At 29.4% G+C, this 288358-nt stretch overlaps 1 protein-coding gene across 7 annotated transcripts; it reads left to right on the forward strand.

The window, feature by feature from the left end:
• Positions 1 to 10628: 10628 nt before the first annotated feature.
• On the forward strand, positions 10629 to 198174 carry LOC142333781 (uncharacterized). 7 transcript variants are annotated; one of them, XM_075381304.1, is made up of 5 exons: positions 10629 to 11027; positions 39730 to 39848; positions 144457 to 144528; positions 181104 to 181187; positions 192854 to 198174. In XM_075381304.1, the coding sequence occupies exon 5, from the start codon at positions 192860 to 192862 to the stop codon at positions 195587 to 195589; it is 2730 nt and encodes a 909-aa protein (XP_075237419.1). In that variant the 5' UTR covers positions 10629 to 11027; positions 39730 to 39848; positions 144457 to 144528; positions 181104 to 181187; positions 192854 to 192859; the 3' UTR covers positions 195590 to 198174. The 7 variants fall into 7 exon arrangements, with proteins under 7 accessions (XP_075237419.1, XP_075237441.1, XP_075237434.1 ...); XM_075381326.1 differs by lacking the exon at positions 39730 to 39848 and adding an exon at positions 100476 to 100640; XM_075381319.1 differs by lacking the exon at positions 39730 to 39848 and adding an exon at positions 141718 to 141891.
• Positions 198175 to 288358: the final 90184 nt, after the last annotated feature.

The raw sequence follows: 288358 nt of genomic DNA on the forward strand, positions 1-288358 counted from the left end.
ACTACTGGTTGTGTTCCATTTATGGCAAATGTAACATTAAATCAATATTTCTATCAAATTTTTCATTTTATTTGGCCTTATTTATTTGTTTTTTTCATATAATAAAATATAATGATGATATTTTATAACACAAAGGTTAGCATTAGGAGAAAATTATTCAATATTTTTTTATAGAAAATGATTCGAAAGTCAAGTTCAAATCAAAAACTTGTGTCTAACTATAAATTTAGTTTGTGATAAGGAGCGCTTTTCCTGAACTAAGTTTTTTATAACTAAATTTTATTTTAAAGGACCTCATAGATTGCTGTAATCCAAATTATTGGCCTTAATGCGGACGATGGCCGCACTAAGATAGGATTGTCTGGGCCCGGACATTTAATGGTCGTTGGGCTCATTTAATGGTTTAATGGTTAATTAAAACATTTAATGGTCTCGGCGGATCTAACAGAAGTTGAAAGGTTTGATTAATGCTACCTCGAGCAATATGACGGGTTGTGCTGGACTTAGATTGGTAACTGGAGCTGCCGTGTCTTATTCTGAAATATTGCTACTTGATTTCTTTTTAGTCTTTGCTTAATCAGCAGAACTGGGAAAATGAGTTTGCACCTAGCTAAATAGCTCTAAAAACAAATTTTTCAATAGTTACCATATTATTATCTGCATCGAGAATCCTTCAAGGGTGCGCATTCTGTAAGTCATAAAATATTTTAGGGTTAACGTTTCAATATCCAGCTGACCATTCCTTGGATAGAGTCCAGTAAATTGAAAACTTCAACTATACCGGTTACGTTTCAATTAAAAAACCTCAATAACTTCTTGAAAGTTACAAGAAAATTCACATTCAATTTTAAATTATTTTCATACTTATGCTGTATTTTGAATTCTGCCCTAATTATTTTTATAAGGAGTTTTAGGATTTAGAAAATCACTAAACCGACCAAAATACTCGTTCTATTTGTTAATAATAAGTGATCAATTACATTTTCTATACTGCTGACAGACTAGACTTATTTGTCATTTTTTCTTCCCTTAATTACCGTAAATATTCGGTTAACATAACTAGGAGTAACACAATTCAAGTGTAAAATTCGGTTCTTTCGGTACTTGATATAACATATCGAGGACCGAAGAGTAATGAACGTAATGGAAATGAAAATATTTGTCATGATGGGGTAACTCATCCTCTAAATAAGGATGGGAATCCTCATTTATCCTCTGAAGTAATACCTGGCGGTAATTGCCGGAGGCTTAACATGAAACAAAATAAAAAAAAAGTATTCCAACACGGAGTAATACATCTAAATTGGTTCAGGCGTTGAGCTGCTACAGTGGAACAAGCATATATACATACATAAATCCTAAATACATTCAACTCCTTTTTTGACAGTCGTGTAAAAATAAAAGAATTGTTTTTTTTATCTTGTGAAGTAAATAACGTTTTAAAACTAATAAAAATTATATTTCCCTCTGATAAAATCTGCAACGGAATTTAATTTAATTCGAAGTCGCAAATTAAATTTTAGAAAATCTCCGTTAATACATTCAAATAAGTGTCAGTAGTTTTATAGAATGCACGTAGTATATAAAGTGATTGCGTTAGCTATGCTCAAAGTTCATAAGGCATATTTGATAAAACAAGCTGAACCATGATATCAGTCGATAAGAAGTCAACTATTGGGGAACACGGAGATAATATGTTAACTATACAGAACATAGCGCTCCCTGTTGAATACAAGGTGCTCGTCTTTTTTTAGTTTATATTTTTATTATACAATGTTTTTAATCGATAATAATAAATATTATTATTAATTTAAAACTCGCAGGCCTCCTTTGTTAAATTAAAAATACGACTAAATATTAAGTAGTGCTAATAATAGTTTACCGATCAAAACCTATTGTCAATAATTTACTGATTTACGGGTACATTATGTATTAAGTGTAAAAGATAAGTTAACCACAATGCACGCCAGTTTTTTGATTTCAGAACCTCTTTAAACTTTTAAAAATTTATAAGAAACGAAGTGTTTTGTTAATTCTAATTTATTATTTTTTCTCTTTTTCTTTTATCTACTTCTTATGCCGTTGCTCTTTTCGGTCCTTTGTCATCCTTCTTCCTTCCTACATGACCTTCCCTCTATTTCCCTCTCTTATATTCTATCAGTACAGTCTTCCCATTCAAATTTTGTTTAACTTTTTCGTCGTACTCCCTCTGTCCTTCCTTTCGTGGCTAATTTTGTTTTCTACGTTGTTAGTTTTACATAGTGAAATTTTTCTATATACCTAATTTTCTAAAGCATCTACGTACGGTTAAGTTTATTTTTTGTTTGATAAAAATCCCGAAATAGCCCGGCTCTTATTACTTGATACACCATTTTTGGATTTTTCCAAATCCATACAGTACCATTCAATATACAGTCGTAAGTTTGGCAACATAAGACCGATCAACCCACCTATTTCTTCTAGTAGTGAGAACTCGTCTTTGCAAATCAGCTGATTTCGAAGTCACGAGTTCTAAGGTTTAAATCTTATTAAAATCAGTTACTTTTATACGGATTTGAATACTGGATCATGGATAATGGTGTTCTTTAGCGGTTAGGTTTCAATTAAGGAGTGGTGGACTTGATATTGTACAAGACTACACCTCATTTACATTCAAACATATCATCCTCATTCATCCTCTAAAAATTTACGGTGGTTCCGCAGAATAAACAGAAAAAGAGAAAAGTAAGACCGATCAACTATCAGAAAAAAAGGTGATAAACTGATCCACTTCCTCTTTCAATAGCCTTATCAAAGAAATGAATTCTTAACTAATAAAAATTTTCAACAATTGAATATTTTGCAATATGTTTTATCAAATATCATATTCATCAATTTAAAATAACGATACCATCAGTGACGGTATCACCGACAGTATGGTATATATATATATATATATATATATATATATATATATATATATATGTGTGTGTGTGTGTGTGTGTGTGTGTGTGTGTGTGTGTGTGTGTGTGTGTGTGTGTGTGTGTGTGTGTGTGTGTGTGTGTGTGTGTGTGTGTGTGATGATACTGTATGTTTTAGGAATTTGGAGAAATCCAGGTATGCTATATCTACTAGTTCGTAAGAGCCGGACAAAGTTTTCACTGACTTAGAAGAGTGAAATTTAAAACTTACTATTTCCGTAACCGTACGTAGGTGCTCTAGAAAATTTCAGTCATTTAGAGAATTTTTACGAGGGAAAACTAATAACGTAATAAACACATAACGAATATTGTAGGAAACATACAAACCCGACTTGGATTTTTCGTAACAATTATAATAAAAATTATTTTTAATTACAGCTGTTGTAATAAATAAATAACCTACCTAGGAGTTTGATGTTTATCAACGTTATGAGGTTTGATTTATTAAAATAGAAAAAAAGTAAAACTAACATTCTTACAAAACTTTTCTTTTTGTTATCTTTTATTGCTGTCTTTTTAACTGTAAAATTAATTGAAAAAATATACAGGCAAAACACTTCATCAATCAGCTTTTTAAGGAGTCGAGTTTTTTCTATTTTTTCAAGCTTCATGCTTTCAATCTCGTAAAGCTTTATTGAAATAAGACCAGAAAAACTAAAATTACTATATTTTGTTGTACCTGCAGGTTAAAAATATATTCTATTTTTATTTTTCATAACTTCTATTTTAAATTGAATTTTCTTCAATCTTCAAGTTTTTTTTAACGTATTTCTCCTTCGATATTAAACAACATTATTATAACGTAATGGGTAAAATATTTTAAAAGATAATCTGATGAAATAAGTTTTTCTTATTTTAAATTGTAAAGAATTGCATTTGCCAATGCTTAAGAAGTATTTGTACTTTAATATACATTAACTGAAGTATTTGTTTATTTACGACAGTAAATAAACAAACAGATTTTATTATTAATCATGGAACAAAAAATATACCTACACTTTTTTGTACGTGTGCCAGATTAAATAGAAATGGAATCAAATATTTCATCGTTGTTATATTTATGTAAGATGAATTAAAGAACTGCCGTAAGTAATAATAATAAACAAAATTAAAATTATCAAAGATAAAGTTGATATTAAAGTCCAAATTTTAATGGAGTGGTTGTTGAAGTTATTTGTTTATATAATGTTAGCGCTATGATTTAAATAATATCAATATAAACAATTCCTTTTTCAATTTCCTGTTATTATACCTGTTATTGCTATTTAAAATCATAAATTACCATTAGATCAGAAATTGAACATTACCCTAACTCAGTGATTTTCAACTTTTTAGCTCCACGATCCCCAAATTGTAAAAAAGAATATATAATGAGTATTTCGCGACCCCGCAATCTTATTCTAATGAAACGTAGTTAAAACTATTTAGCTGCGTTGATAGCGACGGGTATGAACATGCACGTATGAAGTGTACAAACATGGGCAATTTACAGGTTCCAACTTAGTATGTATACCCCACCGGGTTGGTCTAGTGTTGAACGCGACTTCGAAAATCAGCTGATTTCGAAGTCGAGAGTTTCAACGTTCAAATCCTAGTAAAGGCATTTACTTTTGTACGGATTTGTATACTAGATCGTGGAGACCGGTGTTCTTTGGCGGTTGGGTTTCAATTAACCACACATCTAAGGAATGGTCAAACTGAGACTTACAAGACTACACTTCATTTACACTCATACATATCATCCTCATTCATCCTCTGAAGTAATACCTGAACGGTAATTCCCGGAGGCTAAACAGGAAAAAGAAAGAAAGAATTTGATGTGTACGTGCTCCTTGCAATTTAGTCTGCTTGAATAATATTCGGTGTGAGAATGTCATGTTCGAACATATGTATGATACATTCGAACAGTCGTGCTCTCAGCAGTATAAAAACGTCGTTAGGGATTGCAGAAAGTCAGTTTAGTTTTGAATGCGAAGCGTACGTCTGGTGCCTTTATTTAAATTTTTAAAAGCCTAGTTTCACTGAAAGTGAAATAACTGAAGTTTCAGCTTTTTATTGTCAACGGTGTAACTGTTTTTTTTCCAATTAGATTCTTTTGCAAAACGGTTAAATTTTTGAAAAAAAACAAAGTGAGCCATCACATCCAGTGAATCGATCGGTAAAAAACAAGATTGTACAATGACAGTTATTTAAATTAGGTTTTATCTCATTGGAAAAAACCTACAGTGCATTGTTTGCTTTCAAGTCCTCCATTGAAAGCATGACGTCATCAAAATTAATTCCACACCTGGGAACTAAAGAGCCGGATCATAAAAGCAAACCCTTGGAATCTTTCGAAAGAAAATTACAAACTTTGAGAAATCAAAAAGTTTCAATTTTAAATCAAGCCATACTGATAAAAGTACACTTGAATCATCTTATCTGGTAGTATTAAGAGTAGATAAGAAGTCCAAAACCCATACAATCGCAGAAAAATTCATATTGATAGCTGCAATTGATATAGTTAGTGTTTTAATAGGTGTGGAAGAAACAAAAAAGTCCACTTTCTGACGACACAATATCAAGACAAATAGATGGCATGGCTGCCAACGTTCGCGATCAGATAATTCAGCAAGCAAGTTGAAGTGCATTTTTTTTAGTATTCAATTTGATGAATCAACAGATGTGTCAAGAATTTCTCAGTTCTTATGTTTTGTGAGATATGATTTTAAAGGGATAGTTCAGTCAAATAAAATATGTCGCTTTGCAAATAAGTGCCTGGTCGTCCAACAAGATAGTGTCTTTTTGATGTTTTTTATGAAGCTACCAAAAATTATAACATAGACTGGACAAAATGTATTACATTATGTAGTGATGGTGCAAAGGCGATAACAGGAAAGAACCGTGGATTTCTGAAAAAAAATTTAAAGATCGTCTAACACCAAGGGCGGAATGAACGCACTGCTTACTTCACACACAAATTTTAGCACCTTACATGCCAGAAAAAAATATGGCGGAAAATCTCAAACAAATTCTTTGTAAAGCGGTAAAAATGGTTAATTTTTTATAAGTCGACCATCACAGAATAGGCTGTTTGAAAAACTATGCGAAGAAATAGTCGAAAAGAAAAATCTCTTCTTTTCCATATAGAAATCAGATGGTTATCATGGGGGAAAGTATTAACCCGGTTACTGGAATTGCGAGATGAATTAACAATATTTTTCCAGGATAAACAAACGCCATTCTCAGTGTTTTTACAGAATAACGAGTAAAAGCTTCTTAACATTTTTAACAGCCATAGTACGTCTTTTCTCACAAATTCCAAAAATAAGACCTACCTATTTTCAGTTGAAAAAGATTTTAAATCATTTTATTTATTATAAAAATTATTAAGTATTTTACTAATGTTAATAATATTTTTTTTTTAATCTAAAAACGACTAGTTTTTATTTTATTACTATAGTTGTTAACATTTCGGTCTTTTTTTGCATAACGTCTTGTGTTTCAATAGGAAATAAAGATATAATATGAAAATCCAAAGTATATGCAATTATATGCACTATGATTAGAGTGTAATGGGCCATTGTTCCGAAATTAAAAAAATAATTTATTTTTTGTGATGCGACAGATTATGGTCACGTGTTAGCTAAGCACTTTAGTGTTTATTAATATTCCATAAGGACCTAGGGTTCATCAGACGTTAACGCTATGAATGATAATGAATCTCTAAATCAATAAAATGCAGCTTGTGTAGTTGAACTTGCTGGTTGATTTACTCTACAGCGTCGAACGTTGGGCACTGACATCAACAGAAAAAAAAAAACTTATATCTAAAAAGCATAACATGATTCGCCCATGTTTTATGATATTGGTTTTTTTTTATGGACATCAGTTGATGATAACGTGACAATATCATAGGCTGACAAATAACAGATGAGTTAAAAATTTTTATAAACTAATATAAATTCCAACTACAGAATTAAATAAGTTGATATATCCATTTGTCTTTTTTGTTGTATTTGTTCTCTTGTTATTATTATTCACTCTGTAAACCGTAAACCAAATTTTTTCGCCTTCAGTCATCCGTTCCTCTGATATACACTCTGTAAAGGGAGTGTCTCCTTTTACAGATTTGAAGTACTTCTTTAAGAAGTCAAGACAAAATTATAATTAACGGGTGTGGTTTTGAACAATAGTTTGCAAAATGATGGACGATCCAAAATCTTATCGAAATTTGTAATAATGGTCATTTCACTTAATTTTTAATTTTAAAATTATCTCGGTATTACTTTGAACACAAACATTTCATTCTTTTGTAGATGTCTTATTAAACTTTACATTAAATTCCTGTGCAGCTGCCTCTTTCAACACTACATGAAGGAAAGTAAAATAAAATCTTCTTTGATATTCTGAGGATCGCATTGTAGTGTTATTCCTCCGTTTCTTTATTGATAGCATTTTAATTTCGTATTTACATAAAATCAAGTGCTTGAAGTTTCTGTGACTGAGTGATTGGTTGGTACGATATTTCAAAAGTCTCACTATATCTAGTGCAGCCTAGTTTAACCATAGGGACCCGTAACCAGCTACATCCATTGTCCATCTAGTAGTGTATCCGGATTGTCAGGCCAGGATATGTTGTTAATTAGAATCATCTAACAGAATAAAGGCTGGGAAATGATGTCAAGGGTGGAAAGCTAGCGTTAAAGTAAAACTGGTCCAGCCTGGATTCAAACTTTTTAGGTTGACGGCCTGTTAATAATCAAAGACAAGCCCATACTCTTTGTTCTGCTCCAACTCGCAGTTTTAATAATATATATTTTTAGCAAAATTTTGGAAATTAAAAAAATCTCTTAATCAAAATTTTTTTCTTGACTGTATTATCTAAAAATTTTATCAATCAGGTAATTCCATCTATTAAACGTTATGATATGTTGGCTTTTCAAGCAAAGTTTATCAGCCCAAAAACTGATTATATATCCAATTTTTTCTTTAGTTGTTACAATAATTTTAGCTGGTGCTGTTGACAATAAGTGTACCAGGTAAGAGTATAGATGACAAAATATTTTCTTTTCCAACTCTTTTAGTATTGAGAATAACAATATATTCAGGAAAATAGCATATTTTAAAAATTAATTTGCCTCGGCCACGAACTGATACTTACAATTTTTAATTACCAAATAAAAAATCCAAAAAAATTTCAAGAAATTTTTATTTCATTGTTTTTGTAACTCAGGTATTAGTATTAGAAGAATATTAAGAGAACTAGGGACCGCTAAAACACATGTTGAATGATATTGCACGAAGATGGTTTATTTTATTACCACCTGCAAAACGTATAGAATCTAAAGCAATACAGATTTCCCCCTAATTTCTTAGAGTTTTATAATTGGTCCCAAGAAATTGTAAATATATTGAAATTACTAGGCATACCAATCAACAAGGACCTTTAAACCCTCGCAATTCGTGATTTCATCACACCATCATTTTTCATCGTTGCCCAATCACTCCACCTTATACAATAATATTTTTCTCTGGGATTGTTTAAGGGTCAGGACTGTTCTGGATGGGATGCAACAGGAGATGAAATGCAGGAAAGAATAGATTCAGAGTATAACGGTTGAAGAGATGGAATTTGATCAATTGTCTTCGCAAAAAATCTTGTGGAACATATTGAATCCTACGGAAATCATTTTGAAAATATCATTTAAAAGAGTTTTTTCCTTGAGAAGCTCAAATATATCTTTTTAAATTATTTGTATTACATAAACATAAATATATCTGTTGTTCTATTTTTTTATATAATGGAGTTAAAAAGTTAAATTTTTCTTTTTTTATTAAATGAATTGAAATATTGCTCTAAATATTTCTTCAAAATTTATATCTAGACTAACGTTTTCTGCTATAACTCGATTTTTGTGGTTTTATTCAAATGAGATGTGAATTACTTCAATTATCTTCTAATAAGACAATATTTTATAATCCAAAAAGACGACAGGTATAAGTTTACTCTCATACTAAATTGTATTATAAAATCTCGTTTAAATATTTTTGTCTAAAACTGGCACTGCGTTACATAGATATCGATGAAGGTTATTTGTCTGTTTTCTTGAATATAACTTATTCATGAAACTGGAATGACATTTTTTTTATTATTTTCGTAAATATAAAGTTATATTTTATTAGCTTAATTTATAACAAGAAATCATTTAATCGATTTTTCAATGTCGATTTCGAATACTTCTTTATACAACTTCCGGTCATTCAATTCATATTTATTTTAAGTTACGTTTCTTTATTACTAACTTTCTTACAATTTCTTATCATTTTTCTTACGATAAATATCATTTAACTGTTATTATTATTTTCTTTTTTATTTCTAATTATTTTCTGACAGACCTTATGCCTTAAAGCTAAGACTTTATTGATAAGACAATATCAGAAACGAAGACACCTAACCAGCAACCGGCACTTCCACTCTTACAATTACTGACGATTGCCTGCGTTGAACCGTCTGCCCCGCTACCAAATCCCCCCCACCAACACTCACACACCTGTTTTATGTATTATAAATATACCTAATGGAAATTGTTAAGGAAAAAATATCTTTGAAGTCCTCTTTTCAAACGACTTTATTTTTTATTACATTTATTCTCAGTTAAAAAACAATTTTTGGATTTTGGTTAGGGAAATAATTAAGTCTGACATTTTAGTTTTTCAAATAATACATTCCTACTGATGCGTTAGCAAGGTGTATTTTATATCTATTTCATTAAAATTTTATCATCCGTTCTGGAGATAAAAAAAATACGCCACTTTAACACATTACTCTTCGACTGGCGGAATGAAGTAAAAGCAGAAAATTAGGGTATTCTGAACACATGTGCTTGAGTAACTCCATCTGTTGGAATCAGAATTATTTTTTCATATTCTGAAATACTACCACATAAACGTTATTTAAAAATCGATTATTCAAAACCTATCTAAGTAATCTACCTATTCAAGTAATTAACTAATTTTATATTTATATAGTTACTAAATAATTATAAACAGCTATTAATTTATCATAAAATTAATTAAAAATAGTTTTTTCTTTTTTAATTTTATTAGATTAAACGATTAAGTTTTCTGTTATGAAACAGCTAAGAATGAACCGCTGTTATTAGTACAAATTAGTAATCTGTAGTATTGCATCTATTCTTACAATTTTATTATCAATTATTAACAAAAACTTCTTTGTAAAAAAGAAGTAACGGTACAAATGGAGTTTACTTAATATCAGAAAAATATCACTCAAAAATTAATTATAAATTTTTACTACAAAATATAATTAAGTAGTTCACATAGCAATTTAATCTGCAGTTCTTAGTAATATTTATTCGTGTTAGTGAATGATAGTGATTGTATGTGTGTGTGTCCGTAAGCAGATATATTACTTTTTTATAAACAAGGCATTACTGTTTGTTCGCATTTTCATTATGTCAATTGACATATTCTGTTTGTTGATCTAGTTATAACTATTGTTGATGCAACTATTGTGTTGTTATTGACAGAGAAATATGAAAATTGCTTATATTGTCGGAAGCGTTTAGAGTGATGCAAGGCGGGGAAACTAAATAGTAGATATGCGGCAAGAGGAGTGGTAGTGGGGAGGGTTTTGGTGGCGGGGCAGACGGTTCAACGCAGGCAATCGTCAGTAATTGTAAGAGTGGAAGTGCCGGTTGCTGGTTAGGTGTCTTCCTTCCTGATATTGTCTTATCAATAAAGTCTTAGCGGCCCGTCAAGAAAATAACTTCTAGTGATATTTTGAACTTGTAACTGTTTTCGATAGAAAGTAATCCGTTTGTTTCCTAATTACATAAGGACAGTGCCGTGCCGCTCGTTCCGGTCTTGTCGGCTTCTTGTTGCTGCTGCCGTCTTCGACGTCAGTTATCCCTGAGCAGCGGGAGGAGTTCACACCTCGTGTTCAGTCAGTTGTCGTCAGCGTAGCTCTTTGATCAGTGTACGTCGGGCCTCGTTAGCGGCTGTGTATCCGTGCTCTCTTGCTGTCCTTGCATCGTCATACAAGACGTCACCTATTATAATCCGGTATTTGTCTATAATTCAAATTTACATCACGTTTAAATTGAATTTAGATAGTTAAGTAATTTTATATTGAATGATAAGAAGAATGTTTTTTTTTTTTAATTTATTATTTGAATTTTAATGAGTAAATTATTATTAATTAAAATACATTTGATTGTCATATCAGCATTAATTTTTTATACAAACATCTCTAATGAATTATTTTAACTGAATTGTTAATATTTTAAGTTTAATGCAGTCATAAAAGGTGAAACTAATCGCCCGGAGTTCATTTCTGCGATCGGTATGCTGACGCTACTTTATTTGTTCTATATTCGGTTCGAGAGGGGAGATTAAGGGTTAATTTTTATCCCTAAATTTTTCAAGAATATTTAATGTGCAAGCTGGTGATTATATATATTTATGATTAGTTAAAGAGGTTAATATACGTCTTAAGCAGTGTGTTAAGATTCTTTGTTACGTATTACTTTTTGAATTATTATATTCTTCTTAAACAATAATAAAGTTGCATTTATTAAAATTATTAAACATTTGTAACAAATGTCTTTTAATGTGGTTTTAAATACTTATTACTTGGGATTATCTTAAAATAATTGTTTTATTTAACGCGAGTTAAACTACTAGTTATTTTTTCCTAACTATTTCATCTTATTTCTCCTTTTCTGGGTTTACCATCGGTCAGAAATATTTATTGTCTCATCTTAATTATTTTTGCGTATAATCAGCGGTATAAATATCATGCAGTTTCAGCTAGCATTGTAAAATAGAATAAGAAAAAAATTTTAAATTTAATTTGTGTGATATTTAAGGTTTTTTTCTTTTTAAATACCTCTTAATTTATAGTCGTATCAACAATTAAATTCATCTGCAACTTATCAGTGTAATGTAACTGTACCGGTAAATGTGTAGCATTGAACAAACTCAGGCCGACCATTCCTGAGACGTAGGTAAAAAATAATTTATTAGCAAAGAACAACGGTATCCAAGATCTGGTATTCAAATCCGAATAAAAGCGACTACCTTTATTAGGATTTGAAATTGAAAACTTCGACTTCGAAATCAGCTGATGTACGACGTCGTGTTTACCACCAGACCAACCTGGACGGATAGAAATTGTTATTTTACACCAAAAGTTAACATTTATTTGTAATTTGCTCCTTTTAAAGAAAAGGAGCAAATTAAGATTTCTGTATTTATTGATTATCATGTAAGTAGAAAATATTTTTTAACTGTCATAAACGCATTATTTATATTATATGAAAATGAATAAAAGGGGAAAACCAAGCGTAATATAATATTAATTAAGCGTAATTTTTATTTTTTTTATTAATGAAGCCTAATTTTTATTTTTATATTTTTCATATTTGTGATGATAATAAGTCAAGGTTATACAAAAATATTTGACTTGTACTTAAAATAAAATAAAAATTCTTGTTTACCGTATGAGTTATAATAATTTCCTCATTAAATATTACTTTGTTATTTTAGCGAGTGCTAACATTTGTTAATTAATCTTGTAACCTTACCTTTTAAAAGGATGTTTCCATTAACAATTATAGAAGCAGGATGTTTTAAGTTAAGCTTATTAATAATTTAATCTTAATTTGAATTTATGATATTTTCTTTCCGTTTTGTTATTTAGTATTAAGTTTTTACTTTTTCGTACGTACTATTAACCTAGATTAATTCGAATATTTATGGTTTGTTTACTCGTATTTGTTTTTATTTATCATATATTTGATTTCAGTAGTTTATATTGAGTAACTGCCTTTACGTTATTTAATCTGCAAGCAAATAATGACTAAACGGATTTCGGTTTAGTAAATTCTGTCGTTACGTTTATATTGTTCAATAAAAACGTCTTTGATAGTATATGTAAATAACATTCGTTTTTTACAGGACGCAACTAGAAAACATTTCCACTAATGTTTTCTAAATAATACTAGTACTTTGAAAATAGAAAACTTTACCGTGATCGTTTGGTGTTTTTTTATGTCATTTAGTTTTCATGTTTGATTCAGTTGAAAAATCTCTTATTGACCTACAAAAGGTACGAAGCATTAAATAAATATACGTCCAACGGGAACATTTGTTTAATATATACTAGTTTTTTCGTTTAAAAAGATTGGGAAAAATCATGTCATAAGGTTATCACATTTACAGATTTTATGATAAGATTGTGTGGTTGATTAAATTATAACGGTAACTTAATATCACTGACCTAGACAAAGTATTCTTCATTTTGTTACTCTGATGCTTGTTTGAAGCAGTAATTGTTGCGTATTTTCTGTTTTGTTACTGACAAAATATATATTTTATATAAATATATATATTATATATTTTATTTTGTGTAAATTCATATAATTCAATATCTATACACAATTCGAAAATGTAAGGTAAAATACTGTTAACCTTTCAGATAAATATTTATTTTGATTTATTAAGTAAAGGTAGATTCTATTTAGAAGTCTTACGTAAACTGAAAATGAGTTTACTTCTTTAACTTAACAAATAATTTATTAACCTCGTTAGATAGCTTAGTAGACATACTGGCTGGCATAAGCAGGTGTTACGGGATTGAATTTCATAATTAGTGTTCATTTTTTCTCACTAGTCGTTTAATTTACCTGTTATTTCTTAATTTAAGGTTACGTTTGCCAAAGAGTTAACTTATCTTTTTAAATGAATCAATCACTAAATTAAATAATTTTCTACGTGATTATATAATATTCTATAAAAAAAATTGTTATTTTTATCTTTTGATTAGTTATGAAACCTTGTCTTCAGTTACATGAAGTATAGCAGGTTATTTAATTACATAAATTTCTGTGATTGTGTATATATAGACATATGCGCGTGTTGTTTTCAATTGTTTCAGCATTTTCTCACCAATTAATATTATAATGAATGAAAATAATACGTGGGTATAATTTATGTTATAAAGAAAAGCTAAAGATTTCAAGAAGATAAAGAAGTAACTATGAACTTTAACCCTATTAGTGGCGACGGTGTGACCTAGAATTGACTAGTACTTTTTTAAGGTCACGAAAATATTTTTTTTTTTGTAGTAATTGTATCATAAAAAATTCAATTTTCATTTACATGTAACATGTAGACATCAAATTAAAAATCAAATTCCAAATTTTAATGCAATATATTATTTATTTATTAATAATATACCTAAATTACATTTTTTGGTAAAAAATAAGAAAGTATTAAATCTAACAAACAAATTAATTAAACTGTAGATATTTTTGATATCTTTTTAAAAAATTATCCTGTGAAAGTACATAAATGGACGTTTGTAGAAGTTAAATGTTTAGCTTAGCCCTTATTCTCAGTAGTTATCTTTTTTGATGTACCTTGTAAATACGTTACTGACTTGTGCAATAGTTTTTTGTTGATTAATATCGGGCTTATGATTTTACTTTAACCCGAGTAAGTTGTATCTATGCTGTAATTAATTAAAACGATTATTTCCAACTTCAAGATAAAAGGTGGTATGATTTTTTTTCCTTTAAATCTTATCTATGATCACAGAAACTTAGATCTTTCTTGGTACTAGCTACTTTATAAAGAAAAAAGAGTAGTTGGAGTTATCTTAAAATATACTATACTATCTTCACTTGTTTTAGGAAAACTGTTAGAATGGTTGTTTAAAAGAAAGGTAGTTTGTTTATGTATAACACAATCTTGTTCATTATTTTGTTAAAATGATTCATGTTAGTTTTCTCCGAAATTGTAGTAAAAATGAAAGTTGTGCGCATATATATATATATATATATACATATACATGTGTGTATGTGTGTGTGTGTGTGTGTGTGTATGTGTGTGTGTGTGTGTGTGTGTGTGTGTGTGTGTGTGTGTGTGTGTGTGTGTGTGTGTGTGTGTGTGTGTGTGTGTGTGTGTGTGTGTGTGTATGTATGTGTGTGTATGTATGTGTGTATGTATGTATATTGTACTGTATATTTTAATCACAATAAACAAGTATATTGAATTTTTTTCAGGGTTGATTGAAACTATAATTAGTTTCCTTCTAATATTGTAATAATTTTAATTGTGCAATTGAAGTCCTATTTGATATATTCGTTTCAAATCTGTTTCACTCTTGTCAAAGAAGTGAAACAAAACGTGTTAAATTTCATCGTGAATTATTGGAGTGTTTATTTCGTACATATAATGGTTCTGAGGTAGCACCAGGTTGATTTTGTAATGTTTAAAATTATTTTTGGTTGAAGTCTCTGAAACACCTCTCTCTCTCTCTCTTTCTCTCTTTATTTTTTGTCAAGGTTACTATTTTGTAGAAATAGGTATATTCCTTGTTTTCTTGTGATAATTCAAATTGGAACTTTTATAAATTATTAATTTTTATGAATATAAAAAATAGATTTTCTTGTGATTGTTAATTAACGCCTTACACTTTTAATTGAAACACGCTTTCCTTTGTAAAAATTGTTTTATGAATATAACGTAACAATACTAAAGATAAAATTATTTTTATTATCTACCTACACTCAGAATATAACCACAGGTTAAATGCTTTCAATTGCTTTCGTGACTCTTTTACTATAAAATGATGCGTATCTATTTTAACCTATTCAACATAGATAATACTCTGTGTATGGTTTCATAAAAGGTATAAACAAGCAATGCAACAGATCGGGACTCCTTGAGGGCCATATTATGACCCTGTACTGTACTTCTTTAGTAGAAAGCGAGTTTACCAATTACTACACTGTTGTGTATATATATATATATATATATTGTTTCTGTTGAAGTATGTAGAAGAATTTATCATTCATAGGCGTTATAAATGCATTATACTGTGAATGTTATAACTAACGCAAGTAATCTTCTTTTTTTTATTTGTAAGGAACTTCTTTTATAGATTTTTAGGTCAACTGCAACCGTTATGCTTATGAGAGTTAACATACATACAAGGTGTTTTTGCCTAGATTTTGTTTCCTTTATATATTAATATTTTTTAAAATTATATTATTAAATACGAGTATTTCTAGTTAATATACGTTACATCAAAGATACGTTGTATCGTCTACATAATCATGCAGTTTTACGTTAAAATATCATCAGCTAATGTGTTTTGTAAGAAACGTACCGTTGGATTACAAGAGGAATTACCTCTCAATCCATTATTTATCACTAAACATTAGTAAAAAAACCGCAAACTCGTGAAAATAAAATTATGAAATAATTAGAGTTATTTTACGAAGAGTAATTATCGTTATTTTTGGATTTTTTAAATCCAAAATATATATATATATGTAAAAGATATTAAATCTCTCATAATTATTTAATTTTGTTATCCTAATTAAAAAAAAAGATTCAAATAATCATAAAAAGATTAAAAAACCTTTTTCATACAAATATTTAAGAGTATTGAATTCATTTATAGAAAAGAATATACTGACAAGAAAAAAAAACCTTTTGGAGATATTTTTGCATTTGTGTTTATTCGTAATTTTTGCTTTAATATAATAAAAGATTAATGTTTTTAAAAGATACGAGATATATTATTCATTAAAGAAGTTAGCGTTATTCCTTGTAACGGGTTAAATGTTTTGGGTAAATTTTTTATAATCCATTTCGTTTATCATGAAATAGTATTACTTCAAGTAAAATACGAGGATTAAGAATTTTAAGAATCAGTACCTGTTAATTTAATATTTTTTTTAAGTTAATTGCTCAGTTATTTATCAATAAACAGTTAATTTTTTGTTGATTTGACATATATCAACGGTTATCAATGAAATATGTATGCTTACGAATATATACTCGCGTACTGTACGTGATTAATATTTCTTTAATTATTATTTTGGTGTGCATTAAATTGACAGACATATTATTAAATATATTATTTATAAACTGGTCCACCTCTAATAAAGGCGTTTCTGTTTATAATGTAGAATATATATATATATATATTTTTTTTTTTTTGTAATTTTATTCTCTATCTTAAGACAAACGACTATGTTCTGTAATTTGCTTTTAAATTCTTTTTTTATAACAATTATAAACTATTGAATTTCCTGGTAGTGAAATTAATTTGCATAGGAAATACTATATTCTTATATTTACTGTTGTTAACTGCAGGCTACTGTTTTAATTAAACTGTCGCGTCATGAATTTAAATTTATTTAATTACTTAATTTACGCATAAACTATAAAAAAAGTGTTTGTAAAAATGTTAAATAATACTTTCTTATCTAGTCATAAGCTGATAAAAATGTTTTCGTTTTTTTTTGCAATAATATGCTATAGATTCGTAGAATGGATTTTAAAACGGCAATTAAATCACATAGCAAGCACATTGAAAATTTCAATAATCATGGGATAAACAAATTATGTTGTGATACTTTCATTATTATATCGGACAAGGTGAATGCACTTTTGCTCGCAGATGTAAAGGATACTTACAGTTACTACACTTAACAACCCAAACAACTTTTATAAACTTTTCTTTTTCCCGTTTAGCCTCCGATAATTACCGTTCAGATATTACTTCAGAGGATGAATGAGGATTATATGTATCAGTGTAAAAGTAGCCTTGTACAGTCTCAGTTCGACCATTCCTGAAAAGTATGGTTAATTGAAACCCAACCATCGAAGAACACTGGTATCCTCGATCTAGTATTCAAATTCGTATATAAATAGCTAACTTTACTTGGACTTGAACGCTGGAACTCTCGATTTCCAAATCAGCTGACTTGGGAAGACGCGTTCACTACTAGACCAACCCGGTCGGTTATATTTTATAAATGTGTAAATATAACGCTTGCAAAGACATTACAACATAATAATTTTATACAAAGCATCCATGATTTCAACACGCTTGAATAATACGAAATTTACCAAGTCAACAGAATATAAAATCTTTTATTAGATTAGCAACTTATGGAATATTTTTCTTAAGATGGATGTCATTAATTGGCCTGAATGTACTAATAATTAAATTCGAAACATTCTGGAAGAGTTACTTCTGTTTATGTAGGATTGAGACGTATTAATTTTAATATAGAGGCACGTAAGGCCTTTTAATAAAAATGTTAAAATATATATTGATATTCAGTTTTTACATTTAGGGATGTTTATATTTTAACTTTTAACGTTGCAAAATAAAAATTAAAATTAGGAAATAACAACTCTGGTTAATCCTGAAGCTTTGTTTTTTTGTGTTTTTACATAAAATTTTCAACAGTGGAGATGTTTGTAAGCTACATACAGTGGTTGCAACGTAATTCTTTTTGAATTTAAAAAAGTCCTAATTTCTAGTTTTGCAGTTGAGAAGCACATGGAAATTCTTTTACAGCATTCCTTATAGTTCTAATTGTAACTCTTAATTGCAAAATAATTATTACGCCAGATAAATTCTAATCAGTTATATATTTAATGCAAAAAAATAATCCCGAAGTAAACAGGTTAGAAAGTAGATAATTTTCTTTTGCGTTTAACAACACTTCACCACCACACCGAAATATACTTCCTTTTTAAATACTTTAAAGAGATCTACTTCGTTGTTATCCTAAAGTAATTAAATTACCGCTAGTGACGTCCCGTTCGTGCTTGTACAATAATTTTACATCATTATCTTATTGCTAGAACATCTTGACATCATAAAGGCACTTCACCATGTACGCTTAGGTGTTTTCCTTTATTGTTTATTTAAGTTACTAACCCAATCTGGTTTGAACGTCACCTACAACACTGTTATCTCTTACATTATTCAAGTTCTGAACACACATACGTGTAATATATTATGCTAATATTCGTGAGGAAGGATCATTTAATTTTCATACAAAAAAAATTTATTTATAAATATTTTAAGTTAATCTGTTACAATCTTTATAAAAAGGTTAGGTTGCAGGCTATATAATATGATTGAAGCACCTGCATTTAAAATTGTGGTTAAAATATTCATTAAAATTTCTGGGAACTTTGATAAATTTATACACAAACGTCTAAAATTTATTGGTTTTAGGATTTAGCTAGGACTATAAATAGCAGGGTTCATACTTTTTCTGCTTTTTGGTTTTTAGAAATCCCCTGATAAAATACTTCGATTTTCAACGAACTGAAATAAAGAAAATGTTGGGATTATATTACATCTATTTAAAAACGTAATTTAATAAATTTATGTTGAAATCATTCTTGCTCTATTCTGGTTAGAAATATATTAAATCCACTCTATTGTAATAATATTATAGACTGTTGATCAGATTAAAAGGCGCCCATCAAGGTCGGTTACAATATGTTATTAAAAATCAAATGGGAAAAAGTGAATTATTATTCATGTAAGCTAACTGTCAATAACTTAACTTATCAAATAAAGACATGATTTATTAATTTAATTTTTTTTTTCAAAGATTAGAAAAATAACTTCGACAACATGAAAATGATGATCTTTAACCCTTTGTCACTATTTCTGTCACTGACCATGCTCATGAACCAAAACAGATGACGACGTTTTGAAGTTTATTGGACTGTTCAACTGATATTTTTAATGCCGATTTACTTCAGTTCACTTCATAAAACTATTAAATCTTTGGAAAAAACTTTCAGTTTCATTTTTATTATATATAGTTTTATTAATTTTTTAATAACTTATTTAAAACTCAGTGGTTTAGGTTAATTTTCATTATGCTGATTGAAAATATTTATTAATGTGTATTAAAAAATTAATAAGTATTAATTACATTTATGCATCGTGACTTAAAAACGAATTGTATATTTTTCATAGCAGCATGCACGTTTAAGCAAACTCTAATGATATCTAATGATTTGCTTTTTACAACAAAAAATGTTTTACAACTAAAAAAAATTACGATGATCTGTAGCATATTCAATATAACATTTTAATTTTAATAAAAATTTAGTTCGTTATTAAATAAAAATGACAGTTTTACAAAAAAATTACGACTGAAATCAAAATCAGTTGTGGGATTTGAGAATGTGTTTGCTTCACTACTAAATCTTTTGTACCATTCAGGATATACGTCAAAACGAGTTCTAGAACTGGGTACTTGATACTCGTAATGAAGTACTAGAATTGTTTTTTGCCTCATTTCAATAGCTTCCTACTTACCGTTAAATTAATAACAGTAATTTTCTTTTGTTGCCAAAATTTAATTTTTACAATAATGGATTAAGTAATTAACACATAAGTAAGATTTCTTGTATCATTCTTAAAATTATCGTCAATGTTTTCTATATAAGTTTATTTAATCGTTAAAGATGTAATGGAATGTGCGAAAAATAATATGAACAGCAAATCTCGGGAAAGTGGTTCAGAGCATTAAAATAAATGAAAACTTATTCATAAATATATGTCTGGAAAGGCTTTATATTTTCTATTTATTTTCTATTTTATATAGAAATTCTCATATGAAGAATGACATGAAACGTTATTCTAAATTCAGTGCACGTATTTAATCTGACACTTTCTGCAGAGCGTTCGGAAAGTCGCTGTGCAGTGCAGTATACTTTAGAATTATGTGGTGTATTATTCTAAAGCATAGGTTGTGTCGGCATTAGGTTGGTTGCCCTGTAGGTTCGTTGGATTTTGCTCAATAATAAACCAAGACGTCAATTATTGAGCGTGCTTCGTTTCGTTTCGTGTTATTTCGTTTATCGGAATCAATAGTTGCGAAAAACGTAATGATTTTTTCGATAGAGGAACGCATTTTTCACGTTGAAGCACAAGTTTTCTGAAAATTTTCCAAATACTCGCAATGCAGTTTTAACTCATTATCAAAAACTTTCGAGGAACAGGCCCTGTTGAAGATGGTTCAACTGGTCGAAGTGGATGACCATTTAAGTTAAACAAACAGAAGCTGCTTGATATTTCGGATGCTATGGCCGAATGTCCGTCGAAGTCAATGCGTACATTAACACAGCAGCAAGATATCGGACTTGCTACCGCACATAAAGCTGTAAGAAAAGAACTGAAACTTTTCCCCTACAAAGTAATGCGTGTTCAAGAACTGAAGCCTACAGATTATACCAAAGACTAAATTATTGCCAACAGTTTAAACGTTTTATTGACCAAAATTATGTATGTATCCTTGATATTGTATGTTTACAGATGAATGTGGTTTCATCTGGGAGCGTATATTAATTCACAAAATACAAAACTGTGGTCGACAACTAACATCAATGAATTACAAGGAAAATCTTTACACGAAACGAAAATTGGAGTGTGGATTAGTGAGAGTAGAACGCGCATTGTGATCTGACTCCCCCAGATTACTCTCCATGGGGTGTAGCGAAGCAAGCAGTGTATCGCAACAGATCACGCACGATTGACGAACTAACGCAATAACGGCATACGTACGAGACATTCCAGTACATCAGGTGATTAAAATGTTTGAAAACAAACTGTAACGTGTGCGGTGTTTTATTGATGTTGGAGCAGGTCATTTTCAACACGTTTTATAAACTATTCCATTTATTAAAATATGCTTATCTATAAAATAACGAAATAGAAATGCAAAGTAATAGTTTAAAAATTGCGGAAATTTGCTGTGCACTTCCATAATTCCAGTGCACAGCAACTTTTTGAACGCTCAGTTTAAATGAATAGCTAGTCTCTAAGTTTTAAAAATTTCAGATTACTGAAAAAAGGCGGTAATATTTTTAATTTTTCAACGCCCCAATTCTAAAATTGTGAAAAGTCTGACTGAATTTTAGGCTAACAACAAGAGTTAGTACTCTTGTAAAAGAGTAAAATGTGAAATGTTTTCATTATGCATATGAAAAGACTACGTATTTATAAACGAACTTTTGCATTTACTACTTTTACAAAAAAAAAACTATTTTGTTCCTAACCAATCAAAACAAATTTTATTTACATGGGATGATATTCCAAAAACATCCCTACATTTTTGGAGTTCTTGAATGAGGCTGTGTAATCAGGCATAGAATTACTAGATGGTAGAATACAGGAAATATTAAAGCTGTTTCAGAACTTCTTGAACAGAGTTACAAATTTTCTATTGTGACTTATTTATTCCATCTGTTTTAAATAGATACTACTACTTAGAAAAGTTATTTCATTAATTTTTTTTTTGTATTAAAGCATAGAAAATTCTTAAAAATAATTCAGTAAATTTATCTTTCAGTTGTATCTTAATTAGACATCTTTCATTACACCAAATGAGTTACTTTTGTCACGCTTAGTGATATGTACTCTAGTACATATAACCTGTACAACTAGGCTGGTATGTACAACTTAGGCTGGTAATAAAGGTTAATTTTGTAGTAAAAATAAGTGTATGTATTATGTATTTATTAGGAATATTTATTTTTCACAGCGGAAGCAATGAAATGTGACTCAATATTCAAGTATTTTCCCCGTAATGAATTGGAGAATTGCCAAACTAAAACAATTTTTTTCATAATGTAATTATTTATAATTCTAATTGAGTTAAGTGAGGTGTCATTTTGTTCAGAATAAAGTACTTTTAACAAATAAAACATAATTAATTTTTAAACATAACTAATTGTAATAAATATATAACAAAAATTTGAATGGCCAGCGTTTGAAATTTTGAAAACGCTATTTATTTTGTAAAAATTTTTAGATTAAACAAATCTGAATTTTATTTTCGAAACGGAATATTTAAACTGTTCTTGGAGTATAATTTAAAATAAGCAACATACAAAAATGGTGAAAAAGAAGCGATTTAGTTTTGGAAACATTTTCTTACGTTCCAATTAAGAATGGCATTGAGATTTTGACTAATATTGAGATCAATTTTTCGAGTTCTATCGACTAATTGCATCAATATTCAGATCATGTCTTCTTCTACGTGGTAATCCGGTTTTCTAATCGATTTCATTTTCAATTTTTCATGATCCGTGTATTAGAGGTATTCTTTATTGGATGTTTCTTGATTGTTTTGGGCGAGTACATGCTATATGCTTATAGCTGGTTATCATATTGTATTAATCAGTTTGTTGGTAGGATTATGATTAGCTAGTCCACTGAAAGTGTACGGGCATAAAGTCATAAAGTAGGTTAGACTAATTCTATTATCGGCAAAAGCATCTTCGTTTTACGTTGAAAACAAAAAAGTTGACAACGCAGTTGTAGGACTTTCCCGTCACCGGATTTTTTCTGATGCACGCCATTCATAACATCTTAAAATTGAATATTTATAATTTTATTTTTTTAATTTAATTCAGTGATTCTAACTAAAGCCCACACGCATATTTCATTCGTGCGGATGTGACAGTACTAGCGGCCACTTTAAATATTTTTTACCTTTTAAATATTACACATTTATTTAATTTTACCGCTCACCTGTGACGTCACAACGTAGCAGACGACTACAACAGCTGTACGTCAATGCTACACTAGCGCTCTTGTGGTGAGAGGGGTCATTATCGACACAGAATACCCACTTAGCCGCTAGTATATTGAGATAATTTTTTGGGGTAGGGGTATGTTATTATTTTTTAATTGTTAGCAAATGTGTCTAAGAATAATAAGACCTTAATTAGGCGAAATCTCGAGATACTGAGGGTAAACCTCGCTGTAAAGCCTCTACCCCTTGACCTTTTAAGTTGAAAATTTAATAGCATCAATGCCTCATATATAGAAGTAATCTGATCGAGTTTGGTCAAAATCAGTCCAGTAGTTCTGGAGATATAAGGATTGCAAGACCGAACACACTCACGTTGATACGAACATCCGGAAAATCTCCGTCCGGTTTTTTGGGTTCCATACGTGTCAAAACGTCAAGATTCTGTGAAAACCGTATCTGTCCAAATTGAACCAATTACAATACTTTCTCTTCTACAGCTCTTCTATAGCTCTGCTATAGCGCTAGACGGGAAAGTAAAAGTAGATTTTAAAATATTTATATCAGAATTACATCCATGAGTTTAGGTTCGTTCTACTTCTCTCACTATTCTTAAAAAGACGGTATCTGTAATTTGTTTGGATTGTTTTGGAGATAGCATAAGATTTAAAACCCCTACGACCTAGTAAAAGATTATTTTTTGCTGGTTTTATAGTCTCCATTTCCTTCACAAAGCTATACCACTCAATTTATTATCTAGGTAGATCTTGATTCTTGACTGATGTTTTTTTCTTTACTTTTTTTGTTACCGGTTTCAATAAAACCGGTAACAAAAATTCGATTGCTATATTGAATTTATTGTTATATTTTTGTATACATCATCAAGCTTTACTCTTGATCAATTGAACGATTCCAATGATTTTGCAAAGGAAGTTATTTTGATGGTCCTGTTGTAAAAGGTTTATTTCTATATACTTTAAGTAAAATAATTTTGAAACGAAAAATTAAATTTGTACGATTTGACAATTTTTACGTATTTTAAATTGTTTCTGTAGTCATCATTGCTTAGAGTAGAATTTATATCACCTATTATATTAAGTTGTTTTTGCTAATTAAAGAAAATTAGTCAGAAAAGTTGTAATAATTATGCAATTTTCACATCTTATCGTTCCTTACAAGCGACTTTTTTCTAATGTGTGCAACGATTTTTTTGAGCGCTTATCCAAATTTTAAGTAAGAAAAAAATATATAAAAAAAAATAAAACTTCTTTCAAAATACTACAATAAAAATTAAAGAATAATATTTTTTTAAATTTTGACGTTTATAAATTAGCGCCAAGTTAAGGTTGCTGGTATTATTTTTAATTTAGCTCCGTCTTATAAAGATCAGATTTTTATATGAAAAGAAAAATCATTATCATTTTAATTGTTAGGATAGTTTTTTTTGAAGTAAAATATTATTTTATAAAGTTTAATTTATCTATATTATATTATTTCTTATGAAACAGGGTAAATATTACAGGATTTTTTTCTAACATCACGGTCACTTTGCTTATATGTATATATTTTGTCATTGACGTTGATACCAATTTGAATAAATTCTAAACCGAGGAAGAAATTGTCCTTGTAACAGTAACATTATGAGAATATAATGAATTATTTGAATGATACGGCTGTTAATTGTTAAATATAAAATATTATTTTTTTTCAATTTTCTCTTAGAATTATTATTATTGTTGTTTTCTTTTGTGTCATTTTCACCCATTGCATTTTTTCCTTTGTAGTCGCGTTAAAATTTTAAATTTAATTTAATTTTATGTTTAAATTTTAATATTCATTAAAATTACGTTGATACAATTGTCTTAAGAATCGATTTAACTACATTTGCTATTCATTCTAAATATTATTTTTAATCAATGATTGTCTTACCATAAGGAGAGTAAGCAAGTAGGTGGAATACAGATAAGTGTAGGACTCAACCTTTACGTAGAATTGTTTTATTTTGCTGAACAGGCTGCATACGATATAATACACTTTAAGTATAATATATTACATAGAGTACGCATTTTTATTGTAAAATAATATAAATGACCATAATGGGGACATAAATTTATTATGTAGTAAAATTCCATATTAGTAAAGAATACAGCCATACGCGTCTCGTGTTTGTCACACTAGTTATAAAGCGAAGAGTTTTAATAAAGAACATTTTTTTGACATTTATAAAATGAAACAAAAATCATTTAGATTTTTTTTTTTTTAATTTATAATTGGTTCCAATTTACCGAAACCATAAGTAAATTTGATTACAAAAAAAATGACATCCAGGGAGGGGTTTCCATTGAAATTGTATGTATATATATATATGTATATATATATATGCTTACACATACATACACACACATATATGCATACATATCTTATGCAGATCACATAAATATATAATAACTATTAAAAAGTGTATACAAACATGAATTCAAGAAACATTGATAAAGTTCAGAATGTATAAAGCAAACAAAACACTAAAAAAAATAAAGTAATTTATTAATCACACAAAGAATAACTAATCAAGCATAGTGAAATAGTGAAACGAATCGAAGAACCAACAAAATGGCGAAACGAAATGAACAATTTTGACGATGCACAAACCCAAGGGTAGTTGATTGACTTCAAATCTGGGAGAACTTACAGATTTAATATATGCAGTCGCTATAGGCGCTTTACGTCCTCGCTGTTATCCATGAGGTTAACCGTGAGCCAGTTCGCTTGTCTGTTCCGGCTTGTTTTGTATCTTGTACCGAATCACCATACATCCTCTCGAACGGTTGGCAATCTCAGATAATCGTGCATTTCAGTGTTTTTCGCAAATCACGGCTTTTCTGTTTTCACATTCAGTTTCATTCTGAATCGCATTGAGTTTTTGTTCGAATGTGATTTTTAATTTTGATTACATATGTATGTCAAGTATTTATAGAATTAAAAATTTTAAATATTCATTATAATTAAGCCTCATTAATTTACTGAATTTTATATATATTACTTTATTTACAAAAAAGTGTGTTATGTTGATTAAATAACATCTTTCATTTCAAGATTAATTTTTAATATTTAGGCTACTGTTAAAATAAAAAGACCGAAATTAATATCCTTTTTTTTAAAAAAAAAATATGTATTTTATCTAAAAGTTAATAATATCCATTTCAGAAATTAATTTAGAACTTTCCAATGACTTTTACGTTACTAAATTCCAAATAGATAAAAAATTATAGAAGGAATGATGTAGGTTGGCCGTGTATTCACGGATGCAGATAAAAATATTACTTCATAGTTTTTAAAGACTAACAGTCATTTAGATTCCATACTGAAACACTTCCTAAAATTAATGTAACAAAAAATGTAGCTATAGAATTATATAGGTAGTTTGTCAGTAGTTAGTAACATTCATCACCGGCCATTCTATATTATTTCAGTTTGCAATTAGTGTACAATTTACGAGTGTATTAATGATAAAAATAGTACAGAAATCCCCTTCTTCATTATGTATGTTGACCTAACAGTCAATTGTATACTCAATGTAATTTTAATGATTTCTTAGATCTCTCTCTTGTTTCTAGTACGCGTTTTTATTTCCTTACCGTTATCATGTTAGTTTTTTTTTTACCTGAAGTATTTTCTTTAAACGGCACTATATTTAGTTTTTTGTCCAGAAAGCTGATTTTAATCATGTTTCTGTGAGATTCTACTTCCACAGACTAATATTTTAGCAGTGTTAGGTACGTGAAAGAGTTCATAAGACAGTGATATATAACTAAGAACGCAAGAATCGGAGCCTCATTATGTTTAAGGTTTACGAAAGAAAAGGAGCCACTTTGGATGTGTGTAATTAAGAGCACTCTTTTTTCTCTTTAAAATTACACAGTTGTATAAATTTAATTCTTTTTCTACATCCTTGGCGATTGTTTTAAATTTTTTTTCTCATGATGTAAATGACATTGCTGCAATATCATGCGGATAAATAAATGTTGCTAAGATTCATCGTAAATGTTTTTTTTCTTCTTTTTATATAAATAATAGATTAATATTACTGTACTTAAGGCAAATGTTATAATGAATATAATCATATTTACAATTTATAAGTGTTGCTCTTAAATATTAATATTATTCTCATAAATCTGATCTGAAGTTCCATATACCACAGTAGGCGGAGAACAAGGTGAATATTATACAAAAAAAAACCACCCGTGTGCAAAAATAATTTTAACGTGGGTTCAAAGCCAAAAATGTATTATAATTACAGTTAAATAGTAAGCTATTAAAATGCCACAGTAGTCTATTACTAATTACTGTATACATGATATATTTACGTCTATAGGTCTTCGCTTTCATAGGCTATGATTATTTACAGTAGAATTAATTAACTTGTAAAACATTAATTCAATCAAAACAATCAGTAATAACTATTTTTTTATTCCTCCTGCCGTAACTTGTAAATAGAGAATTGACCTCCTTCGTTACGGTAGAGTGACAACCGTTTCTCCTGTGGAACAAAACCATAATGCAGTTAGTTTGAGTAACCAACTGTAAAAATTTAATTTAGTCTAATATAGTGGTGGTCTGGAGTTTTGTTACTTGGTTTTTGTGAACAAGTATTCAATCTTTAAAAATTTATCATTCTGTTGTTTAATAGATTATCTTACTTGGAAAAATTCAGTATTACTGTAAGCCTACTGATAAGAGTTGAGTGACATTGCGTTTTTTATTTTCACCCTACTCCCCGAGCCGGATCCACAACAAAGCAAAGCACAGTCCAGGGGGTTGTCTACTCAAACGGTTTTCCTCGTCCGCCAGCCATAAGTATAGTCCAAGTCAGCCCATCGATTAGATCTTTTCATTGCCTGCCTTTAACCTCTAGGGCGGGGTAACCAAGCCCTACTATGTCGTTCCTGGACCCCACCCCAGAAGCCGGGACTCGGTTTTGACGCCAATGCTTCTAGTGAAAGCACCCTGTTTAGGGCACTCACACCGGCTGTCCGTTTTTTTCGCGAAGGGATGAAGGAGTTCCAGTGCCGCATCACTGCCGCCCATCCGTGCAAGCACAGACCAACGACAGCTCCGCAGGGAGCTGTCCCTCAGCCCCTCGATCCCCTATCCTCCCTGGCTTTGAGCTGGAGTATCCTTGTCACAAAGTCAGTTATCCCACGAAAACTCTCTGCCCCTAATAACATACAGTCTATGATTGTGTCAACTGTAAGGGGCCCAGTCATCAACGACGCTCAGCAGCCGACGTCCGGCAGTCCAACACGACGTGTTCCGGTGTATCGAGCTCTCCGAAAGAAAGGCAAAAGGGATCGTCGGCTCTCCTCCTGGCATGTCAGTTTATCCAAGACACGCCGCGGCCAGATAAAAATTGGGTCAACCAGTAGGTGATCTCACCAAATCTGCGGCTGACCCCAAGGCTCGACCAGCCGGATCAGACGTTGTGTCCATCGCCCCGTGGAGGATAAGTCCCAGAACCTGCCATTCTCGGAACAACCGCCTGTGCATATCACTCCTGTCAGCTCCTCCAATAAACCCAATCCTCATTCTGGCTGTTTGTTTAAATGGAGGGATGCCTGCAATGACTAAAACTGCCTCAGTCTAAACTGAAGAGTATGCCGAAACGATGCGGAGGGCAATCCGTTTTTGCACACCCTCCATTTCCCGCCGATTTCGATCGCACGCCAGAGCTTTCGACCAAACAATGACCCGACATATTGTTGCATTTTAAATACTATACCTACTTAAACGACATGTACTGACTAGAATAATATTAGCGTTTTTCTATTGTTATCGTTATTTTCTATCAAAAATTTGTTACCGCATGCAGTGAAGTGCACCTCCACGTTCTTAATTTCGGTGTTCTACTAGAATCAGTTAACTGAAGGTTGGCTAGTTGTTAATGTTTTATCTTACTTCGTACGCATAAATTTCTAAGATGTCACTCCCTGGGTGCATTAATTATTTAATTTACAAAGTTAAATATCGTAATTATCGACCTTCACCGTAGAGTAGTACTCTGTATTTCATTTGGAAGGTTTCGGATTCGAATCCCAGTCAGGCATTGCATTTATTCACACTTTTTAAATTTCCATAATCATTCTCTCAAAAAGATAGGAGTCAGAAAAAGCATCCATCTTTAAAAAAAAACCGGCCAAATCTCTCCTGCCTAATTCCAGAAAACTAGCAAATATAAGAATTTAAAAAAATTACCAAAGTTACGAATGCTGAATAAATAAACTCATTAGGTTGGTTGAAATTTACCTATTAAACAAGAAATCTAAAATCATTTGCAAGTTGAAGAAAAATTAACTTGTTAATTGTCGTAAATAAATGTTGGTAATGTCAAAACTATGGCTTTGAAATAGAACCTGATATCGAGAAGCACTAAAAAAAACAAAAAAACACCCATTAGTTTGAAGTGACAGAGTGGTGGCATAATATTATTTGCTTTAGTAGATTTTGTAGATAATCTGTATAAGATTAGGACTGTCAGACAGTTATTTAAGGTTCTAAAAAAGTGTTTCAAAACTATTTATAAATGAAATGAACCATAATAATAACATGGGAGAAGAAAATACCGGCATTTAAGAAATGCCTACATAATCTGTGTAAAGTATTAAAGTTAGTGGTAAGATTTGGAACAACTGAGATTCCAGTGTGTAAATAAATTTTCAGTCTAGATTCGTTTTATATAGTCAAAACTTGATTATATGTAAAAAAAAAAAAATGAAGAAAGGTTTTTAATAAGTTTTTGGTATTGTAAAGGAGAATGGGAAAGTAATAGTATGTAAAATATTGAGATTTGAATTTTTATTGAATATATTACAAAATAGGGTGATGGATATTGAAGAAGATATAAGCCTGGGGGGTTAAGGTCATCGGGGAAATCCAAAGAGTTGGTTGTGGACGGACTGGATTTGTGTTTACTAGGAGGTGGAACGTGCGTCGAAATAATAAGCGTGGCACAGGTAGGGAAAGAGAGACAATTCATAAGCCCAGAGAAGTAAGTTAAAATGATAATAGCCTTATATTTGAGCCAATGATTAATAATTACGTCATTTAAAGATATTAAACTTTATCATTTTGAAATATAACTTGTGGTAGGTTGCAAACCAGTTTTAGGATATTTTATGCTGACATGGCGTTTTAAATCTTTAAACTTTCTTTGCATTTAAAAACTACATTTTATGTATATTTAATGAAAGCCTTAATTAGGAATTTTTTACATACTATTTTTAGACCCGGTTTTATATAAAATAATTTTAAGTGTTGGTTCGAGATATAATCTTACGCACGTTTTCCTGACTACTTTTTAAATTTATACCCGATTTGGGCCAATGTGTCAGTTTATTTTTAAACGATTTTACAGTATTATTGCGAAGACAGAAACTAAGGTCGTTTGATATTCCGTAGCTTAATCCTGAAATTAAAAAAATTACTGTAAGTTTTTTATTCTTTGTCATTTATGGATTATCTTAAGAAAAATGTTTCGTAAACTTATTCATATATTAGTTTTATTACCCAATAACTGTGACAGCATCCTTGGTTCTTATACTGGATATGCACTTTATGGAAACCTAATCTTTCAAAATTTGTATTTTTTACATTGAGTTAACCTCTAATACTCGTATATGAGTACACAATCGGGGTATATTGCTCTCATTAAAAGGACTCCCCGCCTATACAAAAATTGATTTCTTCATGCTGATTGGATGTCATTGCATTGAAATAAAAAAAATATTTTAATCTCTAACGATAATAGACGTAATATGACGATTAAAAAGAGTTTCTTACTCTAACGATGTTAGATTATACACAGTGTAGCAATGAATCGGGCGATTTTAAAAACATTATTAAGAGTAAATTATTAATTTTATTTGGTTTGAAGAAATATGAGCACAACATAAAAATTAAACCATGTACTATTTTTAATTGTAAATCATCGAAAAGAGAAATTTAACGTCCAAAAATGATATCTTGTAGATGACCGTCATTCAACCGTAAGCCTTAAGTAAGTTTCTTTCTAAAGTCACTCATTACTCGTAGCAACATTTCTAGAGTTTTTCGAAGCCCAGTATTGGAAATTTTACTTGTTAACAAATCCTGACTAACGAAAATGAGCCTCATCGTTCATCAGAAAATTGTTAACAAGGTTTTGCCTTCCATTAATTAACTGCAGTAGTTTGACAAAAAATTGTACTGTTTCATAGTCACGTTCATATATTGCACGAGTGATTTGAATTTTATACGGGTGAAGTTTGAGTTCATTGTGTAAAAGTCACCGTTTACTGCAGTTAGACAGTCCGAGTGACACAGAATGGCGATGCGCTGACGACGTGAAGTTTGCTCAAAAGCCTCCGTATATGTCTCGTATTCTCTGATATAAGTACTGTTTTCATACTACCATCTTTCTTCTTTAGTGTGGAACTCTGTGATGGAGCTGCGGTGTGGGAGGGTGTAGGCATTGACATCGCTTCCGCAAGCGGACCAGAGAAGAGATATGTTTTCATTAGAGGCTTATTAAATTTGTAAATCTGTTTTTTAATTTTTAAGAAAATTAAGAGAACTTTGAGTAATTGAATTGTCGGATAAAATTGTTTTTGCGATCAATATTTGTTTTGTTGTATGAGGATAGTAATTATCTGAGTGCATATTCTAATTGAAGTTAGATATAGGAAGAGATTTTTTGTGTGAAACCTTCGGTGTTTGAGGAAAGCGCGGGGATCGCGCTTCCGCGAATCGATTAATTTGATAGTTGAGGGTGGTCGTGGTTGGAAGGTGATAGTAAGTTGTGTAAATACACTAATGGAAATGTCTATCGAAGTATTTGCATCGGTGGCATTCTGACAGCGGCCAAACTAATGACTATATTGTGCTACCAAGTTTAGAGGGTCTAAAAGATGACCTCCGGTAAAGCCCATCTGGACTAGGATATAGGAGGTGGTATGGCGACCGGGATCGAAAGAAGGCGGGTGTCTTCCACTAAGGGGGGTCAAGATGTAGAACCAGTACCTCAAAATTTCAAACCCAAATCTTCATGACATGAGTTAGTAAAAGAGCACGTTTACGATCAATAGGTAATGTTTTCGAAATTCACGTTGATCGATTACGTAACTGTCACCGTGTTTGCAAAACACTTTCACAGCAAATGCGCGTTTTTTTCCACTACATTGCTACATTGCAACTAAAAGCTTTTCAGTAAGCTACAGAATGGCAGTAGCGTTTTCATCCCTATCCATCTGTGAAAAAAACAGTGTTGCAGAATTACGTATTTTTGATACATGGAAAACGTATTTTTCCAGGTTCTATTAAATACTATTTTTTGTTGTAGATTGTTTGTTGTGTTTAGGAATACAAAATTGACATTTTGTAGTATATGAAACATGGCATACTTGCCGAGATCGAATTAGAAGCCTACCGGATAAAAGGTTGAGACGATTCTATGTCAAGGAAATTGGAAGTTTTCTGTATTATTTAAAAAAAGGAGGTATAAAAAAGGAAAGTTTCATTTGAGGTGAAATTATGCACGTTTAATATATTTCTATTATGTCTAGGATCTCGTCATCTATTTAGATCGTTTGGATAGGGGTAAAGCAGAGCAGCAGCAGTAGATCACTACACACCTAACTCAAAACAATGAATACAGTTCTAGTCGCTACCAAAAATATTTTCGTTTAACAAAGGCGTAATTGATGTCTTTAATTGAAAAATGAGTACAGCTGTGCCTGCCTAACAAGGATTATTCTTTACTCTGTCACTAATTGTCCCAACAGGAATTTATTATCGAAAGATTAATAAGTTATTTTTTATTTTAATATACGTAACTTCTTTCTTGGCTGAAATAAAATATCAACAAAATATCTCTTTTGATTCATTTTATGGAAAAATATAAAAATATTAAGGTGGAAATCTGAATAAAATAAGATAATTAATAAGGAAAATAGGATAATAGTAAAAATAAAATAATTTATAATTGTCCTATAAGTAATTCATTTTTAGAACCGCTGTGAAATAAATCATAAACATTCTAGTAAGTTATATGCTGTAATAAAACTATAAATCATATTAAAGATACACAGAGATGACTTGAAAACTACTGTTATAGTAATAAAAGTATTCTTCATTTGAGTTGTAAATGTAATGTTTCTAACTGTAAAATTGTATATTTTTAGTGTTTCAAGTAATTATTGACTAGAATTTACAAATTGTTCTCACTAGTAATAAAAAACAAAATCCGCAGTAATTATAATTTTATTATAGGCCTGTATGTGGTACAATAACCTTTTAACATAACCTAACTTTTTGAAAGATACTCTTAGTATTATTAGAAATTATTTCCACAAAATAAACTAATTGGGAGTGATTTTTAATGTTCTGTTTGTTATTTATACATTTTTAACATGCGCTGAAAAAAAAATCCTATATTTATGTTAGAATTGTTATTTTTAAATATTTAATTACTTTATAACAAAATAAATAGAAAAAAAAATAATTAGTTAATCAAAATGACTTCTGATAATTACATATTGTTATTATCATTATTACATTTTTGTATCAGGAACGCGTTAAAAGGCCATCGAACTTGTTAGTTAGCCTTCTTTGTAAAGTTTTCTTTAATTAATCGTAAAAGTTAACGCAAACAGGCCAAGGCTTATTTAAAATATGTCATAAAATAAACCTTACCATGTTGTCGAGTATGTTAATATAATATAATCTATTTGTTTAGTATATCATTAAAGTGAAAGGTTTTGAAAAAGATTAGTAATTATTTTAAATAACTGTTCTACATATTTGCTTTATTGTTATAATTACTTGTCTTAATATAATTATCTGACTATATTAAGTTAAATGTAAAAATATTTACTGAATTTTTGTTAACTAATCTACGTATTTATGAAATTAAGATAAATTATATATATTTATTTAAGTAAATACAAATTTATGTTTATAGTTCTTAAAAGAACAATTTAAATTGTTTTGAGTAGCAGTGAAAATATTTTCAAGTTGTTAGAATATACTTTTTTTTATCATCTGTGTTCAGTTTTTAGTCGAAATTTAGAGTTTTAACAAAAATTTAAAAAATTTTCTAATTTTTCCTATATTCAATTAATTATGCCAGATTTCATAACTCCATTAAAACGTATTGATTTTATTTTTTTGTAGTTTTACATTCAATTTATAATTTTGCATTACGTTTTTAGATAAGTACAGTATTTGTTCAGAAACATTTTTATAAGTACCGAGTACTAGATTAAAATAACTGATCGGCTTTACATCTGAATAAATAAGGCCCAGTTGTATGGGAATACTGGAATATTTTTGTTTTGTTTTAATCTTTATTTACGTAATGTTCTATAAACACTTTAATGTTTTGTTGTTTTATTAATTTAATTATTTACACAGAATATAAAAATATATTTCTTGTTTTATCAGCTCAGTGCCTCTGGGCTTTGGCGGCCTAGTAATTATTTACTTATTTCATACTTGATTACAAAGCTTATGATTTCATAACTTTTACTCACATTGGAGGTAACTGTGTAGGATGATATTTTTTTATAGGCTATTTATATTTGCAAGTATTTTAATATCGTGCTTTGGTTATTAAGTTTTAACTATTTTCAATGAACAAAAACGGAAAAAAGTACGTAGGTTTACATGCATGTATATGCTAATAATAATGTATTACTAAACGCACAATTTTCTAATATTGTTTGTGATTACTTTTATAAAATATGAATAATATCACAAACATTATTCTGTATAAATATGAGGATAGAAATAAATGTAATTCTTATATATAGTAACTACATGGGGAAAGAAAATTAACATACAGGAGAGACAATACTGTATTAAGTATTCATTAACTGAGTATTGTTAAAAATATATGTAGGAATTACTTCAATATTTTTGATATACTAGTAGTATTTCTGCATTAGAAGTATTTTTTGCATTCCAGTTTTAATATAAATTTACATTAAATTGATTTCCATTGAAAATTTGGTGGTCTAATATTTTGTTTATAATACTGAATACAACATATAAAAATTTATGAAAAAAATTATACATTTTTACCGCCTTAATCGAAAAAAGAAGTCTAATGATAGAAGATTTATTAGACTAACAACTGTGTATACAAGTGCTCCTGAAACATTTGTACAAATCTGGGATGGGTTTTTTAATTTAACAATCAGTTAAAGAATAAATATAAACCTATTTCCGGAAATCTTTTTTTCCGTTTTTTTGGTCTGTTTATTTGTTTATTAAAATTGCATTATCTTTTTAAAGTATTTAATTTAACGTTATGCTCATTTATAATTCGAGTTTTTAAATACAAAATACTTTCAATTTCCCTTTTAATATTCAAAATGGCGTCTATGAATATTTTTAATGTTTCATTAAAAAAATGAAAACTTTCATTTTTCGTATCAAAATTATTAATTATTTTCCGACATAAACCTTTCTTTTTCATGAAAATTTAGTATTTATATTTCCTTCAGTAATAATTCATGCAATTCGAATTTTATTTTTTAAATAAAACAAAGAAAAAGAAAGTAATTGCAGGGATTGATGGCCAATACGTCGATCGATACAGTTTACGTGTATCACAACGTCGTCAAATATGACAATCATAACGGGTGACAGATATTAATTTGCTGTTATGGTACATTTGGTTGCCTTTTTCATTCGTCTTTCGGGATATATCTTTTATCTTAAGACTTTGGTATATGAAACCTCCTTTCCTTTTCCTGTTTAGCCTCCGGTAACTACCGTTTAGATAATTCTTCAGAGGATGAATGAGGATGATATGTATGAGTGCAAATGAAGTGTAGTCTTGTACATTCTCAGTTCGACCATTCCTGAGATGTGTGGTTATTTGAAATCCAACCACCAAAGAACACCGGTATCCACGATCTAGTATTCAAATCCGTGTAAAAATAACTGGCTTTACTAGGACTTGAACGCTGGAACTCTCGACTTCCAAATCAGCTGATTTGGGAATGGTACATGAAACCTCATCAGAACTAAACATAACTCGTCTTGGACTAATCGAGTTAACCAGTGATCATCCCTCTAGTTAAAAATTCATATGTACCCTTCATCAAAATTAAAAAAGATTTTTAGGGAATTTTTTTTTAGTTCTATTTGCGTAATTTTCTATCCTGAAATTTTTCATTAATATACATCCATAGCTAGTAAATCACAAAAAATTGTTTTCATAATCTGGGGAAGGATCCCTCGTTTGAAAAGATTTCTGTAGGGGTTGATTAAGTTCTATATATCTTGAATATACAGAAAAGAGATACTCCGACTGATAATGAACACAATTTGAACAACGGGCTTTTTTTAAATTTTATATGAAGCTAAAATAACAGAAAAATAAAATGTATTCTTAGCAATTTATAGGGAAAATTTAATTATGTAATAGAGGCAAGGCTCGTTACGTAAAATCATCATTTACCTACTTACGGAAACTGTTTGTGTTAAAGAAAAAAATTATTTTAAATCTGATATTTCAAAAACGATTGAAATTTATACAAGAATTTTATAAATAGTTTACGAAAATAAAATCTGGTATAATTTCTAAATTTTATTCGCAGTATCAAAATCTCTTGTAGAGATGAATTGTACCGATCAGAGCTAAATTTAATCAGAAATTAAAATATTATTACACTGAAAATTAATGCTGTAAAGTAAGGCATGTTTTCAGTATAATCAATGACCTTCAATAATAAGTATTGTTCTTATTTGTATAATGTACACCTATTATGTTTCAAAGTTACTACAGAAATACTATGGATAATTAATTATTCAAACAAACTCAGCGGTTTCTGAGTTTTAATTAGACATCGATAGAAAAAAAAACAAACGCACGAAGGCTTGTTTGTGGTTATGTATGAAGATTGCATAGAGAAGTTACTTTAGCAAACGATTAAAAAAAAAATTATTTCTGTTAATGTGTTGGAAATTGATGTAACAATCTTAACTAAAATAACTGGATTTGACCTTTCATTGAGCTTCACATATATAAAAAGATCTTAGCAAGAACATTTTTACGTTCTAAAGATAGTAATAGTTTCATTCATAAAAGTATTAAATTAAATTTTTTAGCTGAATTATGACTGTTTGTTAAGACTCATATCTTAATTAAGTTTTAAATTGATTAATATTTCAAAAATAGCTTATTTTCTTTAGAATATCGATTATAAAAGGTAAACATTTTGTTTAGTCAACGTTTTTTTAGTTAATGACCTATATTACGAATTTCTAATTAATCTATTATGATTAAAATTTAGAATCAATCTAATGTATACATAATAAGACAGTTCGTTAATATTTAATATTTCATGTTAACATTTATTCAGGTTCTTATAAGTTGATAAATATTTAATGTAGAAAAAATAATATTGTTCATTTACGGTTCGTATATGTTATAAAAAAAAGTTGCTAAATTATTTAATTAAGCTAGATTTAGAATTTTATATATATATATATATATATTGTAGAATGTTCGTAACACAACTCTCTAAATGATTGTTGGCTAACGGTTTTTTCTACTGAGAACAAAAGTTGTACTGTTCTAGGCACTATAGGTTAAGATTTTTAAATCTTATTGTATGCATTTTTTTGTTGGTGTATAAAAGATAAAGAACCGGTTTACGGATTATTGTAGTTTTATTATTATTTTTTCTTTACGAAATATACCTTTTGATCTTATAATACTATTATCAAAGGCTTAAGGTGCGTTGTGCGTTATTAATTTTTTTATTTCATCCATCCATCCATTCATTTAAATCAGTACCTCGTCGGATTATTTATGGTTATTATTATTATTTAGTAAATCAGTCAATATTAAAATATTAAATGTTTTTTTATTTACTATAATTTCCTTTTATTTTGTTTACTATATATTTATGAATTAATGAATAAATAAATACCTATGCATATTTTTTCTTCTTTTTTTGTGTCAGTGTTTTTAAACAAAGAAACAGAAGTGTTTATCTGGCTTGTTAATAAGGTGTTTTTACTAATAGATTTTATTTTACATGCCTAAATGTTATGCTAATAAAAGTAAAGCCTAATAGTAAATAAATAGATGAATAAATAGTTGAATATTTTAATATATAATTGTTTATTATAATTTTTATATTAGGAATTCAGACATGTTTTACACATATTTTAACAGAGACGATGACATGGGTTAATGAGGTGAACAATTGTCGGACCGGGAATCAAATCCGAGACCATAATTGATTTAGAAACCGACATTGTAATCCAGTGGCGGCTCGTAGCTAAAATTAGTGGGGCTGCTGCTCCGGAAAATTTTTTTCTGGCTCTTTCAAGGTCATCGTTAAAGTTTTCTGTAAAATAAAAGAACCGAAAAAATGAATCAAATAGAATAGCTTGAAGCAGGATAATAATCTAATTCTACACTTTATCACATTCAAGAATACGGTATGCTTAAAAACCGTATTCGGTTTAACCGAATAAATAATAAAATGCCAATACAGATAATATTTTTTAGTGTTACTGGATAATAACTTTATAAAATGTCGCTTAAAAACACTATAGTCTAATGGTCATTAAGTTAAATTTCTATGTACACAGAAACGAATGCACCAGCACGCCAAGGTCGGCACTGTGGGAGCGACAGTGCTTTCTCTCCCTCGCAGCCTTGCGTGCAGCTTCCTATGTGCGCATGCGCATAACAGCCAAACACCACGCTGAACTGTGAAGCGAACAATTCCATACGAAGTTTTTGTATCTTTTTCAAAAATACAAAAATATGGGGAGGATGGCTACTAACATTAAGCTTAGGGATTATATATTGTACAAATATAAAGAACGAATTAAAGGAAAAAGGACTCGTATTAAATGTTATCGATAATATCAAGCGAAAATAGGGGGTGCTGCAGTTCCAGGTGCCTATACGCGATCCGCCGCTGTTCTAAGGGCTATACCCAATTAGTCGGCCGATTGTGTTCAAGTTATTGATTAATAAAATAAAAAAACAAAGAACATTCTCGTTTCATTTTATTTAAAAATTTTTTTTTGAAATAAAGTAATCAACAAAACTTGCGTTTTAATATTCTTTTTAAATATACATTTCATTTAAATTTTGTTAGTTACGATTTTTATTAAGAGCCGGCAGTATGATGCACTAGTTATTCATTGTAGCATTATGTTGTCAAACAAGTTAAGGATGTTTTCTAATAGTATCATTTTAGACTAATCATGTGAATAATGGTCACGTGTTAATTACTAATGTTAGCTGTTAGTATTTTCACATTTTATATTTCTGCTAGTATAACATAATTGATTTGAGTGTTATTTTCTGCCTTTCCTAGAATTGTCACTCTACCATTCGTAGTTGATGCAGAATTTACATTTTGTCGAGTCTGCAAGGCTTCACCTGCACCATGAATGAATGATGCCTTCTTCTTCTTTCTTTACTGTTTAGCCTCCGGTAACTACCGTTTAGATAATTCTTCAGAGGATGAATGAGGATGATATGTATGAGTGTAAATGAAGTGTAGGAATGAATGATGCCTGCGAAGTAAGATGGTGTCTGCGAGGGACAGCCCCGGTCCGGGAGGGCTGATGTGTCTCCGGCGTCCCACCATAAGTGGTCGGACGGGGACTCATTTGCAGCGGCACTGGGAGCAATATAAGACCGTAGTCCTGGTGGGGTTCCCTTTGGGGATCTCTTCATTAGAGCCATGGCATATAATTAAATGACCAAGACCCGGTTACCTTGGTGGGACCTTGCCGAGGTAGTTTGAGGCACTGGAACCCCTCGGAGCTGAGTTTATGCTTAATTTTAGGTCCGGCTTCTGGGCGGCGGGGTAAATAAAGATGATACAAAAAAGTTAACAATACCTATTTGTAAAAAAAAAAATATTTAAAAAAGTTAAAGAAGCAATAACATCGTAATCAATCGAATGCTGAATCGTTATTGTTCTAATAATCTGCCGCCACCAAATCGTGGCCAGCGGCCAATCACTGCGGTGTTGCCGGTGATATGCAACAATGATATCATTCCAACCTGTACCGAGGCGTGTTTACACTATTCCCAACAAAAACGCAAATGCTGCCACTTAACGGAAAAGGTCCGTATTTGTTACTACTTACCAGCGTGGAAATAAACTGAATTCATGATATCCTTTTCAGTGATATCTAGATTTTTTTATATTGGCTTATGCTAATTTTCAAAATATTGTTTTGAATCTGAATCGGTTCATTGTTTCAGTGAGTTTTTTGCTGGTGTGTTTGTGTATAATTTCTTACGTTTTAGTTCTCAGAACGTTAAATGGCCATTGGTGACTCTCGAAGCGAACTTACAGTGATTAAAATAGGTCAATTTTTTTTTTTATGTTTCCCTGTTATTATTTAGTGTTTTATTCTGTCTTTTGAAGGAGAGCTCCTTACAAGTCACACAAAAATACTGTTGTTGCTATAGCAATGCTCTTCTGCCGATTCACCAAATCGTTGCTAAAAATATAATCAAACGTTAGTCATTGTTTGATTAATTCCTATTCTTATTGCTCGCATCAAGAGATCGTCTATTCATCAATAATTATTTTTCTCACATCTTGTCGTTTGCTGTTTAGGAATGGCTATCACATGGTTTAATCACAGTCGGAATTTGCGTGAGTTGATCCGTAATCCATTACTTGCGTCTTGTCATATTAAATTTTATGTAATGATAAAGGTAAACAATTGGAACTGTAGAAACAGGAAGTAGGTCATATTTTAAATCCTTTCTCACCTCTTTTTCCTGATTATATTCATTACGCGTGTTTATTATCTCACCGACTTGTTCTCAAACATTGTATTCGAAATACAATATTTTTTATTTCATTAATCAGATATTAAAAAATTTCATATGGATTTTTCAATTTATATAACCGTAAAATCATTGTGTAATTATATTATAAATAAAATATTTTTCAATCCCTTTCTTTAATGATAATATTTGACGTTTGTTTGGTGTATAGATGTTTTAACCTTTTCTTCCACAAAATTTATTCTGTTAAAATATTGCTTTTCATTTATCATGCCTTCATTGTTCAAATAATCTCTTAATGCTGGGGTAAGAGTTTACTATTTAAAATATTATCGTTTCCCTTTGGTAATCTTTTAATGGGAAAGAAAGTGTTAATTAATAGTTAACGCCTTAATCCTTGCTTAGTTACGTCTCATTAACTTTTAATAGACCTTGTATTGTAACAGAGGGTTACAGAAGGTAACCTTCGGATAGATACAAACACTTGTTCACCTGAAGACTTCGTTTAATAGTATACCAACAGATTATTGTTACAAAGAAATAGCTATACATACAGAAATAAGTACATTTTTCAACAGTAACAACAAAGAAATATTGTAAAAATGTTTTAAGTATAAATAAGAATTAATTAATATTATGGCAATATCCATTAGAAATATGCACTTAATTGCCCTCCTATTTAAACTTTACACATCACCCCTATATTTTTTTGCAGTTATTACTGTTAACTATAATTACTCAGGTAATTGAGGTTACTGTTACATTTAGCCCTAGTACTGAGAACATCAAAGCGAAATGCTCGTACTTTCTTTAAGAATAGTGTTTGCCACTACCAAACTACAACAGAGCAAAAAAACGTACACGCGCGCGCACACACTGTATATATATATATATATATATATATATATATATATATATACACACACACACACACATTTTATTAAATTATACATTAAATATATACATAGCGTATTCAACATCGTATATGTATATGTATATGCACTCACACCGCGCATGCGTCTTTTATAATTCAACATCTTTTTTTAATTTAGTGATATTTTTCTAGTGAAATCATTAAAAATGTTAAATCTTAATAACTATTTGCATTTATTTCATTCTGTAAATAAACAATTTTTCATCTGATATCTAATTTGAAAAAAATGTTCTATACTGTTTATGAATACAGATAGTGTGGATAATCTTAGATTATCTTATTTTGGAATTATATTCCAAAATATTAATGATAGATTCTTTAACCTGATTTATTGAAGCTAGCGAAGGAAGTTAACGAACTACGCAATTAAATGTAAAATTAAATTCAGTTTCAATAATATTAGTTGAAAAACGTGTATCTTTTTAATTAAAAATTTGGATGCTGCTGCAACGAATGTGTTTACAACTTCAATAGTTACATAAATGCGAATAAAAATTGACCTTAGACTAATTTTAGAAAAAATTATTATTAAATAAATTCTGAATTTATGACTGACAATAAGAAAATCTAATTCTAACAAAATATTTCCTGGTAATTTTGTGAAATATGTTTATTTGAATTTGTAACATATTGATAATTAAGAAATAATTTGTTTTATAATGTGTGTATAATTATTTGGTCTATAGTTTAGACATTGCCGTTGATGCTCGTATTAAGATGTAATTTAATATTTGTACATTGTATTAAGTTAGTACGTCCATCATAACATTACAACTGCATAGTTGTATTGATTACAGTGATTGAATCCTTATGATTGTAATTGTTATATTGACCGAGTTGTATTATCATTTAGTGCAATCGATACGGTAAGGGATATTTGAATGAAACAAATTAAATGAAATAAAATGTAAATGTAAACAAAAAACCGATCTTCAAATGAAATTTTATATAATTTTTTTTTCATTGCGGTTAATGCAGTAGTATAGAAGATATTCAAAAGAATTAACTTACATAGTGACTTTTTTTCTAGGCTACTGATAATTACGCAATAATATCTGTTATTCATTTCACGGTCTACGATTCCATTTGTACATACTATAATATTATTATTGTTTGTATAAACAATCATAATTACCATATAGATTGTTTTATTTTTGTTTTTACTGTTAAATGGCTATCGACCTAAATCATATACATTCTCTATCATGATTGTGTTATTCCATTTAATATTTATTAATAACAATTGCATTAATAATATGTATGTTTTTTATTGATTAATTGATGAAATATATTGTATTATTGTTAAATGCAGTTTATAATTCCAGCTATTTTCTTAGAAGTTAGCTAATTTTTAATTAACAACTTCATACAATTCAGTAAGTCTCCTTATTCTTATTTTAAAGGTTCATTTTTTTACAAAATTAACTTTTTTTTAATAAATTCTTTGTAAGATATTAATTTATAAAATTTATTTTTATTTTTATTAAAAAAATAATGTTATATTTTAACTTATAAAATTAAGTGATTATAGGATTTAGTGATAATGGGAATTCCTCAGCAGCACAATACTTAAGGATATGGATACAGTCCTTAACTTGTCACTCAAAAATGTATTTACTTAAAGTAAATCTCGAAGAGATGCTAAAATTTGGCTCGCGGTGCAAACAGAGATTAGACAAACATGTATACTCTCTGGAAGTAAATCTTTGGACATTAGCGACGACATCAAGCGTCTAAAACGTTTTCATGTGCTGGACCTGGGAGATGTACCAGAGGAGTGACCAAGAGAAGGAACCTAGGAGTGGAAAGGCAGGATGAGTCTGTCAGTGTGTAGTGAACGTCAATTTGATAATTTACAAATTATAGCTATTTCTATTACCGACGAATATTTGTTTTATTTATATTATTGTTTTCACATAATAATAATGATGGCATTGTTTATATTTTCATTCTTTTCTATCTGTGATTTATTTCTAGTACTATGTTAAGTATTGAACTTTACTTGACCACTTGTGTTTTACCTTTGTATGCTTTAATGAGGGGTTTTGTCGGTAATCTTTCTTATTAATGATAATGTTATTAAGTAAATGTAATCTTTCTTATTAAGTGAATGTTATCATTAATAACATTTACTTATGTTCTCCTATGAGGTACCGATTGTAAATGCTAACAGATAGCAAAAACATTTTTGACTTAACAATCCACTATAATAGAATTTATTAAAATTTTTCACGATGAAGTTGCAAACATTTTTAAAGCCAGTACCTTTAAAAGAGAGTGCTATTTGATATTATTACAATAGTTTTATTTTATCAATTACTGCAATTGTTTTTTACTCGAACAACAAACCAAAATAGGGCTTTAAAATTTCAATCTAGAAACTCTTAAAGCTTTAACTCTTAAAATCTCTAATTTATAAAATAAATTCTATTTCTACATTGTAAATTAAATAAAATAAATTAATTGTTTATTAATAAATGTTTACAGCAGTAAATCTTTGTTTATTAATAATACATGCAATTTGTATTACTCTTGTTGATTTTGAGAAGATAGATATTTCTATTAAATGTGTGTAGAGGAATATTTAAAGAATAACAGTTTAAAAAATTGAAATAAGTAGCTTACTTTTTCTCAAAAACGTTCTACTGTATAAATGATGTTTAAGCTTAGTTAAAATTTTTTTAATATTGTCCTAAATTATCTGAGCTGTGAAAATAGCCTGTAAATCTAAAGTTTTATCTACGTATTTTAATCTATACATATAAGTAGTTTGCAAACGGAAATTAATTTTCATTTTTTTGTATTAATTTAATGTTATAAAGTTTACATACAATTTTATATCTTCAATAACCACTGACGTTGTTGGTGACCTGGCATGAGACACACAAACGACTTCTGTAAATGTCATAGCTGTTCTCATTAACAAGAAATTCATACCAGCCATCTAGGGAAAGAGAGAAGTAAAAATCTTCACCGACTTAAATATACTTGCACATTAGTATGATGACTTACCTACCGAATAAAGATGACGTTCAACAATAACGCTTTTCATTTCAATTGATTTTCATTCTGTTTAGTATAAATACTGATTGTGTATGAGCGATGCAAAATTACTCGTAGGGAAAATAAGCTTTACACTTCATTGTGTATGTAATGTGTTTTATTAATCTATACTCGTCATAGCCCAAAAAAGTAGGACAGATAGTGTAAAACAACGCATTCATATGCTATATCCTTATCACACGTTATGGTTGCTTCAAACATGTACAGAATTCGTCATTGGCGAAAAATAAGTGTTAAAAAAAACTTTCTTTCGTTAATGCAATAATAAAAAGGGTGGATAAACATTTGGTCGCTAGATGATTTACCTATGGTAGCCACGTAGCTAACTTAAAATATTTTTAGAAATAGAATTATAGATTTGGCAGTAAAAGAATCTTTCATGGAAAATTTAAGTTGCACAATTTTTAAAGATTTTTAATTTCGCACAGTGTGGATTTCAAACTGAAAACCGGCTAGGGATTGATAACTAAAAATAACTGAAGGAATGATTGATATATGGATAATATAATTTTATTTGATCTGATTTTTATTGCTTGTGATGTGGTATTAGAATTAAGGCAAAGTTTATTGATAATTTTTAAAGGTTACAGCCGACCAACTTATGTAGTTTTCATTTACTTGGTACTTTGTACTTATTAATTAAATTAATTTTTTTGTTAAAATTTAATATTAATTTTAATAAAATAGTTTATGTTAATTTAAATTATAATTATTAAGTAAATTTTTGGAATAAATTACAAGTTATTAATGCCTAATAATAAACTGTAATAAATGAATTTTTATTTATTAAAATAAAACTTAAATCTAAATATAAGACAAAAATCATTTTAATGATGAATTTAAATAAAAAAATAAAAAAAAAATCAGAATAGTTAGTTCTAAACTCTGATTTGGAACTTCTTAAAGTTTATCATAATCGCTACGATTAAAAAAAAATTGACTTCTTTCTGGTGATTAGAAATGTATCTTTTCTATAACATATTTGTAACTTTGATATAATTCTATATTTTATTCCTATATAACTATTTGTAAAAAAAGGTTATTATACAGTTGTATTCTTGTACAATTGTATAAATGGTTGCAAAACATTATATAAGTTAAGAAGTAGGCTTATAGAAATTTACAGAATCATACTTTGTTAGTTAAAAAAACTATGTGTTTCCTACTTCATTATCGGGTTATAATACTCATCATGATTTTTTTTAAATGCTTTATTATTATAGGTAACGTTCAAGGTTCTGAATCCGCTTACAGTATTATAGTACAACACGTCAATTTATGCGATTAAAATAAATTTGGGTAATATAATTACACGTTAAATAATAATTGTAGGAATTCATGTACAAGGTCATATTATAATAATATTCACTTAAATATAAGTAAAATTTTTTTATTTATACATTTCTTGAATTTATCTATAAGGAAACTATAAAATCTGATACCTATTTTGCATAAAAATCAGGTTTTTATTTTAACGTAGTTTTGTGAACGTTATTATTGATCGTTTGATATTAACAATCTACTGTTTATTTTTATAAAATAGTTTTAAAGCAGATTATTTCATTTTATTTCATGTGACAATGATTTTACGAGCGTACTGGAAACCACGTAATTTATTGAAATATATATATGAGAAAGCGATATGTTATATATTCAAAGTGGACAATTTTGGTTATTTTTTAAAGAAATATTTTTGAAATTTTTGTCATCTTTTGTTACAATGGATTCATAAAAATATGCTCCTGAATAGAATTATTGATTTGGCAAAAAAAGCTTTCAAAAAGTATAATAAAGGCAAATATTACAATATTTTATCATATGTGATTCGTATTAAATTAAGATTAAATAAAATATAATAATAAAAATATTACCAGTGAGTTATGACCACTGATGTGATAAAGTTTGTTATTTTTAACAGTTTTTGTAAAGATACTATTTAGCGACTTTGGAGGAAGATTATCTTATAACCATTTGGATTTTACCAGAAATACAAGAACTGAGGTAAAAATTCCACTTGCTTGTTTTTTTACACGACTGCCCAAATAGGAGTGATTTAGATGTATGACCCCCATGTAGGAATCCTAACGTTATCGAGTTGTCATAGGTTGTGTCTGTATGTGTGTAAAATATATATAGGTTATGTATTTATAAATTTGTTTAAATACCTTTTTAAAAAAATTAAAACAATAATATATACAAAATTGCGACTCTCATGCTGTTTAATTATCCTATATCAGTAATTATCTTACATTAAAGAACAATGTTTGTCAGCGATGTTTTTTGTCAGTCGTGTTTATAAAATTTTTAAGATTTATCTCCTGTTATCGTATATACAAGAAATTTCATAGAGAAACTTTTCATAATAATATTTATGTTTAATTAATATTTATCGAGAAATTATATTTCATTGGAATTCTGTTTAATTATTCTACACAGCGTAAAAATAGGAAATTATTTTGTTATTATAGCTAATATTATCATCATAATTGTTTTCTGTCAATTTTGTTATTATTATTAAAAAATCGCACTTATATTAGTAAAGATAAAAAGACGAGATTGGTTTTATTTGATTTCCTAATTGTTTTTTAAGCTATATAATTTCGTTTCACTGTTGCCTTTTTTCTTCAAAATACTGAATATAAACTAAGGAAAAATTTTATCTTTTTTTATTACACCTTTACTTTCTTTCTTTTTCCTGTTTAGCCTCCGGTAACTACCATGTAGATAATATACTTCAGAGGATGATATGTAATGAGTGTGAATGAAGTGTATATAGTCTTGTACATTCTCAGTTCGACCATACCTGAGATGTGTGGTTTAATTGAAATCCAACCACCAAAGAACACCGGTATCCACGATCTAGTATTCAAATCCGTGTAAAAATAACTGGCTTTACTAGGACTTGAACGCTGGAACTCATGACTTTCCAAATCAGCTGATTTGGGAAGACGCGTTCACCACTAGACCAACCCGGTGGGTTAATAGCGAATACACTAAACTTGGCTCTAGTAATATAGTAAGCAATTCCCATAGGTTCACATCCTTTTTATGAGTAAATAAATTACTTCAGCATAGAAAAAAAAACCTATCTCTTATGTGGGTAAAATTGCCGTTTTAAGTTGAAGACTTAATAAGTATTATTTGCGGCGTGCGCAAGTTTTAACGAAAAAGCAGTAAATTTTTAAAAATGATCACCATTAATGACATTGTTTAAAATTCAAGAACTCTAGATACGTAAGTTGTGGCAGATCCAATTCTCTAATTAATAATAATTTGAAACAGTTACCTCCATTTCTAACATAAGTGTCTTTTTAATCCCAGTTCGCTGGAACTCTCGACTTCCAAATCAGCTGATTTGGGAAGACGTGTTCACTACTACACCAACCCGGTGGGTTATTACACCTTTACTTAACTTAAATTCAGTACGTTTCAAATATGTAAAATTATTTTTAATATGTACTCCAATAGGTTATCCTTTCATTACAATTGCATAATTTGGATTTGTTACAATCTTTTTTCCGTTGCAATTAGTAATTTCAGCTATAAATGATTAATTTTAAAAACTACAAACAACTGATATGTTGATTTTAATATAAAAAATACCTCTTATGCAAATCTGCGCAAGAAGATCGACTTTTCCTTTCCGACGCCTCAGTATTTCGCAGTCAGAAACGCTCTGATTTTCAGAGTACAACGCACGACGTACGTTCGATTAACCAGTGGACCCTACATACAGGAATCAAGTTTCGACTCGCTCACCACTCTCTGCTTAAGCACGTACGAAAAATACATCGCAACACAGTCAATATAACCTCAAATTTCTTTTGACCATAAATTGAACGTAACTCAAGAACGAATCAGTCGTCTTCATGAAATTTTCACATGCACAACTTCAGATATACTACTACAGCATATTTAAATTTCAATGAAATTGATCGCGTAGTTTTTGAGATTTTCGAGTGGCAAAATTTTATGAATGGTATTTTCGTAATTCTCATACTTCAAAACGTAAAAAAATTAATTTTCACCCCCCTTTTCCACCATGCGACCGAAAGTAATACCGTACTTTTCTTCGAAAATTCGGTAAAATAAATCCTCTAATATGTATCTTTTTAAATTATTTGTTGTTTTAACACAGAACAGTAAATTAAACAATCACTGGAAACACACATACACTTATAAATAACAGCTCTGTCAGCACAATAGCAGCTGTGTAGTCAATGCTATTATTATGTGGTCGTTACAGTATTTTCTTTTCTACAAAGAATAATGTAGTGCATACAGATCTTTTTGTTCAAATACAAAATCTTCCAATCGTAATGATGTTTATTTTAACGAATAACCAACAAAATTTTTTATTAACTTAAAAACGAAAATAGCAATTTTTATTTAAAAAAAAAAAAATAGATAATCGTGATTGAAATATCTAAAATGTGACGAATATTAAAAAGTATAAAATTATATATGCCCAAAAATGCATAAACTGATTGAGAAAATGACTTATTAGGACATTAATAAGGTATATTTTAAGAAATTACACTGCAAATTCGTGACCGGATGTTAAAACTCAAGTTATTTTAAGCAGCTATGTTGCCTGAAGATACCGCACATCGGTACGATTTTTTGAAGTTTAAAAACAGGAAACTTAATATAAAAAATAAAAAACAAGTATAATTAATAAATTAAACAATAATAAAAGATGTCTCAGTCACTAGTGGGTATTGGACATATCTTGGTCACAGATCTTTACAAGTCCTTGTTGGTGTTCGAATTGTAGGTACTCGAACGAGGTAGCCAGGTCCAGGATGTAACGCCTAGTTTCCACTGCAGTGTTGGGGACTTTTAATAAAACTAGAGTTTCCAGGGTGAAGCGATGAATGCTCAGCCTTCCATTTGGAACGTTGTTGAAGTTGATATAGGTAATCGGGATACCATCGGTGCCAGGTGGTCTGAATACTTCGCTGAACTAACTGCCATCTGTTAAGCCTGTTTAAAGGTACGTCAGTTACATTAGGATTAGGTAGAGAAGTAAGAGGACTACCTATTAAGAAGTGCCTTGGAGTTAGAGGTTGTGGATGAGAGGAATTTGAAGATAATATACAAAGGGGGTGAGAATTAAGACAAGCTTCTATTTGGGTCAATATAGTAATGAGCTCCTCAAAGGTTAAAGCTAAGTTTCCTAACACATGTCTTAAACGATATTTCATTGACTTTACCGCGGCTTCCCTTACGCCTCCGAATTGTGGTGAATGTGTCGGAATAAAGTGCCACTGAATCCCCCTTTTCGGATGACAAATTTGCTATTTTGTTTCGTACGTTCTTATTATTTAAAAATTTATACATCTAGTGAAGTGAATTATTGGCTCCGACGAAATTCATCCCATTATCAATGTATAGGATAGAACACAGACCTCTTCTTGAGACAAATCTTAATGCAGCTGTAAATGCATCGGCTGATAAATCACTGACTAATTCTAAGTGTATAGCTTTGGTAGACAGACAAACAAATAATGCCACATAACATTTTATCCTATTATTTGAGCGCCGCCCACCTTGACATATTAATAAAGGTCCTGTGTAGTGTATTCTGCAGTTAATGAATGCCTTGTAAATAATATTAGTGTGGCATTTTGGCAATTGTCCCATTAATTGCTGTGATTGCATTGTCTTGAATCGAAAACATGTCAGATATTTGCGTATAATTGATCTGAAGATGCTTTTACCATTGATTATTCAATATTTCCCACGAAGTTGGGAATGAAGTAATTGAGTTCCAGCATGCAAGAGCCTAAGGTGTTCATTTTTAATTGTTAACTTAATTAAATTAGATTTAGGCGGAAGAATGATAGGATGCTTATTGTCAAAATTCAAATCAGATAATTGCAATCTTCTTCCTTCCATTCTTAGACAACCGTTTTCATCTATGATTGGATGCATCGTATATAGTTTGCTTACTTTAGATACAGATGAATTAGTGTGTAATTCTTCAATTTCCGTTTGAAAATGAATATTTTGAGTCTGAATAATACATCGCATTAAAATAAATTATTTTACTTGAGCTGATAAAACAAGCTTATAATTAATTTTATTTTGATTTTTTTTTTAATTTTTAATAAATCTCATACAAAAACGTAATGCATTTATAATTTTTGGCAAGGAAGAAAAGAAATCAGATAAATCTGTCAAGCTAGTATTTATAATTAATTTTAGTGATGTAGATACATTACGAAGTTCGTTTAAACAGTCCGATGATTCAAAATTAATTTCTTGAACAGTTTTCTTATTCCAATTTTCCATTTGATGGCGTAACCAAAAAGGACTTTTCCACCTTAAATAATTATTTTGTAATTCGATTGCACTGTATCATCGAAAAAGTATATCAGAAGGATTTTCTTTAGAATAAACATGTCCCTATTTACAGTTTTCAGTAAGTTCTTGAATGTATGACACTGTTGGCTACAAAGGTTTTCTTCCATTTTGTTGGTGACGCTGCTATCCAAGAAAGTACAACTGTAGAGTCTGTTCATAAATAATTACTATTTATATTTAAACAAAGCGCAAGAGCAATGTTTTTGAATAATTTTGATAATAGTGCGCCGCATAATTCTTATCTTGGTGTGGAGATCTGTTTTATTGGTAACGCTTGATTTTGAGCAAAGGAGATCGACTGTGAGCTATCCTTGATCATCAACAAAACGTAGGTATATACAAGCACCGTAGGCATTATTCAAGGCATTAGTGAATCCATGTAATTGTAAATCAACTATTTCTCCTATCCGTTTGATTAATCTTGGAACACGAATTTGCTTTATAAACGGGAACTTTTCATAGAGATCAGACCAAACATGAAGGAGATTTCCTGAAAGTACATCATCCCACTCCAGTTTCTGATGCCATAATGTTTGCATAAATATCTTGTGTAGCATAACAATTGGACCTTATAGGCCAAATATATCGAACATGGACGATATGATCTTTACAAATATTGACCAATGTGATTTTTATCGTTTATTTGAAAACGCAACATATCCTTCTGATAATCCCAGATTAAACCTAAACTATTAATACCGGGATTAGAGAAATTAGATGTGTGATTGGTATTGTCCAATTCAGCCACCGAATTTAGAAGCGCGGGTTCATTTGAACACTATTTGCGCAAATCAAATCCAGCTTCTTTAAGGATCAAAATTATTTCACCTTGTAAGTATTGCTTCATTTAAATTATCACAACCAGTTTGTAAGTCATCCACTTAAAAATCTTTTGAGACTATTTTCGAAACCTTTGGAAATTTTTCTGAATTTTCATTAGCTAATTTAATTATACACCTTGTTGCAAGAAATGAAGGAGATGCAGTTCCGTACGTGACAGTGGTCAGTTGATAGTGTTTGATAGCTTCGCCACAAAATCCGTTGCTAATCATAGTCCTTCTGGTCAACACGCACTTATCGGTACGTTTTCGCAACATCCGCAGTCGTTGCATAAACATGCGTTCTAAGTCGTAAAACGATTGATATAAAGTCTTGTTGGACAACAGGTCCTCTCATTAAGGTATCATTGAGTCATATTCCATTTTCCGCCTTGGCAGACGCATCAAAGACTACTCGTGTTTTTGTTGTAGAGCTATTTTCTTTAAACATCGCATGATGTGGTAGATTAATATGGATTCTCGACATTGCTGCTACATGTTGAATAATCCTTTTGCATTGATGGTGAAATAATTCGCATATGACCAAGTTGAAAACTGAAGGTATTCATTCATAAAATTGTTGTAATCAGTTCGTAGAGTACTGGCTTTGTTAAGTTTTCTTTCTAACGCCAGGAATCTTTGTTAAGAATTGTTAACAGAGTTTCCTAGAGGAACAAGGTTCAAATTTCTTGGTAATCGCACAATATATTTTCCATCTTCATCTCTCTTCAAGTTTTTTAAAAAGTGCTGTTCACATAAGTTTTTTTCTTTGGTGAGAGTTTTAGTGACAATCACTTCTACCAAAACTTCTTCAATTGATTTTGAATATTAATTTCAGAATTGACTAATAATGTTATGCAAGAAGGTTTTTCTTCTGTATTTGCGGACGGTAACCTTCCAGAGATTACCCAATCTAATTTAGTTTCTTGAATAACTAGAAAATTTTCACCTTTCTTGATTTGACGCTTTCTAATTAAATGTAAGTATAATTCAGATCCAACTAACATGTCTACATTACCGGGTGTAGTAAAATTGTTATCCGCAAGCTTCACGAACTTTGGGAATTTCCACATGTTTGTATTTTTACGTGCAGGGGCATCATATTTGTAATACACGTTAGAACAAAATCTTTAATAGAAGTAAAATAATGCTCATAGTTGGAGTACAATTCAATATTTATAATATATTTTGTCGTTGCGGAAACGTTATTTATTCCGTAGATAGGTAAATCTTCTCGCTTTAGTTTTAGTCTTAGGCGCTGCACCATGTTTTCGGTAAGAAAACTTGCCTGAGACCCGACATCAAGTAATACACGGGAGGATTGCAATCGATTGTCTGAATGTTTAACCCAAACGACCGTAGCAAGTAAAATATGATTTACACTTTGAATATTAAACTACGATAATTGCTACTTGAATTTGTATTAAAATTAAGAGCGTCGATTTCAAAAGTGCATTTCTTGTCAATTTAATTTTTGCCCTTTGAATTATTTTCAGTAGAGACGATTAGACTCGGTTTCAAATTTCTGCTTACCATGTGAAATTAAATGGTGTTTTTGCTTACAATATTTATAACAATGAGAATTATAACAATCTTTAACATTGTGATTGCTATTAAGGCAATAAAGCATAGCTTGTGCTTTTTGACAAATCATATTTTACCGCCAGTTGGTAATATAAGACAATTTACTCATTTATACAATAGGTGAGATTGTTTGCAATACGGGCATTGCAAATTAATTGTAATAGTATAAACATGCGCCTGAATTATTTTTATTCCTCATAAGGAATTATTTTTATTCCTCTTGAATTGATTAGAATGTCTCAAAGATGAAGACTAAGTATTTTTGCCGTGGATTTCTGTGAGATAATGAGTCAGAGCTTTCTAACATTTATGTCCGTTTTTCAAGAAAAACAATAAATTCATCAATAGTTGGAAAAGAATCACCTGTCAAAGTTGATTCCCAAGATCATACAGTTGATTGATCTAAGGGTTGTAAAAATAATTTAATTAATATAAATTCTGCATAGTTCGTATCGATTTCTAATGCCTTTAAAGCACTTATATTACTAGAAATTGTGTCAATAAAATTAGCCAAGCCGGTGCCAGATTCTTTGGGAATACTCTGCATATCCAATATTTCGCGAGCATCTTTTGATGCTATGTTTGCATATCTAACTTCAAGCAACTCATATAATTGTCGGCTGTGATAGATTTTTAAATAACTACCGAGCAAAATCTGTCAAGAATGCTGCCAAATTATGAAATTTTTGGACTAATGTTAACTTATCATTGTTATGAATAATTGCACAGAAAAACTCACGAAAGTTTAACCAATTCTCATAAGAACCATTAAATTTCGCCAAGTCAATTTGAGGAAGAGTGATCGATTGATCCTTTTTTTGAAAAAAATATTACTGTTTTTAAGCGAATTAGACGCTTTTGCGGGTAATGACCCTTCACGATTAGAATTTAATATTTTTTGCATTTTCGCATAAAGATTTAGGAACATGTCTTACATTTCTCCCCAGTCTGCTTCTTCATTTTCAGCATATTTAGAGCTTTATTTTCTAAAAATATTTGGAGCTCATCGTATTCATGCCAAGTGAGATTAAATGATCGAATTTCACTTGTTACAGTTCAATATCTTGATTTTCCGTACGAAACGATTCCATAAACATTTTTATTCGCGTGATGGAACCCTTAAGTGTACCCCCTTTGACGATTTTTTCTTTTATTTGAGATTGAAGCACATTTGTTTTCACTAGCTCCCTCATCCGTATCGGACATTTTGTATAATTATAAAAATAAAAGTAATTACGATCAAATTTTCGTAAAGGACGCGTTTCAAAGAACAAAGCTGAAAGACGTAACATGAGTGAAATAAATACTATCTAGGTTATAGTGCTATTCATCCGGAGGATGAATTACGTTTGAATCCTGGTCAGGCATGACATTTTTACACACGCTACAAATCAATCACCTCATCTTCTGAAGCAGTACCTAACGGTGGACCCGGAGTTTAAACACAAAAAAAAGGCACCACCAGATTGATCTGTAGTGAACGCGTCTTCCCGAATCTGCTGATTTGGAAGTTAAGAGTTCCAACGTTCAAATCATAGTAAAGGCAGTTACTTTTCTACGGATTTGAATACTAGATGGTGGATACCGGTGTTCTTTGGTGGTTGGGCTTCAATTAACCACACATCTCAGGAATGGTCGAACTGAGAATGTCTAAGACTACACTTCATTTTTACCCATACATATCATCCTCTGAAGTATTATCTGAAAGATAATTACCGGAGGCTAAACAGGAAAAAGAAAGGTAGGTAGTTAGCTTACCACACTGGAATCCAAGACGTCTAGCGATGATGAAGATACATATTTTACTTACGAATTGCTGTCAGCATGCAGCCAATTAATTGTTAGCATATGAATTGTCACAAAGGCAACACCAATTAATTAAACACACATTTTCAAATTGCAGTTTTGTTGTTATGAGTAAATAGAATCGTATACATTTGATTGTTTCTGATGCCTTTATGCATAAAAAATAATACATTACACTCACAGTTATAGATTTAGTTGATTCACTATGTAATAAATTCTAAATATCCGACTCGAAGGACCAAATTATATTTCTTTTATGTTAAGTGGACTGTAAATAAAACTAATACTGGTTCGAGTTAATAATTGTATTAACATGTTCATGATTTAATTTAATTTGTATTATATTGTTGAAATATATATATAATTGTATGTACATGTATACTGTATGATGTGTAAATTTTGACTGAACAATATGAGTCTTCAAATGTTAGATCGAGACTAGACTAGACGAGAAGAGACTAAAATGGCAGATTTTAGTGCTGAGCCGGCTTATACAGTGTAGAAGGAGCCGAGAGAATCGCCAAGAGCTATGCGCGGTACGTAGCCGAGTGAATCGTCAGGAGCTGTGTCGCAGCATACTGTCCGCCATAATTTAACACATCTTAAGTTAATAATAAGATTGTTACGCACTAACAATTAATGAATAAAAACACATGTTTAATAAAATACAAACAAATTATGTTGAAAAGAAGGAAATACTAATATTTAACAACACATGGTGCAGACAGCAGTGATGCCTGAACAATGCGTGTACTGTTTTTTCAACTCGTCATTTAGACTGTTATTTTTTTTTTAAATGTTACATTAACGGAGATTTTTGTGTCATAATAGTACTCCTCCCGGTTCTTTCGTTATTTCTGAAAATAAATGAATTTGAATAAACGAAATATCTATAAAGCATATCCTCTTATTATTTGAATTTTAATAATTTTTCCATATTTTTTTAAACGATTATTTATAACCTAAGAAATCATAAATAAATACAACGAAAGATGAATTGATAAATGAAAGAAGAGAGAGAGAAAAAGTCTGACAATATTTTCAATATTTAATTATTAAATTTTATTTATTAATTAGGGATAAAACACATAAAAATCTTCGACAACTTATAATTACAATTTTTGTTTATTTGTTTGTTTAATGCAGGTGGTATGATACAATTACTAATTCTAAACTTCAGTAATAATACCTAATGAAATATTCGCTTATTTTGAAACTATATATCATTTAAATTAAAATGTATCGAAGTGAATGAGAATGACAACAGCCTTTCTCTTTTATATGTACGTTTTTAACAAAATATATAACTGAAATTGAATTAAATATGTTAAATAATTCCTATTTCTATGATAAATATTCTACGTTTATATTTTATTGTTTTAACTAAAATAAAGTAGACTACCGAATAAAATTTAAATAATTTAACTGGAAAATGTACTAAGAAGCGACGTATCTTATCCAAACATAATGTTATTGAATTAAAACAAAACCTAATAAGTTTTAATCAAACCATTATAACTTCTTTAAAAAAAGTATATTTTTCTTTTCTTCGTGAAAAATGAACCATTTTGAAAATGTGTGTTTGTGATCACTTGGTCAGCAGTACTGAATAAATAAATACCAGTTTTATCACCAAGAAATATTGCATGTCTAATATTAGGTAAAAGTATAAATATATTAGATATTTATGGAAAATGCATTTTTAAAGCAGTTTTAGTTATTTATAAATGATTTCTCTTTAATCAAAGAAATTTTGAAAAGCCTTTTTAAAGATGTCAAAAATCATTGTAGTGTCATTAAAGGTTAATAGCATTATCTGAACTAATTTGGTTTAATTTACCATATTTAGGAAAAGAAATTCGTTGATTGTCTGGTATGACATATATTTAATCTCCTGCCTTGCCAATTAAGTTTAGAATTTTAAAGATAGAAAAAAATAAGTTATGATTATTTATACCTATAGTAAAAAAAAAAAAAAACCTGAAAAGACGTAAGGTAATTAATAGGTACGGTATTAAGACGTAAGGTTATTAATTTTTAGATATATATATATATATCTTAGAAAGATATAAATCCTAAAAGATATAAAAATATATATCCTAAAGATATATAATCCAGAAAGTTCCGGATTCGATTCCCGGTTAGGTTCTTAAAACTATAATGAGTCAACTACAACGTAGTCGCTAATTTTCTTAATAGTTGTTGATAACAAATAATAATAAACAGTATTCGAGCCCATTGTATCATGATTTTACTAAAAAAAAAACAAAAACGAAGGAACAAAGCACCTAAAATATTCGTAAACTTCATATTTTGAATTTAAAAGTTATCTAAATTTTCTTTCTGGTAAGATCAATCGTAACGACCTGTGAATTGAGGTAGTCATGTTTATTTTAGCACAACAGAAAAACAATTTTCATATTCTCATCTTTTAACTTTTTTTATGGAAATAACTATAAAAACACTATGGCTATTTTCAATGCTTTTTAAATTAATATATAAAAAGCAGAAAGTATATAAAGAAATAAATCATAATTTTTACAGCTTTCAATTTATTTTAAAGTAATACATATATCTATCGATTACAAAGCTTGTAAGTGAAAATAAGTTGTATTAATTTAATTTTTACTGTTTTAGAAAGGACATAATTTGCGTCATTAGTAATTAACCAGTTTTAAAGAAGTTAATGATTACCTATTTTTTAAAACTAAATTGTCCCTAATATGCTTTATTAGTGTAGATAAATAAGAATATATCCATAGTATTTGTATGGTCAATTGAAAAGTTATCAAATTTAAAGATCATTACGTTTTTTCTTTGACCTGAAATTAATTTTTAAACGTGTAGTTTTTTGGCGGAAGGTTGATTAGGCCCTAAGCACTGTTACTATCGGCTGATATATGATGCGGTAGTAGGATTGTAGAGCTGCATTTGGTCGAGTTATACATATTTTATGGTACCAGTTTCTTTGCCGCTTGGTTGCGTACAGAGTATGACTATTCTTAATCGATAGCATTAACTGGAGAAAAAGAAATGTAGGTTACACAACAAAATTAATTTACCAACCTAACTCGTAAAATTTTAATTTTTTTGAATTAATCTTGATATCCTAGAATTTATAGAAAAGAAGGTACCTGACATATTTTAATTAAATAGTGCAGGCATGCAAATATTTTTATTTTACTTTTTCTTTTTTTTCTATTATATCAAAGGGAAAATTACTTTCTATCGTGAAGTTTTCAGAACACTCGTGTTCAAAAATAAAAATTCTCAACGTATAATAAAATACTATTTTTTAAGAACCCGTACCCTTAAACATAGGACTTAAATCAATATTCTAGCGTTTTACTTATTCAATTTACTTACTGCTTGAATTTGTTATTATGATTCTTAAATGAAGAACTTATCAGGACTGAAACAACATCCAAAATTTACCATATATGCTGGGTGTACTACATTTCTACTTTAATATGTGGATCTGTATATCCAGAAAATCTTAATCCTTGACGGTGATCGTACGATAAACCTTTTGGCCGAAGTCGCCTACAGTTTGAATTCGACCTCATAATACCTGTTAATCAGCTATACAATCGATTAATTAAAGAAATTATTCTACATGTCAGTTAATATAATCGATGCGTTTTTTGATTAAAGATTCAAAATTTTTTAGTTTGTTTAAATTTCTACTTATAGCCATCCTTTAGTAAGACAAAAATGTCTTACACAAGTAGTTTAGGTAGCAAGTAAACTTTTATTTACTCTCCTAAGGTAAATCCAATTTTATTTCTTAAATCATCTTCCTGTTGCATCAATTATTTCTAATTGATTATTACGGCCGGAATAATTTACGATTAAATGAATAAAAAATGACATGAGTCGATTAAAGCGACTCGTATCTGTGTAATTTATCATAAATATGCCGTTATAAGTGTTGATGCATCTTAACAGATCCTATCATGCTTTATGAGGTTTACTTTACCATTGCCAAGTATATAATTTTTTTTACCCGTAATAAGAAATTTTAGCTTCGGGTGAAATATAATATACAGCGATATAATACAGCGGGTTTCCATTATTATATTGTTATAATACATCAGTCACCGACACTTAGTGTTACCGTCTTTGCCTTTCATCTGAAAGGTTCTGGGTCCGAATATCGGTCAGATTCGGCATTTTCTTTACTGGCTGCAAAATTCATTTCTTATCAAATAAAGGAGTATTCTGATTTATGTAGGCCTGTAGTTAATGAGAAAGGGTAATAAATTATTATGGACACAATGTCGGCAGTAGGTAATAAAACAAATAATTTATGTATATTTATTCAGTGACCCTTCAGTGATAAGTGAATATATATTGTTTTATGACTTCGTTATTGCGTTCATTTATTTCTATTATATAATTTTGGAACTGCCTTGATTTTTATAATATTTAAAATTTCAATTTTTAAAAAATCGTGATTCATAAACTTTTATTAAAAAGACACGTGTATCTGATATGTTTATTTAATTTATTATTACAAAAACCGTCAAACTTCCGACTATTGAGGCGTTGTAATATAGCTTAGTAATGATGATACGGCCAAAGGCCAAACCGTGCCTTTATTTGTAGGTTATTAACTGATCGTTTATTGTTATTATATGCACACGCAGAAATTATCTATTAATTTATTATTATTAGCCTTTTTATTCATTAAGTTTAATTTATTTAAATCAACTTTCTAATAAACATAAATTTTATTGCGTATATTAGTTAACTCAGAAATAAAGTAATATAAATACCAGGGAGTTAATAACAACAAAAAACATATATATATATATATATATATATTAGCATCCCCGTCGCTGCTTCGCCCGCGCTATGTGGTTACATCAGCGGTTCAGCCGGTCAGGGCTAAACTCCCTTGCCGTCTCGACCCCCCTGTGTTCATTAAATTTATACTTGTGATAATAAAACTGATAAATAAAATTTAAAGCCTTTTCATAAAAACTATTATTGTATTGCAATTTCTTTGAACAACAGTTTGGTCAGTACACGATCCACTAATTGGTTTTTAGATTTCCCGTCGCGGCTTCGCTCCCGAAATACATAATCAGAAATGCAAAAATAGATTTTCGTCAAATGTTACCAAATCTCATAAAGATTGATTCAATAGCGGTTGCATAAAACAGCAAAAATGTAAAAAAAAACAGTTCAATTTTCTAACCCCTTAAAATATTAAAATTCTAAAAACCCGAAATTGATTGTTAAATGAAAAAAAAATTTGATTCAATAGCGGTTGCATAAAACAGTAAAAAAAACAGTTCAATTTTCTAACCCCTTCTTAAAACATTAAAATTCTAAAAACCCGAAATTGATTGTTAAATATTTATCTGAAGAATTTTTGTAAGCCCAAATCGAGTGAATATCTCGTTTTGAATAGTCGGTATTGGGGAAGGTTTGGAGTCATTGTTCTAAATATTTTTAACTTTCTTCATCCTTTTCAAGGTTGAATTTAAAAAAAAATCTAGAAAGTGGTTTTTAGATGTTCATTTGAGGATTACATACCCAAAACTCAAGTTGATATCTTTATTTGTTATCGAAAAATTAAAAAAAAAATAAATTTCATTGTTATTCCATTTAACCTTTTAAATTTGGAATTTCAAAAAATCCTTTCTTAATGTACACCGTAAGAAGGTGTGCGCAAATTTTTATCAGTTTATGTCGGTAATTTTTGCTGGACGTTGACAATGAGTCACTCACGACATGTTTATGTATATATATATAAAAACATTTTTCATTCTACTTTACACACAATGTTTTATGTTTTGTGAAACATTTTTAATGGTTTTCTCTGTCAAACTATATTTCAGGTTGGCAGCTATTTTATAAGATCGGTCGGTATTTGCGTTGCCATCTTAACTACCGATTTATTATATTTCCTTTACGTTTGCTTTCTTAGAAAATATTTTCTGTTCGGTTTTCATCAGAAATTCGTAAAAGCTACATTTTATTTTAACGCTGGATTAATTTTTTTCTTCTCTTTTTTTAACTGATTATTTTAATTTTTGCAGTTCTTTGTTAAGTAGCTGAATCATTTAATAGGATATCTTGCTGATTAGTGATTTGTAATGTTCATCATATCATAAATAAAAATCATATTTTCATCACCTAGTAGTGTTTCTTCAAATATATCACCGATGTTTAACAATATATATTTTAAATAAGGCTGAATTTATTAAAAAAAAAAAACGTTTTTAATTAACAATCCAGTACGTCTATATAAATTCTTTAATGTTAAGATCTAATGTGAAATGAGAAATTTACTGTGTTAGGTTTCCCATAACTTATTTTGCTTATTAATCGGAAATTTTGATTAAACATATGCCTAATTATATATTTATGTAATAATCATAAAGTGGTAATTATTTTCCTTATTAAATTACTACTTCTGTATTGATAATTTAACGGTTTTTAAAAAAGCTAGGTGTTTTATGAAATTTATATTTTTGTTTAGTGTTTTTCCTGATAAAAGAGGTAATTACTTTTTTTCTATTCATGGAGTTGGCTGACGTTTTATTTAGTCTATCGTTGGAATACATCAAGATTTTTTAAAACTTTATCTTTTACTTAGTATGAACTTACAAATAATAATTCTATAATTGTGGTTGATTTTAGGTTCGTTTTTTTGTAATTAGGTGTATATAACGGCGTTGTGAATGCTCATTAATTTGTTTTTCTTAGATAAAGAGAAATTACATTTAATTAATTTAGGTAATTGAAAATTTTGTGATGTTTTATGTTGTGTTTAGGATTTTTAAGAATTTAGTACTACATTAAAAGTTTATAGTTGCTTTTTATTTTACGTTTCTTCATTGTGTACATTTCTTCTAGTCGCACAATAATAAGATTTTAAATGTTGAAATTGTACGAATTATTCTACTAATTGAAGTTGTAATAACTACAACATTCTTTTACAACACAATACTCTTAGTACTTAATATCTTTTAATTTTTTATTTATTTTATTTCTTATTACATCTTCAAACTTAAGAATAACAACAGTTTGGAGTATATACAGAACTGTTCTTTTATAAAAATATAAAAGTGTATAATATATGCGCTATTTATTGTAGTGTTACAATTAACTGAACATTTATTTTTTGTTTTACGTGATATTTTTTACTAGTACTCTATCTTCAATATCATTAGCAGAAATGAAAAACATCCAGTTAATAATACTCGTTGCATTCTTCATAAATTCTATGATTGTGGGATTATTTTTAGCTACAACTTGCTAACTTTGTGCAATGTCTGTCTATCCAATTCATGCTTCATTAATTTCGTAGTTTTGCCGTAGTATTCTTATTTGAAATATTTAACCCATTTTTTCTTCATTTTATGGTCTTCCTGGGTTTTTATTTTTTGAAATCGTTATTTTTTAAATCAGCTGATTTTTATATAATTTGCACATGAATTCAACTTTTTCTACTTTTTTAATTTTTAATTTAACTCGTACTATATACACTATATTTAGTAGTGATTTCTAAATGTTGTTTATATGTTTAAAATTATTACAGCAATTAACACAAATTTTAACGTTCATGTTATCGGAAAATCTAGTAAATTAAGAAAAAAAGAAACAACATAATTTTATAAAACGTGAATGCATTAACTGAAAAAAAGATTAAATACAAGAAAACTTTGTTTGTCAAAATACTTTATTAATAGTATCCTTTGCTAAAATTTCGCGAAAAGAGGTCATTATAGTTAATTACGAGACTGCCCAACAAGGAGTGATATATATATATATATATATATATATATATATAATCATAATCATATCGTATGTATATATGCAGATTACACCTGCATATATACATATGCAGGTGTAATCTGGAAACTAATTACAGAGTTTGAAATAAGGAAAATTTTCACACATGCCCGAAAACGCTTTGTTATCGAGTTAAGGCTAGCGAAAGATTTCGCGCGGGTTTCAGTCTCCCTCATGAAATTTCAGTATATTAGGGGTAAACAGGATAGTTTCCTACGTTTTTAGAACTAAAAAATTGAATAAAACAGCTCCTAGAACTGTATTTCCTTTCTTTTCATGATATTTCACGTAAAACAGAAACATTTGGTGGCAAAGAGCATTTTTTTTTAGGTTTGAAGTAAAATAACTTTGTTAATAACTAATAAATGCGTAAATTTTATTATCAAAATGTATAGAAAATTTTATTCTATGAAAATTGATTTAATAGTCTGTGAAAAAAAAATAATCTACTTTTATTAATAACAAACTCAACAAAAAAATTTACAAATTTAATTTGTAAAAATTAAAAACAGCTGTTTTTAGTACAATAAATTTAGACCTTTGAAAAATTAAAATATTATTAATTTACTTTTAAAAAATACTTACTGGTTTATACTCTAATAATTAATTACACAACTGGCCAAAAAGGAGTATTATGTATTTAGGGTGTATATTCCTATGTTTGTTTCACCGTAGCAGCTCAACGGTTGAACCGATTTAGATGTAGACCTCGCTTTGGGGGGGGGGGGGAGGCAATAATTTATGTTATACATTTATAAATATGTGTGTATATTTATATATATATACTATAAATTATAAAATCTATAAGTTGTAAATTAATATGTTATAAACTTAAAAACAAAATTGTACTATATATATATAAAATATTATTGCGTACAACATTGTCACCCGCACGCTCTTTAAATATCCTATATTAGTAATTATCCTTCATTAAAGAGGGATGTTTGTCAGCAGTTTTTTTTTTTGGCAGTCGTGATTTTAATTTTTAATATTTATCTCTTGTTTTATTCAGTTATCTTGTAGTAAAACTTCCTTTATAATTACAGTAAGTGTATTTTCTTCAGATTTAAAAACCATTCATTATATTTTTAAATTACGGATGAAACTGACTTGGATCATGGCAATCGTGTATTAAACCATGGTTAAAAATTAGGGCGTTCCAGTTACAGATTTTTTTTTTCGTATTTATAGTCTTACGTAATGCAGATTATAAAGAAATTGCCGATTTCTAAAAAAAAAAAAAACAACATAACGTCGATCAGAGGTTTTTGTTTTTTAAATTAAATTAAATCTTTTGACCGTTTACTGTACCAATAACAACTTTAAATCAAGTTGTAGTCTAATCTTTTCTTGACCACAGAACTAGTTTTGAAATGTAATATGTATGAACTGTATTAAAACGATAACAATAGTGCAATTTATTACCAACTAAGTTGTAGATATCCACTCGGTGAATAACTATAACTGAATAATGCGGTCTACGGTGATTAATGGGAGTAATTTATATTTAAAAGAGAAATTTCGCTGAAAATATCTGTGAGGAGATTTTTAGACATGAGAACTGGGATTAAAAAGACACTTATGTTAGAAATGGAGGTAACTGTTTCAAATTATAATTAATTAGAGAATTGGATCTGCCACAACTTACGTATCTAGAGTTCTTGAATTTTAAACAATGTCATTAATGGTGATCATTTTTAAAAATTTACTGCTTTTTCGTTAAAACTTGCGCAGGCCGCAAATAATACTTATTAAGTCTTCAACTTAAAACGGCAATTTTACCCACATAAGAGATAGTTTTTTTTTCTATGCTGAAGTAATTTATTTACTCATAAAAAGGATGTGAACCTATGGGAATTGCTTAATATGTTACTAGAGCCAAGTTTAGTGTATTCGCTATTAACCCACCGGGTTGGTGTAGTGGTGAACGCGTCTTCCCAAATCAGCTGATGTGGAAAGTCATGAGTTCCAGCGTTCAAGTCCTAGTAAAGCCAGTTATTTTTACACAGATTTGAATACTAGATCGTGGATACCGGTGTTCTTTGGTGATCATCCTCATTCATCCTCTGAAGTATTATCTGAACGATAGTTACCGGAGGCTAAACAGGAAAAAGAGAGAGTGTATTCGCTATTAACTTCCATGAAAAATTAAGGGTTTTAATGAATATACTCGTAATCTACTTAGCCATCGAAACTTCAAATAATATATCCCTAATAACAAACAATTCTTTTTAAATAATAATTTCAGCCGGTTGTTTTGAAATAAGAAAACTTACACAGTTGAAAGTTTAGAAATATGATACGTACAAATCTTATGTTCATAAATGTTTACTTGTAACTTCTGTGACGAGTAAAGTAGATAATTACTGTTTATTCAATGTATGTAAGTAGTAATAAACAACCATTACTTACTTATAACGGTTTAGTTATAATGAAGACTTATTATTATGAAAAATTAGTGACCTGTTTTAATACATCGTGGTCTAAGGAACTTAAATAACTCATTTATAAAATTGAACATTGTCCTGTGTAAAGTACATTTTCTTGTAAGAACTTTTTAATTTTTCTTTTTTTTTAATGGTGATTATTTTATACATAATTTACACACGCGCGCGCGCACAGACACACACACACACACATGCCATATACATGTATACATATATATGTATACCATATATACGTATATAGGTGTGTGTATGTGTGTGTGTGTGTGTGTGTGTGTGTGTGTGTGTGTGTGTGTGTGTGTGTGTGTGTGTGTGTGTGTGTGTAAGGCATTTTCCACACAGCTTGTGTTTTCCCGTTTTATTAATCTCTTATGTATTCTATTTCTCTGAATGTCTATTCAACTTTTCCTTGTTTTTGCAACCTCTATAAAAGAGACCAGCTGGTAGATAAAGCAAAAAAGTATAGATAATAAATGATTTTAACAAAACCATTGTTTTAAGATATATTTTATTGCGAATAAACGCTGTTAGGGAGAAGTAAACCAATATAATTTTACTTATTTACTTTAATTATTTTTAATTTTATGTTACACATGATAATAACAATACTAGTAATTAATAGTATTATTAATACTAATAATACTAGTTTTAGTATTGTTTAGTAAATAATACTAAAACTAATACTAATAATATGGTTTTTTTTTACGTTAAGTGTTACGTATTATATTTTATAAGTTTTCTTCCAATTCCAAATCAGTGGGTATTTGGAGGTATTTTCAGAGAAATTATTAATATAACTAACCAAACTTAACCTATGCTCGCTTCGCTCACTAACCTTGACTAGCGAGCATAGGCTAAGTTTGTTTAGATTATATTTATAATTTCTCTGCAAATCTAGGTAAGTAACTAAAAAATAACAATTATTACTTTCTTAATGAAATCAAATAGTTATTCTTAAAAAAAAAAAAAAACGTAATGAAACAGAAAAGACCCTAATATTTTAATACATGTGATGTGTTATTCATTATTTAATGTGCTTTTGCTCACGTAATACCTAACTACTCCAATATTTGTTTCAAGAAATTACTGCCTGCCTTCTTATAATATTATTGCATATGTTAGATTACTATATTCTCACTTAATTTTTTACGATTTATTCTCATTTTTATATTATATATATGTATGCTTTCGTTTTATATACTTACTAATTAAGAACTTGTGAATAAATGTATACGTAACGAGTAGATGCTTATTAATTTTCGAAGCATATTAATGCTATTGCGCATTTAATATTAAGATAGTCAATATTATTTCCTGTAACTTGCTGCGTTTTATTATCTAAAGAAAAATTAAATTCACACTTTCAGATAAAAGTTTTAGCAATAGGACGAAGAACTTCACACGAAATATACTTATCTTAAATTCTGGGTTGCCTGAATTATTTTAGAAGTTCGGAGATTAAACTTCCTGAATAAGGTTTTTATAATATATCTTAATAAATCACTGTTAATTACGTATAATTTAAAATGTTTTCATTCTTTTATTTTCATCTTAGCATTATTTACGCATAAAAATTACAAGTTTAATTAATTTATGTAATTGTATATATCATAATATTATTTTAAAAAAGATACAGTACTTAAATAAATATTTAAGAGAACATTACGCAATGTATAATATTCGTATAAAATATGTATTCATTGAATTACTCTTAGTAACTTTGTTTTTCCTTTGTTTGGTTTTTTGTATGTTTAACTTATTGTCTAGTACTGGGATAAGGTTTAAAGTTGTTTGAGATTTATAAATTACTAGGTAAACAAAGATGTTTCCAGTTTCCTGTCTGAGTTCTGTCTAGAATGCTGATATATATAAATAATTTGTATATGTGTGTAATAATGTCGAAGCAATGAGACGAAGAAGAGAAAGAATTTTCCACTCATAATGCATATCAGCAATTTATGTATTTTCCTCGTTTAATTTGTTTCATTTATATATTTTATTTCTGTAAATTATTATTCCTTTATTATCATATGTGTTTTTAAAAATCCTTGTACTTGACATCGGCAGTAAAATTATTTTAAATTATTCTTTTTAAGACTAACTAATCCAGATTTTAAGCACTTCCGTTTTTTCTAAAAAAAAATGTAATATTGATCTAGAATTTTTTTCCTGTTTTTTAAATATACTCGTACATTATTAACTAAGCATTTAAATACATACAATTCAAAATTTATTTTGTTCAGGCAATCGCAGACAAGCTTATATACCTTTTTTTATCATTGCAGTTGTATATTAACGAAGTTATAGTTTAGGACAGATAATTTATTTTTTAATTATATATTTGATTAATTTTGCGTTATTTTAAAATGTCTTATTTTCATTAATCAATATTTGAAGAAAATTCTTGTATAATTTCTAATAATAAAAAAAATTTAATCTCTTCTACCTTTGCGTGATTTTCACAACACGAAAAGGGAAATATTCATTTATTTCTTTATTCTTATGGCTGTGATGCATGTAAAACAACTGAAGAACAAAAGACACGAATCAGAACTGTTGCCTCTGAGATATTCACCGCACAGTCAAACTGTGTAAGGAACAAAGTGACAATAAAGGAGACTTGGAGTGAATAGCCGTCTCATTTCAGTGATCTTGACATGCTCATGTAGAACAACATATTCGGTTTTGTGATGTCTGCAACGAGAACCACTTCATTCCTTACTTTTCCTAATAAATATAACTTAATATTTGTATATATTATTTCTTGTAACTATAGATTTCCGGGATGTATAATATTACACTACTTAAACACCACGATACACAGTTAATGGAACATGTAAAAATATTCTAATGGAAAATTTAATTATTTACGTCCCCAATCTATCCTTATTGACTTTTCTAAAAGTTTATTTGAATGGACAAGATTTAGTAAGTTGTGGATAGTCTGAAGACTGAAATCCCATAATCGTAATTGTGGTGGTCAGTGATACGCTTAGGGAAAGTTATTTATAAAAATCGTACAGCTACATTCTAAGTACAAGAATATCGTGCTAAAGATATCAGGTAAAGTTGGGAGTGAAGTATTTTCTCGTTTCGTTCTTCGGAAAGTCGAAATAAAATTAATAACGATTGTAATATATTAATTTAAACTAAAAAAAATCCTATAACCTAGAAAAAAAAAAAGAACAATGTGGAATTCCACATTGTTCTTTTTTTTAAACAAAATATTTTTAAAACGCTTTTGTAAAACTTTTCTGTCTATTTTTACGTGCAAGCAAAGTAGTTGCTGTAATTTATTTTTACGTCATTTTCCCATTATGCAAAACATATGTTTAAGTTCATGTTATGTGATTTTATACACAGATAGTATGCATGGAGTAAATTAATTTTATTTATACCTTTAATAACATTTTTTGCCTTCAGGTCAAGGTTAATGCGACAGTAATTATTATTGACTTAGTTAAGACACCATTGTATATACACCATTGTGTTATACTTTTCTTGCTGTGATGAGTTAGATTAATTTGATAACATGAAATGACATTTTTTGTTAAGTTTTTTCTTTCGTTAATACAATATTTGCGCAGTATGTTTTGATTAGAGAACAAAACCATGAGAGCATTACGAAATAATTACACACTATTGTGGTCGATGAATTTGAGTTTAATAATTTATTTTATTATTGTATAAAAATATTGAGGGTAATCTTATTTTACTTTCCATTAACCATTAACAGAACATAATATTATAATTTTTTTAAATTTCAAACGGACGTAGTTTTTAAAAAAGTAAAAAGAAGTTCATTTAGTTTTAAAAAAGACAAAATTTAGTAGTGAAATGAAATTGCGTAAGGTAACAAAAAAGTGATGGAGTATGACTTATCTTGAATATTTTTTGTACTGCTATATGAAATAAGTTTTATTAATTTTAATCGGAAAATATTAAAGTAGAAATATATACAGCGGTAATTCATAAACCTCTATTAGATGATAGTAATAATCTAGAATGTGCAATAAAGTTAGGCAATAACCTGCTGATATCATTTATTTAAACAACCAACTCTTATCAAAGAACACCAACACCCACCCGTACACAAGTACATACTTATGTCAGGAAAAACAATAAATTCATTCGGAGATAATTGTGCTATTACGATTGTATACACTTGTTTGGAATGTTGCATTTTTATTTCTCATTTATATTCCCAAATGACTAACGGAACAGCTAACCTTACACAATAACACACTAACAATATGCATTACAATAAATTCAATTATGTAATACAAAAGAAAGTAAAGGAAATTTGGATATAAAAATTTTTATTTCAGCATTTGTAGAAATACTATGTTTATATTATACTTGTTAATTTCTTTTTAGTAGACATTGCATTTAAAGCGATAATTTATCATTTCTGTTTGTATTTTTAAAATTTTATTTTTGTTTGTGTTCTCTTTTGGAACTTCCCTCCCGAAAGTTCTTGTATTTTTTTTGAACGATACACATTGTTATATTGTGCAATATAAAAAAGTATAATTTGTGTATTTAATGTTAATTAGACCAGGTTAGCGAGTGAAGTGAGAGGAGGTTATGTTTGGTTATATTACGTCGATTCCGTGTACTGACGAATCATACGTATATCAACATAACCTTACCAAATATAACCTACGCTCGATAACCTCTTCTAATTAACGTTAAATATGTAAGATATATATAACAATAAGTCCAGGTACTTTTGCAAAATGATATTTGATATTGCACAATATTACAAACATATATATCGCTAAAAAAATAGACAAACTAGTGGGATGGGGAGGGAAAAAATTCCGTAAAACTACCTTCGTTCTACCTATAATTCTCTCTGTGTGTTGTTACATAAAAAATAAATTAAAACTACATGTAAACGACTTCAGTATTAGTTTTTTAAACAAGAAATTTACGTTGTATATACTTAATTACGATCGATACTTTATGACTGATACTAGTTTTTGTGAATTGTGAAGGTCTCTCAGGAATGATAGACATAAATGACGTGAAGTTTTGGTAAAACATTGGCAACATCCCAATCGATAAATTTATGTTATTTAGATAGATAATTTATTATTACCTATAGAAATGCCGAATAATAATTAGATAGAGAAAACTTCAAGGATATTTGTGTCATAACTAAACGATTGTAATATGATGATTAGGCGCTGTACAGTGTACAGTCACTCATGCAATACTTAAGACTAACGAGGCCTCATGTCGTATTTCTGGGGAAAGAGACGATTTTCTCATTTCTTCTTTACTGAGATTAATGTATTACTGTATATCAGCATTCCAAGTCCACTGAAATGTGAAAAATATTACGTAGTATAAATATTATTATATTCATATCACCAAAGGGAGGGATGTAAGTAACTAATTAGCTTTGGTACCATTGGTTTAAAACGTAAATACAATCATAATAGTATATATATATATATATACGCACACATATAGGTACTACTTCATACTAGTATGAAGATCTTTACAATACAGTCTTTTATCTTCCTGTAATACATATTTATCTTGCCACTTCAACAGTCATTGAAAAACAACTTATGAGAGTAAGATTTTTGAATGAATTTTTTATTTATATTTAATAATTATTCTGAAGTAATATGCCTCACCTCGTGACAACGTGTATAAGGTTCAAAATTTCAACACTTATTAACTATTTTTCTGCTATTGAAGTGCTATTTTTGAGTTTATTTTTCGTAGATTGTTTATAAGATAGTTCACAAAAAAAAAAAAATTAATTAATATTTTAATATAAGCCTCGTGTAAACGTAAAATTTAATTAAAATTGAATCATTGCCAAATCGATTCTTATTCTATCTTTTAATTATATTGCGATTGATTCGATGTCAGTACAAACCCGTAAATGGTTATAGGTCTGTATGTAACTGCTCGTAATTATACTGGTGAATGACGTCTGCTGCAATATATTTTTTTTAGTAACTGATAAATAATTTTTTATTTTTTTAGTTACTTATCATTGTGTTTTTGTTATAAGTTTTTTATATCGCATTCCAGAGCAACGATTGATTGTTTTTACTTATTTTATTTATTAGTAATAAAATAATTCAGTAATTTAAATAACGATTAGATGTAGAAATGAACATCTATTTTTGCATCTCCCGCATAAGTATCTACAATTTCTGAGTTCATGATACCTTCTTTAACCAGTATCAATGATCGACCACCGACCGTAACAATATGACCATCTTCCTTGATCGAGGTCTCCCTCTCTCTCTGTAGAATCCATCAAGCGTGACTATGCGGTTCTCCGCATAACTAGAGTCTGGCCACGGACAATGAATTTATTTTGCGGTAGCTAAACAAATTCAGTTCGTCTAGCAGCTACGTACGGAGTTTGATTGCGATTAAATTTTCTTGTGATGTTTGTAATAATGGTCGTACTATCTTTAGCCGGTAAAAAAAGAAAAAGACTTAATAAAAAATAGACAATAAAACACGATTTTCCTTTTCTTTGTCAGATGTTTCGGTTGTTACGAAGAAATATTCCATTTGTGAAAAGACCTTTCTATCGAGTGATAATTACATTCAGGATTTTTTCTTTTCCCCTTTTTTAAATAAAAATTAACCTCTTTATGAATGTTTTTTACTATTTATAATTTTTGATACATATACTTATGTTGATGAAAAACCTATAAAAGAAAATTTTCGAATATATTATATTAAAATTCTGAGCAATTCTATTATTATTATCGTCATTTTAACTTAAAAGCTGATACAACAAAATGCATTTTATTGACGTTCAATTAGATTATGCTGTCAGTAATATAAAAAAAAGAAGTTTTTAATAAAGTGATAATTTTTTTGAAAAATGTGTAAAAATTATTTTTTCTCATTGAAATTTATACTGTCATTTTTTGATCAATTTGGATCAAATTTTCATTTGTGTGATGGCTAATTACATAGAGAAAATTAGACAATTTTATTTAAAATTCAATAAAATTGGATAATACCGATTGGTACTGCCATCGTCATAGCTTTGAATATAGGTTAAATAGTATACCTTCGTAAATGATAAATTATATTTCCTGATTGTTTATTTATTAATTTTCTGATAATGACAGATTTTAAAGGAAGGAATTTTTATGTAGTGAATTATTTTGGTATTGTATTGATTCGTAGAAAAATGATAGTACAATGTTTTTGAAGAATGACATTGTTACTAGTTTACAACTATTCACTATCATTAACTTCTGTAATGGAATCGGTTAATATCTCCATAAAAAACTCGTTTTGTGTTCAACTACGAAGGCTTAGTTATAAAAATACAATAATAACTCCAAATTTCACAAGATATTTATTATTTTTAGTAAAGTATACTTAAATGTGAACTTTAAAAATAAAACTGTAATCTATAATTTAAAATAAAAATAACTTGTAACTTAAGTAATGTTTTAAATACTGAAAATAATTGATTAATTTTTATATATAAATTTCAAACAAATGATACTCATTTGATACATCTTAGCCATGTTCCAACCAGTTTTGACCGTTTTAAAATTTATTCAGTTTGTTTCCATAAACGTATAAGAAATTGTTTTTTTTTGCGCAACTATAACTAAGCTTTAATAATTATGTTCCTTAAGGATTTTTAGCCTTTAGGAACTCGGCTAAAGCAGCGTTCTGGGAAAGTGCTACAACTGTGGATTATTTCTGATGCACAGCTTGCACACACACACAGCTTAATTTAAGATATTTATTATTTTGTTTAAACATAATATTATTTCGTTCATGTAATTCAATGATTGTAACTAAAGCGCGCACGCATAGCGTATTTAATTCGCGATGTTGTGGCGGTGCTAATGGGGACTTCGACACTAACTACACTAATTTCACAACTTACACAGAACAAATTTCGCTTGTACAGTCGGCAGATTGGTGTAGCCGCGAGGCTTAACGCACTAGGTACCTAGTCAACCGTTTTTACACTTAGAAATATTTTTCATTTATTTAATTTACCGCTCACCTGTGACGTCACAACATAGCAGTCGATTAAACATCTTTTTTTAGGATGGGGGTTCGATTTTGCAATATTAATTAAAAATAAGCGAAATCTCGAGATACTGAGGGTGACCTTGCTCTACAGCATCACCTCCTTCACCTTTTAGGTTGAAAATTTAATGACATCAATACCCATATACAGAAGTAATGTGACCACGTTTGGTTAAAATCGGTTCAGTAGGCCTAGAGATATAAGATATGAGATACCGAATACGCACACGTACGTACGAACATCCGGTTTCTGATTTTTTAGTTTACTTAGGTGTCAAAACGTCAAGATCCAGTGAAAACCACATATGCCCAAATGAGGTAGATTACAATACTTTCCCTTTTAGAGCTATAGCTCTTCTAATAGCGCTCGCTAGATGGGAAAGTAAAATCAGTTTATTATAAAAAATCAATTCATGGCACTTGGCAAACTACCTCATCGTAGAGATGTATTTTTTAATACTACCAATGTGAAATTATTTAATCGTTGGATGTATCTTGTAACGATCATTGCAGTTACAGGACTAACGGAATGTAATGATCTATAAAATGAAATACCCCTCTGCTTAATAAAAAAAAATCACCTCATTAATAAATCTGATCAATTCGTATGCTTAATTTAATGATTGTTAGAGTGAAGTATTTTACGTATTTAACATTACTTAGTGCTTTAAGTAACAGCGTTTATTTTTAATCCATCTTTTATCTTTATCAAAGACATACGTTATTAATATTTTAAAAATATATTATGAGTATTTTTAATCAGTAATTGATTTTTTTTTTAAATTATGTAACGTACGCTATATAATGTATTTTCTGCATTTGTGAATTATTTTGTGAAAAATTGGAGAGCTAATTAAACATAAGAAAAAAGGAGCGTTAGTAATAAATTATTTTGTTTTAGACGAGGATGTAAAAACTCCTGGTCTATATCAATTAATATTAATTTACAACAGACAGGTATTCTCATATTATTCGACATCAAAAATTGATTACGCAAACATAATTAATAACCATACCGTATAAAATAATAGGTGTAAACATAAAATCAAAGGTAAACAAAATAAAAATGTAGGCTATATATTATTGAAATAAAATCAGGTCTTCTTCTTCTTCTTGCAGTTTGCACAAAATGCTAAGTTACATCCATTGTTATTGTTATTAAATTTACGTATAAAATAATTTTCCAGACTTTTATTACACAAAAACAAACTACGGTCAGAGAGAAAAAGAGTCAACTCATTTTAACGTGGAAATAAAATAAAAGCTGTAAACTGCATAAGAAATCATAAACTTTTCAAATCATTCTTTATTTCAAATTTTGAGAATTTATAACCAAATTAAATTCAACTTCTCGTACTTAATTTGCCACAGAATTAGAAAAGTCGAAATTGAACTAGAATCGAAAAAAATTATAATTTTATTAGTTTTTAGTTTGAGTTTTTAACGCTGGTTTATTATTATTAATTTTTTTTTTAAGTTGATATTATTTAAAATATTGTTAGACTTACAGAAAAGCTACCGTCTTTAAAAAAAAGGGGGCGTCAGAAACGTTAAGATAAAAAAGCAATTTTGATAAAAGGGTAAAAGAAACTATGTAAACAAAGTACTACTGAATTTTGTATACACAATTGTGTATAGCATTTGTATGTAGTATAATCTTTTTTTTCCAATTTTTTTTAGATTTAATTAAACATATATTTATACAGCCTGTGACATTCCCGGTAACGTAAGGATTCCAACGCGGAGTCATACAATTAAATCGGTTCAGCCATTGAGCTGCTACGGTGGAACTAACATACATATACATACACCCTAAATACATTACACTCCTTTTTGGACATTCGTGTAAAAAACAATAATTAGAAAAAAAAATTGCTCTTCAATCGATTTAATTTACTCTTAATTAAACTGAGAACTCCGTTAAATTTATGTGTACTTTTTGCTCTTACATTAACTTTCAAAAAAGAAAGAAAGTTAAGTAAAAGAATGAAATTATACTTTTTTGTTTGCATTAAATTATTGTTTACTTTCGAAATGATAGATATTCATCTCTTTACTTTTTATTGGAAATAATCAGAAGTGGCTTCTTCAGAAATAATCTTCAGAAAATTACTTCTGATTGTAATTGTGACTTAATTTCTGTCACATTACTTTATGACACTCACTGTCTTATCTTGCATGTCGATAGGTAGGCTTGTACAACTGTTTTCATTCATTGTTAATTTATATGACCTACTTCTCTACTATATGTATTCATATTATTCTAGTTAAATTAGTTGAAGTAATAAAATAATATAATAAACCTAAATAATATCTGAAGAGAAAGTGATAATTTAGAGCGAAAGCGACTGGATAAAAATCCACTGAAATTTATTTTTATTTTAGTTTTGCAGATTATTCTGGTTTTCTTGAATTGGTTAACAATTTCAGTATCTGTTGTAAAACCAGTTAAACTCGGAATTTACAGATCTATTTTACAACGATGAAGTAAATAGAAGGCTAAAACTGATCATTTGAACTTAATTTAACAATTAATAAACTAAGATATATAAACTCTGATATACAAACGTTTGAAAGATATGGAATAGGCATTTTCTTTGTTGAAAATTGTAGATTTAACACATTTATCTATTGTTTTATTATTACATAATGTAGATTGATATATTAGGGTTTAGGAAAATGAGAATTTTTTTCATGTTATTTAGCAGTTTGCTTCTTTCAAGAAAATTATTCATAATTCAAATAAACCTCTTTGCGGTCTATTTCAAGGCAATGAAACTTGACGAACTACCACTGTAGTAGTACTTTATACTGGTGCAGCACTGGAAAAGATACAGACTACGAGGTAATGATTTAGTTTCTTTTTTGTTAAAAAATTACTTATAATAAGTAATTACTTATAATAAGTAATTACTTATAATAATAAGTAATAATATTACTTACAATAATAATATAATTGTTTCTTTTTTGGGCATACGCGATTTTCACCGGATCTTGACGTTTTGACTCCTAAGGAACCCAAATTACCGGATGGAAATTTTCCGGATGTTCGTATGTACGTGTGTTTGTTCGGTGTCTCACACCTTACATATCCAGATCTACTGTACCGATTTTGACCAAACTTGATCAGATTACTTCTGTATATGGGGCACTGATGTTATTAAATTTTCAACTTAAAAGGTCAAGGGCGTGAGGCTGTGGAGCAAGGTCAGTATCTCGAGCTTTTTCCTGATAAGGTCTTATTTTTCGTAGGCACATTTGTTAACAATTAAAAAATAATAATACTTGGAAAAAAAATTGTGCAAAATCGCACCCACATCCCATAAAATGCTCTAAACTAGTGGGTATACTACGTCAATAGAGTACCCCCTGTCATCTCAAGGAGCGCTAGTCTAGCGCGAATGAAATAAAGTAAACGCGCACGCTTTAGTTAGAATCATTGAATTAAATAACAAAAAAATATTATATTTAAATTTAAATTATAGATATTTTTAATTACCTTATGTGTTTGTAAGCCGTGCATTAGAAAAAGCCGCGTGACGGGATAGTCCTACAACTGTCAGCTTTTTTTAAAAAGGTTTTTCTATTAGAATAAAGAAAATAATAAGTAATATAAGTAAAAAAGGTCTTGGTCATGGTTGATTCAATTATAAGATTCGGCCTGGCACGAGGTCTTTCAGCTGCTGCACACAACGTTCTTTTCTAAAAACGTCAAACATTACGAATTATCATTTCTAGTCACTTCCAATAAAACTGATGTATACTGTAACACTACTGATAGATTCAGTTGAAGAAAAAATTGCTTTCTAATAATTATTTCACCGCCTCAGCTTGACCTGCGGACAAAACATCGAATTAAATGTAGTAAATAGTAAATTAATTTACAAAAACTTAATTAAACGTGTTAAGTTAATAGTAGGAACAATGGAGAAGAAAAAGGGTTTGTTAAATACATGATAATAAATAACATTAATACTGAGAATACAAAGATAAGGCTGTAGAATAGTGATAGTTAACATTATTCAGGTCTTTTTCAGTGATTGTTGAAGCTGTTTCACATCACAGAGTATAGAAAGGAAGTTTGATTTATTTATTTTTGTTTAATATGCAGATAGAATATTCAGTTTTGATCCACCTTCAACTCAATCAAATTATAAATGTTGCAGGATGTGATTTAAGTTGTACGCCGATAATAATTGGTGGGAGTAATGACTTATAACGGCTTGTAATAATTTTTTTTTAAATGCTCAAGGAGACACAAATTGCCGTCCTTATTGAAACAAAAAAATATAATTACGCATCTAGAAGGAAACAGTCTTTTTTTTTTTAATTTCAGTCCTCATTTTGTTTTAACTTTATAAAAATCTTTCAAAATAATATATTAGAGATTTATTTTCATCAAGCGTTTTTATGTTAAGCAATTAAAATTGAATAATTTACCTTGAAATTTGTTTGTGAATTAATATACAGTAAGTGAAGTTGCTTTTATTTGTTACCTATTGTAATTAATTTATCTACTATTAGTTTGCTTTTATGATGAATGACATATTAAAACTATTCTTGCGTAAATAAAACTTAGTCTCGACAAATTTCCGAGCTAATAAAATTAGTTTTAAAAAAAAAATAATATTCTAATTAACGATGATTTCTACACAAATTTAAAAAAATAGATGTACTAGTTTTCCTTTAAACATACATACTTGTGCGTGGCCTTGAACACAATACAATAGATTATTTTTTCTGTAGGTCGTGGTTTTGTAATGTTTAAAAATATTTCGGTGAAAGAAATTAATCTTGAAATTATTCTTAACCTCTTGAGAAAATATTTAGTTACTTAAACTAGTAGCTCTGCTCAGTATTGCCTTGTTTCTGTTCCATTTACCACCATTATCTGTTCACAGACTTGACAAACGTTTCCACAAATTTTGTATCGGAGGATTGTACAAATGTAAATTTAAATGGATTCGTAATAGAATTTTCAAATATTTTATATTACTCGTATAAGAGCGAGAATCTTTGGGTCTCTATTCGGTAGAATAACTACCATTGTACTCTTGTGACTAACAGGGTCTTAATCTTGTTTATGTCTCTTAAAAAATTTAAATTAATTAAAGTGTTTTTATAAATTGTTTCTAATAATATAAATTGGTAAATATAAATGAATTATAGCTTATAAGCTTCCTCTCGGTTATCTACATGGGTTTAACCAATATAACAGCAAAAAGAATGCTAACAAAGCTGAGTGAATCACAACCAAAGGAGCAGGCAGGCTTCGAAAGAAGCTTTATCACATCCAGGTTGCTCAGCAAGTCACAGAAAAACACACGCCCCTATGTATAACTTTTATTAACTACGAAAAAGGAATTTAATTCGGTCATAATGCAAGCCGTAATAATCGCATTGCATCACCAGGGTGTAAACAGCCTACATAAATTTTCTACAATCGATATGCGAAGAAGCAAAAGCTATCATCTGCGTTGACGAACATAAAGTAGAAATAAATGTACAAAACGGTGTACGACAGGCGATGACACTGTATCACCCATGCTCTTCTCAGCTTGCCTCAAGGCAGTATCTAGAAAAGCTGGAATGGAAAGAAGAGGGCATACAAATAAATGGCGCCTATATAAACCACATGAGATTTGCAATTGACACAGTTTTCTTCTCACAAGAACCAGAAGTCTAAAAATTACTGGAATTGCAGGTGGCTGGTGAACTCTATGGTCTAAGGATGAACCTTAAAAAATCCAGGTCACATTCAACAAGTTTGCCAAGGAAACAAAAAACTTTTTTCTGGATCTCGAATAGGTAGATCATTACCTATATCTAGGCTAGCAGAAGACAACCGAGGGTGATACAATCAAAGAAGTTGAACGACGAGTTAAGCTTGGATGGTAGGCATTCAGGAGACTTAACATTTTATGAAAAACAACAAATTCCCTTTTGCCATAGAAAAAAAAGTTCTCGATCAATGCATCCTGCCAGTCCTTATCTATGAAAAAAATATATTGGACATTAACCGTTCAATCATCACGGAAGCTGCCGGCACCACAAAAAATATGGAACGATGTGTGTTACGAATTATCAGACGGGATGGAAAATCCTGTGAATGGATTGGATAACAGACTAAAGAGCATGATATCATCACTTTCGTGATGATATCATGCTCTTACTGTACTTGAGTGGATACCCATAGTTGTTAAACGCTCACAAAAAATACCAAAGGGTCGGATGATTGTGATATCAAGTACATTGGACCGAATTGGCAGAAGATCGCATTAGACATATTAGTTGGAAATGTAATGAAGATGCCTTCATCCTGCAGTGGATCACAACGGGTGAAATGATATATATCATATATGTTTTTGAAGTGAACATGATTTTATGTTAATTGATGAGCTGTTTTAAATCATAAATAAAATGTTATAGTCTTAAATTTTATACATATTGAAAAAAAAAATTAATAAAAGCATGAATATATAAACTTATCATTATTAATTATGTTAATTAATTAGTTATTGATAAAAATGTTAAATAGTTAAAATATGACTTTGTGTAAGCATCTTATAATAGTGTATATAATAGTTAGATATGACGCTTTATTGTAATGTTGCATTAGACCTTAAGATAAGAAGGCTAGGTTCTTCTATTTTATCAAAATATTAAAAAAAAATTGTTATATTTATTACTTTTTGTATTTAATGTCTTGCGTATCGTCTTTATTGATAGTTTAAAATATGAAAATATTTTTTTTAATTTTGCACATGTATGAAAAGAGTTGTAAATTATTTTTATTACTTTTTTTGTAATATATTCCGATTTTGTTATCTTTTTCTTTCTAATTGTTGATTATTAGTTAAACCGTGATCTCATTTTAAATTGTCTATCAATCTTGAAGACGTAACCTATTTAGAAGGGGCCTGCAACATGTGTACGTTTAAAATAGTCATAATTCTGTAATTACCAATAGAAATAAAAACAAAATATTTCGGACTGTTAGTAATCCGGGATTAGTGTACTATCATATTTCTATGTTGTTTCATAGTCGATGTTTAGATTATTAGTTATAAAAATCCCGATTCAACTTGCAATTCATATTATGAACTTTAGCGTAAGTATGTGTTTAAAATTATATAGGATTTTTTAGACTTTTACGTTAAGAGCTTATGTATGACTAGATAATTGATCGATTTTCCTTTGTATTCATGATTTTCCCTAAATATCACCTTTTTTCCCTTGGGTATTTGTTTAGGTTTCTTTTCATAGTATGCAGTAGTTATCGTATAGAATTCATGTTTGTAAAAATCTACTATTATTTACGAAGTCTTACAAATGTTATTTATATTGCTTGTCTCAACGAACTATCTTTAAACAAACATTCATAACGTAAAACTATTCAGCAAAAACTGTATAAGTTAAAAACTATGTTATTAATAAACAAAGAATATAGAAACGTATAAAACTGCAATAGTCTGTCAGAAGTCCTGCCTCAATAATGATCAATTTTCTAATGTCTAAAGCGTCCATGTTTCAACTGCTATACATATGTACTAGCCGGTAGGGAGAGCGAAGCGAGCCCTACCCATCTAGCCTGAGCTTCTGCCAGTTGGGCTCTCATTGTGTTCATTATTCTCATGCTTGTGAAAATAATACTGATAAATAACAATTAAACCTGTTCAATTTATAATAAATATCAATGTTTTGTAATTTCTTCAGAGCAACAGTTTAGTCAGCACAGGAGCCAAACATTGAGAGATCTGAAGTATGCGGGTTTTAGAATAGTCAGCCGCCATCTTAAAAATAGTACTGTAGTTGGTTATCAGTTCTTCGTACGGGTAAAACAGTATTTTGCACGATTCTTATTGTTACCCGACAAACACCACTAGGAGGCGACGACCGTGCTTCGCTTCTCTTTCTCTTTTTTTCATTAAATTTTTTTCTATTTTACGATTTAAATTTTTTTTATGGAACAGGTTGTGAATTACATAATCTGAAGAACGGACTTGTATGAAATATTTACAGCTTTTGTCTCTGGAGTGTATATATACACATATTGTTCCCACAGGAGACTGTAGTAAATACATAAATGGCCCGTACGAGAAGCAGTGACTCTCAAAGTGGAGACCAGCCACTTGAAGCGTCTGCCCGTGTAACTTATTTATTATCATCGAAAAATCAACTTTAAATGGAAACTGGAGGTGCTTGAAAATGAAGGACAGTCTAAAGGAATGTACGTCGTACATCGTCTCACTTTTAAAGCTACTTTTCTCGATCACCAAAAGAGGTATTAAAAAATAAAACGAGACTTTTTTTTGTAAAACATTTAATCGCAAATTTTGCAAGCGGTGTCAGAATTTGATTTGATCATAGTGAAGTTGAATATCGGCAAGGAACAAAATCCAGTTGTTACCGCAAGCCATTGAAACTGCCACTATCTTCAAACGGTGGAACATTTCGTAACGGCAATAGTCCAGTTATAAAGACAATGTTCATACAAAATTTTAATTCGATCGGTTAAGCAGTTTTTGCGTGAAACAGTAACAGACTCTCAGAAACCACTAGATGTATATCCGAGTAAATTCGAATTTTACTTAAAAAATCAAGTTATTATTATTTTAATTATACCATATCCTTAGTTATACGTATTTCTAATTAGTTTATGATACTTTCCTAATTTTGTTTTCACCAATAAGAGTATTGTATGTTATTGTAGTTTTTTTAAATAAAAAATGAAAAAAAATTAAAAGTGAAATTTTTTTAATTTAAAAATTGAAGCATTTAGCGAGCGCGTATGGTTAGTGCGTTAATGTTGGTTTTAGTATTTATTTTATCTTTAGTTATTACATAATACCAGATTACTATGCAGCATTCCTTTGTTTTCGTAGTATTTCGCGGAAATTGAAGTTTCTAAAAATATACTTTTACCTCTAAAATGCTACTGTAACTACCAGTCCTTACTGACGCAAACCAAAAATTATTCTTATACATTCTAATCAGTTAAAAGTTTTTAGTAGATTTTTATTTAACCTTTAAAAGTCAAGTTATACTTTTTTCGATATATTTGTATATTTGATATATTTTTATTTATTTGATATAATTCGATATAAAATTACTGTAAAAAATCAAGGTAGGTTTAATTTTATTCCCCATTCACTTTTCTGTTAATTTAAGCAGTTTTATTTCATTATTGAAATTTATGTTAGTAATTATAAAAGATTAAGAAAAGTATTCTTTTCCTTTAATTATTTTTATTTTAAAATAATCTTATAATATGTTTATGTAGAAGTGAATATGTGAGCTTAGTCTTTTTAGACTAAAGTTGTTGTAAGACTTTTGAATAGTTTTGCATCCATCGTTCATTTTTTCAAATTATAAAAATTGTAGATAGGATTGAATTTTTATAAAATATATCTATAAAAGTGATATTTTAATTTTGATAATCCCAATGAGAAAAAAAAATTATTATAATTTACATTATTACAATGAATAATGAATTAGTATTTGAAACAAAAATAAATAAATGTTGAGGAGGAGAAAAAAGCACTCTTAATTACATATTAAATAGTCTGTTTCTTTGGATCCGTCAAAAAACAGTAATAATAAAAAACAAATGAATTTAACTTTCTTACGAAGTAATTGTAAATCGTCAATAATAATGAGAAATAGATATTTAAATTTTAATTTACAAATACTATTATTATAATAAGTAATAAAGGCTAATTTTTAATATAACAAATAGTTTAGGTAGCTTATTAAAACAACGGTTTTTTATATTTAAAAATAGTTATTCCTGATTACTTAATAACTGGATGATATCTGGAAAAATGTTAGAAGAATTTTGAGAGATGTGTAAGAAAAGATTTTTAATTAAAAGATTACATTTTTTTTTAAAAATTCACATTGGCGTGTGAAATGTGAAAAAATTAAGTCATGTAGGTTAGAATACATACTTGTTATAGTTTTTCTCAAATTGTTAGGATAAATTTCTGAAATGAAATTAAATCTCATAAACTGACAGTAAAGAAGTTAGTGAACAACACAACCTCGATATTTTAACTCTACTGTGAAGTTATTAAGCTTCAAACTCACAGGTAAGATATTTATATAGTCTCAAAGTTGAATTTACAATCGGTTAGACTATTACAGAAACTATAAGTACATAAGGTTATATACAGTCACATGTAGAGAGGCTTTCATCGAAGCTCCTTAAAAATTACATGCTAATATTCCTATACAGAAGATTTAATGTAAGTACACGCTGAAAGTTAGGTTAGCGAACAGTGCTATTAGTAATTAAACACAAAACAAAAACATATACACCGTCATATGTATTCATAAACAAGAGAAAAAATGAAAATAAAATTATAATTAACAATGAAAGAATAATAACTAAAATTGACCGAACTGAAATATATGATGAAATATGATACGATGGGTAACACTAAGTTGATTTAGTTCAACCTCAAATATCACATAAAGTCACCAAGGTCCAACACGTGGAATCGTGTTAGCATTCTAACGTATTCAATATTCTCCGTTGTCCAGAACAGCGTTTCTCAACTTTTTTTTTAAACTTCCGGGACTACGCACTGTTGGGTACGGCTTGCTGCTTCAGAGGATGAGATGGATGACAATGTAACTTGTAAAAATGCCATGCCTGCTCGCGCCACGGAGGCCGGCAACGTTTCTCAACCTGAGGGTCGTGGTGATGTGAAACGGGGGGCACTACAACTTTACACGCAGTAGTAATGAAATCATTTTATGAGAAAAAAATCATGTATTATAAATATTGTATTTATATTTATAAGTGCAAATGTAAATAAATTAATGAGATGGTTGCGTTTGTTTTACATGTAAAAGTTTCTCTATCGATCTTTGTTAGAAACACACAAAAGCAAATTGTTTTCAAGTAATAAAACATGATTCCATATTTAGTTTTTTAGCGCAACCATAGACGAAATCCTCTTTTCACAGAGGTAAGAGGTTGCGAAAGGACTAATATTTTCAATGCTTCTGTAACTAAATTTACATATTCACTTCGACGAGCAAGCAAAAATGATCTAAATTGTAAGATGTGAATTGTAGTTCGTTTTATTTCAATGAACAGACATTTCGATGAGCTGGTACTGAATCTCAACCGGTAACTTAGAAGCTACAACAACGTTTTCACTAATTGATTCAAAACTAATATCTTTGAGAAATCATTTTTATCTTCCGTGAAATACTCCGCCAACTGAATTTTTAGCTCACGCAAGTGCTTCTTCATGCTATCCAAACTGTGGTTAATGTCTCCATCATTCAAATTTTTCTCAATATAATGGGAACTGAATGGAAACATCGAAATGTTTGCTTAGAAGGCAAATAAACCAGATATCAAGCTTCTTAATCAAAACATGAACTTTGTTTGTCATTAATAAAATGTTTTTATCACTTACTTGTAAATTCACACTCGAGTAGTTTAAATGCGAAAATACATCAGGTAAGTAAGTCAACAACAACATATACTCATTATTCTATAAAACCATTGATAATGGCTTTGTTTATCCTGTATAAATATTATTAATTCATCTTGCAATTCCAATAACTGGGTTATAATACTTTCCCTCCACTATAACTATTTGACTTCTGTATGGAAAAGAAGACATTGTTTTCTTTTCGTTATTTCATCGCATAGTTTGGGAAACAGCTTAATTATATTATATTTGTTTTTTACTTTTTGGGGATGGTGGAGCTAAAAATGCTGAGAATCGTTGGTCTAGATGGTTAATATCTAAATAATTCTCGTGAATGTTTAGTCGCAGTTTACATTTTGTATCGAATCACTATATTTCTCTCGAACATATGGTAAACCCAGATATTTGTGGATCGAATATCGCAATGTTAGAGGAACGATATAGCGCCATTATTCTTACCCTTACAAAGAAAGATGTACCGCTTATTCATCTTTTTGAAATGAATAAGCACATCAATAAGGATGAAAGATAAAGGGAAATTTTCATTTGATGTTTTGACTTGATTATCTTGTAAATATTATTATCATTACTTTTTACGGACAATTGTGATGAACTAGTTGTTATCAGTAGTTTTAAATATTTATTAATAAATTATTAATATCATTGATGTAGTAAGTAGTATTAATAATTTAACACTTAATATTGTCTACAAAATTTTGGTAATTTACTTGACAGTTAATAAAAAATTGACTGTCTAACAATATAAGCAATTTTTTAGCAATCATTATTTTATATGCAGTTTCATCATAGCACGTAAATTATATGGAACCGGTATTACTGTATTACAGGCAGTCAAGGAAATTTTTCTTCTCTTCCAATCCGTGTCTGCCGAACTGTATAAATCGTAAGTTACATGCGGTAGGGCTCGGTTGAAGAATAAGTCAATAAATAACACTACAGATGAGAAACAAAGAAAACTCGAATATTGAATTACTTGCTTCTTAAACTCTAGAACCGCAGACTCTGTTGTACAACCTTTTATCAAAGAATCGGTGTAAATTGTCTCGCTTTGATGACGACTGTTTGTAAATATAATAAAAAAAGAAGAAGAAAGTGTTAGAAGGTTTTATATAGGCTTTGGAAAAGATGGCTAACGGAATCAGTGTTTTACATACGATTACATTTTTTTTTAATGTTTGATCTTTTCCTAAGATGTTATAATTCTATAAGTTCGTCAGAGCTAAACATCAAATATTTGGTGGTTTTTTACGGCTGAATGATTTTCTCCGTAACTTTTTAAAGTAGGGGTAGTTATTAGTTAGTTTTCTTAATATAGAACAACAAATGGAATGTTGAAATTAGCAAAAAAAATTAACGGATCTGAAAACCTTACGTTCCAGTCGTTCTTTTCTTGAATTTCAATGCATCTAACGAAAGAGATTTATAAATTATTCATGACGCAAGAAGCGGAAACCCCATATTTTTTATAGCTGACTTCAATTGAATTGGGTTTCACAGAAAAAATAATGCCGAATACATTTTTAAAGGTTTTAAGAATTCTTTTTTTAAATTGCCATATTCTTTAAAATCTGTTTAATTTAATTTATAACAACTTACTATCAACATATTTATTAAATAATCAGGTAAGTCGGACTTTATCTCAACTAATATTCATTAGTAGCAGGTTCTTCGTCAGAATTTATTAATATTGTGCAGAAATCAAAAATATATTGTATTCATAATTTTTATGGGTTTTATTTACATCTAAATCTAATCTTTCTGTAGTCTGTTTTATTTTTGTTTGGAACTTATGTAGACAAAATGTTCCTGTACTAGGTTCAGTTATTAAAACCATTTATATCGGTGCGACAGAATTTATTTATCATCAAACATTATCAGCAATAAAAAAAAAATCGTTTAAATTATTTAATGTTATATTAATATTACATGCGTAATTATAATAATGTTAGGATATATTACGATAATCATTTGTAATGTGCTCAAGAACACAATCCGGGAATAGACGAGTGGATCGTTTGCTTAAATCAGCTTAAAACAGAAGTAGGATGGATTTCAAATACTCTGTAAACATGCTAACGATCATTGTTGTACGGTAATATGATTGACATTAAGCTGTGTAGAATTGAAATTGTGCTGAATCGTCACGATATGAACAGTCCAATCCTGCTACTATATCATTAGGCGAGATCTACTTAATCATTTATGCTCAGGTAATACCCAGCGCGAGATAACCATCTTCCTTCGTGATCACAAATTACTTAGGTCTGTGTGAACTGTTCTTGAAGGTTCTCTGCTGACTCCTCACCTCATGTCTAATTCTTCCTGAGTCAGCAATTTTCTTCCGTTTTTCTTCCGGCGACACGGCTGGTTCTAAACAAGGGTGTTTTGGTAAACCCTCTGCCACGATAGATTGTTCAATTTGCATGATCAGTTAATCTCTTCTGTAGCAAGGCTAGCCGCCGGGGTACACCCCCACTCCAGAGCTGCCAACCCTGGTAGTCTAGTTCAGTACATAAGCTGGTGGAACAGGCATATGTACTGGCAGGGAACGGATGTGCAATCTCTGTACTGCCTCCAGGCACCTACTCACCGAAGATTTCAGGGCTCCCATATACCGACTTACATGGGCGTCTTACGACATGCTTGTCAGGGAGCATGTGGACAACGGAAAGTCTCTGTTACATCTGCAATCACATCGTCTCTGGCCGAACATCATCAGCTCTAAAGATGGTGTAGATATCCAAAATACCTACCGGACACCGGACGGTGTCCGTATCCAAAATCGTTTTCAAATGTGAATGATCTGCAGATGGCCGAAACGTTCAGTCTTAATAGTGACCTGCAGGACAAAAGAAAATTAATATTTCCGAGGAAATCACGCGGAGCCTCGTTAACCAGTGCATTAACTCGTACATGGAAGTGAAATTTAGTTACTGTATCTACTTTAAACGAAAAAATAAACAACTGAATTTAAACTTCAGGAAATACTTGGTTCTTCTTTTATAATAATTTAAATACTAAATATATAAATAACTTTTTAATTTTGCCAGATTGAATTCGGCAGTAAATAGAAAATACAATATAAGAAAAAAATAGAAATTTATAAAGTAACTTTTGTTTTAATTTGATTTTTATTTAATTTTTTTTATTCCAATTATAAATGTTTTTTACTTGATTTTGAAGCGGGCTCTTTTTTCTTAAAGAAAAGTACTTTTCTAAAAATAAATAATTACTATCTAAAAATAAAAAAATAAAAAAAACTGTTTTATTTTATTGTGTCTGTATGTTTATTTCTCAGGATGTAATTAGCTGTTAATTATTTTGGTATGTACGAGTATTAAACGATTTAAAATATATTCTTATGTTACTGAAACTAATGGTAATTCTTGCCCTAGAAAGAATTTTTTTTATACTTGTATATCTAATTGTAAAACTTATTATAATATCCTATAATTAATGTAATGAATTTGTAAATATGGAAGTTCATATTTTTCTTTAGTTTTTGTGATTGGGAACTGAAAAATAGAACATAGAATTTTGATTTAATGATATGTTTAATGGCTTCACATTGATTATTAGACAAGTTTAGAAAATTATTTCTTTTAAAAGGGATATTGAAAGCTCCACCTACCTTTATTCTGTTCTAATTTCGTTTATAATAGCTTTTGATCGGTAAATGATCATACCATGAATCTTTTTTATTACTATACGAATGAATGTTATAGCTATTTTCGCTGAAATGAAAATGAAGTGGACGCGAATTTTATTACTTATTTATATATTTTTAAAAATAAATGTAAAAGTTTTTGAATGATCATTAAATAAATAACCTAATTCTTAGTTCAAAGTAATTGTGAGTTTTTTTTTGTTCGAATCGTGTCAATAAAAGCGTGGTTCTAGGTGAATTTTTCTATAGGTCTTTTATTACGACATAAGCTAAAAACTTATGTGTGATAATATAAATGTAATATTTGTAAGGCATGAAAAATGGGTACGACCGATCGGAATTTGAACTCACTATCTTCCGGTGAAAACCTCCGATACGAATCGGCAGGTAACTGTCGTTCAATTAATTAAATAAATATATATGTATTTAATACGTTTTACAGTAGATGTAGAATTTTAATTATGGTACTCGTAATTTTGGGTTCACAGTTATCAACTAGTGTAGACTTTTCAGATTGTAAATAATAATCAAACTTACTTCACGAGTTAAAAAATTGAAGTTGAGTTTCGTTTTTGTTAATATATGCATTTTCTAAACCTTTATCTTCATGAAACTGAACAAAATTTATCGTTGAACGAAATTAATCCTTTTTTTTACTGCTTTAAACATAAATAAAACTGACTTAGTATCAAAGGATAATCTTTTTTCATTGTGCTTACACGATGGATGTTTTCGATCAACGGTTTTCGATTTATCGGCCAGTTATTTTTTCAAGGTATAGGTATTTTAATCAGAATTATTTATTTAAAAAAAAGAATTTCGTTTTGATTCCTTGACAAAGAAAAATTGTAGTCGTTATTCAAAACAAAACATAAATATTAAAGATTAAAAACAAGTTTGCCAAAAAAACTTTGCTGACAAACATATTTCTTTGATGTAGGATAATTAAAGAGCGTGCGTGTGACAATTTTTTATGTAGTATAATTTTATTTTCAAATTTTTAAATTTATTTTAACATACGTATATATATATAGAGGCCTATACATATACTACATTACTTATTATACTTACATACATTATACATTTATTACATATACTTATTTATACACATATATACTTTTATTATTATATACATATATACTTATTATACAATACATTATTTATACTTATTCATACACATATTTATATAGTCTGACACTCCCGGTAACGTAAGGATTCCCGCACGGGGTCAAACATCTTTTTTTCTTTCCCCTGTTTAGCCTCCGGTAACTACCGCTTAGATAATTCTTCAGAGGATGGATGAGGATGATATGTATGTGTGTAAATGAAGTGTAGTCTTGTACATTCTCAGTTCGACCGTTCCTAAGATGTGTGGTTAATTGAAACCCAACCACCAAAGAACACCGGTATCCACGATCTAGCATTCAAATCCATGTAAAAATAACTGGCTTTACTAGGACTTGAACGCTATAACTCTCGACTTCCAAATCAGCTGATTAACCACTAAACCAACCCGGTGGGTTACGGGGTCATACATCTAAATCGATTCAGTTGTTCAGCTGCTACGGTAGAACAAACAGACATATCAAAACCCTAAATACATTACTTTCCTTTTTAATCAGTCGTGTAATAAATTATTTGAGTATAAACCACAGTGAGTATTTTATAAAAGTAAATTAAGCATATTTTAATTTTTCAAAGGTGTAAATTTATTGTACTAAAAACAACTGTTTTCAATTTTTACTAATTCATTTGTTAAGTTCGTTATTAATAAAAGTTGATTTTTTCATACATTATTAAACCAATTTTCTCTGAATAAAATTTTCTACGCGTTTTGATAACAACATTTACGCATTTATTAGTCATTTAACAAAGTTGTATTTCATACAAAAAAAAAAAAAATAATATTTTTCATAACCGTATTTTTCTGTTTTACGTTGAATATCATGAAAACTACAGGAAATACAGTTCTGGGACCAGTTTTATTCGATTTTTTAGGCAAAAAAACATAAGAAATCATCAGGTTTACCCCTAACACACTTAAATATCACTTTTCAACTGAATCCGCGCCAAATATTTCGTTAGCCGTAACTCGACAACAAATCGTATTCGGACATAGGTTTGTATGAACATTTCCTTATTTCAAGCTTTAGAATCAGTTTCCGGGTTATTTTCCATTCCTTTTGAATCAGCTACATACAAACACACACACACACACACACACACAAAACCTATAATCCTCCCGGTAACATATGGATTCCAAGGCGGGGTGATTTATCTAAATCGGTTCAACCGTTGAGCTGTTACGTTGGAATAAACATATACATACACTCTAAATACATTACACTCGTTTTTGGGCAGTCGTGTTGTAATCTACTATGACGGGATGAAATGGCATATGATGAAACGGCTTTTTGAAAAACAAAATTTGTTAAAATAACTTCTATATTTCCTGCTGTAAAATGAATAATACAGTAAAATCACGTTATACTTTGTCTTTACAACTGTATTGTACGATGTAGAAAAAATCCCTGTAGTTTTTTATGGAAAAAAATACTGCAGGGAAAAATTTGGAAATTAAGATTGCGATAAGATTTTACTTTTATCACTCAATTTCAAATCGAGGAGTTATATCTTACACTAAATGGAAAAACTTCAAAATTAGATCGCAGTAAGTGTTTATTCACAAAAAAAAAATAGTTTTTATGTTTAAATATTTTTATTAAATATATTTTTTATAATGTATAAAATGAGCTTGTCATATCTCTGTAGGAAGTCAACACTTATTGTTGACACACATTTAAATACTAATATTTATTTGTTTTGATCTCATAAAGATAGAGTAATTGTTGTTGATTAGTAATAAATAAATAGCTAAAAATAACATGAATTGCGACTGTTAGTCTAATCTTTCTTGCTATTTTTATAGTCGTTTAAGGTATCATTTTGTTGAAATACGCAATTTACTGGGTAATTGCATTATTTTTGTTCCCTTTTTTTTATTAAATTACTTATGAATGCTATTACCATTAATGCTATTTTCACATAATTACGATTACATAATGACTTATAAATATTTTGTTACTACAGTTGTTTTCCTATATAATTACGTTCAAGCTCGGAATTTACAATCTAAAAGTTACTGAACAAAGTTTTTACATGGTTTATTACAGCGGATAAACAAATGTATAAACATTACATTAAAAGTTTTGAATAAAAATTAATTGATCCGATTAATGTTAAAATTATTGCTAAAACTATCTTCAATTAACAATATTCTGTATTGATAATTGAAAATAGCCAATATTTAACTTTAAAGAATATTTGTATCACAAAGAAATTTGTAGGATATATTTTTTATTTTTTAAAAATTTATCCATTTAACCAAAAGAATTTTCTAATAGATGTGTTACTTTGAAAATAAACGTACTAATTTGAACTATTCTTATGTTAATAAAAATCTTGTCAATATTTACATAAAAATGTCAAAATACTATTAACCTTTACTATTCAAGTCATTTCTGTAACCAAGTAATTTCTTATGTTTACCACGTACAGCTTTATTTTCGGTGGGACAGTTAAAAACTAATTTTCTATATCCAATAACGTAACGTGAATGTTTCGACCTCTGTTTAACAATAAAAAGTATTTTCAGAAATTTCTAATTAGAACTTAAAAATGGGAGTTTCCCCAGGTATAATTACTTATAACATATTTATTTTATATTCAGTGTAGTTCATTTGACATTAACTACTACTACACTAACACTTGTGTTAGTGCGTATAAAACTACGAATTAACACCCACGTGTATTATTTGAATAAGAGCTAAAATTCTTCCCATTCAAATAATTATAATTATTTAAAAAATAATTTAAAAAAATTAAGGGAACATCTAATAATAATTGTTTAACGTATCTTACATCTAATTGTACTGAATGGCTGTATTTTCGATATAGTTTTATTATTATTTTTCGTATTTAATTTTTTTGTAAGAAAATGTAATTGAAAATAAATAAAGTGTAGAGTATATGGGATAATAATAAATAAACTTAAAAAAAAACAAAACGAAAAACTACACAGCCTGAATAAAAAATAAAAAAATTAAAACTAAATAAACAATGAAAAGAAAACCAAATATAACAAAAAAATAAATAAATAAATAAACAATGAAGTAATAAGACAAAAATTTACGAACACAGCAAGAACTAATTAGAATTAAATAACCAGAAACAAAAAAAAACAACACATGCATTAATGTTATTTAGAATGAACTTTTTTTTTCTTTCTTTTGGTAATTACTTTATTTTTTAGTTACTATTTTTTGGATTAGTTATTTATTTTTTATTTCCTTTTAGTTTTTAATTTTGTTGGATTTATTTATGGATTTTTGGGTTGTTCAGGGTATGGGGTTTATTTTATTATAATTGCTGGTTGATTATTTCTGGTCTTTTTTTTATTCTTAAATATATCTATGTTAGTGTTATTCTAAATTTACTTATTGTAAATAAATATAAACCCAAGATTTCGTTTCTAGATACGCCTTACAGTACATCCACTTTGTTACGACTTATCTCAATTTATGAGAGTGACGGCCGGGTATGTACATAATTCAGAGTTAAATTCAAAATGGTATTTTTAAAAAGATTACTATTAAATCCACATTCAAATTATTAATAAAAATAAAAAATCCAAAAACAATAATTGATATAACCCATAATATTGGTTGAGTTATGTTGTATCGATTAATAACAGAGTATCTAATTCTGGTCAAAAAACCCAAATTTATTTAGAAAAAAAACTATTATTAATCTCACCCAAATATATATTTTTTGAATTAAAAATATAAGTAAGGCCTAAAAAAATTAACTTGAACTTGATGTATAACCGCAAATAATGTAATATTCAAATTTTCTTTAAAGTTAAAGTGATTCACAATTTCATTGCTTCATCACACAAAGAATTATATTCATTTTTTTCTTAACATCTTTTCACTATCAGCCATATTGTTTCTTATGATTATGAAATACGTATACCAGCAAAGTACAAGAATTAGCAGTCATATCGGTTTTATATGGGAGTAATTAAATACAGCATATAATAAAATACCTCCTTATGGTTAACGGAGTGCGTTTGTGTATAGAATTGAATATTATAGCATTTTTATGGATTTGATATGCTTTTAAGACAACGGAATATAGTAAAGAATTCAGTAAAGAACTCAGTAAAGAATTCAACGGGACAGTTCTTCATTCTATCTTTAGCTCTTTTTTTCCTGTTCAGCCTCCGGTACCATCGTAAGGTATTACGTCAGAGGATGACATGTAAAAATGTAAATAAAGTGTAGTTTTGTACAGTCTCAAGGTCGATCATTCCTGAGATGTGTGGTTAATTGAAACCTAACCGCCAAAGAACACCGTCATCCACGATCTAGCCGTCCTCCGTGGCGCAAGTAGTAGTGCTTCAGCCTTTCATCCGGAGGTACCGGGTTCGAATCCCGGTAAGGCATGACGCTTTCTCGCGCTTTAAAATTGCCATTTCCTCTCATCCTCTGAAGCAATACATAACTGTTGTCCCGTAGGCTAAAAAAAGGTATATATATATTTTTTTTTTCTCTATCTTTACCAGGAAAATCTGTGTGGGAGGCTTATACTGCTGAAAGTGTCTATGTTATTTTTGGGAGTAACAAGTTACTTCCGAAACCAATATATATCGGATAATAGACGGAGACCAGGTTTAAGCCGGTTCACACTCGTTCGAAATAATTCGCCATGAAAAGTATGCACACAGTACTTTGGTGTAATGAAAGAGTTTTCCACTATTTCAAAAAGGCTCAGTTACCATTCTTTAATAAATTACAGAGCCATTAAAAAATTTTCCTATCGATACATTTCAAATTACTTAGAATGTTTCCTTTTACAAAACTAATGTTATTTTAATTAGTTTATTTTTAATGAGTTAATAAATAATAATTAAAAAAAAAAATGAAATTAGCAAACTCTGGATCTAGAGTCTGGTGTTCATATAGCGAACAGTTATTTAATCTCAGCACAATAATACAATCCTTTCATTAAAATCTAAAATTTAATAATTATTTTTGTTGACTTCAGAAAACCATATGTTTCAATAGAAGATTGATCAGGGCTTTAGGGGAAATAGAGACAGAAGTCAGACAAGATATAAGATTTCACCGGTAGTATTTTATATAGTATTGGATAAAGAAATAAGAATATAGAGAAAAGAATTACAAAAAGGAGGAATTAAAGAAATAAAATTAGGAACATCAAGAATACAAATACCGTGTGTTTCAAAATGAATATTGGGGTTTTAAAGTTACGTAATGTTTATTAAGTTTTTACTTACATTGATAAATTACACAAGAAATGAAGAGCAACTTAAGCAGTTGTTTCAATATGAGAGCAGTATTCGTTAACGACACACTTCCAGCCAGTTGGAGAGTTCATCCCATACTTTAATCAGCAAGTCTGGAGTAATTGATGCGACAGCTGCTTCAATCCTGTATCTTAAATCAGGTAGGTTAGCTGGTAACGTGGCACATACACTTTAGAAACCCCAAAGGAAAAAATCGCATGGGGTCAGATGGGGCGAACTGTCATCTGGTCCCCTGCGACTAATCCAGAGGTCTGGAAGAACTTCATTCAATCAATCTCGTACAGCGTTATGCCAGTGCGGAAGCGAACCATCTTGTTGCCAATAAAATAAAGTTCTGTGGTTCGTATTGCAGTTGAGGAAAGTGCCATAGTTGTAGCATATCAAGATAGTTCATTCCAGATACCCTTGCTTCCATGAGAAAATGGAAGCAAGACGGAATATTCCGTCGGAATTTTCCGACGGAAAATTTACGAAACCCGTAAACTTTCCGTCGGGTTTCGGCACAAAAAAACATTCAGTTTTGGGGAGTCTCGTGTAAACTTTAATAGTTCTTTATGAGGATTTTCCCCAGATACACGCATTGTGACTGTTTACTTTTCCAATATCATGAAATGTTGATTCGTCACTGATACGACATAGTACGCTTTCTGTTAGGGGTCGCTACCTTTGCTATTAGTGGTTTCAAGCGGAAGGTACAGGAAACAGTTTATGAGCTTGCACTCATCTAAAACTTTCTTAGTTTCTCTTTCACTTCATGTATTAATCAATATACTGAAACTTGGGAAATATTACATAACTTTCAAAAGACAAAGAAACAACAAATATACAGTTACAAATGTTATAGGAAACATTTGGTAAAGTTTGATTAGAAAGACAGAGATTACGATTAATGAAAAGGCGGAAGTTATGATTACAGCTAGAAAAGATCAGCTAGGGAGATGAAAACGAAATATAGAGAAATTAGAAGAATTTATAATTAAAATAAGATGGAGAATGCTTAAAACCAACAGAAAAACTTACTATGGAAATTAAAAAAATACCAACTTTAAAAAAATGAAGGTTAATATTACATAAAATAATGAAAACAGATAGATTATCGAAGGAGCTCATACACTATTTTGAAAAACAAAAAAATAACAAATTGGTTCAAAGACGTTTTGGAAGACATGGAAAAGGAAAATATCGAAATTGAAGTTGTAGAAAATAGTTGTGATTACAGAGATATGATAAAAGGAATAAAGACTCTCAGTTAAAAAGAAAACATCAAATCCAAATCTAAAATTGAGTGAAGAAAGAAAGCGAATGTACTTAGTTTGAGAAAATATTGGGAAAATAGAAAAAAGAAAAAAATATCAGAAGATATCGTAATTGCAAGTTATGCATGGTCTTTTGAGACTAGAAAGAATTTTAAAAAAAAATTGAATTTTTGGCATTCCATTTAACTTGTACAAATTAAGTTATTAATTAAAAAGTACTTAAATATTTTCATTCAACGCTATATGAGTAGTTTTATTGTTATTTTTCATGATTTTATTTATTATTTGTTTAATTATTTATTTCATATATTTGTCATTTTATGTGTAATATAAGGTTATATATATTTTTTTTTCCGATCTTAATTTCACCTTTTTTGATATTGCTGTAATTAACGTTTTTCAGTTGCTAAGGGACTTTACTAACTATGGGTTACATCTACCCATTCCTGACGCCACGTACAGGTGTTCAACTTAAAAGAGGCCCCTCCATCACTTAATAGTTTATAATAAATGCATATACTGCTGTGAAATGAATAAGATAATATAGAAGATATTGGTACGACTAGAACAGTAGTAGGGAGGACCGTTTATTGCCTACACATTTGAGTATTGCAAATCTGTTTCGAGCATTGGCTTTTGAACAAGGTTGTGTAGTTGTGGGTTGTTATTTGTTAAAATGCGGTTGACTGTTGAAGAACGTGTTTTCTTGATGGAGACAAAATCTCATGTTGTGAGTTGACGAAATTTCAGGGAGAAATTTGAAAAGGAAGCCCTAGTGAAAAGCGTTATTCAGAGGTTAGCTAAACAATTTCGTGAAACAGATTCGAAGTTAGACCAGAAACGTTCCCGTCAAAGGTCAGTTTTAACGACGCAGATCGTAAAGGTCATTAAAGCGTCAGTTACAAGATTTTCTCTAAACCGCGGAAGCTAAACCGGGGAAAGAATATTTCACTAGACTCATCCCATACTGTAGTGAGGAGTTTGCTGAAATGTTATCCGTATCGAATACAGGTTTTCCATGAGCTAACCATGAGTTTCCATGAGCTAACCATGGTTTTCCATGGTTTCATTTTAAAGCGTGGTTTCACCTTGGTATGTGTATGTTAATAGTCAGAACTACCAGACCTTTTTTCCCCCTACACTCCTGGGCCGGTCATCCAGTTAAGTATAGCACATACCAGGAGCGCGTCCTCGCCGCGAAATGGCCTCCCCACCTACCGGCAGTACGTCCGGCATGACAGGTCAGCCAGTCACAGCTGGATTTTTTGATTTTTTATCCTTTCATCCATGTTAATCAATTCACTCTTTTAATTTATATATATATTATATGTGTGTGTATTATACACACATACACACATATACATACATATACACACACACACCCACACCCACACACACACACACACACACACACACACATACACATACATACGCACCCATCAACCGAGATCTACCCTGGAGTCCCCAGTCGATCAACGAAACCGGCACACCTCGGCATGTCGGCACTCCCGACTGGGGCTATCCACCCATCCCTAACACGCACACACATTATCGCCCTAATCATTCTCCTCTTCATTCTTTTTCTTTATTACTTCGGCTACAAATCCGTCTAATGCGTATTACGCTTTTCCAAACAGGTGTCTCATAGAACAATATAGATGTCACAGCAGGCATTATAGTCCTTCTTCTGGAAGCTCTTGCTGCTAATTTGGCCGACTTACGTCGGCCAAATACCTCCCAAGTACTTATATAGATCACCCAGCTTTACATTTGTATTATTTCGCTGTGGTTATTATTGTATTCTCCACTCCACGAATCCGGTATTCGCCTACCTCGAACCTTATGGGATGCAGCTTCCTTTTTCCAGTCAGCGTTATATGTTGTCATTTTTCCGGTGACAGAGTCCGGAGAACTACCGAACCTAGGGTACTGAAAACCCACACATTTTCTTTGAACCTCCCCTAGAACCTCAAAAAATAGGCGTGTGGTGTGAGGAATAATATGTTGTTTTTTGAAGAAACTGTAGATGCTGCCATATAACAAGAAATTATGCAACAGTTCATAGCCTTACTCCAAGAGGATGAGCATGACTGCTACTTACAATAGTACTACTTCTGTAGATTATTACGAAAGTGCTCACCAATAAACTATTATTTACAGACTAAACTAAGAGATGAGGCCTCTTTTAAGTTGCAGTCCCAGTATATGAAGTAAAAATATATAACGTACGGATCTAAATAAGATATTTATTTATGAAAAATATTTTTTTTTTAAATATAAGATAATTTTCAAAAAAGTGAAAGGTGGGATAATTTTTTTTTTAATATTAGTACCTTAATTATACTTACGGAAATTTTTATACAGATTTCTTCTTTTGTAAAGAAGGCTGGTTAAATTTCACTAAAATTGATTTGTTGAGGGCTTTAAGGAATTGTTTAATGTCAGGTTGCATAATCATTTTTCGAAGTAGATTAGCTATTCAGAAAAAGGTATACTGATTTTTTTAATCAGTATACTTCAGGAAATTCTACAGTCACTGCAGTTCTTTTTTTTACACGGGGCAACTTGAAAAAAAAAAATAGTTATCGGATCACTTTTAATATCTTTAACAATACTGCAGCCAAACACTGACTACTTATATAATCGCTTATATACCTTCTCTTTTATCATATGGTTACAGGTTCTTCTGATTGCATATAATTTATAAATATTTCATCTGTTAGCATCATACAACCTAACGTATTCTCTATTATAAAGAATTCCTTTATAACATTTCCAACTTCCTCGTTTTTTGATGGGATTATACAGTTGTATTTTATTTAGTAGGCGTATTATTAAATAGTGTGGGCTTCTGAGCGAATGTAAGCCTGATTTATGTCTTCTTTTTATTCACCGTAATTCGAAAATACAAAAGCTGCTAATAAAATTTATCAGATGTATACATATATTTATAGTTTTGATTTTCCTGGGTGACTACTAAAAAATAGTTATGATAATAGTTCAACATAAGAATTAAAAAATTTGCATTATAATAGGGCGGTTTAACTTTTATTTATTTTCGTTTAAATGAACTGATAGCTTTACATTTGTATTATTCCGCTGTGGTGATTATTGTATTCTTGCGGGCTACCTGGGTATTAATAGTGAATAGGTCATGAATTTTTATTCTGTTATAGTTAGATAAATATCAGAACGGATTGTTAAATTAAGAGGATACTAGCCTTTTGGTTTTATCTTATGAAATTGAATTTGAATAGTTTTAAAAATAAATGTATGTTACTTATTTTGCGACCAAAAATCATTTTATAACTTTCTAATATTACCAATAAATTATCTTTCTTTTAAAATTCATATTTTCGATATATATATATCGAAAATATGAAATTTAATGTATATATATATATATATATATATATATATTTCTTTCAATTGTTTCTTAAATATTTATACTGAAGACTGGAAACCGAGAAAAAAATCAAATTGCGAGTGTTAAAAATCACTCCGTTTTTGTTTTTAGTTTATGGAACTTGATATGGTAGTTTTTTAAAGGTTTCTTCTATCTTTTGAATTTATTGAGAACCGCAAAATAGAATTGAATTTAAGTTAAATAAAATAAATGTAAAATATTTATTTTTAACAGTAATGGGCTTTCCGTGGGGATTGCGTGTGAGGCTAATGTGGTAAGATATGTGAGCATCTCGTGGAGGCTAGACCAATCATCACCATCAACTGGTAACAAACGGGGAACCCCTGGGGCACTGTTTTGTGAGGAGCAATGGGTAGCGCTAACCTTTGCATGCATAAGGTATACTATCGATCTAACAAATCACTAATATTCGGAAATGTATATATATAAATTTTGTTTGTTTGTTTATCACATGTCGCAAGAACCAACAGACCGATTACTTCCAAATTTGCAGGATACATTCCTATTATCCCAGGGAAGGTTTTAAGCCATCAACCGAGACCCTAACTCCCTTGAAGGTTAAGATATTAATAATATTCATCATTTCTTCGCTCCCAAGGAGAGTTAAGTTGTGAATTAAAGATATTCAATAAGGAAAAAATAGATTAATTCTCTTACTCCATTATTGTATTTCTGCCACTATGGCAAATAAATAAATTATGAATTTTTCGTCGTCAAAGGTGTGCGTACTTTAGTTGCCATAGTTACCATTATTCTATCTTTTGCAATTCAGTTTCTTTTTCAAGTGTCTATAAAGCCTGAATATTATAATTAGTATTTATTAATATTATTTTCACAACCATGAGAATAACGTACAGTTCGGGGGTCCAGGAGGTGGAGCTGTCCGGGTAGATGGGAATGGCGAGCGAATCTGCGATCTGCGGCCATGGGGTACGCCCCGAGGAACCCGTGAGTTGGCTCCGGTATTGGGCTGGGCTAACCTGAGCCAAGGTCCAGCTTCTGGCAAGACGGACCGGCTAGTATGTGTATCTAAATATATATATATATACAATCCATGATTTTCGAAATAAAATTTATTCCAAAAAATCGCAATATAAACTAAAGTACCTATTATTAAATTATTTAAAATTTAACGTTGAATTGACTGCCAAATTAGTGATTAGTAAACTGTTTGGTGGTTTTTAGTTTAGTGTCAATTTCAAAAATCTGATATTTACAAAAATGTGTGATTATTTTTTAATTAGCTTTTTTGTATTATTTTTTCTTAACTTTATTAATTAGTTTCGAGATTATTAATTTCATGTCGGCTTGCATTCGAACTTACATCTATTTGTCTGCTACGGTAAAGTGATTTTTAAGCATTTAATTATTAACAGAAAAGTTTTATGTAATGGTTTTAATATTTTATCTTTCATTTATGTAGACCATTTATGTAAGTTTGTAAATCACAAAGATGCTGTTATAAATACGTGACTCAGCATTAAATCTCATTCTATTTTACTTGCCTTACGGTACATTTTATTAGAGAATAATTCCCCGTTATTGTAAGGACGTGTATTTTATTAATATTCCATTATTCTGGTAAGTTTTATATTGTTTTAATTATTTTTTTTTTTAACATTAATTTTTTGTACTTTTTCTATAGTTAATTGTAATAAATTTTAGTGCTTTATTTTAATATTTTAAATATGTAGCTTAAACAAAAACTTAGCCTATAAGAAAAAAATATGATAAGTATTTTTAAAATTGTGATATCCTACTAAATATTTATTAATTTATCAATACAAAAATTATTTTTATTTAGTCATTTCCCTGTACTTATGATTATTTTTTTGTTTACTTAATGGAACTTCTATCAAGAAAAAATAGATTTTTTTCTACGGAAACAAAAATCTCCCATTTGTTATTAATTTTCAAATTGATTTTCGATATCGTGTTTGTAGATTACAAATTAAACTTTTTTTAAGTAGACTTTTTATTATAGAATAATAGCAATTTTTATATGAAGAACTGTTTTTCTTTTGTTATATTTACGAAATATTTTCTTATTTTATAATGACTTTTTCAGAATTTTTTTTTATGAGAGCTAATTTAGATAACATTCTAAATCTTGTAGACTGTGTAATAATTTACCAAGGTAAGTTTTTCTGCATTATTACATTTCTTGTTATCTATAACGCTTTTAAAACTTCGTTTTGGCCTATTTAGTTATTCTATTTCGAAAAGAAGTTTCACGTTATAATCCAATGGATCTTGTTTACTTTTTTTTTACGACTAGCACGACTTTTTTATACGAGTACTTTACTTTTTTTTTTAAGTTACAAGAACAAAATGCTAAACATCACTGTTTTTCATGAACACTTTATTAATTATCTTTTAGTTTGAATGAATACATAGAAAATTGAGATTTAGGGCTTCCCGATAAATTAAAAATTTTTGAATTATTAACGCTTAAATTTATCTTAATTATTTTTTTATTCACAGCAGGCTTTATCCATTTCAGCTACCTTACTTTTTTTTAATAATTATTAAAGCCACTGAAAAATGTCCAGAGCTATAGAGATTCAAACCTAGAACTTTCTGGGTGAAAAGAAAAGAAAGTACTACATTTCTCTGGAATGTAATCGGCAATTATGCTATTTTTTCTTTTTAAAAAGAAATTCGTAAATTTTTTTTCATTCTTTGTATATGTATGGTATTTTTATACACTTTATTTCTCGGAATTCAACTGTTTTCTGCAATTTTTCAGTCCATTTATTAGCTCTTTAAAACTATCATTAATATTTATACCAAAATTTGGCAACATCAGTAGATGTTAATAAGCTAAGTGTTACAGAGTAGTTTCGGATGTGGTGTATTAACTGGAGTAAGAATTACACGACCGCCTCATTTCGACCATTAATTGAAGGCAAAAGGCATAGCATAATGGCCCACTATGCGCCGCCACACATAAACATTCAGTGAGGTAATTCAATTTATTATGAACAGATTAAACTGTAGTGTATCACATGAACAACTGATGTTTTCTATTGAGGAATAAATAGTTGCGCTTCTAAACCTGACTAGCTATCTGTCAGCCAGTAGTATAGTCCAGGTATCTTCGATTCACTGCTTTCAGTTATTTTAGCTCTTTACTACCAATTTCGGAAGTAATCTTTTTATACATCTAAAATAATACTTAATTACCTGCAAATGAATTCATTAGAACTTCTAAATGTGTTTGAATAACTGATAAATTCTATAAAAGATCTGAATAAATTACTCAATAATCAATACCTCAATAGTGTTTCCAGTTTAATGAAATTAGAAGTAGTTTCCATTTTTATTTCAAATTTTTAAATCGGTACACTACATAAAATATTTTATTGCGGAATAGTTAAATAATCTATTGAGAAATGAGCAATGTAGGGTAGGTTGAGGAATAGGTTTCTAAATATTAACAAAACATCAAATTCTGTTTTTTTAATATTTTGTTACGTACCTTAATATTGCTCTAAGGTAGAGGCAAAGGATTTGATTCTTTATTCATAGAAATTCAAATTTTATATTTTGCAAATTGAATTAACTTTTTATTAAGAATTTGCCATAATTTGGTTTTAATTTATTTTAAATTACTCCTGAATATTAGTTCTTCGCTTTATAAATCTATTAAATGATTTTAATATTTGATTTTCTTATAAAATTTAACTTTCTTGTAATTTATAATTTTAATTGAAAATTCTTATAGTTGTTTCAGCTCAGTTTATATGTATTGTTTGATTTTAAAATTATTCAACATTATCAATATAAATTTATTCCAGGGATATTTATCATTTAATTTATGACTTAATTTCGTGTGTTTTGCCTCGATTCAGTATCTATTTAGAAATATTTCTCTAAAGAATTTACAGAAAAATCAACTTATTTAAAATTACTTGATAATAATTATGAAATGTTTCTAAATCTTAGTATTTTATTTTAATGTTCTGTTGTAGAGACATAGTTAACAATGTATAATTCAGGTTGACATTTACATCTTTCAATCCCTTAGATAAGCAAATTTCGTTCGTTTATAACTACTTTTTTACGTGGCTCTTTAATTTCTAAAGTAAAATGATTGTTTTTTTGTGTACATTTAAGTTTTTTATTCTAAATCGCTGTTCAGTCATACGCTACTCCTATTCCTGGTCAAAATTTCCTAGATTTTAGAAGTTATTGTGGCCAGGATTGGCGCCCGTTGTCTTTAAAGAGGTCCTTGATCATTTTCGGTTGTGGTTGTTGGTCTCCAGCGTGTAGTTTATAAATCTGTGGGTTGTTTTTCATCTTTCACTCCCTTTTCTTACATTTTGTCATTTTTCTACGTTTCGGAATCTGTGATTATATATACGTGTGACTTGATAGTCCGTGCTATGGATACTAGGTCTTAAAGAAGAACGAAGAAGGACCCATTGCTATAGAATGAACTCGACCCAGCTTGAACCCGGCGGAGGCGTGATGATGAAGACGCGTGAGTGAAGAAAAGCTTTCTATTTTTGTTTCACCGACCAATCATCCTCCTTACCTAACTCTTACAATTTAGGTCATTGTCAGCACATGCAACTCTCTCCGGCGAGGGGAGTGCATTGCATCCTCCAACAACTAGGGCTTCCAAGACGCGCATTCCTGTTAGCCGGAAGGCGTTAGCACCGAAAGGGCTAAAGGGGAATCACGCCGGGAGAACGAAAAGCAAATGCGGCCAGTCTTCGAAATTCAGCCCGAGTAAATTTTTTCAATCTGGTCTGAAGGATCGGAACGCTATCCGCTATTCCGTTTATAAGTAAATTAAAATATAACCGCCAAATAAGCACCCGCCTATAAAAAAAAGAATGACACAGCAGCTCTTTTGTACAGGCCCTGCGATTAGTAAGAGTATATATATATATATATATAAATATTCCGCTATCCTTGCGTTCCTTTCCGTTCTGGGATCTGCAGAGCTGTTGTATCTTTTGTTTAATCTGTTGAGGAGGACTGCCTGTGGACCGTGTCGAAAAATGCACAAAAAGTCTAAATCGACTGAATTGCCCATCGGGTAAAATTAAGCCTTCTAATCTTTTCAAGAATACGAATAATATTTTTTGTTTTCTTCAGAGTTGTAGACTCTGTTTGAAGAAAACAAAACATATTAATTATATCACTATTAATTGTTTTATCACTATTTTCTTGTATAATATCGTAACGGAGCCCTATAATACATGTATTGCTGAAATCTGTTTTCCATACACTTTGGCTTGTTATCTCTTTTGATGAGTTTCAAATAATTTTCCTTTATCGGTCACATGAAAACTGTGCCTATTATTTGCCATTCTTATCTTTTCTTTAAAATTTCTTGTTTATATTGTTACTAAGAATTAGAAAACTCACATGGTGATCTATTCCTCTGCTGATCTAATGAAGAGCAAGTATAATATATGTTTTCCACAAAGATTTGTTGGAATTGTTTAATTTTATCATCAGAAAATACTGGCAAGCATTATTAAATTTTTTAATGGTTTTTTCTAATTACATTTTGTTTTTACTTTACTATTTAAAAAAAATGAAATTAGTAATGTGCAAGTTAATTATATAAAAAAGAATAAAAATTCATTATTAAAGCGATAAAAATAATACGTTAATACTCAATTTATTTAAATGAACGTTTGGAATTTTTTATGTTTACTTTTATCATCTATTTTACTGTAATAAAATTACTCTTTATGTCTATTTTATTATTTTAGTTTACTGATTTATAGTTTTTTCATGACTATATTAGGTTTCTAGGGCTATCTATTTCTAAATACGAATGATTGATTTATTTTTCTATTCTTTTTACTTTTGGTTTTAATATTAATTACTTTTCAAAGAACTCGTAATCCTTTAATAAAATTTAGTATTTATGGTTAGATTAGGGAATTTTTTTTTTTACATGTAATGAGTTCGTGAAATGTTTAAAATCGTTATCTTTCTTAAGTTTTTATGTTTCTTTAATTTTTTATTTTTGATTTATGATGGAATTTTAGTTTAATTTTACTGTTTAAATGTTAAACTTACACAATATACTGTAATTAGTTTAAAAATGTAATTACTTCAACCTCAATTTATTGTGAGTAACATGAAACTGGATCGTATAAATTCCCATAAACCGACACCTACAGGGTAAGTAGTTGTTATTTTGTATAATGTAATAATTTATTCTCTCGTAATTTAGGCCAAATACTAATTTTTTTTGTGGATTTCTAAGATTTTTTTCAGATTGTTAGGTAGTTTATTATTATAATGAACCTAGTAACTTAAAGCCCTAATGATCTAATTAAAGTTATGAACTTGTATTACTAAAAGTAAAATAATTAGGTTGCATTTATGATCATATTATTTTATAAAATATATAATTATTACATGGATGCCTGTTTTAGGAAGAGGTTAATAGTAATTCATAATTAGTTAAAAGGTTAGTGAAGGGAATTAACGTTACATTGCTTTCCTTTCTGCCTATCGCTATAGTGTAGGACAATAAAACATAATGTCCGCTCACATTGTTCTGCTATTCTCACTGGAGCTAGTATGTTGCGTCCTAGTTATAGAATATAGGTCAAAAGAACTTGGAAATGGAGAGTTGTGGGTCTGCACGTTCAGTAATCATTGCCCTAATATGGGTGCATTTGATGTTTAATATAAATGATGACAACTTTAAAACTGCATCCTCTTATTTTATTTTACTTGCTAGTGTTTCTTTTAAAGGCACAATATATCATTAATAGATTGTAATAATGTTCAGTATATTATTAATGATGTGCAATAATAATAATCTTATCTCGCATGTTAGTGTAATCGGCGGAGGTAAATCTAAACTAATATATTTATTTATTAGTTTTACGTTTACGTAATTAGATAAAATAAAGAAAATATTACCTTTTTATAAATAAAATAACACGAATTCGCTTTATTGTATTTAAAAAGGAATGATTAAAATATTTTGTTGTAGCTCATAAAAAAATTAATTAATCTCATTTTATTTTGTTACACCCTCCGAAATGAGATAATTTTCTTTCCTGCCTTCTCTCATAATAAAGAGATTTCTTAATTTTAAAATAAAGATGTGTAGATTAAACAAATCGTGAATTTTTCGAAGTTAAAGTTTTATATTAATTTTTAAAATCACACTTGATAATTACCGGTAAAATTATTTTAATTTATTTATTTTGTAATTAGTTTATAATTGTTACACATTTGTGGTTTTTATGTTTTATTAACCACTCTTCTTCCAAACTTAAATTTAAATAAATAAATATGCAAAAATGTGTAAGTAAAAAATTCATCATTCGGTATTAACACACAGAGGAATGAAAGAATTTCCTTTTTTTCATTTCTCAATATTTCATGATACTTGAATTCCAAAACACAAATCATTTTGTGAGCGATTTTTGATCCGATTGGCATACCTGAACTTTGTTATAGTATTTGTTTTATTGTAACTGCCGAATTAGTGAAAAATAATGCTTTACCTATATATAATGTATTTTTGACATTAGCATGTTAGAATGTGAACGTAGTAGTAACGTATAATTGGTTTGCCTAAAATATAAACAGATCCATGGATTAAATCTTCCTACATAGGTCTTCCACGTTTTCGTTTCCCTTTTAATTAGTATTTTAATGCTAGGTAGGTAGAATAATCAAATATACACAAGTAATTAAATGTTACCTTTAATTTCTTGAATAATTCAAGATTATTTTACCTTTGTCGCATTGTTCATTTACATCTTATTGCTGAAATTTAACGTTTCCAATAATTATCTAAATTATAAGAAAAAAAAAATCATAATTTTTCGTATATTACAAATTAAAACCCCAAGAACTTCAAGAACTCTCTTAATTTTTATAATGTTTTATTGAGTTTGATAATTTAATATTAATTTGGTTAATAAGTAAGATTGGAGTTATTTTAAAATAATTTTAAATTGTTGCCGGCCTCCGTGGTGCGAGCGGTAGCGTCTCGGGCTTTCACCCGGAGGTCCCTGGTTGGAATCCCGGTCAGGCATGGCATTTTCAGACACGCTACCCAAATCATTCATCTCGTCCTCTGAAGCAGTACCTAACTGTAGACCCGAAGGTTAAACGAGAAAAACTAGATCGCATATTTTTAAAACTATAATTATCAATTTCATAAAGACATATGTACAAACATGGAACTACATGTAAATCTAGGGCTAGAAAAACCTACCTACATGACTATTTGTCCGGAATTAAGCGAGCGTTCTAACTAAATGAATTAGAACACTGTATCATTTAATCAACAATTATATTTAAGTAATACGTTATAAAACCATGATTAACAGTTGTAATTAACTTATTATTTTTTAAGTTTTATCAATATTTCAGATGCTTATTTAATGTATTATTGGTGTATCATTATAATTGTTATCCAACAAATTACATTAGTTATCAGAAATTTATTCGGAAAATTTTCATTTAGGATTTTTTTTTCGTATATTTTTAATCTGTAATTAATTATATAAGTAAAATATCTTTTACTTATAAAAGGTAAAAAAAATAAAATTATTATAACAATTTTTAGAATTTATTTTATTGGTGATTGCTTAGAAATAACATTTTTTACTACACATATGATAAATCTTGCGTTCTTTGAAAGTGCTATGGGTATTTTTACATTTTTAAGATCCCTAATATTAATTCATATTTACAATAAATTTACTGTAAACAATAAATCGTAAACATACCGTTACTAAGTTTGAATAAAATCCAACATTCCAAAGAAAATTATCTAAATAGTATCATATAACTGAACAAAAATGTTTTCAACAAAAAGTTATATTTGAGGTTCTTTTATTGTAAAATTTAATTTCTTTGACAATTCGGACCCTATTGAAAGTAAGATTATAAAAAAATTAAACTCTGTATTCAGCTAAATTTTTATTTTATAATTTCTTGTTATTATTATTTACTAATCATTACATTAATAATTTTGTAGTAAGATTTATTAAATTGTTTTAAGTTATCAAATAACTGCAGTATCATATAATATTACAATATAAAAAACAAAGCGGTATACCGGTTTGATTACTGCGTTTCCTCATCACCTGATGTAAATGATGTTTGTTAAGTAAGTCTTAATAATATATTTTTTTTATTTTTCTTTTTGCTGACGTAGTTAAATATTTACAATACAAAACAATTTGCATACGTTTAGCTTGTGTTATAATAATAATAATAATAATTTAGTATACATGTTATTTATTAAACAAATATTTTACTTTTATATGCTGTCTAAACTAAGTTTATAAAAATCATAAAAGCGGTAGTATAATTTAGGTAACTAAAAACTTAAACCAACTCAAACTAGGTCATTTTTTATTTAATTTTATTTCATTATGAATTCATTTATACAAGGGGAATATATCTTAAATTTAAGAAAATAAAATGCTTATTTTCTGTCTTTACCGTAAGCATATCGTCTTAGGCTAACCCATTGAGTAAGCATCCCCTATTCGTTTGAAGAAAATCTGTAGGAATTAAGGAAAATTAGCATAAAATTACTCCGTTTATCACCTGTTTTCTTGACTATGTAATTTCAGCGTTTCATATTAATAGCAAGAGGTAAGGGCCTGTACACATGAAAGCGCTTGATCGCGCGTCATGCCAACGCGCGATAATGAAGCATTAGTGAACAAATGGCAGTGAACACATGCAATCGTGCGCTTTTACTCAACGCCGCGTCCAATGGGCTTCTCGAGTTTCCCCGTGGAACGTGTGATTTAAGCGCGTCTCGAGTTACTAGTTATTTCAGTCAAACGCGCGTTGTCAACAAGTACGGTTATGGAATTTGACAATTTTGATAGTGTGATGTTTAGTGAAGAAGTAGAAAAGCGATGAGCTATATGGTATATGTACTGTTTTGATTACAAGAACGGTTATAAAAATATCACCTTCAGAAGAATTAGTGAATATTTTTTCTGAGGGTTGTTCAGTAGAACAGAAAAACATTTTTGGGAAGTTTCTTTTATTGAAAGTAGTATATTATTAAATAAGAAGTTAGTAGACAATAAAGTTTTGAATACACCTGAGCCAAGCGCTGGCACACGAAGAGTTAAAAAAATAAAATTAAATCCAGTAGACAAGAGCTTTTCTGACATATTATCCAAACATTTTTTTGCTAAGGGAACAAAGCGAAATTAAGAAAAACAACCAGGATGAGAAGAAGTAATTTTGTTTATGTTTGTATAAAGAATTAAAAAAGTTCCTGATGAAGGTAGAATACGAACAAAAATTCAATCATTTGAGGCGATTCAAAGAGCACAAGAATTTTACAATCCGGCTCATACGTATGAAGCACCGACCGTTTATTATACCGACAACAAATCTATAATAACCAAAACAACCGACACTTGTTCAGCAGCCGATCTGGGCAATATGGCCGAGCAAAGTAGAACCTTATTCGTCCCAAACTACTCGGCCTCATGCCTCTTCACCAGGGAGGGAGGACTCACCAACGTTTTCGACTCTCCTGAACACGATTTTGCAATTTTTATTTACATATGTCTGTATGTTGTTTGTATGTATATATACGATTTTTTTCGTCCACTCTACCGGACACAAATCTTAACCGATTTTGAAACTTGGTGATGTATACCTATGAGAATAGAGCCCTATTGATTTTCAAGCGAATCGGTTCACAGAAACCGGAGTTAAGAGGCAAAAAACTGTGTTCTATGTAAATTTTCAGATTTTTTTCGTTCTACAGGTTTTAACCGATTTTGATTAAATTTGGTAGGATGATTAAATCTAGTTTGAATAGAACCTTATTGATTTTCCAGCGAATCTGTTCATAGGAACCGGAGTTAGAGGCCAAAGACTGGGCTTTTGGTTACGTTTTCAAGGTTAACTGAAACCGGAAATCCGTCCTTCTGACGCTCTTATTTGCGACAGAGTTTTTTCTTTTCGTGCTGAACCATACATTGTAACGTTGTCATGTTATGTGCGAAGTTTCATAATTACAATTGATAAATGAAAAAAGAAGAATGAAGATTCAAGAGGAATTCTCATTAAAACAGGCAGAATTTTCAGCTGTCTTTCGTGTAAAGCATAGAACGTAATACATCTTAATTATCTAATTATCAACCGTTTGTTGAAAAATTGTGAAGTGATTATATTCTTACAGTAAACTTCATATTTCTCCGGCAGTTTGATTCTAATTCTTACCTAGAGATTTATACAACGTAACGTTTTAAAGTTACGCATGGTTTACTGAAGTCATATATCACCCTCGAATTATATATCTATGTTTACGTATTTGTTGTTGATAAAGTCTATATTTTTTTTATCATTTTGTAGTTATCTATCTCCACACTTAAAAGCTGATTTTAATGGATTTTGAGTACAGGAGAAGTTATTGTGTTTGTTCCGGGAGCTGTATCATAAAAACAAATTGACAGAATAACCTGATAGCGTGACAGTCCCCATGTTTAATCAGTTTAATCTTAATAGTGAATGCACTTTAGGCGACCTTTGTTTGTATATGGTAATTTATCTGTAGCCCAGGTTGAAAGTTTATTACTAGAGTTTTCTTACAATCTGTCTATTAATTTCATATTTTAAATAAATCTAAAGTAAATATTCTTGTATTCATTAGTTCTTCTAGAATTAGTTCATTACAATAATTTATAAAATTTATTGTATGAACTTAATAGTACCTTTTTAATGTTATGATTATTTACGATAAAATAATTTTATGGGAAAATTTAATATTTAATTTAAATATTCAATGAATAATGGGAAAATAAAATATATTGTAAATCGATATGTATGATAAATCTTGCAATATTTAATTATGCGGAATTATTTTATATATTTGTTTATTAAAGTTAAATATTATTATTATTTATTACTTTTATTATAAAGTATGTTCTTGTACAATATTAAGTAATTTATATTATTTATTTATTTATTTTTTATTTAACGTATACCTAATCTTAATTATAACTAAATTATTTGACGTTCACTTAGTTTTATGTCGTGTACCATTGTATGACTTTCTATTGCGTGTGGAATGACACTTCATGCAAATCGGTTGCAGTACAAATGATGTTCTTTTCATGTGACCTGTTCTGTCATTCATAAATCACGAATGTAATGAATAATAAACAAACTGCATTTAAATAAATAGCGTCTGTATACAATATGAATCATTTATATAAAATAAAATAAATTTATCGATATTAAACTACATGATTTATAATTACTGTTTGAATTTTTATAAATGGCATATTTATAGAATTGTAAATGTGGACAATTGATATCGTGTTACTGTTTATTGGATGCTTGTTGAATGTTGTATTACTTAAAATAATTAATTAAAATGTTATTATCAAAAAGTCAAACTAAAATATTTTTATACGCAACACTTAAATATTATTATAATTAAATATATTAATTACTACTAAATTAAACTATTTATTTCTTTCTAAATCTGTGCAGTTAATGAAATACTAATAATTAAAGCTAATTTTTTTAACAAAATTGTTTAAAAATAAACTTTTACCAATTAGGTGATATTACTAGATCAAGGCTTTTATACTAAGCCTTATTAATAACAGATCATAGATCAATCAAATAATTAAGCGATTCATATTTGGAATTAAAGCGAGATTACTAAACTGTTACTGTGTTGTACTCCTTTGTACATAATATATATAGTATAAAGAGTCAACTTCAAAATTGAGCCAGTGGAAGAGATAAAAATTCGACATCTTAACTGGATGAATAATTTTTCTTATCGTATGAAAATGTTTTATTTACTGAATATTTAAACATAATGCATTTAATAATTTACATATGTTCTTTGTTGTTACTTGTTTTATTTATTTTTTAACATTATGCTTCACCTTTCAGTACCCGTAAATTTCGTGTGCATATTACTTAGCAAAAATTAGAAATATTTTAATTTTTTGGAAAAGAAAAGTGGTTCGACGAACCAACAAATTGTTTTTTAACATTATTTTATCAAAAGCTAATTTAAACAAAAATAATAGCTTTTTATGTAATAAAATACTTATTTAAACAATGAGTCTACTTCATTTATTAGTATAAAAAACTACAAAAAAATTTATTTCAACGCGATTAAACGGAGGTAATAGTGTTTTTCTTAAAGGCTTATATTGCCGAATAGATCATAAAACTTGAGGAGAATAAAGCTAGTTGATGTCTGTGTTTTAACATAAATAATTTTTCGAATTGTTTTATCGGACTAAGGAATTTATAGTAAAGTAATTTATGAAAAAAAGGATTGTATTTGATATCTAATTTAATTTTTTATACTTTTTTAAATAAATCTATGATTGTTAAACTTAGGTGCTTTCCTTCATTAGAAATTTTAGATTATATAATATACCCTACTACTAAAATTTTTACTGTTAAATTATTTGCGGTCACCGTGAACAAAAGAACTATGTTTTCTTTTTGCAAAAACAAAAACAGTAATAATTTAGCATTTTTATGAGAAACGACGATGGATTATTCATAAGGATTTATACATGTATTCATATAAAATTCAAGTAATGTATCTGTAAAGGTAGATTTGATTAATCTGGTAATTATGCGTAATTATTTGATTAATTGCCCGTAACATATATAATTTGTATATTTAACGTTAATTAGATGAGGTTAGCGAGCGTTGTTTGTGTTTGATTAGGTAATGCTGATATTTCCACCATACTGGTCTAGTGGTTAACTTGTCATCGCAAATCAGCTGATTTTGAAATCGAGAGTTCTAAAGTTCTAATCCTAGTAAACACAGTTACTTTTATACGGATTTGAATACTAGATCGTGGATACCGTTGTTCTCTGGTGGTTGGGTTTCAATTAATCACACTTCTTAGGAGTGGTCAACTGGAACTGTACAAGACTACACTTCATTCGCATTCATACATATCACCAACATTCATTCTCTGAAGTAATACATTACGGTGGTTCCGTAAGCTAAACAGAAAGAGAGAGAGAGGTAATGCTGATACGTATAATTCGTCAATACACGGAATCAACATATCTAACCAAAGCTACGCTCGCTAATCTCGAATAATTAACAGTAATATTTTGATTATTTAAACATAAGTTTAGTATTTACTGCTTATATAGTACAGTCAATTTGTATTTTTATTTGAAAATCCTTACCTACCGATTGATGTTTTTTCCAATATGTTAGGGGTGATGAGGGAAGCTTAACTCCAGATTTTTAACATACCCTCCCATAGATTTTTGAAAAACTCGAAAAGTTTTTGAAATGCGTTTTTCTCTGAATCTATGCATTTTAGAGAAAAGTTTTTCAAACAAAAAATGTAGAGGACATTCTGGTCTATAATTAATGTGTTTGAAGTTATGCCGTATAATTTGAAATTGAAATACTAGGTGGCGCTAAAGTTGTAAAAAACATGTTTTGACGGTTTTTTCACCGGAAAAAATTGTTTTTCGTCTGTATTGCATTTGGAAAAGTTGTTAATCTCAAAAAGCAGACAACTTTTATTTAAATAATTTTCTTGTACGACTTACCGTTTTGGAGCTGTAGCTTGTGAAAGTGTGAAAATGTTGTGAATCGGGCACGTGTTCGAAACCGGTCTAGTCGTTTACAATGTTTTTTACAACTTCAGCGCCACCTAGTATTTCAATTTCAAATTATACGTCATAACTTCAAACACATTAATTATAGACCAGAATGTCCTCTACATTTTTTGTTAGAACAACTTTTCTCTAAAATGCATAGATTCAGAGAAAAATGCATTCAAAAACCTTTTGAGTTTTTCAAAAATCTATGGGAGGGAGATGTTAAAATTCTGGAGTTAAGCTTCCTTCATCACCCCTAACGAATGAACAAAAGATCAATCAGTAGCTAAGGATTTTCAAATACAGCTTATTTTGATGACAAATTGCCTGAACTAATAGTTGAGTTGTTATTTTTCAATATGTAAAATACGTTAATATGGAGAATACGTATAATTACCAGTTTGTATTTAATAAATTGTTATATACTTATTAAATTCCCGAACATTGGAGGCACTTAATCAAATTTACCGGTAATTATGAATAATCACCGGATTAATGAAATTTAACGTACCAACTGCATTAAACGATGGAGTTAGTTAATATGACTCTTAAGAGGACAAACGTTTCTATGTTATAAATCTTAACGAATATGTTACTCTGAATAACAATACATTAGTAAGTGATAAATTAATTATATTTTTATTTATATATGCACATGAATTAACAAAACATTCGGTACTGAGCAACAGACAATCCTAATGAAATGTACGTATCAAGAACCAATTCACAGCACTGAATTCTCTGTATCGTGTGCAAATCTTCTGAAGTAATCGATCCATAATATTAGGAATTTGTTTTCGTCGAATCAGAGCGATGTGTCCTAATGATTGAAGAAATTTTGTTTTCTCAAAGAATGGAATAATCTGAAATCGATCTGTTTTCAACAGGATAGGGTGGATAATCCATACAGCAAAATAATCGATAATTACTGTTAAACCTATTGTTATCAAACCGCGTTATTGCCAGATACGTGAGATCACGGTTTGTACGGCACGCTACGCTTTCTTGTGGGGATATTAGAAGTCTAATGTCTTCAATCATCCACTCCCACCAAACACGAACTGAAAGAAAAAATTCGTCACAAGATACCGCAATTTCTTTGGAATACATCGTACGACGGATAACATAAACTTGATATGAATCGGTGAAGTGTAAATCGAAATGTTGTTCGCCTTCATTATGTAGTGTTCAAAACTTAGAAAGTTTTAAGTTTATTTAATAGAATTTAATTAAACCTTATTAAAGACCTGAAAATTTGCAAAAAAATTTCTTTTTTAAGTACAAACGAAAAAAGTGATTAAATATTTAAAGTCTTGTTTTTTTTTTGCTTACACATTATAAAACATGAAACTAAACAACTACTTATAACAATGAAAAATTAAGTAAGATTTATTGACAAATATGGAACTTTAGAAAATAAAGATAGTGGTAATCGGAGATTAATACTTATCGAAAAGAGAAACGTTTAAGTAGAAGAATGATGAAAAAACTTTAAAAAAAAATTAATGTCTTACAAAAAATAAAAAGAAAGAAAATAATGTATAATATTTATAGTTTCCACCACTGTTATTTTTTATTACATTACTTTCCCTTAAAAATATTATAAATCTACAATACAAATAAATTACTAAAGAATAATAATTTATTAAAAAATTTAATTGTAATTAAACCCTTGTATAAATAGATTAAGCCAAAGGTTAAATGATAAAAAACGATGCCCTTGAACACACAGTCCTATCTACTTGATAAACTTTTCTTTTTACTCTTTCCACTCTATGAACATGTTACAATACATTATATAGCACAATACATGATAATAAAGCATATTAAAGCTTGTTAACAGTCAACTTAACTTCGATAAAAACTCATTAAATGATTCATTATTGTTTTAATTAGATTAAAATAAATGAATTCATCGAACATTAGAAAAATAAATTTGTATTTCAAATAATTAATTTCATTAAACAATGTAAACTAAACAAAAGGAAAATTTTATTCATCCAGAATTGTAAAAAAATAAGCAAAAGTCATTTTAATAAAACCAACATAAAATACAGTTTGTCGTTATCATTGCTGTTATCTATACTAATCGGGATTGATAATTTCCGATATGTTTGAAGCTTAATAAATCGTTTCATAATTACGATAAAAAATTGGTGATGGCCTCATTTTATAATGTAATCACTGTTTGATTGCCCTGTGCAACTCAATTCATTAAGTATATTTATCTTGTTAAAAAACCGAAGAAAACCCTTTAAAATGTATCCGTTTTATAATCCTTTTAAGAAAATTGATTTATGTTTATTTAAAAAAAGAAAATTAAAATTACTTCCCCAAACTTAAGATTTAACATTTTACAATTACCAATAATTTATTTCATGTAATGGTTATTTCAATTAGTAGCTATTTAAAAAGAAGTAAAAACTTTTTTGTTCATTTGAATAGGAAAATGTTCTAAATAAGAGAAATGGTAGTTATTAAAATCAACTTATTATTTAGGTAACGGTTTTTTTTTAAAAAGTAACAAAATTATTTGGATATGTTATCCAAATTTATATATATTAGTTTTTCAGATAGATCTATATTGGGTATTTATTAATAGAATAATTATCATTTAAATTTTTTTTTTAAATCCAATATTGATGACCTCCTTGGCGGAATTGGTAATATCCTTGTTTTTCATGCGTTAGGTTCAGGAAACGAATCTGTCAGACTAAACAATTTTCACTTTTTATAGAATTACTTCTTAATTAAGATAAGAATTTGTAACAGTGCAAACTTGCAGTAGCTAGAGTATCAGAGTTAATTTAATGTGCTATATATATATATATATATATATCGGTGCGCGCGCGCGTGTGTATGTGAGTGAGTGGTGATTGTTTAATTTACTCTTCTGTGTTAAAATTACAAATAAAAAAAACAAATTAGAGGATTTTTTTAACGACTTTTGAAGAAACGTAGGTGTATCTTTCAGTTGCATGGTTGGAGAGGTGAGGGTTTGAAATGAATTTTTTTTATGTTATAAAGTATGAGGAGTCGAAAATACCATTCACTTAAATTGTGATTTTCTTTTTTTTATAGGCCGAAGTATAAAATTTGTGTCTCAAAAGTCTCCATAATTACTAGATCAATTTCATTGAAATTTAGATACGCTGTAGTAGTTTGTTTGTCTGAAGTTGTGCAATTGAAAATTTCGTGAAGATTGGTTGTGTTCTTAAGATATCCTCAAAATAAGAACGAAAAAATTTGTGCAGAGCAAGTTTGAAGCGTGGTTGGTAACGATGCTTCAGCTTGGAACGTTGACGTTTCTTTATCTGCGGTATCTATTGTTGAGTTAATAATGACATATTTTTCCACGTACTGAAGTGTTTATTTTTTTATTTTTATTGTAGTGCATTTTTGACGTTTAACTATTTTTTTATGCATCAACGGTTTTCTTTGTAAAATTTTAAATTAGAATGAGTTGTTACTTTTTCAAAAGGAAACAAAATAAAATAATGAAAAGTCGGTCTTGTGCAAAATTACGAAAGAATTTTTTCTTTTAAACAAAGAAAAATGATTTTTCTTAGTTTTTTTATTGTTAGTAGAACGCATAATAATAAATATATATATACTGAAAAGTAAACTAATAAACAGGTACTAATCATAAGCAGCTTAAAAGTAAATAATATGTCCGTATTATTATGAAATGGTTTTAGTAAAAGGATTAAAAATATTGTATTTGATTTTGATTTTTTCCTGAATATTAGCTTATACAAACGCACGCTTTTTTGCAGCACCCAATTGTTAACTTACAGATTTATGAGACATTAATTCATAAAAGGCTTGTATTTTAAAAACTGATCCTGGTATTGACAACTGTGACGTTACTTTTCGTGACCATTTTAGAAGGTTCTCTTAGTGTTATTTTAAAACAAATTTAAAAAAAAAAATATTCTGTTAAACAATTATTTTAAATTAATGTATATATTTTCTATTCGGTTTATCAAAACGACGAACCAGTTTTAATATATATATTAATTGAAGATATTAATCTATTAAATATTAATTGAAGAAAAGTCGAGTACGAGAAAACCACCTGTTCAAAAATGCCCAAATTAGATGAAAAAAAAGAAATTTAGTTATTCCTTTGTTAACAAGGAATAATTACAATTTTTTTTTTTAAATGCTTCAACGTATAAAATCGAGCTGGATAGAAAATTAATTAAAAGTAATCCTGTATCTTACGTTAACTTTCTGTTATTTTTTTGAAGAAAAATTTGAAAATGAATAGAAATTTGTAGCTTGAAGTGATTAGAGAATTAAATAACATTACTTTAATTTTTTTCTTGTTATTATGAAGGGAATTAGTTTTAATTTATTTATTAGCATAAATAAAATACAACTGAAGTTATTTTCTCAGCTGGGCTAATAGTTAATTATTGAATAACTGCAATATAAATTAATTTTAAAAATTTCGAAAAATTTTTAAAACCAGAGTTATATTTTTCTTTTAAACAGATTATTCTGAATTGAAGGTTCATCATATAATACTAAATCATAATGTACTTTTACTGTTATCTCTACATTCATGTAAATTAAGTTTTAGTTTTTTCTTATTATGAAGAAATCTTTTAATAGATTATGACATGATTATAATATAATAAATGCTGTTATAATAAAATAATTATTATTAACTTCAATCTTTTCAAATTACTTCATAATAAATTGATATATTCATTCTGAAAATCTGTTGATGCGTTTCATATAATTTCACGAAAATTTGTCTTACGAAACATTATGCTTGATTGTATATGCATAGTGTACGTATTAGTGTTAATTCGGATTTTAGGAAAATAAAATCAACAATTTCAGTGTAATTTTCTACATAAATCAGTATTTAAATAAGCAAATCGATGTCTAAATAACTACATATATTCTCGGTACCGTTTTTTCAGTTAAATTAAAATCTTACTTTTAATTGGTTGGGTTTAATACATTTTATCATTTGCTACAAAAAAGGTGAGTCTACGGCCCGTCGCGAAAATTTTTCATGGTTTATGTTTCAATATGCATGATTTTGTTAAAAGTTTTTGCCAATTGTAACAAAATAACGTTCAAGAATTTAGCATACTAACAACAACAAAAACTTTTACAACCAAAAGCTTCAAAATCTAAAACATTTTTAGCCGTTTCTTGAGTTGTGATTTTTTAACACACCTTTAACGCCAGTGTTTTCCTTTTTTATTCCCAGAACCCAAATATAATTTTATATAAATCGTTCATATCAAGACGTATAAATCGTTCGTGTGCTTCGTTCAAAATAAAAATGTGAGCACATATAGCAAACAAACCAACGCACCATTTTATTAGAGAGATAATAAAATAAAGCGTAAATTTCATTATTTATTCAAATGATGTTTTTCATCAAATTAAATTTAAAAAAAATTTTTTACCTAGGACGTAGCCTACTGTTTAGTTAACACACTGCCGTTGTCTATGGCGATCATGCGTTTCTGCCTTTCGTCCGGTAGGTTCTAGTACAAATTCCTTTCAAAATTGGTATATTTCTTTTGCTATATAACTTTGAAGAGATTAATTTATTTTTAATCATAGACAAAAGTATGGCGATTTAATTAGACATCAGCCAGTAGTTATCATTAGGAATTAATAAATAAGATCTTTAGAAATGTAACAAAACAGTAACTGTAACCTGTAGTAATATAAATGAAATTTAGAGTTATTTTTTATTTACATTTTTAGATTTTTTTTCTTGCGTCTCTTTTTCTCTTATTCCTTACATGATTGTGACAAATATGGACATATCCATGTTCAAAGATTCAAGAATTAAGAAAATAAATTAACATGTTTTTTTTCTGCGTTAAAATTTTGGTAAAGTCGGTTCCACTGTGAAACAGCAATTGCCTATCGAATCATAGTAACAACGTGCGTGTAGCATAAACATCTACCGTCAAACTATATTTTGTTAATAGATAATCAGTTTTATTTACATAAAGTAGGTGAACGAAATAGGTAAACGTTGTAGTGCTTTAATAAGTTTTTTCCTTAATTTAGAATTAACAAATTTCAATTTCTCTAAAAAAATTTAGTAAGGCTATATTACTTTAAAAGGGAAAAGATATACGAAGTAGAATGATACCGTTTTATGAATAATGCAAAATAAGTGACATGAATTATATTAAAAAGTGAGTGAAAGTTGTGTTGAAATATGCTGGCCACAATAGAAAAAAAAAATTGTGGTTTATTTAGCTTAATTTGTAACAACATATGAATCATCCTGATCCAGTTAGGCGAATTTTACTGTAAATCTGAACTTTAGTTGAAATAAACAATATGATTCGACTGAATTATCAGATAGTAGGAAATTAAAAATAGGTACTGGATAACGGTACATCAGATCTGATTTAGTGGGACGTGCTGGAGATCCGAGTCAATTCATAGGCTGCTTAGTACCATTGTAGGTCACGTAACCATACAATTGTGTCGTATTTCACTGCATCGGAATACAATCGTATCCTTTATATTGTAAAACAGAACACCCTTAAACCACTAAATTGTGAATCAAATTACAAAACAAAAAGTCAGTATTTTTGGTTTATCTCAAACCAGAGAATCCGTATGACTAGATGATATAACCTGAAATAAACTTTTTTAAATACTTGTTATAGCTCTAGAATTGAATTTAATATTAAACGTATGAAATCTGTATTACACTCTAAATTTAAATGCCTTTCTGTAATATTTTGATTGTTCCCTTTATTTATAAGGAGGGTTTAGACTCTTTAACAGAATCATCACATTAAGACTCGTTAAATTTTTGTGTTATCAGTAGGATCTGATACCACGTGTACGTAAGGATACTCGTACTTTATCTACATTGATTTGTTTTTTACTTACTAATGAAAGTATATTTATATTCAGAATTTTTTCCGTTTACTTGATTTTACACCTCCGTAAAAATTCCAAAAAAGTTTTAAAAATATTTCCTAGTAATTACTTTGATTATTCTAGTCCAAACGTTTTTTTTTTTTTAGTTTAAAGGATGGATTTTCTGCTATTTAGTAAATTCTGTTATTTTATAAATAAAATTAATAATACATTATGCAACTAGCCTCTAATCGTAACCGTTAATACACGAGTGCGAAGTAAGTTACGTCATGAGCCTTGGTGAGTGTCGTAACTTACTTCGCTGGAGTTCAGTGACGGCTCGCGTATAGGCACTGTGGAACTGCAGCACCCCCTATTTCCATTTGATATTATCGATAACATTTAATATAATGAGTCCTTTTTTCTATAATTCTTTCTTTACACTTGTACAATATGTAATCCTTAAGCCTAATGTCACTAGTCATCCCCCAGTTAATGAAAAGATGCAAAAATCTTTGTAAGGAATTGTGCGCTTCGCAGTTCCAGCGGTGTGGTGTTTGGCTGTTGTGCGCATGACCACAAAGGAAACTGCACGCTAGACTGCGAGGGAGAGAGCACTGTCACTCCCGCAGTGCCGACCCTGGCGCGATGGTGGACGGTAGTTTTATTTTACTCCACGTGTGTATGCAACGTTCCTTGTTCGTTCCCTTTTCTAGTTTAGTCGGAGGAAGGAATACGAAAGCGGTTTATTTGTTTTTCAGTAGTGATCAGAAGATGGCGGAAAGCAAGGGCTCTTTGAGTGAGTGCCAAATCTGTCCAAAAACGTGCTGGAAGGGCGAAAGAAATGTAATTAGTAAAAATTAATTATGTATTTGTTTCTGTGTACATAGAAATTTAAATTAAGCACTATTGGCCCATAGTGTTCTTAAGCGGATATTTTATTAGGTTATTATCTAATAATACTAAAACTTATAGTTCGTATTGCCATTTTGTTATTTATTCGGTTAAACGGAATACGTTTTTTAAGCACAATGTGCTAAAAACATTATATAACATGTGCTGATACATTAAATAATACCTGATTCTGATTGGTGAGTGTTTTAAAAGAGTAGGTTTTTGATTTATGGGACGCCTGTCTCAGAATGATTCTCATTATTATGCAGGTTCCAACCGCTTAGTTCAAACGTTATAATAGCCGTGGAAAAAGTATTTTGTCTTATTTAAAACTAGTGGACCCGGCAATGCTTCGCTATTGCCTGAATATTTACCACAGTTCAAACCTGACCAATCTCGCTACTATATAAATCATAAAAAAAAGTGTAAATAAATAACCTAAAACTTCTATCACTAAATTTAATGTCGTTGTATACATCGAGAGATATCGTTTATATCGATTGTCATTGTCTATATAGATCGTATGTTAATATCGACTTCCTCAGACAGTTATTATGTGATTAAATATTATTTTATTAAATTATTAAATATTATGGAACAATAAAATGTAGACAATCCCGGGACAAATAATAATAAATTATAAGATTTGCAGCAAAATCGGTTTAGACGTTTTTGAGTTATTAGGGCACACTCAAAACGAAGATTGTTTTTTACTTATTGATTAAATTTTTCACGTTTCGAGCTTATACGTGTTCGTTCAGTAGTAACGTTTTATAATAGCACAGTATCTTGAATCGGATTTAATGAGATGATTTGTCCAAAGTATAAAGCCTGTTTTATTTTTCTTTATTAAAATAGAGTTTAATAGAATAATGTAATTTTCTGATAAATGATTTCAGTTATGACAATTCTGTAGCTCTTTTTTTTTGTTAATTACTAGTTGTAAAATAGACTCAAAAAAAGGAAAACAACTGATGTTTTATAAAATGATGTTTTAAAATAAATTGATCGTAAACTTTTCTATATTTAAAATTTACCTTTAAAAATGATGTTAATATCTGCAATACCGCATTTTATCTTCTGATATTTGTAAAGCGAAACGGGAAACTTAATCTAATGTAGACAGTTGTTAACAAAATATTTAGACATTTTTTTTTTGCTTTAAAAAGAACCTTGTATAACAGATACGACCTTGTATAGCAAATCAGTCTTCTTATATAAAGTTTAATGCTGTGAATTCTTTTATTAGATATTACTATTTATTTTTAAAAGTCCGCTAAATTTTTTTACAAACTGACTATATTATATTACAGTTGCTAATTTCTTCATTTCAGGAACATTTTTGATTTAAATGTTTAATATTTAATTAAAATATTAATTATTATAGTATTTATTTCATTAAAGTAAAATACTTAATTACAGTTAAAATATTTATTCAAAGTAACAAATTTATAGCAAATTAATCTCAGTTTAAAAGATTGAACTGGATAACAAACGCAAAAAAATTAGAAAAGTTTTATTTTTGTTGTAAGCAAGTGGGGGAGATCTAATGATTTTAATAATACAAACTACATCACATTACAGAGTTACTAAAATAAATAATACTGCTGAAATCTTACCTACCCGAAACTATGATCAAATTTTTTTTAAATTACAATTTGATGCTATTACTGTAATGAATTTAAAAGTTTCATGCAAAATGTCTCTACGATTTAAACGTCGTATTAATAAAAAATTAAGCAAATACAGAAAAAAGGACACCCGATCGATTGTTAAATAGAATTTTAAAAATTAAGAAACTCTTAGAATTATTATTTAATGTATCTAATATTAGATATTATAATTTCTAATATTATATTAATATACGGTTTGCCTCATAAACTGTACATGAAAAGGTGCTATCTAATTTTGAATTTTCGTGGATGTCGTAACATTTTGTATCTTCTTTCACACACTTGAAGTTAATAATGGATGAATTTTCGTTTTGCCAATGTAACTTAGTAATAAATGTACGTTATAAACTGATAAAGGTAAAAAAGATGAAACGTTATAACTTGATTTGATCAGTTACAACTTATCAATAAAGAGTACGTTATAACGTAAATGAAGATTCTATCTCGATGATAAATTAATCGTTAATCTTTTATATTTTTATCCATTGGCATTAATAAATTTTTCCACTATGATTTTAGTTAATTTTTGTTTTATTATCAGTTTTAGTTTTGAAAGCAAAATTAATTTTTATAAAAATAATGCATTATGATTGGTAGAATGTTCTAAATATTCAAATCGTGTCTTGGTTAGAACTGTTAAAAAATGTGCCCAAAATAAACAAACAATCATAACTTCAAATCCTGTAATATATAATATTCTAGTCTTGATCAAGCCGTATCCTTTTTTTTATAACTTGTAGGGCTCGTTTTTTTATGGGCTACGTGATTTTGTGTCAGGATGCGAATGCATATATACGCATGTATACTTTTTTTTATCCGAGTCATTGCAGTAAAGCAAGTTTTACCAATTTCATTTCTTTTGAATTCATCTTAAAACGAATTAGATTTTATTGAATATTTTACAATTTAAAAAAAAAATCATTATTAAAAAAAATGAATCACCATATTTGTTTTTTTTTTAAATCTTGATAAAGTCATTTTGTTATATTTATTAGCATTGTTATTTTTATTGAGTTATTGCCTTCCTAAATAATAATTTATTCCGATTTATAATGATTTATAAAATAAAGTGACGGGTCTAATTTTTAGGCTGTTTTTTTCAATGTAACTTATGTGCGTGATGTTTTAATGAGTGTTATTTTAAAATTTAAATTTAAGTGTTAATATATACGTCATATATTTAAAAAATATCTTTATAAACCAGGTAAAAGAATGTAATTGGTGTTCTTAATGTACACCACCTTATTCCACATGTAAATCATTAATATATACCATGGAGATGTAGACTATGTTACGTATTGAATATTAAACAGCTAACGGAGAAAATAACCTTTTAAGTCTTAGAATGAAGTTATGAAACGAGAAAGCTTCCTGATGTGGATGAATGACCATAGTGGATTGTTAATTGAGTACATAACCTTGAAAGAGAATAAAAGGTTTGTTATGACAATAGACAAGAATTTTTTAAACTGTAAATGAAGGAATGTGCCGGAAGAAATGAAATGTAAGTAGTGGATGAAGTTAACGCGTTAAGGGAAATTCAGTTGTAAAAGTGTGAATAAATAACATTCCACAAAAACGCAATTTCAAATATTTTTTGTAACACATTTTATATTTGTAATTAATCAAATTCTCGTATTATTTTACACAAATGTTTGTTTTGGAAAATATTAGATTACATTAAAAATATCGGGTGACAAGTAAAATTTCTATAAGTTATTTTTGTTTTATAGCTGTAAACTAAACTTCTGTATATTTAATTTATTTAAATATTTCTTTCAAATAATTTTTTCTGAATAAAAGCTTGTTTTTTAAATTAACCGAATATTTTCGTGTGAGAGCACTTTCAAGTTTTTGCTTGCTCAGTAAAAAGTTTCGTTTCCTTATTACGTTCCATAAAGTACGGTGACCATGTCAAAAATACGGTATCGGAATTTTCTTGCAAATGTCTTCGTTTTAGCGTCCAAGTAGTTCATATAGACCAAAAAACACATGTGTGTATGCTTACTTATGTGTATTACACTGCATTTGGCTTTATATCTTAAGATTGACCAAACCGATTTTTTTCAGATTTGGCTCAAATATTTCTATATTTCGGGCATTGGTCGTATTAATTATTTTTCATAATCTGTTAAGTGGGTGGGGATATCGCGAAAAAATCAATTTCTATTTTTTTTTTTTTTCAGAGGCATTTTAGAGAAAATGTTAAAACAGATTTGTTACCAGCATTTATATATAATAAGAAAAAAAAATTTAATCAATCCCTACTTCTTAAAATCTAAATTTATGTTTTTTTTTTCATTCTTCGGATCCCCTCCCATTGGTTTAAATATTTTTCAAAAATTCTTTCAAAGTTTATACTTCATATATAGAGCTGAAAACTTGTGAAATAGATATTTGTAAGAGATTATTGCGGACTTCGTTGCATATTTGGGAGAGAAAACAAAAAACTAATTAGAGATGACATAGCCAACAATCTATCTGGAAATTCAAGCGATAACGATAGTGTAATTGTAGAATGCTAATCTACTTCTCGTCGCTGATCTCCGTGGCGCGAGTGGTAGCGTCTCGGCCTTTCATCCGAAGATCCCGGGTTCGAATTCCGGTAAGGCATGGCATTTTCACTCACGCTAAAAATCATTCATCTTATCCTTTGAAGCAATGCCTAACGGTGGTCCCGGAGGTTTAAAAAACCTACTTCTAGTCAGTGGAAGACCACACCTATGCCGAGAATACAAACTGTAATTCATAATCCTAGTAATGGTGGATTACCACCAAATAGATTTAGTGGCCTTCCATTAGAGGATACGAATATTACCAACCAAACGGAACCCGTCAACCCTCCAACTATTGTACTTTACGGGATAAATGATGTGCTAAGGTTGTACGAATTGTTTGATATGGTAGTGTGTAAGGGGGATTACAAAATTTTACTGGCAAAAGGTAAACAGCTTGAATAATTTCCAAAGATATTGAAGCGTACAAGAAAATCATAAATATAATTCGAGAACATGGTTTAATAGGTCATACCTTCACTAGAAAGGATCAACGAGCCTTTCGTGACGTGATTAGGAAACTGCACCACTCGATTCCACTGGAGATGATCAAGGAAGAAATCGAAGGCCACGACATAGAGTGAAAGACTTAATAAATGCACGCCGCAGAACAGAGTAACTCAAGAGCCTACATCAACTTTTTTCAGGAACCTAGAGCCGCAGAAGAACAATGAACCACATTTGAGTTAAAATACATTGCAAATTGCAGCGTATCGTTCGAAACACTGCGTTAAACAGGTCTTGTGCAGTGTATGAGATGCCAACAGTACGGGCACACCAAAAAAATTCCATGAAGCCCTTCCGCTGTGTAAAATGTGGGGAAGGCTGATTGTTTCAGGAAGGACAGGAGCACTCCTGCAATCTGTGCTTTATGTCAATCCGACCATCCGGCAAACTATCGGGGCTGCAGAGTTTACCAAGAAATATTAGAGAGGAAACGAAGGCAATAGGCGAATCGGAACTCACAACTTGCTCCGCGAGTCGAATTCGCTGGCCGTAGGGCAACTGGCCTCACGTTTGATGATAAAGATTTCCCTACGTTGGGACGGGGAGCTCCTGGGACGGTCGGCGCAAAGCCTGAGTCTCCACCGAAGGTATGCTGTGGCAGCTGGCCGTAATGATGAGAATAATGTAGACAGGTTAAGACAGGCTTTCTTCAAATATTGATTTCTTAATTCAACATATTGGAAGTCTAATAATCTTGCTTATTCAGTTACTCTAAAAAATATGTTAATGACAAAATTTCTCCGGATCGTTACATGGAACATTAACATCCTACTTTCCAGGCGGTAAGAACTAAACATTATGGCAATTCTCTAGACGTAATATTAGTATCATAGACGCACTTTACAGACAGGAATTAACTTAGGCTTCAATGATTCTCGGTGTATGTAACAAACGTCTCCATGTGCTTGACATAGGAGCTACTGAATAACTATTGATAAATGGCAACGCCAAATGTAGTGATGTTATTCTTGTTTGCTTGTTTGCTTTATTTCTTTTTTTTTTTGTTTGACCTTTTTTCGATTTTTCTTTTTATATTTTGTTTTTATGGACTATAAAAGTATTGGCAGAAATATATTTTCTAATGAACTTTACTGCTTACTGGTAACTATTGCTATGAATGACTTAATATGGTAGTTCCTTAAGAACCCCTTATGTGCCTGTTATCAAACGATTTACTTATGGTTCCAATTAAGGGGCCGATTATAAATGCACTGGTTGAAATATCTCACTCATATATATATATATATATATATATATATATATGTAGAGTGAGAGAGAGAGAGAGAGAGCTATCAAGCAATGTATAAAATTATTTTTACGTTACGGACTCCGGACCTATAATGCAGAACGGAACGGAACAGAACGCAAGAAGTGGCGGGAGTTTCACAAATTCTCCCTTCGAATCGCAGAGCCTGGACAGTGTCCCTTGCTGCTGTGTAATTCTGTTAATCGGGCGTGTTTCAATGGTTTATTTTAATGTCGGGTCTAAGTTTCAAGTTTTGTTATATTTTATGGTCGGATTTGTGAATAGCATTCCATATCCGTTTGGACCAGCGTTCTCAAACTCATTTCTGGGTCCGACCGCGGGAGACTAGGCTTTTAAAACCTGTGATCCCGACGTAATTCCCCTTCAGACCGTCCACTGAAGTCCTTTCGGTGCTAAAGCTTCATAGGCTAGCAGGAATACGCCACAACGGGGCCCTAATTGTTTGGTGGGAGCAGTGCGCCCCCTTCTCCGGAGGGAGTCGCAATTGCTGATTTAATTTAATAATGTATAAAAGTTTTTTAAATTTTCGTTTTATTACTTTAATCTTTATTGAAGGGAATGTTAGATTTAAAGAAAGCTTTACGTAAAAGCAGATATGTTACGTTTAACCTGTGTATGAATATTTTTAGAAAAATTTTTCTTACAATTATTCTCCACTTTTAAAAAATATATTTTCTGTTATTATTTTTGGCTCAAACTTTTTTTTATTTTTACCATTTAAAAAGTAAATTGTATCCTATATCATCTAAAGGGTTATTAAAATTAAATTGGCTTGGCACCTATATTTTATTCCGGGCCCAAAAAAAGAACATATTTTTTTTCATAACTTTCATAAAAGTTATAAATATTTTTTTCAATATTAAAAAAAATGTTCTTAAATTTTTTTTGTTACGGATCACTTCTTTATGAACTAATTTTTCCTAAATTTTCACAAAAATTAATTCCCAAGAAGAAATTCACTAAATCAAAACATTTTTATTAGAAATTTGGGAATTTTGATTCTTATTTTGGTAATCATGATTTGACCGGCATAACCGGAAAGTCATGCATTACTTTGCTAGCTTTTTTTTGGTGATATCTGACGGAAAAAATTATCGTAGTAAGGGAAAGATGGGTTAATGAGGATTAAGAGAAATGTGATGTGTATTAGAATTCTCTTCATTTAGCAATTTTCCAGATATTGTATGTGACTTGTATAAATATTATTCTTTATTTTGTGTGTGTGTGCGTGCGCCCGCACGCGGTGTGTGATCAACGTGGATGAAAACAACGAAACTACAGCAAAACAATATAAAGTATGAAACTTTTTAAATAAAATATATCCCACACACATCCTTAATAAAAGAGTTCCAATACAAATCGTACGTAAGCACTGCGTTAAATGATAAATTACTCTTATTAACATTTCAAATATATACCGCTTTCATTGTAATAATTTCCCTCCATTAACTCCATTAATCACCTCATTTTTAGTTCCTTGTACGAAGTAAAGGAATTATTGTGATCGCGAAAAATTTCGGTTTTCAGATTTCATCGGAAATATCCATTTTGACCATCCCTGAATCCATTTTCACTAGTTTCGGCGTGACATTTGTATTTACGAACATACGTACGTATATGCGTATGTATATCTCACATAACTAAAAAAACGATTAGCCGTAGAATGCTAAACTTTTGGATTTAGGACTGTTGTATCATCTACTCGTGTACCTTCCCTTTTGATTGCAATCGACTGGACCAAAAGCGTCCAAAAAGTCCAAAACCCAAACAAATGTGGATTTTGGACTTTTTCTTAACTGCAGCAATAAGCCGTCATTGAGAGCTTTTTAACAATATATCATTAATGGTACTTATTTTCATTGGTTCCAGAGTTGTAGCCAAATGAAAATTTTATTAATGAAATATTTGGATTTTACAAGGGAAACACATCGGTTCAAATTCGAGTTCATCTTCTTTTTTTTAATTTAAATTTATTATTGATTTATTAATAATTAACCACTGATTGTAAAAAACTTTTTTACAATAAATAATAATTCAATAACAATAAAAAAAAATATGAAAAAATATCAGAAGATATTAATGAAATAAAGTTTTACGTACTTTTCATTTTAAAAAAATGTGTAGATGTAATTTAATAGGCGTACAATGAAGTCATATGGTGTCCAAATCAGATTTTTATTACACAATTTTTTTATCAGAATTTATAGTAACATTTTAATGCAAGTGCCGATGTCATCTGATCTGCAGGAAATGGAAGTTTAATATTCAGTGAATTACGATGTAGAAAATTTTTATGTGTAATTATTGAAGCACAAGAAATATTATTATTTTATGGATATTATTTTCAAGTATTAGATTTAGTTTAATCTTTAATTAAACCAAAGCAAGAAATAGTTTATTTTGAGTTTTTATTGAGTTATACACTTACATAACAATACATGTAGTATACTCATGTTATTCATACATTAAAATTTCATTTAAACCTGTTTGAACAGAAAGTGAAAATTATATATATATATATATATATATATATTATTACCGTAAAAGACCTATGTCTGGAAAATATACATATTCTCCAGTGAATGTCAACAGATACCAAATACGTCGAGAAAACCCTCGATTTTCGAATTTTGAAAAACCCTCGAAAAATGTGAAGTTTAAATTTAAGCTAAATATAACCTATACTTGCTACCCTCGTCTAATTGACGTTAAATGTACAAATTATATATGTTCTCCAACACTGGAGGCAATTAATCAAATTCAACTCATTTATAAAAACATTTAATCAAATTTTGAGCATATTATAAATTGAAAGAGCCAATCAGGTTATACAGAACAACTGCGTTAACTTTTTGTTAACTTTAATTAGACGTAGGTTATGTTTGGCTTAAATTTAAACATCCTTTTTTACGAGGGTTTCTCGTAATCTATTTGCCTTAGAGATTAGGATTGGTTGTTTTTTTAATATTTCTTGTCTTTCCGACCCCCACCGGAGCTTTCTTTGTCGATATATACCGGCAAAGGCCGAATAAGAAAATACTTCGGTTTTCACCGACGTATTTGCTATGTGTCGACATTCACCGGAGAATATAGACATTTTCTAATGTAAAATACATACACATTTTGTATGTCTATGGATGTTTTAACTTTAAACTATCCTTGATTGCTGAGTATTGATCTTTTGAGTTACTGATACGTTTTATGTAAAAACAGGAGCTATATATATATATACACACGCAGTTAATAAATTACCAATAGCGTATTTTAAAAATGGGTTTAATTGGATTTTACAATAAGTGTTTCGTATCTTTTCTTCTTATATTAAATGGTAAAATATTTTAAATTGTGTTTAAGATTTTTCCTGAAATAATATGTTTTTTAATTAAATTGGAAACTTATGTGACTTGAAAATATTATTGAAGAATTTTTTTTGTTAACAGTCAAGTCAAATTAGAGTATATATTTTTTGTTACACTCGTATTATCTCCCTATTGACTATAGTCTCTTATATTTCCTTATAACGCTTATTAATGTCTAAAATAACAATAGAATTTAAATATATGATTAGTCAGTGTAGACAAAAAACTAGTAATTGACGTAGATGAATGAATACAGGTGTAAGTTATGTCTAGGTCAGTGAACTCGATGCGGATAATACCTTGATGTATCTGTGTCCTTATGAAATCTTATCCTTGTGAAGCAACACTGGATTATATTCGAAATTAATACCGGTTGAAATAATAAAAGGAAATAAATAACAAATTTGAGCATTTTAGACTTTTTCGAAATTCACTTAACATACGTACCATTTCACTATAAAAATTATTTCACTATAAAAATACTTCGTAGTTTTTTGTTTTTACTATTCACTATGAGAATTTCAGTGAATTTATAAAAATTAATAATGAATTTCAAAAAAAATATAGTTTTACATTATGCTAAACGAGTTGTTTAGGCTGGTTTTTTTTAAAAAAAGAAAGTTTAGAATGCTGTTTTTGCTGAACATATTGTTAACAATTTTTATGGATGCTTCTTAATGTAATGATTTTCAGTGGTGGCTTGTCTAATCTTTTCACACTTTAGTGGTGGTTTCAAAAAAAAAAGAACTATTAGACGTAGATCTACCTAAATATTTTGTCCAACTTCAGAAGTGTACTTAAAATAATTCTTGATTCACATTTATAACAACTATTAATTCTTACTGTAAATTTCGTTAGCAGTAATGACATTCAGGAAATCTCAGTCATATTTGATGTATTTGAATCCAGTCGGTATTCGTTGACAGCTGTACGCCTTATACGTGTAATGATAATATACAAAAGTTCCTTGCACTCGCCTAGTCTGGATCTCTTCAAAATTAGAGCTTTAACAAGTAAGAGCTGTCCCGGTAGGCAGTATCGAAGTCTGACAACGTTAAATAACTGGTTTAATAAGACATAATTTTGTTCATCTTAATCACTCCGCAATATAAATACACGCTTATTATTCAGGAATATTACGCTACCAAACTGGGTTCCGCTGTCATTCACGACGGGAAACTGTCTGTATAATAATGGATTATTTAGAAGGCTATGAAATTGTTATAATTATAAGATTTTATAGGCAAATGTTATAGTAAACCTTAAATTTTATTTTTCTGAGAGGAAATTTATTATCTAGGTACTCCTTTTTTTTAAATAAAATATGTTAAATTATCATATAAGAGAGGGCCATCTAATGATGACCTTCCACGAAAACAAGCAGTAAAAGATTATAATTACAGAAACGTCCATGTTAATAAACATACTTTTAGTAAAAACTAAAATCCAATAAACAATCGTTATGTCAAAAGCACTTATTTGACATATTTTTCCAATAATTTATGAACCACATGAGTCCAATACATTCAGTTCGCATGGTTGTTTTTTTATCAAATAGAAAATAAACAGAGATAGAGATGCGAACGAACGAAAACAGCGATAAACTAACAGTAATAGCGTTAAAATGATGATGAGCGTTGAAAATAGAGTACCTTAAACGACCATCGCTAAGGTCCAGCACATGAACCCTTTTCAATCGTGTAATCTCATACCGTTTTATAAACACGTTCAAAGCAAGGGGTTTTACATGTTTATTTAGCCTAACTATATTTAGAACTGAAACGGTCAGTATCTCATCCTGACGAACTAAGGTGGTAGGGTCACTTTCCTCAATATCGTGTTCTTTGACTTTTGGATCAGTTGATGTTACTAGTCGTCCGCCTGAGGTGAATCCCTTACGTCCGCATCGGTTTCAAGAGTGTTTTATATAGAAGGACCTTGTTAGAGAGAGACAACTAAGAGACAATCCCCTACAAGTTATATTTTTAAAAAAAATCATATTTTATTATTTCTTTTTAATATATTTACTTTTTACTTCCTTGTTTGAGGTAAAAGAAGTATTGTGATCGCGATAAATTTTGTTATTCAGATTTCAACGGAAATAACCATTTTGGCCATCCCTGAATTTATTTTGACTAACGGCGTGACGTATGTACTTATGTGTCTTGCAAAGCTCAAAAACGATTAGCCGTAGAATGTTGAAATTTAGGATTTAGGACTATTGAAACATCTTGTTCTGCACCTCACCTTTTTATTGCAATCGACCGGACCAAAAGTGTCCAAAAAAGCCCAGTATCCAAACAATTTGGACTTTTCTTATCTGCAGTAATAAGTCCTCATTGAGAGCTTTTCAACGATCATTGGTTCCAGAGTTATACCCAAATGAAATTTTAATTAATTAAATATTTGGATCTTAGAAGGGGAGGCACATCGGTTTGAATCAGACTTCATCTCCTTTTTTTAACTTTTTTTTTTAAATTTAAATATATTGATTTATTAATAATTATTAATCTCTGACTGTAAAAAAGGTTTTACGATAAATAATAATTCAATAATATTAATTAAAAAAAAAGAAAAAATATCAGCAGCTATTAATGAAATAAAATTTTATGTATTTTTTATTTAAAAAAAAAAAGTGTATATGTAATTTAATAGGCGTACAAGGAAGTCATGTGGTATTCACATCACATTTTTAAAAAAGAAAAATTTAACTATTGCTAATCTTCCTACTGTGCAAACAATGGACACAAATTACATCGTAATATGATATTTCTTCATTACTTTATCTGATTAAAAATTACACAAAAATTATATACAAAGACTAATAGATAAAGTGTTGCGATGACAATGTACATTTAAAATTAAAGCGCTATTGTGTTACGAAGTGGCTGTAATAATCTGACCACAAGTTGAGTCGGTTTTAGATATTAACCTTTATGCCGGCCACCGTGGCGCAAGTGGTAGCGTCTCTGTCTTTTATCCGGAGGTCCCGAGTTTGAATCCCGGTCAGGCATGGCATTATCTCACGCTACAAAAATTGTCATTCATCTCATCCTCTGAAGCAATACTTAACGGTAATCCCGGAAGTTGAAAAAAAAAAATCCTATGGAAAAATAACTTCTAGGAGGAAAGTGAAATCAGGCTAACGTAAATTTTTTTCCGTATTTAATAAATATATTGTGAATAAAAATTAGTAACAGTTGAACATTTTTCGTAATAAGTCTTTTTGATGTAAAATATTAATCAGAATTCTACGAAAGAAACATCTTTTTACTTCAAACACATAGAGAAAAATTAATCTGTAAACATTCTTTTATTCTTTGTGCTAAATGAGAAATTACTACTAAATTTCAGGTTTTTTTTTCTAGTTTTGCAGTAATCACGGTGAAAACAAAAATAAATAAATTGATAATTTATACCTAAATCAGAATTTTAGTGAGTTTTCGGGCACATTGTAACGATTAAAATTTTACATGACTGTACAATGCCATTTTGTAGTATTTGTCACTTTACAGTTATTCTGTAATAAAGAATTAATGAAATAAATGTTTTTAAAAAGATGATACAAGATGATTTTGTTCCATTCTTTGAACTTTTTTCATTAATGAGACAACTAGGAATAGATTAATTTAAATTTTGAAGGTTATTTTTAAAATAATAATAAATTTATTTATTTTAATTTATATTATTTATGTTAGCAGTAATTTTTAATTGTATATACGAGTAAATTTTAAATATTTGATGTTATAAGTTTTATTTTTAATTTTTTTCTCCGTATACACTTGTTTCTTTTAATACTTCCCTGTTATAAACAGTATTTACAAATAAATAATCATTTACAAAATAAACATTTATTTAAAAAATAAAAAAGTATAAAGAAAAACCTTGATACTATTTTATGTAAAATAAGAAAAATGTTAATTTTGTGTGTGTGTGTGTGTGTGTGTGTGTGTGTGTGTGTGTGTGTGTGTGTGTGTGTGTGTGTGTGTGTGTGTGTGTGTGTGTGTGTGTGTGTGTGTGTGTGTGTGTAATTTTACTTCCTTTTAATCCGATTAGTGTTCGGTTTTGATTAAAAAAAAATGCTGATTTATAAAATAACAAATAAACTAACACTTTATTTATAAACTAACAGCAGAATAACCACAGTGCGTTCGAAAAGTTGATGTGCACTGGAATTATGGAAGTGTAATGACGAAATTTTCTGAATTATTACTTTGTTTTTTAATTAATAATTTAATAGAAATGAATATTACAATAACTGGAATAGTTTATAAAAGGGTTGAAAATGAACATAAATGGAAAACTACACACGTTTCAATTTGTTTAGAAACACTTTAACCAGCTGATGTACTAGAAGTCTCGTACATAGGCCGTTATTGCGGTTTTTAGTTCGTCAATCGTGGAATCTGTTGCGATGCACTGCTTGTTTCACTGACACCCCCCCACGCCATAGAAAAAAATCTGTGGGAGTCAGATCGACCGATCGTGTAGGCCACAAACCTCTCATAAAGATTATTTCACCAAAGATATTCTTAAAAAAGCCGTTAACCGTAGCTGTATGCACTGTGACGCCATCTTGTTGGAACCAACAATAATTGATTTCCGCTTTTTTTAAATGATTAATGAGATTTTTAAAACGGTACAATAACGATCACTATCAAATATATTTTCAAAAAATATTGGACCCACAATGCGCGTTCTACTCGCACCTACCCAGACTTCAATTTTCGCTTCGTGTAAAGATTGTTCGCGTAATTCATGGGGGTTAGCTTTCGACCACAGTCATGGATTTTGTGAATTAATCTTCCTTCCCAGATGAAACCACGGTTCATCTATAAAAAACGTAATATCCAGGATACCTACGGAAGTTTGGTAAATAAAACGTTTAAACCATTGACTATAATTTAGTCTTTTGGCATGATCTGTATGTTTCGGTTCTTGAACACACATTGCTTAACAGGGGAAAAGTTTCAATTCTTTTCTTACAGATTTATGTGCGATAGCAACCAATCCACAGGGCAACCAACTTAATGCAGAAATAACAGATTTTGCCGCATAATTCTAAAGCATACTGCACAGCGATTATCCAAACCCACAGTACTAATAATTACTTATCCGGACCACAATAAATGAGTACAGTGCAATGAAACATTGCTGTTTCGAAAAGTTCTGGTTAAATAAATTAAAATTTGTTAAGCGTTTCTTTTTATGACCTTGTTTCCTATAATAAACATTTTTATTTCTCGTTATTTCAATTGATAATGAAGATGGACCACTGAATGTGAAAATAGGAAGAGAAAAGATTATGGAGGTAGAAGAATTTTGTTATTTGGGAAGTAGAATTACTAAAGATGGACGAAGCAGGAGCGATATAAAATGCCGAATAGCACAAGCTAAACGAGCCTTCAGTAAGAAATATAAGTTGTTTACATCAAAAATTAATTTAAATGTCAGGAAAAGATTTTTGAAAGTGTATGTTTGGAGTGTCGCTTTATATGGAAGTGAAACTTGGACGATCGGAGTATCTGAGAAGAAAAGATTAGAAGCTTTTGAAATGTGGTGCTTTAGGAGAATGTTAAAAATCAGATGGGTGGATAAAGTGACAAATGAAGAGGGTTTGCGGTAAATCGATGAAGAAAGAAGCATTTGGAAAAATATAGTTAAAAGAAGAGACAGACTTATAGGCCACATATTAAGGCATCCTGGAATAGTCGCTTTAATATTAGAGGGTCAGGTAGAAGGAAAAAATTGTGCAGGCAGGCAACGTTTGGAATACGTAAAACAAATTTTTAGGGATTTAGGTTGTAGGGGGTATACCGAAATGAAACGCCTAGCACTAGATAGGGAATCTTGGAGAGCTGCATCAATCCAGTCAAATGACTGAAACCCACCGGGTTGGTCTTCCCAAATTAGCTGATTTGGAAGCCGAGAGTTCCAGCGTTCAAGTCCTAGTAAAGCCAGATAGTTTTACATGGATTTGAATGCTAGATCGTGGATACCGGTGTTCTTTGGTGGTTGGGTTTCAATTAACCACACATCTTAGGATTGGTCGAACTGAGAATGTACAAGACTACACTTCATTTACACTTATACATATCATCCTCATTCATCCTCTAAAGTATTATCTAAACGGTAGTTACCGGAGGCTAAACAGGAAAAAAGAGAAAAAAAGAAAAGTCAAATGACTGAAGACAAAAAAAAATTACAATTAATTAATTGTATATTTATATATTAATTGTAACATTTTATATTACAATGATGTATGAGTATATATTTATTCATAAAATTATTTAAATTACTGAAATTTATTAATGACAATGTACAATTTTTTTCACGATTATTCCGTATTTTCGGCATCCTTTTTTCTAAGCATGTATTGAGTTAAAAATAATATTCTGTTAATATTCTCGAAAGTGTGTAATCATTGTTTACTTTATATTACTAGTATTGCTGGGCATTGGAGGTTATTTGGCTGTTTTTTATTTTATTCTTTTCTCTTTCATCGATTTCCGATTATATAAATTATGAGAGAAAAGAGAGCTAGTAGTTTAGAGTGCTCAAGAATCAAGAAGTGTACTGTGTATTAAGAAAAAACAGCTCTTTGGATACTTGCATATGTGTATGCTAGTATGCAAGTATGACTACTCCTAGCAAAGATTATGGAATATCCGCTGCTATAAGTGTTCATATTTAAGAGCCAGTAGACTAATCCATTGTGGGTAAACAGACCAGAATATCAATGTACTCTTCATTAAACATCAGAATTCTCAGGCACTTAAGTTTTCAATGCTCTCTCTAAGAACATTACTGTATTTTTTATTATGGCTGCTTCCTTACAAGTGGGACGTGAATTCTGTCCTTAATGTATGTTGAAACTCATTTAAGTAGGCGTGCAAAGTATTTCCATCACCAAATATGAAGATCCTATACAATAACAGTTTTAAAAAAAAAAATCGGGGTTTTGAAGCTATTTAATATCTCTTAATTTTGACTTAGAGTAATGAACCACAAATAAACCAAAAAGAATATTTTTTACAATTTTTCTCTACAAGATTTCAATTTGAGCAGTTTTCATCACTTGGCACACATCCAACCAATAGGAGAGTTCATTCCATACCAGCATGTCTGGAGTATCAAACAACTGCTGTTTCAATCTTGTGCCTCCAATAGGGTAGATCAATAGGATGCGGAGGCACATAGACAAGATCCTTTAATAAAATACCAAGAGAAAAGATCACATGGGGCCAGATTGGATGACCTTGGAGGCCACCACAAACAAGCTTTGTTGTCAGGTGCATTTTGAGAATTCCAGTGGTTGGGGAAAACATCATTCAACCAATCTCCTACAGAGTTATGCCAGTAAGGAGATATACCAACTTGTAACAACAAAAAATTCAGGTCCGTCATGCAATTGAGGAAAGAGCATATCCAGTTACGCAGCATCTGTTATGTTAGCTTTAGTAAATAACAGGCCATAAACTTTCATCAGGATATTGCACAGAAAACATTTAATTTTTGAAGTCCCTTTCGGATGAGTTAATGGGAATTTTCTGACCCTCAGACACAGACATTATGTGTGTTAACTTTTCTGCTAAAATTAAATGTTACCTCATCACTAAATACAATAAGATCAAGAAAGTCAATCACCTTCATGTTGCAACATTTCAATTGTGATGTTGGCTTACACAGTGTAGTCAGTAGGTTTCAAAGCCTGTAACAGCTGTAAAAGGTTTAAAAGGATATTTAATTATTTCCTTAACTATTCCTCATTCATCACCGGAATTCCTAGTTTATGGTTTTCTTAACAGAATTTTTAGAACTGTGCAAGAAAGACTCCCTTACACACTCAATATTTTCTTCAGATAGCCTTGTCAACTTGAATTATTTTTCTATGCAGAAATCAGTTGTTTGACACTAATTATTCCATCAATGAATGTTAGAGACCTCCACAGCAATACACTTTTTGTGGGATTCAACATTTGTTGAAAGTTGTCAACCCCCCTTTTTTCAAACTTTCTTCAACCGATGTTTCACAAAGCTTACATATCAGAATCGATATAATTCTCAGTGAAATTCGGCTGAATACAAGCTTTATATGCTATAATTAACTCTTTCATTGCCTGTAATTTTTGTATGACTAGGAACTCAGCAGAAACTAAAGTTGCAAGAATTGTAGTATTAAAGTACATTTTAAATGAGAATGTTTTATATTTAAATTTATGAAATGTGTAAACTTATGTCATCTATTTGGTTCCAGTTACGGATTGTACCATGCTTACTTCTTTCATACTTTCAACATTACTTACTGAATAGCAGCACATAACCTCTGCAAATAGTGGTTATTATATGATTAAAATTCAAGTCTAAATTCACTGTTTATAAATACTAATAAAAGTATTTTAATTGTTTTATACTTTTAGCACCTAAGATGTCTTAAACTTGGTAATAAGTCAGTAGAATTGTCTGGAGTAAAACGTCAAATTCAAATACACTTTTTAATGTTATTTACTCACCTTCAGTTTTTCTAATTTAGTTCTTAATTCCAATTGATCAGTTAGTCATTTCATTCTATGGCATAAATTTGTAATTGTTGAATATAAAAGTAAATAAATCTCAATACAAATATTACATTATTAAAATACTCTTTTTAAATAAACTATAAAGAATACAAAAAGAAATTCTAAATGTCCCCTTGAGGCAAAACTAAAGCAGTTACTGACAGGCAGGATTTATTGACTGTTATGTAGATATCATTAAAAATCAAGAAAAAATCAATTATCAGGCTGACCAATGAATACAGTAGCAGTGAAGAACTGTTGGAAAAATTAAAGCTGGTAATTGTTTTCTAAACTTTCTAATGAAATTTATTCATATTTTTCCAGACTTAAAACCAATTTATCTATTAACTACACATATTTACTATTTTACCAGTTACTTCAACCAGTCTTTATAATCAGAAGTGTCACCCTGGAACAACATTTATTATAATAATTATATATAAGTAAGAGTATTACTGAATTATAAATGTTTTAATATATTCAAAAAATAATTTTTGTTGATTCTATTTAACCAGCTCTTTATACTGAATATCATCTAGCTTAACTGAATATTTACCAAAAACAAGCCGCATATATAAAGAACAGGAATGCCTATGTAAATGAAATGTAATTATATATATAAAATAAACAAAACTGAAGAAGATTACCTTAATTTTTTGTGTACCACGATAAGATATTATTTCAGAGGATGAAATATATGAATGTAAATGAAGTGTAGTTTTGTACAGTCTCAGGTTGATCATTTCTGAGATGTGTGGTTAATTGAAACCCAACTACCAAGGAACACCAGTATCCATGATCGAGTTTTTAAATCCATGTAAAAGTAACTGCCTTTACTAGGATTTGAACCTTAGAACTATTGACTTCAAAATCAGCTAATTTGCGATGATGAGTTGAACCACTAGACCATTAGTTCTCAAACCTTTTTGCCCATCGCCCACATTGATAAACAAAAATTTTCTAGCGCTCCCCAAAATTTTTAAACTTCCCATCTGTTAAAAATAATAATTGCAATTGCTGTTTTTAAGGTGCACTCTTAAAACAGGAATTGCAATTATTGTTTTTTAATGTGGCATATCCTATTTCTGAGTTAAAACATACATTTCATTTTACATTTTAGTTTGAAGTATCAGGAAAACATAATTTTTTCCTTTTTTTTTTTAATCAGCCATTGCCTTTCTAGACCGACTGAAAGTTTTCTGTGGGCCTTCTACTGCACCCCCCTGAAGGCCTCCAGTTCTCACAAGGGGATGTTATCACCCAATTTGAGAACGAATGAAGTAGACCAATCCGGTGGGTGAAGAAGATGTATAGCCAGACAAAACTATATTACACATTTAAGGTTTGTAATATGTCATTTAAGGTTTTTTATCATTTCAAAGTACATATTTTCACTGATAGAGAATTAACCGAGAAATATGACCACAAAATTCCTTTTGAGACTTGACTGCAAATATTTTTGTTGAGACTTCAAATTTTTTAGTCATCAGGAATGTAAAATGATATTATCATACTAGCCCCTGTTTCATAGGATTATTCTATTACAATATCCAGGTATTAAGTAACAATGTGATATAGTAGTTATTCACATTGATTTTGGTAGCTGTACAAAAATGTTTGAAATTAAGATATTATGTACGTGAACATTAACACTTTCATCACTTTACATATTCTTAAAATAACTCTGCTTTCCATCGAAAAAAAAACAACATAAATTACTGACCATGAAAACTTTAAGACAACAAATTTTTGTGCAGTTTTCATAAATTTCAATTAAATTATCTGACACAACAATGAAGCCATTTTTTTGTCTTCTTAACCTGCCCTTATCAAAAATGAACTACACCAGTATCTAACTTGACTGTTAATCGTAAAATGTGGCACATTAACTTCAATTAAATCCCACAACAGAACTGTTTTCAATCATCAATTTAAAACACAATTATGTTCAAACTTTGGAAATGGGAAGACTTTTTCCAATTCTCCCATCAATTTATTACAAAAGGTTTCTGCATGGAAATATGATGTGATTAGCAAATTGAAATACAAGGCCTTGCTGGAATTCAAATCCAAAACTTTCCAGAAAGAAAAGGAAGATGTTAACATTTTGCTAAGGAAGTTGGCAAAGTCCATTTTTTTTAATATAAAGGGATCTAACTGTAATATAATAGTGTTCTGGTGTGTGCCCAGTATTCATTACTGATATAATTATAATACACATGTGCCATGTTGATCCTAAGAGTAAATTACAGTAAATTTAAAACTACTTCTTGTTATACATCTTCAAAGAGGATATAGTACTATCCTAGATACAAGTATCTATAGTACTATCCTTAGAACCTGCTGGATGTGTCTTACCTGAAGGTCCAGTCTCTTTAAAAGAAGAATTATCACCCATTTTAATGGCTACTTTCTCAGGAGTTTGATGCCATACTGGGAATATTCATTTTAGCATTACTGTTCCATATGCTTATGCAAGACATTGAACGATTGCTTGAAGGATAAAGGACTGGAGAGTTTACACTTCTCTTTAGATTCACAATTACTGCTATTTACTCTAACATTTCAATTTGTAAAATAATCTTCATATGTTTGGTATGATCTTCACCAACACATTCAACACTCAAATAATTTAATGCTGTGAAAGCTTTTTTCTTTGATAATTAGTGTGGCAAAAATTATGCCACTGTAAACATTTTTATTAAAACAGTTGTCTTAACAGGGGTATTTTTATTATTATTTCATCAGTTATTATTATTATTTTATGAAACATCTGGGATGGTTTTGCTTTTTATAAAATCATCTCCAGATGAAGTCATTTACAAATCGCGTAACATGCTTTGAGGGAATAAACAAAATATCATACCTTAACACGCAGGAGGAGTCAGAAAACATTGCCATAAGATGCCTATAAAAATGAAATATTGGACAAAAGAAATTTAATACTCACTGGAGCATGACAGGAGGACAAAATGTTGCGCAAAGTAGGTGCTGCCATCTAATAGTTTCATTTTCCTACTACTAACATTACAAAACTCATTGACCCACACCCTCTCATTTTCTGCCAGTTGCTATTGTTGTGGAGTCAAGTATACCAGTTCTATCAATGAGACTAATGCAGCGATTGAATTTTTAATATTGGAAAAAGTGAATGTTAGTGACATTAAATGTCATCCAAAAACTGTTGATCAAAGTACTGTGGTTATAAAATATCCTTCATCAGATGCTGGTAAGTGAATATTGAGCGTAAACCTCACAGTGGTCAAGGTATTTCTATGACTGATGATGAGAAGCACCGAGATGGAGGAATCTATTTAAAATGACCTTCGAATCAAACAACAATGCATTGTCACCAGGATAAGTATATTAAAAGAACAAGTAGGATACAGTATTACACAACTGGTCTACCATACGTTCTCAAAGAAAAGAAATACTCTAAACTCTTAGAAAAGAAGAAACAACAAAAGAAATATTGTAGACAGTTTGTAAAAGATTACTATGAAAAGGGTGAGAACTTCTTTTTCAATATTGTGACAAGAAACAAAACCTAAATTCATCTTTATGACCCAGAAAAAATAGCAGAGTATGGAATGTTGGTACTAAGGTTCATCACAATAAAAAAATTCAAAACACAGCGCAAAAATAATCTGACATGACTGCGTTCTGGAATTCTAAACATGTGTATCTCATTGACTATTAAGAAGCCAGGCCAACTATAGGCTAAATTCAGTGTGTTACATAGAAGTATTAAAATACCTCAGGAGACATACACATCTCCTGAGGTATTTTAATATCTTAATATATGAGGTAAATATAATTTGTAATGTGTGTTGCCTTCATTTTGAATGCTTTTAATGTATATGTTTTGCTTATACAGTTTCATTATTTTTTGTCTTTTTTTTTACAGATTATGGGCGTAAAGTATACACTCGTATGATCAAGGAGCATTATATTTAATCACATGTACTGCTCTGTTATAGTAAGTAGACGTAATTATTCTCACTTTATTTAACTCGTTATTTAAATTATTTTAATGGTTTATCCTTTCATTACCATACTATAATAATTTTAATAATATAGCTATATTATATTAAAGAAAAAAAAAACAAGTATTTTTTTATAAAATAAAACGGAAGAATAGCACGTGATTTTGATTTGATATTTCTAATTTTTCCTAGAATATCCGTTATATTTTAAACCAATGACGAATACATAATGTAGACATGTCGTGATATTTACTTATTCGTTAACAATGTTATCCTTGAAAAAATGAATTTGCCTGACAGCAATAAGTTATTTTGTTAAGTAGTACTTGAAATTCTGTCGGTTGGTTATGTGCAATTATGCTATATTTAATAGTCACTTATAAATTTAATATTATAGCAATATAGACTAATAATATATTTTATTACGTCAACTAACAGTAGGTTAGATATTTTTATTTCTTTAATGACTTATATAGAATACAATATGTATACGAGTACGTACGGAGTGTAAAAACTGCCACGGAAATATTTTTACTTTATTGTATAATGTGATTAATGAAGCTTTCTGTAATTAAATAATTGTCTTAATTAGTGTAATTAAGATGCTTTAGCCGTTAGAGCTAACTTATAATATTATGGCTCTTTGATCCTGAATTTAATGTATGTAATACTCGTATTAAATGTATTCTTACATGTTTTTTATTTGTTCGTATACTCATGTATACTCATGTATATATATATACTTTATTGTATATATATATATACAAAAAAAGGAAGTGAATTATTCTTCTCTAACAATCTGGCAATGGTAACAGTTTTTTAACAAACTAAGCTTCTAAACCCGTTACATTTTAAATTCTTCGAAAGTTAATATTTTTATATTTTTCTATAAAATTATCTACAAGAAAAATAGATCACACATCTTTTAGTTTTACTTTAGATTGAAATGTAAACTAATAAAATTGTTATAAAAGATTGCTAAAATAGCCAATTTAGAGACAACAAGCTTTAAATCTAGTTATGTATTTAAGTTTATTGAATTTTTATTTATAAGATATGACGATTAAAATGTAGACTATTTTAGTTTTGGCGACTTTATTAGAAATTCAAATATTAATTTATGTTTTAAAACATAATTATATTTTGTTGAAAAGCAGATCTGACTTCAATTTGCTAAATTTTACATGTTTATTTTTTACGTTTTAGTAATTTATTTTAAGTTAAGTTTTTTAAATAATTTAATTGAAATAATTTGTTTACTTAATTGTTATTTGAAGTACAATTAGGCCTAAAACGCTGCCGGTATGAAAAATGTCTTACCCAAATATCGCAGAAGTCGCGAAAATTGCGGTTGTGAAAAAAATGAGAAAGGAGCAATAGTGTAAAGAAATTACTGCCGTACGTTAGCTATGCATCCTACATTTTTTAATGTTAAAAATTAGTCTATTCTAAATACTTATTTATAGCTTCGAATAAAATTTGTACTTGGTGCAAGTGTGTTTACCAATTTTTACATTTTAAAACGTAAATTTTTATTTGATCGATTATTATTTAATTTTTAATTAATAAACTTAAGTATTTACAAGATAACAAAAATAATAGTTTAAATGATGAAAAGTGTTTTATTGTTAATCGCATTAATTTTTGTATTTTGTTGCTAAGCCTACTAATAAAACTATTGTGCTTGTATATTTATTTATTTATTCTTTATTTGTTATCTGTTAAAAGTAAATATTAATTTTATTTTTACATTTATATATTAATGCAATATTGCTATCAATTGAGATGGTTCATGTAATTTTTCACATGAACAGAGAAGATAGATTTGTAGAATACTCAACGAAACGTAATAAATGAGTCATTAACATTGTTTGTTTTTGTCTTTATTTTGTTAAATAAAAATCTATTTGCTTATTTTAAAATAATATTTATTACAAAATGAAATATCAAAATAGAAATAATATGTACATTACATAAGATAAAAATTATGAAATGTTTATTTTAGGAATTATCTTTTTGTATAAATTATTTATTGTTCACTATAATAGATTTTAGCTGTAATACGTATTTACCTTTTTACTTTCCTGGCATCATATCTATAAACTTTAGAACTATGCTGCAAGAAGGAAAGTATGATAACAATTAGTAAAAAAGTGGGTATGTTATTTTCTTCATTTCTCCACGTTTTATGGCCCAGGAACCCCAAAAAACAAAAGAAAAAGAGGAGGTTAGTGTTAGTAAATACATACACGTATGTACGTATGTTAGCGTGTTTGAAGCCTAATAACTTTTGACAGGATTGACTATTTTGATGAAATTTTATACAGAATAGTGTTAGCGTGTTTGAAGCCGAATAACTTTTGACAGGATTGACTATTTTGATGAAATTTTATACAGAATAGTGTATATATGTCAATTTGTTGGTAAAACTTTAGGGTCAATATCTTCAGGGGTTAGGGGCTTTTGGGATTAATTTTCTCAAAATTTTGCAAACATAACCGCACTTAATATTAAGCTCTGTACATGCATGCTTATCTTAACACCTTTTTTTTTTAAATTCCCCCAAATTTTCTCCCTTCCCCAAAAATTGAAAAAACACTATCTTTTTATTTATTACATATTGTTTAACCGAATTTTTTTATTTTTCTAGGCATAGTAGTTCTGTAAGCGATCTAAAAAAATACTTTGGAGGCAATATCGAAGTTGAGGGAGGGTTTTTTTAGTTTATTTATACTTAAATACTATTAATAAATACTAGTATTAATAAATACTATTAATTGTTTAGACTTAAATATTATTAAACGTTTTTTAATAAACTTTTAGTAATAGTATATTACAATAAATGTCATTATAATTAACCAAAAATAAATCTTAGGAAAATTTTTATTGATTGTACATTTTTTAGTAAAACTTTCCTTTAGTTTCTTCCATTTAATATAGTAAACTTAGAAAATAAAAAAAAATCCTTGGAAGGTGATCTTGGAAGTGGGAAACAGAAAAATACCGATTTTTTAATTTTTAAAACTTTTTTTGGTTTATTTAAAAATATAATGGTAATTTTGCAATAAAACTTCATCGCAGATTACCCCCTACCCTAAAAAAGAAATCTTAGGTAACTCTTTTCATGTATTATTATTTTTTCACTATGTAAAAATGAATAACCAATGCCAGGAAAGTATTAAAACTTTGTAGTCAGTTTTTTTAATAAAGAGTTTACCAATTCATCTGTATAAAAGTTTTAAATGAAAGAAAAATTGAACCAATCTTTCAGAAATTTTGGTTTATAGGTAGAAAGAATATAGAATATTTTATTATTTACATTAAATCTATTATTTATTATAAGCCAACAACCAATTACAACTAACCTCTCATAATTTTTTATGGTAAATTAATTTTGTATCGTGGCAAAAATGCCTAAAATTTTCAGGATTTAAATCCTGGATCATCAGATTTAAAAAGCAGAGCCGTTACAAAGGAGGATGGCAAAGATTAGAAATTATTCCAGTACAATTACTAGATAATGCTATGGCCTAAAAGAAAAAGGAGGCCATCGGGAAGGACTCAGATATTTTTTTATGTAATTATTAACAAAAAGATTTCACTCTTCTGATAATGCGGATATGAGAACTCAGAAATGTCATCAGATGCATGAAAAAACTAATTTTGTTCATCGGTATGCCGCAACCTTCCACCCTGGTTCATCCTTTTCATTTGTTTTTCCTTTCAAAATCTCAAAATAATCTTATTTAGGCATATTTTATCGTAATTCTCACTATACTGGTAGCATTATTTCTTTGCCGATTAGTTTAATAATTACTAATAGCTTAATAAAATTTCATAACTGGAAGAAAGTTAAGGGAGACCTTATTTTATTCCTACTGAAATTTATATTAACCTAATAATTTCGTTTAATTACAAGAATAAAAATATTATCTACCGTAATTATTGATAAATTCAAATTGTTGAAATAACTATTCAAATATTGTAGTATTTTATTCAGTTTCGTTCAACAAAACCGACTCCATTTCATTATTACAATTTATTATTCCATTTTTCATTTCGATTAACTAAAGAATTCTGTTAATCGAATTTCAAATTACAGATCATTCTTTTGTTACAGTGAATGGAAAATAGTATCGTGATACAAAATGTTATAATTAGACTTAATACAGCTTTTTTTGTTTAAAGATTATTTAGCAATAGTTATTTTAATTGTTTATTTAAATATTCTATTTTTATTAATACTTAAAATTGGTTGGCCAACCAAAGCTGCTACTCTCGTGAGAAATTACAAAGCAGAAGCTAGTGGAGCTCAGCGAAGGACAAGTTTTTGCGGAAATCAACTATTATAGCGTCAAAACACAAAAATGTTGTTTGCATGTAGATAAAATTTTTCAGATTTACGTTTATGTAAACTTCTCACTTTGTAGTTTTACTAAAATTATTTTATATAAATATTGTTCTTTGGTAAATATGTTTTAAAAAGATTTTAACTAAAAGTTAACCATCTTCCTTTATTTTTTACTATTTTATCTTTCCTAATGTCTATAAGCAACCTAATCCTTCTTTATATTCCTCTCTTTCCACTTTTCTTTCTGTTTATCATTCGCTGAAATCGATTTCTACACAGATAATCCAGTCAAATAAATATTTTCAAAATCAATCTTTTTTTTTGTGTTGAAATCCTCTAAAAATTATTATATGAGAAGTCTTTGCGTTTTTTAATTTCATTTACAAACATGATGTTATTTTATTGTGGGATTTTGGATTTTTATAATTTATGTTAATGTTCAGGAGGAAAGAGTAATAATCTTGTATCTGATTTTAGAGCTTGAAATAAGGAAAAAAGTTCATAAAAATATGTGTCCGTAAACGCTTTGTTATTGCGTTAGCGAAATATTTCGACCGGATTTCAGTTCCCCCGGTGAAATGAGATGGTATTGAAATTTTTAAGGCGTTATATATGAGAAAAACTTGATGGCTTCTTATGTTTTTGACCTGAAGAATTGAATAAAATAGGTCCCAGGACTGTATCTCCCGTAGTTTTTTCGTGATGTACAACGTAAAACAGAAAAATTCGGTGACAAAAAATTCTGGTTTTTTTTTTAAGTTTGAAGTACAGTAACTTTGTTAAATGACTATTAAATACGTCAGTTTTATTATCAAATTTGTATAGAATTTGATTTTGAGAAAATTTATGAAATCGATTTACGAAAAACAAAAAAAAAAAATAATTCATTTATATTTAAAAATAAAAGAACAAAACTTAACAGAAAAATGTTATGCAATTTTATAACCAAAAGTAGCTGTTAGACCTTTAAAAATTAAAATACTTTTAATTTACTTTTAAAAAGATACTCACTATGATTTATATTGTATTAATTTACAATTAATCTTCGAACATTCCACCATTGATATCGATGAACTTTTCAACTAGTTCCTTACATTTTCTGTCGTCATTCCACTGTATAGTCAGCACGAGGGATACAGAGCGGTATGAGGCATGCGAAGGGAAGTAGCAGTCCCCTTCGTTGATCAGTCTCTTTCACACACATGTATGCAGGGCCGGCCCTAGGCGGTAGGCAAGATAGGCAACTGCCTATGGCGGCAGAATTTAGGAACGGGAAAACCGCCTGAACTAATGCACAAAAATAAATAAACACTACCTACAAAAATATATTTCGATTACTTGAATATAGGAAAAAAATATTTACTATTTATTAGTACAATAATATTATTATTGAACTAGTTTTGTTTATCGTTTTAAAAGTATATTTAAATACTTCTGAAAATAGTAGTTTGTAAAAGTTCGTTGTTGTTAGTTCATTAAAAATGGAAATTTTGTTTTTCCAATAAAATAATTATCCGTAAATCTGTATTAATGTTATTGTCTTAATTCAATTATATGCAACTTTTCTGTTTAACATGGTTCTTTTATAATTCTGTGTATTTTTAAAAAATTGTAATTTCTTTTTAAGCTTGGGGCGGCATTTTTTGGGTTTGTCTAATGCGGCAAAAACGCTAGAGCTGGCCCTGGCGTTTGTAACGTCTGTCTCTGTCACACACGATAGTAGCTCGCCGCTACTGCATTCTATAGTGCTCTATTCTCGTTGTGAACAGTTATGATATCTTTGTTGTTGAACAGTAATGATATTTTCGTGTTCCTAAAAACTTGATTTTCGTTACCCAATTTTTTTTTACGTTGGATATGAAAACCACGGGAAATAAGTTCTGCGACCTGATTTATTCGATTTTCAGGTTAAAATACATAAGTAACAATTAAGTTAAAATAAAACGTCTTAAAAAATTCAGTATGACCTCATTTTACAGAGGTAAATGTTTCGCTAGCCGTAAATTGATATATTTGTATGAATTTTTTTCCTTATTTCAAGCTCTGGAATCGGTTTCCAAATTTCCTCCTGAATCACTCTGTAGATAAACTCAAAGTTATTAATGGTTCTAGAGAAAATTCGAGACGTCCGGGTTTTTCTATAAAAAATGTAACGTGGTGGTGACTTGCAATACAAGTAACGTGTTACTCAGGCAGGCGGTATTGCGTAAAAGTTCATGCAATTAATTTTATACATTCCAGAAACTATATGAACATTTATACTGGGTAAAAATACATAACTACAGGTCGAACAGTAGATCTACGAGTTCTCTCAATTTTAATAAATTATTCCTATTTTTTAAAGTAATTTATAAAAACGAATAATGTGTTTTATTAATGATATTATCAATTACCTTGGTATATTACAATAAAATTTCTTAATAAATAATTCGTAAATATTATTTTATTGATTTTTTTTCATTTTGTATTGAATATGAACGTTATCTTTTAAGAAAATATTCTTACGTTAAGAGCATTTTAAAGGAAGTTGCTTGGTATTAAGGGATCGTGTTGTCTTGTGAAAAAAGGCTAAGTACCTACACCGAGTTTGTTGGTTAAGTTGACCTTGATGAAAAAAAATTATGAAACAACCGCAGAACCCCATTTTGAAGAGGCGTTTCTTAAAACAAAATTCTATGTGCGCGGTTTTTTTATATATATATATATATATATATATATATATATTTTATAATTCGTTAACTTGCCTTGAGCTAAACCCTATATTATGCTTCTTGATTTTGAGGAGCCCGTAGTTAATGCTATTTTAGCTATTGATTCCTAAATTCAATTAAGCCATCATACCATACATGTTTTTATATATTGTTATCTCATTTCATAAATATCATTTCATTAAATAGTTTTTCTCGAGTGTCTGTAAGTAGGTGCATTTCTCCTTTTGAGTGATTAAGTATGATTTTAAGTCTTTTGTATGATTAAATCTTGATTCTTGAGATGTTAAGTACGATACCAGTGATTTAATACCAATGAATGACCAGATCTTAACATATCATGAAGTTTCTGTGAACTTAATTTGTCTAATATACAACACGAAAAAAGTTACTTAACCTCTTTCAAACGCTTTATTTATTTTTACATTTTTTTTAAAAATTAATTTAAATAATATCACTCAAATTTCGGTACGCACATATTAAATAAAATAACTTTTTATTTTCAAATAATATTTGATAAAATCTTCATAAAATAGAATTTGCTTCTTTAAAAATGATTAAATTTAATTAATTTTAAAAGAGAAGAAAATTCGGGAGTTCTAAGGTACAAATACTAGTAAAGGTAGTTGCTTTTATATGGATTTGGATGTTAGATCGTGGATACCGATGTCATTGGTAATTGGCACACGTCTCAGGAAAGGTGGGCCTGACTTTCTTTAAGACTACACATTTACAATAAAAATATAATCTGGATGAATCGCTAATGACTTTAATTATTGATGTAATTGTAAATAAAAATATTTAAAAAAAATCTAAACATTTTAAAATCATCTTAGAAGATTACATTTTTACAAAAGTGACCGAGCGAAGTGAGATCCTTTTCAAGTTGACATTTTGACATTCATTTATTTGTGAAGCGGTTTTTCGTTTCACATTATTGTTTCTACTTTTATTAAATACCGAAGTAATGTTCCTTCCTATTTGGCGGAAAAATGTATATGAAAAATTTTTCATTAAATTTTCCCTTTTTAGTTTGGCAGCTCTAATCTTTCTTAGACAGGAAGAAAACTGTTTTGTGTAGGAAATTTTCTTCACCAAGCCATCCTGATCCGATTTGATCCTGATATTACCCATCAGTTTCAGTCTGTTTCTCAATGGCTGTGCGTCAGATACTTCTATTTTTTAAATTTTACTCCTTATTTTACCACAATTTTTTTTATATTGTTCTCTTAAAACTTCACAGCATTTTACTTTCTCAATATACTATTAAATACTTGTTCTAAGATTGGTTTGTGATAAGCTTATATTGTATAGACTTCACCTCAAAATTTAAAAAGGATTGAAATATAAAATAGAAGTGGGGATGTAGAGGAAGTGCTTCGTCAACTGCCAGGAGTCGTCCTTGACAACGGGAATAATATACATTTCTCATTCAATAATTGTAACTGGCGTCACCAGCAGTTACTTCTTAAGTATATACATAAATATTGGAAATACAATAAGATTATTTTTTGTATTGATTAAACCTTGTACAGTCAGTTAAGATCGGTAATTCCCATTTTGTAATTTATTTTACTTTTCATTTAAATTCAGTTTCGTTGTAAAGGTCAATCGATTTAATTATTAAGAAATGAATGAGATATACATTTCGCAAAATTAATAATTTTAATATTACAGGATTTTTCTCTTGTTACGTACAAACTGAGGGAGATAGCTTAATTTTAAAATCAACTAATCCGAAAATTTGTTTAGGTATAATTTGCATAACTTTTAAAATGGATAAATTATTTCAACAGGCAGAGGCAACAAGGATTTAGGCTCAGTTCATACGATACCCTATCGGTTTGGTTTTTGCCGTATCGTTTATTTTACCGAATCGAATACTGTGTTTTTACACAGATCTGTTTTTTTCACGTGTTCTTTCACTCGTGGTTGCGAGAAGATGGTTGATGGATGGAAGATGGATGTCAATAATACAAACACGTTTTTTCTACTACTATATTGCTAACACCGCCGTAAAAAAAGTTAAATAAAAAAAAAAAATACTGTATTCATTCTATTTTGATGGAAAGTTACAGTTTTGACGCTTTCCTAACATTAATGTGTAAACTTAGAAAAGACGAGTCGGAATTTTTTTTGCTGTTCTAGATCCTAAAATTCTTCATTTAACATAATAATGCAATATACTTAACGCATCTTTTTATGTTATTATTATGTCAGAATATAATGAATTTTATTCAAACCTGCACTCGAGCAAAATGTTGACAGGAGTGACCAATACTGTATCAGTGCAATGCAAACACAGACTGGACTGTCATTACCTGCACAGGTCCGTCCAGTAAAAAGACTGAATCGTCTGAACGGTTCCATTACGATACAACCGCTACTATCAACTGTTTCGGTTTTTTCACCCAATCGGTGAATACGGTTTATATTGGCAAAATCGAATGTTAATTTCACCGTATATGTTGATTTTACCGTATACAGTTAACAACCGAGTTGTGTGAACGTACACATGCTAAATACATGCTCCATTGCTAGAGACGGAAAAAAACCGATACGGTAAAACTACCGAAACCGTATCGTGTGAACTGACTCTTACTGGGTGAAAAACAAAATAATTGTGGTTTACTTGATTAGTTAAATATTTTTATTTAAAATTTAAAAAAGATAACGTTTCTGGTCAGAAAATATTTGTTGTTAATATACTGATTGTGAATTTCTTACATTAAAATAATCGATATTATATTAAATAATATGATTTATATATCGATAAATCGATATGTATATTTATGTACATATCTATAGCTGCACATGCGCGCGCGCGCACGCGCACACACATTTAAACATCTAAAAAACTACCTACAGTTTAATTTATTTTCACTGACTTATAGCAGCAGTACATTGCATCTCTATCTTAATGAATTTGTGTGTGTGTGCGCGATAATTACTAGTATAAACCCGACACTAACTTTTTTAAAATACATATTTCTTTAGCGTCTAAACAATGACTGACGGAATTAGTAATTATCTTCTAAGGTTTTTTTTTTCAATCGAAAGATTGAAATTATATTGACAGTAAAGAAATCAATCGAACAGAACTTATGAGTTACTAATTTTTCGGTACCGTTAGTGATTGAGTACAATGATTAAAACGTTTTTACGAAGCATTTATTTGTTTTGTTAACGTAATTTAGTTATAAAAAGATTCGTAAAGTCGAGTGGAGTACAAACATTCATTTGATGTTGAAAACTAAACAAAAAAAAAATAATAGCTAACTAAACTCATAACTTATTTTTAAATCATTTATATTTTGAGTTAAAAGATAATAAAAATTGGTATTTGTTACACGTGCCACAAAATAATTATTAAGAACACAGTGAATAGTGGAAAGAAATCTATTCTCACTTTTAATTTATTTTCACTATGTTTAATCAATTTTACTGATTTATATTCTTAATACTTTTTCAAATATTTATTAGAGATAAATGTTAGAAAAAATATTACCTTGACCTTTTATTTATGGTGTCTTTTTTCCTAAGCAGTAATGTTATTTTAAAATCACCTGTATTGTCTCTCATTTACTCTTTTTATTTTTTTGAACAGAGCAATTTAATTTTTACCGGAATATCTTTTAAAAATAAAATATTTTTTGATAATCTGTTTTCATGAAAACTATTATAGTGATCTATCTGTTACAGTTAATGTGTTGCAAAAGAATATGCTAACGTTTTGTAATAATTAGTAATTGATTTTCTATTTTCTATAGTCGATTGGTGCGGTATTTGGATGCTAGAGTAACACAAACGTTGCGTTTATTAATAAATTATTTATTGCTATAGTTCATTTAAGAAATGTTAAAAAATTGCTTTTTTTATCTTAATCTTTTGTCTTAATCGGTTGACTGGTTGGTGCCATTTTCCATGCTAATCTTCTTTTCTATGCTAATTTTCCTCATTTATCAATTTTATACGTATATTCCAGTCTTTTTGGTTTTTTCTTTTTCTGTTTAGCCTAGGAACCACCGTCATGATTACCTCAGAGGATGAATGAGGATGATATATGTATGAGTTAAGTCTGGTACAGTCTCACAGGTCGACCATTTTTGAGATGTGTGGTTAATTGAATTCCAACTACCAAAGAACATCGGTATCCACGATCTAGTATTCAAATTCGTGTAAAAGTAACTGCCTGTACTAGGATTTGAACCTTAGAACTCTCGACTTCGATATCAGCTGATTTGCGAAGACGCGTTAATCACTAGACCAACCCGGTGGGTTAGTCTTTTTGTCTAAAATATTTTAACTAAACCTTCCGTCATCAAAAAAAATAAAGTAGAATGTGAATTTTATTAAGTTACGTAATTTTTTATTTATTTTAATACCTTCAAGGCATGTATTCTTTTATTTTTTTCTTATTTTCAACTATCATAAACGCAACCATACTTTTTTAAGAATTTCTTTATAATTCTTTTATATTTGATGATTGCAAATTTCTTTATTTCCCATGAAAGCTCTCCTTCTGTGAATCAATTTTCTTTTGATGTCTACTTTTGATTCGTCCATTCTTTGTAATTTTAATACTTAAATAACAAAATTCTCCCACTTACATTTTGTCACCCAACGTAATATTTAATTATTTGAATTATTCTCCTTTATATCAAATTTCATTGTTTTTTGTTTTACTCTTTGTTATTTAACTATAAAAAACCATTGTATTCATTATTTCTTGTAATTAATCTTAGATTTCTGCTGAAAGCATTTTACAATATCATTAGCGAATCTAAATATTTTCTTTTTTTTCTTCTTGGACAGTTCAATTTTTTCTTCAATTCCTGTATTTCTTCTCTGTTCGCAAGTTTTAAAGCAACGGGAATAGACTAAAAGCATGTTTCACTCCTCTTTAAATCAGAGCTTCCATATCTTCACTTTTTCTTATTATAACTGTTACCGAATTCTAGTACAAACATAAACAACTCCGTACTCTGTACACCGTAATAACTCCGAACTTTCTTGAAATTTTAATAATTTTATTTCATTCTACATAATCAAAGCTTTATGTAAGTGGCATGTTTCATAAAATTACCCTTAAGTTACTGTTATTATTTATGTGGAATATGATCGAAATAAATGGCATAATTAAAAAAAAATTGGGAACATTAAAGTGAGGAAAAATAGTTTCAATAAAAATATGGTAACCCACCGGGTTGGTCTAGTGGTGAACGCATCTTCCCAAATCAGCTTATTTGGAAGTCGATAGTTCCAGCGTTCAAGTCCTAGTAAGGACAGTTACTTTTATACAGATGTGAATACTAGATCGTGGTTGGATACCGTTGTTCATTGGTGGTTGGGTTTCAATTAACCACACATCTCAGGAATGGTCGAACTGAGACTGTACAAGACTACACTTCACTTACACTCATACATATCATCTTCATTCATCCTCAGAAGTAATACCTCAACGGTAATTACTGGACGCTAAACAGAAAAAGAAAGAAGTAAACATATGTTAGAAATAGCTTCATTTTGCCTCTATTTACGTTCTTAAAAAAATTAAAATTTTAAGAGCAGATTGAAAAATTCTAATAAAATAAATAGGGTATGCATGGATAAAACGATGTTCTTTTCGGAATAAATAAATCTTTTTTCTCTTTTAAAATTGGAACAGTTACACGTTTTGAATCATTATTATTTCGGTAACTATTTTTCAGTTATATTTTATTTGGTAAAATTTTATTCATTTGAATGTATTATAATATCACTTCTTTAAATTCGATTTCAAAAAATGATTAAACTATGAAATTCGTTGTAGCATGTCGACGTAATCAGACTGAATTTTTAACCAGAAATAATTTATTATTTACTGAAATGAGAATTAAATATTTGTTGGTGTTAAGGAAATGTATTTTTATTACAGGAATAATAATAAAAATACATTTTCTATAATATCAGAAATATTTTAGATTTTCTTTCAGACGTATACCTCAGAAACAATCTTGCTTACCTCCAGATCGCGTGACTTGTGAAAGTATCCAATTAAAGAATTAAATTCTAAATCAATCTCTCTTCTGAAGAAGATTTATTGGATTAATTAGCTCTCCAAATCATGTAATAGTTCATCCGTCAATTGCAATCTGTAATATCAGAGTAATCGTAATTCTGTTATTTACTCCCAAATTAATTCCTTATTTAAAATCTTAAGAGCTCTAAAAAATTACTATCTTACCGTAGTTTACTGTCAAATTATCATTAGTTTCTTTAGGCTCCTCATATGATACTTTTTGAGGATTTACCACTTCAGTCCTTATTCCTTAAATCTAATGGGTTTTATCGTCTTATTTATTTGTCTTTCATTATTAGCTGTGATTATGCATGTTCTATAGAGTAATTTCTTTATTCGAGTAATTAGTGGGCAAGTAATATTAGTCGGGCCGCTTGTTCAAGTCGAGTGGAATACGTAATTAATATAACACCGTAATTAATAATAACACCGTTAGAGTAGTCGTTAGTCGGGAACAGTAAATAATAAGGCGCACCCATGCGCAACTCAAATGACGCAGGTTTTGATTTGCTCATCATTGTATAGTTAATTACAAATAAATCAATCCCTCAACTCACCGGGTTGGTCTAGTGGTGAACGCGTCATCGCAAATCAGCTGATTTCGAAGTCGAGAGCCAGCGTTCAAGTCCTAGTAAAGGCAGTTACTTTTATTAGTAACTGTACTTTTATAAGTTCTTTTATAAGTATTTTAAGCATATCAGTAGTAGATTGCGGATACCGGTGTTCTTTGATGGTTGGATTTCAGTTAACCACATATCTCAGGAATGGTCGACCTGAGACTGTACAGACTACACTTCTCACTTGCACTCATACATTTCATCCTCTGAAGTAATACCTGACGGTGATTCCCGGAGGCTGAACAGGAAAAAGGATACATCAATTCCTGTTATTGTTAATATTCCTCACAATTTCTTTATGTCTGCGTAAATAAAAAGTCGTATCTTCTTAGTGCAAAATATCTTATTCTGTACGGTGCGTTGAATTATAATTTCTGCACTTTATATTTGCTGGACGGTAATAATCTTCTGTAATTGTTTAAAAACTAAACTCATTCTTCTTTTATAATTATCTTTCGGTGTAGTTTGTTAGATCCGGTACATAAGTACAGTAATCTTTTTTCGTAATTATAAGTTTGTTGGTCTGCCCCGTTATAGCTAGTTGTTTACGAGTTGCTGTCCGTCCTGTTCAATTTTTTTTTAAATGACTAAATGATCCGGTATTTGGAATTTTTTTGAGAATAATTCTTCAACAGCAGTAATATGTAAAGTATGTAAAAAAGAACCAAAATATTCAATAACACTTCAAATTTAAGAGAATACCTAAGACGAAAACACAGGAATTTAAGAAATAGAGAATGTTAAAAATCAGATGCGTGGATAGAGTGACAAACGAAGAGGTGTTGCGGCAAATTAATGAAGAAAGAAGCATTTGGAAAATATAGTTAAAAGAAGAAACAGACTTATAAGCCACATATTAAGGCATCCTGGAATAGTCATTATATATTGGAGGGACAGGTAGATTGAATATGTAAAACAAATTGTTATGGATGGAGGATGTGGATGGTATACCAAAATGAAAGGAATGGCACTATAGAAAGGAGTCTTGGAAAGATGCATCACACCAATCAAATGACTAAAGACAAAAAGGGTTTTTTACGGCACATTTCATATTAGCGTCCTCGTCCGAAATCACTGCCGCAATTTTATTACTCATGCCCCCTCATCTACGGCAAGGTCTCATGATTCATAGAGGGAGGTAAAAAGTTTGGTTTCTGTAATGTAATGATACTTGCAAATAAAAAAGATTAACCAAATTCTGGTTAGCATAATTTGTTCTCTCCTGTCTTGATATTGATTATTCATTATTGTCCTTTTTGTCACATTTTGTTATCTTTGTTTTACTTTTATTTAATTTCAAACTGATATTTCTGCAAGCAATAAATCCATGCATTTAATATTTTATCCTAATTAATCTTAATATTTTAATTTTTTTCTTTTTAGTTAATTATACCATCCTCAAATTTATATTTCATTTTTATGCTGCTTTTTCTATACGAGTATATAAAGCCGAAAAACAACTGGTACAAATTGAAGTCTTGTATCACTCCTTTTTGAACCCGAACTTTTGCCTTCATTTTCTGCCGTTTCTGCTGTTTTTATTCTTATTTTCTGATGAATGGAAGGGTTCCCATTCAAATATCCGACTGAGGGATTCTTATCTCTGGAAACCTTTACCAAAGAGCGAATTCAAATAGAATTTATATACATAAATTAATGAACAGTACTTTTTTTTTTGGAAAGCATACTAATATTTTTCTATTACTTCTTGCAGCTAATTACTAAAAAACTAGTGAATTTTAATTCTTTTAAACTTGTAAAGTTTTTTATGTTGTTCAAGGCCGTATCAGTCTCTAAATTAGTTGGTGACTCAACTTCTGAAAGGGCTGTTTTTCCCATTCAGGAATTTTTTCCACTCATGGAATTTTTTTCACTCAGGAATTTTCCCACTCATCAGTTTGCCTCTTCACTGATAGCTACTTGCTATAGAATTAAGAACCGTAAAGAAAAACAGACGGTCTTTTTCAAATATAAATTAAATGAATGTAAATAATTTATTATGATGATCACCCCTACGCATCAAAATAAAATATTATCGTATTCATCTGATTTCAAACTTTTATCATTCGTCAAATTTATTTATAATTTCTGTATACTCGTAATATTTTGAAGGTATTCTATAGAAATAAAAAAAATGGTGAATTATTCTTTTTTTGCGATATTTGTATTTAAACAGACGGTTTACATGTTTGCATTTGTTACGTTTTATGTTAAAGATGACTTTTTTATAATTCATTAAAAAATATCTTTTTAAAGTTTAATAGTTTGAATAGTGTAATTGTAAATTTGATACGCTGTAATAATTTTTTCTTGTTGACCAATAAAACAGACCGTGGCCATAAATTCATTCCGAATGTTGAAATAAATTGTATCTATTCATTAATAAACATACAACCTAAGATACTTTAAACGAAGTAGTAGGCCTCTAAAATATTATCTGAACTACGAGTAAGAACTGTGGACATGAAATCAATTCTTTTAAAAAACTGTTAACAAGTTTTTTCACCATGACACTATTTCATGGCATATATATATATATATATATATATATATATATATATATATAGTGAACTATGTTTCTTGGCAGTTCTTTTGTTTTCTTATTCATTGTAACCGCTCAGATACTATGGTACAGGCTTATAACTGAAACTCAAGGTTGAAATTAGTTATATATATTCAGATAGGCTGTAATATATTCTTGTTCGACCTGAAATTAACTTTTACTTAATCTTTTAAAGCATCGGCTTCTGTATTTTAATCCTAAATGTTTTTACTATATTTTATTACTCATTTCTTTCATGCATTTGATTTCTTCGTAAAATCTCTAAATCACTCGTGCACGTATGCATACATATATATTTTATGCATTTACCTATACATAATATTCACTGAAATAGAATGTTGTTCTAATTTTTTTGTAATGCATTATTAACTGTTACCAAGAACAGTAAAAAAGTAGTCCAAAGTATTTACCTTGTTACTGTCTAAGGCTTAATTTAAATACTCATATTACTTAGCTATGAAGTAAATTATTGTTTGTAACTTATTTATATGTGTGGTACTTCGTTTCTATTATTAACCTGTCTCCCAGGAGGCATTATTATTGACTTACCTTGTACGGTATTAACCGTTCAGTTTCGTTTAAAACAGTATTAATAATTAACAAAATGGATTCTCATTAAAATTCTTTAAACTTACGCTAGTTGATAAAAAATCAGAAAAACTGATAAGAAAATCGGTGAAATTTTTTAATGAAGTAATGCTGAACTTTCCGGTTGTTTAAGCCAAAATCTATGTGTATTAATAATAGGCTCCTTAAGTTTTTTAGAAAGCCTCTAGTAAAGATAAATTGATGTCTTCTAATAGAATACTTAAGAAAATTTATAAAAGTGTACACACTTTACACGCCTGATTGAATATTACCAGTTGTGAACAATGCGCAGCAATTTGATTGATTTTTTTTAAATTTTAATATTGAAGATTTCGTAACTTCTGAACTCCATCATAAAAAGCAATATTTATTAATTTAAGGTTAATTTAACTACAGGTAAATAAACTGAATTATGTTTATGTATTTGGAATCTTTGTAGATAAAAATATATCAATTCTGACGTGTGATGCTTATTTAAAACCTACCAGATTTTTTCGGTTAGTGGCAAGTTCCATATTTATATATATATATATATGTATTTTTTCACATAAAGGAAAGCAGAACAAGTTGTTGATTTATGCCTGATATTTATACCATTGTATCATAGATTAAAGGAAATCAGTTTCCTATATCCCCGGACGGAAGTGCTGATATTGAATCAAAAAGTAGAGTAAAATTTTGTCTTTTATTTACTTCTATAAGGTATATTTTAGAGATAGCTGAATCGTTCTAGATTAAAATTTTTCCTGCACGAGAACATTTTGTTATGTAAAGGTTTCTCATACATTATTTCTAAGATCAAGGGTTGAAGCTATTCTTAAAAAAAACATTTTATTTAAAGATTTCCTCATTATTTTATGAGAAATGGAACATTTAATTTTGGGAATATTCAGGAATTTGTAATTGTAGCCGTAACGTCACAAAGAATTGAAACAGAACTTTTCAGTGGAGAAAATGTATAAATTGGATGCTTATAAATTAAAGTGAAAATATAGAGAAAAAATTTTCCGTCCCATAAAGTGGACGGTTTTTCAGTTTTTCTTGAAATTATTTCTTATTCTCTTCAAAGACGCCAAATTATGGAAAGTTTAAAAAAAATATTCACATTAAAATGTGTAAGGCTTGTGTTGAAATCTTTATATGGAAAGGTTTTTTTTTTTAATCTACTTATTAATAATTTATTAAACACATTTGGCAAAGATAGTATTTACTCACCTCATTCTTGATCATTAGGTTGCATGTTATTAAATACAACAATGACCTTTCTGTCAGTGCTTATATATATTATGTTTTTGTAACAATACAGTTGATCCAGTTAAATATATTTAAGAACAGATAAATAACAAATCGCCTTTAAATACCGGTTAAGTTTTAAGTGTATTAAAAAATGTTTCCTTTTTTTTCAACAAATAATAAATTTGTAGGTAACTTGTAATTTTATTTTTGACTGTAGACTTGTTTACAAATTTTTGCGGAAATTATTATCAGGATTGGTTCAAATTATTTGTCAATGGATCACGAATGGTGTTAGCGCTACCTCAATATTTATTTTCATTTTCCAGTATTTGAATAGCTTTTTTGAGATAATCATGGATTTATATCTTTTGGGAAGTTATGACTTCTATAAAAACGAAGCCTTTTGCTGATTCATCTTAATTTTGTTTAAAAGCTTTCCAAAATCAAGGTCTCTTAAGGGCTATTGTTGGTCACTGTATAAGAGTTAAAGAATCAAATCATTACGCACTACCGGTGAAAAATTACATCAACAATAAACTGTATCCAAACTAATTGCGATTCATAATCCTTCGATTATTTTCTTCTATTTCTCTTCATTTTTTTTTTTTTTTAATTTAAATTCTCTAATTCTGTTTCTTCAGAGAATGTTCCTTTTAGCAACATTTCCTGAATGAGCCTTAATTTTTTTATCTAGGAGATAATGACTTTTTTATATTATTAATTCACTATACAAGCTTGTAGCTTATGCGTGGAAATATAACGTGCAAATTTTGTAGCGTATGAAACATTTCTAAGCTTGTCCGATACACGAAGTCGGGATTATATAAAGGAAGTGATTAATCATTGAAAATAGGTTTATTAATGTGTAAGCACCAAATCTCCCCTATCAAACCATAACAAATAGCGTATAACTGACTGAAACATAACTATCAAAATCCTTAACGTTAAAAAAATTGTAGTAAACATTTACTGGTGTGTTTTTGAGTTAAAAAAAACCGTAATATAAACTAGTAAAGAAAATGTTTATTATTTTTTTAATCAAGTCATAAAAAACGAATGAAAAATTTAATTTGATTGCAAACATAGAATGTTAATTTATCCAGCTAATTTGGTGATAAATATTAAAAGGCTGAAGCCGGATGAAAAACGATTTTAATAATTGCTAAATAAAATTTTGTAAATGCAAATCTTTGTTTAGCATTAAATAAAATTTTATCGAGCTGTTCTTTATCAGCAGAAGAAAAATTTATCAACAAAGATATCTTACAAAGAAAAAACGTGCGAGTAAGGTTAAACTTCTTTTCTTTTGAATTCAGTTTTAAATCATTTCAATTAGCGTTAATAAAAAAGGCTATGAAAAGGATAAATATGCTTAAAAAATATGTGAACTTTTTTTGTAGTGGGTAGGTTACATTTGCTTGCAGCAACTGTGACTAATAATTACGAGATACGCTTCAAATTGCCTGCGTTCAGGCTTAAAACGTATCAGAGTTCAGAGCTGATATTACTACGAAATTTAGCGTCTTTTAAGTCAATTTACTATAAAATTTCACTAGTAAATTTCAGAAATGTAGGATAATGATTTAACTAAATCGATATATTATATTTAGAATTACAATAAATTTTAAATAATTATCGGAAGTAAATCTTAGAAAATAAGTAGTTTAGATCTTAGAATTACATTTACTCAGCTACGGTAACTTATAATAGTTCAATAAAGTAATATGCAGTATATAATATGTATAATCTAAACCGCAAAAAACGTTTGTAATAAAACTTAATAAAATTTAAAAAAAAAATTATTTAAACTTACGAAATATAGATTTATAAATAATATAAAACTTCTTGAGTATTTTACAAAAGTTGTTCTACAGGATATTTGCGATAACATACAAATATTTAATAGTTGCATGGTATAGAAACATTTTACTTGTATCGTTTTAATAATTAAATAATCTGACATTTAATTTGTAATATACACGTCAAATGTTTTATCCGGTTATTTTCTACGTATAAGTAGGGCTATCTAAATGCATGACAGTTTAGCATTATTGAAATTTTAAAAACATTTTTTCGTTTTATAGGAAAAGTAATCTGGTGATTACCATAAAATTAATTAGAGTAACAGAAGATATCTTAAGTAGAATTCTTACTGCTTATTATTTCAACATTTCTTCCATTTATAAACAACAATCGTACCTGACGCGGTTAATACAAATCTTTAATTGGATGTGCGTGAATTGTTGGGTTAGATCGCTTCTATATATACTTTTAGTCATTATTCTATTAAAAAAAAAAAAACTGAAGTTCAAAAATTGTTAAACAAGCTATCAAGGTGCGTTCTTCAGGAATTTTAACAGGACGTTGTCCGACTATATTTCCATGTCTGTAGATGAAAAGAACAAAATTATATACATTTGGTTGAAACCTATCACAGTTTTACATTCTTTCAAAAGCGGTATTTCTATTCTTCGATAGCCTATTTGATTTTTTTTCATCTCATCTTTATCTCTGTAATATTTTTGTCATTGTTTTTATTATTCTTTTTAACTAGTATTCTCATTTACCATTCCGTGGTTAGATGAACTTAAACATACGTACAGTATGGTACTTTGTTAAGTTTAAGTTATGTTGAACATTATTATTGCAATTTATGCTGATTTCGTTGTTTAATATATATTTAATAATTAGAGGTAAAATATAAAAAAAGTATTAAAAAAATGATGATTGCAAGTACGTCTATGGCACTGTAACTTCAGGAACGGCTGTCCATACTCGTGAAATTGTATCAAATGATTAATTTTAATCACACACACACCACACACACACACGCGCGCGCGCGCGCACACACACAATCTTTCACTCGCTCACGCAAAACACAATTATTGTTAATTATTGTATTACGAATATTTCCTTTTTTGTATTTCTATTTTTTATTTTTTAAATATTTTTTAATAATGTTTTTAAAAATGATTAAATCCGGTGTCAGAATAAAAGTACTTCAAATATATAAAGTATGTATAAAAAAAAACCAAATAGTTGTAGGTAACCTTACAAAAAAAAAAAACACTTGTCACTTCTGAAAATGGTATGGTTATTTTCAAAAATAAAAATCATGAATGCCAGACTTTATAGGGAGAACTGAAAGTAAAATAATTTGCCATCATTTTCTTCATTGTGTCAAATATACTATTACACATATGTATGTCAAGCGTACTAAATTGCAAGTAATATTCAGTTCTGCAAGTAACATCACTCTGATTTTCACTGCAGGGACTAGCTATATAATGGACCTCAATACTCTCATAGAAAGTAACTTTTACTAGTTATTGAAACCGCAGATGATTTACTTAGCTTCACAACCATAAGAACGGCAGAAAAATAGTTAAAAACTATAAATTAAACGGTTTTTTCATGTGATAAAATTGTCTTGTACTTTTTATGCTTGGTAGAAATAAAGTGGAATGGAACACAAGTATGTGGGGGGGAGTGCAGTATCACCCTACAGACAGCAAAGTCTGAACGTCTGTCCCTTGTTGCTGGATTATTCTTTTAAAATGGTGGTTGTACATTTTAAGTGGCAGTTATTCATAACTATAGAACGAACGGATGGAAGGTAGAATTGCGTTCTGATCGTACAGATCATAGATCTTTTGAGATACAGTGAAAGTGTGTCAGCGGGAAAGTTTTTTCATTCTTCCTTTCTATTCCTTTTCAGTCTATCCTCTGAACACCATTTCGGTGTTTGAATAGAAAACATTGTTGAAGGATTCCACTTATTTTTTCTTCTTTGTAGATGTTTATATGTATGTATAAGCTCTTTTAGGAGAGAGCTTTATGTGGTTTGTTGCTGGAAAATCATCAGCAGTTTCCTTTTAGTTTCCTTTTTAGTTTGGAATAGTATTAAAACGATGATTATTCTTTCTTCTTTCGATTAACACTTTTAGATCTCGTTACAATTTTTTTCTTGTTCTCCGCTTCTTTTCGATATTTCCAATACTTTATTCAATCTTTCCGAGAGTGCTTGTTTTACCTCTTCTGTAAATTTTCTGGAGCTGATCTTTGGTTTTCCTTTTCATCTAATTTGAAATCTCAAACTACAGAGTTTTTCGATACTCTGTTCTTTCTCTTATTATTTTTTCCAAGGGGATTATTATTAAAAACGAATTTAAATTGAAACATTGAATTCGTTTAAAGCTCGTTTCAATGTGGTACAGAGAAAAACTAAAAATATTGTATACTACATTCTATAAATTTAAAAATTATAATCATAATATAGTTTTGAAAAACCTTTTTGATTTACTAGGTTAAAATTTTGAATTTCCACCAATAAAAAATATTATGCACTTTTTCTCAACCCTAGGCTTGGGTTAAAATACATAGAAGTAGGGTTAAAAAAATAAGATTATTTTCTTTACTTGGAAGCAATTAGAATATATTTAAAAAAATCTGATGTGGACATCACATGACTTCTTGCACGCCTATTAAATTACATAAACACATTTTTAAAATTAGATAAAATTTTATTTTACCAATGTCTGCTTTTTTTGATATTTTTTTTATTGTTATTATTGAATTATTATTTATTGTAAAAGATTTTTACTATCGGAGGTTAATAGTTATTAATAAATCAATATAATTAAATTAAAAAAAGGGAAATGAAGTCGGATTCGAACCATTGTCCCTTCCTCTTGTATGAGGTTTTTTGCTTAATTTAGGTTCAGTCGATTACAATCAAAAGGGTAGGTGCACAACTAGATGTTACAACAGTCCTAAATACAAAATTTTAACATTCTACAGTTAATTGTTTTTGAGTTATGCGAGATACGTACGTACAGACGTCACGCCGAAACTAGTCAAAATGGATTCAGGGATGGTCATAATGGATATTTCCGTTGAAATCTGAAACCGAAATTTTTTGCGATTACATACTTCCTTGTAATTGTACAAGTAAAAAAAAAAAATAATAATAAAAATAGTGTTAAATTATTCCATATTATTAAGAATTTCAAAGTACAAGTCGATATAGCATTCCAAAATATTATTTCAGAACTAATGATAAAGGGCTTCTTTAAAAATCAATTATGGAAAAAAAGGTGTCAATTTTGAAGTGGTTACAAAAAGCCTTTCAGTGCTTTTCCACAAGATATATTTGATCTGTTTTATTTGTATTTTTTTATTTGTACGTATGTATCTCTCATAACTCAAAACGATTAGCCGTAGAATGTTGAAATTTTGAATTTAGGACTGTTGAAACATCTAGTTGTGCACCTTTTCTTTTGATTGTAATCGACTGTACCAAACGTGTACAAAACAAGCCAGCCCAATATCCAAATTTGTTGGATTTTGGACTTTTTCTTAACTGCAGTAATAAGCCCTCATTGAGAGCTTTTCAACTATATGTTAAGTGGTACTTATTTTCATTGGTTCCAGAGTTATAGCCCAACAAAACTTTAATTAATGAAATATTTGGTTCTTATAAGGGGAAGGCACATCGGTTCGAATGCGACTTCATTTCCTTTTTTTTTAATTTAAATGGTTTGATTTATTAATAATTATTACCCTGTGATTATAAAAATGTTTTTATAATAAATAATAATTCAGTAATAACAAAAAAAAAGAAAATATGAAAAAATGTATTAAAAAATATATGTAATTTAACAAGCGTACGAGGAAGTCATGTGATGTTCACATCAGATTTTTTTTTGTATAAATCATAATAACTTGTAACTTGCTTTACATATTTTGCTCTACATATTTTGATAACTTATTAAAAAGATTTATTATGGTTTGGTGATTAAAGTTCATTCCTCTTGATTTTTTTTATTTTTGAACTGAGTAGAGATGATTTGAATTTTAGCATATGACTGGTAACCAATACCGTATAAGTTATAGCATTATTTCTTTCTTTACTATTATGGACCTTGATTTTTTTGATGAAATAACATACATGTTAACGGTAAATTTATGTTTTAAACAGTTCAGGATCTGTGTAATAATTTGTATTCTTTTTAGTTTTCTTTCATGATATCAAGATTAAACTTGGTCAAAAAGGCTTAATTTTTTTTCGTTACATATTGAGTAATATACGATTAAGATAAAACGGAACATCTATGTTAGTTGACATTTTGAAAATTGACAGTCGGGGATTAACCAAACCGCTGTTCTGAATCTGGTAGTGAAATTTTAAACTTTAAAATAATATATGCGACTGCAGATCGATCTTTTACAATGGATTTCTGTTAGAAAGTGAACTAATAGCGGGTGTATTTTATTGGATTCTAAGGCCGCAGAAGCCGGTATAAAAGGGAAAGAGGATAGATAGACATGTACAACAAGTTAAATCTCGCAATCCACGTCAGCTTGAAGTGTTTATATGATTTATTTAATGTTAAAAGTGTATTTATACCGACAGGACTTAGTCATTTTTTACACGGCGACCCAGTTGCAGGGAGAAAGCTTTCCTGGAAGGTCAGGATAATAACGATTTCTTTATCTCTTCAACGTGTACTTTTGATCTCCTATGTGCTTAGACATTCTTGTTCTATTTAAAATTTAAATTTACAATCATCGCGATATATAGGATATAGGCAATATAATGCGAGATATTTCATTTTTTACCGATGATGCAGTGAACCAATTAATAAATCTTGAAAATAATCATTAAAAAACCCATTTAGATTTCTTAAATGCGTTTGGTTATTTTTAAATATCATATAATCAGTGATATTATAGACACTACCGTAGATTGAAAGAAATAAATTTTAAAATGTTAAGTAATACAGCATTTGATTTAAATGTATGCTAATTTTTAAAGCGATGTTGTATTAACAAGTACCGGTAAATGAAGACGAACATTATATGTCAAATGAGAAAAGTAAAGAGATATGAAAAATTAAAAGCGGCATTATGAATATAGAAAATTATGTGCGAGTGCGAGTTAATCGTGATTATACATAAATTTGGTGTTTTAATTCTTGTCCCGTTGTGTTCATTATTATATGCTTGTTACTGTGTATACTGAACCCGAACGACATTATTCATGTTTATTTGCGACTTATAATAGGAATATAATAAATAAACGAAGGGGAAGCTTGTAGAAGGAATTTGAAAGTAAAATTTTTACTTAGATACCCGATTTCAATAAAGCCTTAATTGGTCGAGCCTTTGGTCAGCTTCATACAAAATTATAGAAAATTCATTAAATTAATTCTTGGTTTTATAAGACGTAATGTGTTAAAAAATTATTGAATCGTTCAAAATGTATCCGTAATAATTTCTTATCTACATCTTTTAATCAAACTTTTAATTTTGGGTATTAATCTGTAGAATTTTTATATATTACAGCACTGAAATATGTAATAATATGAGGTACTGTGTCTCATCCGATTTTTAGCCCGTTACAAACAATTAATTGATTATTATTATTATACGTACAACGAGAAATATAATCTGATTTAAAAATCACTTTTATTATCGGTAAAAATTATAAATATTTTTGGGCAAAGCTTAAAAATGTTATAAAAACTTTCGTGATTTGTTCAAATATCATACGTACTGTAAAAGTTATTGAGAACTTGAAAAATGTTAATAAAAAGATCTTTCTGGACATGGTGCTTTTTCGAGATAGGTTGGCCAGATTTGGTTTGATTAATTCAGGCTTGTGTCCGGAGTATAGGGCCATTGATGATGCGTGCCATGTCTTACATGTCTGCCCCAGGTACGAAGCTGAACGTACCAAAGTAACTAGAGAGTTTGCGAGGGTCAGTTCTGGTTTTGACCTGCAAGTTAATAAGGAAATGGAACATAGCTGCTGGTTTCCGTAGATTTCTTAGCCTTGCGGAGAATGGCGGAAGTAGTCTGATGCTGTTATAGATGTAAAGAATGGCAATCCGGATGGCTAGTGGCCCGCCTGAGTGCTTACTTCGCCAAGTAAGGCTTTTGGCATTGAGCTCCGATTAGCTGAAATATTCGCTAGTAGGATGAAATGGATTTAAGGAGAATTCTGTTGGAAATTCGGTGTGGGAGGGTGTACGCATTATTGTCGCTCCCGAAAGTGGACTAGAAAGGAGATAATTAGGGTATATTTTCATTAGAGGCTTAATAGATTTGTGAATCTCTCTCTTAATTTTTAAGTAAATCAAAAGACTTTGTATAAATTGAATTGTAGGACAAAATTGTCGTTGTCGCGATCAACACTTGTTTTGTCGGTATGAGGATAGTATTTTTGGTCTTTAAAAACTCAGTGAAGTAATGCTTTGAGTGCATAGTCTAATTGAAGTTATATATAAGAAGAGTTTTTTTTGAGAAAACTTCGATGTTAGATGAAGGTGCGGGGAGAACGCGCTTCAACGAATCGGTTAATTGAATAGTTGAGGGTTGTAAGTTACGGGTCTACGGTGGTTGGTAGAGGCAATACGAAGTTGATAGGAGGTTGTGTAAATACACTGATAGAAATGTCTGCCGAGGCATTTGCATCGGTGGCATTCTGACAGAGGCCAAAGTGATGACTGTGTTGTTATAAGTTTAGAGGCTAAAAGACGACCTCCGGTAAAGCCCATCAAAACTAGGAATGGAGTGGGTGGTGTGGCGTGGAGACCGGGATTATCACAAGGCGGGGTTATCTTTCCCTACGGAGGTCGAATGATAATAAAAGAAAAAGTAATATATTTATTGTGTGTTTTCCAAATATATCGTCTTCGGAATTATGTAACAAACTTAGTTTTCAACATAATAATGTCTCTTCGAAGTTATTCTCTCTTTTCTGTTTAAAATATCTGAATAATTTCAGTCTTTTAGTTACGGAAGGGGATTAAAAATTAAGAAATATTTTTTTATAAATTTCCGGAAAATTATAGAAATAATTCATCGCTGCTATTTTTAGACGATTGCCCAAAACGTGTGTAATGTATTTTAGGTATATGTAGGTATGTATATTTGTTCCACTGCAGCAGCTAAACGGCTGAACCATTTTAGATGTAAGACCCCGCGTTGGAATCTTTAGATTACTGCGAGAGTGATAGCTGTATAATAATATTATATGTGAGTATATATGTTTAAATAAATTTAAAAAAATTGAAAACGAAATTATACTATATACAAAATTGTCACCCCCACGCTCTTTAATTATCCCATAAAAAAAGAGCAATGTTGGCAGTCGTGTTTTTTAATTTTTAATATTTATCTCTTGTTACACAATTATAAAGAAATGAAAAATATTAAAAAATAATGCACCTGAAGAGTCTTTCGAAATCGATGTAAGAAATCTACGAGTTAAATAGCTAAATAATAAATACATTTTTGAATAATTAAGAGAAAATTAATCTTTTTCTGTGTATACAAATAGGGCCACATACAGATTGTATGTATAACAGTCCGCTTATAGTTAGCGGATTTATTCCCATGTTGTAAAACAAAACTACAAATCATCAAAAAAGAAAATTTCTTTATGATAGATCTTAGTATTAACGAACGCCGATATTCTATACCAGGTGGATTCGCTCTTAATCTCTCAGGCATCTTCAATACAGTTTGATCGGTATAATATCATTATTTACATGTTGCAACAAAGAATTAAGTGCAACGGAAACAGGATATGGATACTGGGTACAAATACAAGTGTTCTGTTTGTTATCGCTATAATATAAATTATCATGATCCATGTGTAAATTAGAATATAAATGTTTTTTACTTTTGAATTCAATTACGATCAGTTAGATTATGATAAAAAAATTCGTTGTTTTTTCTTAAAAATGTTTTTGTCAAAATATTATTCTACGTTCTGTTTTTTTACGACATGTAATACTTTAATCAGACAACTTTCTGATTTTTATGTAATGTTTTTGTTTAGGTTTTATTTTATTTTTGTTTAGTTATTCATTTATTTTATTTCTTCTTTTTTTTTATACGTTGGTGTAAGATAATAATAATAATAATAATAATAAAAAATATGAGTATTCTTCTTCATTTACATAAATAAAAAAGGACTGGTATACACATATTGTCGTGTAAGTGTATATATATATATATATATATATATATATATATTCAACATTCTTTTCATGTATTTTTTAAATTCTTATTTTCCAAATACAGTGATCTTACTCTAGGAACCAATACTCCTATGGATACGGTGATCTTTGTTGGTTGGATTTCAATTAACCACACATTTCAGGAATGGTCGACCTGAGACTGTACAAGACCACACTTTATTTACAATCATACATATCGTCCTCCGAAGTAATACCTTACGGTGGTTTCGGAGGCTAAACAGCAAAAGGAAAGGAACCAATATACCGTTTTTATTATTGTAATATTAGATTTTTTATTTATTTAATAAACTATTGATATAGACCGCGCACACGCCCAATAATTTACGGAGTTATGCTTTTTTGTTTTACTTACACGGACGAATAAATAATGCGCAATTATTTGACTGAATATTGAAATAAGCAAAAACTTTTGCTGCAATTTGAATATAATAGGATTTTATATACCAATACAATCACGATTTATTTGATTTAATTTATTCCTCTGACAAAAATCGTCCTCCAAAAATGATTGAGGCAATTATCTTTTATTGTATCTTACTACGTATTAGTAAATACATAATGAACATTTATCAACAATAATATGACGTCCAATGGAGTTTTAATTAGTTAATATATAAATATACAATGCTTGTTCATTGCTGTGCGGGTGGTAAAAAATACCTGCACAACCTCATGTTCTTAGAAGAAAGAAGGCGTTTTATTTGTTTTTTATTCTTCTAATTATTTATTTTTTTAAATAATTATTAAATATATGTTTTTTATCGTTTGCTTGTTTAAAGTAGGCGTTAAGTACGCATGACTGAATAATATTTCCTTGTTACCTTTTTTTATTTATAACCGAATTAATTGGTTTAATTTCATATATTACGAATTGGATGAATGAAACACCCTTTGTATGACTTCTTTTTTAATAAGTTATAACTTTTAATTATGAAGGCTACGAAAAATGAACGGGACTTTCCATATGTTTCCCACTTCCACTTAGGGCTTAACATATATTATTTGTTCAGTGATCTCTTGGGGTCTGATAAACTCGATTTAGATTACCATATTATAATAAACCCATAATAATATTCCGGTGCCTCCGGAATAGTCGTTCATTTCCAGCGATGAAAAATAAGATCTTTCTCAAGCAACTATGAATCGTCTGTTCCAAGAGGAGCTATTAGAATAGCAAATTATATGTCTTTTTCAGACTGTCCTGGGAATTTATATCGATTAAATGTATATTGTTCTACTACATTTTGTTATAAAATGATTATTAATGAACGATTATATAAATGATAAATGATTTAAAATACCGGGTGATTCAAAAAAGACTTCACAAATTTAAAAGCATATGAACATTTATTTAGATGACTTTTAGATCCGGTTGAGATCTCATTTCATAGCAAAACACATTAAATTTTGACTCACGTAGTTCATTAGTACCGAGCTCGGCCACCAGCGTTGTTAAAAATTGATACATTTATCGGCGCGGAACGTACTCGCTGTATGTTTTGGTTTAACTATTTGCAGTTAACGTAATTTTGGCGGACCGCCTAGAAGTCCGAAATTTTCTTGATACTCCTGTACTTCGAGATTGGAATTGATGTAAACTTGAAATACGACATGAATGTTCACTGTACCGTTAAAAAAATTTTTTTTTTTCTTACTCGACCTAAAGCGGAGAAAATGATCGGGTGAAACCCTATTTTTTAAAACCAGCGTAGTATTTCGCTCCAATTGAATGAGATCAACATTACAATTAGTAAGGAATATTTATTCCAATACATGGAGTAATATTTCCCTTTAAACTATTTCATTCCAGAAGGTTTAAACGGGATTAAAAATTAAAATATTCTATGAATTAGAATAATTTCCTAAGTCTGTTGTGGTAGAAGCGTGAAATTCAACAAAATATTAACTCCAACAAGATACAAAAACATTTCGAGATCTCATTCAAAACTGTTCAAGGAATCTTGAAACTGGATTCACATAGATTTTATAGAAATTTAACCGTTTAACTATGATAAATGCTAAAATCTAGTTCTGAAAATAACTTCATAATAAACATTTGAAAAAATTAAGTTCCTTTTTTAACATCTCTAAAAAGGAGAATCAGGATAAGTAAGATTACCTTATTCCACTGATAAATAACTTGGGAAACGGAATAGTTATTCACACAGTTAATTCAAAGATATGATTTAAAACTTATTTGATTATTAAAAAATTATTATTACTGTAATAACAAAATGTCTTCTTCTTAACTATCAAAAGGCAAAAATAACGAATAAAAAAAGAGAAAAATTTAGGATAGAATTTTCGAATGAAGAACATAATATTCGTTTATTATTATGAAAAGGAAAGGCTAACTCAATTATTACTTACATTTTCATTCAACGAACATCTAAATAACTGAAATATGACATAATTTTTCCCAAAGGAGATTTTTAGGAAAGTAAGCCAAAATAAGGATTGTTAATTAATGGAGTTAAAAAAGAGATTTCTAAGGTTAAATACTCAGTATTTTTCGGTGTAAAGTAAGAGTACTTAAACTATTCGTTTATATTTTTAAATCAGCTCTTCACTTCGTACTCTGCTTTTTATTTTTTACTTTTTATTTCGTACTATAAGTTACATGTTTAAAGTAGTTTAGTTTTTTACTTTGATAAATAGTTATTGCCATCTACCTACCCATTTTATTTCTTTAAATCAAAACCTTATTCGTTGTCAATCGTGTGGTCGTTTGATAAATATTTCTTGAAAATCGGCGCAGTAGCTTTGGATGTAAGAAACAAACATATTACTTAAACCCGTAATTTTCTGATGTAGTCCGGTTATTCGTGAGTTAATTTGTATTTGTTTCTTCATGGTTATTTTTTATTTAATTTATTTATCTTTAATGAATTTGTTTAAGTTATATTATATATTTTTTAACATACATATTTTACTTAACAAAAATATTATACGAAAATCGTGTTTCAACGAAAGAAATAGAAAGTTTCATTCTTTAGTAATGTAACTTACTGCACTTTCTAGATCAGAAAAATATATTATATTTTCTAAATTAATTACGAAATTTTAGTGACTCGATAACAATGAAATTTAGCTCAATAAGATTAGTTATATTTAATTAACTTTTTATAATTAACAATGTAATTTAAAACTTAATGTAATCCACTGTATACCTAAGTAAAAAATCAAGTAAAATGCCAAGGTTACTTTAATAACTACGAGGATTAATCGTGCAATTGATGCAGCCTGCGGTGATGTTAAAACAACTATTATATTTAACAAAAGAGTGGAAATGAATCGGATACTATAAACTTACGAGTTTATCGTAAACTATATTCCATGCGACGAAAGCAAACCTATTTTAAGAGGTAATATTTTACAACATTCTATGATAAAAAAAGAATATTTCAAATTAAAGCGTACATTTCCGTTAATTCATGTTTGTTAAAAAGTAAACTTAACTTAATAATTAGTTTACTTAATATTAATTAAGTGTACTTAATACTTAAGCTTATACAGTGTTAGCGCCTAGCGGTATCTTATTTTATCTCTCTTTTTCTTTTTTTTTAATAATAAAATTTATAAAAAGTTTATGCAAAACTGAACTTCAGAAAATACCTTTTTTTTTTCATCAAAAAAATATCGATTTTTTTTAACATTAATAAAATTTCATGTTTCTGCCAAAAGTATTGTTAAAAAATTAGTGAACGTGAAGAATAATCTATACCCCATTAACTCGACTTTTGACATATTTATTTGTTTATCCAAATTTAAAGTTTGAAACGTTATTAAAATTTTATATAAAAACAGGTTTAATTTTGTTTTGTTTTGTTTTTTATTTATTTATTTATTTAAATACTACTACAAATTATGCCAATTTGTATTAATTAGGCACATTCAAAAAAAAATCTGCTATTTTATCTCTGCGTAAAAACAAGAAATTTTTTTTCCCATTAACAGTATATTTTACGAATATTTATTAGTCGTGTAGTTTGATAAAATCAAGTTTCTTTGTATCCTGGTCAGGTATGGCATTTTCATACACGCTACAAATCATTCATCTCATCCTCTGAAGCAATATCTATCGGTGGTCCCGGACTTTAAAAAAAAAAAAAAAGAAAGTTTGTTTGTATTATAACCCACCGGGTTGCATGCAGATCAGTATGGCTTCCCAATTGGACGCTCAGCGCTGGACGCCGTTGGGAGAGTTCTGAGGATTGCGAAGCCAGCGGTTGCAGGGACATGGCGGATCAAGAGGATTGGGGCAGTTATTTTCTTGGATATTCGAAATGCCTTTAACAAAGTTCCGTGGCAAGTGATGTTTCGCGAATTACGGGACAGGCAAATCCCGTCGTACCTAAGAAGAGTAATACAGGAGTATTTCAGAGACAGGTACGTGATCGGAAATTCTGAGGAGGGAGAAGAAAAGTTCCCTGTCGAAAGGGATATCCCTCAGAGGTCAGTCTTGGGTCCAGCTTTGTGGAACATAGCATTCGATGGATTATTACGACAGGAGTATCCGGAGGGGTTCATACCAGTGGCGTTTGCAGATGACCTGGCTTTGGTGTTAGTCAGTAAAACCGAAGACGAGCTGATGGCTGTGGTGGAGGAGGCGGTGGATTAGGTGAGGGGATGGCTGACCACTAATGGACTGAGGATGGCAGATGATAAAGTGAAGGTAGTTGTCATGACTGGACACCGGAGATTGAGTCCTCTTCGATTCCGGGTGGGTAAAAGTTTTGCGTACCCCAGCCCGGCGGCGAAGTATCTGGGGATTTGGATGGATGGTCACAGGGCTTTCTCCATTCATGTTGAGGAAGCTGTCAGAAAGGGCGAGCGGGTAGTCCAAGCCCTGACAAGGTTGATGAGCAATATGGGTGGCCCCAGGACAACGAAGAGGAGGCTACTGTCCAATGTATACTCTTCAATAGTGCTCTATGGGGCGTCTATTTGGGTTGGTGCCCTTCATAGAGCACGCAACAGAAGGAGGTTGTTGAGCCAACAACGACGACTCAGTCTGCGGGTTATCGCAGGGTACCGCACGATAGGTACAGAAGCGGCGTCAGTCATAGCTGGTGTACCACCGATTGATCGATCTGCAGGCCAGGATGAAACATTTTATTGCTTCGGGGAGTGAGAGGAAAGTGGCTGTCGATGAGATGTTCAGAGCTTGGAACGACAGGTGGAATGCGGCGGAGACTGGACGGGGGACACACTGGCTGACATCAGGAGCTGGGTAAAGCGGAATCACGGTGATACCAATTACGAGCTCACTCAGTTTCTGTCAGGGCACGGATGCTTTAAAGATTACCTGTACCGTATGAGTAGGAGTACCACGAGATGCTGCTATGATTGTGGGAAGCAGGATACGGCAGAACACGTGTTTTCATGCACGAGGTGGAGAGACTTGAGGGCTGCCATGATGAGCCACGGCGCAGTAAACGTGGATAATGTAATAAGTGTGATGTTGAGTGACAGAGATGCTTGGACGAGTGTGGGGACTGCGGTGTCAGCCATAATTAGAAACAAGGCAGTGGTGGAGAGGGGCAGGCAGACTGGAATACCGCAGTTGACCTGAGGCGGAGAGACCGATGCCGGATGGCTATGGGCGGCCAGCCTTAGGGGGTGAGCGGTGGGGGCTCCTCGGAGTCGACGTTCGCCGATGATCCCCTGGGAAGGTCGCTCTGGCTATTCTAATTCGGTGACAGGAGCACCCGGGTGGTTGTGCAGGGGCTGTCTACATACCATGTGGATTAGGTCTGTCTCCTGCGTGACTAGAGGGAGAGGTTTTTTAGCGGGTGAGAGCCCCGCACTTGCCGTTCGAGAGGGCCTGGCGGCGGCTGGCAGAGCTCTTTCCTCCTATAAAAAAAAATAAAAAACCCACCGGGTTGTTCTAGTGGTGAACGCGTCTTCCCAGATCATCTGATTTCCAGCGTTCCAGCGTTGAGAGAGTTCCAGCGTTCAACTCCTAGTAAAGGCAGTAACTTTTATACAAATTTGAATATTGGATCTTGGATACCGTTGTTCTTTGGTGGTTGGGTTTCAATTAACTACACATCTCAGGAATGCTCGAACTGAGACTCTACAAGAGTACACCATCCTCTGAAGTAATACCTGACGGTGATTCCCGGAGGCTAAACAGGAAAAAGGTTTCTTGTACTGCCGGTCTCCGTGGTGCGAGTGGTAGCGCCTCGGCTTTTCATCCGGAGCTCATGGGTTTGAATCCCGGTCATACATGGCATTTTCACACGCTACAAGAATTGTCATTCATTTCATCCTCTGAAGTAATACCTAAAGGTGATCTCGGAGGTTAAAAAAAAAGTTTCTTTGTATTTATATAATATTTTAGTAATTCCTACAAATTTACTTGTTAACAAATTTTTGAAAATCTTTTATTTGGTGAGGAAATGAATTTTTACTTTCCCGGGGAAAGTACAGTGATCATGTCAAAAATGGGTTGTTGGGTGTTTTTTGCAAATCTTTACGTTTTAGGGTACGTGTGCGTGTCGCATTGCTTTCGGCCTTATATCTTACGATTGACCAAATTGATTTGCTTCAAATTTGGCTCAAATATTTCTTTATTTGGGACATTGATGATATTAATTTTTTTCAAAATTCATTAAGGAGCTGGTGGACATAGGGAAAAATTTCGATTTTCTTCGAAGGCATTTTAGAAAAAAATTTATTTAGCATTTTTTTTACCTACAGTATATAAATACGTAAATAATCCAAAAAATCAAACAAAAATCAACCCTCACCTTTTAAACATATGTTTTTTGTTCTTTTGTTTTATCTGCTTTTGATTTAAATATTTTTCAGAAAATTTTGAAAGTTTAAACTTCGTAAATAGAACTATCAAACAAGTCTTCAATTTTTTTTAAATTGTAGACTCCGTATCTAAAATCAGAAAAGTTTTTGAAAATTTTATTTTTCTTATTTTAGCATTTATTGAAGGGAGTATTAGTATTAGAGAAAACTTTACTTAAGCAAATTTGTTAATCGTAACATATATATATATATATATATATATATATATGAATACTTTTAGGAAAATCTTTCTTTAAGTTTATTCCTCACCTCTAAAAATAAAAAAGGAAAAGCTGACAACACAATTTTGTAGGACTTTCTCGTCACGCGACTTACACACACAATTAAGTACATCAGTGTTACACTAACGCTCCTTGTGGTGACAGGGCAGTATACCCACGTAGCCACTAGTTTTGAGCATTTTTTGGGTGGGGTGCCATTTTGCAAAAAAAAGTTTTTTCAGATATTATTTTTTAATTGTTAACAAGTGTATCTAAGAGAAAAAAAGACCTTAATTAGGCAAAATTTCGAGATACTGAGGGCGACCTTTCTCTACAGCCTCACCTCCTTGACTTTTTAAGTTGAAAATTTAATGGCATCATTGGTCCATATGTAGAAGGAATCCGACCAAGTTTGGTCAAAATTGGCCAAATAATTCTGGAGATAAAAGGTGTGAGACATGAAACACAAACACACACGCGCGCGCGCGTAATAAGAATATACGGAAAATTTCCATCCGATTTTTTGGGCTCCTTGCGTATCAAAACGTCAAGATCCGGTGAAAACCGCATATGACCAAATTGGACCGATTACAATACTTTTCTTTCTACAGCTTTCCTTTCTAGATGGGAAAGTAATATATATCCTGTTTTTTTGGCATGTAACTTTTAATTTTTATTAATAATAGCCGGGAAATCAACTTTTTTTTATCAATCGGTTTATAAAATGAAATTGTTTAAAAATATTAATAGTAATGTTTTAGTACAGAGACTTTTAAGTAAATTGGAATTGCGGAAGAGTTTATTTTCTGAATATAAAATACCGAATTTTATGTGTAAATAAGAGTAATTTTAAATTATATTTTGGTTACATATAATGTTCCAGTTGAACATTTCCATATTTAATCAGTTTGTTATTGCATACTGAATCAGAAGTATAAACTAATATTGCTAAGGATACAACAAGGTCATTTCACACTCATTCCCTCTCTTATTTCTTTACCTTTTCCTTTCACTCAATTTATCTGCGAGCCTTTAGCACATTTAATATTGGGTAGTTACTGATAATACAGTTTTTTATGTTTACTTCATATTCTTCTTTTTTTTCGAATGATTCTTTTCTGTATTTGTAAGTTAATTAATAATAACTCGATGGAATCAAAATTCTCATCCATTGTATCGATAAAGAGAAAAAGCAATCGAGGGAAATTGTACACACACACACACGCGCGCGCGCGCACTATATATATATATAAAGTAAAAAATTACAATTTATTTTAACAATTTTTTTTAAATGCTCTCCTTTAATATACTCGTATATTATTAATGTTTGATAAAGTTGACAATTTTTGTATTTTTTTTTTTTGCAGAAAGGGTTCAGGCTGTATCGGTAACACGGAATGTCGAGGAGGTCGACATAGGCTGATCTGTGCTGCACTGTCATCCCTTCTACGGTAAGAATATAGATGTTAATAAAGTGAAAGAAACACCTGTGTTTTATAAATGTACAATATTCCTTATTTGATAATTTCACTATAAAGGCTTTCTTTAATTAAAAAAATGTGTATTTTGAAATCATATTTTATATGCATTACGAATGTGCACGAATGTAAACTACATGAATACAAGCAAGTATATGCTTTCATTTTGTTACTTTCTCTTGGTTAAATGCATGTATGCTGCAGAGAGTAATTTTTTTTTAATAAAAAAAAAAGTTAAAGTAAATTTCATTTCGTTTTAATTAAACGAATAAAAATAGTTATTTTATGACATTAATAACAAACACTACCTAATTTTTTGTAATGCCCTACATCCATTAGCAATTTTGAAAATAGATTAATAAAAACGTTTATTTTACCTTCTGAAAAATTACCTTTTTTTAAATTGCTTTTCTTTTATAGAAAAAAGAATTTTATAAATCCCATTTTCCATTTAGTATCTCGTGTATTATTAGGTAGATTTCATAAGAAAGATACCTATTGTAATGGGTATCATGATTTGACTTCCGGAAAATTTTGACTTAACTTCGCGTTTCACGTCCCCAAAACCTTCGTCAGTTCAAAAGTTTATATATACATATATATATATATGTATGTATATGAAAGTGAAATATATATATATATATATCACTTTATTGTGGACATGATAACTGCCGTAATTCTGCACCAATTACTTTCAAATTAAATATAACGATCCAAAATCTCAGCCGAATTTGTTAATGGGCAAAACTGGACCATGGGGTTGGAAATGGGGGGGCTTTTTCGAGAAAATAAAATATCGGTATAACTTTCTTATTAAGTAAAATATCGAACTCGTTTAAAGTTCCTATTATTCTTTAGATAAGGGCCTAAAACTTATGTAAGTAAAGTCTTTTGAAGTCACCAACCATTGGCCCAGGGAGTGGAAAAAATTGGGATTTGAAAACAAACAATCATACCTCCCTTAATAGGCACATTATCCAATCGGTTTAAAGTAGCTGTTAGCCATCTCAACATTACCTAAAACATTTCTATGAATCAATTTTTGTTATGACCAATTTTTATAGCAAGGGATGACCAAAATGTTGCTGGAATTGTAAGAAGATGGGGCTTGTTGTATGTTAAACAAGTGAAACTTTTTTTCAGATGCACTCATTGTCGTATTGAGTAAATTTGAAGTTTTTCTTAACTTTAAGGTGGAAATCTTTTTTATCCTCTACTTAGCTCAAGTGAAATCTACCTCCGCCTTCCAGCGTGCCAAAAGGAATTTTTTTTTTAATTGTCTTGCATTGTGTAACTGACAGTATTTCAATACTCTCAGTTGCATTTGTATGTTGCATTTCAAATTTTAACTATTTAAAACTCAACATAACCATTTGTTTATTCAAATACAGTATGGTGATTAATTCCATAATTTTAAGCATAGAAAATTATTTTGATGTACCGGTAACCAGTTAACATTGATGATAAAATGATATTTAAATGATTTGTTGCAAAGATAAAAATCTCATTACACTTAGTTATCTTGGTTAAGAAGAAAAAAATAAGTTAAGAAGAAAAAGATCTTTGTACAAATAGCTTGAGGAATGGGTATTTGGATGATCTGTTGAAAATTTGTAAAGATCATGAAAAATTTTGTTATAGAAATAAATGATTAATGATGTGAGTTTCAGATGTTAACAGATTTGAATGGTCAAAATGATTCTGATGAGAACTGTTTTTCTGATTCTTTTTTCAATGATCAATTAGGTTTAGGTAATAGTGTTTTTATAATACTCAGTTTTTCCAGAATAAAACTTAGTATCCAGAAGGGCATGTTAATGGCAAATTTTTTATGCAACAAAAACTCCATTTGGAAGGTGTTTCTAGGGGCCAGTGTAGTAAATTAACTAGAATTTTGGATGAATGTTTCCTCTCTATACAAATACAGGGATTTGTTTATCCTGGGCCAAGACCAGTAATATTTTTGATTCTATCAGGAGTCATGAACTGTGACATTTGAGGTCTAATGATATTTTTGTTTTTGTGTTAGTAATGATTTCACACCCTTTTCTGGATGAAGAGAGCATTACTCATTTTAGTGAGGTTTGGGAGAACTTAGTACTGAATAGCATTGATGTAAACTGTATTGTAGCTCCCATACCTTATAGATATGATCTGCTGCATAATTCTAAGATAAATAACCAAGACCGCAAATATTGAAATATATTTGAAATATATTTTTTAATTTAAGTCAATTATATAATTCCAAATTGTTTTTGTGGACAACTGAATGCTGGTTTCAGAGAAGACATGGAGTGCATTTAAATTTGTTAGGGAAAAGAATGATAGCCAGGAAAGAATTTGTGTTGTGTAGTCATGAAAATTGTTGTAATAGTGGATTGATGCAAGAAATGTCTAACGGTAATATTTGTATAGCAAACTAAATTTACAGTGAAGGTGATAAACATTTCCTTAATAATACTCTTTATACTGTTATAAATTAATATGATGAAGTGAAATAGGCTTTGATATATCCGTCCTTGGTGCAGCTGGGTCAGTGTTTGATTTAATTGAGTGATCACCTTTGGTTGTTTTCAGGCACATTTCTGAAGAGGGTAAAAATAACAGAAATAAACTTTTTGATGTATTAGAATTTGACTGTGATATGTTTATGGATTTTTTTCTGAACTAGGGTCTCAAGGGTGAGGTTGAGCTAACCTAACATATCTTTGATGCTGGCCTCCGTGGTGCGAGTGGTAGCGTCTCGGCCTTTCACCTGGAAGACCCGGGTTTGAATTCCAGTCAGGCATGGCATTTTCACACATGCTATAAATCATTCATCTCATCCTCTGAAGAATGCCTGACGGTGGATCCAGAGGTTAAAAAATAAACAAAAAACATATCTTTGATGACACTGTGATAAATTGTGATTCCAATTATTGTAATTTCAAGGTCGGTTTGCATGCTCAAGACACGTCTAACAATTTTGAAAGTAATTATCATCAGTTAGTCTGTAGTAAAATAATTAATAACTTCCATTGTTCATTTTAATTCTCAAGGTTTTAATGATAAATTTAGTGATATCGAGAAGTTTTACTTGGATACAAGCCTGATATGTTGTGTTTAATTGAGCAATTTCTCAATGAGGCCAAAAATATGTTGTATGTTTTACAACTATATGTACTTGCTAGCTCCTACCATTAGAAGTGAAATGTAAAGAGTGCCTGTTCTATTCTGGTTAAGACTCAACTTGAGTTTGATTTTATTGAGCTGGGTGATTTATGCATTGATTAAGAGTCTGAAATCTGTGCGATTTATCTTATATGTGAAAATATCATTGTAATCTCAATTTATCGTTTGACTGCTGGTGCTTGATGTTTTTCAATTAGATTTGTGTTTGACTGATCTTATAAAAAAAAAAGGACTATTGCTGATATTGTCGAAAGTACAGGTCTTAATATTGATTTCAATCAACTACCTAAGATACTAGACTTATGTGCTACTTGCTGAGGTCCTTTAACTTACACCAGCCTTGCTCCCACCAGAGAAAAGTCTTACCTTGATTACATTATTACTGTTTTCCCTAAGTCTAGTTACTGTGTACATGTTAATCAGTGGTCTTTTTCTGATAATGATCCCATTTTTTGCATCTATCACAAATTTTAGATTTGAGTTGTCTTAACCTAGTCATTTAGGTGGTGGTTCAGTATTTTATTATTTATATTGAGAGAATAAATGTTACTTAATCTCTCTGACTATGAATGAAGTAAATTGGACTTTTCTGCCATGGATGCTGAATTGGCTTGCAAGTCTTTTCTCAGATCTTTCTGGAGCAGAGGGACTTTTTCCAAAAAAAAACCCAAATAAAATGGCTAATAAAAGGAAGACTACAGTCCACCTCTCTACCAACTGAGCTACCAGAGGAATAAAAGGAAGACTGTTAGATGGTATAATGACAAGTTAAAGGACAGTCAAGGATAAAATGATTAGTATTTCAGTCCTATAAAAGTAAGCAGTATGTTTATTTTAAAAATAATTATTTGAAATAGAAAAACTTACAAAGCAGAATAAAAGATAGCCAGCATGGCATATGAAACTTACATCTCTGGTGCTACTAACAAATGTAAAGATGCATGGCAAATGATAAAGAATGAATGTAACTCGCTGCTAAAGTTACTGAAATTGAGATTAGTGCTGATGAGTTCATTTACTATTGCATTGGTCACATTAATCCTCCATTGGGCACATTTTATCTGACAGATAATGGTGCATCATTTTGCTTTGTAGTTTCTAACTGTGAGAAGCAGACAGCTTCCTCCTCCCAATACCTTCCTAATCTCCGTTCTTTTACATCTTAGTTTAGTCTTAGACCTTGAGTTGAGTGCATGTGTCTTTCAGTGAAGGTTTTTTATTTACAGATATATTGTGCCCGTTTGTGTTGCAGTTTTTATCACATTATATCATGTTTTTAAATATATAGCGAATAAAACTTTTTTTGTGTTGTAAATAGTAAATATACATGTTAAGTGGACATTTTTATTTTTTTGTTATCTAAAACATTGTTTTTGTTTAATATGTGTTAGAAAGCTGATTACTCTTTTAGTGTTACTGTTTTTTTGTATCTATAATGGGGTTAGACCGTTTGAATGCTACTAATACCCACCAAGCACAGATTATTCAATGTTTACTGCAGGAAGATGATGGAATCTCTGATGAAAGTTTGGATGAATCTTCAGATAGTGAACACGAAGATGTCATTGAAGAGCAGGAAAGTGATTCAGACAAGTGTCAGGATGGTACTGATGAAGAGACTGAAAATAACAATTATTCTTATTTTCTGGAAAAAAATAAAATTACTAGATGGAAAAAATGAGTCCTACTGAGAACATACAAACCAGAGAACAGAATCTAATTAGCCACTTACCTGGCATTGTTCGAGAAGCTAAAATTGTAAAGTCACCTTTTGAGTTTTGGAATTTCCTAATAACTAATGAAGTATTAGAAGAGTTTTTGCAATGTACAAATCAGTATATTGATTTTATATAACCAAACTTTGCTTGTGAAATAGATTCAAAAAATGTTACTTTATTTGAATTAAAAGCATTTATTGGACTTCTTTATAGGGCAGGAACACTAAGGAGTAATAAACAACGTCTAGAAGAATTATGGGTTAGTGATGGAGATGGTGCTGAAATTTTTCATTTAACAATGAATTTGAAATGTTCTAAATTTATCATTAGATATATAAGATTTGATAAATCCACACATGAAATTTAAGTTCAGTGTGATTGGTTAGCACCAATTAGAAAAATATTCAACCAATTTGTTACCAATTGCCAGAAATGCTACTCACTTTGTGAAAATGTAACCGTAGATGAAAAACTTGAGAGCTTTTCGGGGAGAATTTGCTGGTAAACAATACATTCCATCAAAACCAGCTAAATATGGAGTTAAAATGTATGCTTTAGTAGATGAAAAACTCTACTACACATACAACATGGAAATATATCCAGGGAAGCAGCCAGATTGACCTTATTGTGTCAGTAATAAACCAACTGATGTAAGAAGGTTAGTGAAACCAATACACAAAAGTGGTTGAAATATAACAGCAGGTAACTGGTTTTTGGACATAAAACTTGTGGAAGAACTCAAGAAAGAAAATCTTCCTTTTATTGGAAGTTTAAAAAAAATAAAACACAGATTCCTGTTGAATTTATAAATTTTAAAATTAGACCACTAAACTCAAATATGTTTGGTTTTCATAAGGATTTTAATTGTTCGAAGCCTACATTTTGATGATTCTATTGATGAAAATACTGGTGAATAGTATAACCCTTACATGGTAACATTTTATAATGATAACTAAATCGGGTATAGATGAATTTGACAAGATATGTTTCACATATAATGATGCAAGAAACACTTGTCGTTGACCAATGGTAGCTTTTTATTCCATACTGAATGTAGCTGGTATTAAATGCTCAAATATAACAAGTAGAGATCAAACAGAGATGATCTTACAAAGAATATTTCTTAAAAAAATCTTTCACAAGAATTTATTTCTGAACAATTGAAAATCAGAAGTTGTAAGAGTAGGAATTCCTAGAACCCTTCAGCAAAGTTTGCAGAAGATCTGTCTGTCCACAACACCTGTAGATCATGAAGAACTATCTGAACTATCTACAGTAAACAGAAGGAAACGCTATACACCATGTGCGTTCACTACAAAAATACTCATCTTGCATAAATACCTAGTACTACTTGCATAAATGTAACGACATTTTGTTTAGAACCTGCAGTAATATGTGAAAAGTGCAACTCAAGACAAAAAATGTCTCAATCAATTAATGATTCAGGGAATGATTAAAACATGGTGTTCTTGGTTTAGGAAATTGTATAATTTAGATTTAGTACTCAAATGTATTATTTTGTATTCTGTACCCATAAAAATATAATTAAAGTATTTTTGAAAATAAAGAATAAAAAAGTTATATATATATATATATATATATATTATATAATAATAATACTATATTTATAAAAAAAATTAAAAATATACAAACTATATCATATTTAGACCACGTAGTATTAAGTATCTGTCAGATAGAATGTGCCTGTTCATGTTAGTTTACGTATTGCGCCTGATGAAGGGTTAACATGACTTCTTTCAAGTGTGAAGGTTATGTTAATGGTAATAGTAGGATATTGGCTATTCAAGGGTTCAGATTGGGTAGAGGGATAATTCATGAGTTTGATTGGGAGCTTGTAAATGAAGCTGATGTACACCTATTGGTTATGAAATTTACAAACCCCAGGTCTTCTGTTTATTATAACTTGAATAATAACTTCATTAAAGCAATAATTTTTCTCTATTATTACTCCTTTAACTATGGTAATTAACTTATATTTTACTTCAGGTGTTTTTCCAAGTCCCCCTAAAATTAAGTAAATTTTTAATGAACCAGGCAGCTCTTAGTCTTGTTCCTGTCTTTTCTAAGATCATTGACAGCTTGATCTATGAACAGTTGCTTAGGTACTTTAATGAATATGAGCTTTTATCATCTAATCAGTTTGGTTTTTGCCCTAGTCTACAACTCAGGTTCTGAGATATATCACAGAATTATTAATAGATGCATTTTAAAATAAAAATATGGTATTCCTTACAATTTGTGATATATCAAAAGACTTTGACATAATTTTCCATAAACTTCTTCTTGAAAAGTGATCTGCTTATGGTATATCCAAACATTAATTATGTCTTCAATCACATTTAATAAAAAGAAAGCAAGTATATTAACAGGACTTTATTTGAAGCTGTGGAGGTCATATGTTGTGTCCAACTTGCTTTGTGCTCAATTTTGGGTCCCTTCCTGTTTTTGACCATGGTTAATAATCTGCGTCTTTATCTCAATCCTTCTCCAGTTTTGTGTGCTGATGGTACTTCTCTCATTATTGTTCACCATTGTTTAAGTGAATGAATGCAGGTACAGATGCTATTAAGTGCTAAGAGATGGATTTTCCTCCAGTGGGTTTGTATTAAATAAGAATAATACCCAAGTAATGATGTTTGGTCTGAAGGAAATTGAGAATGATGTTGGTAGTGTTAAACGTCTGGGATTTCATTTGGATCCCGTTCTTACTTTGAAATCACAGTTTTCATTTGTATGCAATAAACTCTCCAGAGTTGGTTTGTTCTAAGGAAGTTGAAATTCAAGAGGCTATTTGTGTATCATATACCTTAGTCTTTTTCAAACACTTGATGTATGATTGGCTTGTCTGGGGGTCAGTCAAATCAAATCATGTTTCTGATATCTTAATCTTAACCAGAAGATGGTTTTGAGAATTATCATGAATAGACTACCAAATGGATGCCATTGTTTGTAGAATTAAAAATTTTAACTGTTTACAATCTTTATATTTTTTATAGTTTATTGGTGGTAAAATGTAATTTGAACAGTTCTGATCAGAGATTAAATGTATATGGGTATAACATAAGAAATAAAAGTAATATCAATGTTCCTTATTACTAATTTAAAGAAGAACAGCTGATCTGTAAGGGTATTAGATTTTTTAATGTTCTTCCTAAGCATGCCAATGAAGATCTTTGAAAAGATTTAAACTAAATGTATTTGACAGGCTTCTTATGAACCCTTTTTATTATTTTAATGAGTATTTTGAATTGACTTAAGTTTACGTAGTTTGTTACTCTTTTCTTTTTGTATGAAATTTTCTATTCTAACAAAATGGTTGGTCAATGTGAATAAATTATTATTATTAAGAACTTTATGTTTAATTTTTCTATAATATTTTTTGATCTTCTATGTAAGTGTACCCATTACTAACTTCTGTGTGATAAGTAAGTCAGTTTAAGAATATCTACCCTATTTGCTTAACTTAATTGTATTTTCTAGTTGTTTAGTATAATGCTGGTATCTTCTATTAGCTTGATGTCAGGAAAGTTCTTTTGTTGGAACACTCCTAAAAGCCATGATAAAATAGGTTAAAAAAAAGAAGACATTATGTAGTTTACAGTAAGCATAATAAATGAAATTCCATGAATATATTTTATTTTGTGGATGTTGGTCAGTATATCTATGTTATGTCTTTCCATTTTTTATAACATTTTACCTAAAAGTGTTGAGGTGTAACTGATATAATGTACTAAATATTTTATTGGATACTCAGATCAAATTTTCTACAAGTTCTGTTTAAAACTTATATGTGTTTGTTACTCATTTAACAATGTTATATTATGCCAAACATAAAAATGTGTTTTCGACCCCAATGTTTTGTCTTTTATCTCAGATTTTTCAAAAAATACTGAGTTGAAAATTTTTCAGCTCAGATTTCATATAAAATCACTATATTCTCTTATTTTGGTCCTAAGAATTAGTCTGGTGTAATTTTGGTGAAATCTTTTGTCAGCCGACACTCACTAACATAACGTTTCTGAATCTGTGTTTAAATGAACTTTCTTCTTTATTTTCACTAGTAGAACATGTAATGAAACTCTTTTACATTCTTCATGAATCACCTGTTGAAATATACATCACAACTATAAAAAAAACAATTTCATTGTAAAAGTGTTAGTAAATCTTCTATGAAAAAAAATATTAAATAAAAAAAAAGGTAAAAAATAAAAATCTCCGAAAAAACACTTACAGTGTGAAGGTACCCCCAAAAAACAATTGTTTGTCATGAATCCAAAAAGAATTCATATTTTTAGAATTACAAAAGTTCACTCATCACAGGACTTTTTCAATTACAACAAAATAAACAGAAAAATGTTTTTCTACTAATAGATGCTATTCTTAACAATTGAGTAGCTTCATTGTTTTTTTGTATTTCTTCTAAAGAAGTTGTTTGTTATATTTTGAACAGCACTGTGGCTAGTGAATTTTTGTAATTTAAAAAATATCAGGTTTTTTTGGATTCTGGACAAACAATCATTTTTTGAGAGATACCTTCACAATGTAAGTGTTTTTTCATGGATTTTTGTATTTTTTACCATTTGATTTTAAATTTTTTTGTCATAAGGAGATTCACTAAACTTTTACATTGAAGTTGTGTTTTTGGTGGTTGTGATATCATTTATTTTGCTTTTTGCTTATTTTGTCATCATGATGTATCTGATAACATAAAATTAATAAAAAGTATGGATCATTTCACTTTTAGATTTTAGTTGTTGAATTTCCCTGCAAAAACACTTATTTCATGTTTATTATTTGTTATTTAATAATTTTTATTATTTCACATATATTATACTATGTATCATATATGTGTTATTTCCATTTAATGATAATTCCATTATCATAAACCAGCCGATCATAATTCAGTTGTAAGTTTACTGTGTTTATCCTTCATCATAATAATACACAAAAAATATGACCTATTATTATTTTTGTTTTTTTTGTCTTCAGTCATTTGACTGGTTTGATGCAGCTCTCCAAGATTCCCTATCTAGTGCTAGTCGTTTCATTTCAGTATACCCTCTACATCCTACATCCCTACCAATTTGTTTTACATATTCCAAACGTGGCCTGACTACACAATTTTTTCCTTCTACCTGTCCTTCCAATATTAAAGCGACTATTCCAGGATGCCTTAGTATGTGGCCTATAAGTGTCTCTTCTTTTAACTATATTTTTTTCCAAATGCTTCTTTCTTCATCTATTTGCCGCAATACCTCTTCATTTATTTATTTATTTTTATTATTTATTTTATTTTTATTATTTATTTATTTTTGTTATTAATTAATAATTATTCTATGTCATTTTATATATATATATATATATATATATATATATATATATATATATATATAAAAATATATTATATATTTGATTTTATATTAATCTTTTTTATATAAATTTTTAATCCTTTTTCTATTATATTTGTTTATGTAATTTATTAAGAAGTTTTTAAATGAACTTTTGATACATCCTAGTACTTTCTGAACCCTGATAGCTTGCACCATGTGATACATGGAGAAATGGAGGTTTCCATTTTTCTTGATATGAAGAGAGTAAAACATGTTATTGTAGCTTGAATCATTAATTAAATATAGATGAAACATATTTATTTTTTATAAGCTAACATAAGTTGGCTTGCTGTTGGAGAAGAATAAAAATGGCGGATTCTTTTTGCGTGATGAGAAATATTAAGAACTTACAAAACATGTCAGTTAATGAATATTTAATAGTTTTGAATAAGAAAAATATATAACAAAGCGGTATTACTGGTTATTTATGTTTTTATAGTGAACAAAAATTTGTGACCTTTCATAAGAACCTATAGCGTTACTATGAATACTTACTTGTCCTTTCCTTGTGTGTTTTTTCAATCTTGTTTTATGGTGGAGATTCACTCGACTCCTAAATGGGAATCTTGATTTATATATATATATATATATATGTATAATAAATTAACAGTTGTAGTGTGATTTCTATAAATTTTAAACGTGTTTTGATTGTTGTCTACTTTGGATACGGTGAAATCTAAGTAATGAGAGTTATCTGTTATATTCATATTAAACAGTAAACTGTAAATTGGGTTACAGTTTGTTTTTAATGCCACATTCTTATGGATTGCATAAGTTTTGCGGCCTTGCGTCTTAAATATTAATTGCCCAGAAACATTCGATCCAATCCTGGGAAATGATAAGGAAATTTTAGACCGGTTGTAGTTATTTCATAAGGCTGTCCATTTTATACACATATTTGATTTATTGTAGTGTGTATCGGCTCTTCATGCTAGTTGCCATGCAATAGTTGAAGTTTTTTAATTCTGTGATATAATAAAATATAAAATAAAATTTGATATTTGTTTGTTTATTGCAACATGTCTGGGCGATGATAACACGCCCAGAAAAAGGGCGTTTTTTGCCCAGAAAAAAGAAACAAAAAAGTAAAAGTTTGTTACTGGTTAATTAATGTGTGGAATGTTTGACATTATCTACTACTTACTACCTTTGTGTTAATTCATATTATGTGATTATGTATGTGTAAATAAGTGCATAAATGTGATACTCATACTTTTTCACCCTTAGTTATTAGTTGATCGAATCTCATTTGCAAAGCAGTTTTCATTTTTTCTTTGTAATTTAACATGATTTAACATTTTTTTCTATGTATTGTACTTATATTTAATTTTTTTTCTAGGACACAATGGAGGGAACAGTGTCTTTCAAACTGATTTTAGTTACATTCACAGTAACATTATTAAGTGCTGCAGTAAACGTTCATGGATGCCCATCTGTGTGTTTGTGTTTTGTTGATCAGTCTGGATTCAGAACTGCAAATTGTAGTGGAGTGAGGTTTATATTTGAAAATAAATATGCAAAACTTTTTAATGAAGTAGAAGTTTTAAATATACAAATTGATAGTGATGACAGTCGTATCATGATGCAGGATGATATGTTCATCCCCTTTTCAAAATTAAAATTTTTAAACTTAAGTAAGTGTAAAATCAACTACCTTCCAAAAAATGTATTTAAAGGTCTTAAGAAAATAGTTGAAATTGATTTATCATCCAATAATATTAAACACTTTGATAATTCTGTGTTTGAAAATTTATATACTTTGTACAAACTGAATTTGAGGGGTAATCCTCTACAAGTTTCATATAAGCCCTTTATAACTTCAGGTTCTCTGCGTGAACTTGATCTTGGTTACTGTGGTATTACTGTCCTGCAAAATGAATTTTTCCATGGTGTAAAAAAAGTGACTATTTTATATTTAGATGGAAACCATCTGCAAACAATAAAAGAACATGTACTTCCTCGGGGAATTACTCACTTAAATTTAGCAAATAACAGAATTGTAAATGTTCCAGTAAATACCATTTCTTCATTAAATCAGTTGTTAGAGATAGATCTTGGTGCAAATCCAATTAACTGTACTTGCTCTTTACTTAATCTACAAGACAGACTTTCTGGGCGAGGAATTATTATTGAAGGTGATGTTCGTTGTTCTTTTCCACTTGAACTTCAAAATTTGAGATGGAGTGAAATTAATGAAATTGAACTTTGCAATAAAGAAACATTTAGCTCAAGACTTCATACAAAAAAGCTTTTCAAATACAGCCCTTACCAGAAAAAGGATGTTTACTTTGAAAATGAAAAATTTAACCCTTTCGAAAGCATTCAAGGAGATGATCCTGGAATGTCAACTGATGAAGTTACAGACTATGATCTAAATAACCAGGACAGTAATGAAGATTATGATGAACCTTTCAAGTCATCTAAATCTGCAAAAAAAACTGGAGATGAATATATTTATGAGAAGCAAAATGATGAGCATGAAACTGATTTATTAAAATCAGATTTAGATATAAAAACTGAAAAACCAGGTGAAGTCTCAAATAATGGTTCTACAGAAATCAGCAGTTCTTTAAAGACAGAAAATGGTGAGTTACAAGCTGAAAATTTACTTGATATTATAAGTAATATTGATAAGGTAAATGAAAAAACTAAAGAAAACCTTAATGATTCTGCTAAGGATGATGATGTAGAGAAGTTGAATGGTAGTATAACTGAAGATAAAAAGCTAGAGAAGTTATCTATTGATGATACTGAAAATTCTGAGGGAACTGAAGGTGATCTTGGCCATACTGATGTGGTTAATTCAAAAGAAGAATACACTTCGATTAATATAGCTGAAAACAAAGATCCTGCTCATGAGGTAATTGATGAAAATGATGAAGATTCAACACAGAACCCTTCAACAACTGATGATATTATAGACATCCCTATTGATGATATTAAAGAAAGTTCAGTGTTGATAGATGAAAACATGAAAAAAGATGATCAAGTAATTCCTGTTGGTGAGTTACCTCACCATGAATTTAAAGAGGAATTGGAATCTGCTAAAGTTAATATAAAAACTAATGCAACTGATAATGTTGAAAATGGAAATGTCTCTACTAATGAGAATAATAATTATACTAATTCTGATGAATCTGATAATAATAAACAGATACATAAACATGAAGAAGAAACTCCCAGCAACAAAGATAACATCGTTGAGACAGTAACTCTTGTTGAAAATGTAACTGAATACCAAAATTCAAGTGATGTAGAAGAAAATTTTAATAAGAAACATGTCCACTATGATGGAACTGTGAAAAATAAAGAGGATAACAGTAGTGTGTTACCTCAGAATGCCAATAATTCATCTGATCACAAAATTTCTATTGGAGAAACAACAGCAGCCAATGAATTAGAAGGATCTGGAGATGATTCTGATGAAATTATTACAGGAAATGCATCAATTCCAGTAGTTGGTGAAGATGTATCAGAGAATTCACCATCAACAATTTTTCCAAATTCTGAATTACCAGTCTACGTAAATCCTGAAGGTTCTTTTGAAGGGACTGAAAAAGAGGATGAAAATGGAAATAGTCGTCAAATAGTTGATAAAAAACAATTAACATATGAAGACGTTGGACCATATGTGGTTGTTGCATGCATCATTATTTTTATTGCCATTTTAATTAGTTTTGCACTCTATAAAGGCTTGTGCAAATCAAATAAAACTAATAACAGAAAGCCTGCCATGGATGTAGAAGCAAATAATGGAACAGAACTACAAGATATGGCATCATTATTACCTAAAACACCAGATAATGAAGAGAAGCATAATAATAAATATCCAAATGAAGCACCTTCTCCTGAAACAGTTAATTTGATCAAATCTGATAAAGTTGATGATGTAAATGAGTCACGTGATCTCAATCAGAATGATAATAAAAATGAACCGGTAGTAAAAAATGGAAAAGCACCTGAAGGATCTCCTCCACCGATTGAAATTACTAAAGCAAAAATTACTGTTCTTAGTGAATCAATCCCTCGGACTCCAATATTTGTACAAAGATCTGCCACTATAAATAATGGTTGAGTGTTCATAAGTGTGTATTGACTGAAAAGTGGTTCCTTTTTATTGTATACAAATAGTGTTACTTTTAAACATGTTTTGTAATATAATTAATATATTTGCACTTTCTGTATAAATTTAGATTTTTAAGAAACATGTGACTTTTTATTGTTATTTGTACTATAAAATAACGCATTTATTTTTTTAAAATGTAGAATGAGATTTAAAAGACTGTTTAAATTAGTTTAAACATTGTTCATTAATACTACTAGAGATTTATGTTACTATTAAAAAAATCAAATTATTTTTTTGAGAACTGATGATTTGTGATGTTACCTTTGTTGTTTAAGAAATAATTTTAGATATTTTTATAAAATGTTTGTTTGTTTTTATTTTTATTTTAGCTATAAAAAATTATTGTTACCTATATTATTTAATCAATCACTGCTTTCTAATACATTTCTTCCTGTTAATTTATTTACATATATATCTATTTAATTTTCACATATATCTATTTTTTTTCATAATTTAATCTTGAAATTATTACTGTTTGAGAAATAATTAATTATAACATATTTCCAGAAGATCCTTTTGTTGTTTTGTATCCATTTTGTATGAATGTAACAAGATTTATGAAATGTGGGTGAAGATTAAAAACTATTTATCTACATTATGATTTTCCTTTTTTTCCTCTACATTATATGTGCGTGTGTGTTTGTGGTGGTGGTATGTGTGTGTGCTTCTGATTTATTTCTTAAAAAAAATAAAATTATTTTATATATGTATGGAAACACATACCTTTGACTTAGTGGTTATTTGTTATACTGGTTCACCCTTTACTTATCATAAACAACACAATCAACTTTCAAATATTATAATCGGTGAACAGCTTGAAAAAATGTGATCATTAAAATTTAAAATTATTACAACTTTAAAATCATTAAAAATTATAAATGTGATTTACTTTCAAATTACTTGTAAACTATTCTTTCAGAGGATCTTTAGAAGTTATCTACATAACTCCTTTGGTAAAGTTACTAAAGGTGAATGTTGTTGTTAATTGTACATTCTTAAAAAATTATAAAAATATTTAGTATGCAGTCATCATACTATATTCTATGTTGAACTAATTCATGTAATATATTACATTTTGACAAAAACAATTCATTTATAAAATATATTACTTGACTTAATAATGAAGGGTTTCCTGATTGTTTTAAGTTTTATGTTGTTAGCAGCAGTGCTAGGGATTCAGCTCAAATGAAGAAGGAGCTGCATAGGTAGCTCTAAAAGGACCTTTGGATGAACAGTTTTTACATAATTTTCAAGGGAGTCGCATACAATTTTTAATGACCTAAAAATATTATAAGTGCAAAATTTTAATAAAAGAGGAAATATATCACCAAATTATATTGAGTCATCTACATGATAGTAAATGAAAAATGTTAGTTCTTTTTACAGAATATTTGAACTGTTTATTCTGATAAACTTTCAGTGAAATTTAAACATTACTTCATGAAAGAGCTGATTAAATTCGGTAGGCATCACACAGAAGACTATCTTTGCTGAAGAAACTTGCTTATACCTGTAAAGCATATTTACTTATTGAAAAATTGTTATGAAATTATAGTTAGATAATACAATGAGGTTTTAAAAGTAAGTTTAATTGCTTGAGTCCAATAAGATACCATGTAACTGCAGCTAATATCTTAAGAATCGATCTTAGTATGAAATAAATTAGATTATATAGGTATTAAAATAGACACTTCCTATATAATTGTAGATAACTGTGTATTGCTAGTTATTACTGTTCAATAAAATCATCAACTATGTTAATAGGATGCTATCAACAATGTCATTTTGTAATCAGTTTTTCATCTTGATTTTTTAGCACAATTAGATGACATTTGTTAGGTCATCTTGATTGTGCTAAAAATGATCTTGTCTTAAGACTGTGAATACTAGTGAAAAAAGAAAGTTCACAGTTTTTGTATTTTGGTAATAATACTCATTCTCACATTATGCATGAAGTAAAAATTCAGTGCATTTGTATTGGCAAAACCACTAACTGCCTAGTAGTGGTTGATACATTCAATAAGGTTGGAACAAATCTTATACTTAAATAAGGTCCATTTGACACTTCTACAACATGAGCTTGTATATGTACAAAACCAAAGATCCATAATTACTTTTAACTCTTAATTGATCACTCCTAAAATTTGTTATACAAATTTTGAGTAGACTGAGGCATTTACTTTTCATTATCTCAAATGGAACGTTACACAACATCTCATGACCTTATTACTCAGCTCTGTGAGTTGGAAGTGGCTAATGTTTATTACTGCCAGATCTTGACTACACATAAGCTTATTGTGACAATCAAATGAGAGATTGCAAGCCAGTTTCAACTTCATAGTTTTTAGTTATCAATTCAAATACTGTATCATTTTTTTAAGAATAATTGTTATTTTTTATAGTTATTTTCTATATTTTATGCATTATAAATTTTATTTTTGTTTTGTATTTTTATTTTATTAATACTAATTAAGTATTTTTCATTCTGTATTTTATATTATAGATAAATAAATGATAGTGTTTAACACTGAAAATTTTATAGAGAAACTTTGTCAAAACCTAGCTGTTTGATGTATAACAAGTGATTATTTTTCTTTTTTAGTTGTAAAAATATACTAGTTACAGCAATTGCCTGTTGCATAAAAGTGCAACAGGCTTGAGAAAGAGGGATACAGTCTGTAGATGGAACATTGAAAGTGGCTTACAGATCTAGTAACCTGGAGAAAGCATCTCACTACTATCTGAACACTATAATCTCATTTATCAGCCTAAATATATCTTAAACTTGTGTATCAGAATTTAAAATAACAAGATTAACCTAATGTTTCATTCAAATTATTTAAGAGAAAGATTGTTGCTCCTCATCATTACATAAGATTATATTAAACAATGTATGGCTCAGAACTACAAATTTTTTTTTGAAAGGTACAATTTGGCTTAATATATAGAATACATCCATTTTTCTTCTGTATGGTGGTGTAGTAAAGTATTTTGATTATTCTACATTACCGTTTTTATAATAAAATCTTTGAAAATGAACAAATATATGAAAAATTTTAGTGGCATTATTTATATTTTGAAAAAAATAGTTTACTGTCTCACTGCACCCCACTGTTTTGTATATAAATATTTATTTTGAATAGAAACAGCTATTTCAATTTAACTGGTAAGTACTAACAATTTACTTTCTCAAGCCAAGTGACTCAATGTATTCGTCAAATAGTTTTAACTATGATCTGGCAGTATGTTTTAACTATAAAGATTATCGTTCTATTGCTGGTTTTTTACATTGGTTTACTGGCTGTGACACATCTGCTTTTGCAGGCAAAGGAAAAAAAAACAACATTGAATTCACTGCTTAAAACTCTCAAGTTGACAGAGTTGGTAGAGCCTTTTTATCAGATTAATGCAGAGCCAAACGTCATTGCTCGAAATGGTACTAAGTCTACTTTTAAATTAGAAAAATTACCACCAACCGTTGGAGTTGGAGCAGCTACACAACACTTCTATAGAGCATACTTTCAGCTTCAAACGTCACTTGGAAACAAAATAACTGCAACTAAGAGGGGCTGGAAAGAAGTAATTACAAATAATTCCAAAATACTCATGCCTCGCTTTACAGAAGTCTCGGTCATGCCTAAAAATTTATTTATTAAAAACAATCTCTTGCAGCTGCAAAACCAGTTGTGAAGGTAATAGATGCAGGTGTCAAAAACATGGACTGCAATGTACAGTTTTATGTACAAAATGTCATGTTTTGGACAATTGTTTGAACGTTGACAAAATTTCAGATATTTCGAAGACATTTCACATGAAATCAAGCAGCCAATTCTTTGCTTGAACTCAGAAAATCAATTACCCAAGGAATTTAATGATATCGAAGAAACATTTGAAGATCTGGAAGAAACCCAGTCTCATGAAGGATCAAACAATGATGATCAAGTTAAAAAGTTGCCAAAAAGACCAAGATTGGTCTAGTAAAATTTAATTGTAAGTATCCCTTGCAAAAATGTTGAAAAATATAATAATTCTGAAAGCAAAAATTGAGATTTTGAATAATTTAATTTAAAAAATCTCTTATACATCCATGAATTCATCAAAATTAAAAAAAAAATAAGTACACTAATCAATTCTACGACAAACAATTAAAAAAAATTATCTGTTATTTAATTATTATTATTTTAATTTATCTGAAGCTTTATTGTTCAAATTGAATGTTTATAGCAATACTGTACAAAAATAAAGTTTCAGGTCAAACAATGAAACACAGTTTCTCTTGTATTTTTTTCCATACAATTGAATGATGTAATCAGTTTTTGAATTGCCTTTTTAAATTAAACAAATTACACTGATAGACAAAAAAATGTTTTTAATATTTCTCTTAAGTGTGATACAATTTCTTGAATTTCTTTTTTGCGTACATTACAGATCTGTAAATATAATTTTTCTATCATCTTTAATTTTAAATAAATTACGCTTCAAAAAAATTAAGGGAAAATATAGTTAAAATCTATAAAATTTATAATTTTGCATGGTTGTACCTGTGTTAGAATGGTTTCGCTGATTCTTATCTTTTATAAATAACCTCAGGCACATCCTGAATTAATGTTCAACAGGAATTGGCTAGCATGTTAGTATTCCACTTCCCTTTATAGCGGCTTTCCATCACCAAAATGTTTTGGTGGAAACATTCACTGTGTTCATCACTTACATCTACATCTTCTAGGTTGTCCAGGAAAAAATCCAGATGTGAGTGAAGGAAATGTGTTTTCAAAGACATGTTACATCCCATAGCACTGTATGAAGTAAGAAGTTGATTAACAATATCGTAGTAATTGATGGATCTTTGTTTGCTGAGAACATTTTTGCAAACATCTTTAAATGAAGCCCAAGCTACACTTTCTACATTATTTAACGTTGAGTTAAATACATAATCTTTGACCAACTATCTTATCTGAGGACCAATAAATATTCCTTCTTTAATTTTTCCTTCACTTACATTCAGAAATTTCTGTTGATGTACAAAAATCCAGGACTATCCTTCTTCATTGCTTTTACAAAATTTTTCATTAATTCTAGCTTGATATTGAGAGGGGGTAAAATTATTTTTTTGGGTTCAACTAAGGGCTCATGAATAATATTTTTCCCATTTGGAGTTAAGTTGTCTCGTTTCTTCCACTCTGGTAACATAATGTTTATCTGTAGCTCGGCTGTCCCATTTGCAAAGAAAACACATGTACTTAGTATAGCCAAACTGTATGTTTAACAAAATAGCTATAACTTTGAAATCACCAGATATGTTCCAGCTATGTTTTTTATAATTTACTTTTTCAAGAACTTCATTCATCATGTCGTATGTCTCTTTTAAATTAATGCCATAAGCGATTGGTATCGAAGTATATTTATTACCGCTGTGTAGTAGAACTACTTTTAAACTATACTTGGATGAATCTATGAAAAGGTGCCAGTCCTCAGGTTTATGAACTTGTCCTGATTGCAACATAAGCTCATCAATATTTGTGCAATAAACCAAATTATGTTCATCAATCAAGATCTGAGAAAGTTCTTTTTGTTAGCTTTGAAAGCCTGAAATTTTTGTGTTTTTTTAAAGTAAATTCAAACCTTGCAGTCTTATTCCTAACAGTTCAGCTTGATTTTTTGATAAATTTAAATCCTTAACCAAGTCATTTGGTTCACCTTGTGATATAAGATGTGGCTTACTGGAAGATAATTCAAAATCAAAATCATTGTTGGCTTCTTCAGTACTGCCTGGATTCTTCATTGTTGCTTTCAAAACATACATTCACAGATGGATCAGGAACTGGAATAATTTCACTGTGAGTTACAGGCCAGATTGCAGATTGCAATGAAGGATATTTTACAGTATGTTTGATTTTTAAAAAATTCCAGACACACTTGTTACAATCGATTATATGATCCTTTGGTTCCCACCAAACCATAGGTACACCAAATGCCAAAGCCTTCCATGTACCTTTCAGCCATCCTCTTAAATATACAAAACAATGCGTACTATATGAGAAGCCCACTTCTTATCCTGATCACCAATGATGTCCTAACACCTACAATGTACTATTAGCAGTGCCAATATTACTACAGGTAAAGGTAGATCTACTGTGAATCTATTATTTATACTTTTTAAACATTGATAAATAGTAAATGTATATGTTAATTACCATTTAAATTTGACTGAAATGGCTGTAAGCATTTTATGAAAAGTTTTCTAAGGAAAGTGAAGAGTTAAGTGGTTTCATGTTGCTTTCTTCATTGAGCCAAATGTACTACTACCCATCAGCATGATACCTAGTTCATTGAAATGAAAATAATATTCAGCCCTGCAGGTGATAATTTCACACTGCCATCACAGGGATTGGCTGTAATATAAACATCATTTCTCTTAGGTGCATCTTGTATCTCAGTTGTTTTAGATATGTCACAGAGATAAGAAAGTGTAAGAAAGATAGTATAAAGCAAAAAATTAAAGTATCATTTCCTGTTGTGATTCTATATGTTATATACACTGCACTTAAGAAAAAGAACGTTAGTGTTGAGTGGCCAAGAGCCAAATAAAAAAGTAATAAACAATTCTTCATAAATAATATTGTTTAAAACTATATTTTTGAAATGTTCTTTTGGTTTCTTTTATTTGGTACTCCTTTAGATGAGTTTTAAACAATTTTGTTTTTTTTTATCTTGCAAAACATATTGTCTACTACGGGTATCTATTATTTTATTTTATTTAAATTTTACTCTAGTCAGTGATCTTTTGTATGATAATGATAATAGCTTGATTCTTCTTTCATGAAAATCATCAAATCTTTATTTACAAGGATATAAAGAAATATAAAATGAACTTTTGTTCTCACATAATATGCTATCCTTTTCCTGTAGTAGGGTAAAAAGAAGGTTTAAAGTACAGAAATAGACGTGATATTGTTTATATGAGGACAAGAAGCTAAATTTTTGTACATATGAATGTAGTAAAATGTAACATTTCATTGTATCTTTGAAAGATAATAAAAATTTATAAATTAAAAAGTTAAAAAAAAAAATATTTTTATGATGCATAAATTTATTATGACAGGATTTCAATCATGCATTTAAATCATTACAGAAACAAATTTGCCTATACCTAAACCCTAAATATACATGTGTATATCACTTGTACTTACAAAGATTTTGTGCATAGATAAAACATCCCTACATTAGCTGGAAATTGCTTGAAAGGCTAAATACTTACAAAAATTCATCGACATGTAGTGAAATATATAATTTAGACACAAGAACGGTTTAGTCTTATAGGTAATGTCAATTCATACTAAGCTACTTGAACCTTTTATTTCCAGTATGCGTACCAACCTTTTTTCACTTCATGTAGTGTTTATAATATAAAGTGTCAGAGGTTGATATATAAAAATCAAACCTCTAAATAGTACTATTTTGTGTTGTGTGAATCAGTCATCATTTCACAAAGAAAAGTAATTGCTGCTAAAATTATAATTCATAATTTTAAGCAACAAAACATCATAAGTGATTTCAAACAGAGTGGTTTAAAAAGTTTGATTCATTACACAATTCATGGAATGAATAGCTTCTTTGTAAGATGTTAAATTTTTGCACTTGGCAAAACATCACTAAAAGTTTAGTTGATAAAACTGCTATTGGTAATAAAAACTCTCTATTATCAGTGCAAAAGAACAATGGTAGTGAAATTACATTTGCTACTAGTAGATCCTGTCATGATTTAAAATGTTTATGTATAATTTCATTCATTTTTGATATTTATACCAGAAACATGTTGGACATTGCAGAGTGGAAAAAAGGAATTAAGACAGAAATTAAGAGTGAAAGAAGAAAGTTTATAACTGTACAAACAATATGAAAATGATAACATTTAATGGAGGTATAAAAACAGCATGAATACTCATTCTAATATTTAATTTTGCATAATATTTTTCCAGCAAATTAATTATTTGAAATGTTTTTTCGATCTGTTTTTTACTTTTATATTTATACTTGTAATTGTGTTGTAAGATATTCTGCATATCATGTGAGCACACGTGTGTTTGCATAACATGAGTTTAATCTAATTGTCTACTGGCAATTTATTGAATATTTTAATAAAATTCTTGAACAAGAATGTTTTAGAATGTGTCACACATGTTTAATTAAACTGTCTATGTAATAAAAAATAAATAGAAATAATTAAATAAAAAAAGAAGCAATCATTAGTACAGAGATAAATAAAGAGGGTATTTATCTCAAGATGAATTAGATAATATCTCAATTAATACATTTAGCAATTCACAGTGATTTCACTAAATGGCATAGATACTGTTCAGTTTCATGTCCTCCTTAGTAACGATAAACAAACTGTGTAATTTGTTTCTTCTTACTTATGTAAGGCATATAAATATGTTTATCAAGTTGAGTTCAACAGCTGTTTTATAATATATATTTTGTCTTTATAATACCATTGTTAATTAATTCAGTTCATTTAAAGATGTATTTAAAGTTAATCCAGTTCTGTTAAATATGTAACTCAAATGTGTATCTAAATAAAATACTTTAAAATACTTCTTAAAATATAAGTAGTGTACATGTATGTCATAATTAACCTCAACAATGTGAAATAAGTTACTAATAATACAAAATTAAAATAAATGAAATGTATCTAAACCTTGTTATAAATTACATATAATAAAAATATAATTGATCACACAAGGTATTTATTGTAAGATAATGATCCAGTGGCATAAGTTCTGAATACTGGATGGTGCATTTAGGCACAGTTCAAAAATATTTTTTGGACTTCTGTGCCACAGATATGTGAGAATTTATTGTGACATTCTTCAGCTAAAGACAATCCACGTTATATGTAACAAATTGTTCAACACATCAATTTATGGTTCATCAAAAAAGGAGTTAAGGTTACCAATTACTCAATGACAACTTATTTCTTCATTACCATCAAGTAATTTCATTTAATTCATTTTTCTTATTTAAAAAGACTAAGAATTAATAACCGTAATAATATTACTGTAATTGATCAATATCATATCAATATATTAACTGAAATTTTAATATAATTAATATTTATTTATATTAAATAAATCCTACACTAAATGTTTTAATATGAATGATAACAAACAGTATAAGGCAAATAATTTTGTAATTAAAATCATTATCTAAAATTAATTTAGAATAAAAAAGAATTTAATATTAGTTCTTATTCAGTCAGAATAAATATTAATTTAGAATAAATCTAAGATTCTTAATGAAATTAAGAGTAATTAAAAAAAATGAAAAAAGTTAATTCATAATGAAAAAAAAAAATTAGACAGAAAGGATCAATTAAATCTTCTATAACAAGAATTGTTACATTTATTGAAAAATGTGTTTGTCTCTCAAATTGATGTTCATCTTTTGTGAATTAAATTAAGAAACCTTAAAGAGCTGCAAGGCAAATATGCCATTCAAACACAACTTGAAATGGAAGATGAGGATATTTGTTCAGCTGTGTACAGGTTGAAGATTTATGCAGTTTTGAATGTAAATTACAATTTTTAATAGATAATATTAAGCAAACAATTGATGAAGAAATTAATGTAGTTACAACAAGTAATCAAATCCAACTACAATTAATCATTTTTCAGAGGTATTCTTGACTGGCAACATTATAGTTTATTTAGCAATTTAGTACATAATAGAAATGATTTTTAGTAATTTACAAAAACTCCACTATTTACATACCTCCTTGAAGGATGAAGTGTTAGCTGTTATTAAAAATTTACAAATTACAAATGATAATTATACAATTGCACTAGTCTATTAAAAAGGCATTTTGACAATAGATATTTAATTGCATCTCATAATGCAGATTGTATTTAAAATAAATTACATAATGGGAGAATCTTCAGATAATTTATTAAAATTTATTATCGAAGTATCTTCATATGTCACTGCTTTTGAAGCAATGCATAATCCAGTCAGTAGATATGAATTTATTATTGTTAACATCAAAGTTAGATTACAATATCACCAGATTATGGAAGTAGAAACTCAAATGTTTCTCACTTTCAAAGATTTCATAGAATCCTTGAATTTAGAAGACAGATGCTTAAAAATATTAATGCAAATAAGTCAGACCATCAAGACATCTCAAGACATAATTCCAAGGGACAACACAACAATGGAACTAAATCCCATACTAAATGTTTTAATATAAATGCCAACAAGCAGTACGAGGCAAATAATTTTAGCTGTTATTCAACATTTAATTATAAGCAATGTCTAATTTGTAATTCTAATCATTATTTACATTTTAAGAAATTTTTTAATTTGCTGTTGTGTTCAATTAGATGTTTAACAGATGTTTAGACTTTAACAGATGTTTAGACTTCACCCACTGGGTTGGTCTAGTGGTGAACACGTCTTCCCAAATCAGCTGATTTGGAAGTCGAGAGTTTCAGCGTTCAAGTCCTAGTAAAGCCAGTTATTTTTACATGGATTTGAATACTAGATCGTGTATACCGGTGTTCTTTGGTGGTGGTTGGGTTTCAATTAACCACACATCTCAGGAATAGTTGAACTGAGAATGTACAAGACTACACTTCATTCACACTCATACATATCATACTCATTCATCCTCTGAAGTATTATCTAAATGGTAGTTACCGGAGGCTAAAAACAGGAAAAAGAAAGATTAAACATCTGTTTAATGTTTAGTTGAAGTCTCATTCAGTTGATGAATGTTATTCTATAGGTGTATGTAAGATTTGTTCTCAAAAACATAACTCTTATTCATATAAATAATAATTCTAAATTAAAAGACAATAAGTCTGAAAATAATTCATCATTTAAATTGCAGTCAAACAAAAACATAATTTTATCTACTGCATTATGTATTACCAATGTTGTAGTAGTAAGTACACATACAAACATGGTGTACATAACTCATACATGTTGAGTTTTAGACTCTGGCAGTCAAGCGAATATTTGTAGATATAAATTCACATGAAAGATAGAAATTCCATTTATAGAAAATATTCTATTTTAGGAATAAATAATCCACTTTCTCATTCTGAATATAGTGTTATACTGACATAATTCTTTATGAACTTTTCATTCCAATTTACTATTTTAACAGAGCCTACAGACATGTGTACCTTTAATTTGCCTTATAATTTGTTTTTTCCAGATCCTAAATTTAACATAACAAAATTGACATTCTTATAGAAGCACAATTTTACTTGAATTTTATTTTACCTATGAAATTTATTCGAAACTTTAAATATCCTATTCTCAAAGAAACAAATTCTCAGTGGTTGTTTTCCTGATAACTCTTAACAGCAATAATAACATTGCATCTTTTATTTCTTGAAGGGATTCTTCAAATCTTTTGACTGCACTTCAGAACTCCTGGAAAATTGAGGAAATTAATGATATTCTATTTAATGAAAAATCTATTTGTGAAAAACATTTTCGATTTAATTTTACTGGAAAAAATCAAGGCATATTTATAGTTGCATTACAATGTAAACCCAATAATATAAGAGTAGGAGAATCTTTCATAAATGCAAAGAAACGATTTTTGTCATTAGAAAGAAGGCTAAACAATTTCAATCTTAAACATTACTATTCCACTTTCGTTCAAGAATATTGGACTTGGGTCACATGTCATTACTTAACTTCATGATTTGTTAATAAGTGGTTGATGGTTCATCTTATACCACTAATGGTATCTCTTAACAATACTCTACTAATTGAACTTGTCCAATTTTTATTTTCTATATTGTTAAGATTCCAAATTCATAACTGTGCATCCAGTGATTCTAATTTACAACGGATTCTCTGGTGTAATTCTCCAAAACAAGAGATAAAACATTATGCACTACGAACAGTTGCTTACGGAACCAGTTGTGCACCATATTTAGCCACAAGATGTCTTACTCAAATATCAAGTGAAAATGAAAATAATTTTCCACAAAAGCTATTAAAAATTATTTCTGTCGAACTCGTTACCAGTTCAGATAATCTAAATGAAGATATTCAACTAAAGGATGATATTTCCAAATTGTTACAACATTATGGTTTTTCAATTCCAACATGGTATTCTAACAATTGCAGTATTTCTACATCTAATCATAATTCATCCATACCATCTAAACAAGAAAGAACTTTTTTGATTAGATTACACACTGAATACACATTACTGAATACACTGTGTTCTATGGAACAAGTCAGATACACTAAATTTCCAAATCACTCATTTTAATAATTATAAAATTTATACCAAAAGGAATATTCTTTCCATCATGTCTGATCCTTTAGCATTCATTCGCGCTCTATTATATTTTTATACAAATAGTTTTCATTGACAACTCAAAATTGACTGGGATGAATATCACCAAATCATTAATAATAACAATGGCTTTCACTGTGTAATCTGTTACATTTGAGTCTTTTAAAATAAGTAGATCCATTAATTTTAATAATAGTAAAATTCATTCTATTCAGTTACATTTTTTTGGGGGGGAAGTGAGAAAATCATCGCCTGGAATTTTTTTTAATAAAAACTAGTATCACAGATAAAATCTAAAATAAAACCATAAGTGAATAGAATTACACAATCTGAGATTGGTGTAAAAGGCCCATTCTCAAAACATAAAACTTAAAACTAGGTTAAAAACTAAAATAAAATAATGTAAATTATGTAATAAACATTTAAAAAGTGAAATAAAACTTTTAAAACATAAAAGTCTTTAAAACATAAAAGCTAAAATAATTAAAAAAAGTAACTATATAAAATTTAACAAATTCTGAAAGGGAGTGTAAAAGGCTCCTTACTTGTATAACAGAAACAACTCAGAACCAAAAAAAATTAAAAGTAAAATTAAAAAAAATAATAACTTATTAAAAACAATTCCAGCATAAAAAATATACACCACAATATTAAATTTTTTGTATTAACCCAGTACTACACAAAAATATAAACATCCGGTTTAAAATTTCATTCATTGTACAAGACACCACGGTTGTTTCTGGGTAGATTAAATTTACGACACAACGGCACATAACATATGCAATCTAAGTATCTGGTGCACAGTCATGCGGCAGTTGCATCGTGCGCATAGGGGTGGTGCGTGTCCTCCTGACATCAGGTACTCGTGTGTGACTCTCGTATGTTCTATCCGCAATCGACAAGAGGACTACTTCCTCACGCAGTTTTTCTACATGAGGTGTCCCATGGCAACATAGGATCTTTAATCTGCCGGAGTTATCAACGGTAGCCATCCAGTCACCTTGCTCTCAGTGATGAAGTTGCCAACTTGCTCTCAGTGATGAAGTTGCCAACTTGCTCTCAGTGATGAAGTTGCAAACTTGCTCTCAGTGATGAAGTTGCAAACTTGCTCTCAGTGATGAAGTTGCCAACTTGCTCTCAGTGATGAAGTTGCCAACTTGCTCTCAGTGATGAAGTTGCCAACTTGCTCTCAGTGATGAAGTTGCCAACTTGCTCTCAGTGATGAAGTTGCCAACTTGCTCTCAGTGATGAAGTTGCCAACTTGCTCTCAGTGATGAAGTTGCCAACTTGCTCTCAGTGATGAAGTTGCCAACTTGCTCTCAGTGATGAAGTTGCCAACTTGCTCTCAGTGATGAAGTTGCCAACTTGCTCTCAGTGATGAAGTTGCCAACTTGCTCTCAGTGATGAAGTTGCCAACTTGCTCTCAGTGATGAAGTTGCCAACTTGCTCTCAGTGATGAAGTTGCCACCTTGCAACTCGGGTGGTGAAAGGAGGCTGATTACATGCTTCTTTGGTAGCGGAATCTGCATGTTCATTACCTGGAATCCCTACATGGCTAGGTACCCAGCAAAAACTTACTTCTGTGTTGTGATTATTCAACTCAGCGATTGCGTTGTAAATTTCAATGACGATAGGATGTTTGGAATAAAAGTTTTTTAAGGATTGGAGAGCACTACACGAGTCACTGCAAATAAGAATATTTCTATAGTTAGGATTAATGATATTTAGAGCGTATAGTTCAGCGGTAAACACACTCGTAATACCGGGTAAACCAAACATATTGGTTCTTGACTAATCATATTGGTTCTTGACTAATCATATTGGTTCTTGACTAATCATATTGGTTCTTGACTAATCATATAGGTTCTTGACTAATCATATTTTAGTGCGTTTGACAACAAACGCACAACCAACTGTATCGTTTTGTTTCGATCAGTGTATACCACCGCATCTGGGTTCATCTTGGAGAGAATACACTGAAACATTTGCTGGAAGACAGTAGGTAGCGCTTGTTTATTGTATGTCGTAAGGTAAAATTTATAAGGTTTATTCCCCACGGAAGATATGAGCACGGATACGATGGAAAGAATGACTGTCAATATTGATATGCTGCAGCAGACGTCTGGTACGGACACCTACGTACCTACGTACGGACACCTACGTACCTACGTACGGACACCTACGTACCTACGTACGGACACCTACGTACCTACGTACGGACACCTACGTACCTACGTACGGACACCTACGTACCTACGTACCTACGTACCTACGTACGGACACCTACGTACCTACGTACGGACACCTACGTACCTACGTACGGACACCTACGTATGGACACCTACAGGTGCAGTACAACGTGGACGGTCCCCTCATACTTAACCTAAATTAGGATCTCTAAGGACTGAGTCAAAAGCCGGGTGATTTGGCTGTCCTTTGAGACGAGTAAAATAAGATAATAAAAGCTGGTCTCGTCTATCCCAAAGTGATAGTTAACCACAGTCTACAAGTAAGCTTGCGACAAGGCTTGACTTAAACGCGCCTGTGGCAATCCGAAGGAAAGCATGATGTACACCATCCAGCATTTTAAGCACGGTTTGAAGAGCTGAAGAGTAGGTGACACAACCATAATCTAAACGGGAACGAACAAAGGAATAGTAAAAACGTATCAAACATGACAGACTGCCCAATTGGAGTTACTAAAGACTCTCATCATATCGCATGTTTGGAACATTTTGTTTTTAATTCTTTTATATCTTTGATCCAAGTAAGACGGATATCAAAAAATAAACCTAAAAACTTGACTTGAGGAGAGATAGCAATAAGCTCCAGTGTTCAAGTCCTAGTAAAGCCAGTTATTTAAAATGGATTTGAATACTAGATTGTGGATTACCGGTGTTCTTTGGTGGTTGGGTTTCAATTAACCACATATCTCAGGAATGGTCGAACTCAGCATGTACAAGACTACACTTAATTTACACTCATACATATCATCCTCATTCATCCTCTGAAGAATTATCTAAACGGTAGTTACCGGAGGCTAGACAGAAAAAAGAAAGGTTTTAGTATTGGTATAATAAATGCTTCTGACCAGCTGGGTGGGAAGACTTGTTCGGAGAATAAAATGTTGACCAACAACTTGGTCAATTACTGTCTGATAGTAGCCCAATTATAATTCGTCTCGGCAGGCAGAGATCTAAAACATTGAGCAAAGTGTACATAGCGCTTTTTGTGTTATCACTAAGGCTATTTATTTAGTTAGTTTCTGATTTGATTTCACAATCATTTATTTTCACCTTCAAAAGATTCATTTCACGCTGATGTATACCTGCTAAAATATTTTCTGATAACTGTGCTAACTTTTTCTGCTAGAAATATTTTGTACAACTTGTACCAACTTTTAAGTCAGGCAAATTTAAAACAAATAGGGTTTACTTGGTGGTTTACGGGATAGTGCAATTAAAAGTATCAAATATCATATACATCATGTAATAGGAAAAACAATTCTTGAGGAATTTTATAGTGTTGATGTAAAATTGAGGCTTGTCTTAATTCTCACCCTATTTTTCCTATTTCCACAGAATAGAGATCCACACATTATAGAAATCCAGTACCACTTTCACCAGGACATTGATGTCCTCTCACATCTTTAACTGAACCCAGTTATCAAAGGGTTGAAATTAGGAGTCATGATCTTCAACAATGTAACAAATTGTATTTTCCCACAAGTAACCTTTTGGTTGGAGATCTAATCTGATCACAATGAAAATACTTCACCCATGCACTGGAAGCACAGAGTTGTAACCCAGGTTTATCTAGGTTCTGACAATTATGTTTACCAACTTTAAAGATTAACATAAATTTTATTATTTAAATAAGCAGATAATTTAAATTATATTTTCAAGATATATTGTTTGATTTTAATACTTTGTGTTATTATAATGTTCATATTGCTCTACACTTTTTAAACTATTTACAGACTGACTATTACACTATATACATGTACACACACACAAAACATGCATATATAAAACACATATTACGTACACACAACATATATACAACATATACATGCTTAGCAGATTATCGATGCCAATCAATGTTCATTATAGTGGATTATGTACTATTTATTTTAGTGGAATAATTTCTGATATTTATGCATTATTTACAACTAATTCTTCATTGAAGTGAGATGCTTGCCATACATGCTTGCAATACACCTGGACAGCACTCATGAACAACACTTTTAAAGAAATCCTAATTGTCGGGTAAATTACAAAAAATTAAACATAGCTCGTTTAATTTATCACACACAATAAACTGAATATAGGCTAACAATAATAAAAACAAAGAAAACAAAAGAACTTAAATCACCTTTTTTCACAATCATATACTTATAAACATAACATTAATATAGTATAACTGGAAAACTGTTGCATTACTGACATATTCTGCAATAATAAAAAAAAATTAGCAATGAACAAATGTCATTAAAGAAAAAACTACAATAATTCTGGCACTGGCCTTTTCTGAATTATGAACATCTTCATACTTGTCAATAAGAAAATTAAAACTAGAAATTGCATCAGCAATTTCTACATACATTCCAGTATAAAAAATAAAGTTAATTACAATCATGTTTTATTAACTTGCATTTGTGTGTAATATATATATATATATAATATATATTTGTTTCATTATTATTATTGTTATATCAAAAACATAGTTAATACAGTTCTTAATGAAATCTATAAAATTAAAGATTGACAAAGCTTTGAATGAAACTGATTTAGATTATATTTAAAAACTAAATCTGAATATATAAAACACAATGATAAATACACAACATGTAATGATAATGGAACTTAAGATGAAGACAGTATAATTTTCTTATGAAAATGTTTTGATGCATTACATAAATGTTCATTAAAACATTTATTTTTGTGATCGGTAATTTTGAAAACCAAGAAACTTTGTAGATCTAGTCCCAGCTGCCTGTGTACTTAATACTTCAATACAAGAACGGAATGGAGCATCTGCATCAGCAATGGTCATTTATTCAAAAATTATGTTTAGTATAAATGCAGGTGAATAAGATTCATGCAATAAAAACAAATAGAAATTAAGTTTAATAAAATTAATGTTTATAAAGAACATTTAGTATAACACATGATACAATAAGCTTGTACTGAACTGAATAGTTTAAAGTGGATAGATTTTATATGGCAAGCAATATGTATAATTAATTTTTCTCTGATATTTGTCATATGGTATAATATACATTTAAAATCATTTATTTCATGTTATTAACTGTAACTTTTCTTCAATAATCATATTATACAGCTTAGATTATCATAACTTTGTATAATACATTTGTTGAAACTTAACAATAAAAATTACAAACAAAAATTATTTCATGTTATCACTTGCATTAGAATATTATAAAGGAAAAATCCTTGGCATTTTGACAGGCAGTTGTGTTCAGTTTCATGTCCTCCTTATTAATGATAAACCAACTATGTAACTTTTCTTCTTACTGATGTAAGGCATATAAATATAGTTAATCTGGTTGAGTTCAGCAGCTGTTTTATAACATGTCTTTAATGTTAATTAATTCAGTTCAATAACATGTATTTTAAGTTTATTCAGTTCTGTTAAAGATGTAACTCAATGTGAATGTAAATAAAATACTTTAATATAATACTTCCTAAAATATAAATATTGTACATGATTATAATTAACCTCAACAATGTGAAGTAAGTTACTAATAATATAATATTAAAATAAACAAAATATATCTAAATCTGTTATAAAAACATAATTGATCACACTAAGGCATTTATTGAAAGACATTAATGATGCAGCGGCATAAGTTCTGAATACTGGAAGGTGCATTTGGACAGTTATTTGAACAGATACTACATAAAAAATGAAATATGATCAAATTTCTGTTGAAAATCACAATGAATGAACATGAATGTTATCCCTTAACTATAAATCTGTATATACTTAACATTTTTGATAAACAAATATTACGTGTATGCAAGTATTTACGTGTATGCAAGTATTTACGTGTATGCAAGTATTTACGTGTATGCAAGTATTTACGTGTATGCAAGTATTTACGTGTATGCAAGTATTTACGTGTATGCAAATATTTACGTGTATGCAAGTATTTACGTGTATGCAAGTATTTACGTGTATGCAAGTATTTACGTGTATGCAAGTATTTACGTGTATGCAAGTATTTACGTGTATGCAAGTATTTACGTGTATGCAAGTATTTACGTGTATGCAAGTATTTACGTGTATGCAAATATTACGTGTATGCAAATATTACATGTATGCAAATATTACATGTATGCAAATATTACATGTATGCAAATATTATTTGTATGCAAATATTATGTGTATGCAAATATTCTGCTACTTGTTGATTCCTCTTGTGCAAAGACATTTTTTGTTTGTAAATGCAGATCATATATAAAATAACTCTAGGAAGTCTTATGCCTGTGTAAGTTGGCCTGTTTAGAGCATCTTTTGTAGAACTGAGACCTCTTTGAAATACCTATAAATCCAATTGCTCAGTCTTCCCCTTATGATAGCAAAGGTTTATTTTATATCAAAATTTATGCAGTGAAAAAATTACTGTTTTTTTTTTCAAACAAAGGTCCAATGAAGTCAAGCGATCTCTCTGAAACTAGCATTTATTTTTAATCAAATAGAGTTTGAAGTTAATGCAAGTAATAAAATTCACAATTTATTGTAAAAAATTGAAGAAAATTATTGATCAATGCTTGATAAAAACATCATATTGAACATAATTACATATATCTACCATCCTACCATTGTTTTTATAAAAATCATTCATTTTCATTTTTATCCAATCAAGGCACAATTTTCTTGAACATTCCAAGGCTTTCGACATTCTACACAAGCAATAGTATGTTCGTCATTGTAACTTTTCAGAACAATTGAAGCAGTACAACTTGTTTCCATTTTGTCAGCTGTAATTTCAGACTCAACATTCTTGAATGTATCTTCTTCAGTAGGGTTTAAAACATATGAAATCATTCACTAAGTTCTTATTCATGAATAAGAACTTATTCTCATTGTTCTCATCTATATTGAGCCTAGACTGTGGGTTGCATGTGCTCCATATATTTGTATACTTTTTTGGTTCTACTTTATTGCATCTAACAATAATAGAAGCCCACATTATTTCCTTCCTTGATCTCTAATTCTGATCAGACCATGTCTTTTGGTTAGTGCACTGCCTGCTGTGGTGCATTCTCATCCTCTCTTGCAGTCCTCTAAGTACTCATTATTTTATTTATTTTTTGCTTTATATCAGCATCAACTTCCAAGGCTATTAGTGCCCTCATCATGGTAAAAAATAAAATAAAATCACAAGCAAGATCACCAGTTAACAAACAAGAATTTGTTATTCATGTATGACTGATTCTGAGTCTGATCATCGCCACTTTTCCTGGTGATTTAGTGACATTGCTCTTCCATTTATAATTGCATTTAGTCTTATCCATTCAGTACGCTGTGTGGTTCTGATAGTTCCCATTAACTGTAAGTAGCAATCAGTACCAAATCATACAAAATGATTAAATATTTACAATACAATTATTGACTGGTACTTTGAGTAGTACAAAGGGAATTAGGAAGATTTTGCAATATGACTTTAAAAATCTTGTAATCTTCAAATTATCTAATTGTAATCACCACCACACATTATACACTTAAAAAAACCTTAAATTTAAAATTTTTAAAAAACATTATAAATCATCAAAGAAAACCCTACTATGGAAGTCCTATTACTTTTGTCAGAGAGATATGGATACTCATTGTTCCAAGCAATTAGATCATCATTGCTCATAAAATGCCTCCTTTTCAGCCTGTTCTTCACTTGGGGGGAGTAGAATAAGTTTTATTTTAGTGGTGGTCAAAACTCAGAGCAAATGTTTGAGTATGAGTGGTGTGCTGGAGTATTAGCATTGTGAAGAAACATGTGTCCATCCTTCTAGTTTGGGCACAGCTTTTTGAGAGCTTCAATAACTTTAGCCAGAGATTCCTTGGTATACCACTTTTCTGTAACTGTCTTGAGTTTCCAACACAACACACTTTAAAACTTCTTTTTCACTAAAAATTTGGCCACCATTTTCTTCTTCACTGATCTGATTTTTGAACAGCCATAGGGGTTCTTCTCTCCACACTTTGTTCTTAGTTATGGGCAGGATATCATAGTAGTACAGCCAAGTTTTGTCATCTATAACAATTCTGATCATAGGGAGATCTATCTTAAAACGTCTTCAGAATTTCACAATTTGTCAGTCAATTTATGCGAGTCAATTTATGCGAGTCAATTTATGCGAGTCAATTTATGCGAGTCAATTTATGCGAGTCAATTTATGCGAGTCAATTTATGCGAGTCAATTTATGCGAGTCAATTTATGCGAGTCAATTTATGCGAGTCAATTTATGCGAGTCAATTTATGCGAGTCAATTTATGCGAGTCAATTTATGCGAGTCAATTTATGCGAGTCAATTTATGCGATATCCTATAGGTGCATTAATGCCGAAGGACACCTTTATTTGGCGGTAGGTTACATGCCTGTTTGTTTCAAGCATTTTTTGTATTGCTGCAGTGTTTTCATAGATGAATACAGTTGACCTGACCTTGGAGTATCCTCAAGGCAAAAATTTCCTTTTTCAAACTTTCAGTATCACCCAAATATTCTAGACACAAAGTCATTTCCTCTAAATACTGATTAACACTCACAAAAGTTAGAACAAAATTACCTGATATTCAGTTTTTAATCAAAACATCATCACTACCTTTTTTCACTAATACAGCTAAAAAGCAGATAACTCTGAAACAGTGACTAGAGCAGCTACAGAGCAGGTTAAGTATTTTTTTTTCTAGTCTCTGGGACCACTGTTAGGTATAGCTTCACAGGATGAGATGAAATGACAATTTTGTAGCATGTGAAAATTCCATGTCTGACTGGGATTCAAACCTGAGATCTCCCCTCTGGATGAAAGGCAAGTGTTAGCTTGTAAGCATTTGTGATTATCTGTTCTGTTGTATTGCAAAACTTTCCTAGAGCTCTTTGTATTTGCCTTCTACTAAGTGGAAAATATGAATATTGTGGATTTCTATTGAAAGTGACTGACAAAAAATATAGAAAATGAGTTAAATGTTCTTTTAAAATATATCATCAGAGGAAAAACTGCTCAAATCAAATTTTGTATTCCTTTGGAACCTATGTAAAAATAACCATTTATTAAGTCTACTAAATCATTTTTAAAGTTTTTGATATCTGTAGACAAGTAAATGTGATTTATACTATACTGAGTCACTTTTACTTAAAATATTGAAAAAGTTGACCAACTAGATGGCAAATTTAAATAAATGTAGTTGGGTACACTGAGTTGTTAACTGAATCAATACAATCTGAATTAATGTTGTATTGTTTTTAGTAAAAGTTTTTCTAAGTTTTTGGTTTATTTGCGATAAACCAATTATGAATAGAGAAAATAAATTATGAATAGAGATATAGAGAAGGGAAAATCAAATAGTTGAGATGGAAGGTGGAGCCAACTAATTGGGAAATAAATAAAATTATCAAAAAAGGAAATCAGGCTAATACATGTTTGCAAAACCTTTCTTTTAAAGATGTTAAGCAAAAGCCAATGCCTTGAAAATGCATTTGCAGCAGTACAGTGAATGAAGCTTTAATATTTTGATGAAACTAAGATAGGAAAAAAGAAAACAAAACAATGTTCTATAATACAAAGAGTTAAAAGACCTATTGAAAACTTTGATTATAAAGTCACACCATTTTTGAAAAAACCAAGAAAAGAACTTAGACCCTAAACCTATCATTTAAAAAATGTCAGTTATATGTAGAAGAGGCCAAAGAAAAAGAATACAAAAATTAAGCATCCAATCAGGTCTGAAATTATTTATTTTTAAATTAGTCTCATTTTTTAACCCAAAAAAGATCACTGCATAATTTATAAAAATCATGCTAACCCATATCATGAGGGAATGAAAACTAAATTTGAAGTTCATGTAAGACAAAGGATGAAGGAAATAAAGTGAAAATGAAGATAAATTCTGCATAATAAACGAAAGAGTTTTATGTTACATTACATTTGATTTTCAAAGTATTTCGCAGCTATTGTGCTTTAAAGTATCACAATTGTATTTATAGCAGAAAGAGTTATGTATAAAATTTCACAGTTTGAGTCTGCTCACAAACACGTAAATCATACGGTTTTGTCTGGTTGGAACTTATTGCACAAAGAGGAAGTTATCAAATTTGGACTCTCCTTCAATGAATTTTATATATCGTAACAAGACCAGTATAGTGGACCTGAGTAAAAATTTCCTACCAATTAAGAAGAAAGCAGAACCCTTTTAGTGAATGTAGCAGGTCAGTTAAACAATCGTATTTTGTAAAACTGTCACTGTACACCTAAGCAGATATTCTTCCATGAGAAGAGTAACCAAACCCAAGTTAGATATTCATGGAAATGATAGGGCTTGGTTGATTGTTCTCAAATTCAACAATGGTCTGGTCCGACAAGTAAAGAAAATAGGACTGTAAATACTCTGGGGAAGACTAGTTAAAATCAGTTTTATGTAACCAATTTAAGCATGATGTCAGCCTGCAAGATGTGAGTCTGCGAGAGTTAGTTCAGCGAGATGAGTCTAAGTGAGATGTTATGTTGTGAGCCTGTGAGGAGAGTTCTGTGAGACATTAGTCAGATTATTCTGCAAGGAGGTCAGTGAAAAAGTGAATTTCTAGGCATACACGTTCATTGCAATTAAGGTGGTGTCGCAAGTAATTCCAGTGTGGACAATACATGAAAATGAGAAATGGTTTGGTTAAAGACTACAAGTGAAATAGATGGGTAGTTTTATTTGTCAACAGCAAAGGTATTTGCAATAAAAGAACTTTGTATTTGTCTTATCTATTGTACAATTGTTGTTAATATAAGAATAGTGGTTAAAAGTGTTACGAGTAGCGGACGTGTTAATATCTTTTGCCAATGTGACTGAATTCTGCTTTTCATTATTTATCTACCTGTGAATAAATCCTGACAATTACTTGAAATTCTGTTTTATATGTAATCGCTGTCTGATTATTATTGTTTTTTTAATATAAAAAATTTCATTCTTTTGAGATACCTACAGCGGTCAGAAACACAACTTGTTCATAACAGCCCATTTTTTCCATAGTACAAAAAACCCACTTCTGTGTAGTTCTCTATGCACTGTTCATAAAGAGAACAAAATAAAACTCTAAATGAATGGATTAATATTTTTCTTGAGGCTTGTCTTACAGAGAAAAAATCCAATGTGAACATCACATGACTTCCTTGTTTGCTATAAATTACATAAACACATTTCTTGCTGCACTTCATTTAAATTTATTTAATTTGAAAGGGAGATACAATCCTCCAATTCTTTAAAAGTGAACAGTTACACAATTGCTGAAACTACAACGTGTACACAAATTAAGATCAGAAGAATTGTATCAAACCAAACAGCGATTTAAATTGGCAACAAAATACAAATTAATGAAATTATGATCAATTCCGACTTACGGAGAATATTGTCCGACAATATCAGAGGAGTAATGAACTAAAAGATAAGAATTTTTTGTAATTTATTAAGATCAGGCATGTATACCTCAGTGTATATGTTGTTCTTGAGAGGGTCTATTTTTCAGTCACCTGTAGTTAACTTCAATGTAGGTAAAATTAAACAGAAATTCCAGAATAATTTAAAAAATAAAGTAGAAAAAAAATAGTATGATTTTAAATTATAATTTTAAATTATAATTTTAAAATTATAATTTTAAATTATAATTTTAAAATTATAATTTTCAAATCTACTACATAAACACATATGTAATAATTCCTATTAAATTACATACAGACATTTGTAAAAGTACATAAAGTTTTATTTCACTAATAACTTAAATTTTTTTTTGTTATTATTGAATTATTAGTTATAAAACTTTTTTACAATCACGGGTTAATAAATCAATATTAAAAAAAAAAAAAATTAAAAAAATTAAAATTAAATTAAAAAAATGTTAAAACAAAAAAGGAGATGAAGTCTGATTTGAACTGATGGGACTTTCCTTGTAAGATTCAAATATTTCATTAAATTTTTATTTGGCTATAACTGTGGTACCAATGAAAATAAGTACCACTTATCATATATCGTTGAAAAGCTCTCAATGAGGGCTTATTGCTGCATTTAAGAAAAAGTCCAAAATCCAAATCAAAATTGTAATCAAAAGGGTAGGTGCACAACTAGATATTACAGCAGTCATAAATCCAAAATTTCAACATCCTACGGCTAATCGTTTTTGAGTTATACAAGCAAGATACATACATATATATATGTACGTACAGATATCATGCCAAAACTTGTGAAAATGGATTCAGGGATGGTTAAAATGGATATTAAAACCGAAAATTTTATATCACAATACTTCCTATACTTTGTACAAGGAAGTAAAATAAAACTATGGCACTAATATTGTAAAATAACTGACCTCAAATTTTACTGACTTTAAAAATCTTGCTGCAAAGGTGATTAAGAATAAATGAACAGATAGAAAAGGTGAATAGGTAAATTTGCTGAAGTTGTAATGTATGAAAAGTAGAAGCCAAGTATTATTTTGTATAAGTACAATCATGAGAACCAAGAATCTTAAATCATTCAGATTAATGATCTTTGTTATTCTGCAGTTATCACAGCAATGGTTTGGAATCAAAATTATACAAGAATTTAGTAACTTCAAAGGCTAAAAAGAAAGACTTTATTAGGCCGTGTAGTACAAATGTTATTATTGAAGAATTTCACTTATGGTGCAATTCAATTCTAGCAGATGAAAAAATGGAAATTCATGTTCCAGATTGTTTATAACAATTCTGATGAATATTTTCTAGAATAAAAGTGTTGTTTTAATTGTGAATATTTAGAATGGTTCACTCAAAATGCTTTTATAATTTGACTTTTTATTTCTCGACAATGAGATCATTTTATTATGTTTTCAAGTCTTCAGTTAGTAGTAAAATTTAGCTTATCATTTTTTCAATGTGTTTTCTATAGGATTTTTTTTTAGATGAATACAGTTAGTACTTGGTTACTGAAACTTAAATTTCATGGTTTAAATTTAAAGAAATATCTGTTTTAACTATTCTTAGTTAAATCAGATATTATTAGTTAAATAATAATAATTGTACTGTTTATTATTTTTTTTAAATAGACAACTGTAGCTTTCATAATGCTCATAAAAGTTTTATATATAATTAATACATTGTTTTTTACCTTGAAAATAGTAACTTTAATGTATTTTTTAGCTATAACATTTTTTAGCTTTAGCCTACTGTGTTGGTCTAGTGGTGAACTTGACATTGCGAATCAGCTGATTTTGAAGTTGAGTTCTAATGTTCAAATCCTAGTAAAGGCAGTTTTACTTTTATATGGATTTGAATACTAGATCATGGATACTGGTGCTCTTTGGTGTTTGGGTTTCAATTAACTACACATCTCAGGAATGTTCGACCTGCGATTGTACAAGACTATACAATTCATTTACATCTATACAAATCATCTTCATTTATCCTCTGAAGTAATACTTTACGGTGGTTCCAGAGGCTAAAAAGAAAAAAAAAACTTAACCCTAACTGCAATGTTTTTGTTTGTTTTTTAACGTGACAACTCTGGTATGGTTTTAATGTTTTCTTTGTAAATTAAATTGTCAGTTTCCCCTAAATATTCAAAAATATTTTGTTTTTAATTAATACTTTTTTTAATTGGTAGGTTAGGGTCTACTACTTTAATTGATAAGTTAGGCCAGGAAATACTTTGATTGGTTTTTTTTATATAACAGTTCCTGTATGTTCATTTTCAGTCATTTTTGTGTTAAAAACAATTTCAGCTTATTTTAAAAAATTTAGGTTTTTTATTTTAGATTCTACCTGGCAGTAATATTTCTGGCACTGATTGTTTATCATTTTTCAGTTAGATTTAAAATGTTTTGGTTTAATCCTATTTGTTTTTGACTGTAAAAATAATTTTTTTTTGACTTAACAATAATTGGTTTTACTCTATTCTCAGTATTCCTGTTAGAACTAGCAGCTTTATCCCTTCTAAAATTGTAAAACTGCTTACAATTTATTGTTAAATTTTTCTTTATTATAACTTTGCCAGATTAATACAGTGTAAATATTTCTTAACTTACTAATAAGGAAAATTAAGAAATTAAATTTCCCATTAAGTATTTTATTTGACATGATCACTTCTAGGAGTTTAGCTGAGTAAATAATTTTAAATTTAAATAAAAATTGATTGAAAATATTTTATTGGTAAATCATAAATAACAGAATATACTGAACGACAGCTTCATTCTACAGTTATGGTTGTTGTTTGGGAAATATGCAAAGAATTTCTGTTAAAGGTTTGTGCCTTACATCTTTATCAAAGTGAAAAATGTTTGGTATCCATTATTCCATTTTGAACATTATTAAAGAGGAACAATAAGGGCTAAATTCAAAAAAATAATTAAAGAAGATTACTGTTAAATCCAAATTCAAAATACTAATCAAAATAGAAAATCCATATACTAATAAAATGAAAAAGAAACAACTAATATGTAAACCCAGTAAACCATAAAGAAAAAAAAATTAGAAAATTTGTTTTTTTGTTTTTTCTGTTTATCATTTTAGATCCACTTCTGTTTGAAAGATTTCCCCAATCTTTCAAAATATATTGATTATTTCCAATTTATTCTTTTGCATATGGAACATAATTCATTGTTTATTTGGTACAGTGGAAAATACTGAAACATGTAATGATTACAATTGTAGGATTTATTTATAATTTTAACATAGTTATTTAAGTAGTTACTGTTACTCATATTTTTATTTGTGTTGTTCCAGTACTAAATATAATAAAATAGATTTGTTAAAAATATTGACCTCCTCTTCAGTGACACCATTGTTCGGCTTTATATTCTTTAATGTTTGTTCATGTTATATATCAAGTACATCTTCCAGCAGTCCCATTTCATGTCATAGAAGTCCTATTCTTTTGTTGTCATGTAATCTTTGTGTATTTGAAATTTCTTCTTTATACTTTGTGTAGTCTTGACAGGGTTTTTATATTCTGAGGAGTTTATTTATATTTCTCTATTATTCAATATTATATTCTGCACTTTCTTCTCTGCCTCCTTGTGTCATATTATTTCCTGTTCTTTCAGTTTGATGGCTGAAGTTATTCTTGTAGTTTGTTACAGCATGTATTTAAGCTGGTTAACACGAAAATCATCTTGCATACTCGATAAGTTTATCTTGGCCTTCAAGAAATTGAGGGTGATTGGATGCCTACTAGATAGAGGTGACCTGAGGTACTCATTTAAGCAGAGTTGTTTATCTCATTTCATAGACCTTTTTAAGGATAGATCATTCACCTACCTTGACTATACCATTGTCCCTTATGCTTTATTCTTTTCTTTGTAGTGGTTTTCTATACATTTTTTTAGAAGTTTAGAGATTTATTAGGTCTGCGTTAAAATTTAAAGCTGTAGGAGTCTTTGAGCATTTTGTAATTGTGAAGTTTTATGCAGGTGGGTTTGTTTGAAGCTTTTAAAACTTTGTGAAGCTTTTAAAACTTTGTGAAGCTTTTAAAACTTTGTGAAGCTTTTAAAACTTTGTGAAGCTTTTTAAATTAAATTAAATTGAAGCTTTTGTCTAGTAAGTGGACAAAAAGCTCAATTTGGGCAATCAGTTTTACATAATAGGATCCTCTTCATGAAATTGACGGGCTTATTATATACAGTTTGGCCTTTTAATTTCTTCCTGGAATAATCAATGCAAATTTAATCGATGCAACATAATACTGGTGATTAAAAATAGGTGCTTCTTACTTTTTACTTTTACTTTTATTCAGAAATATTTACATTCTGAACAGTTCTATGCATATATTTTTTAGAGGGATATTATACATTGATAGTATATCAATGCTGCTGTAACAAAATAACTAGATAACCAGTAAAAAAGAACTTCAACCATTTTAACAATAAAATAAAATGAAAGTAAATAATATAAATCATAGAAAAAATATAAGCAAGATTTCAATTTTTTGCATTTATAGATTAATCAGAAGATTCTAAGGTTGAAAAAGGTGGATATAGTATGGATGCAGGTTGTATTAGGTGATGCAATATGTGTAAGAAAGCAACTAACATAATATTAAAAATTATCCCAAACACAAAAGTGAAGGTAACATATAATGTAAATTAATTAGTCAACTTTATTAACAGCTCACAATAAAAGGTGAGAAATAATTTATCAAAAAAAAAAAAAAAAAAAGAAAAAAGGACTAATACAATGAAAAGAATAAAAAAATCTATAAATTTAAGCCTTCAACAACCTAATTTATTGATTCAGAAAGTAGTTTTACAGTTATACTGCTGTTTCATAAATATATTGAAACAAATTTTTAATGGCACAAGCATTTATATCCAGCTAAAAAAAAAAAAAAAAAAAACAAAAACAAAATAATATTATAAATATGTTCTTCAATAATGACATAAATATAACAATTTTTAAGTATTTCAAAACCAGTCTTTCAGAAGAAATGCATCTATTAGGAGTAATCAAGTTGTGATTTCTAAGAAACAGGACAATGGGTTAGTATTAATGAGAAGAAAATTATTTTATACTAGGAAACTGACAGGTTCTGAAGATGCTATAAAAGAACATTCTGTAGAAAATGAATAGATGTTTTTAAACTGAAAGTTGTTAAGGTAGAAGAGGATATTTTAGGACAAACATTGGTTTTAAAATATGCAGGAACCCTTGGGAAACAAGAGCTATGTTGTTGTTGTTGTTGTTGATGAATAGATGAGAGTAACCAAGCTTTTGTAAAGTAAAATAGTCATCATACTAGCCCTTGCACCATATTCATTTCCATTCTCATTTATTCTCAGCTAAACTTTCAGATTCCTAATAGCTCCCATTTTCTTTTATATCATCTACAATTTTCATTCTTTTAGCTCTTTTTTTACTTTTTACTAATCCTTCCAGTGGTGTTTTAATCAATTGTTTCTTTAATCACATATTCCAGATCTGTTTTTCTGGATTTTTCTGATTAAGCTTCCATTCTTGTTTACATTCCTCATTACTTCTTAATTTTTCACTTTGTCCATTTATTTTTCCTTCATATCCACATTCCAACTTTTCTTTTTCTGTTTTTTTAGTATTCTTGTTTCTCATCCATGCAGAAATACATTGCAAACACAACATTTCACAAGGTGCTTCCTCAAGAGTCCATCAACTCCACTACTTCTCCGTTTCAACTCCATTGTAACTATATAAAAGCTTACAAAAAATATAATTTTGCAATAATCATTTTTTGAATATCCTGTGCTTCATCTCCTAAAAATACCATGTTATCTGAAAACTTTATTTATTTTCCTTTCCCCTAGTCTGATTCTTTCATGCAGTTTAAGAATATTTTTTTCTATCATACCTGCAAGGCACATTTTAAATAATTGGCATTAGGCAGGACCTTTGCTTTACTTCTCTTCTTAGATAAAAACCACTCCACTTATATATTCTTTATTCTTGTAGTAGTTTTCGAACATGGGTACAATTCTTTAATTAATCTTCTGCCTTTCAAGACTGCTTTTTGATGGGTACAATTCTTTAATTAATCTTCTGCCTTTCAAGACTGCTTTTTGACTTTTTTATACTTCGATTTGTTTATTCCTTTAGTGTAGTCAAATCCTTCTATATCTAAAAAAAAATTTATATATTTCTTCACCTTTTTCTCTAACCTCTCATCAATGGTATTTATTAGCTCAACCATATACTTCTTCCTATTTTATTTCTGAAACTATTTAAAATGGATATATCAGGACTGGGTAAAGTAAGATGGGAGGGGCAGAATGAAATGGAGAGTGATGTTACCATATTTTCTGGAAGAAAGAAAGGAAAAAATGGGATGGTAATTATTATGATATGCCAATATCAAATTATGAGGAAGAATGTATCGAAGAGAGGTATAAAAGTATTGAAGATATAATAAAATCAGAAAAGGACTGCTGCAAGATCCTAATGGGAGATAGGAATGCTGTGGTCAGAGAAGGTGAAGAGGGAAGTGTGGTAGAAAAATTTGGCTCAGGAGTAAGGAATTTAAGGGGGTACAAATTAGTAGAATTTTACCATGACAAAAAATTATTTAAGAGTGAAGTATTGCAATGAGTTAAAGAAGGAAACACAAAATGCTAGGGAAAGGTGGTTGAAGGAAGAATGCGATGATACTGAGGATCTACAGAAGAAAAGGCAGTATCTTGTGATTTATAGGAATCTGAAGCAGGGATAAATGGAATCTAAACGAGGGATAAATGGAAAGGTAAATGAAATGGAAATGGAAATGAGAAAAATTGAGGATAAGGATTGTAAAATGATACATGAGGAGAAAGAAGTAAGAGAAATGTGGAAGGAATATGTGAAGGAAATATGCGAAGACAAAAACCTGAGGAACTAAACATAATAAAGGAATGGGAGATAGAAAGGGGCTGTTAATATTAAAATGTTAATTACAAAAATTTTATAAATGCTTAAATGAGTAAGTAATTTGGAAGATATTGTTGAACTGTATATTAGGATATACTGTACTGGAAAATGGTCTGAAGACTGTGAAAACAATAACAATACCAATTTCGAAGAATACTAGTACCAGAAAATGTTCAGAATATAGATCATGCCTCAAAAATATTGTTAAAAGTCCTAAACTGGAGGTTGATAAGAATAATGGAAGAGAATGCAAGAGAGGAACAGTGGCTTCAGGAAAGAGAAAGGAACCATAGTTGCCACTGGGGTACTTAAGATGGTTGGAGAGAATATTTAGAGAGAGGTAAAGGAATGAGTCTCAGTTTCATAAATTTAGAGAAGGCATTTGATAAGAGTCAGATGGGAGAAAATGATTGAGATTCTTAAAGAGAAAAAAGTAAACTGGAAAGACAGAAGGTTAATTAAAGAATTATACATGAGACATACATCAGCAAAGAATATAAGTAAGATGACTGGGTGGGTCTAGGTCAAGGTACTGCCTCTCACTGATACTGTTCAATATTTATATTGAAGATATATTAAAAGAATATATTAAAAGAAAGAGAAGAAGTTATAGGAGAATGAAGAATAAAGTGCAAAAGGTTTGCTGATGATAAAGTAATTCTGGCTTGTGGCACAAATGCTCTTCAAAGACTATAACAACCCTATAGGAAGGAATGATGGAATATGGAATAAAAATAAATATAGAAAATATTAAAGTTACGGAAGTGAAAGAAGAATAGAAAAACTAAACATTACTGATACTTGTAAACTATGGTGACAGAGGACTGGGAGAGCACAATGGAAACAAAAGGATAGATAGCAATGGTGATGGAAGCCTTCAGTAAGAAGAAATTACTACATAGTAAAAGTCTGGGATTAGTATATCCCATTCATAGCAAAAGAGCTAACCATAGTAAAAGAGATTAGCCAAATGCTACATACAGATTGTCTTGAATAAAAGTAAAACATGAATGATGAAGAAGAGGGAGAGAGACTAGACTGAGAGTTTTGAGATGCTGATTCATAGAAGGATGAAGGAAGTAAGAAGGATGGATTAAGTTAGTAAAGAGGAAGTAATAAACAGTGCTAAAGAAGAAAGAGCAAAAAGAAATGTTCTTTTCTTTTTGTTATTTCAAAAAAACAAAAATGCGGAAAATACAAAAATAAATAGAAATTGGTTAGATCATGTACTTAGAGGAAGAGGAATTTTGACAACTGCATTGGAAGGGTCAATAGAAGGAGAAAGGAAGCAAAGTAGAAGAAGGACAAAGTTAATAGATGAAGTGAAAGTTGGAAACTACAAGAGGACAAAGGAGAAAGCTTGGTACAGATATGGATGGTGACAGTGGTGGAATAAGGGACCTGCTGCCAGGTACAACACCAGATGACAATAATCATAAATAGAGAAAAAATCTTTTGAAATCTAACACAAACATTTGTGGCACCCATTGGCTCCAGAACACCTAATGCTCCCAGTGGTAGTCTCTGTAGAGCTTAACATAGAATGACAGCTGGCTCAGACATAGGTAAAAATTAGTCATTTTCACTTTAAGACAGTGTACTATTTAAGTGTAGATTAAAAAAATTCAATTTTTAAAATCGTTTCACAGATATCAAGGTTCAAACTTTCATCATAAAAAGTATGGATGAAAAATCATTTCATAGTTTAAAAATAAAAGAAAAATTTTTTTATTTTTTAATTTAGCTAGTTAGATGATAATCTCCATTACTTTATCTAATGTGCTAATTTTTTTATCAGCATAATTATTTCAATCAAAATCTTCAGTTCTATATTCTTTACACTTCATTCTATTACTGACTAATTAAGTTTGGATATCTTATTATATAGCTAACCAACCTTGTCAAACTTTTTATAAGATTCTACATACATTTCTCCCATTTCTTAATCATCTTAAGAACACTTTGTTTGTTATCAACTTCCTTCTGTAAGCATATTTCAAAGTCTTGTCTTCTTTATTCTGTTTTCCTGTTGTCCATGTTTTGCTATGATAAAGCACTACACTCCTAAGAAATATTTTTAAGAAAATCTTTTTAATTCTTAGATCCATATTTGATACTAATATGAATGAAAGCTCACCTTGCTTGTGCTAGTCAACCTCTTTGCTGATTTCTATCTGATTTCAATCCTCATTGAATTTACTAAATAAAAAAATCTCCTGGTTCCTTTTATTAATATTTACGTGATAGTCTTTTCTTCTTATTTCATTACATTTATTCTAACCCTTTAGGTAGATTTCATGAGAAAGTTACCACCAGTTGTAATGGGTACCATGATTTGACTTCTGAAAAATGTTGACATATCTTCGCGTTTCACATCCCACAGACCCCAAAACCACTGTCAGTTCAAAAGGTTTATATGTACATTAAATATATACATATATTTCACTTTCTTGTGGACACGATAACTGCCGTAATTTTCCGCCAATCACTTTCAAATTGATACATAAAATATAATGACCAAAAATCTCAGTTGAGTTTGATAATGGGTAAAATCGGACCATGGGGTTGGAAATGGGGTGGGGGCTTTTTCAAAAAAACAAAATATCGTTATAACTTTCTAATTAAGAAAAATATTGAACTCGTTTGAAGTTCCTACTATTCTTTGGATAAGGGTCTAATACTTATCGAATTCTAAGTCTTAAAAGTTCTAATTTAGTAATTAGAACTTGAAGGTGATATCAAGTTAGAACTTAGAAGGTGATATCAAAAGACCTTAAGTCTTTTGATATCACCAATTATTGTCTCAGGGGTTGGAAAAAATGGGATTTTGAAGACAAAGAAAATCATACCTACTTTAATAGGCATAGCATTGAATCAGTTTAAAGTCCTCTAAACATTATCTACAACTTTTGTTTGAAACAAATTTTGACCAACACTTAGAGCAAGGGATGACCAAAATGTTGCTGGAATTGTAAAAAGTTAGAACTTGTATGCTAAATATGTGAAACTTTTATCACATGCAACCATTGTCATATTGAGTAAATTTGAAGTTTTCTTAACTCTAATGTGGAATTATTTTTTATTTCCTACTTAGCATTGGTAAAATATACCTCTGCCTTCCAGCGTGCTGCAAGGGATTTTTTTTTATTTTCAAGTACAGCTTTTCTAACAATTTTTATCCATGTCTTTCAGAACTACATCCAGCTTATGCTGTTTCTAATAAACTATCCACAAATATTCTATTCACCTGAAAACTATTTATTTTTGTGTTTATTCTCAGTGCATAAAATACCCACTGACAGTGCAATAATTTTCATGTTAATATTTTTCTGTTTTCTTTTATTTGACAAAAAAGTATGTATTTTTTAAAATCTAGGCATAAAACATTGTCTTTCAGTTCTGTTTTTCCGGAAGAAGGCAATAACCCAATAATCCAACAGATTGTATATCTATTGATGTGCAGGTGGTTCAAAAGCAGAATACAGCCTATTATTTCAGAAGTTGTAAAGAAAATGAAACATTTGGATACACAAATGAAAAATTAGGTTTTGTTGAATGCATAACTCCAGTCGCTTAATCTATTCAGTGGCCACTTACAGAAGCACTTCTGATGCGATTTCCGTGCAGCACAGCATAATTCTTTGTTGCAGATGATGAACATCAGGTGAAATTTATCTGTGTAAACAAGTTGCTTCAAATGCCTCCACAAATAAAAGTCCATAGGTGTGAGGTTGGGTGATTTTGGTGCCTATTCCATTCGGTGATGCTGACCAATCTGTTGCCCAGGCAACTATACATTGAGCCACTGATGAACATTTGTCTCAAAGTGTGGTGGAACAAGATCTTGTTGAAAAAATGAAGGGAATATTCCATCTTCATTTAAAAGGAAAGGAAAGGTGGTGTCTCAGCATGTCCAAGTACTGCTCGGAATTAAGGGTTCCATTGATGATAATTGGTCCAACCACACGGGTACCCCATATCCCACACCACACTATAATTTTAACATCTCCAACAACATTGGATGGGTCAATGCAATGGGGATTTTCATCACACCAATATCGGTGATTCTGCCTCATCACTGACATAAAACATTACCTCGTCACTGAATAGGATATTCTGTGGGAATGTAGGGTTGATCTGATATTAACGTAATGCCCACATACAGATCTCAACACATCTGTCTGGGTCATCCTCAGAAAGTTTTTTGCAGCATTTGCATCTTAAATGGGTGCCATTTGTTGTTATGAAGAATTCCCAGAATGGACGAATTTCATTCCAAGATGTCAAGTACTGTGTTTTGGGCTCCTTACAAAGGCAGCCAAGACCATCGTCGAGGTAGTCTCATCAGTGGAAGATTTGGATGACCACCATGTCACCTGTTGTGGACACATTTCCAGTTCCATTGAATTTGGATATGACACCTGCAACAGTGGTCTCTCTGGGTGATGCCTGTTGAAATCTGCTGCAATGACTTGACTGCTTTGTTCACCAGACATCAGGAATACCTCAATTCGCTCTTTCTTCATCAAAGCCATCATGTCACTTGCAAAAGAATAAGATTTTCAAACTTTTAGGATGCCAATAACTCCTACACCATAACAGTTATGTGAAATCTGATTACAGAATTGAATTCCTGGAAAATTTTTAATCTGTTTTGATAAGTCACATGACCCCCTTCCCATTTAAATAAATGGACGGCGATAGAAAATGGTGGATTTCAAAATGGAGGCCATTGTTCTGTTATGCTCCTAAGGTGGGCCCTCATACGTAATTTATGTTAGTATATCGAAGTGTTTCATTATCTCTTTACAGCTGTACCGCGACCTTTTGGACCACTCTACAATTCATTTAGTCAGTACTAAAAAAAAGAAAATAAAACCCTATATAATGCAAAAGGAACTTTCAAAACTCATTTTAATTTGATGATTTTTGAATTGTTTGAATAAGTATTTAATTTTTTTTAAATACATCTTTATTTTATGAAGATGTATCAAATCATAATTTTTTATTTCTTTTAATAATGAACTGAGTATTATGTTTCTTAAAAAAATAATATTTGATTAAAAACTACAATATATATATATATATATATATATATATATATATATATATATAGAGTAATTTATATATTTACAATTAATCAGGAGATTTCAAGGTTTAAATTAATATAAATATCAGATTTTTATCTTACTAAATAAAATATAACTTAAAATATTTTTATAAAATATATAAAAAACTTACTAAATATGTGTATTTGTTTGAAATATGTTAAAAGTAGCTAGCTATCATTTCTAAAATAAATGACTAACATTTCTAAAAGGAGATTTCATAAAAGTTGCAGCACTCAAAATGTTAAGAGCTGTATCAAATTCTGATCTTAAAATAGTCTTTTCTGATATGATCATCAATTTCTTTTTATTCCTTCAAAAAACCTCATCTGATAATTTTCCCCTTTGAATAATTTCTATATATATTCTTGCTACCTTTTAACACTTTTTTTCTCTTCCTAACAATGAAATTCCATTTGCATCTTGACACATACATTTAAAATTTTCATTTTAACATTATTTTAATACAATAAAATATTTAGGCTTCATTTTCCCAAAGTTTCCTTTAATGTTACATACTAATAACAACCACATTTTCTCTTTTTTACTATCTCCCTGAAGCAACTGTTTTTTTTCATTATTTTATTGTTTCTATTATTTTTGTTATTTAACTACCTAATTTTATGACTTCATCATATTAAGAATTTTTATACTTTTTATGCTGATCTATATTCCATTCAGAATCAATTTTGATTCTGGACACATTTTACAGTTCATAGTTTTGTTTTTGCCTACCCTTCCTGAATTCCCACATCTCCCTCATGAGTATTCTTCTTTTATGATTTTTAAAAAGATGATTGCAATCACCTACATAAAAATGAAGTAGGCACTCCTACTGAGATAGGTTTACACCTGTTTCAAAATTCTAACAGTTTAGTTCATACTTTACTTGATTCGTGTTCTTCAACTAAATATTTACTTAACGTTCCTTCTCCTATTGTTTCTAATCTCATATGGTTACTATATTGTCACCAACTTTCGCATATGATATTTCTTTATAAATTCTTTCTATCTTTTCATTTTTGCTGAAGTGGATGGTATATAACCTGCAATGATTACAGTATATTTTTTTTGAATCGATTCTAAATAAAATAATTCTTTATTTGTTTCAGTTTGCATTTTGCTGTGATGAGTTTTTTTGTTGTTGTTGTTAAAATGGCATATTCAAATGGTACATCTAGAAGAAGTTGAATGAACAATAAGGACCAGTTTTGTTGAGTTTCTGAAAGTTACGCCATAAAGCAATATAAAAGCAACATTAATGTTTTTCTTAAAATTGTATTTTAAAATAAAGTTAGGAGAACAAGACAAAACATGGACTTTGGGTTCCTTGTGGAGAAAATTTAAGACAATGGTACTAAAAGATTTATTTATCTGTGTTGTTAAATTATTGCAATGGTTTGGGACAAGAAGAAAGATGATTCTGATAATTGTTATTTTTGTGTCTAAAAAACATCCAACATAATAAAAATAAAGAAAGATGTCATTCAATAAACAAATCTACCACCACCAATAAAAACCTGTGCCTTAGGACCAAATGTTTCTATTCTACACAGCCAATTGCATTACCAAATTGCAAATTGCCTACTACATTACAAATGGAACTTCATCTCTAAATTACAGAAGTGGATGATACAAATTCTTCGCCAGACTATGAAGATGAGAATACAGTGACTTCTTATTAGCCAGAATGAATAAGTTGGTTTATGATTATGGATCAAAGATACTTTAATCCATGTTATTAGGGTTGTAATTGAAAGAAAATTCTTTTAAATTCTGGAAAGATGCTCTATTTTTAGAGGAATTACATGGAAGAATTCACCAAATTTTTTTTAATTTGAGAGAACTTGAGTGTTATTGTGATTATCTCTGGTTTGAGTGTTTGTTTATGAACAGTTAGTAAACCAAAAAAACTGATATTTATTTATTGATTAAAACAAAAGAAAAAGGCATTCTTCTTCATAATGGGAACTGACTTGTTTCAGTGTTCATTCAATATCTATTAATGAAAGTGATAGCTTATCTATGTATTGCCTTAAAAATAAATGTAAAATTCAGTAAACATAAGTTGTATTATATAAACAAAGTTGTTGATGTGTACTTAGTGGACACTTTTGAAACAGCAAGGAGGGCACACTAAATTTCCTTGTATTATGTGTAAATAGAACAAAAAAGACAGAAAAGATGCTAGGTAGTTACAAAGTGACTGAAAGAAAAAATTAGAAGTAGGAATAAAAAATGTAGTAAGTCTCTCCTCATAGACTGATTTACAAAACCTTTCTTGCTCCCATCACATATCAATTTGAGATAATAAGCAGTTATTCAAGGCTTAGAACAGAAGTGCTCTTTGTTATAGTTGAGAAATTTTCATAACTGTCCAAGACAAAAGTGTTGAGAGCAATTTTGGAACCTACTGACTACCTACTGACTATTAAGGATTATACATTTGGAACCACCGTGACTGATTTAGAATTCCATGGGGTTCATTTAATGGTGCCATAAGAAGTTTCTGGATTATGTTCAAGGTGATCAATATAACCAGATTTTAAAAACAAACTGAAATATAAAATAGGTAATTTTAATGTAAAATTTTTATATTTATATCATATGTCCACCTGCTTTTCTAAAAAAAACGTTTGATTCTATTTTTTTCTAATGTGGTTATCAGGGTGGAAATGATTTTCGATCATTATCGTAAATAAATGAAAAAAACTTATTAATATTTTGTTGAAATGATCCAGAATAATTCAACAAAAACAATGTAATAAGTATATTTTTTTAAACGATACTTTAAAACTTAGTTTCTTCGAAAGGGATTGAGTGTGTTTATATAACGCTTTACTTGTTCCAAAAACCATTATACATTTTTTACAGGAATGAACAGAATAGTGGATAGCAATTCCTTACTAAATGAAGCCGATGTGTGTAATGCATTATTTCGCACATAAAGTTGTACTCTAATGTGTTAATATATACATAAAATAAAATAATTCTACGTAAAAATTACTCTATTCAGCGTTATTTTCTTTGAGTAATGATGTTCATTATATATCGTCCTATCGGTGTGTAGAATAAAATTCCTCCCTTTAGCAGCTGAACTCTCTCTCGGTTATGAGAAGACTTGAGATGATAATATGAAACTATGTACGAGTATATTACTGTAATGAAAAATAGAAATGGAAAGCCACTTCACTATTCATTTACCATAAAGCACAACAAACATGAATGCTTTTTATTTTTGGCGATGCAATATAATTTTTTTAAATGATTTGTCTCATGTCGATTCGTCTATAACTGTTAGATTACGTAACATAACATATAGGAAGTACATGTGCCCTACATGTGTAATAAAAAAAATCTTAAAGGTATTACAAATTTTCAATGTTACACCTAGTGCAGTGATCTCCAAAGTGGTATATGCAAAGTGATACTTGGGGGTACGCCAAAGAAATAGGCTCACGTTCACGTGCGATTGTTTGATGGTGTATCACATGAGTACTAGGTATTTGTGTCTGGTTTCACTAGCATCTGGGGAGTTTAACATCATAAATGCAACGGCTTTAAAGCACATGTGCATGAAGGCTTGTGGAAAGCAAAGCACTCTGCCTTTGGAGGGAATATACCTCTGAACGTTTAACAAGAAACTGCTCTCTTTGTGCAAATGCGCTTTAAAGTTGACGCATTTGTGATGTTGAGCTCCCCAGACGTTAGTGTTTGGTTTCATGTCCTGGAAACAAAATTTTGTAACTTATTTACAGATCTTTCTAGTATTAAAACAGTTTCATTTGGTCATGAACCCATTTTGCTGAAAATGTAATCATCTTTCAATTGCAGATCAAGAACAGTTAATTGTCATGTGAGAAAGAGCAACGTTACAGTCTGAATTTAAAGGAAAATCTCTTCATAATTGGTGGGTGGGATTGGAAACCGAGTATCCAGACTTAGTAAGCACAGCAACGAATGCAATCTTACCATTGGTTCCACAGACCTGTATGATGTAGCATTTTCTGCAATGACAATTATAGAAATAAATTAGAGTTAGAACCAGATCTTTGAATTGTGTAAACAGGGGGATCAAACCAGATTTTTTCCATATTACTAAACAAATACAATCACATTGCTCGCATTAAATTCTAATTCAAAATGTAAATTTTTAATTTAATTTAAATGTAAGTATATTATTTTAAATAAACAATATGAATTTTTACCACACACACACACACACGCATATATATACAAATCAAACACTGTGTGTGGACAATTATATGGGATACAATTAATAATTATTTTCGTTTTAGGGGTATGCGATCAAAAACGTTTGGAGGTCGCTGACTTAAAGGAAGAATTAAGCTCCAACCTCTATCCAAGTGCGGAAATTTTTGTGAAAATTCTCATTTTTCTATTGAAAATGACTCCTCTAGTTTAATTATGATTTTTTTTCGTAATTAGAAAATGTATCTTATTCTTCAATAGATATCAAAACACTAGAATTGCGTGATTTTATAGTAAATACGTTTTAATTAATATTTATCGTGTGTATGTTGTATTTTTAATATAGTCTTTTATAAATCTATTCTGTATTTTTGTAATGGTTATGGTGTGGTACAACTGAAAGAAGTGATATAACTTATTAATTAATGTAAGTGTGTGTTACATGTGTCTTTACAAATGAACATAATTACTAACGTATGAAATTCTGTTTATAATTGGAATGCAATAAATATAAAGAAGTCTGAGAAAAATATTTAAAATAGATAGATATATGTTCATTTTACGAAGGAAAGCTGATGTCAGCAATTGTAAATAGGGAAATAATCACAAAACTGGAAAGGGCAATCTTCAAAAGCAGACGAGCTGACCCGAGGGCTTTTAATATCCGAACCTTTTATATTTAAATCCTTCATAAATCCTCTCAAAGTATAACTTGTGGGCAGGGAAGACTAATGTAGCAAACCACATAAGTTAAATCGTTTTGAAAGGTCCAACCTTATTGATTCTTCAAGCTAAAGCTTTTTTTTTTAAATGGCTTCTTATACTTTTTGCAAACCAACCAGAAACAATAGACATAGATAGGCTTCTTATTCTGAAGGATAAAAATACATTATTCTCAACTATTTTTTGAAAAGAAATGTCTCTGAAAATAAAATGAAAGAAATATAGATTTGAATAATTTCTTTTGAGCTGAGGGCAGTTACTTTTTTTTATTATTTTCCAGTATTTCTCAGTTATACAATAAGAGAATTTTACATTAATTGTTACAAACAATAAATATTTGAAAATTATATTGTTTGATCTTTAATAAATATTATTAAAAGACTAAAAATACTTTAATATCCGTAATTACATCGTAATTACTTTAATATCATTGTAATAAAATGTAAAAATAAATTTAAATCTCATTTTTAATTCTTAAAAATATCTTTCTTTTTATACGTATTTTATAAGTATTATTATTTAACATGTATTTAGAGTTAACATACATTATTATTTACGTGTATTATTTAAGAGTATGTATTGAGAAAAATGTTTTTTTTTGTTACGTTATTATTTAAGATGACCCTTAATGAAATTGTTTACTCACCTGTATTCAAATGCTAAACGATTTATATTAAACTTAAAATTGCAAATATTTTTTTTCTTCAATTCATATTATTCAATTACTTTTAGCAGTTGCCATCATCAGGAAGTATTTTGTTCATTATTTTTTCAAATTTCACGTATATTAGGCACACAAATATGTTAAGGGTATTTAGATTACATGTCAAAAAATAAAAATAATTATTAATAACATATGAAACTTACGAAAATAAAAAAATAAAGTTGCTACCAATGACGGAAACTATCGAAACTATAATTTGTCTTATGAAACCGTGTAGCGAACCAAAACAACAGTATGATGATTCTAATTTAATTTAATTTAGCGTAATCCATCGTAGAAAAAACTTCTGTTTACTTAACATAGAAATATATCTTAAGTAAAAATATCTTGTAATATAAATATTAGAAAATTGTGATAAAATTATATATTTATCTTAAAAAACAAACATTTTATAAAAGTACGTTACTGCTATATTAAAATTTCAAGTAAAACAGAAATAAATATTTGTTACCTCAGTGTATTATTTCAATACCTGATAAGCAAGCTACAGTATGTTAAACTATTGTCACTGTTACCCAAATTTATCATAATATTTCACACAAACTGTCCGTTTCTCATGATGCTTTTTTTAAAATTACAAGTTGTATACAATTTTTCAAAGTATTTTCAACTACTCTATTAATACAACTACTACTACTACTACTCTATTAATCAATCAATTTTTTACATCATTTAACTTAAATATTGTGTTTAGTTTACTATTTTTAAAAGTCAAAAAGTCCTCTTTTTAAAATGTCTTCGGTGTACGCAATATTCTTCTTCGATTTTAACCATTCGGTAATTTCCGATTTTCGGGTCGTAGAGTTTGGAATTTTTTCAATTTGCAGGCAATGGTACGGTGCATTACCGATTGCCGTGACGGAACCGTCAGCAACAATTTCCACAGTTTATTTAAACCACTCCATAAAATTTTCACCATTCATTCATCGTGATAGTCTTGGGAAGATCTGGATTCAAATACCCATAAACCACCGTTTAAAAACCCATTTTTACTTCTACGTGCGTTATTCCGTTTAATCCGTTTATTCCGTTTAATCGTTTTACCTTATCCAGCCGGGGGTTTTCACTTAGTTGACAACCTGTCATAGCAGTATCTTTTGGGCTCTTTATTTCTTTATCCACTCATTGTTTTTCTCGTACATGTCCCGCATTAACCCAAGTTTCATCTTGATAATAAATTGTCTTACCCTCTTCAAGAAATCGCTTAATTTTTTCTTAAACATTCCCTGCGCCATGACATGAAATAATATCTTTGTTTTAAATCAATACATAATTAATTTTTTTGGACATGAAACAAAAATTCATTGATTTTAACACATGATGTAATGTACTTTTAGAAAAATTTGGCAGTTCAGAATCGGTATTCAAGGCATTTAATATTTTATTCAATTCGGGAAGCTCGTTACTGCAATAAAACGAATAAACCTTTTCCTGATAGCGGTTTTAGTAAAATCGTGACTAGTTTTGCTTAGTAGTTTAAGTCTAATGTGGCTTATAGTTTTTATTGATAATGTTCAATGGTATCATTCTGTCTAATGTGACTTGTACTTCTGGATATTAAAAAAATGTATAATGTAACAGTTTAAATTTAATTATTCAAGAAGAATATGCTTTAGTTCATTTCATCATATCAACCATCATTTCAAAATACAGTCCATACTCGCTCTACAACCTAACAGACATTTATTATTATTATTGTTTGCTGTTGTCATCATCATTATTCTTATTATTGATGTAATTGTGATTACATCACAATTAGTATTTGTTTATTTATTATTGTCATTATTTTGTAAATTGTTTATTATTAGTTTTATGATATGTCTTGTTTTATTTATGTTCTTATAGTAATAAATTGTAATTATATAAACATTCTAAATTGTCACTCTCTCAATATCCTGATGGAGCCGCGACATGCGACAATATATATATATATATATATATATATATATATATACACAACGAGTATGTAGCTAAATAGTTGTGAAAAATTTCAACTTTTCTGGTCAAGAGGTTGCCTCACAAGAGATGTGAGGCAAAAAACTGTATAGAAACAATGTTGAATATCTCCCCATCCCTAAATTTGATTAACTGAAAACTTTAGAATTTTAAATAACTCAATGAGTACTTTCATTGTATTAAAGTTCAATTTTCTATGACCTAAATACAAAAATTTTAAAATGGCAAAAATTGCAGCACCCTTTTTTAATTTTTTTTTAAAATTTATGCCATCAGTGCCCCGAATATAAAAATATTTTGAACCATCTTAGAAGAATCTATGTTTAGCCAGTCCGGAGGTAATTAAAATAAAGACCAACACAGCTACTAACATACATCTTCCGGAAATTTTTTTTTCTCTTTTTCTAAGTGGGTTTTGAAACGTCCACAATTGCAAAAAACCGATACCCAAAGTTTTGGCTGGTCTCTAAGACTTCCTTTACAGCTATGGTACTAACAACAGTAGCAGGGAAAATAAAATTCCCAGGATAATAAAATTTACATAAATATAAAAAAAAATATTTAAATTATGAAACCAAATCCTTTACATTTTTTCTTTTTCTGTGGCAGAAGAAGATTATTTAGAGGGAATAATTTTTTTTTTAGGATCTTCAAAAATATTGCTCTGAGAAAAAATTATCTCTATTTTAATAAAAAAAAATTTGTTTTATTATTATAAATGTATGATAACAATTGACTATTATCTATTTTCCTCCTTACGTTTCTCCCTTGGTAAAGAAAAACTAGTTCATCCTATCAGTTTTTATTGAAATAATTTCCCAGAATATACTGATAAATAAATCGCAATAAGCGTACTTGCACGCACGCACATGTTTTATATATATATATATATTATCCCAACTATGGTCTAATTTTCGTATTTATATTTTTTCTACGTATCTATATTTTTCTGTATTTTTTATTGAGCCTTGCTGAATAAATTTTCGCGTAATTTGGCCAGTTTATACGTAATTATTCCGATTAAAAAAAACTTTTAAACCCCCTGCACTAAAAAAAAACAAAAGGGCTGAATGTGATTCGGACTTTTTAATATAATTTTTTTCAAATTTTAATTTTCAAGATTAGAAATCTTGAATCCGTATAAATGACCCGAAAACTTTAAAAAGGAGTTCTAAGAAATCAGTAAACGTGAAATTATTTTGAATTTTTTTTATTTCTAAATCTTTATCTGTTTTTAAGTCATACTGTTATTAAAAATGTTATATGAGGTCCAGGAACGGTAACAAATAAGATCCATATTTTTACAAAAAAAATCTTTTTTTGTTTAATTATTCTCCAAATAAAATATAATTTTGATGATAAAAATATCATATGGTGAAGGGAATCAATTCGAATCCAACATTTTCTACTGAACATTTTTACCTCTTTTGCAATTGTATTCTAAATACTGCATAGTTAAGTCATTAATGCTTAAAAACGCTACGGCGCGTTTGAAATAACAACCAGTCATATGGACGCTGTTAAAATTAATTGGAAGAAGTAAGGTTGGTCGAGGATTACGGACATAACAATAATGTCTGTCATTTATTTTTATCTTTAAAAAACAAAGATTGATAATGTTAAACCACGTTATAAAGTTCATAGATCATTGAAAAGTTTGTGTATTTATTAAATTGAACTATCGTTCTAAATATTATTTTTTTATTTTTAGTGGGTACTCTTAGTTTTTATTTAGTTGTTCATTGTATTTCCAAAAAATAAAATTAATTTATGTTTAAAAATTTGAAGGTATAAAATAAACTTGACTTTAACATTTTGGAAAACTCAGATATCTTAATATCTTAAATTTAATTTTATATATGCCCACCGGCTAGTGGTTAACTAGCCGTCGCAAATCAGTTGTTTAATAGTTGATTTTCGAATTGGAAGGTTCTGCGGTTTGAAGCTTAGTAAAAGCTAGTTGATTTTATACGGATTTGGATACTAGGCAGTAGATAACGGTGTACTTTGATGGTTGGGGTTCAATTAACCACACATCTCAGTAACAGTCGCTCTGAGTTGTTCAAGACTACACCTCATATACATGCCGTACTTATCATCCTTATCTCATTGCCGTGGTGAGGGGGGGGGGGCGAGAGATTGCTTATTATTCATTAGTTGAACAGATTGCAACTTACAGATTAGGAAAAAAAAATTTATACTTGATTATGATTAACAATTAAGAAATTAAAGTGGTTATTTTCTATTGATATTAAAAAAAGAGTTATTGTTTTAAAATTCAATTATACAATATATTTTGAATTGAAATATTTGAATTATCAATGAACAGATTTTGTACTATATGTGCATACATTTAATATTTATCGAAGTGAATAAAAACTACAAAACAAATTGAAACTAGTTTTAATAAAGCTCGTAAATTGCACAATTAGCCAACTTGTGCAGGGTTGTTTAAAGTACATTGTTATTACAGCGGTCTTACAATTTTGTGATTAAGGCGACCAAGTCGAAGTAAGGCATAAGTTGTCCTTTAGATGGGGAACTTGTAAATCTTGCAGCTCGCTCTTGCACTTATTTTTATCTGTACGGTACACGTGTAGCGCTTCAGGAAATCCTGAATTACGGACGTCTTAAGGCGCGGTAAAGTATGGTGTGGACGATCTTGTCCTGCGCGATCCTTAGTCCGAGGGTAGTTGGGAATAATTATCTAAAGCCCACCCTCTCTCAAACTAAACTCGTTTACAATGTTTCACCCAGACCGTTCACTATTATACGCTTCCACCACTAACGTCACTATCTACCTCTTCTTCCCCATCTCTCTAAGACTTTCCTTAAAGTACTTCTTAAATTATTATTTAGTGGCGTGTATAGAATCCTGTTCTACTTAGAGTAGTAATTATTACTGTTGAAACATTTTTCTAAACTGTACCCATTCTGAGCCAATAATTATTTAAGGGGAGATTTTTTCCGTAGGTTTCAAGGAAAACATTTTGTTTTAGTTCACAAATGATGAATTAAGGACAAACAAACGATATTTCCGAAACAAAAAATTCATGTTTTTTTAATATTTTTTTTTAATGCTGAATGTATATGTATGTATATATATATATATATATATAAACATGCATTATAACTATTGTTTTATAAGTTGTTTCTTATATATATAAAAAAACAACTATATTTCATGCACAGATGAAGTTGTGATTTAAGCTACGTTTTTCATGGGTGAAAAATTCTTTTAAAAAATTGTCATGAGCGGTATAAAAATTTTATGAAGGTTTCTAAATCTATCTATTTAACTAAAAAAATACGTATTACACATATTTAAAAATATCAGAATTAGAGTGAGGAATGATCACTTAATTCTAGAAGAATTACGATATCCACATCTTTCAAATCAGGCTACAGAATTTGGCATACTGCAGTGTTTCTCAACCTTCCTTTTTCTTGTTTAGCCTCCGGGGATTACGGTGAGGTTTCACTTCGGAGGATGAATGAGGATGATATATATGATTATAAGTGAAGTGTAGTCTTGCACAGTCTTAGGTAGACCTATTCTGAGATGTGTGGTTAATTGAAATCCATCCACCTAAGAACACCGGTATCAAAGATCTAATATTCAAATCCGTATAAAAGTTACTGCCTTTACTAGAACTTGAACGCTGGAACTCTCGACTTCCATATCAGCTGATTTGCAAAGACGTGTTCACCACTAGACCAACTCGGTGGGTAAAGCGTTTGTCAACTTGGGGGTTCCGATCCCCACGGGTTTCCCCGTGATATGAAAGGGAGGTCGCAAGATTAGCATAGAGCGTTACAGTAAACAATAATGAAATCATATTATGAGGAAAAAATCATTTATTATAAACATTTTACTTATATTTGTAAGTGCACACGTAAAGAAAATAAATTAATGAGATAGTTGTATTTGTTTTCATTAAAATTTTCTCCATACATGGATCTACTCGTATGTTAGAAACACACATAAGCAAATTGTTTTCAAGCGATAAAAGACTGTTCCAATATTTAGTTTTTAGTACAACCATAGATGAAAAAACCTTTTCATAAAGGTAAGACGCGGGTAAAGGGATTACTATTTTCAATGCTTCTGTGACTAAATTTTCAATTCACTTCGATGAACAAGCCAAAATGTATCTAACCTATCTCTTTGAACTGTAGTTGTAAGTTTTATTAGAAGACATTTCGATGAAGCGGTAGTGAATCTAAACTGGTAACTTAGCAGATGCAAAGATGTTTTTACTGAATGGATTCAGTACCTATCTCTTCAAAAAATTATTTTTATATTCCGAGATACACTCTGCCAACTGAATTTTTTATGGTCGTACATAACGCTCTCACAGTGGATATTATACAAACAGATAAAATTACAAAAAACCCGTACACATTATGTTGGAACTTGTAAATTGCTCACGTGTGTATACTTGATAGATGCATGTTCATACCCGTCGCTATCAACGCAGCTAAATAGTTTTAACTAGGTTCCATTGGGTTGCGGTTGGGGAATCGCGAAATTTTCATTATATACTTCTTTAATTTTTGGGTTCATGGAACTAAAAAGATTGAGAATCACTGAATATTGTATTTAGTTCGGTGAAGAAGGCAACGGGGAACCACTTAACTCCTCACCTTCCATAATAAGTCTCTCACGGGTTATTATTCGTGAGAATGTGTGTATTTTTTACATCAAAAATAAAAAAAAAGGTTTTTAATCCCATTTCATTGGTTTTCCCAAATTTCTCAATGAGTTTGTTTGATTCTTGACTGATACCAGGTCACCAGTAATCATTTGCGTTATGGGCTCTTAATAAACACAAAATTAATTTCCTTGTTTAACATGTAAAATATAATATATGTACACATGATTATCAATAACGCTTTGTAAATGTTCAATTCTTTTGTAATTATTTAGGAAGTTCATTTATTTTTTTCTTGTAGTAGCAACCTACACTTTCTTGAAGACATCTATACGATGGGTAATTACTGCTCTATCTAAATGAAACATTACCTTTTTTTTCCGTAGGAGGAGGAGAAATCTGCAACCAGACGCCCAGCAGCCCGTGTTACTGTGGGTTTTCTTGCATAGTGCGGGGAACTACTAAAAACACCTCCCACTTTTGTACAGCAGCCCGGATACCTGCCTTACGGCATAACTCACGGGCTGCCGTATCGCCTGCGGGTCTTCCCAGGCTGGGTTGTGTAGTTCTGGGCATGTCAGCAGCAGTGATGACCGTGAGAGGCCCCCGACTGCCTCGTTACCCAGGTTGTCCCCTCACCATCCATACTGCTGATGATTATTCCTATTGATGTTCTTCGGCCATTCTTACCCTCAGGATGCTTTCTGCTAAGATGGCGACTGTTCCCAAGACGTTTCGTTGACCAGCATCAACTCTAGTAGATTGCCTACATCCAGCTGACCAATTTCCGCTCAGCATCGGGCTCTCTCGTTTGCCCACCTTCCGCCTCGAAGAAGGTGTGCCGTACTGTTTCCTTACACTCACGGTAAGAACACGTCGATGCGTTTCTCTTTTCCGATAAAACAGATAACTATTGAATGCACCGTGGTCCTTCAGGAGTTGGGTCAATCAAGAATTGATTGACCCATACTCCCGACAGACCCACCTTCTTATGTTTGGGAAAATGCAGAAGGTCCACCTTCTCACTGATGACGCTTCCCATATCTCCTGCCACCTTACCAGTACGTTTCCCAGAGCATCCTGTTTTGAGATTACAGCTGCCCGGTTCATACCCTCGGCAACTCTCATTTCACAGTTTAAAATGCACAGTTTAGATGCACAATTTAAAATATACTCCTAGAAGAGTACAAAGATGGTTTTGGGTGATCAAAACAACAGTTTTTTCTTTTTTAGAATTGTGTATTTATAAAAATAACATTTTTTCTTACACCAAAATTATATTGTACATAAATTCCAATTGTCGTGAAAAACACCACGTATCTTTAAATTTCTGTTATAAAAAGGATTATCAGGTAAAAAACAAGAAAATTAGATTGATATATTGTAAAATAATTATCTCCGTAATGTTTGGTATATACAAAGTGTATCAGGAAGTTCTCCCGGGAATTTCATAACTAATTCTACTTATGAAAGTAATTAAAAAGATCATATAAACATAGCCCTAAACTGCTTCGTTTGCGAGTTACGGCTAGCGAAATATTTCGCTCGAATTTCGGTGAAATGAAGTCGTACTGAAATTTTTAGGATGTTAATTAAAAGGTAGAATTGGTATCTTCTTTTGGTTTTTTAACTGAAAAATCGAATGAAATAGATCCAGAACCGTATATGCAGTACGTTTTGAGAAATCAGGGATTAAATAAATAAGTTGGGATAAAACCCCTGTTTTTTTATGTTTGACGTACAATAACGTTGTTAAATGAGTAATAAACAAATAAAATTCGAAGTTTTCTAAGTTTTCTTTGTTTTATTTAACTTATGTTACACCATTTAGTTCAGAATTAAATTTTCTACAAGTTTTAAAAAACTTTAAAACAAGTTAAAACTAGTTAAACTACAGTTAAAACTAGTTTTGTTTTATTGCCCATTTAAAAAAGTTATTTTACGTCAGAAAAAAAAAAACACATTTTTTATCCAAATTCATTGGTTTTTACACAAGATTTCTCTGAAAATTAGTGTAAATCTGGGACCTATTTTATTCGTTTTTTGAGGTTAAAATCCATAAGAAATCACCAATTAAGCCTCTTAATTAACGCCCTAAAAATTTCAGTACGACCTCATATCACCGGGTTAGGGAAATCTTTCTCTAGCCGTAACTCACAAAAGAAGCATTTAGAATATATATTTACTGAACATTTTCATTATTTTCACTACTAAAAAAGGTTATGAAAGTCCAGGAAGCACTTCGTGATATAATCTCTAAATTACAAAGATTAAACTTTCAGAGTATTTGAAATACTAATTAATAATACATTTTCTTTTTTACTTCATATTGTTTACATTAAGGATACTGATTATCTGAGAATGAATTTTATGTCTAGATTTCCGGCTAACTAACCGAATTAAAGAATTTGTTTTTGAATTTCATATAATTTTACGCACTGCTGTTACTATATAATAAAGTCTAGTTTAAATTATTATACTAATAATTTCAATGAATAGTTATAATTTAGATTTTTTTAAACATCCGTTGTATATAATGAAGGAATTGTTGTTTTTAAGTTCAGCAGAAAATATTTTCGTGAAATAATTTTACAGAAACGTATTACGGATAAAACCATTCATTGTTTGTATTACTGAGTAAAATATTAAAACAAGAGACAATTATTAAAAATTACAAAACACGACTGCCAAAAAAAAACCATTGCTGACAAACATTCCTGTTTAATAAAGGATAATTAAAGAGCGTTCAGGTGACAATTTTAAACATAATATAATTTTTTTTTTCAAATGTTTTTAATTTATTTAAACATATGTATGTGTTTAATATATATATATATAGCTTACGACTATCCCGGTAACGTAAGGATTCCAACGTGGAATCATACATCTAAATCGGTTCAGCCGTTGAGCTGCTACAGTGGAACAAACATACATACATATACCCTACGTACATTATACTTCTTTTTGGGCAGTTGTGCAATAACATGAGCATGAACGGAATATTTTATTTTTGTAAATTAAATTTAAGTAAATAAAGAACTCTGAAATCGTTAAGATGGTTTGATGATTAGATTATACTAAACATATTGATTTATAAAGAAATTATTCATTTTAATGGTATTTTTAAAGCTATACGAAGTAAAAATATGATTCTTTTTAACTGTATTATTATTTGGTTAGGTTTACGGTGGGGTTTGTTCCACAGTTCATTGTTTTGCATCTGATAAAAAAGAATCAATACGATTTGTAAGGTACTTTTAATTCGTATGGTGCATCTTCTCCCGCTACTAACTTCATAAGAATTATCCCAACAAGGAGATTATGGTTTTTAAAAGATTAAAAATCCCTGCTTTTAAGGGATTACAGTTCAAAAGACTAATAAGAACACAGTTTCAATCTCTTTTATGCAAGTTTTAAACCGTTCAATGAAATAATAATCAGGTTAATAATGTAGTGAATAAATAACTTACTCTGTTACTACATTTCTTAAACATAATTTGTAGGATTTTAATTACTGTTAAGATTTTTAAACATTCATTATTTTATACTCGTTTATTATCTATCTACTGTACCTGACTTTAGTCGTATGTTACACACTGTGCAGACATCGCATCTCCTCATACATTAATTAGACATTTATTTTTTCTTAAATCTTTTCTAACAGAAAATCAAAATGCCTTACTATTAACCAAACTGACTACTCGGTTCCGTTCCGAAATTGTCGTAGATCTAGATGGCATTCATATTTAGGTTTGAAATAAACTAAATATTTACGTTCACTCATTAACAAAAATTTATAGATTCTTTCATTATAGGTCATTTATTTACTTAAATTAAAATCATTAATTTATGAATCACTTCTTAAGCTTCTCTAGACGAATGGGACTTAGATTTTTGGTTTATTTAAATTTGATCTAAATCTATGTTATCAGCCGGCCTCCGTGGTGCGAATGGTAGCGTCTCAGTCCTTCATCCGGAGGTTCCGGGTTTGAATCCCGGTCAGGGATGGCATTTTCCAGACGTTACAAACCGTTCATCTCATCTTCTGAAGCTTCTGAAGCAAGTCCTGTGCTGCATTCAATATTCATTGCGTACCTTCCAACCCTGGAAGATTGCATTGTCGCCACATTTTCTGATGTCACTACTATCCTTGCCGTTAACGAAGACCCTGAACTACCCTCTCACGGGAGCTGCAAATAGCATTGGACCTTGTCTGCGCATGGCAGAAAAAAATAAAGGATTAAACTTAATCGGGATAAATCAAAGCATGTCACATTCACAATGAGAAGGAGTGAATGTCCCGGTGTGAACATGGATGCCGTCTTGATCCCACAAACAGAGACTATGCGGTACCTAGGACTTCACCTAGATCGGCACTTTGTCTAAATTCATGGAGTTTAATTAAAAATTGAAAAGAAAAAGAACAAGGTTCTTCTCCATTAAAAATGTAATATATTTATTTTTAAGCAACCTTTTTCGATTTTCTTCTACGAGTTTAAAAAATCTGATGTATACACCACATTACTTCCTTGTACGCCTATTAAATTATATATACACATTTCTTTTTAAAAAACATAAAAATTTATTTCATTAATAAGTTCTGAAATTTTTTCATATTTTCTTTTTTTTATTGTTGTTATTGAATTATTACTCGTATTATTATAATTTTTTTTTATCATCAGAGGTTAATAATTATTAATAAATCAATATATTTAAATTAAAAAAAAAAAAATAATAAAATAAAAAATGTTACAAACAAAGGAGATGAAATCGGATTAGAAACGATGTGCCTTCCCCTTGCAAGATCCAAATATGTCATTAATTAAAGTTTTATTTGGCTATAACTCTGGAGCCAATAAAGTACCACTTATGATATATGGTTGAAAAGCTCTCAATGAGGGCTTGTTACTGCAGTTAAGAAAAAGTCCAAAATTCAATTTTTTTTTATTTTTTGCTTTTTGGACACTTTTGGTCAAGTTGATTGCAATCAAAAGGGGAGGTATACAACTAGATGTTGTTACTACGTACATACGTACAGAAGTCACGCCGAAATTAGTCAAAATGGATTCAAGGATGGTCAAAATGGATATTTCCGTTGAAATCTGAAAACCGAAATTTATCACGATCACAATACTCTGTTTACTTTGTACAATAAATTAAAAATTACTCGTAAAAACAACTTTTTATGCAATTTAATTTTTTTGTTTATTATTTAGTTATAACATATCGTTGTGCTCTACAGTACAGTATTGTATTAAAAATAAAGGCTGAAAGGAAAAGAAATGATATGATTACGAGCTTCTTTAGCTGGTGTTTCTCTTAGTAAAAAATCTTATATATTATCAGAAAGTAAACCGTAGGTCAAAATTATAATTGTTTATTAAAAAGGTTTTCTCAGAGTAATTTTAATTTTTAATTTAACAAATTAATCTCCTTAATCTCAATGAGGAGAGAAGATTGTTCGATAGTGTTTTCAAACAGCATGCTCAAAGTGTACGGTACCTTGGTCTTCATCTTGATCGTTGTCTGACGTGGAACAACTTGTGAAGGGAAAGAGTAAACAACAGAATATTAAGTTTAAGGAAATGTATTGGATGCTGAGCAGGAAATCAAAACTCTCACTATCTAACAAGCAGTTGTATACGACTATTCTGAAACCGATTTGGACCTATGGGAACCACCTTTGGGGTACTACAAGCTGCAAAAACGTCGAGATAATATAGCGATTTAAAAACAAATCACTAGCATTACAGAGGCGCCTTGATTCGTTAGAAACAGTGCGATTAACGAATATTTGGGTTTACCGGATTTTCGAGAAGAAATACAACGATTCGGTACAAAGTAAAAACAGAGCTTAAACAATCATGTGAATTATTTAGCTATTAACCTTCTAGACAATAATGAAGACATGAGAATGCTAAAACGGCTCCACGTTTGACATTGGTGACTTTAAGTGATTTGTGTTTGAGCTTCATCATCAACTTAATGTTATCCATCAATCCATTATTTCACTTCGTTCAATTTTAGTTATTAATCTTTCGTTATTAATTTTAGTTTTATTTTCATTTTCTCTCCGTTTTTCATAATTTCTCTTGTTTATTAATTGTTATTATTGTTTTTGTTTTGTGTTGAGCTATCAATGGTACTGATCTCGGACTTAACTTCAGTTTTTACTAATATTGAATGTACTGAATAGGAATATTAGTATGTAATTTTTGAGGAGCTGCGATGGAAGCCTCTCTACATGTGATTTATGTGACCGTATTTACTTATGGTTTCTTTAATATTGTAAGAGATTGTAAATATTTTTTTTGAGACAAAGAAAAACACAACTTAACAAATCCATTTTTAATTTTTAATTCTGGATTTCATGTTTGATGACCATTTTTAGAAAGTAAATGTCTAAAACTTATTTCCGTTTGAAGGAGTCCTCTTAAGATTTAGAACAAATGTCAGTAATATTAAAATTTTCTTTTATTTTAATTTTATTTAAAGAAATGTTTTTTTTTTTAATAATTAAATAGTCGTCAATGAGTAAAAAAAAAAAAAAAATGATAAAAATACAATTTTGCTAAAAAGAAAGAGTGTCTCATTTTGAATATTATTTCAGTTTTGTAGGTTGATAAAAAATCTTAAGCATGTAAATAAAAAAAAACATAGCTCACTGTTTAAACAGCGAAATCTGTTTTACAAATTTGATTCTCTCTAGTTTTATCCACTTATTTTTATTATTATGTAATCTTTGTTTCTCCCTTCTAATTTTGCATGAAGTTTTATTTATTATATTCTAATCTAAGACTTGTCTTACGTTTTTTTTTTTTTTTTTTTTTTTTTTTTTTATTAATTATTCTTCTGTGTAATAAATGGTAAGGTCGCTGTTGTAAATTGAAGAAAAAAGTTTGCTTATGGTGTTTCTTATTTTTATTAGCGTTTTATTTATGATTGATTACAAATTTCTTATTCATGTGTATAATATATACTGATTTTTTTTTTTTAATATATTTAATAACATTTTAACATATAAAGTGGAATTTTATTTTTTGTAAGTATATCTATATTAGTCGAATTTACTATTAAATTTTTTTATTATTATGATGTATGAAGTAAATAAAAATATTTTATTCAAATCGAATTATTTATCATATAGTCTCATCAGAATGATGAAGTTGGATATTTTAGACACCAAAATAAGAAATAAATTTTCTGGACGAATCAAGAGAAACCTTGATCACAGCTACATCATAAAAATACGCAATTAATTCTAAAAAAAAAAATAAAATCAATTTAAGTTCATATTGATAGATGAAAATAATAAATATATTGATAAGAATAAAACAGAGATGTAAAGATATTAAATTAAAAAAGACAGAAGAAATTTGGAAGGTGTTAATGGAAATTATTTGAGCATATATATATTACACTTTAAACAATTTTTTTTTATTAATAGAGTATTTTAAAAACCCATCAACATGGTAACGATGGTTTGGCAAAAATAATTTTTTAATTTTATTTTGAGTAAGTTAGAGGAGAATTTTTAAAAAATAGGTTGATAATTTAATAAAAATTGGCAAAGAAACCACAAATTAGTCCCTTCTCGTACTTGAAGTATTGAGCCTACTTGAAGTTGCACAAAAATAGTTTTCTTTTTTAGACAAGGTACCTCATTTATAAATCTAATACGGGTAGGTTATAATTTTTTATTTATTAACTAACGGTCTAAATGATTTATATCTGTGAGTGAAAAAACAATAATGTGACAAATTTGTTTTTTTTTAATTTATTGAAAACTCATTCTGAGTTTTTTAAATAGATCAAGAAAAAGTATTATAATATTATCTCCGATAGGAGTTAATGTAATTATAATATTCTACTTTTACTATTATGAAAATTGTTATCACTTTGATGATAATTATTATTACTAGAATGCGTAATTTTTGTTTATATGTTTATTCATACGAATTTTTATTATCGTTTTGTTTCTTTAGAGGTTAATAACATTTTCCTTTTTTATCAATATTTTTACGGTATTTATCATTATTTTTATGTATTTATTTTAATGAAATATATATATATATATACATGTAAGAGAAACTTCAGGTACTAAATTTAATAAGAAGGAAAAGAAATAATTTCAATTAAACTGAATGTAATTAAGGAAGTCTCGGTTATAAACATGATTTTATGTATTTATATAGTTTTATTTTTTGTTTGGATGTAACCGCATTAAATAATCCCTAAAAAAAAGATTACCTTCGGAAGAGGTTGGAATGCCCAGTTAGAAATACCAATAAGAATTTAACACAACTTAGTAGGAGAATCTATAGTTTAAGTTTTGTTTTGTGAATCTTTTTTAAGTGCGCACATATAAGTAAAGTAAAGTAAATTACAAAAAAGAGATTTTTTCATCAAAAGCTGACTGATCATCTAAAAATATTTTGATTAAGGAGCAGGTAAAGTTTCAAAAACAATTAAATGGTTTCATTTTCCAAGTTTCGTAAAAATTACATAAGTTATTCTTGTGTGATTCCGGATAAATAGGCGACAAAGAGGTAAAATATTAAATAAATGGATCAAGTAATTTGTATATAATGAAATGTAAAGATACCGTGACGTTCTTAGTACAAACCAAAAATGAATTACATATAAGTGGATTCTATGGCGTTCTTCTTTGAGTACTTCTTCTTATCTATTAATCGATCAATCAGTATTCTTTCCTTATCGACCTTATCCATTCTTATCTATTTCGACCGAGTATTCCTCGGTCGAGGATTACATTATTTTGAGATGCTCTAACGAGATGTTTTAATTCCTTTTTCTCCTTGTAAAATTTTACTTAAGTAACTCTTCCCGGCTAACCAGAAATTACATTTTTACTTAAAAGAATTGGATTCCCATTTCAAATTTTAAAAAGTGTTTCCTACGAACGTTATGTAGAATTCTATTTTTTTTTTGTTTTTTATTATTTAGGAGCTTTTGTTGAAGTATACGCACAGCTAAATACAAATTAAAAAAATAAATTTGCCCAATGAGACATCCTGAATTGAAGCATCTGTTCAAAAAAGAATTTACAATAAGTATGAAGGAAGCAAGGATCCTCTTCATCTTATTTCAAGTTTTATTCATATCGCATTGAACTTATATTTTAAATTTAAAAAAAATATTTTGTGCAAAATTTATATCAGATCTGATGGTTTATAAACCTTACACTGTTAAATATTTAGTTAAAAACTCTAAATTGTGATTTGTTGAATCACTCAATATTTTATATTTAATAGAAATAAAATGTTTTATGAGTGAGTTGTGAAATTATTTATTTACCCGTGATGAGCATTAAAATATGATGAGTACATGTAATCACAGTTTGATTCATAGAAAACGTTTTACAAAATTTAGTGTGAAATCATTACAGAAATTTTTGTCATTGAACTTTGTTTATTTTAAATAAACGGTGAAATTATGTTTGAGAAGTTACCTACTTCGAAAACTGGAATTTCCTTCAGCTCATCTACTATAGAATTTTTATTTCGAAATGCAATTAAAATACCTGATTTTGATGAAATAATGAGTTGTGATTACTCGCTAAAAGATTTCTACTCTTAGCGGAAGTTAAACCAAAAACTTCTGGATTAAACGTCTGGAGAGTCGCTATCAACCCGTCATTGTCTCTTTACAATCCCTAAAAGAGTTATTTTTCCATTATCATAGGCAAAAAAAATATAAATATATACATATGTACAAATGTATCGCGAAGTTATTCCGGGACTTTCATAACCTATTCTACTCGTGAAATAAAAGAAAAAGATCATATAAACATATGTTTTAGATTGCTACTAGTGAAAGATTTCGCTTGGATTTAAGCTGCTCCGGTGATTTGAGAACCTACTGAAATCTTTAAGATGTTAAATAATGGACAGAATTAGTGATTTCTTATGATTTTTGAAATGAAAATTATGACTTTTCAGGTCAAAACTATAAGAAATACTGTATTAGTAAAAATCTAATACAATATTGTTGATCAGCTGTTATTTTATTGCCACCTTTGTAATAATAATTTTTCAAATAATTTTTTGTATTTCTGTCATCAATAAAAAAAATATTATCTAAGTCATTTTTATTTTACAATTTTCGTGTAATTTCCAGCTTTTAAAAATTTCTTCAACAGTATTTAACAGTAAATCTTGTTTTTACAAATTTGTCGCATCACCAAAAAAGAATTTGGATTTTTTTATGTTAAATTTAGTACTTGTCTTACGAATGAAATGTAGAAAATTCGAATTTTATTTTGAAAAAGTAAAAAATAAAATTCGAATTTTGTTACTTTTTTTTGGTTCCACTTATTTTAATAATTTTATTTAGAATTAATTCTCTACAAGTTTTATTTAATACTATTATGTGTTTATTGCCCATTCAACAAAGTTATTGTACGTCAAACACAAAAAACAGGGGTTTTTACCCCTACTTATTGAATTTAACTTCAAATTTCTCAAAATCTACTGCATATACGGTTTTCGGACCAATCTTATTCGATTTTTTCAGATCAAATATCATAAAGATCACTAAATCTGCCTCTTAATTAACGACCTAAAAATTTCAGTACGATCTGATTTCACCGGGGTAGCTGAAATCCGATAGAAATCTTTCACGAGTCGTAACTCACAAACGAAGCATTTTACGACAGATGTTTATATGAATTTTTTCCATTATTTTCAGAAATAGAAAAGGTTATGAAAGTCCCGGGAGAACTTCGTGATACTCTTTATATAAATACAACACAACTGAGTTACATTTGTAATTAAGTTTATATTTATAAATTTAAATATATATCTTCTATCTGTTAGGAAAAAACTTTTTTTTTTGTGATTAATTACAGTATTTATCGAAACTAACGTGTGTATAAAAGTTAAAGATTAAATAAGATTTTACTTTTCGTAATTGTATGAGATTTTACGATAAAAATGTAATTTACGCGAGACTGTTTTTGCTTATTTACAAAGTTAAAAAAAGAATATTGGAGTAATAATTCTTCTTTATTTAAACAAATCAATTAATAATAAGCAACGCTTTATTTTTATACTTATAATTGCATGCATTTATACGTAGAATATGTAATAAGTTATCGTTTATACGGTGCTATGTGTTTACGCGGCTAATTTACGTATTTACCAATCAATGAATTTACGTGTTTACCAATCATTTTACGCGATTTGTCTATCTCGAAACACCATTCATTGTTCTCGTTATTATTAATTCTAATATAATAATGTAATAATACGCATAGTTTATTTAATAAATAAAAATCCTCTTGCAAATTAAATATCCATCATAAAGTCATACACTTCACTGTTTTCTTTTGACTTCTTCCCCAGCCAAATGTGCTTCCCTGAACCAAATGTACTGTTACCTATCGGCACAGCAAGTCTACAGAAATTTGCGTGAAATACATTTCGCTATATGATCAATAGAAATACTGTCAATTTTTGCAATTTAGTCATTACTGTCGATAGAAATCAATTTACCTAGTGCAAATTGTACCTCAGTCATTTTGTGTGAATAAAGAAGCTGGGACAGATAGTTTTAAACAAAAGATAGACACCTCTTTTAATGAGGAATAACGTGTTACATATTTTATTTACACTAAGTTGGAGAATATTTTCCTTAATATTTCTACTAATAATATAGAAAATTATTCACAGATTTCAAATGTCTTTCGGTAATAAAGTTTGCTTTCCTGGAATTTCATAAATTATAATGTATTTACTGAATAAATATTTATTTTAATATAAAAAGAAAATTATCTATAACTAATAAATGTTTTTTATCTAATATCTAGGTTTAATCAGATAATATATAACGACCACATATAGTGTGAATGGACTGTTACATCATCTGCATTTCACGTATAGTTAAATAAATTTTAATATAGCAATATTAAACAAAAAAAATATTAAAACAATATTAAAAACTTTTAAATTTAAAATAAATAGATTTTAGAATTTTAAGTTTATATTTTATTATACTGTATAAAGGAATTATGAAAAGAAAAAGACTTTTGTTCCAGTTTTGGGAAAAAGGAAGTAAAATAGTATACTTTTAAGGAATAAATGAAATTTTTATTTGATTTGTCAAGTGATAATGACAAAATCATTCATTGCTTTTTTTTAATTTTTTAGTCTAATTCTTCCTACAATAGAATTTTACTTCTTTACTAGTAAAACGAGGTAAAAATTATTTATGTTTATTGATATATCTGAAATGAAGAAACTTTTATAATTTTTGTTTCACTGTACGCTGTAATTCATAAAAAATATCTTTATTGTTTTAGGCTTTGTTTAGGCATAAGTATACTTAAATTTTTCATATAGATTGTTCTATTATATAATAGATTATCATAAAATCGATACATTTTTAATGCGGTTATATAAGAATATTTACAGATAATTAGATTTTATGTAAATAAAAACTTTTCACTTTTCAGTGAAACAGATACTTTACAGGAAATAGTTATAGTCTACATTTAACGTTATTGGAAATTTTATAAGTTTTATCGGGTAAATTGACTAGAAGCTAATTTACCTTTAATGAGATGTGGTTTAATAACAGATCAAACGATGTGATGTTTAGTTTAGACGTCTTAAGTGTATTTCATTGCCTCAAAGACATCAGGCCTTCGAGTGACTTCAAGTTAGTAATGACCAATTAGCAGGCGCTGTCATTACGAAGATGGGATGGATAGTCCAACCCTTTGCTTTGCTGTAGTAGTCTTATGTACTTAAGTCATAAGTAAAATAATAAGACAAACAGAGGTAAAGGTCCACTTATTAGTGAAAGGACAGGCGGAATGTAGGCGGTCGGGTAAATGTAACAGAAAGGAAGGAGTCGCCACAAAGTCAATACGTTTCGTTTATACGACCAGCCAACAGTCTTCACGGAACGGCGCTATTCATCTATTTGTAGGGGTAAATGTCTATAGCGATACAAGTAAAGAAACTTTTTCATCTATAGAAGTAGAAAGTACACCGAACGAAGAAATTATCTCGGCTTTATTCCTGGACAGAAAATTAATACATTAAGTGTGTAAAAGAAATTCTTTGCGTACTCTATAAAGCTGACCCAGTAAATGTAATGATGTACACATACACATAGACACAGACACACACACACACACACACACACACACACACACACACAAAATATACCAATACAATCAATAAAACAAAATACTCAAATCTAATAATAATATTTTTCGATGGGAAGGTATGGATAAATTTTTCCATTTTTAAAAGAAAATTTAAGTACGAATTTTATTTATGTCGTGTATAAAAATGGACTAAGTGATGAACGAACAAAATCCAAACTGATTAACTAACATTTTCTGGAATTGTTTTGAATCGATAATTGAAAAATTAGAATAAATCTTGAATTTTCCGTATAGTGGGCAAGTCTTTAGGTAATTAATTTTACCATTAACTTTTCAAAATTTTAACACCTTATTGTACCTTTACCCAACTGTCTAAAAGAGTGTAATGTATTTAGGGTGTATGTATGTATGTTTATTCCAACGTGGCAGCTTAGCGGCTGAACCGATTTAGATGTATGACTCCACGTTGGAATTCTTACGTTACCGGGATTGTCATAGGCTATATATATATATATATATATATATATATATATATATATATAGTGCAGTGATTCAAAAGGAAAGGGAAATAATCTGTAAACTGATTCTAGAGTTTAAAATAAGGAAACATTCATACAAACATATGTCTGAAAACGCATATGTTTTCTGACATATGCGTTTTATGTCCATTTATCGAGTTATATGTTCCATTTATCGAGTTCGGCTAAAGAAATATTCGCACGGATTTCAGTTCCCCCCGGTGAAATTTCAGTATATTAGCAGTAAACTTGATGGTTTCTTATATTTTCGACCTCAAAAATCGAATAAAACAGGTTCCAGAAATATATTTTTCGCATTTTTATGATATCCAACATAAAATAGAAAAATTCAGTGACGGGAAAACCTTTTTTAGGTTTGAAGTACAAAAATTTTGTGAAATGACTAATAAATGCGTAAATTTTGTAATCAAAAATTTTATAAAAATTTTTAAATTTTATTTTAAGAGAAACAAACTTATTTTACTGGAACTATTTCTATTTCATTTCTCATGAATAATCTTTTGATTATTTCCATAATTTTGTTTATTGTTGTTACTATTCCATTTGTTTTACATGGTTTTCCTTAATTCCACGCGATAAATGGTGAAGGAACTTTTGATTTGAAGGGGAGAATTATTTTCTTGCTATTTGGCAAGAATTGTATATGTAAATAACTTTATTTTCTGCTAAAAAAATAAACTTAAAGTACTTGATAAATTTAAAATTATATATATATTTTTTTGTTTAAAATATTAGAATTTCTAAATAAAACATTATATTTATTTAATTTTCTTCGTATCAGGTAAATTTAAATTGCAACTTCTATAAAGCTATATTATTTATTTCTTTATTTATAGTCATATTAGCTGGGTATTTTATTACTAGTAAATATTAATATCTTTTAGGCATTTATAGACTAAAATTAGGAAGCCAGTTTGTTGAATTACGTTAAATTCCCGAGCATGGAATTTTGAAGATTAATATTTTATTAGTAATTTTCTGCCGTATAAGGAAGTTATATTGCTCGTATTTTCCTCAACTTTACTTAATACGTTTAACTTATGTTTAACTAAAAAATTCACTAGTTTTAATTTTCTACAACTCGGGATTATGACTGATACAAATATTAATATTATTAAGGTGAACTTCACTTACAGAGAATTTTATCAGTCAATGGAACTCAAATCTGTAAATATTTTTAATGAACTAATTATGAATGTTTATTATTATTTTTATAGACTCTGTCAATCTCTTCACCGAATGATATCTCTACCTTTCATCCGATGCCTTTCTGGCTTCGTATCCCAGTAAGACTTGGAAACTTTTTTTACCCTATAAAATTCAACTTTCATCCATAGGTAAAATATGGTAATTGTAAGTGTGAGGATAAATAGATAATGAGATGGATAAATGTATAAATAGATGCACAATTTTTGTAAGGGAAACTGTTTTATTTATGTTATAACTTTGAAGGCTTACAACTCATACATTCGACTTTCCCTTGCTCAAAATAGGTTTGAAAAGATATTTTCTTAATCTTAGGTTACAAGTAGCAGTTTACAATATCGTTAAGATAGAAGTTGACATTTGGTCGTTTGATTAGATTTAAAGATTGTTGCAATTAATAAATAAGTTTGCCCGTTTAATAGTAATATATTCGTCCTATGTTGTCAAAGTATTAATGAGTAATGAACAAAATTTTCCAGGATAGGTTCAATACAATAAAAAAAAAACTGATTATATCTTAATTTTTAACAAGATTTCTAACATGGATGTGTCTTTTAAAGGAAGTGAGAAGTTAGAGTTAAATTTTTAAATCTGAACCAATCACCCAAACGCCAACATAAGAAGCAAAAAATATAAATATTATTAAGCAGAATATAATGTATTCCATTTTAGAATGAAGCAACGAAGTAAATGTATAAAATTGAACAATTATTGAATTGTTAGAGTTATTTCTTTTTGTAGGAAGAAATAATTCATTTTTATAAAAAAATATTTTTTCAACTTTTTTTTGTCTATAAAATAATTTTAAAAACACCAAGTTTTCAAATGTTCTACACTTATGGAAAGTAAAAAAAAAAATAGGATTTGAAAAGTAATTGACTTATTTTTGAAAATTCTGTTAGTCAGTCCATCAGGATTGATTTCTTGGGTAAGACACGAAAACGTGTAAGAGACGATTTTGAATTTGGCGTCTTTGTTTTTCATTATTCTATCTTACGACCTAATTACCTTCATAAAACGGGAGGAAGTAAACAGAAAAAAATCGTAGTTATAAGTAAAACACGAGGAAAATTTATTTTACTTTCATTTAGACTGAATATTGAAGTACTTTTTCAGTCACAGTTTTTAAATAAATCTGTAAAAACTGAATATCTTAAAAACCATTTTCGAAGATAGGGGATTCTACAACGATAAAGAGGTTTAACAAATGATTGAGGAAACTGACTTAGTAGTCCACGATAAGCTTTTAAGAAATGATGAATTTATAACATAACCAGAACTCCCTCTCGACTGATTCATTACACATTCTTTCAGTTACAGTGTCCGTTGATTGATTAATACGTTACGATTTCAGTTTCACTGTAAAATAAATAAGTAAATTGAATAAATCAATGTTTTTATTTCATTTCACTTTTCTTTTCTTTCGTTTAACCACCTAAGGATCACGATGCATAGCATTCAATTTCCTGTCGTTCCAATGTTTAATACTTCTTTTTCGGTGATACTTTCTTCATTCTACTGTCCATACTAGGCTTTTTAAGATGTTCTTTTCTTCTGAAATCAACGTTTTGAAAAGAGGTCTCTATATGGTCATATGTTCTTATGATATCTTAAACAGTTTAAGATCTTCTCGAAACCATTTCGTTTTAGTTTTCCTGTTTTCAATAAAGTTAAACATTTGTTTTGTTATCTACTTTTTCCTATTCTATAAAAATGACCGTAAAATTTTAATCCTCTTTTCCTTAAAAGATGATCAATTCTCTACCAGTTTTTTGTAAAGATCTTCCTTTTTTAGTTTACCTTCTTCCAGAATCGGACCATGAATCTGTTGTTACATGACAGATTTTTCCAGTTCTGAACTCTTGCTTTCATGCATTTTACTTCTAGAACATTTGGAGTGATTACTTCTCCAAGGAATTTAAATTTAGATGTTCTTTTAATCATTTTATTAGGCGATATTTTAATCACACGGATTGAAGTTTTTGTTTGGAAATCCATTCCGTTTTTTCGTTTGATATAAGTACTTCTATTTTACTTATACATCTTTCTAATTCTACTAATTTAGTTTTTCCTTCTTCTGAGTTGTTTGCAAAGATTACTAAATTATCCGCAAGAGCAAAATGATTGGTCAACAGAGATTTGTTTTTAGTACTAAATTTAACAGAATCATAAATATTTAACTCTTTAAGCTACTTGATCCATTCTCTTATAATCTTCTCCAAAGCACAGGTTAACAATATTGGGGAGAGACCCTGTTTACATCTACTTTGCATCAGTATTAATTACAAAAGGATCATAAACTTCTCCTACAATTTAATTTAGAAGGTGTTTTTGTTAACGTTTCTTTAAAAATATTTGCAGTTTTTTGATCGACTTTAAATTCTTGGAGAACTTGAAAAAGTGATTCTCTACGAACTGAATAACAAACTTTTTAAAGTCAACAGAAATTGCTGCTAAATTCTGGTTTTTAACTTTATGGTACTGCAGAATTATTTTAAGACTGAACATTTGTTCAGCACAACTTCTTACTGGTCGAAAACGGTTCTAATATTCTCCTAATTAATTTTCAAGGATTGGTTGAATTCTGTTTAGTAGAACATTGCTTAGAATTTTGTATTGTATTAACAAAAGAGAGATTCCTCTACAGTTATTCACATCTGCCTTACATTATTTTTAATGAAGTGGATGTATCAGCGCTTTCTTCCAGTCATCTGGTATTTTCTCAGTAATCCAGATTTCTTTAAGTATAATTTATTAGTTTTCCACCTAAAGTATCAGAATCAAATTTAAGCAACTCTGCAACAATATAATCCTCCCCGCTTGCTTTATTGATTTTTAGAATTCTGATTATTTCCTTAATATCTTTTTTCCGATAGTTCTGAAAAGTGTGCTTGTTCTCGTTTTTTTTTTTAATTTTAATTTTTCTGATGGATCCGGACGAGTGGTTTTCAAAGAATTTTGCTACGGCTTTAAGATTTTCTATTGGATTCATTATTAGTTCTTTTTCATTCTTAAAATTACTACAAGATGGTTGGTATCATTTATCTTAAAATTGCTACAAAATGACTGATATAATTTATTTTAGATTCGAAAATCAGGTAGAAATCCTGAAACTTGTTCATTTGAAAGTTTGCCTCTAATGATTTAATTGTTAATTACCATGTTTTCTTTTCTCTTTTCGAATTATTTTAGACATTAATTTTTTAATTTAGTTCCACCTTTCCGTGTTAATTCTGTTAGGATTTGAGTTGTATTCTTTTTATATTTTTTCTCTTTCTTTTAAAATTTTTTCATAGTGTCATTCGACCAAACCTGTTTCTTTCTTTTCGCATTAGAAAGTGTCTCTTCAGATAATTGTAAAATTTTGTTTTTTTAAATATCCCAATCGTTTTCTTTTGTAGAAGCAATTTTATCTTGAAATTCGTTTAGAATGTCCTTATTGATCTTCAGTTGTTCTATTTTATATTTCTTTCTTCTATTTTTTGAGTTGAGATTTTGGCAGGGATTTGAATTTAATTTGGGTTAAATGATCTGAATCAAAATCTGACTTTCTGACTTTTACATTAAGAATTTCTAGGTTGTTATTTTTTGAAATTGCTTCATGGTCAATTTGAAACTTCCCTGACAAATGGTTGGGTAATTTCCATGCTTTTAATTTTCTTGGATGTTTTCGTAAACGTGTAGACATTAATTTTAATTTAAAAATTTTACGCAAATTTATTAATCTATTATTAAATATAAATAAAATGCATTTGAATTTATCATTTTATTAGCTGGATATTTCCCCTTAATTTTAACATATTCTTTTTCTTTTATAATTTGTGCATTAAAGTCACTAAGGAGGATTTTAATTTATTTAAGATTTAATGTACACTTTTCATCTTCTAACTGATGCCAAAAGGTTACCATATTTTCCTTGTTTTTAATGTTATCACGGTTTATTATTGGTGTCTGATAGATAATAAAATCATCGTATTTATTTTTCCACTTAATTGTAAGGATTTAGATTCTATTTGAGGGAGATTTAAATCCTATAATGTTACTTTCATAAGATTTTTCCAAAAGATAAGCTGTGCCAAACATTAGGTTAGCGATGGACTTAATTATTTCTGCAGGAGGTTTCCCTTTTAAAATTTTGAAGTTTTCATAAAGAAAATTAGTTTCATCACTACATCTATTTTTTGTATATTTTTTCGTAATCATTTTTTTTGTATAGCGCAAATTTTAATCTGAAATTTATTTTTCCATTTATTTTCCATTTTTTAAAGAAAATTAACATTTAGGGTGTCAAGGAAATATTTGTTAGAATTTGAGTTTTGAAGTTAAAACTTCCATAACGCTCAAACTTGTCCTTCTCTTTCAAATCCACTCCCGCGAAATCCGAAATGACAGGTTATGCACTTTTAGAGATACGGTGGATTTTTACTGCTTACGGATTTCTTCTTTGAAAAAGAATCTCCGTTGCTTATTATTAAAGTTAATTTTATGATGACTTCCATGTAAGAATTTAACATTATTAAGACTAGAATTATAAGTTCTAGAATTTTCAAACAGCCGCCCAACATGGGAAGGCAGACGCTGACCAAAATGTCGCCCACTAGGGGAACAGACGCATTTGGGTTTGGATTTCTGTTTTGGTTCGCGGGTAGTATTTTATTTCCCACCTACCTTACATATCTGTAGATCCTTCCCCGATCCGCCGCCTGGGGTATGCGCCTGATAGAAACAGAAAACCTCCCCAGGAGGTTTCACTTCACATTTATTTACAAAGTAAAAGGTTTTTTCTTAGAAAAAAGTAATTAAAAATCGTAATCAGAAAATCTAAAATCTGATCATTATGATCAATTATAGTAGAAAGGTCAGAAACACATTCTATTATCTAACTTCTAATATTAAGCAGGTGAAAGCAATTGTTTGTTTTCTAAAAAGAAATACTGCTAGTTAATTTTTTATACTTTTCATTGTTATTCAAATTTACGGGGTTATGCCTGCAAAATAGAAAAACTTCTCCTTCAGCCTGAAGAAATAGTTGAAGAAAATCTTCATTATATTTATTACAATATATATATTTTAGCGGATTTTCAAAGATTGTGAATCGCTACTGCGCCTGGTCATGTTTATGTGTATATGTATGTATGTATGTATAAGACTTTTTCATCTGTTCTATGGGGCGCAAATCTTAACTAACTTTGACGAAACATGGTGTAGGGATGTAAATCTATTGGAAATATAGTCCTATTTATTTTCAAGCGCATCAGTTCACAGAAACCGGAGTTAAAGGCAAAAAGCTGGGTTTTTGGGTACGTTTCAAGTTTAACTAATATCGGGAATCCACTCTTCTGATACACTTACTGCGACGAAGTTTTTTGTTCTTTTGTAAGTTAATTAGCCTATGAGTACTAAAAATTCAAATGCATTTTGGGAAAGATCAACAGACGAACAGCGATTAGTTTTATGTATTTATTTTTTAATTCTTGTGATGGCTTTTCCACCGTGTTAATTTCTTTCAGTTATTTTTTATCGTAAGAATCAATACAAATATTTTTTTAAAACTCAAAACCTTTCGTCTGACATTATTTCTAAAACACAACACATCAGTTTTAAATGTTACTGTAATCTATAGTATACTGACTAACATTAAAGAAAATTGATTGTAGCTGACAAAATCTGGAATATTCTGTTTTATAAATGATTCCTCAATAAAATAGATAACTAAGAGATGAGTAAAATAGAAAAAATTGATCCGATCGATCCAAAAACATTTAAATGGAGTAAGAACAATAAGAAAAGGAAAATTAACAAACAGAAAATATTAAAAAACGATTTCAGAGTCTTACCTCCATGTTAAGTTGAATTATGTAAAAAAAAAGAAAAAAAGAGTCAAAAGTTGATTTTTATTTTGTACTCTTTTTAAATTAAATTATTCAACTTTAAAATTGAAAATAATATTTGACATTTCACTTCAACGAATGGTAATTTTCCATTTGCTAAAAAAACTTTCATATAAAAAATTCTTGCCAATTTTCAACCGAAAATTATTGAGTAATAAAAATGGTAGGATCAAGATTTTTTTTCTATAACGTCTATTTACATTTTTTTTTTACTAAAAAATTACCTAAGTATGTAGTATTAAAACATTGAAGAGTAAATATTGCATCGTAGCGATCCGGCTATGTTTTAGACAGTTGGAATTAATTAAAGGCCCTAACTTAAGAATGGGCAATTATGATATTTTTTTTGTTTTGTTTTAGTAACCTATTCAGTTAATTAAAATGATTTCTGATGAACTGAATAAATAAAGCTGAATGGACGAAACAAGTGTAATGATGATTTTAATATTGTAATTTAGAACAAAAATATTAAAACTAGTTAATGTTATTTCATTACCTTTTATGGAATTATTTAAAGCTATCAACTTATAAATACAGGACGGTAGATTTTGGAATTTCGTAATTTTTGTGATAAACTGCTTTGAAATATTACAATCATCATGAAGGTAACAATAAAATAGCATTAGCAATAAGAACTGCATCACTTTTGTCTTATCTATCCAATAGTAGGGAGAAAAACCAGCAAATGTTTTACCAAGTGTTTGAGAGGGTTGGAGTGTAGTAAGGTACGGCATATGAAAATAAACGAAACGGCATTGGAGTAAACTGACATGTTTTAGATTAATTATATTTTATCGTAACAAAAGATATTAATAATTTTAGCAATATACATGCGTATAAAATCCAACTAAATAGTTCGTAAAAGTTTTGAGAATCCTCCGTTTCAGTACATTAATACATTCAATAGAAATTAAAATCCAATGTATTTATCTTATCTGCATTGACAATAAAAATTAAGGAGAATAATTTGTGAAATATTATAATCTTCGTGTTCTTATTAATATGAAAATGTTTCTTGTATTATTTTAATCAAGAATTTGAATAATTCACTTTTTTAAACTGAAAAACAAATCCATTTTGAAATTTCTAATATTTTTATAATAATGTTTAATATGATGAATAACTACATGACATTTACCTGTTAAAATAATAATTATTAATATTCCTAATTTTGACAAGGCTTAGCTGATAAGATTACGCCAATATCTATTTCTACCTACCTTAATAACCTTTTTCTTAAAATAATATAAGTAAAGTTAAATATAATATCGAATAAATAAATTATATATATATATATATAATATATATATATATATATATACTAACTTAAATCGATTCTTTACATTTCATTTCATTATACCATTTATCCTATCAATAATAGTAATTATACACCTAATTTTTCCTTATGAATCAGGATCTTCAAAAGCCTTAGAAATAAAAAATAGCATCGATAAAATTCCATTTCACCCTTACTTTACGACTAAGAACTAAAAGCAATAACAATAATATTAATATCAATATCAATATCAATATCAATATCAATAACAATAATATTATTCATAATAATAATTAACACAAACCCATTTTTGACAATAGATCCAGAAAATTTTACATATATATATATATATATATAATACAGAAGTTCTTAAGTTAAACGTAAAAAGTAACGATATACCAGCATTAAAAGTAGAATTATTTTCAACATGAAGTATGCTGCATTTCACGAACAGCAGCGATATAAAATATTCGAGAAAAAGTATAATAGTAAAAACGGTTTCATACGTTTGAGAATATAGATTTTTGACACGACAAATATGTCTGACTTTGTAGATATATTCTGTATTTATTTTTTATGAATAACTCACAACATAAACTTGAACATTTTATAGGTGGGAATATATTGTCACATGTTCGCGACTCAACCAGGATATTTAGAGACTAACAAAGTATTTCTTATAAATACAGTCTATTACTCTAAAAATATAGAAAATAAAGTAAGTATTAATAATAACCCGTTTAGGGTTTTCTGTCCCTCATCGGGGGTGCCCCAGGTGGCGGATTGGGAAACGTTCCACAATTATGTGAGGTAGGTAGGAAATAAAATACCACCCGGGAACCAAAACGAAATACAAATCCGGACGCATCAGTTCTTATAGTGAGCAGCATTCTAGTCAGTGTCTGTCTATACACTAATCGGGCGGCTTTGTTTGGGCTGTCGGAGGCCTGTTCGTGGGAGCTTACCCCACAAACCCATCATTGAAATGGAGAATCAAAACGCAACTGCTAATAGCCGGGGCGGTAGGGTCACTCGGGCGATGGCCTTATTTACCAAAATTGCGAAATAGTCTCGTTTTTTCCTAATTTACGGACATCGGCACAAGTTTCTTGCCAAAGTGTAAACATCATGCGTAGAAATTTGGTAGTATAACCTTATTTTTCTGATTATTACGCTACCAATAAAAAAAATGTTTTTACAGTAAAATCTGATTATTATCAAATTGAAAAATTAAAATCTAGCAAATAACAGAGTGTTGCTTGTTTACTGTTACATTACACAGTCCGTTCGGAAAGTTACTTGCACTAGAATTATGACGAAACTTTCTTAGTTATTACTTTGTATTTTTATTTCGTTATTTTATAAAAACAGATATTACAATAACTGGAATAGTTTATAAGAGGGATTGAAAATTACCTCCTCCAACATCAGTACAATAATGCACACGTTTAAATTTGGTTTAAAATACTTCAACCGGCTAATGTACTGGAATGTCTCGTACGTATACCGTTATTGCGGTTTTTAGTCCGTCAATTGTGAGTGGTCGTTTGCAATACATTGCTTGTTTCGCCGTCCCCCATATAAGTAATCTGGGGGAGTCAGATGGGGTAATAATACAAACCCCTCGAAAAGATTTGTTTACTAAAGACATCTCGTAAAAAAGTCATTGTTAGCTGTGTATGCTGTGGCACAATCATATTGGAATCGACAGTGATTGATTTCCACTTCTGTTAACTGACTAATGAATTTGTTAAAATAGCACAATAACGATCACTATTAACTGTTTTTTCAAAAAATATTTTACCCAAAACACGAATTTTACTCACACCGGTCCAGATTCCAATTTTCGATTCGTATAAAGATTGCTCGTGTAATTCATTGGGGTTAGTTGTCGACCGCAGTCGTATATTTTGTACACTATTATACCTTTCCAGATAAACTACACTTCATTTTTAAAAAATATAATGTCGAGGATATCTGTGGAATTATGGTCAATAAAATGCTTAAACCACTGACAATAATTTAATCTTTTGGCATGATCTACAGGTTTCATTTCTTGAACATGCATTACTTTGTAGAGTAAAAGTTTCAGTTCTTTTTTTTATAGCCATTTGCAGTAGAAAACCTGATATATTGCTGCTGTGCTAACTTACACATTGACTTTGATGGACTTTAGGCCGTAGCATCCGAAATATCATGTAGCTTCTGTTCGTTTAATTTACGTGATCTTCCACATCCATCAGAATTTTCGATAGAAACTGTTGTCCGAGTTAGTGGCTGAAAGTAAAGTTTAATCTCTTTTTGCTTTATGTACATTTTAAAATTATTCCTTAGAACAAATTCTATATAAGTACTTTTAGGATTATAACTGTCTAAATTTGACATGCATAAACTAAAATTGAAGTTAACATTTTCGTATGTGGAAAAGGTAATTAAAATAATATGGATATATTATTTTTAGCTTTTATTTGTTTTAAATGAATAAAATTCGATCACTTTACTGTAGGAACTAACTACGAATTTATCATTTCACACCAACCATTCGGTTTAGGTTGTCAGCATTTTATCAATTCTAGTTTATTACCTCTTCTAAAAAAAAGTTCAACATTTTTTGTTGCAATTTATACAAAGGAAATATGATAAGAAGGCACAGGGAAGAACAAAACTTTTGCTTAAGAAGATATGATATTGAGGATGGAAAATATTTTTCTTTTTTTTAGATATAATTTATAAGAATGATTTAATTGGGAAAGATAAACTGTAAATTATACTAATGAAAGAATTTTATGGCCAAAATTAAATCAATAATTAAAAAAAAAATTAGTAATAAATATTGAAAAAAAAAAATTGTTAATCTAATGAGTACGTCTTCTTACATTGCAAAACACGATTCTTGATATATTTATATTTTATTATATTGCTCGAAGATCAAAATTTATAGTTATCAGAGATTTCAATAAATATTTAACTAAGAGAGTTTAATAATTTCTCAGACTTTTTCAATAAGTATTTTATAAAAATCTATTTTTCATAATTGAAAAATCAAAATTCTTCTCCCGATAAAGAAATAAAATAATTTTATTTAAAAATTTCGAAAATTTTTATTAGGTTGAAACTAAGCAGCAGTGTAGTTACGCGAAAATTTTAATTATAATCAGATGAAAGTATTATACGTTTAAACTCATGTAAGATGCAGTTAAAATGATTAAAACGAAAGTGTTATTTTTTATGTAGTCACCTTAATTATGGAATTGTATTAAAATTTTAAGAATACAGTTAGGAGTTGAGAAAGAAATGATAATGAAGTTTAAAAGTAGAACCATTTTTGTTAAGATTTATTTACTATTTCCCTTTGTCCAAAAGTAATGTTGAAATTGATAGTATTATGAGATAAAGCATGAAATATTATATTAATAAGTCTGAGCAGCGGTGTTCTCGGCTACCTGGAGCAAGGCTGGATGATGTAGTGCAGGGGCTGATGGATTAAACGCTACCCCGTGGCGCGCGCTGCGCTCACCCGCGCTTTTTATCATATAAAGTTAGTCTGCCGCGGCAGGCGTATCTCGTAATAAGATTCATGAAAAGCGCGGGAAAGCAAGGGTCATATTTTATTCTTGCCGCCAAAAAAGGAAACCCCGAGTATATAAAGCTTCATATACAGAGAGCGGGAGATAAGCCCGTTTTCATATAACGATTGCTAAGTCTTCTATCATAATAATTCTGCCGCCACCTTGGTTACAATATAATTCCAAGAACGTCGTAAATCTTAACTTTTAGACGAAGGGGTTCCACAGGATTAAAGATTAGTAATCTTAATGTTGCTAGCTGTGAATTATAGCTTTCTAGCTTTATATTATTCGGGAGCGCATCTCATGGTGCGGCAAAACTCCCCCTCGATTCACCCACTGACTCAGTCTCTTAACAGTACTACTACTTGTATTCTCTTTCTCCATCCGACGATGCAACATCGCAACGAACGAACGAACGAACGCCGTCTTGAATTACGGCCACCTCTGCCACAACATTGATCCCCTATTAGAGAAGATACACTCTTCCCTAACGTCTAAACATCTTATTTCTACAATCACAACCACCACTTGAACAAATGGACTTAAGTTTCCTTTTGCTTTCTTTCGTACATAACCCAAATACTGGTAACTGAGATTTAGCGACTGATATGAACTGAAACTAAGATTTGGAATCTAATTCATATAAACACACAGAAATACGACTGTGAAATATTTTATCGTAAGGGTTTTTTTTTTAGTAAGAAAATAATTAAAAGTTTTGATCAGAATTTAATACAATAATTTTCAGGCTAAATTAAACTAATTATAAAACATAATAACACAGTAAATTAATATACGTTTACCATAAGTAAAACATAATACGTAATATGTTAATCAGATAAAAAGGAAAAGGTTACCTTTCTATTTTGCCTAGAAAAAAAAAGGTTCCACCATTTAATAAAAACCTTAGTCATAACCTTATAGGCTCAAAAAAAAACAAAAAAACTTGTAGCCTGTCGCTGTAAAACTTTTAGAGTAGTTTAAAAGCTATCTAAGAAGGGGAATATTTTGGGTAGGGAGATGAAACTGTCAATTATAGAGAGAGGGGAATTACTACAGTGCGAGGTACGATAAAGGTGGGGCGAAAATTTCTACTCCTACTAAAACAAACAGAACAACTACGTCATTTAACTACTGTTAAGACTGTATATTTTTGCATCAAACGAAAAATGTAGAGTTAAAATTAGATTTAAAGAACAATAGGTCAATATATAATAAAGTGATAACTAGGGTCGTACCTAGGCGCGCATCACGCAAAAGCTACTGGACAGATTTTAATAAAACTTTGTAGATTTATAACTTATAGGCTTGGTCATTATATTTATATGCTTGGTCATTTTACTTCTAGTAAAATGATTAATTCTTTTCTTTAATATTTTTTATTTAATATCTTACTGAATATCAGTAAAATATTTAATATTTTTTTTAGTATATTATTATTCTAATTACCTTAAATTAGCACATTTAGCAAACTTATAAGGTTTTTGATTGTTTATTTCGGCTGTCGATATAAAATTGTCAAAAGTTAAAAAGATATACTTTCAAGAAAGAGAAGTAATCTTTAGTATTATTATTATTATTTATTTTTTTAAATTTGTTAAATGAATTAAAGTATCTCAGTCCTCCTTAACAGCTGAAATGGGTGATTGTCGGTTAGCTACTGACCGAGAACGCTACGCCCAGACTCGAGCTGTAACCTCGTGTACACAGGAACATTATCAGAACTTCTGTGTCAAAAATGACGGAAACGTGAATAGGGAAGAGTTCTTTTCAGATTTATCAGTATTATTCTCAGAACCATGAGAATAACGAAAGCAGTGTTGGTTCAGGCTAGACGGACCGGTAGAACCCTGACCGGTAGAAAAATTATAATTTCATTTCATTAAAATGCTATTACAGTTATATTTCCCTTTGATTTTTACTTGGTTTGCGATTAAATTTAATAAAGAAACCTTTTATTTTGAGTGGTAAAGAATAAAAGATTATATACATTACAGGAATGAGTAAGCAAGTATACTACTCTACGGATAAAAAAAGGAACCATTAGTCTAGATGGATCAAGGAAAATAGCGGTAAAATGCTTGATTAGAGCAGCATCACAAAATACTTAATTATAAAACAAAGAATAGATGCTATTTAAGTTTATATTAATAACTTAATTTTAAGCACGTGAAATAAAAATATAAAATATAACTACAAAATAAATCAGATTCAAAAGTAGTTAATAAAAACTATTGAACACATATTTATGTATACGTTAAACGAAGTTGCAGAAAATTCAGGGATTTTTAATCCTTAAATTTTATTATTTATTTATTAATTATATTAATATTATTTAAAAATTCATTGGTAGAGTAACATTATTTCTGTTAAAGAAAACCTTTTAATAGTATTTTACTGAATTAGTGAGAAGCTTTTTAAAAATTTATTTTATTTTTAATTTATTAAAAGTGGCAAAGGAACAATAACATTTCTTCTGAGCTGAAGTATTGTGCTGGGTCATACGAAAACATTTCTGTTGACTGGTTTGATAGATATGGAAATTATTTAAAAAAAAAAAATAATTAACTGTCCTTTTGGGCAAAGATTGCACATTCATAAATACAAACGTATGAATAAGTTAATAGTTTTAATTTTCTAAATATTGATCTACATGATTTTTAATTGTGGGAGTCAAAAATTGATCTGATTGACCTGTTTTCTATTTTGGAATATCCTATTATTATACTATGAGTCCTACTTTTTTATTTCTGTCATAAAATAATGTCAATGAATTATAGGAATATATGTTTTGAGTAGTAAGTGTAAAGTTTAAATGTTACTCTTACATTTTTTTACTGTTTAACCACATTTATTACTGATATAATATTAATTTTATTGAGTACTACGTACTCAATGGAACAAGTTCTGCCTGCTGTGTCCTCCCACATCTTTACATGGCATCCAGGAGAATGTCTTCGAGAAATCTTTTACTCTAAATAACAGAAGAGATCAATTCATCCTAATGCGACTGAGGATTAGGCACACAAAGCTAACCCATGTCGACCGATTTGGCACTCCTTAGCAAAAATGTGAAGCATAATATGTAAAATGATCCGTAAACCACTTACTTCTACTGTTGTCCAATGTTCGGGACTAATCGTCGTCAATTAAACCTGGATTCAGATGTAAAGGATTTAATCAACCGGAAGAAATGTATCAAAAGTCTGTTGCAGTTTCTCTGTGATAATGGAATGAAGAATTCAATTTAGATCCTTGCGGAGTACTGTGGGTGCAGTGTAAATGGTCCGTCTAGTGGTCATTTTCTTGTTTCGATAATTGTTATATAATGTTTGGAGTTTGTTGCCTAATTGTTTATGAACTCTAAATTTTATTTAAGTCGCTAATAACTTTTACCGTTCATCTGACTATAAACAAACAATGAAAAAAAAAATAACCTTATCATTTATTACACTTTTTCTACAGAAAATTTGTCTTAAGATGCTAACAAAAAATAGTTTTATGGATCGAAAGATCATAAAAGGGTCAGCAACATTTTTAAAGATGTTATTGTAAATATTTAGGGCTTCACATAGGCCTAGGCCGTAGTAAGAGGTTGTCTCTTGATGGGGGACGATTTATACGGAAATAGGAAAATAATATTTTGCTGTAAAATATATTTCATTCAGCGGGAGTCATTTAACGACATCATCTTATAAGGTGTTCTTAAAAGCGGCTTATATTAATGTATATTCAAAGAGTAAATTTTTAGTTTTTTTTTAGAATGATAGAAATATCTTTTTCCTGTGATGTTCACAATAAATATATTTTTTCCCTATAGCGAAAATCAAATTTTTCGTTCAAAGAAATGTACTAAAGAACTTAAGTGAGAAATTAAAATTAAAACCATAAAGAAGCCAAAAAAAATAAAAATAAAATTAAGAAAGTTCTGAAGAAATTAAAAAGTTGATTTGTTACTATATAAATTTAAGGAGACAGAAAAGTAAAACAACAAAAATTATACTAGAAAACCGTTTACAAATGTGATTATATATTAAAAAGCTTTGCAAATATTCATAGTGATAGAAACCAATTTTTATAAACAATGTTTTAAAAAAAATTTGATTATTACAATAAAAATTTTTGGTCAGATATTAATAGTCTCATTAAAATCTGTTAAGGAAGGATTTAACTCTGCTTAGTGAGTTTTATTAACTAAGAAACACAACGATATTTTTTAAATTTTATTAAAACACTTTTTTCGCTTAAAAACATAGATACGTTTGTATGAATAACAATAATAATAACATTAAAATCTATCAAAGAGAACGCTGGAAACAAAAGATTTAAAAAATTGTTCTTTGATTTTAATATTCAGTTACTATGACAAAATGTATTAAAACCCTTCTTTCTTCATAGTGCTGCCGCATACTTGAATACGTGATATTTATTTAGAATACTTGTCTAAGATAGCACATATTCACGCGATTGACATATATACAAGGAAAGATTTATTACAATAAAATGTTGTACAATGCAATCTCAAATTTTTCTAAGATAAAGTATTATTATTATTTTATATTATAATAAAAATTGTAGAAATCATATTTCTACTAAACTTGCATTTGTAAAATAGGCTTTTTTATTCAATATAAAATATTTTTTGTTGAATTGTGCTGTATAAATAAATGGTCACTACTTTCCGAAAATACTCCCAACCTCTTAAAAATTCACCCCGTTATAAAATAGAATTGATGATTTTTAATTTGAATAAATAAAAAAATGAACTAGTTTAAAGATCAAGGAAAAATTCGTTTTTCTGGAGGCTACCTATAAACCTAACGCTTCCATTATGGAAAAAATCTTTTAAATGAGTCATTAAAGTTTGAGAGTCTTTCATGTAATGGAACTAAAATGTTTTAAGTGTGAAGGGATACGATATTTTAGGCTCTAAATTTCTTATTCGTCGCATCAACTTCAGTTTTTTTTTATACATCCAGAGTTGCGATCAGTACTAATAACGCTATCGAAAAATTATACTTTAGTTTGCTTTTAATTATTCTTATTGAGAATTGGATCATTCTCTGTTGGAAAACGTCTACGAGCTGATCTGTACCACTCGCCCGAGATCCTGAAAATGATTATTATTCTTGTTGCCACAAATACTAATTGTTTCGAACAATTTGTGTGAGTTTTTTTAAATTTACTAATACAGACGGTTCTAGAATAAAAATTACCCAAATCTGATTGTCTCTGATAAATCATTTGCTGAAAAATGATTGAATTTTTTAATAAAGAATTTCTAAAAATATTTGTACATATCTAAATTTTTTAAATATTAATACACGCCAAAAATATTTATTATTTTTTTTATTATTCAAATAGAAAGAGTTAAGATCATGATTACTGAAATATTGTATTTTTATTATATTTAAAAATGGTGATTTGGTGGTGTTCTTAACCACATAACTTCACTGTAAATCATAAGCTTTTCTTTTTGTTCAAGGTATTATTTTGTCGTACTCACCACTGAAAGCGATAGTTATCAATAAAAAATCTACTATTCACTTTAGCTTCAATTTTCCAAAATTACATCGGTTTAAAAAGTAAAAAATATTTTCTATCCTTTCCCACAAGTCCAATAATAATTCATAAAAATTTTTCACCTTAAATATCTGTCAGTCGTAACACAAAAACTAGTTTCGAAACGTCAGATGTGAAATAGCGGCATGGTGGCGGCGGTGGTGGTGGCCACCATTTTGTGTGCTTTTACAAAGATCAGTGGAATAAACGTTTTGGTAGTATTTAAATCATAATTCGGCTAACGAAAGAAAACAGTGATTGAGCTATTATAATTTTATAAGAAAGATTTAAAAAGAACTATTTTATACTAGTACAAAAATTAGAACTTTTGATTTTGATAATATTCCATTAAGTAACTTTACGTGTATTTAAAATACTATTCTGTTAAACTACAAGAAACCTATCATTTATGTTTTTAAATGAAACACAAATTTTATGTCCTTTTATTTAATATTCTGATATCTAAAAATTAGTTTAAAATAGTTTAATATTTATTTTCAATATACTTTTTGTCTTCTAAATGTATTTTTGACGTTCTTTTTTAAATGAGTAGTAAATTGAATTTAGTAGAAAAGAGCAAGATTTAATTTGATTATTTGTTACAAATTAAAAAAAATACAATAGCCCAAACTCAAGTAAATATTTTATTAGGGCAATTAAGATCGTTTAAATTGATACAGAAGATTTATATTTTCAATATTTTGTGCATTAACTAAATATATTTTTGTTCTTGTATTCAAGTATCGATTGTCAGATAAAGATGGATGGTGTTGTAGAAGTAAATCTAAACAGTAATTATCTTTGGCTTCTATAAATTCATATTTCATCTACTGAAATTATCTTAAACTCATGTTATTACGTTAACATCGCTGTAATGAAAAATTATTTTTTTTTGCAAATAGACATTAAGGGAATAAAAGATTTATATGAAATTTTTAGCACTTAACTTTCTATTACATATTTTTTTGGGCTGAAGGTTGAAAACTGATGATTTTTGCAAAAAAATAAATGAAACATCGGCTGGAAACTATGAACATTTGGACTTTAACCTTTACACCTAGGATTATTATTATTAGTTACGGAAGGCGCAACATGCTACTATATATTTCTAGTATAATTCTTATGTAAATGAGCTAAATGTGCATAAATAGTTAAGTGTAAGTAAATGAGTAGTATATAGTAATCAAAAGTTATTTAAATTATTTTTTAATTAAATTAATTTAAAAATTGACTCGATAAAAATTAGTAACAACAGAATGTCTGTTGTTGTTAATGCTGTTGTTCTGTTGTTAAGTCTTTTTATATAGTGATAAATGATTAAACCATTGAACACGAAATTACTGCTTAAATATAGATTATGTAAAATTCAGATTAATTTTTTTATTAGGTTGCGTTGTTTTCGCAGTAAGGTGAGAAAACATAGGTTGGAGGAGCCTAATTTAAATAGTTTTCATTTTAATAATTTTAACGAGCCGTTTTTCTATACTTTTACTCAAAAACTCTTTAAAAAACCAAACCGATCATAATCATTGATCTGTGAATGAAAATATAATCTTTTAAAACGTTAGTGTAACCAAATTAAACAAAACATTGTTCTTATTCTGTTTACATATTATGTAGCATTCGCTGCATTATTTTCAGCGCGATCATAATTATGAATTAATGAGTAAGTTAGTGGTATTTTACTTTTTAATTATATAAATTTCCGAACGACCCAATTCTAACATTAAGGTATCAGTACCGAAAGTTTTAGGTTTGTAGTTTTTCCTGGTAACGCTTAAAATGCCGAATCGGGCGTTCAATCGACGCAAAAAGTTAGAAAAATGGATACTTAATTTTAAGAAAATTATCACTTGTAGTGTAGGATTTATAACAAAAAATTCTTCAACTAATAAAAAAAATATTCAAAATTCATTAAATCCGTTTTTTTTTTAATTTTATAAAATGAAAGCATTATTCAGTTAAAAGTACAATTTGATTTTTACTTTTGATCTTCGGGAATTGAACATTAAAAGACCTTTTTTAGAAACTGGTGATTAGGTAGTATCTAATTGGAATTTTCTCTGAAACTTAATTTTTTTAGGATGATTCGGAAATTTTGTGATAAATAAGTAATTTTAAAAGAATTAAATGAAACAATTTTAAATATTAATAACTGTATTCTAATGGAAAAAAAGCACTTGTAATACGCGACTTCGGGTGACTCATTGTAATTTACAATCATATTTTCAGTGTTCGAAGTCGTTGCTCATACGTAAGAATCTCTCATTCAAGAAACATGACGTTCGCCATTTAAATAAATGTATCAGGGGATAAAGAAAATACTCATGCTGTTTGATATAGAAAACAGTAAAAGACTTTTTTTGTAAATATTTCTGTTTTTTTTTTTTTTTTTTTTTTTTAGTAATTTTGTTTTAGATAATCGTAATGGAATTTCTTTTGTATTAGTTGAAATTATTTTATTAACAGTTTAGAAATGGTCATTAATAGGTTTGTTTTTAAATGTCTTACAGATTTTATTTCGATATAAAACAGATTCTGGTAATGAACTTTTTGAATGGAAGAAGTAATTCTATTTTTTCAAGCAGTGTTTAGATTTAGGCTATGAGTAACGCATTTACGAAACTCCGTAGTTTCGTAAATTTGACATCCGTATGTCGAACATTGCAACAAAAATATTGCTGTAACTGTTAGTACAGTATTTTAAGTCTAAGAATAATTAATTTTATTATATAATGAGCTAGAAAACAAAAAAGTTTATTTTTCCTTCTGTTCCTTGTATTATTTAATCGTCATCCAACAGGATCTCATTAGGACATATGATATTAATTTTATTTATATTATGTACAGAGAGCTTTTACTTCCAGCTACAGCTGAAGTAGATGAATATTATAACCGACTAAGAGAATTGAATGTACGTATAAGAAGACTAAGTTGTGTGGGTCGTAGCAAAAGGGATACTACTTCTGGATTAGATGTAGAAATCAAACAACATTGTTGGAAACCAGTCTCAAGACTAAAAAATTAGCACAAAGTGGATTTTAAATAAAACAAAATACATACGCGACGAGTTAAATTGATAGAGCTGACAAACTACGATAATTTAGAAAAATCCGTCTTTTATTATTTTTCTTTTTCTTTTATAAGTTAACCTAAATGGGTTTCATATTGGGCTGGTCTGGTGGTTAACTTATTGTCGCAAATCACTTGTTTAACAGCTGATTTTCTAAGTCGAAGGTTCTGAGGTTCAAATCCTAGTAAAAGTTGTTATCCTCATCTCGGTGAGGATAACATGTATTATGGTGGTGAGGGGTTGCTTATTGTTTACTAATTGAACAGATTGCAACGTACACATTAGGAAAAACAAATGATTAGTGATAAAAATGTACATTATATTAACTAAAGGATAAGAAGGCTGCTCGCTTTATATGAAACCAGAGGTCTTCCAAAACATGCTGTAGCCAAATTTATTGACAAAATGTAAGTACGTAAAAATTTTATAAACTATATGTATTAATCAAGCATTTATTTATAAATAAAAATTAATTTTTTAAAATAATCTGAATGATAATAAAATAATCCCGGTTTATTATCCCCCAAAAGAAGTCAGGAAATTAATATAAATTCATCAGCCCTTCTCGGATTTTGTTGGTTAGCTTGAAAATTAATTTTTTATAGTTTCACCAAAAAAGCAGGAGATAAGTTCAAGTTTACAATGAATGAAAAAATAATAATTTATAACTAAGCTAACCCAGTTAGGAAAATTATATATACGATTTTGCTTTTCCTACTCGAAAAAGGATTTTAAAGTTACATGTACCATCTCTGAAGGACATCACATTCTAAAGAATATTTTATATCAGTCGGTTCAGGCAATTCTCAGAAAATCAAATGAATACAATGGAATCAAAAAATTAAATTATTTTTGATATAGTTAAAAGTTACTACAATTAACGGTGTAACAATTTTATTATTTTTTATCACATTAGGTTACTTTTATTAATAATCCATTTAATATTACTCTTTCTGAAAAGAGGAAATTACTAAGAGGTTTACTTTTCAAACTAGGTGAAAATTTGTTAGTAATCTTCATTATAGGAACTAGTAATTTTTTCTGGAATTCTAATCTTCATTATACAAGCATGTCGGAATGGATGTTAAACAGACAAATATGTACTAGAAACTTGATAGAATTTTCAAAACTCTTACTCCTTAGTGATGGTAAATGGCAATTTACTGAAATAAGTTTTTAAAAATTTTTATTAAATTTAAGACTATCTGGACTTGCAAAAGTACAACTTTTCAGCCAATATTTATTTCTAAAAACAAAATTATCCATTTAAATAATTTCTTAAAATGACGTACTTTTTAAATAACTGAAGAATATTTGCAATACATTAGTTTTTAGGTACTTGATTTTGTCTTTTATAGTCAGTAAAAATGGACTCTCTTAACAATTACCTGAAATGATCTAAAAAAGTAATTAAATTAGAGAAATATTCATTTATTAATTAATTTAAATAGAAAACCAAGAATCAGTTTACCGCTGTGGGTTGATCTAGTGGGAAGTTAGTAGTCGGAAATCAGCTGATTTCAAAGTCGAAGTTCTGAAGTTCAAATCCTTATGTAGTTGCTTTTATTCAGATTTGAATACTAGATCGTGGATACCGTTGTTCTTTGGTGTTTGGGTTTTAACCACACGTCTCAGGAATGGTCTGAGTTTTTTCAAGAAAGAAAGAAACAAGTTTACCGGTACACTTACATTACACTGATAAGTCGCTAATGACTTTAATTGTTGATGCAACTGTAAATTTAGTAATCTTTATTATAGAAACTTGATATTTTTCTGGAATTACGAATAAATATAAATATAAATAAATAAATATGAAAAAGAAAAAAGAATCAAGCTTATTAAAATATAATAAAATTAAGCAGATTTATGGGCTGAATTAAATCTCATTAGCGTTTAGTTTTTGAAAAAAGAAATATACAAAAAAAAAAAATAATATTTTTGTAAGAATACTTAGATTAAGTTCCTGAAACATACTATTGTGTTGTTTTAAGGAAATTGTTACGAGTATTAAATGAATTTCTTCGATAAATCAACTAAATAGCAGACTTACAAATGTTTACAATTTTTATTCATATAAAAGTTTTACGAGGGGATAACCGAGAAAAAGAAATAGCAAATTTTAATCTCACAAAGTATCATTATTTCATTTTAGAACAGATTATGATAATTAATTTCCAGATTAATTACAGTCAAGCATTTCTTTACGGGTTGTAATGAACATATTATGTTCTATAAGAATTAAGGGCACATTAAGGGCTTGTAAATTTGATTTTTCATTGAGGGCGCGCTCTAACCAGCCGCGGTATGTGATTTATTAAAGAGGAATTAGTGGTTTAACTCGACATCTCAGGAAATAACTGATATGTCAAATGAAATTTATAAGTTTTTAGGAATTTGTGGGTGGGAATGCAGCAGGAAGGGAAGGGTGCACTGTAATTAATCGAGTGAGTAATCCAAGCGGGATCCATGTGTCTTCATTGTATTGCGGTACAAGTTGGCCCCCCCTTGTTACCGATAATCTTCAATAAGACATAAATAAGGTAGCCGGAGCTCTCCTTGCAAGTACAGCACTAACTTACCAAAGTCTTACAACTTCCAGAAAGGGCTTACCAAACGAACAACATTTTATTTATTGCTTAGGTTATACCAAAAATTATTGTTTATATCGGAACACTGGCTTGGTTGGAATAGAGCCTCCCTTACTTAACCAATTTATTGATTTTCTTGAGTGCGTGACATCATGCTCCAGTAAATAAACCCCCCTTTCTTAACGATATTCTCTCTGTTCTTCGTTCCCGGTAAACAACTTTACTTCTTTCTTAATTAGTTTCAATTTATCACTAACTATTTTATTTAAATTATGAGAAATACATAAAAGTCATTCAGACGATATAATCTCATTGTATTAATATTTTATCAAACATGACAGAATTTTATTTACAACATAAACCTGTTAAAATTTTATAAAAAAGTAAAAAAGTCACTGTGATAAATTAAAAACAAAAATCTACACTAAAAACAAATATTTGAAAAATACATATTTTAAATTTATATTTGTTTAATAAAAATATCTTTTTAAATTAAAAGTAAAACAACTGAACTGAAATCAAAAGTTGATTAAATTTTTCAATTTTAACTATATTTTTCAAATGTTATTTTTTTTTTTACTTTTTAAATAATGAATTCAAAAAGCCGATTTTAGTTTTCAAAAATCAATTTATTTTATTCCAAATATATAAAATTCCATTTTTTTCTAAATCTGATAGAAAAGCGTAAAGTAAGCACATAAAACAAACATAAATTATTGTATTGAATACTAATTTTTTTTCATAACTTTATGAATGGCTTGTTACATATGCCATGTTCAATGCTGGTGTCTGTACATGATAAAATGTTTTATATTACATTTTTTTAAGGAATTAAAAAAAAATTCAGATCTACGAGACAGTGTAAATTAAAACTAAAAAATTACAATATTTTCACAATAAATTTATCGAAGAAAGTATAATAATTTTTATTGCTTGTTCTTATGTTTATACAATTGATTTTAAAATCGTTTGCTGATCGTTGAGTTATTAAAAAATCCAAATTATCCATGAACCCCCCAAAAAAAAAAAAATGGAAACGATAAGGGTTGTTTATTCAAATAAAAAAATAAGCAAATTAATCAATGTGTTGTATCTTATTTCAATTGACGCAACGTGCAAGAAAATACACTTTTACAGATGTGTTCTGCACATCTATGATCTTTGTTTCTACAAAGGTTTCTAAATAAAAATGTTAAAGAAAAATCTTCGATGCAAATTATATTATATAATTACACATACATACACACACACGTGTGCACGCGTGCATAAGCATAAGGACTTAGTATAATTAAAATTATGTACAAACTTTTTTTACTGCTATTTCTTTAACTCGTATATTAATTGTGGTTGAGATAAAATTAATTGTCCCTATAACTGATATAATTTCTACAATGTGTGGTGAAAATTATTGTTAAATCAATTGATGATCTTGAATGTGCAGTTTGTGCTGGGAGTGGTAGGTATATATATATATATATATATATATATATAGGAATCGTTTCTCAAAGTTCTAAAACCGATCAAATAGTTAGACTACGCATATTAATGTGTAATAATAATAGCCTGTAATTATTATTATAAACTTTCACTGAAATCTTTAATTAATTAAAGTTTCCTCGCTATTTTAATAGAATCCAGAGAAAGTTAATGCTCCCTTTAAACTATAGTTCCAGCCCTACCCCATCCAGCCGTAGTACATCTAGCCTAGTGGCAGATTTTTCTAAATTCTTAGGTTAGACCCTTCGAACACGTAACACGTAACACATGCATTAAATGTATATTATTAAGTCAGGAGGAGGATGAATCAATTCAATAACGGAATTCCCAATCGCTATCTTTGACAAAAGAGAAAAAACGCCAATTCTATTACCTCCCGACAATTATAGTACCTTTAGCATACCCTTCTAATTAGATACTAATCTAACCTTCATAGACGTCATTTTTCATCGACTTGAGGAATTTTGAAAAAAATTTTTTCCATTTATCAGTATCTGCTGATGATTATTTAAGAACTGCAATTTACATACAGTTTAATTAGCATTTTTATTTCTTCCTTTTGTAAATAAATTTTAGGCAATTTTCTCTTTATGATTTAAGTTTAATTTGTAATTATTTAAATTCAACTTGTTGATTAACTTGTCCATTATTACCTCTTCAAAAATGTAATTTAATATGTGATCCTATAGTTTTATGCATTCAGCAATATAAAATGTTCTACAGTTGTTTTTACAAAAAGTAGTAAATTTGTAACAATTCTATACAAAACGTTAATGGAGCTTTGTTAAAAATTTTGGTAATGGACGTGAAGTTGGTAATTTACGCTTCTGCTCATTTATTATCTAAGATGTGAATAATAACTTTACCATTATTTAATTCACCCAAGATAAATGTTGATTGTCAAAAAAATATAATTTTTCCAAATAAATTTTGACTTTATCAATATAGGTAAAAATAATTAATAATATAATTGTTTATTTTATTGTTAATTTTCAAAAGGACAAATTTTATTTTTTTTTATTTTTACAGAGTAGAGAAATTTATATGTTGATCTAGATTAAATTTGGTAGATTTAGAAATTTAGTTATGAAATGATATACGAATAACTTAAAGAAAGCCTTTATTATTTACTGTATATTTGTTCATAAAAATAAGATCTATATTTTCTCAAGTTAACATTAACAATATATATATATATATATATATATCGTTAATGTTAATTAGTCCCGTATATATATATACTGGCATTCTCCCGTCGTGGTTTCACCCGCAATATTTTTTAATAGAGAACATATTTATTTCACATATGAGTGCTAGCATCCGTCGTCACGGCTTCGCCCGCGAAATGTGGTTAGTTGTGTTTCGCGTCGCGGTCAGGGGATATTTAGCCGGTAATGGCTCGCTTCGCTAGCCCTTCCCGGCTAGCCGGAGGGCTCTGCTCCTTGAACCCTACTACTTTCATTAAACTCATTCTGGTGAGAATAATAATGATAAATAAAAATTAAAGCCTGTTAAATTTATAGATAAATATCAGTGTATTTTTATTTCTTCAAAACATTGTTTGGTCAAGTACAGGACTCGAAATTTTGAGTGATCTAAGAATGTGGGTTTAAAACACTCGGACTTCATCTTAAAAATATTTTTTGTAATTGATTACCTTACGAAGTATCGGTAAAATATGTATTTTTCTCGGTTCTTAGCGTTACCCGACAAAAACATTACGAGGTGACCGTAATTCGTTTCTCATTTGTAAAAAACTTTTTAATTACTTTTATTTTATGTTTTTTAGTCAAGTAACCGAAGGCAGGTGCAGCCGGTCGCATCGCACACCCAGCAACAGTGGCTGTGTTGGTTGAACCGCCGTGCCGTATACCGTCGCACCATTTAAAAAATCGACATTAAAGAAATACCCGAAATTTTTTTAAAAATATTGATCTGAAGAGTATTTGTAGGCCCCAGTCTACAGAATATCTCGTTTAGTATAGTTGGAAGTGGGGAAAATTTGCAATCATTGTTCAAATTTTTTTACCTTTCTTCACCCGTTTCGGAGTCGAATTTTGAAAAATCTAGGAATTGATTTTTAGATATTTACATGAAAATTACACACACAAAAACCAGGTTGATATCTTCATGTGTTACCGAGAAATAGAAATGAATATCCGGGTTCAAAAAATAAGCAAAAAAAATTTTAACCTTTTAAACGCGAAATTTCAAAAATCTATAATTAGTTTTTATATATTCAGATGAAGAGTACACAGGCCAAAGATCAAGTGTATAAAATTTTTGTTACTGAGAGATTACAAACATAGTATATTTCATTCTTTTTTAATCCTTTAAATTTTGAATTTAAAAAAAATAATTTCTTAGCCTGCACTTACATTGCAAGAAGACAAACTTACCTCAATTTATCTTCAGTAGTTTTTGCTAGGCGTCGACAAAATTAAAATAATTTTTAATAATAAACACCAGAGATGCAAATTCCTTATTTAGATTAGTGAATTATATGATAAATTGCTCTCAAGCAACACCTAACGGGGAACCCGGAGATTAAATTAAAAAATATATATATATATATATGAATAAGTAATTAGTTTTAAAATAATATTATTATTTTTAAGATTATTATTCTAAAACTAACTATGAAAAAAGTATTTGATAATATATTTAAATGTAGTATTGAAAAACGTACACTTAACCAATTTTCATATTACACTGTGAAACAGTCTCACATTAAAATGCATACTCACGCACACAGCATACTCATACATGCACGATACAGCATACAAGCGAATTTGGTGAGAAAACAGTTTTTACACGATTGCCCAAAAAGGAATGTAATGTATTTAAGGTGTATGAGTGTATGTTAGTTCCACCGTAGCAGGTCAACGGCTGAACCGATTTGGATATAACCGATAAATGATTCCCGCGTCGGAATTCTTACATTAACGGGAGTGTCGTAGTCTATATAAATAAGTATATATACCATATTGAAAGAAGTGTTTATATGTACGGTTTGGTTTATATATTTTTATCTAATCACATGATTTTTTTTGACGGGCAGGATGTTTGATCATGTAAGCATGTTCTTCTTCTTGCTCTTATTTTTTGGTGTTGCTTCTTTTTACTTATTGTTTATAAACATCTGAAAAAAATTTAATTTAAATTTAAATTTAACAGACAGTTTTAATTTGTTTAAATATATTTTTCATGTTGTAGAAATAGCTGGCATTTAAGGTTGTCTAATTATTTAAGTTCTCACTTGGTCATACATCGATAAGAAAATTTTGTCCTTCGATGAAAATTTTTAAATGCAGTTCGGAAGGCTCTGAATAGTAATTGTCCTATAATAAAGAGCGAGATTGTCATTGGCTATATATATATTTAAATAGTTTAAAAAATTTGAAAAAAATTACTTACACAAAATTGTTACCCGCACGCTCTTTAACTATCCTATAGTAGTAATTATCCTTTATTAAAAAGCAATGTTTTTATTTTGTTAATCGTTTTTTAATTTTTATTATTTGTCTTTGTTACTTATAAGTTTTTTCAATTAGAAAGAGTAATAATTAATAACAGTAGCAGGATATTTGTTGAAAAATAATATTTATTGATAAAATGGTGCGATTCTATTAAGTTATGAATTTTACGGCGGGCTGAATTATGTTTTAATACTGGGTATAACCAGTTTTGACTCTTTGTAAAAAAAGATTTTATGTGATTTGTAAAATACTTCTTAGTTCTGAGTAATAAATATAACTAATTTAATTTATATATATATATATAAATTAAATTATGTATATATATATATATATATATATATACATATATATAATATAAAACTCATTTGAAACCCCAAATAAAAAAAAACAAAATGTTTGTTTATGTGAGGAAACTTTTGATTTCTTACATTACAATCAATCTGTCAAATTTTAAAAAATAACAAAATTAATCGAGTCGAATTTAAGGACGACGTAACTTGATAAAAAGGAAAGGAAATTGAAAACTGATCATTATTTTATTCATACAATTCTGAATTCCGAAATAGAAAACCTGAAGTCGATAAACTTTTGAAAAGTGAATTTCTGAGATGAATAACGCATTGTAACATTTGTGGCGGACATTGGTCGTCGGGAGGCGTTGACGTCATTGAACAGTACCGGTGCAATTCAATAGGATTATCTTGAAGTGAGGCAATTTCCCTTGCTTGGAAGGAGGCTGAAGAGTGGGCATCCACCTGAACGTGTCGGAATTAGCTTGTCAAGGAAAGAGTGACTGACGTAATCTGTGAATATTCGCGGTTCAAATGGATTTCATCCCCGCATCCGACGCGGCTGACGCGAAGCATTGTCCCCGTGTCACCCTTATCTAGCTGCACCCCGCTCAGATTATGGCGCACCTCGCAACCCTTTGTGTTTGCTTTCTCCCTCCAATATCTCATACTGTCTCTTCCCTAAATGATTGTTGCTTTTAAAGCTAGATGTAATGAAATTGTTTCTGTAATCGTAAAAACAAATTATTACACTAATATTCATTTAAGTGTATTAATTTGATAGCCTACGTAATAAATTAGCATTTATTATACATTTTAAATTACGATTATTACTTTTGCTGTAAAATATATTCAAATAAAACTATACTTTTACGTATTATACAGTTAATTTATATTCGAATAGTTTATATTTTTCTATTATTCTATCAAAAATAATAAATACCAAATGATTTTTTTATTATGAAAAACAATTTGTCTATTTGTTTACAAAAGAATTCTATCATTATTTTATTTTGTCAATAATTTTTTCCGACAAAAATAGAATAACATTTAATAAAGTTATCGACCAGAGCACAACGTTGCCTGGAAGCTGGTCACAATTATAATATTTTATTATAAACTGAAATTTTTAACAAATTTCCGTGAGAAATAGGAATTACTTAGAAATCTATTTTATAAAAGATGATGCAATCCTGTCGTTGTTGGATACAATGCAATGACTTTCGAATAAATTTTCGAATAAAATGTATAGAACAGAATTTTTGTATTATAATATTTTTATTATTATTGTAGAATTACAAAATAGCTTTGGAGAATTTTTAATTTATTATCAATTTTTTAATGGAAATTTTCTGTTAAAATAATATTAAACTGTTATTCCCTTCATTAAATTTCATTTAAAAGGGAATATTTTTTCCTGTTAAAGATTCATGCTCTCTCTATCTTTCCAACTCTAATTAGAGTTTTTATTTTATCCAGATCTTTTTTAATTGTGATGTTTGATTTTAGTGTTTACACTTTTCAATGTTTTAAATCTATCTTAGTATTTTTACTTAAATTAATTTTTTCTCAAATTTTAAAAAACAAAATAAGTAGTAAAATTAAAAGTTTTTGTAGTATTACGTAAGTATATTTTATTAATTATTATTCATTATTGATATTTATTTCATTTTTACTAAATATTATCTTTTTTCTCAGTATTTTAATTTCTAATATCTAATAATGATATTCGTTTTACACTGAAAATGACCATTTAGTTTTAAATTAAATTTTTTTCTATATAATAACATATTTCTTTTTCCGTTCTTTGATTCATTATTTTTATTTAATTGTAACAAAATCAACTGGAAAATTCATTTAATACATGTTTCATGACCTGCGAGTCTACGATTAGCGGTGAGAGCTAGTTTCAGAGAATTAATATTCAGTACTGTTGATCTCAGTCATACTAAGAATATTTTTTTTTGCAAAAATAATAGCTTTCATTATTGCGCTTTAAAAAAAATCATAACTTTAATATTCAAATCGGTAAGAATAAAGTAAAGTGAAATATCTTTTATAAATTCTTCTGTTCTTTTGGCTTTAATTATAAAGAATTGAAGTAATTTTTTTATGTAAAAATTAATGTTTGTTCATTATATCATCACGATTATTAATGTTATGTTCCAGGGCTATAATCCTGAACTAAATATTATTATCTTTAAACAAATTATTTTAATTTATGTTAGCTTTATGAAAAAATATAAAATATTTTATTCATAAAAGTACCTCATTTGTAAATAAATT

The sequence above is a fragment of the Lycorma delicatula genome, chromosome 1 (assembly GCF_047948215.1).
Source record: "Lycorma delicatula isolate Av1 chromosome 1, ASM4794821v1, whole genome shotgun sequence".
Lineage (NCBI taxonomy): Eukaryota > Metazoa > Arthropoda > Insecta > Hemiptera > Fulgoridae > Lycorma > Lycorma delicatula.

What these genes read in the sequence shown, in the direction of transcription:
- LOC142333781 (XM_075381304.1), top strand. Translation starts at nt 192,860, where the DNA reads ATGGAGGGAACAGTGTCTTTCAAACTGATTTTAGTTACATTCACAGTA.